General features: G+C 39.4%; 1 protein-coding gene across 2 annotated transcripts; it reads right to left on the reverse strand.

Annotated features, from left to right (window-relative positions):
• Positions 1 to 58,995: 58,995 nt before the first annotated feature.
• On the reverse strand, positions 58,996 to 220,368 carry fibcd1b (fibrinogen C domain containing 1b). 2 transcript variants are annotated; one of them, XM_084746086.1, is made up of 8 exons: positions 219,507 to 220,368; positions 176,095 to 176,178; positions 169,039 to 169,518; positions 151,637 to 151,796; positions 140,402 to 140,538; positions 114,071 to 114,167; positions 68,549 to 68,728; positions 58,996 to 62,647 (listed from the first exon to the last, which is right to left on the reverse strand). In XM_084746086.1, the coding sequence occupies exons 1-8, from the start codon at positions 219,576 to 219,578 to the stop codon at positions 62,382 to 62,384; spliced, it is 1,476 nt and encodes a 491-aa protein (XP_084602212.1). In that variant the 5' UTR covers positions 219,579 to 220,368; the 3' UTR covers positions 58,996 to 62,381. The 2 variants fall into 2 exon arrangements, with proteins under 2 accessions (XP_084602212.1, XP_084602213.1); XM_084746087.1 differs by lacking the exon at positions 176,095 to 176,178.
• Positions 220,369 to 288,358: the final 67,990 nt, after the last annotated feature.

Consider the following 288,358-nt stretch of genomic DNA (forward strand, 5'->3'; position numbering starts at 1 on the left):
TTTTTTTTGTGTTTTTTTTTTAAATACACATTTTGTTTGCATTAGGTTTAAAGGTTTGCTGGTTCAAGTGCTCTTAAGATGAGTTGCTGTGTGCAGCTGAAAGCAGAAATATTCTCAAAAGGCTCCTGACACTGATACAGATATACACTTGGAGAATATTTATTGTGTTTACCCATTTACTGAACTGTGCCCTATCCGATTAAAGCTCGGATTTAAGTTATTTTATGGCTAGAAAGATGCTGAAAATGATTTGTTTTTAAACAAATATAAACAATTTAGAGCTGAACTGTCATAAAATTGTAACAGTAAAGCTACAGAGAACTATCGTCTGAATCTGCACTTCCCCTTTGCTTTACAGGGCTTTTAGTGTGTTTCAACTGAGTGTTGAACTGTGAAAAAATCTACAAATAAAATGGTAATGTTGCTCTACGGTGCTGTTGTGTAAATCAACAAATTGACAACAAGATTACAGTGATAATCTCAAAGATTTTCATTAAAGTAAACATCTGTAAAGTCACTATTTATTTATTTATTTATTTAATTTTTTTTTTGGGGGGGGGGGTAAAATGCCTGATTTCACAGCAGCTTTTCTAAAACACTGTGTTGAAAGGTTGCAATGTTTTTAGGTGTTTTTTTAAAGATGAAATTGAAGGTAAAACTCAAACTCAAACAGCACTGATAAATCTCAATATCAATGACAAACACAGTGTCCTTTTAGCACTTGTAACACACACACACACACACACACACAAAAGTAAATAATATAACATGAAATTGGATCACTGAGATTTATATGTATGATGTTTTTGCAGGAAACTACAATGATTGGTCAACTTTGTGGAATATCATGGCAATGGGACAAAATCGCATGGTTGTACAAAATCCACAGGAATCTGCTGAATTTGTATTGATTGTTGTGATCGCAACATCGCAGCATAAAGGAGGGACTGTCCAATGAGGTAATGCAACGGTGCTTGAGCCAGTGGCCCACTAATGAAAGCCTTTGCATTTGCAATATTACATCATGGTCGTCTGTGGTGAAATCGTAAATGGCGTACAGTTTGTGACACATTTTGCATCACCCAGTAGTGGTTGGTCTGCTGGTGAGGGTAGGCGGGGCTAACACTCCCAGTCTCTGCTGCATTGTGAGTAGATGCCGAACAAACAAATAAAAGATAAATACAGCAGCTGAAACTTGATGTTCAGATGCAGTCAAACAGTCAAAAAAGGAAAAGCAACCATCAGTGGGGAAAATACAGAATTAGTATCGGCCTTGCCTTGCCAGGATGGAGAGCTCTGACAGAAGAGCAGGAGAAAAAAAGTGTTGGCTGTGTTTCTCTTGGACTTGTAGGTACAGCTAACATTTATAAATATAAAATCTACTCTCCCTCGGTTGTGGACGCTGTTTGGATCTTTGGGACGCAAGGTCAAAAAAGACACTTCGCCGAAAAGAACGAAACGGATCTTCAACATTGTTAATTTAACTAAAGGTGATGATATTTCACCGTGACATTTACAGCTTCTTTTGACTGCCCACCAATTGTCAAAAAAATCTGTTATTAAGGGTTTTACAATAAGAGTCCAGCTTCAAAAACCCTGGAACTCGTCTTTCATTCGGCCTCTGCCTGCTGAACAACATCAATCAAACTAAACACCTCGAAGTTGTAAAGTGGGCTTTTTGTTGTACATTTGTCTCCAAGTCAAAGCTGAAGTGACCCTGATGATATTGTCTGAGTTATTTGCCAAAGCTCAGACATTAATATGCAGCTGTTTTCACCCACTGAGTAGTCCTCCTCACAAGTAGTAACTAGGCTTAATGTGCAAAATTGGAGTTTAGTACCCCTTTAAAAACAGCTTTCACTGTATATAAATAAAAAGAAACCTGGATAACTCTGTAAAACTTTGTTAAGCTGCACAACGTTCCACAAGCCCCGTGGTTCTTGTCTGCCATCAGACCTGATATTTGGATTACTACCATGGAACAATTTAGTTGTGTAAACTGGACCGATGAGACAGTGTTCACAATCTTTTTCGGCGTGGGTGAGCAAAACACTATTGATTTCTCCTCTGCAGGTGGATTAAGAAACACGTTTGCCTTTCTCAAGAGAGCGGCCTCGGGACGACTGCAGTGTAAATATGAAATACTTCTGTGTGTTTATGTGTGTGTGTATGTGTGAGACGGACAGACAGGCAGGCAGAGGGATGGGGGAGAGATTGCTAGCTGGAAGTCTGGCAGTGACATTTGGCTGTTTTCTGTCTGACATTTCTGCAGTCAAACAAACAAGGTCCAATCTGTCAAGAGCAACAAAGCAGAATGTGGAGATACTGGACTGGATAAGACTAAGAAAAAAAAAATCAATTTTAATCTAGCTGATTGTTTATATTCATAAAAGTTTAAGTTAGTTTATTACAGAGATGGGTCTGATTATTTAATGGGAGATCGTATGAGGCACTTATCCATAGTCATATATGAACTACAGTAGAGGGTGGTCTGCATGCCCCGAGTTTGGGGAAGCAGAGAGGGGCATCAGCATGCAAGCTAAGCGATGTAAGCTGTTGAAAGGGTATTTGAGTGGGGAAGGAAGTTGGTGCACAGGAACTGCTGGTCTGCCACTGCCTCGATTTGTTTGTAGTTCGTTTGTCATATTGTGTGACTTCAGTGAATCTGAACTAACTTTCCTAAAACACAGAAGTCTCCCGATAATGCAACAAAAAACAGGTTGAGGCAGCAGTAGACCAGCAACTCCTGTGTTTTTGAGGCAAAACTACTGATTTCACCTACTACAGCTGAAACACTGGCCTTCGATAAGTACCTCATACAACCCTGCGTTAAATAATCCAAAATTTAACACACTGACAAAAGATAAATTATGTTAGAAGATGGCTGACTGAATGTTTTGAAAGATTCTGCCATGAGACATTTGATGGAACCTTATACACACATTTACAATATCAGATCTAAAGCTCTTTCTCTTTTTTCTCTTGAACCTTTGCCCCGTTCCATTATTTCCACCCTCACTCTCTTTCACCGTCTGATCTTTTTCTGCTTCACTACATTCACTTTCCTTTCCATTCAAATTTCCTGTACACTTCTGTGTATTATAATTATTTTCTCAGCTTGCAAATGCAATTCAAGGTCAGCACATTATCTAAGTCCACAGAACACAGAACAGTTTGACAAAATCTTAGAACACTGTGTAATGGATGCAAATGACATCTGAAAAATGTATGTATATGGAGGATGAATAAGAGGTTATAATCTGTAAAGGACATATGTTCTGTGGCTTTAGCTGCAAAAATATGTCTCTGTCACAAAACACCTCTTCTTTCTTTTATGTCGTACACTCTACATAGTGAGGTAGTGACAGTGCAGATAAGTTCTGCTTGTCGGCCTGTATTTTCCTGCCTCTCTGATGCTGTCTTATTACCATCTCCCCATCCCAGAGGAAAAGACCCCTTTCTACCTGTGATCTCCCAGCACTGACACTATCTGCTCAGTGTCTCTGCTGATGCCATGCAAAATGACAGCCCCAAGTCCTCTGTTCCACTGCCAGATAACAGTGCAGGGGGCCCATAAAGCAGAAAATACCAAATCACATTCTGCTAATACCCTTAGTGGTGACAGGCTCCATCTTAGTTCACTTGAAAATCCGCTGCAGCAGAAATACCAAGGGCTGTCCTACTCCAGTGGCTCTGCAAGTTTGCTAGAAAAACTCTTTTATTGAGTTTGCATTGGGCTGAACAAAGAAAATGCCAAAGAAAGCATCAGAGCTGAGACGACATGGAAGAGGGTTGAAAAAGAGGTGACAGTCATATCGAAGCAGCAGTTTTTGAATGATTTTTTTTTATTATTATTCTTATATTAACAGAAATGCCATGAATCTGCATCTATGGGCGACAGATCAACACAGCAGCGTGAACAACTCAGGTACCCAGAAGGAACTTAGTCGAGGTATTTCGGGCATCTGATCAGGGTGTCTACCAAATACCAATCACCATGGAGATATTCTGGGAGTGTTCAACCAGGTAGAGACGTTTTGTGACTCCAGACCTACAAATCCTCTCCGGTCTTTGAACATGTTGGAATTAGATGCGCATATGCAGACGGATACAGAGCCTTCTGTCTAAACTCTGCATTCATTTTGGATGGATATGGATGACACAGCAGTACCTTTGGTATTTGGTATCGAAATAGTTTGAGTCAAACATGACCACAGGACATGCCAAAGAAGGAAAAAAGTCTTAAATTATCGCATATAATGTTCGTCATCAGTTAATAAGAGAAAAAGGATTCTCTGTCCACATGTTGCAATGTATTAAATGGCAGCATAGACCACTGCCATCTACAGTGCTGCCTCTGCTTTTGCCTCTTTTTCAAGAGGTGTATTGTCAGATACTTCTTCTTCTTTGAGGAAACCTCTCTGAGAAGCACCCTCTAGTGGATGTTTTTTGTAACATCTATGTCGGTGTGAATGAAGCGTGAAGTATGTGGTAAGTGACAGTTATATTGTTTGAAATGGATGCATTTATTTTTGTACCAAAGTGTACACATATGAGCCTGAAAAGACCCAATGATTGTGCAGCAGCTGCCGGCCAAAACCCACATAAAACAACCTGTCACGATCGCATTTCCAACAAGAAAACACATCTGATAACATTAGGTTAACATAAACAACGCTGCTCTTATAAATTGCTTCTGAACTGTTCCAGTGTGCCTGTGCCCAGTAGAGACCTGTGGGTTTTTAATCCATGCTGGAGGGAACTCCACTGCCTTTCCAAAACACGTCAACTATAACTGCAGCTGACTGATATTGAGTACTGTGGGGTTTTGGCAGGCAGTGGTTACTTGCAAAAATACCCAAAGTGAAATAATGGACAAAAATACGTTGTGATGTTTCATGATGTTCGGTTTTTATTCCAACAACATGGACAGGAGGTCAAACACGCCACACAACTTCAATGGTTTGTTGCGTAACTCTGGCACGATAACAGTGCGTATCTTTACTTCCTAAACACACACAGTGCCTGGAAGGGTACGTTTGATTTATTGTTCCTGTACTTTCATTTTTTCTTACAACCAAAGCAACACCAAAGCGTTTTGCTTTGATGGAAGAATGTTTGAAGTTATCTTCCATTTTAATGCTCCCATTGTAAGAGGCATTTTTTCACTCAGCATCAGCTCTTTTATTTATGTGCCAAATATTGAAAAAAAAATCAAAGACAGACTTGTAAATTATTTTGTTGATTAATTTAGTTGTAATTAAAACAAAACAAACTGTAATAATTTGATTTTGAATGTTTTGTCAACACACAATTTATTCTGTGGCACTTACACCATTTAAATAAATTGCTGTACACAATGTTCTTTCTACAGGCATTAAAAAATTGAATGTGTGTGTTTAGGGATACATGAAGCTGGGAATGAAAAGAAGAACAAACAATTAACATTGCAGTAGTGCCAGCTAGAACTTCGGTCTACTTTCATCTCTGATTGTGATTTAGTAAGCAATGGAAAATGGGTGTAAGGGCTTTATAGATTATAGCCAATCTTCCTTGCATATCTGCGAGCTGATAATTTCCCATCTGCATCTGCTGAGCCAGTCAGAATAATCTTGTGCTCCTCCTGCCGTGGCTTGGTCAGCAAAGTTGACCTACACTGGCAGTGTTTCGTCTCACTCATCAACAACAACACCAGCCGTCTGGTGGTGGCGAGATGCCAGTGGTGGTGGGATCACTTCCAGCAATCTCATGTGGTGTGCTGTGCTGTGATGACAGTGAGGCCATGTGGTGGCAGCTCCACCAAACGCTGCCCCTCTGCCCTTGTGAAAGTCCCACTACTCCTAACTCCCGTGTCTGGAGGACAACAAAAATGCCCGATGGCATTGCCTTTGTCCCCAACAACATAGCGTGATGCTCTTTTGCTGGCGGTAAGGTGCGGTAAATGATTCTGGAGAAAGATAGTTGATTGTTGAGTGTAACTCCCTGGTTATCAAAGTACTGTCACTCTGGAGGTGGCTGGAAGATGGTTGACTGCTGAGTTTCATTCCAAACTCATGAAATACCGAATAGCCCTTTTTACACTGGACATTAAAACCTCTAACACCCAATAACATTTAGCTTTTGTCTTTAATAGTAAATGATACAATTGGCAGTCACTCCTGGGTCAAATGACTCTGCGGCGGTCGCGGGGTATATCAGCTCCAGCTCGGATCAGCAGAGATAAAACCAGGGTGAACACACTAATTTTTGCAGTAAAGGTTTGATGCCTCCACGAGTTATTCTTTTGTTCCTATTTCACTTTTGTTAGACTTCTTTCAATTTGGTGAGTCAGACCAGCACGGTGGAGTTTGCCCCATTATTTTGTGATCTAAAAGCTTCTATTATGAAGGGACTCCTATACAGCTGAAAGCGAACATAAAAAACATAAAAACCGTACCTAAAAGTACAATTACACAGGAAAGAGAATAACGTCAAACCACAGATATTCAGTTAGAGGCTACAAAAGTACAGAGAGCTGAACACAGACACTTTTTATAACGCCTCTAGCAAAAACACAAGCCAAGTCTCAGCTTTCTGGCGCGCGTAAGAAAAAACAAAATCACAAACTCCATCAGAAGTTTAAAAAAATCTGCATATATGCACTAATTTGACAAAATAATGGTAAATGAGACTCAACTGTCAACTATCTTACTAGTGTGATAAGTCTCCTGTTACATGCTGAATTTTCTAAAGCCTGAAAACAGACCCAAGACAAGGAGGAAAAGTCTAGTTTTCTCTCAGACCACTTCAATTACATTTTGCTTAAAGGTTCTTACTGACATTTTGCCCAGTTATGCCAAAGATAAACTGCCTACCTCAGGCTGTCTACGCTAGTTCATGGTGTGGCTATGAAAACCACTTATTTGTTGCTTTTTGGGACCTTACTGTAAGAAAGATGAAACGCTGTCAAAAACAATGATAGTGCTGGCTCAACCATTTTCAAATAAACATCCCCATCTCTGGCTTTCGAACATTGAGTAGAGGGGAGGACGACAGCGTGTGAACACATGCTTAGCCCTCAGTCTAAACATAGGCTCGCCCGCTGTCTTTGTAATGGCATATCAAGCTTACATTTTGGCAGGCATGGAGCATCCCTGTTGGCATCAACAGGCTAGATCAGTGGAACGTGAGGAGGACATATGTGCAGCATCGACTAGACCTGCCTTTGTTGGCTTACCATCCTCCCACATTCTGCTTTGCAGGAAGGCTGGGCGTGGAGTGGAAATTTATTCCTGACTGTCTGGTATTATGCTAAGGTCTCTCTCCAGGTTCATGTTTAGAACTCAGAGGAGACCAGTGGGCGTGAGAGATTTATTGTGCAGGAGGCATACAGAGCTGATGCTTTAGGATCTGCATGTGTTGGCTGTGCTGTCTCTCACCTTCTGTTTAGTAGGTGGATGTGCTGAAAGTGCCAAACCTGTCCCAGGTGACCTGTTGTGTTGTGGTACCACAGCGTTTGCTACCCATGAATCCAAGTTAAACAGGTTGGTTAGTAGAGTAGGCTATAATAGTTTGCTTTGAGTAACGTCTCAAATGATGGGTTTAGATCAGGCTTGGGAAGTAATGGATTACATAAGGATACCAAAAAAGTAACTATATTCCATTACCAAAAACAGGATAACAATTTTTGAAATGCATTCTTAAATAAAAGAACGATATAATACCAAGCAAAGTGTGCACACACCTTTTTGGTCTCAGTGAAACCAGCAAATCTGCTAAAATACTTCACTTGGTGGAAATTTCAACATTATTTTGTCTTCAACATATCAGAAAAGAGGAACAACATTACAGTACAATGCAAGTTCATCATGCAAGGACTCAAAAGTCTCAAAAGTTAATGTTAGCCATACAGACCAACCGCTAACATTATCCACACGTAACAACTCTGGTGTTAGCTACGCAGAACAGCCGCTAATGTCATGTAAACAGACCAGCGTCTAATATTATCAGCACTGAACAAGCTCTAACATTAACTACACATAACAACCACATAAGGAAAGAAAGAATAGCTGAACAAACAATTAATAAACCTACAATGAACACAAAACATAATAGGTTAAAGAGTTGCCTCCTATTTATTATTGAGGTAATCCAAAAGTAATGGAAAGTAATCAAGTTACATTACTTGTAATACTTGGAATAGATTTCTGATTGGTTTTTAACAGGTGATTAGTAATTGTCTTGGAATAGAAGTACCAACGCTGGTTCAGATACCTTTGTTTTGACTGTTGCATGTAGGTTTACAGTTGGTGTTGTGTGAACATCAGAATGCACTTTTGCATGGAGAGAGGACTAAAGACTTTTTCTTTATTTCTTACAGCGTGTTCATGTTAGAAAAGGGGGTTATTAAAAGGCCAGTATCGACAGGGGGAATGATCGCAGCATCCACTAACTCTTTCAATGTACATGGCATGTGAAAATTGTTATTAAGATAGGCCTATCATTTAACTTTATGTATGTCAGTGTCACAGCTTTGGATGCAGTTACTGAGATTTACAGCCCTGTCGGAGGGTGAATCCAGTATGAAACAGAACAATGGCGCTGTATTTTATTTTACAGACAGACACTGCTAGTAGTGTGACTCTAGGGATGGTCCAACACAGTCCAGACTAAAATATATCAACAACCATTAGTTTTTTTGCCATGAATTTTGTCCAGACATTCATGTTCCCCACAGGATGAATGACTATGATGATCCCCTGGCAAACTGTAGCACCACCATGATGACGTTTTTCCTTTTTTGTGAAATGTCTGTTGGATGGATTGTCATGAAACTTGGCGCAGACATTTGTGTCCCTCTCAGGATGAATTGTGATAACTTTGATGATCACTTCGCTTTTCACCTAGAGGCATCTTCATACCAAAATTCAAATTTTCGATATTCTTTCATTTATGAACACCTGCAAATACAATATATTGAAATGCAGCTTCACAGATCCTCTAGCATGGCTGTAGACTTTAAGGCTGCTCTTTTGCCATTGTCTGATTGATGCAGTCGTCATTTTCACATCATTAATGTCCTGTGTTCTTCATATTCAGCAGGTCTCTCACTCACACACACACACACACACACACACACACACACACACACACACACACACACACACACACACACACACACAGTTCATTCAATGAAACTGGAGTAAACCAGCCCTCAATCCCATCAGAGCTCTCTGTTTATTTTCTCGACTTTCCTCTGTCCTGTTAAGTTTGTAACTACAGTTTTTAGTTTTGCTGCTTAAATATTAATCATGTTTACTGCAGTGGCATTATTGTGTGCATGAAAACATTAAAAATGACTGAAAGCATCATCATATTTTAAATGATGTAGATCAGCTTTCCAGGTGATTTCTTTATTCCGTTGTATTAGTTTTTTCTTTATTGATTAGAGAGGCTGCTTTCTTAAGTTAAAGTAGTAATGTTTCCACATGTGCAGCAATGTCATGGAAGTTATGCTGCTGTGCCTCATGCGTAAATGTGCACACAGGAAGACTCTTTATTTCACCCACCTGTAACCCATCTACTATTATCCATAATGTTATTTTTTATGAACCAACAATCCTGATTAACCACAGTGTCTGCATCACCACAAGTGGGTCATTTCAGCATCCACATTTGCTTCTCCAACTTGCCAAATCTGCTGTTTAAATAGCAGTGTCAGAGGCAGACGTACCTGGCTCTCAAAAAGAATGGGAGATATGATTCTGACTTAATTCATGTTATGCCCATGGTCCTTTGCACCTTCGATCTTACTTTGCTTCCTGATTATGTCACATTTCTATATACCAGCGAGCATTTGTTCTTCCATTGTTTACCACTGCACTCTATATAAATATAAAAAATGATTTGATTTCAACTTAACTGAATATTGACATTCTAACAGCAATTATCTGACTCTTTACTGCTGAGTTTATAGTTTAGTCAGTAGACTTTGTGTTACATGAATTGTCTCCAGAGTTTTCTCACCTGTTTAATAGAGAATATAACATTCTGTGACATTTCCATGCTTTTCACGGACCTTCCTTTTTAATTACTATTTCATTTGTGACAAAACCATTGAATATGTATGAATAGCTGCACTGAAAAGAGTGACTCACCGACAGCAGCGTGTAGATTACAGTCTTTCCTTCAACCGAGCGTGTACAATATGGATGTCAAAACACACAAAGGGTTGGGAAAAAAAGCGCATGGCAAAAACAAACACAACAACACACAAACAAACAAACAAACAAATGCACAAAACAGACACAAACAACAATGCGTATGCTGTCATCCTCATACAAAGACACAATCTGCAGGCTGTTTGGTATTTCTGGTGCAAACCTCTCAAGACATTAATGAGTAAAATGTTAGCTCATGTTGGGTGGATGGATTTTCACACTAGGCAAATTCTGCCAGAGAGGTTTCACACAGAGACATTGTTTCATGATTCACACATATCAAATGAACGCACGCACGCACGCACGCACGCACACACACACACACACACACACACACACACACACACACACACACACACACACACACACACAAATAAACACAGATTTAAGGAACACTTTGCTTTGTTGGGAGTTGCATACTGCAGGCATGGGGCTCTGTGTGTCTTCTATTCTGTATTCAGTGGCTGCCTATGGTTTGGATATAACTCATTTCTGAAAGCAAAAGCCTGACACCCCACTGTGTCTCCTATTGGCTTACTTTTGTTTTTGTTTTTCTGCTGCTCTAATATTGCTTTCCCCGGCTCACTCACTTGAGAACAATCTGCCTGAATTTACTGCAGCTGTAATGCCATTTTCCCCAGGAAAGGTGACCTCCGCTCCAGGTGTGGTGAATCTGTCATAGCTTTTTCCGCTGCCTACATCCCTGCTGCTTATGACAACAATGCTCTGCTGTGTGTATCTTCATGTTTGTTGATGTTTTTCAGCAACTAAAGGAATATTTGAAGCTAAAGTGTGCTAATAAGGGGTATAAATAGCTGTTTATGTGCTGTGGGTTATTTGTGTGTGAGAGATCAACTACTTAGCTTCCACAAAACATAGTAAATGCAGCTTCCTTTTTTCCATTTAGCTTTTATATATCAGCAACATTATATGTAAGCACTTTGTACCTTTGTTTTGAAAGGTGCAAGATAAATAAAGTTATTACTATATATGTGGCAATAGAGGTAAAAATCAGTACACTATATTCTTCTGATTAATGGGGAATTTATTAAACGCACAAAAAGTAAGTATTTATTATATTCAGTGATGGACAGTAACAAAGTACATTTACTTGAGTACTGTACTTATGTACTTTTTCTGCATATCTGTACTTTGAGTATTTGTTTTTTTTGGAAACTTATGACTTTCACTCCACTACATTTCAAAGACAAATATTGTCCCCTTGACTCCACCACATTTCTAGGAAGGTTATCGGCTAAGCATGGCTTTGACGTCAGCTGTTGCTGGTTTTTCTTTTCTAAAATGCAAAAGGAAACCAATCGCAGTACCCGCTCTCAGCTGGGATTGATGTAAAGTGAAAATACATCATCAAGGCGCGCTCTGTAACAAGCGCAAGCAAGCTCTCCCTCTTTCATTCAAACAAAACTTGGTAATGGTGACGGCAGGAGGAAGACAAAATTAAATCTCAAGATGTTATTATAAAAAGAAATAATTCCAAGTAGGCTTTTAATGTTGGATTGTTTTGATCAGGGTGAAACACACCACATAATTAATGTATTTACTGCCCCTGAAGCCAGAAAGAAAACTCAATTATTTAACAGACTTGGAGAACTATTGGCTTCAATCTAATTTTATCCCGTGATTTTAATACAGTTACGTCAGAAAATGACATTAGCTGTCCTTTTTTTTTGATTGCATTTCTATGCTGATGTTTTTATAGGTTTTTCTATAGACTTTGTGTAGCAGGGTGGTTCTACAAGCAAGTCAGTGCATCATTAGGTGGTTTCAGAGTTACAAGGTTCTGTAAATGCATCATGAAAACAATGCAGCATTGATTGATATTAGAAAATCTACTTTATAATTTGTATTTTTAAATACTTAAGTATTTTTAAAAGAAAGTACTCTAGTACTTTAACTTGAGTAAAATTTTGACTGAGCAACTTTCACTTGCAGTTGAGTAATATTTGACCACAAGTATCTATACTTTGACTCAAGTACTGGGGTTGAGTACTTTGTCCACCACTGATTATGTTGCTGTTATTTTTTCTGCATGACATGCACATTTCTCAACAAAAATCGACAGCGACTGATCTATTGCCAGTAATATCAACATCATACTGACAGCATGACACCTTTCACTACAGTTTCAACATCTATATATCTTCTAGAATATGTTACAGGCATGAAAAAAATGAGTGAAGGGCAGTATTTTTTTATTGTGCTCTGTCTTTTTTTTGTTCTCTTTCTCTCTGAATGAGGGGGAAAAATCCCACTGCTTTCTGGTTCAATATCTTTTGTTCTCTTCACAACTCTTTTGCAAACTTAATGTAGAAAGACAGGCCTGACAGTAGCAGCGCCGAAGCATTAACGCCGTCTGTGCGGTCACCTCGGTGTGTGAGCTGCAGCGGGTCAGTGAGGTAGCCAGGTACATGCAGGCAGTGAGGGCACGGCGCAACGCTGAGCTTTGGCTCTGCTGCCTGGTAATTAGCCAGTTAGTTGTTTCATTTTAAATACAGTGTCAACCCATTGCTTTCCATCTCTCATTATATCAGAGCTATAACTAAACCGTGACTGAGCAACCAGATAATAATCGCCTTGTTTTAAAATAATGTGCGCCTGTGAGGAGCTCCATCACACCCATATGTTGCTGCTGCTATTTTTCAAATGTACTCAAAAGCTGTATTACACCCTCTTTTGTCGGGTAGAAAGTCACAGGACACAGAGAGCAAGACACAGACTGACCAAGAGATACACTTTCCAGCTACAAGTCAGACAGTGCAGAGAGAGATGCAATGCAAGCTGGCACCTTGACTTAATGTTACCCTTATTTACTGACATCAATCTTGGAGGGGAAAACACAACTTTACCTGATTGCTGTTTCTGCAATTTTTCTCTTTTCATAAAGGGAGGGATAGTTTAGTTTCATCCTTCTCATCCTTCAACAGATTCTGCAGAAGAGCGTAGACCTATGTGCTGGCCCTGGACAGCCCTGGTCCAGTTTAACCCCTGAGTACATACGAATAGGTGTTCCACATGTGATAAATTTGCACGTTCTTCTCTGCACTACAACAATGTGGCAGACAGTAGAACAGTCTGTGCTATTAATTTAACTTTTGGAGAAGAAAATCTGAAAATGTGAAATGTGTTGCATCTGAGTAAAAGCATGTATTTTTTATTTTCCTTCCAAAGAAACTCACATTATGGTGAGAGTATGTTGTACATTTTTAACGCAAGTTTCCTCAGCTAGATGAAGACCCACTTATTGTGATAGTTCCAGCAGCAAAGGCATCTTGCTCCGTCTGTTGCTAAATTAAACATAGAGAGACAGAGATTTTGCATGTACGCTTAAATAAGAAGGAAAGCGATTCTCAGGATGAGCGACTCGACTGACCTCTTTCTTGTACTCCGGAACAAAGGCGTTTTCTGCTGCGAGTTAAGCGTATGAGAGTCTCTGCACTTGGATTGTCAAAAAGGCATGCATCCACTTTGTGAAAATCAGGTGAGGAAGACCCGTGGAGGGAACGCCATCTGTGGTAAGATGACACTCTGGTTGACTGTAAAACACAGACTTCTCTCGTGCTTTTTAAAAAATATATATTTATTTTTTATCACAGCTTACAATTTCTCACCACCGGTGAACCATATTCTCATTAATGTGTTTTTAGCTGTAGCGGAAAACTGGAGCTCCAAGAAACATAGGTGGGTTTTTTTTAAATTATTTTTTTATAGGCACAGATTTCTGATGCACACTACTATTAGATATAATTTACGTCTTGAGGCACTAGGTCAGAATTAACATTGAGAATTCAGGAGGGGAATACTAAATAGTAATACGGACAACCAGTAATGTGCTGACTAAAGTACAGAACCAGTGGAAATTCTCATGACTGGGAGCCTGGAGATCTATAATGACCCCTGGTTACCATACATCTCATGTGAAAGGGGCTGCAGGGCCATGCAATGTAAAACGGTCCACTCCATTAATATCACAGGAGCTGTAAAGCTGTCACTGCCACTCCATGCTCTTCCCACATAAAGCTGATTTGTGATGGCTCCAATCCGCCAGCCCTCAGTCTCCCTAATGATGGCGAGATCCATCACACTCATTTAATCAGAGCTGAAAGGAAAGCAAAGAAGATGGATGAGGCCATTGTGTGCCTCAATAGGTACTTTATAAAGTCACTCTCGCACCCTGTCCCACACCGCCCAAAATCTAGATGATAATATAATCAGTAATTTAGTGCAGTTGAAGTTGTTGTTTCTTTCTTTTTTTTTTTTTTAATAACCCGCTTGGGCTAATGAGAGCGTAGCACAAACAACCTACACTCCTGAATTGATGGTTGGGTTTAATAGAACGTCTATTCTTCCAAGAGCATTTAAGGCTGTGGAAAAGAGGAGCAGTTAAGGCCGTGGAGAAGAAAAGAGGATGTGACTAATGAACCAACAAGTCCTCTAAACTTCACAAAATAAGTGGTTCATCACTGCGCTCCGAAATGACCCTCATGACCATTTCTAGAATAAAGCAATAAGCCCCAAGAGGTTGGGGTTTCTCCTCTCCGTGTCCTGCCTTACGATGCCCCTTAGCTGTTCTGAAATCACTGTGAATCATGCCCTTGTGTGGCTTATTGCTTTTATACGACTTTTTTTTTTTTTTTTTTTTTACATATATCAGGCAAGGTGTCATATAATAAACATACAGCAACAAAAAAAATGCAATAATTTGTTGTTAACAAATAATCGATCTTCCATATACATATGCAGTGAAAATTTTGCTTAAAGGTTGGGTTGATTATTAACATTTATATACATTCAAATGTATTTTCATTTCTTGAAGTAGCGTTTGCTTGACCTTTCCTAAATCCCACCCCTTTTTGCTCTGTGCTCCAATAATAATTAGATTTGCTATTTGTTAGGCTTGCCTATACTGAGAGGAAGACAAAATTTTGAAGATGGTAAAAAGATGTTGCTGGGCGACTGAAATGTGGTCACATCTTAAGTTATCTAGTGTTAGCAAAATGCTGCCTAACTGGTTAGCTAATGATTGATATGTGTTGGCAAGATAGCTGGCATTTTACCATGGAGCAAAACACTAACTAGCTAGCTAGCAAACAAAAACACATTGCATATATAAGTACAGGAAACCGAGGAAAAGTAGAAAGTTGATCGAGGTTTGCTGGTACAGGAGTTTTTGACTCAAGACAGGTTTTCGCCCTCTGTTTTCACAGCACCACTGTTTGTCAGTGTCTTCCAACACCCATGCAAACCTATTACGGCCACAGAAATTAATCATAAACCTTTCCACAACCAGTTACAGTTTGGTTAGTTGTGGACGTTCAAGTCAGTTGCTATGTGCCTCCAAATAGGCGTCTGACTTCTCCCAGCACTGTAACAATATCAAGCCCCTTCTACGTCTATAAACAGATATCTGTAAACAAAATCTTGGTCCTGGAAGTGTTCCGGATCCCATTTGTTGTCTCACTAGTATTGACTGATTGCTTTTGAGTGCGCTTTGGTTGCAAGGAGGTAAACAGTCTGTGTGAAGAGGAAGTCTTGTCCTGGATATCCGTTACCCATTATCAACATCGGCTGCTGCCCCGAGAGGCTAAACTATCGTCACATGATAGCTTCCGAGATTGCTTCTGTCTTTACCTCTCAGAGATGTGTCATCATTTGCACTGCTACAAGGGGTTGTTTGACAAGGAAACTTTTAAAAATAGCAAATCTGAAGGGTTCAAACAAAAGATTGGATGAGGACATTTTTGATGGACAGACAAAAACGCACACAGACAAACAGAGACAGAGAGAGGAGGAAGAAATTAAACAAAAAGTCCCAATGACTAGCAGTCAATCATTCACAGCTGTTATATAATGCACATGTAGGGAGCACTGGCTTCTTTTTGTGTGTATATTACCAAGGAAGTCTAACAATTGTCCTTGTGCCTAAAAAGTCTGTAGTGACTGGTCCAAATGGGTGCTGCCCTGTTGCCCGACCCAGTCTTCACTCATCTTGAGGAGAACAGCACCTATTTTAGAAAGCTGTGGGTTGATTCCAGCTCAGCATTCAACAGTCTCCCCCCGAAGCTGATTGGCAAACTTAACTTGGGCTTGAGTACCACACAGCATTTCCTCACAAACAAACCCCAGAAACTTTGGATTGGTGGTCTGACCCGCTCCACTCACGGGTTCAACACCAGAGCCCCTCAGGGCTTCGTGCTCATCCCACTACTGTCCATGCTGCACACCCACAACTGCAACCTTCGACATGAAGAGGACTCTAGTGTCAAGTTTATGGATGAAACCACCACCACCACTTAATATTGGCGGGAAATGCACAGAGAACAAGCTACTGCTCGAGATCGGCAAAACCCAGGAGCTGATTTTTGATTTTCAGAAAAATGAGGCAAAAACAGTGGAGATGAGATAGAGCAGGTGAACAGTTTTAGATTCCAGGGAAGCAACATCATAGAAAACCTGTCATGGACATCATACATCATCTCCACCTTGGTAAAGAAGCCTCAGAAACGGCTGTATTTCTTAAGGAAACCGGAAAAGGTAAATCTAGACTACAGAGCAGCCTCTTCTCTCCAGCTGTAAGACTACTTATTTTGCAACTTAATTTTTACTGTAGGAAAGTCATAAAGTATACAATAAAATAAATATTTTTCCTTCCCTTTTACTTTTCAACAACAGAGAACCCTCCGCACCTCCCACCCATGTCCTCACGCCTTTTCCTTGGATGCCCAAAGGTACAAGGACAACATCATATAACATTGCTATTATATGAAAAAATAATGCGGAGTAGAAAGTGGAAAAGGTCATAAATTCATAAAATCAGCCTTCTGTCTTTTGGTTAATAGAATGGATGTATAGATAGGAGTTAAATGGTAGAAATGACTGAATTGACTAAAGACTGAAGAAACAGCAATAAAAATGAATAACACAGCAAAAGAAAAGTAATGGTAACAATAGTAGTAAATATGGAGAAAAGGGGCAAAAAAGAAAGAAATGGAGGAAAAACAAACACACACAAAAACACTCAAGGACAGCGGCTAGAAAGAAACTTATAGAAACAGTCAACCTACAGTATAGTAGTAATATGAACAGTATAATTCAGTTCAAAACAAGGAAACTGTGTATGTTATATTTTCAAGTGTATGGGGTACCATTCAAGCAGTATTCATTTATTTTCACTCATTTCTGTGTATTTTCCAATACCGATTTCACAAAAACAGATGATACACGATAACACAAACAACTTATACAAGTTACATTATCGAAAAAGGAGCAGGCGGAAGATAAATCAAATCAGGCTGCCATGTTTTCAAAAAGATATGAGCTCTGTTAGTAAGATTTGTAGCAAAGTCTCTCCATGTGAAGCAAGCTGTGAGGCTACTTAAATTATCTGCAGCACTCCAGTTTGTTTTTATTTTTATCTATTCAACCATTCAACTGTATATAATTTTAATTTTTTTTTTTTTATGAGTAGCAACAGGGGAAGTACATCTTCAGGTGTATAACCCCGTGTTGTATAATGATAAATAAATCTATCTCGTAATCTACATCCGTGTTCCTTCCTCACATTGAGTTTGATAGCCATGTATTGTACAACAAGTGTGCCCGCGGCACCTGAGTGCTAGCGAGGGCAGGCTGAGGTGGTGGACCGGTGCCCCTAGAGGACCCGGGAGTTCACTGTGCAGTCAGCTGTGCAGGATGAGGAAGTTAGTGGAGAGAGTGCGAGTGTTGTAGACAAGTATGGAAATAAGCCTGTAATTCACCGTCTGTGGCAAAGTCTGTTCATGACCTGACATGAATAATCTGTCATGGGACCTGTCCTTGCACTCAGACACTTTGTGGCGGGTGAGATAGTACAATAAAATTCAAAAAATTTAAGTGAACATGGCAGAAGGTTATTGCAGTACTTAAACCAGCACAGAATAATAAATGAAAGTTTTTGCCGTTTCTTTTTCTCTCTCCTTTGTGCTCAGTCATGGCCAGTTTCAGAGGCTTTGCTGCATTTGGCCTTTACCTGTTCATGAGCGCAGCCAATTCTGCATCATCAATGGCGACGGCTGTGCTGTGTGCGCGGACATTACGTCTGCAATTCAGCAGAAAGTTGACAATGTTATTCTTTTGCCTAAAGCTATTGAACCATATCCGTCAGTGCACAGCAAGCCACTAAACCATCTGTAGACATGCATGTGTGTGTGTGTGTGTGTGTATACCCGTGGGTGGGTGGTTGGTTGGTGGGTTGATATATTGGGAAAACAAATGGGTGGACAGAGGTGGGGGCGGACAGTGGGGAAAGACAGAGGGGTGTGGGACTGTTGGAAGTGTGCAAGCAGCCAAACAAACAGCTGACTCTGTATTCCTCCAGGCAAAAATGAGGTTACCTCTGCAGTGAAGCTGCCCAATAAACTCTACAATGAGGTTAAGGTCATAGTGAGACAGGACTCACAGCTTATCACTTTATGTATGTGTAACTGCTCGTGTGTGCGAGCATGCATTAGTGAGCCTGATGTAAGGAGAGGACAGAGAGGAAGGAACAGCACCCTTTTAGAAATAAAGGTTCCTAAAGGGTGTTTCCTTAAGGGCTGAGATTCAACCCAGAACGCTTTTTTGCAGAGAGACTTCTTTAAGCATTGTAGAAATGCTTGAAGAACTCTTACAGGGTTCATTAAGGGTTTTATGTATTGCAGTATAAAAAGGTTATGGGTGAGCTCTGGATAAAACCATTGGTATATAAAAAAGGTTCTCTGTAGAACCTCTAGATTATCTTCTAGATAAAACCCTTGGAATAGAAAACATTTCTCAGTAGAACCCCCTGAGTGTGTTCCAGATAAAACTCTTGGAATCTAAAAAAAAAAAGTCCTCAGTCGAACCCCCTTGGTGGATTCTAGATAGAACCCTTGGAATATAAAAATGTTCTCCGTAGAACACCCTCAGTGAGTTTTTGATCAAACCCGTGGAATATAAAAGGTTTCTCAGTAGAACCCCCTGGGTGTGTTCTAGATAAAACTCTTGAAATCTAAAAAAAGTCCTCAGTCGAACCCCCATGGTGGATTCTAGATAGAACCCTTGGAATATAAAAATGTTCTCCGTAGAACACCCTCAGTGTGTTTGTGATAAAACCCATGGAATATAAAAGGTTCTTGGTAGAACTGATTAGTGTGTTTTAGATAAAAATGCTTGCAATATAAAAAGTTTCTCAGGAGAACCCCCTTGATGGATTCTAGATAAAACTCTTGGAATCTAAAAAGGTTCTCTGCAGAACCCTGTGATTGTGATCTAGAGTAGAACCCCTTTAATATGCTAATAATACTAAAACCCTCATAATATAAAAAAGTTTTCAGTAGAACCCCCAGGTGGCACCCCTAGAAGGTAGAAAGGTTTTGGATAGAACCTCCACAGAGGATTCTGAGTGGAACCATCACACCATAGAAAGGTTCTCTGTAGAACCTCTCAGAGGGGTGAAACCTTTCACAGATGGTTCTTGGTATAACCCTTTATATGGTGTTCTAGGTAGAACTCTCTGAAAGGGTTATTTATAAATGATTCAAACAGGGACCAAAAAGGGTTCTTCTATGGGGAAAAGCCAGAGAACCCTTTATGGTTCTAGTTAGCACCTTTGTTTTTAAGAGAGCAGCATATGAAAGTGGAAGAAGAAGCGGAGACACACACACACACACACACACACACACACACACACACACACACACACAGAGAAGCCTACCTTCTCTGTTTGACAGAGCTCAGCCCAGTGGGACATCCCATGCCACCATATTAGATTTTCTGCCTTATTGCCTCAGCCAAACTCTCTCGCCTCAGGTCACTTTCCTGTATAAGGGGACGCGAATTACTCCAATCTCCTCGAAAAACCTCCCAGATATGTTGATCTAAGGCCAAACCTTTAATATCAAGCTGGATAACCTCTTACAATCCACCCCAGGTTAATTCAATTCAAACAACGTTAACAGTGAACATGTCAATATTGAAAATATTAACTTCAGTGGTACATGTGGGTATATCCTATTTCAACAGGCGAGGGTCCTGAGAGACCAGGAGGATTCATCTTAATAGTGAGCTGAATCAGCGGCCGCATCAGTGCTCATTTAGTTAATAAATGATGAGGGGTGGGCAGCTAGAGAAGATTCCTTTACACTTTTTTATTTGGTCATGGGGTGGATGAAGGCTATGCAAATGATGAGGGAGGGAAGCTGTAATCTGCAGCTGAGACTGATGAGATCTCAGCGGTTTAGAAAAAGAAGTGGAGCACGCAGTAAAAATCTGTATAAATGCAACCAGAGATGGGCAGTACTTAAATGAAATGCTTTAAAAATACATATTTAATTACTTTTGATTATTTTGTAATTTATATTTTGATGGACTGAAATTAATAAGATGTAGCTTGTAGCAAAAATAGCAAAATATCATTTGTGTTCCTCATGACCAGTAGCTTGAGGACAGCTGCTTTGGTGTTTTCCCAAAGATAAAGGTATATAATCAGAGCTTGCATCTTAAGGTAAGTTTACTGAATAAAACTAAAATACAACAGAAGAAAAGAGCAATAAGCAAATACATGTGCTCTAGACCCAGCAAATATGCTTACTAAGTAGAAAGAAAATAGGTCGATTGCTAATCACTCCCAAAATGACACATATAATCATGCCTTAAAACCTTAATGCTATAAATGTAACATTTGTGCATTGAAATGTCTAAAAACAGTCGACATATGTTATATATTTTGTTGAGTTGTGCTGTTCAAGGTGTTTCCTGTTAGCCGTTGCAAACAAGCTGCTAGTTTCTAGAACATTATAACTGCTATGGCCGCTAGAGGTTTTTTTTTATGGTGAGAACGGACTGAAACCTCCCAGCATGCATTGCTGAATCCACAGCCTCCAGCCTCCAAGATATCCTAATTGGCCACTTAAAATCTATGACGTGTGAAATTAACAGAGCTCATCTGTTTCATGTAGGGGGGTTAAGGTCAGACCAACAGTGCGGCTACCTAAACCCATGTATCTGCAAACACTTTATTTGAAGCGGTGTGCATAAGACTGTCATTACACTGTCATAACCATGGTGACTGGTGGTCACTGAATGTGTTAAGGCGGGTTAAATGACAGTGAACAGTCCTGATTTAGTTGTCATGACAAAGACATTGACAGTTATGTTATCTTGGTAAATGTAAAGATGCCATAACAAAGACATTTTTGTTTTGTTATTGTCAAGTTTTCATAACAAAGACATCTGAAGCAAAGTCAACTTTGCATTAAAAATGACATAATTGATCAAATGACACTTAATGAGAGTCATAAACATTCATAAAGACTCTTTCATGTGAAGGACTGGTATCGTGACATGGTTATGACAGTGTAACGATAATCTTATGCGCACCTCTTTAAACAAAATGTTACAATATTTTTGCATTTAAATTAATGTGTGCTAATTGTGCTTTAATTAAATACATTTCCACACCAGTATTTTATATTTTATGTTGAAACATTTGTTGAGGATGTATTTGTAAGAAGATATTTTTACATGTATTTATGGCCATCACTGAATACAGGGCAAGAACAACACTTTCTTTTAAAGAATCGCTTTATCTCCATCTTTCCTTTGCTATACTTCTCTATCTGCCCTAACCTTGAATGACTAATGAAATGTAATTAATCTGCAGGCACACACACACTTACACATGCTTAAAATATAAGTATGACATAGTCAAACACTGACACCCCCTATGCTTTTACTGTAGGTTAGTACTGTAGATAAATATGACAAATTGAGTTCTGGATGTGAGACATACAGTATATCTCAATACTGCTGTATCTAAATCTTTCAAGAAACCATTCCTTCACAGAAATACAATAAACTCAGCAGGATAAAACATTCTCATCGTACACTCAACCTTCGTATGCAGATAACCTTCAGCATCACAGTCAGAGTCATTCAGCAAACACGGTTCAGGAGAAATGATACGGATGAACTGCTGACATTCAGCAGCACGCTACAGATGGAGAGAACTCTGTAGGTGATGCCTGGAAACAAATGAGGAAAATTATATGAACACATAACATATGACTCATCCGTCATATGCATCTGTGACATGGCTCAGCATGTGCTTCGGTCTTTAATCTTCCTCATGCAGATTCACATACTGAAGCTTTTTCATATCTAATGTGAGCTGATCCGTGAATGAAGCTGAGCCACATTACGGGACCAACACGACATGTCAGATTTGCAGCTGTGTGCCTTTCTCAAAAGACGAATCGTCAACATTGTGTTTGTGCTGTTTGAAGTCTGTGCGCGGAGTATGTACCTGACTGGACTCAAAAGAAGACGAGAAAGGGTGTACATAAAAACACATTACTGTTCTGTCATTTGCATTTTCTTTAAACAGAGAGCGACAACAAGCTATTCTAACAGCAGCGCAGACTGTAAAGAACTGCCTGAACTCTGCGTGGCATGATATGCAGAGAAAGCTGAGGGGACAAAGGAGGAGTATGAAAGAGCGAAAGACATTTCTGTGGCAAATTAAATAGAGATAAGTGCTCTCTCAAAACAGAGAAAAGAGGTATTTGCCAGAAACTGTGAAGTCATTCCTGGGTCATGCAGAGAGAAGAAAAACAAGATGAGACCGCTGTTGAAGCTGTATCAGCTCTATTATTGTCAGCCCAGGAACCGGTAACAAGCTTTTCCCGCAGAAATGGACAAATGGCGATGCCACTAAAGTATGAATTCAAGGATGGCCTGAAGAATGGCAGCACTAATGACTTGAGATTTCTATTTTAATGGGAAAAGACTAAATTATGTAATTTAATTCTCAGTGCCACATTTAAAGTCTTTTGGCCTTAATCTTGGTGCAGCACCGAGAGCTGTCCAAACTGTGAAACCAGTCAAGTCCCATCAGTCTCGTAGTACTTATGATGTAAGAAAGTGCAATAAAAAGACTACGCATCAGGAGCAAATGCATCATCTTTTAAGGGGTTGTTTAAACCCATAATATGTAAATTCTGCCACTAGGGGTCTCTCTCATTAAAACAATAATAAAAGACAGTTTAATGACATTGTGAAGTAGCGAGGGATCATTGGAATTTATCTTCACTTTAAAACAACCACATTACCTGGTGAAAATATATAAAGTCATGTTAATCTCATCTAATATTAATATTTAAGTTTTACCCATGTTACATTTAGGTTGGAGCAACTAGCAACAGCTAGCAGGGATTGCAGGATCATTTGCATATATCATATTACTGCTTTAGTTGACTCTTGTCTCACCAGTTTCCTACTAAGCATTATTACATCAACTATTTTTACCAGCATAAAACAAACAATTTGAATTCGCATTTATTGATTGCATTTTTCAGTCATCCAAGAAATGGCATCATGAGGATTGGAGCTGGGTTCAAAAAGATCATTTCTATTGATTTAACTCAGTCCTCATTTGAGTGATCCAAATTTGATTTATAAAACCCAAGATTGATCTATTAATTATTAATTAATATATGTCTTTTCTCGTAGATGCATGATGCTTTAACCCTGTTGGGACTTGTATCCAACTATTTGGAGGCCCATGCACTTGTGTTTTTTGTTTCTAAGATAAGAAGATTGATATTAGCTAGGTAGCTAAAAAGAGAAAAACCTGTATTTTTAATGTATGATCTTGGGATATAATATAATATATATATATATAAACTTCACAAATATGGCCACTTTCACGGGTTGTGCTAATAGTTTGATGTGTATAAATGCTGATAAACACCATGCAGTATTAAAGTGTGAATGACACTAAACTGCAACATCTAATGCTTTCATGCTTTCATGCATCACAGAAGTTTTGTGAGGCAAGTGAAAATCTGCCATTCAGTTGTACAAGTTCCTGGGCTCATCTGACTGACCACCGACTCAGCCCAAAATTATACTTTCCCTGAGTGCACAGGAGTCCACTAGGGTCCATGTGGTGTAAATTTCATTTGTGCGGACATCTGCGTACCCACAATTTGTTATAATCATGCAGACCAAGTCCGTGGACATATTACAAATGTGTGCGCAATGCATCCTGCAAGTGGACTCCAGAAAGAAGTATAAACACAACTAATAGGCATACGTGGTGTATGCAGCTGTCTGTGTACGTGTCTGATTGAGGTTACAATAGAAACAACCTATGTCTAATCCATCTAAAAATTTCAGGGTCAGTTCTTAAACATTAATACTTGTGATATTACACCAGGAGGGAAGGTTCCATTTACACTTTACAGCTGTAGTTCTCTGATAATCTCTTTCATATCCAAGGACAACTGGTATCGTAACTGAAATACCCCTAAAAGAATCGATGTAGGATCAAATTGGACATCAAATCGAATCAAAACCTTGTGTATCAGAATTGAATTGATTTGGGAAATAGTGACTAATCCCAGTCTGAAGCAGGACTGCAAATTTCTGCTCAGCATTCAGACCTACCCCTACAACATATGTCACAGTTTAACTGGGTAAGAAAGGAAACAACAACAACATAAAAAGGAAACTGTTTCATGCCTGATTGCGTGATTTTATTTGGTTGGTCCCCACTTGCAGCTTGAAAAACTGCAGCACTGAGGTGATGTACTCTCCACGGCAGCTTGCTTTGTTAGTGTCATCAGATCAGCTAAAGGATCTAACAGATTTTCAATGAAAGGACCCTTCACATTAGATGCTCTTGTGTAACTTCGCTCCGAGCTCCTCTGGAAGCCTCCTCGGCTCCTCTGAACAACATTAAGAGAATTGAAATGATAATGATGACAGAGCATGATCACATTCAGGGTCGTACACGGAGGGGGAGATGTGGAACCTTAGAAATACGCAAAATATGATGCAACCCTGCTTCTCATGCAGTCCAAGAGCTGTCTTTATGAATACTGATTAATCCATATCAGTTCACTGGTTAAAAGTGAAAATCAATAACACATCAGGCATATCTCCGCCTCATGGAAGGCTCCTAATGTTATATCTTTTGCCCTCAAGCTAAAGAGGACAATAACAATACTAATATCATCAAAAAGCTCACATGGAACAAGAAGCAGTAATGGTTGCATTTTCTCTGAACTCTGCAGGGTCAACAGCAACAGCAGTCAGCATGACTCTGAATTTCATGCTGTGGCAGGCTGGAAAAAAAAGCACTTTCTACAATAAAATGTTCAAAGAATGGTTAAAGATAATACATACAAGATTTATGGAACCTTGAGAAAATGTGTTGGGGTTTAATTTCCGAAAACTCTTTAGGTTTTTATAATTCAATAAAATCGTGTAATGCTGCATAAAAGATATTTATATGAGTGCCACCAGCCTCTTGTTTAGATTCTGCTGACTATGGGACTGTGCAACACTACAGAGGGTATAGACTAAAGTGAATAATGGGTCTACTGTGAGTTAAAACGAGAAGACCAATAAAGGCTGCTGGGCACGAGAAAACTGACCAGTAAAGTTTTCATTTCTGTCAAACATTAATTAGTAATTAGCCAGCTGAAATATTAATTATCGGTCGATCAGGGTCACTATAAACAATATCTTCTCAACTGTCGTGTGTTGTATGAATGCTGAAAGAAAAGGGGGGCTGCGTGACCTGATGGCACCACCATCAGGATTTATGCCAAAACAAACAAACAAAAAGCCATCGCCATCAAAAAAAACAAAGATTAAACAAAATCTCTAAAATGACTATACTCTCTGTAGTTTCATGGTGTTTATTTTTGTTTGTGTTGTACAATCTTAACCTCTACGAGGCATACGGCTTCAATTTTTCAGCCTGTCCTCGACAGAGAACAGCTGTATCGTCTCTGCAAACAGCTTGTTACAACCCATATTTACATTTATTGTTAGACAGCGACCTCTAGTGGCCGTACTAATCCTGACAAGAGCAGTATATTAAGTGTTGTTTTTGTCTTGTTACGTCTTTTCTGTCGTTTTTGTCTTGTAACGTCTTTTATGTAATTTTGGTCTTGTTACGTATTGTAACTTCGTTTTTGTCTCATGTTGTTTTGTCATTACACCTTTTATTCAATTTTTGTCTCATTTTTTGTCTTCTTACATTTTATTTGTCTTGTTATACCTTTTATGTTGTTTTTGTATTGTTTTGTCTTTTTTACGTTGTTTTTGTTGCAATGAGCCTGGTTTAAGAATGTAAGTATAAAATACAGGGAGTAAAACTAATAAGTAAGAAACAGAAATACTCAAGTCACAACTGCTGTGTGAAATTTGAAGAACACTAATATTACCATCCTAAAAGATACCTTCATCAGCTACTGAGGGCTGCTGTGTCTAGACATGAAGCCCAGACCCGCGAGATCTTGCAAGAGTGAATATTTTACCTGAAACCATGACAAATCTCATTAGAGTCTCACAAATTTTGGGTTCCATTCTAAACACAACCAGCACACACCGAGAATGATGGACACCACCTCCCACAGCACGTACCGTTCAAAGTGGAGCACACAAAGTGATCGCATGCATGCCACATACAGTCATGAATGTGCCGTGGAGATTAGCGGTGGACAAACTCCAGGTCCACTGATCATGCATGCATACATGCAAGCAATCACATGATCCCCTCCAGGCTTACGCTGAGCTGAGATAATTACCCACAGTTACTTGTTACTTGTGCTGGTGGTGAAAAGAAATGAGAGGCAGAGGCGCCTAAATGAACCCAGTTTATGACTGAGTGACATGCATGTGTGTGCAGAAGGATTTAACAGTGACAATAAAAATCACATTGTCCCAAAACACAGTGAAACCTTTGCCTTCTTGGCATTTCTGCTTTCTTCAGGCATGTCTAAACACTCAGTTTTCTTTGTGAAGTTGACCATGTTATATGCGCAGAGTCAGGTGGAACACGAAAAGTCAAGCCATGCACGCCGCTGAATTCACAAGGGGAGATCACTATGCATGGCTTTTGATAAGACATGACAGAACCTAGATAGCACAAAGATGCACTTGTGCAGATCCCTGCCTTAAAACACAAGCTGGAAGAATTGTCCTTTTTTTTCCAGCTCAGTGCCTCGCGTTCACGTTGTTGCCTCCGCAGTGAAAGATGGGAAAAATCAGGAAATAGGCAATACCCTGGACGCTCGGATATCTGGCATAATGATGAGAGAAGAATGAGCCTTGACAACGAGAATCTACTAACAGATGGAAATGCTGCAACCACGCCTGTGCAGACTTTTATCAAGAACCAACCAACAAAAGGTAGCCTATCTCGCCACCACAAAAAGACCCAGTGTCACATGATAGAGACTTGCAATCACAGGTCATTCAACCATTTGAATCAATTCCCCTCTCATCTGTTTTGAATGTTTATGTTCAGTTACCAGCTCATCTGCAGAATGATGTTTAAAAAATATATTGAGTAAAGGAGTAAAGCAACAATATAGCAAGGTCACAGAGCATTTTGCTACAAAATGGCAGATGTCCAAAAAGGATACGGCTGATTTTATCCTTATGCAACTGCCTTTTTTTTTTTTTTTTAAACCACACATACATGCACCCAGACATACACACAGCACTACTAAGAGCACAAAGAGCAGCCATAGCTCTGAGTGGAGTAAATGCTCTGTAATTACCTCTGGCAGGCAAGTTGTTTTAGGTCCCATTTGTCTATTTGTCTGCTAGCAGGATATTTGAAAAAACACTTAACAGATTCAAATGGAATTCTGTGGAATACTTAACATAAAAAAATGCATAATATTGAAAACAATAAATAGGTAGTTACATAATTCTGAAGATGAAGGCTGCAGAATTATTGCTTAATTTGGGTTATGCAACAACTGCAGGAGTGAGTAACGCACTCACTCTGAACTGGGACAAAACCGAATTTGGAGGGGCTTTTAATTTTTACTCTTCAATTAAATGTATTTTAAAAGATCAAACTCTTGGCTATTAAACCTTGTAACAGGCCAAGCCAAGGCAAAGTTGTCCTCTTAAAGCTAATCAAAATACACTTTTTAAAATATTATTTAGTTTTGATTTTGTAGAGACAGTGGTCCTTAGATTATAGCTAACTCTTTTATGCCTGATGAAATAGGCCACAACTTTAAAGAGCCAATATTTTCATGACAAAAATTTATTTTAAAACAAAGATGATTCAAATAGCACATCTATGTTATCAGTAAGCATTGTTAGTTTTGGCGTTTGAAGGCTTTTAACACATTTTTAAATTATTTGAAGTTGTGAATTCTTGACTCAGAGAAGGGTGTTTTCTGGCAAAGCAAACCAAAACATTTCGTAAATTCCACATAAATAGATTTTCACCAAAAAGTTTGACTTCTCAGAAATGGGCGAATGACATAATAGAATCTTCTGTACATTAGAAGCTTCTGTTTAGGATTTGTCATATTTTATCATGTCATCACCCAAAAAAACAACAAATAACAACAATAAAACCTCAAGGAAAATTTGAGTTAAGTGTTTCATTGGATTAAATGGTCTCTTTTATATTAAATCAGCTCTCTGTAATGAATATAACTGGCCAGTTTTGTCAACATATATGTAGTTTTTGGTGCTGTAAGATTGCTGCAAGCCTGCAGGTTCATAATTCCCTCTTTGTGCAGAAAGCAGCTTTTAGACCGCAGTGAAAATGTTGATTTTGAAAGGACAAACAGCAACAAAGAGAAACTGAAGCAGAATATTTAATTAAATAAAATTGTGTTGTGACGTTTGTAAATTATATCTACATTATTTCTACGGAAATAAAGCCATCTGTACATGTTTTGTAGGAGGCAGTTGTTGAGGCAGCTTTTACGTCAGTCCGAGACTACAGCAGTGTCATTTATAGGAACACAGTCTTCACATCTCTCAGACTTGTGGACCCTGTCTATCACTCTGCCTTGAGATTTATCACTGCTGACACATCATTGTATTTTATATGATAAGGCTGGGTGCTCTTCTCTCCGAGAGAGATGCAATGCTCACTGGCATGTTTTTATCTATAAAGCCTTTACTGGAAAAGTACCATGTTACCGTTCAGAATTAATTCAACACTCTGATGGGCTTTATCAGACCTGGTACCGACAGGCTTTTACTTAATGTTCCATGAGTTAGATCTGAATTTGGAAAAATCTGCTTTTAATTTTAGTGCCGCTGACTCCTGGAACAAAATACAGCACAATAATTAAAATCAACACACTTCTACCAGTTTGACATTTTTTTAAACCCGCCGACCTTTACTTTCAGTTGTTTTCCATCATGTATTTTATTTTAGATTTTAATTATTTTTCAAACTATCCACCTGAATTACACAATAGGGCTTCTTAAACTGTATTTTATTTTACATTTGATTTATTTCAATCTATCTATAAGACTATCCTCCCTCATCTGCAAGTTTTAATTGGCCTTTTATTATCAAATTGTTGCGTTGCCTTTCCCCTGCTAATATCTCATTGTTCTTTTCCCATTTGTTCTTGTACTTGACTCAATGTTGTTGTAAATGGGTATTAACCTCACTGATCTCTAAAGCATAAATAAAGGCTGAATGAATGACTGAATGCATGGATGAATGAATGAATAAAAAAAAGTTTTTACTTTTGGACTTCGTGATTCTCTTTAGTCATTTGAACTGTTTGACTTGAGTCAGAAATAGTCCAAGGCAGCCACCACCAGAATCTATTTTTCTACAAAAAGTATAACACTAATAGCATTGGTGCATCCTATTTTTTTTTTATTATCTACAACTGTGCAGAAATAGTTGGTTTAAACAGAATGAAGACATCCAAAAAAGCACCCTCAAAACTGTGCAGCATTAAAATCTTAATTTAGAATTTAATGCTATAAACAAAGCTTACATTTTGAAGTCAGGTGTTCCCTCAAGCATTCGCCCTTCTGTTGTAGGTCTGTGTGTTGTATGACAAAACAATCCAGAAAATCTGATGGAATTTCACATATAAATTCCACCTCAGAAATTGTCACTCACTTACAATTTTGTAATATTTTGTGCAAAGCAAATAATTCCTGATTTAGGTATTTTTCAAAAAGTTTGCGTTTTATTTAGGCAGATGCTATTTGAAGTGTGGAATAGCCACTGTGGCTATTTGCACCTGGGGTGGAGTGGCCAATGTAGCTAATTACACCTGAGTGTTTATAACCTAGCATGGCTGAGACAAGCAGCCAGGTGTCTGTAGCCAGCCATGCTATTTGCACGGAGGGTGTAAATAGTCAAAGTGGCTATTTACACTTGCAGAGACAAGCCATGATCTTTCTCTAAACCTAATCAAGTAGTTTTGTTGCCTAAATCTGACCAAACTGTGACTGAAAACAGAAATTGATATACTATAACTAATAAGTTTTATATTTATTTGTTTTATATTTATCATAATGTCTACTGTGATGCAGGTCAATATGCAGATATAACCTTCTAAATATTAAAGTTACATCAGATTTCAAAGATTGCACAGTCTCAGCATGTGCTCCTTTCTGTTGGTTGTTAATGTGTCTACTTTTAACATTCGCCATTAAAAAAAAAAAAAAAAAATCAATTTATTCATTTATCCACCCTCTTATCAGGGTCCTGGCACAAGTGGCAGCAAACTAATAAGAGCTGTTCAGGAATCCTTTTCCCAAGACATGTCCTCCAAGCTCCTTCTAGGGCATCCTGAGGCATTCCCAGACCAGCTGGAATACATAATCCCTCCTGAGTCTTCTGGGCTTCCTCCCAGTGCAGACGTGCCCAGAATACCTCCACAGGGAGGCTTCAAGGAGACATCCTAATCAGATGCCCCCACCGCCTCGGCAGGCTCCATTCAACATAAAGGAGTAACTGTTGCAAGAATAGGTTAGGAGCTTAGATAGGGTATCAGAGAATCTGCGCTTCCCAAGCCTATCGCTGCAAAGAAAACAAATTTCACCTTCTTGTATCTGCAATTTCATCCCCTTTGGTCACGACCCAAAGCTTGTGACTAAAGGTGAGAGTTGGAGCGTAGATCAACTAGTAAATCCCGAGCTTCACCTTCAGGCTCCAAGCAAGGCCTGAAGGTGAAGCCAGAGCAACAAATTGAATTGAGCACACAGAGAAAGAGACAAAGAATTCCTGAGGTGGATGAACGCACACTATATTAACAGAAATACAGACAGATGTGTAAATATTGGCATGGACAAATAAAAGAGAGACAAAGGAGATGGTATTAATTTCCCATTTGCTATGAGCTGTGACATAGTTAATTGTTCATAATCAATAATAATCAATTAGGCATGAGGCTAATCTGCAGTGCTAAAATCTCTAATTCATTGTTTTATAAAGAATTGAACTTATTAATGTTGCGAGAATAAATGAGTCCAGTCACACTGAGCAGGGAGACATTTTACTTATAGTACAGTACAGTGATTTCATTTAAGTGATCTGAGTGTTTCCAAAGCAGGGCTGGCTGAAGGCATAGGCCACATAGGTGGTTGCCTAGGGCACCACCTTCTGGTGGATGATGGTCACCCCCAATTATTTATATTAAAAAATTGCCAGTGGGCACCCTTTCTTATTTCTGCCTTGGTAAATGAACAAACAAACAAATAAATAAATAGTCTTTGCACCCCTGTCCCTCTGGCCTGCATGTACGGCATCCTCTGAGGGATCACATGCATCACAGACAATGTGTGTCTGAATTGCGAGACTGCCTAAGTGATGGACAGATGTTAAGAGGCACATATCTATTTTCACATTTAATTTCATAAGGAAACATAATCACGTCTTCAGGTGTGCAAGGGAAAAAACAAAGAAAAGAGGAGGAGAAAAAGAGCCCTCAAACTGTGGGTCAAAGTCACTGTAACTTATTGCTGTGTGCAACTATTTTTTTAAAATTTTATTCATTTACAGGACCGATGCACAGCTCCTTAGCTGTACCAGAGTTAGCTATGAGCTCATTTTCCTCTTTAGTCCCTGGGCAGGAAATGGAGAATAACCTCTCTGCTAAAAATGCAATGCATAAATCACAGCCAAGTAATAAATTACGTTATAACTAGGCTAAGGCTGCAGCAGTTGTTTGTCCTACTCTGCAGCTATACACGATTTTGCTTGTAATAGACTTATATCTACTCTATAACTGTCCAGATGCACTCAGGAAATATGCAAAAGCCCCGAGGTGCTGGAGAAGAGACATCTGATCTCCCGTCCACACCGTTCTGTGAAGCATGTAAGTTCAGACAATTATTTGTTGTGTGTGGGTAACTGGTAATACACTGCTGTGTTGCCATTGTTATTATTGTTATTACTGTTAAGTAACAGGTCACTTATTAAATGTAGGTCTTCAATTTAAAGAAACTCAATTTGTACAGCGCTACTTTATATGCACTGGAATGACATGTAGATCGTCATGCAGTGGCGTAACAGTGTGAATGTACTGTATAGAATGAAGACTAAGAATGAAATCTGTATTTTTGTCTTGAAACTACTGTGTAGTCTGATATTTGTTGTCCATATTTTTTACTGCTAAATGAGTAGGTAGTGATGAGGCTGTACTAGAAGGGGAATGTGGTGGTGGTGTTGGATGGGGCCCCCAAAACTAATCTCACCTATAGGGCGAGAAGAACCTGGTGCCAGTTTGTACTGGGTGCAACTTGCAAACCATCTAAGGACTGTTTTGCTTTTCCACAGGCATCACTGTACACGTCTCCGGTTTCCTCGCAGTAATGAGCCAGAATGCGGATTGCTGCTCGCTATAAAATTCAAGAATAAGAAGCACAATCACCTCCAGCTACTACTAACTACTACTACTGCCTACCAAATGAACAATTAACTCTGCCATTACCAGCAGATTGAATCTCCAACTCATTGGTGGACATTTTCTTTTGGTTGGTCGTGGTTGTCCCTCCCCCAGCCCCTGCCGTAGCGGTTCTTACTCTTGGCCCAGCAAAGAGTCGGTGCCACTCTAGCACTGGTTTTCAGGGCCAAGAGCCAATTCGCTGGCAGTCAGAACGCAAAGAACATCAAAATTAGGATCTGGCTCCGAACCAGCCCTGGAACTGCCTCGGTTGAAAAGGGGTAAGAATGGCTAGAGCTACAGTCACACACTGGAAAAGTCATGTTCATTCAAAGATGAATAAAGATGAGCTGCAGTCTGTCATTTGCTGCGTTAAATGTCAGCAACAAAAGTGTGCTATTGTGACAATCTGTTAAATGACTGTTCAGTTAAGAAAAACAAAGAGAACATCAACATGTAGCAAGACATTGCTTTTTCACATCCCTGAGTTGTGTCTGATTTTAGCTGCAAAAATCACATAGTTGTAATGCTGTGAGGTATCAGGAGCATGAAAAAAAAGAAACACCTAGAAATAAAAACTTTGTTGCTGCAGTGAGACTTCTGGCTGCATCAGAAGTCCCATGTTGGGTTCACAGCCATTGTGCCAAGTGTTGCTGTGTTTGTTGACGGTGGATTGTGTTTATGAATGTGTGAAAAAGAAAAAGGCTGTGAATAAGAGACACAAAGTGAGCGAAGAAGTGGACAAAAGGGCATTGTGTGTACACAGAAAATTATGAGCTTGGAGGGCACAGGGGGAAATAATAGTGGATCGGGTGAAATGGTATGCACATAACTCTCCACTTAAAACAGCAGCAGCCGTGTTGTATACCCTGTTTATTCCATATGTTAGGATCGAGTGAGGAAATAATTTTGTTATTAAACCTCGTGTGGATGAGTCAAGGGTTACAAGGGGCTGATGCACAGACTGTTGAGACTGTAACTTTTTTGTGAGGCTTGTAAAGCTGCCCAGAGTTGTCTGTGGTGAGTTTCCAGCACAGTTTTCTCCTTGTGTAATCTGTCCAAACTAAAACTGTGTCAGTATCCCACCATCAAGCTGTACACCAGGGGAGTCCAAACTATTCATGCCAGGGTGGAGAGAAAAAAAAAAATCATGAGCTTTTTAATTTTATACACTATCTTAATGAGCGAGTGAGTTTTAAGCACTTGCTCAACACTTGAATCCAGAGTAAGATGATTGTTTATCACTATTAAATTTCACTCACCAGTAAATACGACTTGTAATGCGAGCAGTGATGCTGGGCCTCGTACTAAAGAAATTCTGTCAGGTCAGCTCAGTCTCATCTTGTTCAGTGTCCTAAGAGGAAATGTTTCACATATGTACGTAAACCCAAATAAAATAAATTTTGGCATGGCGCCTCATCTTGGGAAATATGAAATGTTTCTCACTCTGGATACTGCTTGTGATAACTTTGCAGAATATCATCAAGGGATTGGCGACAGTGCAAAATTTGGTTTCGATCCACTACTAAGTAATGCAGGTCCATGATCGCGGATATAATGTTATTATTAAAAGCAGCGTGTGTATTTTGCTGCAGGGGAGAGCAGTGTATAGTCCACCAAAGAAAACAACGGTTAAATAAATTTATACCTGTTCTTCAACCAAACAATTGGTAGAATTGGTAGGGAAAAAAAACATGCACTTTATCTCCAGATTAGCTAAGTCAGCCACAGTGTTTTGAGTGCACTCTACCTGGTAGCCTAAATAGGCACTAATCAAAGTTACATAGTGTTGCTAAGCAACAGTTTGACCATTTCTTTCTCACAAGTTGCTTTATCGTTACCTTCAGGACATGTTTATCAAGTAAATTTTTACATGCAGCAGCAACACAAACACACACACACACACACACACTCTGGCGACGAGGATCAGAGAGTAGAACCAGCTTCCAAATCCAAATAACAATGAAGCTAATGCTAACGGAGCTCGCTATGAAACAAAAACTATAAACTTCCACAAAAAGCAACATGAAAAATTCATTAGCTAACCAGCATAAAACTTGCTACTCCTGTTATTTAGTTGGCTTCAAATGAGGGTTAATGTTCACTGTCTCTCAATATTACAACATAAGTCCGATGTTGCTCCAGCCTGTGGGAACAGCTTCATCAGCAGCAACATGTTGGAGCCAAATTCAACATAAACACCAAAATAAAACATGGCAAAACTTACTGCTTTCAATTTTGAAGTCAGATACAGACAGCCAGTATTGATCTGTATCACTGGTATTGATAAAGCAGTCTGGCAAAGAACATCCACATTTTGTCGTCAAATATCATAAATAAACTTTTTATTCACTCGGCTCTTCTGTTCTGGATATATCCCTCCCACCCCTGAAAATCTATATTTCTCCCTTGGTCATCCCCCCACTGCAGTGGCTCTGCTCCGCTCCAGTTTGGGAACCACTTGCACTAATCCTAAGTCTGCTTCAGAGCAATCATTGTGTTTAGCGTTTTTTAGCTCATTAGATCTACAGGGTTTGGCACATTTAATGATACCTGGAGTTTTATTGCTGTCAACATTTTACTGTAACAAAACAGCAAATTTCACAGCATCACACGTTCACTTAGCACGGCTGTATATACAAAACTTATCCTGTGAACCTCTTCACCTATTGTGTGTAAAATGTAATTTAACTCTTCATCCACGGATGTAGGTACAAATGGAAATCTAAATATATATTTATTTACCACTAACACAGGTGTAAATTGTAAATTACCCTCTTGTAGCATCAGGATACTTGACAAAGGTAAGTCCATTCCACACTGACACACTCATAAAGCTTTTGTATGAGTTTTTAGTTGTTTGTTTCACAGAAAAGCTTCCATTACAAGTGTGTCAATTCTCACAAATGCCGAGATGCTCTTATGATGCTCCAGTCAATATGTACCCTCCTTTGTCCTGTGCTGGCACAGTACAAATAGAGATACGTATGTGGTTTTGCAACACAGGACTGGCTCATCCCTTGTATACCAAAGCATAAGTGAGATCCCATTGTGTCATTTCAATAAAAGCCTGTTAGCCGAAACCTCACTTTCCTCCCACCAACATCCTTTCATCAAAGGCTCTCATGGGGTCTGCCTAGTTATTAGCCAGTGCTACATATTTGTGAGGTGTCACCAGTAATAAGCAAGTTCCAGGTTAGCTGTGGCTGGACCTGTCAAGCAGGATATTGGGTCCAGAGCCTCCCAAAGGCCCCGCTGGGACCTTCTACCTGCCAGCACCGTCAATTAGTCTAACATACAGCATACATCACATGCCACAGGGAGATGGGACGCTTGGGAGCTAGGAGATGCAGCTACCTGGCCTATGATATTTTCACATATCCGGTACCTTGGGTGCTGCATACTATAGTTCTTGCACACAGAGGTACATATACTGCAGCATGGATGGGCATGCAAGCATATAGGTTCAATCATTTCATATAGAAAGTACTGAAACATTTCAAAACTCTGGTTCAAAAGTCACTAGCAGGGTGTAAGGATTCTATCTATTCCTAAAGAGAGGCACAGAAATAGTAGCTACCTGCCCGTAACTCCAGTTCAAAGTCAAGTTAAGTCAATTTTTTTTCCTAGCCTCATATTACAAATCACAGTTTTCCTCAGGGGGCTTTTCTGTACAGTGTGAGACGACCCCCTATCCAATAGACACTTGACTGGGCAAGACAACATTCCCCCTACAAAATAAACCTTTTAATTAGAAAAAAATGGAGGAAACGACACCAACAACATAAGGAAGAAACCAGTTCTGTGAGTATGTGCATAATTTGCTCACAAGCTTTGACATTGTTTTACCACATCAAGACACCACCTCAGCACCCGGAGACAAATCAAGCATTTATCTCCCAAACTGGTGGTAGCATGTCTACCCTACAAAACAGCACCTGGCTCCGTTTTGACCTCATCAACTGATGACAGGGGTCAGCTGAGCATGAAGTTAAAGGTCTATGCATGTACTCATAGAACTGAGGTTACATCCAGGTAACTATAGTAAGCAAAAATATAGATGATTTTTGTTTTTGTTCCACTTTTTTCACAAGTAGAAGTAAAAGATCTAAGACTTCTTTTATCCACACAAAAAAGTGCATTGTGCGACTCATACAACTGCGGACGGGTTTACGTTGAAGTATAAATTGTGAGTCAAGGGATGGTGACAAAACGTCATTTATTAGTTGTGAAATCTGGACTTTTCCAAACACAGTGGGAGCTGCAGTGGGAAGTTTGAAGAGTGTCATCACATCACAAAGGGTTTACAGGCTAATGTCCATCTCATGGGCAGCCATATACGGGATGTAACAGTCCTACATTGGCCTCTCAAAAAAAGTTGAAGCTTCACAACGATTGATTTCACGCGTGCTTTTCCTGGCAAGCTTTTTTTTCTCTGTGTGTTCAAAGGCCCAGTGAGATCAATTAAATTTGTTTTCAAAATACCTCACTTACTCGCCATATAAATTGTGTTAGGCCACAAATGCCCTGTGGGCAGTAGATTGGACACTTGTTCTGTACACCATGTGGCCATAGCTCTGAATGTGTTGACTGGTTGGAACATACATAGTTTACAGATGGATGGCAGAGAAGTGGGTCATGCTGCAGGAAGCATCTGAAAACCTCCTATGGACATTCTGATACCCACTTTTCCCTGCTTTAGAAAATGGTCACTACTGGAAATCAAGTTAATCAACTTAAATTCTAGTTTCCCCATGAAAGAGGAAATTTAAGGATATACTATCAGATATTTGGGTGTAATTCTGTGATAATTAGAGTATGAATTCTTGAATTATGAGCAAAAATGTCTTTAGCGAGGGCACCATGACCTTGACCTTTGACCACCAAAATCTAACCAAGTGGACAACTGTACCAAATTTGAAGAAATTCCCTTCAAGTGGTCCTGAGATATCACCTTCACAAGAAAAGGATGAACATAAGGGCACAGTGACCTTGATCATTGACCTCACACATCTAAGTTAATCCTTGAGTCTAAATGGATGTTTGTGCCAAGTCCGAAGAAATTTGTTCAAGAGGCGTTTGAAAAATTCTGATACTTTCTGTAAAAAATGTCATAAGTTCTGCTTCGCAATGCCTTCTTTTGTCCATGAAAGAGGGAACTTAAGGATACAGTGTAATTCTGATATGCCCCAGTGGACTTCATAATATCAACAACTGAGTCAGTGGGGTCAACAGTATTGCAGAGCTCAGTCTCCTACCTGCACGAAAACTTGAAATGACTTCCAGCAAATGATTGTCAGAAAGAGGGGGACAATCACACTAATCAAACTGTCTGCTTCGGCGCAACAAATGTGTTTATAGTGTTTTCAGAATACAAATAGAAAACTTTGCTTTTATTTATTATTTTAAAGAAATAAATTACCCCTCATTAACATCAGAATACTTTGCAGAAATAAGTCCACTTCACACTGACACAGCCTGATGAAGCTTTCGTGTGTTTTTTAGCTGTTCTTGCCATGGAACAGCTTCCACTTCAAGTGTGCCAATCCCCACAGACACTGAGAGATGCTCCTATGATGCTCATGCGACTCGTGTCAATATGTACCCTCCTTTGTCCTGTGCTGGCACAGCACAAACATAAATGTGTAGGTTTGGCAATAGAGGGCTAGTTCAATCCAAGCGAGAACCTTTGTCATTTCAATAAAAGCCTGTTACCCGAAACCTCACTTTCCTCCCACCAACATCCTTTCATCAAAGGCTCTCATGGGGTCTGCCTAGTTATTAGCCAGTGCTCCATATTTGTGAGGTGTCACCAGTAATAAGCAGGTTCCAGGTTAGCTTTGCTGGTGTCTGTCAGGCAGGATATTGGATCCACAGCTCCCACAAGGCCCCATTGGGACTTTCTACCCGCCAGCACCATCAATTAGTCTAACGCACAACGTCATATGCCACAGGGAGATGAGGACTCCTGGATAGGAGCTTGGAGACACGACTACCTGGCCTATGATATTTTTATATATACTGCACCTCCTGTACAGAAGAGGGGGAGCTGCATTATAGAATTCTTGCACACAGGAGCACATATGAAGCATGGATGGACACGTGCACGCATATAGGGACAATATAAAATGTACTGAAACATTTCGAACTTGTTGGTTTGAATGACGCGCCACCGTGGTGCAAGAATTGTATCCATATCTTAAAAGGCACCCAGAAACAGGCTCAAACAGGCCTATATTTATTTCAACACAATAATAAGTGATTGAGCAGGGCTGGCAAAACAGCTGTTTGTATTCTTCTCTGGGAAAAGAGTTATATATGCAGCAAGGAAGGACTTTAACAGGGAAAACAAAGAAGGTTCAGCCTCAAAATATTGCTATTAAATTCATTTTAGAGATGTACAGACAGTGAAAAATATGTGAAAGCACACAGAGGGCAAAAGTGCAAAGGTTAGAGCCCATGTTGGAATTTCCATTGTGTAAAATGAAGCATGCATGATGAGTCACCCCATTTAAAGTATATGATCTAGAGCTCAACGTGTGCTTGAATAATTGATATAAGTCCCGACCTTTTTTGATCTGTGCTCCAATCGCAGTTGAGCAAGCTTGATACCCAGCAAACCTCGGTCAAATTTCTCTTTTCCTGTTTCATGTACGCACTTATATGTACTGGGCTTGACTATTTTGAAAAGAAAAGAAAACAAACAAACAAACAAAACACTGCTGGGGAATCTGATAGCTGTACATTAGCTATCAAATGAAACTAGTGATGTAATGATCATGTAGATTAGCTAGCTAGACTTGTGTAACAGAGCAAACATTTGCTAACTAGGTAACTCTTGATTGATATTACATATTGATTGATTGATCAGGTTGGTATTTAGCTAGTGTTTTGCTAACATTAGCTAACTTGTGATGTGACTATAAGCTATACGACACTTTTAAAAGTACCTCCAGCAACGTATTTCTTTAACCTTCTTCATAATTTGGTTTTCTTTTCAATATAGATGAGCTTAGCAGTGTAGCTTATCATTGCTGTCAGACAGAAACCTTGCATATTCAAATCTGTTCCTTTTAAGGAAATGAAAAACAACCCTGCGTTTTAGAAAAATGCTTAAACTGAATGATGCGTAGTCAAAGTTAGTAGCTCTTTTAATACTTTTCAGCGGTTAAATATTTGTAAACCCCACAGACAGCCATAAAGGCTGACAAATTGGAGCCTGTTGATTTATGAAAAAAAGGTTTAAATATGGAGATACAAGGTTTGTGCCAGACAGCAACAATATCGATGTAGGCAACAGGAAACAGGAAGGGAAGGTTCCAAACAGGCGCAACAAGCCAGCAGGTCAAGTCAATAGAAACACATTAGAACAATAGATTTCATACCCAATCCAAAATAGTGTGCTTGTCATTTGAAAGCTGTCCTGTAACAGCTGAAAACAGATCAGCACTGCGTGTACTATTTTTATGATAATTAATTCTAAATCTAAGTTGTCTTGTTTTTTTGTGATAAGATAAGCTAGACAATAATATTTTCAAATTCTGTACTTTTTCTGGTCACAAAGGTGGTAAAAGTGTTTTTAAAATTTACAATTTCAGCAAGGAAAGAAACCTGTGGCATTGACCAAACGTCCCTGGTGGGTTCTTTTCTGCGTCTGCATGTACCAGTGTGTCCTGCACATTCTTTGTTCGAGAAAAAGAGACGAGTGGAGGAGAGGTAAGACCTCTTTACCAACACATACGTCATGACGAAGTAGTGCTCAATACCCAAGTGGACAATGACAAAGAACAGAATGAGGAAAGAAAGTTGCGGCTTCGTGCATTGAATTTCACAAGTCTTGATGACAATTGTTAAAATTCTCTGACTAACAACATGATAAGTATCAAACAAAACCAACATCTGATGACAGTTGATTGATTATGGGAGTTTTTAAACAATTATAAACAATTATTTTTAATGACTAATGACTTGAATACTATAGAAAAGCACTTAGAAGCTAAATCCTTAGGGGTTTTACCATCATAGAGAAAGTTAACCCTTCTTATATTAAATGAGAAAGTTAATAACTGTAATTTTCTTAAATTACTGACAGGTTTTCTCTTGACTCTTTTGATTCTTTTTTATTCTATTTTCAGCAATGCACCTGCGGCTCAATAGAAACATGCTGTAGATTAGTGGGGGGGCTAAAATCAAAAGAAGTTGTATAGCGGCCTGCTTCCGCTCTTTATTTGGCTGTCACTAGTCACCAGTCACTTCTCACAGGCATCGAGTTGAACTCTGCTCAACTTTCTCCTGCTTGCTAAAACGCTGAGCTCTCTCCTCCTGTGTCGCTCCTCATGTCTGAGAGCTCATTTGAAATGAATGACCACTGCTCAGTTTGTCCCTCGATGTCACGGCCGGTGTTAGTGTTCGGTTATAGGGGTTGTCACTGTAGCTGCCAAAGCTGGACCCTCGTAAAAAGGTTTCCAATTGTGGTTGCATGTCTGATGTCTGATGGAGAAAGCGAGTGTCGAAGACAGGCTGTCTCACACTGTGTTGTTCGGAGGGTTCAGCTGGATGTTCAGTGACTGGGTCAGGGCAGCTGGCTCTTTCAGTTGGGAACATTGAATGGACACAGGTGGAGTGCATTGTTTGCTGAAAAGGCACTCTTAGAGAGAAACAGGCAGACAAAGAAATTTCATTTCTTCTCTATTTGCTACCTGACAGTGCAGTACTAAATAATAGGAAAGAAAAATAACAAAAAAGAAATGCAACTTATGCTCATAATGTACAAGTGATTCTTATGATTTAAACCAAGACGTCAATCTGTTTTTTCAATCTGCGTACAAGTTACATTTTGTGCCTAGTCCTAGTCTCCTAAAGCCCCGACATGCCAAGTTGACCTGAAACATAATTTACGTCATGTTTTTAGCTTAAATCTTCGTTGTAGATCCTTAGCTTGGAGCCAAGTTCACATGCGTGCACACCATCTGAACTGGGTGTGATTAAGTGTGGTGGTATGTGTGCAATGACATGTCGGGGCTTTAGGAGACTTGGATTACATCAGATGAGCAGTAAGGAGACATTTTATGTTCTTTTATTTTGGTTGTTTTTTTCTGTTCACCATTCACCTACACTGTGTGGGAGAACAGTATTTTATGAGTAAAAAACTGAACCTGGTGAGTGGATAATGACTGAATTGACATTTTTGGGCGAACTATCTCTTTATGACAGTACCCTGTTATTCATACGCCATTTGGTGATTTCTGGCTGATCACAAATATGAAGCCCTTGTCAGTCTTACCAGTTTGTAAGACAGGAAAATTGAAAGAGCACAAATGACAGAATCGCAGATAAACATACTGAAGAATCAGAATCAGCTTTACTAGCCAACAAAATGAATTTTCCTCAGCTGCACCTGCTGCCTCCAGTCTATCAGGGGTCTGGACTTTGTATCAAATAATGTTAGATTAAATGGCTGCTTTAAAGGCCAACTTTATCGTGATCATACAATCATACAAAGAACAATTATACAGTCAAATTCTTTACTCTGCATTTAACCCGTCCTTTTATCAGGAACAGTCTGCAGCCGCTGTAAAGTGCACAGGAACCAACGACACCTTGGTAAGGCGAACTGACTGGAGAATTGACACTTACATGTTTTTGAATATGCCTTCCAGCGATCAGTTTCCACCTTTTTATAGTGTAATACCTGCCTTAATGAATTCAATACTAAATTACAAAGATTTGCAGGTTTTTCTGAAGTTCTCATCGCCTTAGAAAAATTCTAAGAGCTGCTTTAAAGCTGTCAAGAGATGAAATACAACCAGTCAGAAGAAAAATTCAGAGGTCATGCTTTTATGATTCTGATTTATGAAGAAAGATGTCTGTCAGGTAAGGCCGCGTAAAACAGCCAGACTCACTATTGCCTCAGTATTTCCTCACCTATTCCCATCCTCTCCTTGGATTACTATTCTAATTAAGGTGCTGACATGTCAAGAGCTGGCAACAGTCACAGTACACCACAATAGAAGGTGTAATAAAATCTGTATGGTTCCTCCTCGACATTTCCAGTTTGATGTGACACCTCCGCAGGCTTGACAATAAAAGAACAATTTCTCTTCCTAAGAGCCAAATAGAGGAAAATAAAAGCGATGCCAAAACTGAAGGTGAATTCTGCAAAACCTGAACACCTGGACGCTCACCAGAGCCAAACCACAGCAACATCAAGGCTGCGTGAAGAGCCCAAGGAGCGACTGCTGCTCTGAAGCTAATCATTACAATGAGTCACTGTCATTGTTCTATCACGCCCAGCACTGACGCTCTTCATGTGATAATAGGCTCAAAGGAACCTGCTGTGGCTTGATGAAATGCCTCCACTGCAGCCTCACTAACAGACTCAGTTTATTGCTTCTAGAGCTTTATGGGAATTTGAGAAAATACTTTGAAAGATGTTGACAGCTAGTTCTTTTTTTTTTTTTCAATCCAAATACATTAATGTATATGGATGACATGATGAAATAACTTAATTCGTCCAAATCGCTTCGCATGTGCTCTGAGGTTAGTGGGCCGGTTGCACAAAACATCTTAAGAATTTCTTTGAAGTCTGCGACAAAGTTTCCTTGAAAATTGCACAAAACACCCTTAAGTCTTCTTCTTAAGCTTTCCTTAAATGTGCACTTGATTATGTTAAGGTTTTAAACTGTTTCCAGAGGTGGCAAAAGTACTCACATCCTTTATTCATGTGGAAGTACAGATACTTGTGTAAAAAAGGCTCTGAAGAAAGTACTGATTCAACTTTTAAAATTTTTTTGTCTGCATTTCTTTCACTGTTAGCCATGTTGGCTAACAGTTAGCCTAATCTTCTAGGATGCTGATTGGCTGCAGCACTTTTGGTTCAGACACGAACGGATAACTTGAAGCCTGCCGAGATGGATTCTCGCGTGATATCGCAAATCCAGCTGCCTCACAAGGTAAATAACAAGCACCAGTGCAGGCAAACAAATGGTTTCCATGGCAATGCTGTAAGATCTCTTTAAATGCGACAAATGCCTTTAGGTTTTAAGGGATTCTGTGCAACACGCTTAATTAAGTCCCTCAACTATGAAGAAATAAAGCCTACATGTCATACTTTAGCAGAAAACTAAAGGTGTTTTGTGCACACAGACATACAGATGGACAAAAACGATCAATCTCAGTTTTCATGTATTAGAAATGATTCCACAAATGCTTCATAAATGAGGCCTGTTGAGTGGAAATTAGATCGTATTATTGTGGCAGCCTTGACATTTCTTAAACAGACAGCATCTCTGCATTGTAATTGTCGAGCCCTTTGAGGGGATCACAAATCCCTTTGTATGTGTCATGATGGATCTCATTCTTTCTGAACACCGTCAGCTGTCCAGGCAACGTGGGTGACAAGGAATGAAGGTGACACTTACATCAAGGAATACTAAAGAGACGTCTCTGAGGCTTGAAGCGCCAAGAACTTTCCATAATCCCATACAGATGCAATATTTAAAGAATAAAGATTCTTATACAGGGAAAGGTTTAAGTCTGCGCATATGGTGTTACTGTAGGTGGTGAACTAATCTGACTGTAGGCAGCTTCACACTTCTGGGGACCGTGAGCATAAATATAAAACTTTAGCTTGTCTACTGTGCTTTGCTGCTCTCCGAGGACTGTAACACTGTAAACCTGTTCTCATACAGACAGGAGGACAAGAAGTACAAAAGGTGTTGTGCATGGATCGATGCACTGAGGAGAGAGAAAGGGAAGATTAGAAATCAGTATACTTGCAGTGCTGCTGTTATCGCAGGTAAAGTCACAGGTAAAACACTTAACATTATGCACAGGATTTACAGCAGCAGTATACGGTTACCAGGACAGTATGGTGTTACGCATTTCGTAATTAAAGGGATCCTCCCTGAACCTTTCTCATATGAAATAGTCATCAACTGTAAGACTTCAATGGTGGCTGTTATTGTACTTCACAGGGCTGGATGTAACAACAACAAAACCTCCATGATATTGTGATATTAATAAACAAAGAAGACATCTTAAAATAATGTCCTTAATGAAATAATAAATTTGATGTGTTCAAAATTTTCTTTTCATGTAAAATTTTTTTTCCCTTGTAACTTCAGCTTTAATTCTTTAATAAAATAAAATAAAAGCAACCAAGTGCAAAAAAAATGCCATGAATTGTCTTTGGCAATAGATGTTTGATGTTTTTTGTGTGCAAAACAAAAACAATGCAGCAGTCAGTAGCAGTTCTTTCATAAAATAAATAAATAAAAATAATAAAATGAAATAATTAACCATGTAATATGAGGGTAGATATTGTTTCAGTCCTGACAATTATTTTATAATGGATTATTTGATTTGAGAAAAATGCACAAGTGCTGAGGTTGAAAGCCCAAGTATATCTGATTTACTATCATATGCCACAAAGAAAAACAGATTTTTTTTTTGTATTTAAGAAGTCGGAAACTAGCTTATTTTGGCTTGATAAATGCTGCCAGTTAGTTTGTGGTTAGCTTGGATTCATGGTGTGTACAACAAACCCCAGTGGTGATGAGATAAGGCTTCACAACAGAGACACAGAGTCCAAAGACACGTCTCAAACTACTCCTGTAGCCAAATGCCTTGGTAATGCTTGCGTGAGACATCGTGGCGCAGGCTCCCACGAATGGCGCGCAAGGTGATTACACTCAGTGTGTTGTTTGCTGCAGTATTCTCTGAAATGCCAGAGCAAATTTGAGCAAATTTTTGGAAAAAAAAATCCTCTCTGATATGTGAGTAATTTTAACAATGTGTTAAGAAGCGTAATTCTGTTTCTATCACTCCTTCATCACAGTAAACACATCATCATCTGTCATCTTGCTGCTGGGTTTTTAAATACGTTTCTCTTTCTGGCATTAGTTCTTCATGCTGCTGGTGAGTGCGCCCCTCCACCCCTCCTTTGCAGAGCCATGAGTCCCAGCAGAGTCATCAGCTACCACCACCAGCGTCTAAACTCCGTGGGGGGATTTATCTTGTTGCTGCTCAGCGAGTCTGAACGCCAAAGACTTTCTGTCAAGACTAATTATCACATATCATTCGCATAATAAAAAACTAATTTTAACTTCATTCATTTGTCGCTCCTGATTGAAATTACATTGTTTACCAGCTCAATATTACCTTCAGACAGCTAAAACAAATCAGGGAGCAACAACAGTATTTTCAAGCAGACAGTTTCTCAAGTTTCTCTACATGGTGCAGTGGAACACAAAATTAAATTAATCCTCAAAAACACCAAGAAGCTGCTCTTCAGAAATAACTTTATATCTGCCAAACTCAAGTGCAAAGCATGTTAATCCTCCTACAGTGATGGTCAATCGCAGCTGTGTTTGCTAACATTTGTTGTTAAGAAGAGAAAACAGGATGTGTGGCAGGGCAGTTGCTTTTATAGAAGATGGTTTAATGGGTCAGCAAAGTGGTCAGATGCTGAACTCTGAGTTCTGTCTAAAATAGAAACACATTTATCCTACCTAGCTTAATGTCTGCAGGAAGATACAGTCATCTGACCTCACCCTGATCCTTTTTTAAATGACCTTCCATCAACAACAAATGTTTGAAAACATGACAGTCATTTAAAAAGGATCTGTGGGAGAACAGTTTAGCCAGTCCAGTCATAGCCCTCGGAGCTAATGGGATAAATATTATGCGACTTTGAAAGTTTGAAACTCAGAGGCTTGACGAGGCTTTTGAACACCACGGGAAGGAGTTCGTTGTCACTTCCTGACTCAACTAGGTGTCGTTACAGCACAGCCACACAACGTGGTGTCACACAATGACCATGCTGTTTGACGAAAACTGAAGCTGTTAATAACTTTTTAGCACAAACGTCTGTAGAGTTCAGATGGGAGGGAGAAGGGAAATCCAAGTCCAAGCCATTTGGCCACGCCCATCACCAAAACTCGTATCAGACATTGCCAGGACTGATTTCAGTAGGATCCTTGCACCAAGGTCAGTGCTCGGGCCCTAAAAAAAAAGCTTTTGCAAGATGGAAACTAAGTTCTCAAGGCTTGTATAATGTTTAGAAAAAAAAATCTAATCTGTGCAAACATATTGTATTCATGTTTTTCTTCCTCACAACTGTAGCATTCTTTTAACAGTGTTTCTGGGCTTCAGAAATACGAGATACCCAACTCTGTGTTTCAAAGTTTCAGACCAGCTTTACAAGACAGCGCTGCTCGACATAAATGATTCACAAGCTTGCATTTGTGTGGGCACATCTCTGAAAAGTGGTTGGTGTAAACTCAGTTGTAGAACCGAGCAGTTTGAAAATACGGCAGCAAATGTACATCCGTAAATTCAAAATAAAGATTTGCCCTTGAAAAACTCAGGTTTCAGTGTATGAAAACGTTTTTTTTCCCCAGCGTTTACGCATCAGCTTTAAGATCACCATTTCTAAGATTACAAACTGGGAAAACAAAAAGAGACACTTGGAGAAAAGTGACAATTTTGGAACGCGTTGGAGAAACGCTGTAAAAAAGAGTCCTGCAGATGTGTGGAAGAAAAACTCAAATACAAAAAACTGTGTGCAGAGATACGATTTTTTTTCAACCTATCAAACATTATACAAACCTTTAAAAGTTTCGGTCTTGCAAAACCTTTTTTATTAGCCTTCAAGCTCTCAAACACTTGAGTTTCAAACTGTCAAAGCTTTTTTTTTCTCTGTTTTAAATGATGACATGATAATCATCCTGTAGGATCACCCTGTGTTGACTCTCTCCCTTTCCCAAAGGGAGTATCAAAGATTGCATCAACAGTATTGACCCAGTGGTGTTCATCACTAAGTTTTACTTGTTACAAGGGTACCGGCAAGATCTGTTATCATCCCGAGCATCTGACACCTCTGCATTTGTAACCCCTGGGAAGACAGTGGCAAATGTCACTAATGCAGTGACTAATGTAAAACACAGCTGAAAAATAAGGGATTTACTTTAAAGCGAAGGAGAACAGACACAATCTCTACATGAACGTGCAACTGCTGGCTGATGTGTCACATCTTAAAGGAGACACTGATGCAGGTTCAAATGGGCTACTTTCATGTGCGAAGGAGAGTGTGATTATATAAAGTATTTTAATTAACGTCATAATTAATGTCAAAATTAATGTCAAAGTTACATTAAAGAACAAAAAATGTAATTAATTGAGATTGCTGTGCAAACTTATACTGCAGGGAAAGCTTTCAAGCCCACACAAAAACACACACAAACACACGCAGTGAGCGTCCTGGGAAATCTGAAGTGCTCCATGAGCTATTAATTGTCGTTTGTCAAAAAAAATCAGCACGCTCCCTTTGAAAGGTCTTCTACTAGCACTAAGGCAGCCATTGAGTGGTCATTACTCATTGTGCTGGCAATTCAGTTACCGATCACACATGAGGAAAATAAGGAGAGCTGGCATAATAATCTGTCCACACTACATTGTGTTCAAAGTGTTCTGCAGTGAAATTATAATTGCACCATACTGTGTGAAAAATAAAAGAACATTAGTTCAGCAGACAGTGTAACAGCAATCAAATCTCTCGTTCTAATGACTCCAATAGTCTTTTCGAACAAAATAATACTAAGTACCCATTCCATTCTGCCTGAAAATGTGCACAGACATGCCGCAAACTAAGTGCACATTTCGTATGTGTAACATGTATACATCTGTATTCTCTACGGCCATGCATATGGCTCTAGGTCATCTACATGGATTTTGAATGGTGCAGGGAAAACATGACTACGCTCTATAATATTTTTTATTTATTTTTCTTATGTCCCCAAGTCTATGCAAACAAACTGGAAATATGCGAACTGCAATCAATCACATGACACATTGGCCAAGCGGAGGAAAGGGTTTGGGAACACTGATCAATGCCCTTCAAAAAAAGATGACAGGCGTGGCAGGCCAGCCGTCACATACTACAGTGATCGAAACAAAAGCCTGCAATTTGTTTTGCCTGAATGAGCGAATTTGATTTTGTGTGAAGGATACTGCCAGGCTTACTGTCTGACATTGTTATGGTCTGTGAATGCAAGGCATGGTTTTGATAACCTGATGGCTTTACAGATTTTTTTTATATGATTGGCACATGAAGTTCTCCTGAACTGAGTCATTTTCAGCATCACCTCCCTGTACAAATTACTGTAGATTTGTTTTAAATTAAGAACTTAAAGCAGCCCCAGACACTATTAAGTTGAATGAATTTGAAAAGACAAGTTGAGGTAATTTTGTAGTGACTTAAAACAAATATATGGAACTCTCTTTACAAAATTCAGTTCACATCAGTTGTTTTGGGTTGGCAGAAGAAAACTCTGAGAAGTTATCTGAAAATCTTTGTAAATAAAGCCAAACTCTCTGCATGGACCCTGGAACATTTTTATAAACAAACAAAACAGCAGCAGCAGCAACAACAACAACAAAACCCCTATCTGTTCTAACTTAAAAAAAAAAGTTGAGAGAATTTTGTATTGATTAAAAATAAATAAACTTTTCTGGTCAAATAAACTTGATATTAATTCATTTGCACTTGAGAAAACAAGTTCAATAATCTTAAGGTATTAAGATGAACCAACAACTCCTCTGTCACACTGACGAAAAATAAGTGAACATTATTTCCTTTCACATTTTCCCAGTTTTAAAGCATCAGTTCTTCATTTCACACAAAAACCTTAGCTGCTGCTGCTCCTATTGGACCTACTTTGTTCCAGCATTGGCTACAGTGTATTGGGATACGGACTGAATTCAATACTAACCTCCATCACGGTTCACAGTGTTTTCATTATTGAGAAAACAACAACCATGACTTATATCTCAAAGTGTACGAGAGACAAATAGTAAGTTTTCATGTGTTTTCTTCAAACTGTAAAAAAGAAAGGAGAGTCTCAGGAGAGTTTTGACTCACAAATAATACATGCTGATAAAACATAATAAAATAAAAACATAAAAACTTATTTATTTACAATAAGTTAATGAGAAATCAATTCCACTAAATTCTTGGTTGACTTTTAAGGACCTTTTGTGTATTTTATGTATGGGAAGAACAGGATGTTACTGTCTTCACTGCCAGTTCTTATTCCTACGTACTGTCCCTGAAGTCTGTACTGCTGTACTGCCCTGGGAAAAGGTTACGTTTTGCCCCTCTCTGGTATCACTGGGTATGAGTGTGTCAGTAAGACATAATTAAAGGTATCCTCATTTCTTACTGGAATTTTTACAGCCTGGAGAAATGTCCTTCAGCAAAATCCATTTCAATATCATGAAACTGTCTGAAAAAATCATGACTAAAACACTGACTGATATAACATTAAAATTAAACCTCCTAAATCTTGACGAAAATACTAAAAAAAAAACAATCAATCAATCAATCAAAGCTTAGCTAATATGTGACCTTAACTAACTACAATTTTCAGTAAGCAATGTAAAATTCTTGTCAAAACTAACACTGGTTGGTGACCTTCACTTGAATTACAACACGCTGAAAGGTTATCAAAATTTTGCTCACTGATGCCAAAAATAAAATGCTAAATAAACAGCCAACACCAGATTTAAATAAAGGTGAAATAAAAATAAATAAATAACCCGCATGCCAATCGATGTGCCATTTGCACACTGCAGGATCATCCGTTTTGGTGGTGAATAAATCAAAGTGCGTCTTGCATTATTATTCATTGACTGCGACTCAAAAACAAAGCAACATGCATTTAACACGATAACACACCAGTCCGAAGATAAAACCCTCTGTAGCAACAACTGGTAACACAGTTCTGTGTCTCTGCAGCCAGCTGCCCCCTGCCTTCCCAGCAAATGTGCTGAAGATACAGCCAGGCTGTAATGTAAATCCCCCTACGGGTGTTCACATAGTGAACCCAGGGAAACAACAGCACTGTGTTATCAGCGTCAGAGCCGATGGAAAGACTGTATCAGATAAATGGTTAGGGAGGTGGGAGTAAAGCTTTACCTTACAGCAAAGTGGGGTGCAGCAGTCTACGTAGAAACAATCAGTGTACAACATGTAATTTGAATAGACTGCTTTTTCATGAAGAAGGATGGAGATTGGTGTGTGTAGTGATTATTTGATAGATTAGCAAAGCATGACATTTGTGCTCTGCCTGAACTAATACAATGCTCTTTTTCACTCAGGTGTTCATGTGTTTAGTGGGTTTTCATGCTTCTGCAGTAATCTGTATGCTTACCCTGCTGGCATGCTGAAAAGAGATGCAAGGCAGGAATGCTAATGCTCTCCAAACCCAGAATTGTGGCAAAGGTGCAGCAGATTATTATTAGCCTTCATACCAAATGACAAAATAAATGACCTGTTTTTTTTGCTCCTCTCTTGCAGGTTGGAGCTGCACACTTTTATTGATTCAGACTGCATGAGCACAATGATGCTGCCACTCTCAAGTGCTCAGTGTGGTTTCAGTCACGTCAGGAAACTCAGCTGTTTCTGTGAGCTATTTCCTTCATCTTCAATCTTCGCTTCATGCAATGTGTTGTAAATTGAATGCACAATTAGAGGAAGTGACTGACATTCTGTGCAAAAGTTATTTGCCTTCTTGCTGAGAGTTAAATGAGGGGATCCATACTCATAGGCTTGTGCATGGGGCTACAGCCGAAAGTTGATTAGCTTAGCATCTTGGGGAGTTAAATGGGACTTATCATGGATGAGTAAAGAAGAACTGGATACCACGTTTCAAGATGGTGCCTCATTCATTCCTATTGGGTGGTCACTGGGCGCGTATGCCAAAACAGTTTTTCAGCCTTCTGTGTTTTTGGGCCCACAGAACTGAGGCACTTGAGTCTTCCCCTGGCTCAAATTATACTGCTTCTCTAGACTAAAGTTATTTCAGTCTGTGACAATTCTTTGGTTTGTTTACTTATCCAACGTTTTGTTTTCTAATCCTGTGGGTACCTGAGAGAAAGAGTCATCACCCTAGTTGGAGCACCTGGGCGCTGTGATCTTAAACTATAAAAGCCCTGCTTTCCTGGTGGAGTCCCTCGGATCTCCTCTCCTGTGTATTATGGCTTTTGTTCGCAGACATACAACATCTTCTCATCACAATACACTTCGCAACCACACAAACAAGCACCCTCACAATTGACCTTACTGATGATCACACTTGATCTTATCCTTTGCTCATTTTGTGTTTACTATTGGACTTTGTTTAAATAACTTATTTATCATTTCCTCCAGCCAGCATCGTCCCTCGCTTTGGTCATATCTTCAGAGTCAGGCCAACTGGGGGCTCGCCTGGGATTTCAACCTGGACGAGCCCCCACTCAATGCATGAATCATACCCAGGCCGCGACAGGCTGAATGAATCAAATATAGTCTGGAAAACAGATGCAATTGCAAGCTCATGTTTTATTTGCTCTGGTAGATAGGTCTGGGCTCCCTCCTGGTCAGACAGATACGCACCTATCTCAGATCTGGTCAGGCCAGTCACAATCACTTATCTAACCTGGGTGGGTGTGACACAATGGCTGCAGCTAATATGGAACCGTTTCAATTAAATCTACTATCATGTCAGTATTAAATGAACTGGACTAAATATTTTCTCTAAAAGAATAAGAAACAACCACATTTTGTTGATAAGAAAGATGGGTTGTGCCATACCTCCAACAGGATATGGTAAGTTTAATTTCCCAACCATGCTACGTCATACGTTTTGCTGCTCTGACTGTTTGGTAGGTAGGTCTGTCAACCTGTGCCCAGAAGCATTTTAGTCTACGTCTGTTGACAGCACCCCTTTGGAAATCGAAAATAAACAGAAGTGTCAGACTCATGCACATCCGCAAATTGGTCTGGTGATGCCAAGCTAGATGAAATTCAGAAAGAATCACTTGGGGTTTTTGTGGAAATTGATTCAGCGTTTTACTCCTTTTTTAAGAATTGTGGCTGGGAAAAAAGGCTTTTTTTTTTTTTTTTTAAACAAGTGTGCATCACAAGATCCTGCAACACTGAGTGTGGCCACTGTCCCCTCACAGCCCAGCACTGTCCCTGGGCGTTTGAGCGATGTCGTCATTGTCTCATATTATTCCTTGAAGACTGACAGGAAAAACATTCTCAGCCTGAGTTAACCCTGTTAAGATGAATCCCTCAGTAAAGTTACCTCATGGTATAGATATTTAATGGGACAAGATGTGAGAAATATGAAATTACACAGGATAATAAGCCACACAAAATAGTACATTGATGTTGTTTTCATCCTCCTTAATGATGACTGTATGAGCATCGGATTGGAATTTAAAACAACTTGACACTGCTCCACAAATAAGCAAACAACATGTTTGCTGCCAATTTTGCACTTTGAAGGGGCTGAGTAGATGGCACAGCCAGCAAACGCAGAGTGTCAAGACCAAACTTGAATGCCTTGTGCATCTAGTGGCTCTACAGAGATAGGAACTAAGTCACAAACATCATTTGCTGTCTTTTGAACTATGAATTGAAGAGCTAGATCACACGGCTGGCATCCTGTCTCAGTGTTACTCCTTCAACATGCACCCTTCCTATCATGACTCACACTCCTTCAAGGCAATTAGTAGAGGCACCATATTGGCCTGGCTTTTGGCCACACACTCTCATCAGTGACAGGTTGCATTGTATTGCAGGATTTCTAAACACCAGGGGATCTTAGGAAGGATGTTCAACCTTACAAAAAAAATCATTCAAGTAAACTTGCTAGAGTAGACATATGTAATTCCACCCCCCCAAGACCGTTCTGCCTATTTCCACCCCACTGTGCTGTGACTGCCTGTGAGTAAGAGTGAAGATACTGGCAGTTTGGAAAATTTTAGAAAAGAAGTTGTGGTGGATCATGGTTTGGTTGGTTAGGTTTAGTCAAGACAGTTACTTGGTTAGGTTAAGACAAGAAAGCCACTAGGTTTGGGTTTGGGAACAAAACTACTTGGTTAGATTAGGCAAGTAAACTAATTGGCTAGGTTTGAGCCAGATTCTACTTGGTTAGTTTTAGGCAGACAACCACTTGGTTACGTTTAGGCAAGAATCTACATGGTTAAGCAAAAGATCATGGTTTGGGCTAAAATAGTTTAGTTAGGTTTAGGCAAGATAATTAATTGGTTAAGTTTAGGCGAGAAACTACTTGGTTGAGTTTAGACAAGACAACTACTTGGTTAGGTTTCGGAAAAGATCGTGGTTTCGGTTCAAACAGACCCTTTAACAGTTTTGCAGCTTGGTTTAGGCAAGACAACTGCATGATTAGGTTTAGGCACAAAAATTACTAGCCTAGAGTTCATGCTTTTGTTAAAACTGACTCTTTCACTTGAAGCTTTTTGGCAATCAGAAGGACCGTCAAAGGAACAAAGACTAGCCAATCACAGAACGGTAGCGGTAGCCAATCACAACACAGTAGGGCAGGGCACACAATAATGTGTGTCAGAAGAATGTGAATAGCACTGGTGATCCTGGATAGTCAGTCTCATAAAGCTAAATATCAGTCTGCTTGGAGAACTCATTTATAGCTGAGTTTTCCAACAGACAGACTTACAGAGAGAAGTGTATTTTATATGAAATAAGATTAAACTGTTTATCCATGGGGGTTGTCAGAGCTGCTGGAGTAATATGTTTTCGAATGAAAAGACTAAAGGATAAAGAATCTACAGTAACTACACAAGCAAAATATAAAAAAGCCATGGAAACTGTAAACAAAAAGCTATAAGGCAATAAAACCAGTCAAGCGAGACTTGAAGACTAAATAGATGTGGAATTATACCATTTCACACATACCAGTACAGGGACAGCATTTCAGTACTCCAGATGTGGGTGCTGTCAAGAAACTGCAAGCTAACATTTTACAGAACAAACTAATAGATAACTATTGGTGCCATGTCTACATTATAACAGCTAATGTAATGATGTTTATGCTTCTGCTGATGTGAGAACATTACTGTAGAAAAGCTAATTTCACAAAAAAAGAAGCGATTTAACAGGAAAAATAGGTGAAATTGTTGAGAACTAATCATGAACATGTGACATTTGTTTTTATCTGTTCCTGTCTTTACGGCACAGTGGGTATACTATTTATTTATACAGTAATGTAATTGTATTGGGTCTATTTACAAGTCCATAATAAGTTCTCAGTAGGGCTGCAGTGATGAGGTAATAATGCAGTTGGCTTCATTGAACCAACCGCTGCTGGGAGCCCTGAAAGAACTGCCAGTGCAATTAATATCCAACAGTTCATTTAATTTAACATTTTATTCATTATTATGTTCAGCTGACTACCTGCTTGCTGTTAGGAACACTCTTTAGAGCCAGAATTAGCAGGGGAAGGAATTCAAATATTTATTACCTGTGAGTTATATTAGTGAAGTTATGGAATAAAGAGGCTTTATATCACTCTAAAAATGTCACTCTCCCAGCATACCCTCTTACTGTGATTTCAGTTGGAGATCACTGTTCTTACATACACTGGTACACAAATAAAGTCACGAAAAATACTTGATCCTGCTAGTCTGGTCTGTTCTTAATGAATCCTGACAAATGTTTATTGGCCATTGTGTTACAGCTCAGCTGTCTGACTGCAACAAAAACGTGAGACACACGGGTAAACTATATCGAAAACTAATTAATTCACTATAAAAATACTCAGAAAACATTAAGAAGTAGATGACAGAAACCTGCAAAGTCAAACATGTAGGGGCTGAATGAGTGAACGTGTGATGTATGGGTGTTGTGCTGCAAAAAACAAAGAAAAAGAGACAGGAAGAGGAGGAGAGAGCTCAGCTACACGAGGGAAGAAACCAGCAGAGGAGCCGTCACTATTGTAAATTAGTGCTCAAGCAGGCTATTGAAGCTGCACTCATCCCATTTTTTAAAATCAATGATGACTCTATGATTACATGCCATGGGTGGCTCTGCAGTTGTATTCAGCTCTATGGCAGTGTTTTAGCATTTTTCAGCTCATAGTGTTGCTTTTATGGCCCACAACTTCTGCTTCTGCCTTGTTTTGCGCAATTTTCACAACAAAACGTGTCCAGTAAAGCCATTGTACCTAGCACCAGAAACAAAGGGCTACAGTAACTAACCCTAACAAACCAGATATTTCCCCGACAAAATTGGTGAAGACCTAACCAGAGTGTAAGTACTGTAAGAATCGGCTTCCTGTAGGAGTCATACTCTAAACAAACAGGGGGCAGTGCTGCTGCTGGCTAGATAGCACAGTGTCCATGCAGCTAGCTGACTGTGTTGAACTAGCTCAGTTGCCAAGAGCCAAGCTGTGCAACAAAACCACCTCAGTGTTGCTGCTGCAACTGTTTGCTACCCCGTTTGCCACAGTAACTCAAACCAGTGATGATATCCACTATCAGTGTTGCCAGTGTTTACAGGTACAGGTTTGATATGGATAAGTGATGAGAATGATGTCCAAATCAAGTTAAAAATGAGCCAGATGAGGCCCTGAAAGGCAGAGCTGAGCCAAAAGTTATCTGGCTAACCCCTTTATCATGGAACTGGTACAAATGTTCATTTTACTGACAGCTTATTTGGAAAGCCCAACAATAAATTGATAAAAATGTGAAGCTTTCAGAAGTAGACTATCACTTCCTCATTTACTGCTATCATAATGACAGTAGTCATATGTGATACTAGCAATTACCCAACTTTTAAATGCATCCTGTTAAAGTTGCCTTTACCCAGAAATTGAATATATTTTTTACCCAAATAAACATGACTAAGTAGACTTTCTTAGGAGAACCAAAGAAGATCCAGCCACATCGCTACATGTACAGCAAGTAGGACTAAGACAGCTTATCTGTGAAAATTAAGATGGTGCTTGATTTAGAAAAAGCTAATTAAAAGCTAATTAATTTTCTCTGCTATCTCCACTTACCTTCATACCATTTTTATGCTGATATATTCCCACCTTCTAGGTTTGCAGTGGCACTATATAAACTTGTTCTTGGTCACAACAGTTTGACACAGGTAGATATTGCAAAGTGGACTATCACATTTGTTTTAACTTAAAAAAATCAGTGATTGGACATCCTTAAAAATTAAGACACCTTGAGGTATTTTTTAGGGAAGCACCGATACCGATACCAGCATTGGGTATCAGTCCGATACTGTCCTCACATACTCGTACTCATAAAACCACTCTGATACCTCACACCTGATACCATGTCACGAGAAGTAGCCGCTCGAGACTAGTGAACATCTAAAAAACCGCCATGATGCAGAGTTCAAGGTGTTTGTTGATTCTTACCCTCTTTTTTTCTGGTCGCGTCGTCCATCAGCGGACTCGCTGTCCTCAACATCATCCATTAATGACCGGAGAGACTTTGGAAACTGTCCGTAAAATTCCGTTTAAGTCCATGAAAAACTGAAATAAATGCACAGAGTCCACCTGTAGACCGCAGACAGCCGCTGTTCAATAAGTCCCGGCGGCAAATTAATCCAAAGACGAATAAAAAACACCGCCGCCATCAGTCTGTAACCATCTTTTCTTCGTAATAAGCTGCTACAACTTCTCTTTGTGTACTTATTCTTCACCAAAACGGCCTGACAGCACAGGACACGCAACTTCACTCTTTTAAGTTGACAGCGGGGTCAACAAAACTGTTGCACACATGGCATCACACTCATACCTGTCCCCCCTAAACAATGACAGGTAGGAACTAATTAGCGCTTAGACAAGAGGGACATGAAGAAGAAACTTAAATACTACACATGTAAATGTGTGATTAAAATACTAGTTAAAATGCTGTAAATGATAATGAAATAATTATCATATATAACACCATTTATAATAGTGAACTTAATTCTGCAAGTCCATAATAATGTGAAATTATTATACTGAAATATATCATATACACAGTAAACTGCACAGCTTAATAAGGAACACAAACTCAGTAAAGTAACTTACTACAAATGACCTAAAAATGTAATGTGTATAGTAACTATGGTTACACTTGTAGCAAGTAATTTTGTAATAATTCAAAACAAACAGTAGTAGTTTTCTAGTCAAATTTACTTGAATATTATACTTGAAAACAAGTCCAACCAACAACTCTCTAGTCAGACACTGACAAACAGTACAAATAAATCTTATTTCCTTTTACATTTTCTGAGTTTGAAGAGTCATTTCTTCATTTCACACAAAAACTTGTTCCAGCACTGGCACAAAGACAATATGTGAAACTTCTCTGACTGAATGTATTAAATTTTAAATGTAAGGGGACTGAATTTAATACTAACTTTCATCATGGTTCACAGTTTCTTTTATTATTACTTTGAAAACTATGAGTATGACTTATTCTAAAAAGTATTAGAGACACACAGCAAGTTTCCATCATATGTTTTTCCTCAAACTTAATAAAAATAAATTAATTAATTAAAAAGAAAAAAAATAATGGTCACTAATTTAATATTTGCAATTAAATCATTTTATTTTCAAGCACCCAAATAATGACAAGTGTGGTTCACAGCTTACTGTGAAGTTTTTTTTTTTTTCTTTTAGGTTTCCAAAACTCAAAGATTCAAAGTTATATGAAGAACGAAAGTAAGTAATCTCAACAAAAGATTATAAGTTGTCAAAGCTTGCTTTTATTTTATTTCAATTTTGACTTTGACTTAAAACTCAAAAATTTATTGAAGCCAGCTGCCATGCCATGATATTTCTCAACTTTTCTCACTGGGTTAAAAAAAATTATGAAGTTTAATGAACTTGAATAAATAAAACTTTATTATTTCAAATATTTATGTCAAGAAAATAAGAATAGATTTGTTGATTCCACTATATTCCTGTATATTTTACAGCGCCTTTCACATCAAGCTGTGTGTTCTGTTGTTTCTTTATCGTGGTTGATGTTCCAAAGCATGAACAGAATTTTCTCTTGACAGGTTAAAAGCAACTAAATGTTCGTTGTCTGTCTTTTCGCACCATAAAACATGATCCAATAAAATCAGCACTTTAAGCGCGATAAATTGCATTTTTTAGTTTAGATGGAATCAGTATTTTAAGAGATACTAACTCACAAATGCCAACCGCACTGCTGTGAGCATGCATGGATGCACTAAGGAACAAATAATCCCCACGCACTTCAGGGTGTTCCCCATTTATAAAATGTGAATGTTTATTAAATGTTGACAAGAACATTAAAACACAGTATCAAGATTCAGCAAAACAATCTATAGTACTTCACCAAAAATAAAAGAAAAAGAAAACAGAGTTAGTTCTGCGCTGGGACTGAAGGAATGGGAGGACAGGGAGAGGTGGAGAGCAGGGGACAGGAGAGTGGGGCAGAAAGCAGAGCAATAAAGAGGCGGGGAGTCAGGAGCTGGAGAGGAGAATTTAGGAGCTATGGAGTGAGGGGGAATTGGCAGCAGAGGCTAAGGCAATTAAGGAGGTACACAGTAAGAAAGATAGAAGGTTTGGGGACCTGGGGGATCAATCAGGAGGGTGCTGATGCACTGTAATGAGCGGGATAACTGGGAATGATTAGAGCCTCTGATTTCACTCTTTTATCATCTCTTCCGTTGGAGACTTAGCAAGCTGCAGCAGAGAGAGTGACTATAAAGGCATTCACTCAACAGAAACACAGAAAGGGGCATGGCAAATAATACATGTCTCTACATTTAAATAACAAGGGGCAACATAGCATTAACATATACAGTGAGCACAACGTTTGTGTTGAGGTGAATAAAGATTTTTGGGAGTGGGTTCTCAGGGTTTTGAGGGTACGAGCGCAGTTCAACACAGTACCAGAAGGTGGTGTCCACTCTTATGGGTTCACAATCACAATAAGTAATAGTTCATTATAATTATGTAAATCTCTCTGTTATCAACACAAATAGCATGGGAGGGCAAGTTGTACATAAGCATCACATTACTTCAAAATTTCCACAGAGAGATGCGCTCCCGCTCTGTCGTCTGGCTCATGCACATGGGCATGTACAAACTGAAGCATGTGCATATATGTGTACACACAGAGACACTGTAGACGCACACATGTGCACACACACTCACACACACATACATTTGCATTCACACGCCAGTCCAGTTCCTTCTCTGTAATAGACATTTCCAACTTGTTTTAAATTTGCCGCATCCACCGTTATTATCAGACTTGTGCCATAATAACATCGGCAAATATTTGTATCGTGTGTCTGTGCTTTGATGTCGAAGAGGGCTGGCAGTAGTCCACCAAGACACGACGTTGAGCTGCAGAAACGCACACGACAGCGATAGGAGATCCTTCCAAGCACCGGTGATGACAGGAAAAAAAAAAAACTCACAGCTGTTCCAGTGTCCGAGGTATTCAGTGCAACGTTGCTACACGTTAACTCACTGTCAGCCGGGGCGACACCTTTCAGAGCACATTCAACACTGTCTCCCAGTGCCACGGGACTTTTCCAAAGCCAAAAAATGTCAGAAAGATCACGTTTATGTCCAGCAAGGCAGGTTTGAAATCTCTGTCATATATTGTGCCTCCGTAAAAGATTTATATTTGTGCTGCAGATTTGAACGGGCATGTGCTTGAAAGGGTAATCACATTCCTCCTCTTCAGGGTGGGGTCACTCCCACCTGTCCGTCAGGTAGAGGAAGGGAAAAAAGTTCTGTAAATACATCACTTCTTTATTTTTTTTTCTTTTTTAAACCAGTGGATTTTGTTAAGTCCATGTGCTTGAGTACTCTTTGTGTTTTAGCATAGTAAGAAAAACGGCTTCACATGCTCTAAAAGTCATACACACTGTACAATAAAATCTACAGATATTTTTTAAAGCTTTTAGTACATCCAAAGAAACTCGATGAAACTGAAAAAAGTTGATTCACCGACTTAAAAAAAAAAATAGACGGAAAATTGCACTATTTTCTGCCCACAGGTTTGTGTTTTTTCTTCATAACATTTTTTTTTCTGTCTTTTTTTTTTTGTTTGCTTTAGGCAATTTTGTTTTTGCCATATCACATTGCAGAATTCCTACTCAGAAGAAAAAGACTGTGGTTGAGAGCATTAAATCTTATTTTACAGCAACTTTCTCTCTCCGTTTGCGTGACAAGAGAAACTGTGTCACACAAACAAACCCCACGAATCACCTGGAAAAGGAGAAAAAAAAAGAATGACAAAACGGGGGACAAACCAGGGAGGTGGGAATTGGCGTTGTCCAGGGAAGGTCGGAGAAAGTAAGATCAACAGGGTAGGTATGACACAGTCTTTTGACTCCTCTCCCATTGGTCTCCAGACTGCCGTCTTTTCCTTCCTATTACCTGTACATACATTACAGGCTTTGTTATTTCATGTTAACTACTTAGATGGAGAGTGTGACGGTATGCCAGCCATGCATCATGTTTAGTCTGCCTGTGCTAAACATTGTAGTCAGTCGAGACGCTCCACTGAACTCATGACAGGAAATTGATAGTGTTACAGAACTCTGTCTGTCTGTCTCTGTCGCACACACACACACACATACGCACGTACACACACACACACACACACAAAGTGCTGGGTTACCATCTGTGAGTGCTGCATCAGTTGGCCAGTACTCAGCTGGCAGGCAGATCAGACAAAGTGCCCAATATGCTCCCTAATGGCCCAAGTCAGATGAATGAGATCCTCCGTTGTCTCTTCCCTTTTCTCATTTCTCTTTCTCTTCATCCTTTTTGCACCTCCTCTTCTTCCACTTCCTCTCTCCCCCTTTGATTCACTCTGCCCTCCTTTGCTTCGACTAATTTAACTCTTGTCAAATTGTTTCCTCGTTCTCTCCGTCTCTGTCTCCTGTTCATTATCTTAGGGCCCCCGCACTTCTCGCCACTACCCTGCTGGGTCTCATTCACACAGATCAAGGATGTAAACGTGACATGGTGTACCACTGCGCTGTCCCTTCTCACCGGGGATACTCTGGACTTCCTGTGCAGAGGTGGACAGGGGAGGATTTGTATCGCCTGTTCATATTTTAGTGAAAGTATTTTTTTTTTCTGTCTATTATACTTGGAGCAGCCCTCTCCAAACACGGATTATACAGCAATGGGCAGCGAGACTGAACCATGGTCTAAGTGCCATGTCAGCACAGATGGGAGGTCAGAGTTACATGTCAGGAGGAAATCACTGGTGTGTGATTCTGCAGGGGATGGTTGGACCACCATGTCAGGCTGAGTAAAGCTAGCGCAGTGGACTGTGGCGTCGGAGCTCTGGTGTGCTGTTTTTGTGAGCCGAATGATCAAAAATAAAGGGATGATGGTTACATTATTTTTTTCAAGAAAGGGACCAGGGGGAAGGATAATGGTAGCCAGCATGACACTAGTAGCTGAGTTATGGAGGAAGAGGAGCAAAAAGGGAGAGAGAGAGACATCAGGAGGCAAACAGCAGAGTCAACTGAACTCAAAGAGGTATGTTTTAGTGAATAAACAATATCAAGACAAGTAACTCCGCCTAGCTGTCAGAAGTTGTGGTTTGTAATGTTTCAAAAAATCTCTTCTTTTTTTTTTTTTCTTCTTTCTCATTTATTCTCTGGGTCACGGGTGGGTCGTATCTTCATCTCGGAGAACTTGAGGGAGTACTGCCAGCCAGTCCAGGAGGACCACTCGATGCCGTCGGCATAGGAGGTGTGCTGACCGCGCAGGTACTGGCCGTTAAGGTTGGAGGTGTGGCAGTTGCGGTACCACCAGGCACCGTGGTAGAAGGAGGCGCAGTTGTTCTCTGAGTGGTCGTTGTCCTTGTCTTTGGTGGTGAACTTCATCCCGTTGTGCTTCAACAGGGAGTCACCTAGGGCAGGAAAAGTTTAGACATGTCAGAACATATATATATAAAAAATGATGCTGAAAGGTACACAGGTTTTGGAGCAACATGTGCTGCCATTCAGGCGTCTTTTTCTGGGATGCTGCTGCTTCTTTCAGCAAAGCAATGCCAGGACAGCATGGCTTCGTAGTAAAAGAGCGCAGGTACCAGACCTGACCTGGTCTAGACTACTGACCTGCCTGCAGACTAGATTTGTCTCCTGCTGAAAATGTGTGGTGCATTATGAAACGCAATGTACAACAGATATATTGCAAGAAGGGCAAAGGTTTTTTTTTTGCTTTCAGAACTTCAAAACAAAATGTGATGTCCTCAGCTCCCAAACACTTACTGAGTGCAGTTAGTTAAATTAATCAGTTTGAGCATTAAATATGTAGTCTTTGAACTGTTTTTAATTGAATATAGGTTGAAAAATATTTGCAGATCGTTTCATTATGATTTAATTAAAGCTACGTTTTAAACAGGCTCCCAACTATTTTGAAGTTGGGATTTGTAGGCTATAGATGTATGTTTATATTGGCATTAGAGGAATGAAATAAGCTCTCATAAACAAGAGCAGCTGGGCAGCTATTTCATCTCCTCTGTGTGTTTCAGCAGCGTATTCTTGGATCTGATACCAAAAAACAGTAATCAGACATATCCACAAGTGATTAACTTCAACAAGGCATAGGACTCTTCAATTAATCATTTCTATAAACAGAGGGAGCTGATAGAAGAAAAAAAAAAGCTCCACAGTTCTCCAGAGTGCCGCTTCTAGTTATGTAAAGCAGGAGGTCAGACGGCTTTGTAGCCAATTTATCAAAGGTTCTGTGGTGACCTTTTTATCTCCCTCTTTTTTAATAACACACCCCCAATGATTTAATCAGGATGCCTGTCAGTTAATGGACGGAAGTGTTATGAGAGGAGAGGAAAGACCAGTGTCTTCTTGGCTGGTAACTAGACATGTAACTAATTACTTTTTCAAATTAATAATGCCATTACAACTACTGAAATTTAAATGGGCTTGTTGCTCATTACTTTTCTCTCGTGTGAAAATAGTCGACAACTGCAGAGGATGTAGCAGACAAACACAGCATCCATAAGTCCTGCAGAAACTCTTGGTTGACATGTGTACCCGACAATCTGTCATCTTCTTCTGCTAGATCCTACTGTTTAAATCAGACCTGGTCAAAATTCATCCAGGGGTCATTGTTGCCTGCATAGCCATCATGAGTATTTAGAAACATTGCAATTAATATCTAACAAAATGAATTAGTTTCATTTAGCTGTTGTTATTATTATTGTGCCTTTATTCTGAAAAGGGTCAGTGCTATGTGCAGTGGTAATGATAATGAACTGTATTTTTATATCAAACTCTATGCCGGTTCAATCAATTCCATTCATCCATCTTGTTTTCTTCTTCTACTAGTCTGAGGCATACTGAAAAAAAAAAAAAAAAAGTTTTGGACCCAGCCAACAAAAAAATATAGCCAACAATTCCATCACCCAGCAATTCAGAAAAGGTGACAAACAGTGGCAGTGCGTTAGTGTGTTAGCCAGCACACCTCCGCCAATTTTTTAGAGATACTGCCATTATTAGGAATTTTAGTAGTAGTGCGTTAAGCATGAGAGGTGTTTAGTGTGTACCAGTGGCATTGTATTTAAAGTGAGTGGCACAGATGAGTGGTATAAATGAAAGATCACGGAACGCAGTATATTTTAAAACATCTTCAAAAAATATGTAATAGTAAATGAGAGCGCACTGTTCCCTGCAAAATTACTGCAGGGATGTGACGCAGGGAAGTTGTAACACCTAACTGCCCTTAATCATGGTCTGCATGGTAAATCCAATCCACACAATCAAACTGCTGAGCTCAAAATATCTAATCACTGTATAAAGGTTTCTCACTGGCAAATTCTCTACATCAATAACTGCTTTGCAAGCCTCCACTCTAAGAGGCTTACAAATAAATTGAAAGGAACGTCCTCTCAGATCCTGCGGTAGACCTAAAGTTTTCAGCAAATGGATGTTTAAAGAGCTAATAATGTTCAATAAACTCCCCATACCTCCCCTTCTCACTTTGTCCTCTCCTTTCTTTCTAAAGCGGGCTTCACACTGTGACCAGGAGAGGATAGAAGGATAACGCTGAGAGCCGAATGAAAGACCGCTCACCAGCCATCAGGTGACGGCTAACAGCTCGTCAGGGCATCAAACAGCCCTTAATTGCGCAGGATGTGGCCGCCCAGCTCCTTACCCTCTCACTCTGTCCTACTCTGCTCCCCATTTGGCATTACCATGGTAACCAGTCAGCGGAAAGATAATCTGACAGGCATGTCTGATATTCATGTAGTGTGCTGCTCGACACTACACGGAAAGAGATAGTGGGGGAGCGAAAAAAAGGAAAGAAGAGAAAGTCGACAATGGGATGATGTCCAGCGGAGGTAGAAAAAACAAAACAAAACAGAAGCACTTAAAGGCTCATTTGCGAGGCGCTGGATGTCACCTTGGTGGCTGGGGGGCCGGCAGCCTCCTCTGATGCCCATTAAGATCCAGCTGCTCCTAGCTCCAAATGAGCACCTGTCAGCTGATCAGAAAGGAGCCACAGCAGAGCAAAATACTACCACTGATAATAACAACAGTGCCTAGAGGGAAGCCGGGGTGAGACCATGAGCATCCTGAGAGAGTATGAGTACCCTTAATTTGACTGGATCCACATGTCCAACAGGCAGATGAGTTCAAGGTCGGGCCATGCTGAGGACAGGCCAGCGGCATTACAGGACTTTTTAGCTGACATCATATCTGAGGAAAAAGCTGTTACACACACAACACATTTTTTTCCATGCTCCCCTTTTTTTTTTTACTCCTCGGCTTCTCTGCCTCCTCTGTCCCTTAGACCAGTGGTTCTCAACCTTTGCAATGCACGTCCCCCCAGAATAATCAGGTTGGTGTTTGTGACCCCAAGGGTGGGCATTTCATGTCACGGTTGGTGGGGACAATAATCATGTCAGTGCTGGAGCTATGAGGGCCTGTTGTCACAAAGTTTGACACAGAGTGTCCCCATAAGCATAGTAAAATCTGTCAGTCTTCTCTCTGAGGAGCACACTGTGAGGGGAGGGTGAGATACTCTGTGCTGCTGGCAGACGAGTGCTGACTAAGATTACAGCATGCATGGGAATAAATGGCAAATTAACAGATTTGTCTGTGTTTCTCACTGTAGCACGTTTCACTGCTCCCGCAGGTTCCTCAGCGCAGAGACACAGATCCAGCAGCTCGCTCACAAAGAGAACGCTTTTATTTGATCACTGCTCATGAAAACTTTAACACCGTGTGCCTCTGGCTGCCCAGCTCCTGTGGCACACGTGGTTCAATCAGACGGTTTAGTTCGCCAAACAGAACTTTCAGATAGAGTTCTTCCTTTGGTGCTGAGCAGCAGTCAGCAGAAGCCCAGCACACTTCTGCATAAAAAGGGGAGAGTATGATTAGCAAACAAGCGCTAGCTGTGCCAATCAACTCACTGCTCTCATGAGTCATCCCCTGCACCCTCCTGTCTGCCAACCACACCCACCTCCATATACACTTTCACCCTTAAAGTCTGAATAACTCACTAGATTTGTCGCAAGTCACTTAATTAATACATTAAATACTTTGATAGTAAATAGAGTCTTATACTGAGATTAACAGTTGATTGATCTGCTGATGAAGACCGTAGGGGATGAGATGCAGCGTAGATGCGTAAGAGGTCTGAGAAACAGACAGGTGATAGGTTATGAAGGGCTTTCAAAGTTAACAGAGGGGTTTTGAAGTTGATGTGATGCGATACAGGGAGCTAGTGTCATTTAATAAGCAGAGGAGTGACATGTTCAGTGGATTTTGTGCGAGTAATGATCCACGCTGCAGAGTTTTGGATGAGTTGAAGTCGTTGGAAGAGTTTGTTGGGGATACCAGTCAGGATTGTGTTACAGTAGTAGGTGTGTCACTTGACCAGGGCACTGACATGGATTTCTGTGGTGGGCAGGTCGTAGTCGTAGTAGTAGTCGTAGTAGTCGTAGATATTTCATAGATAGGTATGGGGATAGGCATCAGTCATGGGAAGTGAGTGGATGTTCAGCTATGGGACACGTCCCTACCATTCACACCCATTTCTGTGCACTTGCACAACTCCCCACAAAAAAACTCATATTTCAGAGAGCGAGGAAGTTATTTCCAAAGCTTGATAGTAGCTTGAGGCTTTGTTGGAAATGTTGGAGCCTTGCGTTTCTCAGTTGATGGTGCTGCTGTCGTACTTTCAGGTGACTCATGAAGACAGTTTTGATTTCTTGTCAAGTCTCCTGTTGACGCACGTCTCAGACTGTAATACTTTTTTTTGAGAAGCCTTCGCTCTATAGTAGTAGTTCAACGTAACAACTAGTATACGTTAAAAGAGTAACAAAACATGTAGTTTGATGTTATCTTGAAGTAGCGCGGGATAGTTGGAGTTGTTTTCTGAACTTTTAAACAACTACTATAGCTGCAGAAAATCTATCAGGCAGAAATCATGGTCACAGAGGATGTAATGTATTAAATTATTATTCACGTTATATTTAGTCATGTTTGCAAACTTGCAAACCTGGCGTATTTGATGTATCCTGTGTTTTCCCAGAAGTTACAGCAACTAGCAGCAAGCTAGCAACGGCTAGCAGGAAACGTACCGTTACTGTGAATAAATTGACAGATTTCTATGTGTTTGAACATTGTTGAAAACATTTGGGATGATGTTAGGACAAAACTCAACAAAATATAGAACACATTTCTGGCATTCTTAGACATTTTAACATGGAAATGTGACATATTATAGCTTTCAGGATGATATTGTGGCCTGTGTGAGATTAAAAGTGTGTGCGCACATGAGTTCTGCTTGGACACATGGTTTGGACAATAAAATCAGTTCTGCAGTAAATTATACCACTGGTGCAGGCTATGTAATGTAAAAATGATTCACCAGTCTAAAATATGGCCCTCATTTCCCATAATGCCTGGTGTTGGACTGAGTAGTTGGTTAAGTTGCTATTTTAAGTTGCAAAATGCAAATATTACTTTTTGTTGAGGTTTGTGTATATTCAGAGGTGACGTGGCTTTTACATTTCTTGAAGGCAGCTATATTTTGCATAGTTTTTACTGCTTGTCCCATTTATTATATGTCTTTTTAAGGGGCTGATGTTGCTGAGAGCTGCTTCCTAGCTCTCATTCTATTCTGCTTGCCACAATATTTTTATTTTGTTCTCGCCAACCATCTGGCATCCCCCAGAAATTATCTAGCGACCCCTTAGGGGTCCCAAGCCCCAAGTCGAGGACCACTGACACCTCTATACTAAATTTTATTTACCTCTTCCTCTCTTCTGTTACTCTCTCGCACCTGTCCCCTCTGTTCCTCCACCCTACTTTCTTCCAGCCCTTCCTCTCAGATTCTCGTCCCTGCTCCATCTCTCATAACTGTCCCCATTCTCTCTGCGTTCTTGGAGCAGCAGCGCTCCCCAAAGGTTCTTTAAATTGCTTCTTCATTTCAACGGCAGGTTTTTGTTTACGCTGCAGGTCAAGCAGTGCAATTAATTGGCAGTAATTTAATCAAGGTGACATGTAGCTGGCTTGAATCTGATGGTTGGCAAGAAGAGACACAGACACTTGCAGCCCCCGTCTCTGTGCGGCTGTCTACTAACAAGTGGACTGTACTGAACTGTAAAAATAACACACAATTATTTTACTAGAAGGCACTGGAAGTTGGCCTCTGTGTGTGTCTGTGCTCACAATTAGGTTAAATGAAAAATGTGCAAACACAAAAATAGTGTATACTTATCAGAGTACAAGAACAGGAAAACTTGCAAGCTAAGGTGAACTAGTTCACTGAACATACATACCTGCATTGCCAGAATAGTCTCCCACAGTCAAAGGGTATCCATCATCATCAGGGTCCACTGAGAAGAGGCCTACTCCAAAGGTGCCGTACTGGGCGTATGCTGTGCTATTTTCAAAGTCTTCCAAGTCGATTCGGAGCTCATAGTTCCCCTGGATGGACAGGGCATGGATCTGCTTCAGCCCTGCAGGGGAAAAGAGCGAGACACAAACCAAAACAATCCATTACAAAGTACTACCATTGTTCTCAGCAAACAATTTAAAGCTATTTCAGCAGCCTCTCAACGCCGTACATTTTCCGGAAATAAGATGTAACATGTTTTTCTTTTTCTCCATTTACAGTCTCCCGCTGTATGTGTAGGGTTTCTTGCTGAAACAAGATTAGAGTTTCTTTTCAAAAGTGTGTCTGCACTACTCACAGAAAAGTTTGCCATGAGGAGGAAGAGACCTGCTGAGTCCACTGAAACAATGTATGCACATTTAAAGGGCCAGTATGTAAGATTTACAGGGATTAACTGGCAGAATATAGTGGAAATGTAATATAATATACCATGTTTCCATTAGCCAGTAATAGGGATGCCTCAAAATTGTTATGAAACAGATATTTCTTCTACCTGAAGTTGCTCTTCCTATTTGGGAAAAAATAATTGCCAAAATGTACCATTAAGAGTGATGTTTCAATATCTTGTCTTTTGTGTGGACCCCAAGAAGAATAGTTGTTACTGCCATCATAACTGATGGGGATCCTAAATATACAAATAAAAAAATTAATTAAAAGTACTACATTTTACTAAGTACATTTTTACACCAGCATTTAATTTTAATATTCTAATATTACTATGATATTATCCCAGACCGGCTAAAGATCTCATAAGTGCGATCAATCTAATCCAAACCATGATCTTTCGCTTACACTAACCAGGTGTTTTCTGTCCTGAAACCACAGCGTTGTCACATTAAAAAGCCCAATTAGTTTGTATAGCGTGCATGATAAAGAAACAATGCGTACAAGGTTGTAGAATTGAGTGGGGACGTGCATGTCCCTGACAAATATCCAGGGTCTACTTAACTGTTCCTTGGAATAATTTTGATCAGAAAATTAAAATATAACCACCAGGTCTCTTTTCACTGCCAAAATATTTGATACATGAATTAAGTTTCTATAGATTATTCATACCATCAGGGGCAAAGTGAGAAATATACACTAATCTATTATTTTGTCATTTATTCCAATGCATGGTGTAATCTTAGTCATCACTCCTCTGGCAGCAGCACCCATGTCTCTCTGTCACCCCATGCGCCCCAGACACGATACTGGCCGCTTTTACTATGCTTATGGGGACACTGTGTCTGTGTCCCTCTGAAACTTTGCGACAACAGGTAACAGAAGAACAGCCAGTAGTGATGAGAAGCAGTGACCTTGTTTGTTTCGCTCATTTGCCACAAACAAACTGACTCATGAACCCCACAATGTTTTTGTCCCTAACAACCACGGTATGATGAATCCACCCCTTGAATTTCCTAATCTTGGGCAGCCCCAAACTAGGACAAATGTGGATCCAGCCTTTCACATTTTGCATTTTGAGTTTTGCAGCCATCTTGTTCTCCCACACATTTGGAAGGGGAAAGTGAAATGAAGTTTTTGCAAACTGCAATCTCTCGACTAGATGTCAGTCAAACCTACACACAGGTCCTTTAAATTAAGTAATGAGACCAACTTCTTCACATTGTTATATAGTTCCAGCAGGAATTTGATACAATTGAATTACAAACTCACGAATCTTTCACAGCAAAAAAAAAGGAAAAAAAAGGCATTAGAACATCTGATTGTAACGGGGCTTTGATCAACAATGTCTAGTGTTCGAAAGATGAATTTTCAGCTTCTTTGAGGTTGAATTCTGAAATATTCTCTCTTGCCCACTTCTTCCTCATTTATTGGTCTGGAGTAGTACTTGGTGAGAGCTCATCCTCACCCTGACTGTTAAAGATTGTGAATTTCGTAGCTTTGAACTCTCCATTTAAAGGTTGGGTGTTCTGTGTAAAGGAGACGAGGTAAAATCGAAACCTGACCATGTAGTAGTAATAGTGGCAAGAGTAGATTTATTTCCAAAAAATAAAATTCAAAAGGTTATACATTTTGTTGTTGGGTTTAGTTTAAACTCCATCTTCAACTGGAGAGGCTGAATTGTAGATTGTAGTATGTGCTAGCTCAGCTTCACATCCTTATCAAGGACAGTGAATTTCTTTTTGAACTAAATGATTCTCATTTTTCCAAAGGAGATAATATTTACATAAAATACCACATCTCTCTTAATTCTCACTCTGTCTCTGCACATCAATGACATTCTTCTTACATTTAAAAGGATACTTGACTTGATACAAAAGTTAATCTTTTAATGTTGAAGAATAAAGTATAACATTTACCAGAAAAGTCAACTATATGCCTCTTTGTAATGAAAATATACAGTAGTTTAAAGTCAAGGGTAGTCTGTGCGCACATTTGTTATGTGTGTTTCAAATGGCCTCATGCTTCATTCAGAAGACCCAGATAAAAGGTGAGTATTTAAGCTTTCACTACAGTACTAATACGATCATCTCAGTTCCCTTCAGGTCAGCTCTAAGCAGAAAAAAAAAAAAAACTGCTCTCAAAGGGTATATTCACTAAAACAGTCAGATAAAGGCTCAATAGGCTAATTTGATGTACTGCTGGAGGAGGTGTTATTAAAAAAAAGAGGTGCAACATGTGGTTGGAATCATTATTAGTGCAAGTGATCTTTGGCAGGAATGTGTTGAAGTGTATGAAGAAGAGTTTCCTGGTTTTTCAGGTGAAAAAAAAATACATATATATACATATACATACATACAACTTTTGATTTCTTGCACATGATTAAAATAACATAAGCAAAATAATGCCAATCACACTCACTTGTACAATCTCCAACTATTCATATAAGAAGAAACTAGACTGGTATTCTCTGTTGGGACATCATGGAAAAGGTGAGGTGAACAAAAAGTGATATGTGATTGGTTGAATATTGTTAATATGGATTTTAGATTAGGGCAATTCCTGTCATTTAATTTTGGTAATTTAACAGTATGAACAAGTGACAGCCATTGTTTAGCGGCACAGTGCAGACCCACTGAGCCAGAGGACGACCATTCAACCAAACCAGAGCTGGTGATCGTTGGAACAGCAGAAAGACTGGCCAAGTTTAAATGAAGTGTGTTTTACGAGGAGTTAACAAGGCAATTCAAGCTTGTCTTAGTCCAGTGAAATTGACAAACCAGAATTCAGGAGGTGTATGGTTGTATTTTCCTGTTTGATTAAAAAAAAAACATGGCTATAGGTAAGACATGTTGGGAATCAACAGTTGGTGAGGCAGCTGGAAAACCATAATGTCCAAACAGGATGTTCAAGTTGAGCTTCTGAGATCTTCTTTGCCAGTTCCAAATCCTTCAGTTTGTGTGGGGTTTCAAGGACCGATTTATATTTACGACAGAAATGTAAAGTGGATTCTGAAATTATACGAGTGCCAAGTTGCAAAAATAAGGCATAATAAGGCTTTAAACGTCAGGAACTAGCTAAGTAATGCCCACAATTAGCCATGAATGTAGGAAGCACCCTTAAAACTTCAAACTTCTTTGCGTCATCCTGCCAACATATTTAACAAACAAGGACTACAGACTGGGGTCCCTGGGGACAGACAGACAGAACAAGATATGAACATAATGAATTACAATTCTACTTATATTAAAACTGCATTGAACTGAGTTCCCCCAGGACCTCAATACTTTGGTATTTTTGAAAAGCACTAATTCAAAGAAAAAGTGAAAACAGTGATTTGAAGTCATTAGGAACAAATTAACTGGCAAAGTTCTGATGAAGTAGAATAAAAGAATAAAGCAACTGTGAGACGGGACAAAGACTAAACCCCTGGGGTCTGTAACAACGCCTGCTGGAAGGATTAAAGTTGAGGTACATCTTATTACATTGGTACGGTTTTCTTAAACTCACTAAAAGGAGTTTTTAAATGATGATGAAACCATTTCAGTTTAATACTAATGCCTCTACATGACCTTCACAAGCAAACAAGACCATCTGCGAAAAGATCGGCTATTTTTATGTAGTTATTCTCAATGCCTGTCACTGGAGCAGATTGTCCTTAAATCAGATGAAACAAGCCCACGTTTACATTTTTCCCGGCAAAAGTTACAGTGTGCAGGATGTAAGTCAGTTGAATAAAGAAGGAGGAGTTTTTAATTCAGATTATTTTTGTGTTCACGGCAGCATAAACACTACTGCTTTTGTTCACGGGGGCTTCTGAAATCAACAAAATAAAAATGCTCTTTGTTGTAGCTTTAAATAGCATTTTTTGTTGTTGTTAGAAAAGAGTTTACCTTGCTATCCATTCTCAGTTTGTTTTTATTTAAAAGTTAAAAATCTTTGAATGTAGGTTTATTCTTGAAGTCATTACTTATGATTCAATTCCCTCTGCCGACCACTTCATAAATGAAATACTTTAAATTCACATCTAACTGTCTGAGCTACTCAGACAAATTCAAGCTTGCCATCTCTTCATCGGATGCCCCGAACCGATCTTTTAATTGTTTCTCAATCCTTTAGAGAGTGTGTAAGACAGAAATTGCCACGAGGTAAAGGGGTTTCCATCCCTTCTTCCTTGCCCCCTCCTGCGTTGGGAGTGACGGTGCTTCCCAGGGCAAGTTTTCCTCTCCTGGGTTGATCAAAGCTACGAGCAGAATAGCGTGTCAGGCAGAGAGGAGCAGGAGGAACTCAACCTGCGTTCCTTGCAACAGAAAAAAAAAAATTCAAGGCAGGAAGACAAACAAAAGTGAACTCAGCCTGGAGACCCTGTTAACAGCTTTCCTCCATGCGTACAAATGCACTCTATACAGTCGCAGTGTTTATTTGACAAAAAATAAACAACATTTGAAAGCGTGCGCTGATGGAGAAGCTTCAAAGGCTTCATGGTTAAGAAAAACGGGTTGGATTTAGAGCATGTAGAGAGAGAGCTGTAGGCTGAAATTGCTGATTTAAGGTTTGTTTTAGTGTCTCTCCTGTAACATGAGTCAGAAACAGCATGAAAGCAGATGCACCACAGGAAGGAAGGTGTTTTCATGAACTCGAATGCTGTCATTTTACCTCCTATGGCAATCATCACCTCCACAAATGAAACTCATTCTCCGTTTTTAAACCTTACAAACCTCAAACTGACTTTGTCTAATTTGAATTCCGCCGTTGTCGAGAATTGCACTCCGAGTGCGCCTCGTCTGAAGTAGAGGGCTAATTTGATGACAAACACAGCTGAAAGAACCCATTATTATTCAGAGACACAAGCTTGCAGTCTGGGCCCAGGCACTTAGTTTGGATTTAATCTTGCCCAATGGGAGGTTGATCCTGTTCTTTTCATTTTCACAGTGGATCAGCAAATCGGAGGTGGAGTATCGGTCATTAATACATTCAGGCAGGTAACTTCATGCATGTCAGTTTCCTGTTAATTCTCATGCGAGGGTATAAATACTCAAAAAAAATGCAACACGTTTTCACGCGCGCTCAGAGAAGCAAAAATAGTCGCAGAAACAGTTTTCGTGTCACAGCCCTTGGAGAAAAAGTATCAATTCACACAAACACCTAAGGGAAAAGTACCCTGGAGTGATTTGACAAACTTCAAAAGAAAGACTTAGGATGTTTTCCCTTTCAGAAAAAAAAGAAGAAGAAAATAAAATACCAGATGCAACACAACTCTATTTAAAGAGTCTGCGGCTTCCAACTGTATTTACATAACTTTAATTCAGTCCCTAATTAAAGCCCCAGAGAATCTCAGCGAGACTTTAATTCAGAATAATTAAAGAGGAAGACAAGTGAAATAACAACAGAGACTTCTTTGGTTAAAATCTAAATGCTCAGGTGTAACTCCCTGTTAATTAAATGCTATTGTTAGGTTATTTAAAATGGGTTCTAATACAAGGGAGAATTTTGAGGTGTTTTGCTTCAGTATTAACATGCTGATTGCTCCGTTGGGGAGAGACTCTTCTCTCTTCTCGCTGATTTGCCATTTAAGGGGAAGCTTAGCAGAGAGTCAAAAAACTTCGGTCCTCCTACGTGTTTCAGATGGGCAATTAGGGTATGCTTTCTTTATTCCCTCCATTCTGACTGGTTTCATATCTGGGCCATACTGAGGCAGATTGTTTTCCATTGCTGTTTGTTTGGATCGTACCGTCTACCTTGTTTTTTTTTTTTTTTTTAGCTCTGTAACAGTGGATTAGGAACCAGGAAAAACAGACAATTGCCCCAGGAACCCAGACCCTCAGGGGCCCCGAAAGCATCAGGTTGCCTGTGTAGCAATAGCAGAAATAGTGAAGGCCAAGGTGGCTCCTGTGTTGTACTTTTTCCTACAGGGACCAGGGTTCCTACACCTTTTCCAAAGTCAAACTCTTTACAAGCAATTTGAAAGTGTATTTTTCAAGCTTTTCCAGCACCTTACAGCTGTGATAAATGACATATTGACATACACATTCTCAAAATGATTATTTCACTTCTTCATCACATTAAAACGTGTTATTGTGCCATAAACAAGCAAAACTGTGTTTCTTGACAGCACAGTTTCATGTTTCAAAATGTGTCACATGCCTGTAAATAGGCTTGACGTCCTATACAACCTGGCTGAGCTTATCCAAAAAGACAACTATTCCGTCAGGCAGCGATTTTTTACAAAAGTAACAGCTTTACAGTTTGAAGCCGTTTCAAGCTCTCAATCCAAAATCCAGACCTTGAAAACACTACATTAAAATTCAAGTGTTTTCGAGGATTTCCAGCGCCTGTATGAACTCTGGGTCATGCAGAGGGACCCTGTGTCAGAATCTAGGTATAATACCTTTAAATATTTTTATATTAATATTTAATATGTCCTACGTGGCGCATATTCTTAGACTAGGGCTGTGTGATATATAAATCTGTTTCCATTCAATATCATTTATTTTGTTGTGATGCAAATTACAATCTTTATGGAAATATTCTTCGGATTTATTTAGATGATGCTTTGCATTTTTCTGTACAGGCAGGCAGGAAATCTCTATGAAGACAACACAAACAAAGATGCAGGAAAGTGACAGAGGAGGAGAAGGACCCTGACCTCTTTTTTTCTCTCCTCCTCCCTAACTCTCGCTGAACGAGGGGGAAAAAAACTACACCAGTTTCTGATTGCAACACTCGTCTTCCCTTCACTTTTTTTTTTGCAATCTTCTTGTTGTATAGAAAGATAGGACTTGCAGTAGCAGTGTGTCAGTAGCAGTGTCACAGTAGCGGCGTCGCAACGCTGTCTGTGTGATTACCGCAAGTGTACAAGATGTAACAGCGAGGTAGCCGTCACACGCAGGTACACACAGCCAGTGCAGAAGCACGTCACGTTAAAATGAAAGACATAATTTTATCCAAACAAAAAATGCTGTATCCGTCACACTTATTACCTAATAAAGCACATTTTTCAAGTGATGAAATTTCTTTGGATTTTAACACTGCAATAATTATCGTATTGTGGACTTTTTATTGTCATATTATAGTACCTTGAGTTTTTGGTGTCATTGGATTACTATATTTTATACATCAGTAGCCTATTTTTTGTTTTGTTGCAAATTTTATTATGTATGTAATTCAAAATCTAATAAGACATCTGTCTTTCCATGTGTTTATTTTAATTTTAGCGTTTACTGAATTTACAGAAATTGAGCTATACTGTGACATGTGTTGTTATCTGGATATGATATCTATAATCAAACTATTAAACCAATGTGTTTAATCAAATTATCACCAGCTGGTTCTGTGTGGGACCGTGTGGAGGGGCTCTGAAGGGTCCCACAGCTCATTGTTGCCCTGAGGACACCTAGTGCCCTGATCCAGACCATCCTTAAGTTACATTTTTCCACAACTTCCACAACAGTGACTGCTCATTTCTCTGGCTCTGACAGCACAATCCAACACTTCAAATAATAGATTATGAATGGGAAGCTTCTTTAAACTTCTTTCTAAAGATAAATCTCTATATTACACCAGCAAGTATACAGGCATAATTACTCAGTGTCATCTAAAAAGAAGATAAATAATACCGGCAAAATCAGCATCTCATTTTGTACAATCAATGTGTTTACTGATAAGGAATCTCATTTAGAGTTTGCCTGATTAACAAACACATCGATGGGACAAAAAATCTCTAAGCATTCTTTGGCATTCAATCATCCATGTCATTACAGTCTTCTTTACGATGTGTGCCGCAGTAACAACGGAGCCGAGGGCCGAGAGGCTAAAAACATGCAGGGTTAAAAATAGTACATCCACTGAAAGCTAACCATTATCTTCATCAGAACCATTATTACAAATATTAGCACTTCAGGTGGCAAAAACGGAAAGAGTTTCCTTTCCTCTGCGCATGAAAAGCGGGTCGATCTTAAATTTAGAACACATTAACACGCGTGGGAGCCAGCTATCGGTCCTTTCTGGTAGTAAATCTATGAAAAAAAAGACAATAAAAATGATATATATCTGCAATTACCTCATTAAACTAGGTCATGGTAATCCATAACTCATTTTCACAGCTCTGAGGTTCATAGGAAAGAGGACAAATTTAGCTTGTTTAGAACATGAAGACAGTAATTTGTCATTTTTATCTTTTATTCATTCTGAGAGGGCATGTTGTGTTCTCCAAAACGAAAGAGAAACAAAACCCGAGCCTTCCTGACATTGATTAAACTATTACCACCAGAGATTCCTGCTCCTTAAATGTGATTTTACAGCTAATGAGACTGACATCAATGACTTGATTAAAAATGTAGAAGACCTCCGTGAGATGTCTCTGTGATGCTGCTAAAAGGCCCAAATATTAATGATTTATTTGCTTTTATTTGAAAAGTATGTAGGGGGGAATGTATTGGATGCTTTTAGGGGACGGGTTGAAGTCCTGTGCTCACAATCTCGGCGTAGTGCAGCACTACCGGGCATAAAGGAAAAAGAATAAAAAACAGATCTCCAAACCCAACAGAGAAATGATTACACTTCTCTGTGCCGCTTGTGACATTTCTCGAAGTTAATTATTCATCATGCTTTTCTCCCTCTGTTGCTGGGGGGCAGCTCCGGAGACTGTTTCAGCCGAAAAGGAGGAAAAGAGCAGCACTCTCCCGTCTCCTCCTCGCCGTTTCTTCCACCCACCATAACTCAAGCCCTCCCTCGTTTTGTCTTTCTTTTACTCCATCCCTCCCTCTTGCTTAATCTTCCTCGTCAAGCTGTTTTACTCTACGGGGATTGAGGGTGGGGAGGAGTTTGATGGGGATGTGCCACTTTTCCGTACAGCCACGAGGACAGTTGCTGTGCCCTTTGCCATCAGGGGCTACAGGCTGGTTGAGAGGGGGGGGGCTGTGAGAATGTGTCTTGCTGTCGTCGGTTCTTAGGGAATAGAAAAGGCTGGCTCTCCCCTTGTCATCAAAAGATAGGAGCGCGGGGAGAAAAACAGAGACAGGTGTGAGCTGAACTCTCCGGCTTGCTGCTCCCCCAGAGCCAACTGTGACATTTGGTGGGACAAAAAAGCAAAAAGAATTTTAAGATTAGCTGTCACACCTCTGACATGCCTGTGCCTGTTTGCAAGTTTCCTCTTGCAAATTCCCGCTCAAGTCATTCATTTTTCCTAGGTAGGGGAGACCGGGCAGTGTTGTAACACTGGGTTAGTTGTAACACTGTCGTATGTATTTTCTGGACGCACAGAACTTCTTTGCTGACTGGAGACAAGTAACCACGGTAACCCAAGCCAACAATGAGCGAATTAAAAAAATAGATAACAGAGAGCAAAGTAAAATCTTACTTACAAAAAAACGGAAGTGTTATTGACGATATAACAGAGCTGACATGATCACTGTCATCACAACTGCATTGCATCATGGGATAGTAGTACCGGTGTAGTGTCCAGGGCCAGTGTACCCCCGTAAACCGTAAAAATACTGTAAAAAGAAAATTCAAGGCAACTAATAATGTTTTTGTTGAGATAATTTACTTTTCTTCTTTAGACGTGAAACTTTTAGTTTTAGAAACCACAAAAAAAATTGTATAGTGAACTTGAATAACGGTTAATGGTTTAACATTTAATTCCATTTAATTCGCAAACAGCCAAACAATGACAAAACAAGTCCACAGCTCACTGAGAACAATTTCTCAAATACAACTTTGGATGAGGTTTCTAAAACTCAAAGATTCAAGAAAAATAAATTATCTCAAAAGACTAGATTATTTAATATTATGAGCCCCTCCCCTCATTTACCTGACTCACCTTAGTAGTGTGGCAGGTTGTAACAACAAAACTCTTTGTGTTTGACATTAACTCACATTATCCCTGATTTTCAGGCAGATGTCCAAGTGAGTTGTATTTGCAGTAAACAAATATGGGCACTAGCATTGACATCCACTGAGTTTCTGATGCTCAAACACAGTAGATGATGTATCATCACTGTATGTGATGTATCATAAAGCAGACCATACTAAAAAAAAATAAAAAATTAAACCCTGCTGAGGGACTTTTCATGTTGACTATAGGGAGGAATAGTTTCTACATGTTTTTCTGCTTTATATGCTTTGAAGTATAAGCTCCTGATCCCCCTCGTGAAAATATAAAGAACTTGGAAAATGCAAATCCTTTAACCCTACCCACTCATTTTTAACTAAGAATGGCCAATGTTCAGACTTGCTGTAGATGAAATAAGATATAGCCCGATATGGCTGCTAGCTAACATTGGTCCCAATTCTTTCATGCATGTGGAAAAAGAGAAAAAGAGTGTGGGGGCTGCACTTTTTTTTTGCTGGCTTGGTTGCACTCATGCACACACACACACACACACACACACACACATATCCGGCATTTGACTGATAGAACAAACGCATAAGAGGCTGATTCCACTATATTCAAAAGCATTTCAAGACTGAATACAGAATATCCTTTAGCTGACTGAACATTTCAGCGGTACTATTTGTTCAGCGGCGAACACACGGTGCCGTTCCCCAGGCTCAGTCTAACTTGGGAATAATGATCTTGGGAATGTTTGTTCACTTTGCCCACAGCGCCCTCATTACTGCTCTCAGGAGTCACTTGCTTCATCTTTGAAGATAGATACATTTTGCAATATATTATTAATACATATTGTTTCCTTTGAATCCTTATGGGTTTCTGAACAGACAAAAGCTCTCCGAGCTGCACATTTTAGACCTGCAGCCTTTTCACTGAATTAAATCCAGCGACTTTAATGGGAGTTGTCTCACCGTGCCACAGATGGAGGTGGTTCAGCATGACTGCAGGTGTGAAAATGCGCCTCTGTAGATCTGATGAATGGCGTGTAGGATGGCAGTATGAAGAGGGAATTATACGACTAAGCTGTGACTCTTTCATTTTGTAACCCCGCTGAACACAGAGATGTTAATACTATAATCATGAAGGCAGTGTGACATATCTAAATCAAGGCTTCTGTTCGTTATTATTTCACGGTCAAGGGTCGTATTTAAGTGGACGCACAAAGCCATATAGGATCACAAAGGCGGGCAGCGACTGAAAAGCAAAGCTGTTTTGGTGGCAGTCCGGTGGTGCTATTAAATGACAGAGAGACAGACAGTCAGAGAGAGGGAAAGTTATTATGGCGGTGCTCTAATGTAAGGTATAATTAAATGTTAATCCACCACCAAACATGTGCACTCTGTGCTTTAAAATTCACTTTCTCCATCAGGGACAGCTCTGACTGCAATAACAGTATTTTAAGTGGCAAAAAGTATTTGGGTGGTTTTTATCTGCTTAAAGCAACAAAATACAATATTTTAGCTGCCTCGCTGCATTAAGTGAGGATAATATAAATCAGCAGGGGTTTGCAAGCAATCGATATCAGTTGTTCCACTATTACCTCAACGACTTTTAACATTTCAGTCTTCTAAAGTATTGGTGGGAATACACTTCCAAACTCCCCTCCCGTGCATGTGGTTATAAAAGCTTGCAGTTTTATTGACTGAGTGAAATATGTCACAGAATGATGCAGGACCTTGATGCAGAGCCAAGGTTTGGTGTTTTTCCACAATAATGACCTGCACACTGTACATTATCCCACTTAATAAACTGCTATTGACTTAAAAATAAATAATTGGACACTAAATATTAATTTAAAAATAATTTCACTGCTTCTCCAGAGTGTACGATGGGAACTGCAACCATAGCAACAGTCCGTTAATCACTGAAATGATGTGCAGTACAGAAAAACCTTTGAATGCTGTAATTTACCACACAGAATTGAATATTTAGCAAAGCCGTGTAATAAATATACGCAATGTAATTCATTTAGAATGCTTTCTCATCATTTCTGAACATGTTTTACTCAGCAGAAAACAATACAAGTGTCAGTGTTTAAGCTGCTACCACTCGGTGTGACATTCTTACAGATAAATGCAGCTGTTTCCTGAACCTCTAACATTTCCTAACTTTTGTTGGTCGGTTGCTCACTGTTGTCCCCTGCATATTCTTATTCTCTTGCCGCTACTGTTGTTGCTTTGCCTATTTGTTTTCCTGTTGTTGATGCTTGTCCCTGTGTGTCTACTGTTGTTATTTTGCCTGTCTGTCTTGCTGCATGTGTATGCTACTCTTGCTCCATTGTTTTATAGCCTACTGTCTGATGCTGCTGTCTGTTAGCCACCTGCCTGTGCTTGTGTGTACAACTGCATGCCATTTATCATTTATGTAATGCTTGCTGTCATATGTAACGTGGTGTGTGTTGCTGTCTTTTAACTTTTCATACCCTTTTTGTTTTTTAGCCCCTACCCCCTTTTGTCAAGAAGCTTTTGCCTTTTTCTTTCAGAGACTTTGTGTCAGCAGTTTTAACAGTTTAAGAAAGAGATAGATGATGTATGTAGTCAGGGAGGATATTAGTATAAAAACAGGTGTAAGATTTTTCAGCTTCACTCAAAAGTGACATTTCTTTCCAGTGTTCTAAATATATAAGAATAACTACTGTCACTTTTTTAAAACCCTGAATGCTTAACATTAAAGAAAGTAGTTAATTAATTGTCTTTGAAATGTTTTAAAAGTTGGCAAATTAACTATTAACAAGGGAAAATGTTTCAGTTATAATAAAATGGGTTCTGTATCTCAGGGAAGGCAGAGTGTGAACTGGAAACTAAAGGTCATATTTTGAAGAAGAAAAAAACATTAAATTGTGTCGTATTACCCAAGACACTTTAGAAAATGGTTGATTTTCGAATATTTTTATGTACCTTCCTCTTAACGGATTGACTGGTAACACCTGTGTTTACACTGCTTATCAGTATACCCTTCATGAAAAAAAAAATATTGTCATATATGGTATTCAGATCTTACAGCAGACTCTATTTATAAATCAAATCGTAATTTCATTTTTTCTTCTCAAACCAGTGCTCTAAAGCATAGACTTAAAAAAAAACTATTCCTGTGGCTTCATGTCTGAGATCATCAGCTATGTAACATTCAGTACACATCAAATATTTAGTCCATTCCTCTCAGATTGGTCTGGGTGTCACAGGTCAATGTAAACCTCATTTCTGTGGATTAGACTGAGCTGTGGGCTGTGGCTAACCATGCACTTACACCAGCAGCGACTTTGCGGGCGCGTATTGCCAAGAAGCTGCCGGTCATTCCTGTCCTTCGGGTAGAGCAGGGCGAGTCGAGCCAGTTTTTACTTGAGGCATCTTTAAAGTGAGGGCATGACAGGAATGTCTCCGACTAAAATATGTGTATATATTTCAGGATGTGGTGCAACCCTGGGAATAATCACTTTGGATCTAAAATTAACAGTTTAAATATTTCTATCAAAAAGGGAAAAACTGAGCCACATTGGCGATTCTCTGTATGCTAGCTGCAAGGTGATGGTGAGCATTTCCTGAAAAAAATAATTATTAATATTCCCTATTTTTATTTTTATTAACACACACTAAGACTAAGCTGCTTTTCCCTCTCTGATCCAGCTTGCAGGGACATCAGTGTCATTTCGTTGCGCCAACTGAAATGCCAAGTCACAACATTTCATGGCACTTAGACCGTGAAACATTGCAGCTAGACTTTTTATATGGTCTGCAACCTCTGTCTCAATTTCTTCATCGAAAAAAACTCCTATTCTCTTGTACTCTACTTGTTTCCATGATAAAATGTAAGAATAAAATGTAGAATTTCCATAAAACAATATTTTCATAATGGTCCTAAATGAGGCCAGTTTATCTGCTGGCTCTGTGTCCACCAACCTACTAACACAAACTTGGTACTTTTAAGGGGACTGACTGAATTTTGTCAGTAATATTGAGTAACAGTTCATGTTAAATCAGTCTGTACCAAATTTTGATAACTGGGAGCAAAAAGACATAAGAATCATAACTCCTTAAACACTCTGAATGGCAAAAAATTGCTTATTACTTTGTCCATGGGCCTCTCCATCACAAGGCTAATAAAATGTGTGGTGGTGTGACGGATTCTGTCTATTGTTGCCTAGAAACAAAGGGTGGCTCATCTTCCCTGGAGGCTCAAATCACCCCGCTCTCCCCTGCTATGTAGGTAGTACACACACTACAGTACTAGTTACAGTATTCTTAAATTATTGAGAATGTATAGACATGTAAATGTATTTTCTATGATCTTCCCATATGATGAGACATCTGAGACTCACTCGTCTCTGCTCATTTAAAGTTGAACTCTGCTCGACTTCCTCCTGTCGCCAAATCGCTGAAATCTCTCCGCCAGCTGTCACTTGGCTCTCTCTGTCGCCCCACATCTCCCAGAACTCATTTGAAATGAATGAAGTACCGGTCGCTTTGTCTCTTGTTGCTACTGCCAGTGTGAAGTCAGAGTAAGACACGCAAGAGGCGACAAGTTTGCTCATGTAGCTCATAATGTAGCTCTGCTCATGTTTGTATGGTTGAACTAGTTGCTAGTGAGCTTGATTTGGAGCTACTTCCACGCAGACGCTCATCCGTTTTGAAAACCTCTTCACCCTCCCGCCTGCGTTCTTCCGTCATGACTATTATTAATGAGCTTGTGTATTATTTTAATAGATGGGGACAGGCAGAGGTTGGTGTAATGCAGAGCTAATTGGCAGGTCACAATGATGTATAGCAGCGATGAGTCCTGATTAAATCTACACTGTAAAAAATCAAACAGGAATTTAGTAGGATCATCTTTTGTCATTAACTAATGAAGAAATCTGTAAAATATTTACTGTAATAAATCATAAAATGACCATGATATTCCATCAGACATTAAGGGAACATGCTAAATTGAAATACTCACTACTACTACTGACAGCAACACCACAGCAGCTGCGTCCTTTGAAATGTCTATTCTAGGCTGGAACATTGATGTTTTTGGTTGCCTGTTTCACATTAATTAGAGTTAAAATTAATGCTGAATGAGTTTGTGCCTGTTTATGAGTCATAAGAAATCATAAATAATCTTTTAGACAGGGTAGATATTTATAACGGTTAAATTGAGCAATATGTTCATGGAGTCTAACAAGCAGAAGACATACAAGTTTTAAATTAATTCATTAAACTCCAGATTTCTAGAATTTATTTTCAGAACACTTGAGATCTTAAACGTGTTCTTCTAACTTGAAATGATAAGTTGAATAAATTTGCTGTTAAGAGTTCAATCAACTCATTAAATAAAGTTTCTAACGAAACATAATCAGCTTATTTGCAGACTTCCCAGCATGCATTGTTTAAGAGTTAAACTGGTGGAAACTTGTTTATGGGCCACTAATATATTTTAAGATAAGTCATGATTTTTTGTTTGCTGTAAAAACCGAAAAGTTGAGAACAGTCAAAATTCAAGACGACATACTGAGTCCTGAGCCCAACTCAAACTCTTAGGTTTTTTAAAAGAACGTTTTACTCTTCCTCTTTAGATAAACTTGAATTTTTGGAGTTTTAGAACCCTCAAATTTGTTTGCAATGTTCCTCAGTGTGACTGGAGAGTTGTTGGTTAAACTAAATATCTTAAGCTTATTCAACATGTTTTCTCAAGTACAGCTGATTTTATTGTTTATTTGACTGGAAAAGTTTATTTGTTATTATTATTTGTTACAAAATTACATCAACTTGTCTTTTCAAATTTAGCCAACAGAAGATCCTAAGGCAGCCGAGACACCAACTATTTTTTAAGTTAAAACAAATTGTTGACTTTTACAGTCTAATGTCGTGCAGCATTTTTCCTGTTTGACCAAACACCCATACATTTTTTGTCTTACACAAACCCACAGAGTTGTACTTTAACCAGAGATATGCCATAATTATTTCACTTCATCACCGACTCCCTCCATGTTTATTTCTCTCTCATCATCTCAACATTTCACCGGTGAGATCCACGTGGAATTTCCTCGTGTATTCAGGTCCTGTTATGATATATTATGCATAAAACATCGCCTTTGCTCTAAGAATAATTCATGCAGACATAATTGAGCACAGAAAAGGGAGTCAAAATGTCTGCTGCGACTATGCAGTTGACAGTGATTACTGACGGTAATAATATAGCATATGCAGTTTGGGTTCCCATGTTGACAAATGTTAGAAATTAAGAGTGAGCGCCTTTGAAGGAATGAGTGTACAATAATGGGGTAGTCATGGATGAAAAGTCACTTGAAAGCTTCCAGTTTTTCCATATTTTCCAGTTGAAAATATGCAGTTGGCTCTTTTCTAATGATAGTATTCAAAGTGGCTGATTTTGAGTTGTTTAAGTACACTGACTTTGTTTGCAATTGTGTTGTCTTGGAGTCTGTTTTAATGTTTTCTATTAGCTTTGATTTCTCAGAGCACTTCACTGGTGCACCTCATCATTAGTGTCTGTTTTGAGAGTGTTTCAATGACAGCCTGTGTGGGTTTAAGTGGGCTGGATGTTATCCTATTGGCGCACTCCAGATGCTCTTCAAAAGCAGCGACACGCCAAAGTCGGAACCCCCTCAAAATTGCTGCTCAAGTCCCAGCCAGGCTTGTTCATCCAACTCTAACTGGATTCCTTTGTTGGTTATAAGAAAGGCAGGTGAGACACAGGTGACACAACAAATTTAAATCTCTGAAAGTCAAGCTGATTTCAATGTTGGTCACATAAGATTAATTTATCTGATGTTAGATAGCATAGATTGATGCCCATATTAGATTTCTGGTTTGCTTTCAACCTCATGCCTTTGTGAAACTAAATGCTTCTAAATGCCATCCACCGGTCAAAATAAAGGAGGGGATTTTGCTCAAGTGGCAGGATTAGAGTCATAAAATCATGAGAGAGACGAATGAGAGCCAACAACCCATCACATCCGATATCATCAGAAATTAACCTTCGGGGTGGAAAAGACTGAGCCAAGAGTCTAGTGGAGGGAGATACAGGAAGGGAAAAGTGCAGGAGAGGAGGAGAGGCAGGTAGACAAATGCTGAGAGAGTTGGCAGGCCTGTAAGGCTGTAATTCAGAGAGAAGACCACATTAATATTTAGAGGTGCTCTCAGGTAAAACAAAATGAGCAGAGCAGCCCCAGCTTGACGGGAAAGACTGGCAACAGACAGGGCATAAAGATCCACTGGGTATGCAGCAGTTGCACACACACATACAAAGCTTCAAGGTTTAGCACAAGACACAGAGGAAGGAAAGTACATTTGCATCAAAAAATGTCAACTTAACTATTGGCCACAGCACATACACACAGTATAAGACAGGTACAGATCTATCCACATGAGGTGTATGAATTTTTGAACCTGATCTGAAACAGACGCCTGGAAATTCAAGAAAACAGACCTGAAAGGAACCCAAGAACCGTCAGAACATATCTGAAATACAGCTAAAGATATTCCAAAAATGTGGCTGATGCCAGCAAACCGAAATAGAGAGAACATCGACACTGGTGACAGCACGATGCGCCATTAATTAAACAACACAAAAGCAGCAATACATGTCATCATTTTCAGCCAGGGCTAGCAGCTTGGCACTATGTGGTCTTTCATCGAGACGAAAATATCTGTGGATGTGTTTCCACGAAATTTTCTCGCAGAGGATCAGTCCTTCTGACTTTGGTGATCCCCCAAGTTTTCCACCATGAGACTGACAATGATGGTATAAAATCCCAGCGAACCGCGGAGCACGCGGGGCAGGTGAGGTGCAGCGACACCTGCGCTCTGTTTCTATCACTGTTGTCTGGTCCCATCACAGTTAGGTTTGTGGTTTGTGCTTATTGAGATTTGGTTTGTAAAGTTTACAGCACGCTGTGCTGTTGCATTGCCCTTTTTGCAAAAACACACCTAAAAAACAAGAGTCTACCAACCTCTCATTTCACTTCTCTCATTAGCACATGTTCTTATGAGGATTTTTTAATAAGTGCATCATCTAATAAATAAATATATTAATGATTCCTCTTTTTTATAATTAATTACTGAAATGTTCTCCCTGTGCATTTTTTGTAAGATTCTATGTTTGATCCTGTTATTTTGATGCACACTGACTGACAAAAAAATAACCCAAAAACAACTTGAGAATTTTCAAATCTTCAACTAATTACTCCCTCATGAGCCTCAACTGTACAGTACATTATGTTTTGTGCTAATTAATAAATGTTTGCTTGCTAACATGCTAAACTAAAATGGTGACCAAGGTAAACATTACCTGCTGGGCTCCCCAGTAGCCAAATAATTAAAGCATAGTTGTTGCATAGTTTGATAAATGAATGTCATTGTGAACATGTTAGCATGCTGAGGTTCATGTTTAGCTGCTCTTCATGGTTAACATTCTTTGTCTTGAAGAAAAACATCTAAACTCTAAATCTACCCAAGACACACGGCAGGAGAACCTGTAAAAATCACTACCTTACAGTTCACTTCTTAATCGAGCCTGATGGTTGAGTCCTTGGAGGTTAAAAAGGTGAAAAATTGTGAAATTCATTAAAAGGACTGCTGAGCAGCAAATTTAACTGAGAGAGAGAGAGAGACAATGCATAGGATGAGAGGGAAAGACGCTGACAGAGAGGGGAAACAGAGGAGGGGGGAGGTGAGTTAACACGGAGCAAAGCATGATGAGCATGGAGTCAAACACTGAAATGCCATGAAGACTTTGATCATGGGCATATGACACCATTAAAGCCGGGCAAGGGCAGTGTGATGGTCTTGCTAAGCCCCCCCCTCCTCCAATATCAGGGTAATGAGGGGTTTGAGAGGCAGAGGGTGTCTGAAGGGGCCACACATCTTCAGACCCTCCAGCACTGTTAGCCTGTAATGAGGCTGCCAAGAGTTCAGCACTAATTAAGCATCAGGCATCATTAGAATTCTATGATTTTTTAAAATGTCATGACACTCTCCTTCAAATATTAATATAGTCAACAGAAAAGTTTTTTTTTCTGACCATTCACTCGACTATAAACATCCACAAAAAACCCCCAAATGATGGGATGAAATGAAGATGGCCACGTTTAAACCACAGTGTGAATTTGATGCAGCACGTTCCAAAAAAGTTGGGACAGGGGCGCGACATCCCTAAAAAGTGACCTGGATGGCAGCATATGTTGCTGAAAAACCTGTACAGTTACCCACGATGCCATGGGCACTGAAACAGCCTCATACCATCACAGAGTCTGTTTATTTAGATTTTCCATAGCGCCCTAACTTTTTTGGAATTCGGGTTTATGTAATAGCTTGGCACACAAAAGTGCGCTCCGTACACAAAGATTTCAAGAGTTGAATAAAGAGAAAATGTCTATTGAGAGCTTTCAATAGGGGAAGTTACTCTTACAAACAGTGGAAAGTAGCACAGGGGTGTCAGACGTATGTTTAATTCAGTGAGAGAAACATGCTTTTCACAGTCACCATCGTCTCTCCCCTTATTTAGAGTCTTTATTCACAATGCCTCAACACACAGCGGGGACGGCATCCTGTGGAAATGTGCGCCCTCTCAGAGGAGTTGAGGCAGCTTAGGAAATGATGAATTGTTAATCTATATGTTGTTCTGTTGTCTAACGTCTGACCAGGCATGAACAATGGCACTGTTATGTACTGAAAAAGTATTCTCCAACAGACGAATGAGGAAATGAATTATTACAGAAAGCGAAACAGAAAAAGAATTATCCGGCAAGAGGGTACACTCTAAAACAAATGATCTGACTCAAAAAAAAAAAGAAAAAAGTCTGCATCAATCTTTTTGAATTATGCTTACTTCTAATGAAATTAAGTTAAACCACAAACATTGAGTCAGGGGAATTACACTGTACGAAAAGGCAGAGACAACTCAAGGCAACTTACTGCAATAGACCGCAAAAGTTTTGCAGACACTAAAAAAAATGTATTTCAAAAATTGGTCACAGTGAGCTGTGAAACTTACAGTTTTAACTGAAAATATCTAAAACTCAAAGATTCAAGTTTATCCAAAGGAGAAGCAAAGCAGAAGCTAATTATCTCAACAGAAAATTCGTACTTGGTAAATTTTTTTCAAACTTAAGAGTTTGAGTTGGGCTCAAAACTCAAAAATCTATTGCAATAAGTTTTCTCAACTTCCTTTTCCTCTAATATCAGAGGTATTTTTAATTACCACTTACTTAATGATTGGTAGCAATAACACAAGTTTTCTAAGGTGACTACTCAAAAATCATAGTTGTTCTACATTATGTAAAAAGATATTTTAAGTGTTATGTACGTAATTTCCATAAATGTGGACATTTTTATATTGACAACCATTTAAAAAATTAAGGTGCCCCAGTTAGATTTGTCTAAATTGTGTGAAGCATGTTTAATGAGTGGTGAAGCGGACTTGAAATCCTTAAGTCAAGGAGGAGAAAATTAAGTTATCAAGCAAAGTTAATTAAGTTTCTACTATTTTTGAGTTTAAATTACTCACTATTTTGTTGATGCAATTACTAACATCAGTCTGTCAACACAACTCATTGAAATATTGTTTGCAACTTAATAGGTTTGTCTAAATTTTTATCTTGCAACCATGGATTTAATAAAGTGGTGGTAACAGGTCCCCTGAATTACTTGGACTTCTGCCACTGTCATTAGGAGACCTGTTCAATCATTCCTCAATCAAATTTTCAATCATCCCATCTGTGCTCGTTCAACGTTCCTTTATGAAAAGATTGTGCTCATAAATTTTTACATCTTCTGGAAAATAAAATCCCCTTCCCCTTTTTTAAAGAGCCTTTTTTTCTGCAGCACAATCCGACCCAGACTTTGGTCCCGGCACAAGTAGAGAGGTGGAGGAATATACCTGTAGGCTGGTGATGAGAGGCATCAAATAAAGTGCCTGGGCCTTGTGGAGAGGGCTATGAATTGCTCTGGTCCTCATACATATCGAAATTACTGGCAGAATTGCTGCAAATTGCAGCTATCTCCACTCCAGCAGTGCAATCTAGTGCAGATGGAGTGTCTGCCAGGGTACAGCCACACCAATCAGAGACAGCAGCATACCCTCCTGAAGGAAGCAGCGGCAGAGAGCTGGAGGCTGAGGCATCATTGTGTCAGCATCGGGCCTGATTGGCAAGACCTCAGTCGGCTGGCTGACTGGATCCCTGGACAGCCGGCATCAGTGTGTCGGACTGACTGGTGAGGAATCACACTCTTGAATAATTGATTGGATATGAATGCAGTATTGGAGAAGCTTTAACTGAAAACACTTACATGTGCTCTAAATAATAGATTGCAGGGGATTCAAGTCCTGAGAGATATTGTAGTTTATATTTCTCTTTGTAGAGCAGGAGAGTAGAGTAAACTTTATTGTCATGCGGGATATGCTATCATCTCATATATTCTTGTATTTCCTGACAGCTGGGTTCAACTCTCATCTTAATCAGCTCCCCTGGTATGCTTTGATTTGCACTCTGTAGCTTGCTGTGTCACTTTAATCAACATTTTAAGTACATATAATGCACATGCACACATGTAGTCACACTTGAAATGCCACATATTGCAGTAGTTAGCAGTGTTTAATAAGGCGTCCTTGTAGATTAAGAGATTCCAGGACCTTTTTCCTTAGAGATGCAGTTAAAGTGGAAAACAGCACATACTCTTGTGGTCACATACAAGACGCACTCATGCATATTTGAAAATGTGTATTAAATATCCATCTCTGTCTGTCTGCATTACACTCTTAGAAATAAGGGTTCCAAAAGGGTTCTTCCTGATGGACTGAGGTTCTACCCAGAACTATTTGCGCCTGAAAAACTCTTTTTGGAAGAAAAGGTCCTGCAAGGACCATTTGTAAGACCAAGGGTTCCATTAAGAACCTTTTTCATCCATAATTTAAATCCTCGAAGAACCCTTTTGTCAAGGGTTCTTTGTATCGTAACATAAAAGGTTCTGGATGAAACCAGTGGAACATAAAAGGTTTCTCATTAGAACCCCCAGGGCAACCATCAAAATATAAAAGGGTTCTCAGTAAAACCCTTTGGGTGGGTTCTAGATTAAACTATTGGAATATAAAAGGATTCTTGGTGGGTTCCATTGGTAACCTGAGTAGCTAGAAAGAGTCTGGATAGAACCGCCACAGAGGGTTCTTCTTTAGAATTTCTCAGAGGGGGTTCTGGGTAAATCTTTTCACAGATGGCTCAATGTAGAACCCTCTGAAAGGGGCTTCTAAGAGGAACCTTTATAAAAGCTTCTACCAGGAATCAAAAATAGCTCTCATGACAGGAACCCGCTGAAGAACCTTTGGTCCCAGTTAGCGCCTTTATTTCTAATAGTGTATGCAGATGGAATATATTACTGTGTATTTATGAAGTGATGTGTAAGTCTGAATCATCAATAGAGATATTAGAGTGAAAAAAAATTGTCTGTAATGTACAATTTTGTTTCAAAGATATTAATGCGAGACAGTTCAATGAGCGCACAGAAGGCTACATGTGACAATGCAGAGCACCCACACACCCACATTGAGAGACACTTGTCAGTGACCTCAGACAGACTTCATTTACCTAGTGCATGCATTTATATAGTGCATAGTATTTTACCTTTCCAAGGATTATTCTCATCTTTCTAAGTACTAAGTGAATAGGCACGGACCGATGTGATACAGAAGCTACATAAAACCCTGTTCATGTGGAGCCAATTATTATGGCAGTAATTGTATGGAACACTCCGGCTGGAACGCTCTTAAAATTTTTGCACTGTGTCATAGTGAGGAATTAAACACAGTGTTAGCAAACTGCTATGGTTGTACTGCCCCATGAAATGGTTTTCTGGATTATAATTATCAGTGGGAACGGCTGGAGGAAATCTGAAGGGTAAAAAAGCAAACAGGCAGTATGAGCCACACGGGTACAGTCAGTGTGTGGGCAGGCACTGACTCTAAAGAGCTGCACAAGGCACAGAAAAACAATTGTTTCCCTGACATCAGGGTCAGCTCTAGGTGATCACAATAAGCGCTGTTTTGCTTTGGTTCAATATGTTGTAATTGTGTTGTGAAAGGTTGCACACGTATGGAATGGTATTAAAAAATGCATTATTCACAGTGACTGTGACAGTGAATATGAGTTGAATTATACAGTGTGGATGGAGCAGTGAAACTGCAATGAATACATTATGCTCCTGTAATTAAGTGGCTTAGACAGCCTCCATTTAAAACAACAAAATTTTTCAAATAGATCCTAAATTCTTCTGAATTTTCTATGAATAAATATGTAAAAACAACTGTAGTCAAGAAAGAAATTCTCAGTTCTGAGTGTCAAACAATATAAGACGGTAGAATAAACATTAGTTGCTCTATAGTGTCTTGACATCAGCTGACAACATTGTGTGCATCACTCTATCAATGCTTTGTGAACAGTGGTGACATGAAGGCATGAGTGGTTAATGATCACCAGCTAACTACCACATGACCGCGTTATAAGAGCACACTGATACATAGTACGATATGTAAACTGACAGCTTGTTTCTTCAGTGGAGTCGGGGGTGGTCTAATGTCACCCGCTGCAAATAGCTTTGAATTTACTATTTGCTTCCTCAAACAGAACAAAGCATCATAACGACTACACTACACAATAGACAAATGGCAATTATATAGCAAGAATAATCTAAAATATCCAATAATTCTTACAATATGGTCACAGGGGCCATTGTGAGAAGCAGACGGGATGAAGAGTTGTGACAGCAATGTGATAGGAGTTTTTTAGGAGCAATGGAAGCAACACACGGGGATGGATGGCGAGCACCTGGCGGAATAATGAGGCTATTTATTCCTTCTAACGGGAACAGAGAGAGTTCAGAGGGAGACTGTGTAGAGCCTCGTGGAGAGTTTCTCTAAGCTGTGACCTTCCTGCAAGGCAGCAGCCTTTATTGACTCTACACCAGCCTCAAATCAGCCTCTTATACACATTGTGGCTGTGCATGTATATGAGCTCAGGCTTGGTCCACATGCATGTACATGTGAATCTTATACAATAGTCCTGGACTGAATATGCTACATGGTCTTAGAAGTAACGGTTCAAAAAGGGCTCCTCTTGAAAGGCTGAGATTCTACCCAGAGCTATTTGCTTCTGAAGAATTTTTTTTTTTTTTTTTTTTGAAGAAACGGTCCGTCAATGATTCTTTGTAAGACTGAAGGTTCTACTAACAACTATTTTCATCCTAAGAACTTTTGTTGGAAGAAAGAGTTCTTCAAGGACTTTTTAAAATCCTTGAAAAACTTTTTTAAGTGTTCGCTGAACCACAATATGAAAGGGTTCTTGGTAAAACTTCCTGAGAACCTGTCCGGGATATAAAACCCTTAAAATACAAAAAGATTCTTGCCAGAACCCCCTGGGTGGTTTGTAGATAAAAAACCCTTGGAATATAATGGTTCTTTGGCAGAACCCCTGAGTGTATTCTAAATAAAACCTCTGAAATATATACATTTTCGTGGTACAACTCCCTGGTTGGTTCTAAATAAAACCATCGGAATATAAAAGGGTTTGTGGTAGAACCCCCTGGGCAGGTTCTACATAAAATCCTTGGAATATAAAAAGATTCTCAGCAGATCCCCTGGACAAGTTCTAGTTGAAACCCTTAGAATATTGAAGGGTTCTCAGCAGAACCCCCCTGAATGGGTTCTAGATAAAACCACTGGAATATAAAAGGGTTTGTGGTAGAACGCCTTGTGTGGGTCCTGAGTAAAACCCTTGAAACATAAAGGGGATCTTGGTAAAACCCCATAGAGGGGGTAAATAAAATATTACACTGTAAACAGGTTCTCAGCAAAACCCCCTCAGTGGGTTCTAAATAAAACCCTTGGACTTTAAAAAGGCTTGTTAGCACCCTTAGAAGGTGGAAAGGATCTGGATAGAACGCCCAGAGAGGGTTCTAGGTGAAACCATTGTACCACAGACAGGTTCTCTTTTAGAATTTCTGAGAGGGGGATCTGGGTGGACCCTTTCACAGAGTTTATGTTGGGTTCTAGGCTGAACTCTCTGAATGGGTTCTGCTTCTACCAGGAACCAAAAAAGGTTTTCCTGTGGGGACATGCTGAAGAACCCTTTATGGTTCTATGTTAAGCGCCTTTATCAGAGTTTAGAGTGATGTAATTGCAAAGGTACTGAAAAACATTCTACATCCAGAAGTAGTCCATTACTTGTTTCATAAATCCATTATGAATAAAAATATTAAATATATCTTTTCTTAAATTAATTTTTTAGCTTTAGCCTCTTTTTCACTCCGACCTTTAATTTATGCATAGCTTCCTTCCGAACAACCTATTGGATTTTTTTCTCCTCCTGAACTGCTGCCCCCCCCTCCAGTGTGCAATGACTTAATAGTTAACAAATCCTTGCTAAAGTTGCTCATCTGTTTTCTTTTCCAGCTATACCTCACCAATTTTCCTGCCGTCATCATCTCTCCAATGTTTTCACCTGTCCTGTCTGTCTAACTCACTTAATGTCTCGCTATATAATTTCTTTTCACTGACTGTACAGGCACGGACGTTGGCAAGCTGTGCTGCTGAAAGCCTTGCCTTTAAATGAGGCGGAAGCATCACCTATCTATTAAACACCGGAGTAATAAATCTCCCGGAGAACGATCGATCAACACTCCATCCCCCTCTCTTCACTAACCTACGAGTGCTGAAAGGCGCTGACCCTTGACCTTGCTGCCGTCAGTGGTACCGCTGCCAAGCTGGGAGAAGAATCAGCAACACATGATTGGAGTGTTTGGCACATCTTCACAGATGAACCACTGACGGGGTCGAGGCACGTCTACAGCAATTGTTTCAGCTGTGTTTTTTCACTCTCTGTATCTCTCAGAACAGATAACCTCATATCACACTGAACTGTTAACTCGCTACGCTCCATTTCCATCTTTAGTCTGAATTTTGTTGTTGTTGATAATTTGAAGAATTGTGTATCACTTCCAAGAGGCTGATCTTTCAAACAGTGACAGATCGCAGGCAATAAACTTAACATTTTATCTTCACAGTTGTAGCGAAGGTCAAGCTGTGTGCGGTATGTACAGTCTACATTACGTTCATTATAATGTTGATTAATGTTGAAATAGCATTCATCTGCCTCAATGATTGTTAATACCACCAGATAATACACAAAGGCAGCAGATTTGGAAGTCACATTTCTCCTTGTTACATATAATGTTGCCTGAAATATGACTAATGTGCTTTGACAGTTGCTGTACTTATTATACCTTAAAAACTGACTGAATTTTCGCTAATTCCCAGTAAAAATATGAATCCCTACTTGAGACAAATGTACATACCTGAGTCTAATGGCATTTTAATCATACATTCATTTGGCTTGGAAAACAGGAAAAACGAGTACCCTTCTAGGAAAATTTAGATTGTTTATTAATGTTTAATAATGACGTATGTTGCATATGAATTTTTGTCGACATGTAATTTGTAATAGGGTATCCGTTTGTAACCATTAGCGGCTGTCCACACAGGGCAACCTGGATGAATTAGTAAAGTCATTTATTAGCATTAATCCTGACAACAAAGTATAAATAGATTTAGCATATAATATGTCCTACCCTATCTGACCCTAACCTGCCTTTTGTAGCATCTGTGTTTTTTTCCAAATACGACTTAAAAGCTTATGAACACACCAAAATCAGTATATCAGCTTCCAACTTGGGACAAAATGGGATCATCCATGTGAATGTACAATAAGTAGATACTAGTGCGTTGCCATGCCAACACACTTTATTCCTGCCCTCATAGTCTTTGATTTTGTGAGAGAGATGGTGTGTTTGTGTTTGGGGTGGTGGTGGTGGTGGATTACATTACTTTAGTCAGCCATTATGCATGTAGATAAGTTGTGTCTCTGTGCCACAGAAAAGATAAAAACAAGTCCCTGTAATTTCACTATGACGTCTTCATGTACTCTTCGCAGCAGAGCCGTGAAAAGCTAATAAGCAGCTATAAGACAGGCTAAAGACAATTAAAATCGTGTAAAACTCGAGGTATCCCAAAAATGGTTCTAAGCTGTGGAGCTAGAAATCGGGGTAGAGTAACAAAAGTGATCAGCTGGTAGATTGTGTTTTCTTTTTCTCATGGACCACCATAGAGTTAAGTCATAGCTGCTGATTAGCTAGCTCCGCTGCTACATAACAGGAACATTTTGTGACAGCAAATACAAAACACAACCTTTCAGTAACTGTTATGGTGCAGTCATTATATAGAAATGGACAACATGAGAGCTCCTCAGAAGTGAAGCCAGAACATCATGATTGCCCCCTGGTGGCTGGCTGCAGTATAGGTCATCAATCCCCCTAATAAATGGGACATGGGGCAAACTAAAACATCAAAGCACATGTTAAACTGTTTTTCAAAAGATGGTCATGCTGAAGTATGTTCAAAATGTTTGACAGCTATGCCCTGCTCACAGCTGAGTTTGGTAGCTGTGTGTATGCACAGACTCTGGCTCCAAATGATGTTACTAGCACAAGATGGCAGTGCTTCAGTTTTGTACAGTGGAAGTGAAACCACGGCGCCCACCTTTATTTACATCAATGGCTGCAACCCAAGCTTATATACACACTCCTCATCTTTAGTCGACTTAAGACAGCCTTGATAACAGCATATATCTTGTCTACACTGGCCACTATTGTTGTTATCACTCCTCCTTGGTTTCGCTGCACAGCTCGACAACCCTTGACAACAGCTTGACAGCGGCGTTAATCCCAGCCCATTGTTTGATCATTAGTGCCCCTGCATGTGGTGCTCATTGGTCGTTTATTTTTTAATCGAGAAACCGCTGTTACATGTCATGATGACAGCATAGAGAATCAGTCAACTTGGTGGAGTGGGCGGATTTGAAGGTCTGGACCCAGGCAATGGAACAGATATACTTTCAGAGTAATCAGTGTTGCTGTCCACCATGGATGTCTCTGCAGGTTTGTGACGCAATTCCCTGTTGGACTTCAGGGTTATGTAAAGTGGAGGTGGAGAAGAAGGGGGGGGGGTGTATGAATAGTCCCCATGATCGAATGTTTTGGCCCTTCCTTTTTCCTGGCCATGCTGACCTTCTCTGGCTTATTTCAATTGCACAGAACTGTCCACAGACAAAATAATTGAAAAAAAAATCACAAAGAAAGGCAAAATGGGCCGTCATCCTCACAGGAATTGTGATGTTCTTTGATTTGTGCTCTCTTTTGTAGATACAGTCCTCTTTAGATTTTCTTCTGCGTGACAAGAATATAAATACAAGCCTCAGGATGCTGCATTGTGGTCGAGGCAAGCTGTGGAGGATAAATGTGTGTAAGGATGTGTTTATGCATGGGTCCGTGGGAAAGAAAAAGATTAGGAGGGGAGGAAAAGATAGAAAAACAGAGAAAAATAGTTGCATAAGGTAAACATGTGGAGTACAAAATGGCTGCATTGCTTCATGTTTTAAATTCACTGGTGAGCTGCACATCTATTAATGTTCTGTTTAGGCTGTGAATGGCCTTAAGAGCCCCTTCATAAGAGAAAATATGGTTGTGCATCATGCTGTGTGGTAGATGTCAAACAGGGATCAGCCACCTTGAAACGGGTGGCTCTAACAATCGCAGCTAAATCACCACATTATTATCATCTTTTTTTGTTATTGGGCTGTAACCCTTCAATGCCTTGCCCCTCTTTTATTTCTCAGGACACCAACTGCTCAACAGAATGAGCATTTTCTGGCCCTTCTTTCACCACATCTATTCTTTCAGTCCCATTGTATGTGTGTTCTAGCAATGTGTGCGGACAACGTGTTCTCTCCAGACTTGAAGATGAATGGGCTCCCCCGCTGTGTGTGGCTCCACTGCTTCTCTAAGCTCTGAGTAGTTCTACAGGCTGGGAGTTAATTGTCAGAGACTCTGTACTATTTCACATTGATCTGAGAGACATGGACAGGACTCCTGCCACAGAAATGAGATAAAGATACTTCGAATAGGAGCCAGATGAAGAAAATAAAGCTGCAAAAGAAAGACAACAGACGCGTTCGACAATTACACAATATACCTACTGGTTAACCATGTGTATTGTTGTGTGAATGCAGATGAGCGTGGGTGTTTGTTGCTGTATTTTTAGTTGCTCTTCCTGGTAACACTTTATTATACTTACTTACTTTAACTTTTTTTTTTAACAGACTGCATCTAGACAACACTAAAACAGTTTTTAAAAGTCAGAATCAATGACATCCTGAATAAAACACATTGTATTTTTCTGAAGCTTATGTTAGAAGTAGCGAAGAAGCGACACATCTTGCTTTCTTCCAATTTCTAATTAGAAATGCACATGCAATATTGATTGATAGTTGAGCACCACTGGAACTGAGATCCCAGTCAGACTAGGACCAAACAGCTGAGACCCACAATGGCCAGGGAATACAGAACCAAGGTGGTTAACTTTTTGGGATTGGCTCCTGGCTGAGTGAGGTGGCTAGGTCCATGGATTACTAGGCTAACTAGCTAATGCCAGCTACAAATAACAGCACACAGTAGTTAGCCTACCTTCACAACGAGTAAACCAGCTAACTGCTGTGTTGTCAATCAGCTGCCTCTCTAAGCTAAATCTGTCACCTTGGTACTATACTCTGTCCTTATAGACATTAATGTCATCTTTATGACTAGTCCAAATGGTACCACTTTACCTGAGGTCCAGGAAATTATTCATGATATTACTCATGTTGAAAAAGCATATGACAGTTTAGTAAAACTTTTTGACATCTTATGGCAAAATGTATCACAAGGAAAATAGTCATGACACACTCATGACAGGCAATGTGAAAACCAACCACACATGACAGTTTAATGTACTGTTAAAACATAAAGCTGAACAGCGTCTTTAAGTCCGAGTTGTCAAGTTGTCATAAAAAAAAGAATTTTTTGTCTCGGTAAAGGTCAAGTTGTCATAATAGAGACATTTCAAACAATGTCAACCATGCTTTAAAAATGACATAATTGACTCACAGCCATAAACATTCATAAAGACTGTCATGTTCATGGCAGGTGTCATGATCTGGTCATGACAGTATAATGACTTTCAAATAAAGCATTATCTCCCTCCTTTGTTACTTAGTGAGCATCAGTGAAGTTACATAATAGAAAGATGTAATTACTTATTTAATCGAAGCTTAGACTTTTTCTGACTCTGTCACTACACACGGTTTTCCCTCCTCTATCTTTTCAGGCTGCCCTTTTGATGGGAAGTGGCCCTCACTCCCTTAGGACTGACACAGACAGGCAAGCTTGTCAAACGCCCATCTCCAAATTATAGTCATCCCTGCCTGGCTCCCATCTGCACCCTCACTTTCACATAAACACACACAAACACGCAAATGTCTTATTCTTTGTGGATCACCTCCCTATAATCACATGAGCTCACAATACTCCGGGAGGGCTAAGAGCTCAATTATAGCACTCGCATATGCCCCACTCGCTAAAGGTGAGCTGTATGTAAAGTGGTTAGCACTGCAATTTTCCTGCAGAATTTTGTGCAATTTTAGTGACAGGCAGGAGAAAAGACTGTATAGGAGGGTGAAAAAAGGCTTTGCTTTTCTATTTTTTTTTTCTCAGTGGCAGCTGTAAGTGTATCTTTAATGAGGCAGTCAGCCGAGGAATGTTAGATCACAACGAGGCACTCGTCAGATAGAGGACAACTTCCAGGCAGAGCAGTCAAGACACATGGGTCTTATTACACTGTTCCCCAATCTCGCACTGCTGGGGACCATCACAAAATTATGATGATATGACATGCTCTGGGCATTCACAGTAAAAAGAGAATCACTAAATACTTGGAGGGAAAAATGACTCTGTTGTATGTTATTTGGTGGTGTTGAAACGGAATAATAGAGAAATTATGTCGGTTATTTTGCCTCTTGGACTATCACCTTTCGTTATTACCCATATGCTAATGACCATAACAAATCAGAATTACCTGTATTGGTCAAGTATGCATGTAAGCTTGGACATAAAATGGGGTAACACCTTATTTGCAGTGGTGTGCATAAGACTGCCATTACACTGTAACCATGCCACGACACCTGTCATAAACAGGAAGGAGTCTTTGTGGATGTTTATAACCGCTGTCATTAAATGTCATTCGGTCAACTGTGTCATTTTTAATGCAAAACTGACACTTCTTATGATGACCAATATACAGTATTTCAGCCAATAATATCTTAATTGTGACAACCTGACATTATCAAACTTAAAGAAACTGTTTAGCTTCATGCTATAACATTACATTAAACTGTCATATGTTGCTGGTTTTAACACTGGCCATCACGAAACAATAAATATTTTCCTTGAACTCAAGTACAGTGGCACATTTTGTACTTGTCATAAAGATGTCATCAAATGTCATAGGACCAGTGTGACAACAGAGTACAGTACAAATGTGATTTAGCTTACAGAGTAACAGATAGCGGTTAGGTAGTTTACTTGTTGCTAAAGCAGGCTAACCGCTGGCTGCATTTATCTGCAGCTGCTGTTAGCTAGCTAGCTTGGATAGCCATGAAGCTAGCCACCTAATAAGCTTACTCATGTGAGGTGTGCCAGGAGCCAAACCTAGCAAGAAAGCCACCTTGGTACTGTATTCCCTATTGGCAAACTAGCCATTGTCGGTCTTGGAGGTTGTGTTTGGCCTTCATGGTTAGAGCCTCTTCAAAGAGCAAACACAAACAGACCAACAAATATAAAGCTATTATACAGCCAAACACGTACAGGTCAAGTACACAAGTAAATATAGGGTTCTGTTCACTTCAGTAACTGTATATACAGGTAGTATGACAACAAAAGGGGTCTAAATAAATAACATGTTATCAATAATGCGAAAGTGCTGTGTATTGTGTGTAGCTGTAGGCATATAACATTGGATTACAGCTGCACACCAAGTAGAGTATTATGTACTGTACAGGGTAGATGGTATTGCACAGCCATTGAGCAGATATTGTTTTGGGTCATCATGTGGTTGAGTTATCTGTTCATTACTGTGAAGTCACATAGAAAGAAATTGTCTCTGTGCCTGTTAGTTTTGGTGCACAGTCATCCGAATTAGAGAGCTGTAACAGAAATACAAGCTGATCCATTTACCCAGTGATCATCATCACAGGATGAGAGAGGGATGAAACTTCATATGTGTAAATATGAGAGCCTCCAAATATGGCACCAAATACAGTTAAGTTTAGTTTCTCTGTTGTTTATTCTCTATTTGTGCAGTGGTTGTGCAGCTGGATTTGTACATTTTGTTTAAATATCAGTAACGTTTTGCAAAAAAATTGCAATCCCTCAGCCAAATCTGATCTGAAACACCACTACTGCTGTTTTAAAGTCTGACATTACAACATCTGGTTTGCATCTCTCGCTATATGAGATATGACACTAACTGTCAGAGAAAAAAGGACACGATCCATAACATTTTCATCAACTTTGAGTTCTCACTGCCTCAGGCTGAAGCTGTTTTTTTTTTAAAGGAAATTAATAAGGCTTATTTTCAGTTCACGTCTTCTACAGCTGGCTTATTAAACAGTTGAGTAACCATATTAGCATTTTTGTTTCAGATTAAAACAATCCATAATGGCTACATGTGTCTTATTTTCCCTATGGAACGGGGCAGACCGGTTTTTTTTGCCAGAATATGGTATTGTGGGAGACAGCGATCAGAATCGTCACATGAAAAGGCAGGATTGAGTGGCATGGCGCCTCTGTGGGAGTGGGCAGTAAAAGCTGAAACTCCTACGGGAGAAGGTGGATACGACTGTACAAACAATCCTTTGCAGACCTTTAATCTGAAGGACCTGCCAGAGGGAAGGGGATAGTAATTTGAGGCCAAGCTTAAAGGGGTCTGTAACCATGTTAGGCAGGTTGCTGCCAGTGATATTTTATCAGCTTGGCCTGCCTGTTGTAGCCTTTCTTTTCCTGTTTTCTGACCAAGGTAGGCACGAGCAATTGAAGGAACACCTCCTGCTGCAAGTTCCTCACATGGCAGAGGATGTACACCTTTTATTATTATGCACGCTATGTCAAAAATAGAAGCTTTTCTGTCAACATGGGCAATTTCTGCTTTCCCCCCAGCTAGTCTCTTCTGTGCAGCCCCATAAGGTTCTATGCTAGCTCCTATTCTTTTCTAGATCTACATGCTTCTCCTGGCCAAATCATTCAAGAAACGTTTTAACGCCCAAACCGAAATCTTCTTCTCTGGCTGCTGCCATTAGGGGTCACCACAGCTGAGCATCTACCCTGTCCAACCTGGCATGGATCCGCATATTTGATTAGGCATATGCTGCCTATTTATCCAGGCATGGAACTGGCACTTTGGGAATGGCTCATGCGACAATCTTTGCCCAAGGACACTTCAACATGTGGCCAGGTGGAAACCGCTGACTGAACGGTGACCTGCTAAGCCACCAGGGCCACAGCTACCTTTCCCCCCTGAAACCAAATGACTGATCCAATCTAATCAGTCTCTGACTTGGGTACATAAATTATTGGATGGCACAAAACCTCCTACAGCTGAATGATGGCAAATCATCCTATTTGACCTCACCAACTCCAACAGTCATGGCAATCTGTCCACCCTGGAATCCCCAACGTTAAAAAATTTGCTGTGATACTTGATTCTGCCTTTAAGTTTGACAAGCATGTTAATGCAGTAGTAAAATCTATTTTCGTTCAGCTGTGTAGCATTGCAAAAATCAAGTGTGAAAAAAATCATCATTTATATTGTACCATTTGGACAACTGCAACTCCCTGTATAATGGTGTTAGCCAGGTGTCCCTGTCGGTTCTACAACTGGTCCAGAATGAAAGACAGAGGAAAGAGGGATCACATTGCCCATGTTCTAGGTAATATAAATCTTTCTTTTTTGTCTATAAAGTCTGAAATGGGCTGGTCTCTTCTATCCTATATCGCAGACCTTCCTAACCTCTTATTCTTCCTCATGGTCCCTCAGGTCGGCTGACTTGAGATGCCTGGCTGTCCTGTGATCTAAACTTGAGTCCAGGGGTGACTTTGTCTTTTTTGTTGCAGGCCCTAGTCCATGGAACAGCACACCCCTCCCTATCAAATTTGTCCCCTCCACCGATTCCTACAATTCCAAGTTTAAATCTTATTTTTACTCACTGATGGAGCTGATTTTTGACTTGTGCCTATGTCAGTGATTTATTTATTTGTGCCTACAAGCTGCGTGCATTGACGTGTTGGTCTGTAGTTCTTCTACCTGCTCTGGTCTGTATAGCACTTTGCTTTAAAAATAAATTTGACTTGACCTGATTATTATTACCCTCAGCTGTACCTTTGCAAAAATTTCCATGGGTTACCACAGTGTTGAGTGTGGCGAAGGAAGAAGCACGGGGAGCTAAGTCTCAGATTAGACTGGTGTCCCCAGAGGTACAGTTATTTGTGTAGAAGTAAAAGATCAGCGAGGAGAATACACATCCCTGGGGAATGCCAAAGCACGATGCAAGAGTCCCCAGCTTCCCATGTTGCTTTCTCTCTTTCAGGAAGTTGGTGAGCCACTGGTTGAAGTGTAGTGGATGTGAGTTCAATGGGTTTTGAGCAGAGGTGTTCCAGGACAAGAACAAAGATCCTTGCATTTGGTAACTCTCTATTAAATATGTTTCAGGATAGAGTGCAGTGCCATAATCACTGCTTCATTAACCATCTTGTGTGCCCGGTAGGCAAACAGCAGGGGATCCAGCATGGGGCCTGTGATGTGCTTTCCGTGGGCAACCGCTAGTTTTTTAAAGAATTGTGACACCACTGACATGAAGGAAATAGGCCTGTAGTCATTGTTCGTGTCATGCAAACTTTATGGGAAACAGTAGGATTGTGGTGCATTAGTAGATGGAGAGAACTTCACACAAATTGAGTGATCTGCTTAAGATCTGTGTGAAGACAAGAGCCAGTTGGTCACCACAGGCCTTCAGACAGAAGCGAGAGACGCCATCTGGGCCTGGGGCTTTCCTGGACTTTTGTCTCTGGAAGAGTTGCAAGACATCCTGTTCACTGATGCTACATGCAGGTTGGATGGCAGGAGTGGGCGGGTGAAGGCTAATGATTTGGAATTGTAGGTTGTATGGCGAGTAAGTTGAGGCCAGCGAGATGTGTGAGCTTTTAGCTTGTCAGCGTTAGACTCACAAATCAGTCTCTAAACACTTCACTTGGTAGAAAGTGAAGACAATGTCCCAGGTTTTGTTGCTAAAAAAGAAAACTCTATTGCAGAACCATTCAAAGTTTTTAGGGCAGCCCTTCATATTGAGCCAATGATGTGTGCTTACTACTGAGGAGACTGGGGACCGATCATTGCTTCTGGTAAAGCATGTCCTTGAAAAAATTCCAGCAACTACCTAGCATTTAGAAATCCCCCAAAATCTGACTGCCTCGTGATACTATGCCAGTAAAGCTTCTTTTGTCCACTCTAATTTCTTTTCGACTGCCGTGGACAGTATTTAATCATGTCTTTGTGGGATCACATATGTCCTCCATCTGCATTGACACCTCACAGCGTTACAGTATCAGTAAGCTCAATGAGATCACTGGCCCGACTTCCCACAATGTTTACCACAGGCTTCCTGGATTTTAGTTTTCATCTTTCATAAGTTGGAAGAAGATGAGTGATCAGAGGTTTCAAAAGCTGCACGGGGGACGGAGCAGTAAGCATCCCTTAATACTGTGTGACAGTGTGTTTCAGTTCCCCGGTGCGATACTTATATACTGTCTGTATTTGTGCAGCTCATGGCTGAGGTTTGCTCTGTTAAAATCCCCCAGAATAATGACAAGAGAGTCTGGGTGTTCTTGCTCCATACTGGTTATCTGGTTAGCCAAGCGCTGCAGTGCCTCCCTCACACAGGCTTGAGGCGGGATGTAAACACCGACCAGAATAATGGAGGAACACTCCTGTGGTGAATAAAACGGCTTACCGTAAATGAAAAGAGCTTGAAGGTGAGGGCAACACCGTGACATCAATACACCAGCCTTGACTGATATAAAAGCAGATTCTGTCTCTCCTAATTTCCCTGACACACCGGCTCAGATACGTGGTCCGCTCCTCGGAGTATAAAACCAGGCGGATACATAATGCAATGTCCAGGGTGGATTCACCTCGCCAGTTTATGTGACTCAAAGTGCTGCAGAGATTGAGGAGTCCTTGTTGGTTCTGTTCTGAAGAGTAGCAGTTTGTCTGTTTTATTGCCCGAACAGCAGAAATTCATTCAGTTAGAGCTTTAGCAGTACTGGCATGTTTTCTCCGTTGCTTCAAAGAACTGCTGCTCCTTAAATCCATAAAAGTCCCTGCCTGTGAATTTCTCACACGTTTTCTCATAGTGTCAAAATGATAATAAGGGATCAACAGTTTTTCCCCAAAAATGCCTCAAAAATCAGAGTGCAGTGTCTGTAATTTCTTTTGCTCCAAAAAAGGAAAAGATTTGGGGTTTAACATTATTCACATAATTCTTGTACTTACTGTACAGCGACTTCTTATGACACAAAATGTGTATTGATTACGGGAGAAAGTTGTCCAAAATTTCTGCTGCAGTATGAAAAAGATATGAAAAACTGAAAGCAAATAAATAAACGGCTGACAGAAATCCAATCCAGCAGTTGGTATGACAACAAATGAATATTAATTCCTATTACTCGCAGCTACCAGAAAACTAGAATTCCATTTAGAGATATTGATTAAGCTGTTAATGCTCCACTGATTAATAAAATTGAGTACTGCTCAAGAATGTTAAGTCGGTGTTTCTTCATATAGAAAAACCAAAATAAACCTTTGATAAAATATACTGAGATAACACAAACTTGAAAATGTGCCACTGTAAGTGTGGCTTTAAATAATAAAAATGCAAGTATTATAGCAAAGTTTAGTTTCTTATTAAGCATACACAAAAATCTAAGTCAAAATAAACAGAACTATTAGAAAATCTCGTTAGAAAAACAACCCACTTTGATGTTTAAACCATTTTCAAGACAGCGTGGGCCTGCAGATCATGTTTTGACTGATATCTCGTTCAGGAGTCCCAACATGGAAGCTAAGCAAAACGTATTTTAGTCAACCAAAAACAGGGTCACCTTAAAACAATCAATACTGGTTTAAGTCTATGCTATATTTAGAACATTTTCCCCGCTTTATTTTACTTTTCCAGTGGGGAACTGAAGCCGCCATCTATAAAGCCACTGGACTCCTTTTACAGAAACCATAATTATACACAGCAGAACACAGGATTTGTTGGTTCAGCATTGCCTCTATAAGATATTTTGTTCGTGTTATTGTGTTTTAACATGTAAATTATGAGCTAATGTGACTTGCTGTGCATAAAAGCGGCAGCAGACCAGCAATTCCAGTGTCCTGTGAGGCAAAATTACTGTTTGTGTTAAAGGGGTCTTGGTGGCTGTGAAGAGATCAACAGCTTCATTTCATCATTGAAAAAGGCTCTCTGATGGCAAAGTAAGATGGCAAAAATGTTATTTAATATATCACACACTTAAAGTGATATTGATTTGAGGTGGTTCAGAGACAGGTTAAGCCAGAAGGAGTTTTGTTTTCATGACAACATAGCAACCAATTTGGATTCAAACTAATAGATGCTTCCTATTATGTACACACGACCCTACATTACATGGTTAGAAGGCTGTTGTGGATTTGAGTTTCCAGAGGCTTTAAATCTTTTTGTGTAATTTCAATGTCTCAGTTTAGACATAGACATTGGAATAATATTTTCATGTAATTTCATGCTTCCTTCCTAATTCATTTCCTACAGTTATACATTCATATATTTGACAATGAGAACTAAAATGACAACTAAACTAACTAACTAAACTTTCTGATAAAAAGCCCTCGAGACATTTCTTCTGAGCGTCACTCCCCTGATGACAGGCTGCACACAAAGAGAGGACAAAATGTCTCTGCGAATTGGCTGTGTCAACTTTAGACTGATATATAATTGTACAATACGTACTAGCGGAACTGGCTTGTGATGTTTATACTTGTACGCAAGTATTAATTATAGCTGCAGTTTATTGACACAAAGCCAGGAGACGTGAGTATGACAATAGACAATTTGTCCGTCCTCTGTCTGCTGGATATAAGTGCTGCTTTCAACACTACAGACCAAGGTATGTTATTGTTACAGGCCATCTGGAAAAGTAGGTTAGTCTCTTTGGGACAGCATTAAACTGTTTCAGGACCTATATTACAGGTAGACAAGTCTACATCAGCCTCAGAGACCAGGTGTCTAATAGATTTGACGGCAACAATGGAATTGCCTTGACCCAGTTTTATGCTCTTTATACAGTCTCCTCTGGGACAGATTATTCAGCAATTAATAGTTTTTACAGTTATACACACAGCAGTGTGCAGGAAAAATATCCTTAAAAAAGCCATAGGATACGAATTCTATTTGCTATATGCTTGCTTGACATAAATAACTGTGGATGAGTCATGCATGATGTCCTTCGATTTCAGAGGGAAAGGAAAAATAGGTCCCAAATCAAAGACTCATGCTTTACATCAAAGCAAGAAACCTACCACACATAAAAAGAAACTGAGGTTGCAGACCTAATCATTATTCAAAATTCACTATAAAACTATTCTTTCATCATTAAGCAATACACGCAACAGCAACAGACTGTCTTAAATCAAAGTGATATGCTACTGTAGCAGTTTTAGGCTTGACACTCCACTTAAAATCTATGCACATTTCAACTAATTGACACGTAAGATGCCAAACTGCCAAACTAAAAGATATCCTTATTGATTTTCTCAGAACTGGCCCATTTTTTTTGCATTTGCTTCATTCATGTGGTTCCAAATATGCTAGAATTTTCTCACATGTGCAATTAGTGTCATTTTGAACATCTCTTGTAACTGTGAAGGTGGCCACTTTCAAAAGAAACACCAAATGCAGGATTTGTTAACTGTCAGTCTCTCTTTTTTCTCATTTCATCATGACTCTCCTTTTTCTTCTGATGTTACTGTCACAAGCATGGTATTAGAAATCAAATATGTATACCAAATATCCAGAATGAAATCAGGATTTAGCTGCATATTAAGATAATGAGAAAAATACGGATCTTCAGAGGTGGCGGGTGGCATTAGTGAACGATATTGGTCTGGCAGAGGCAGCTGCAATGAATTTTGTTCTGGGCTGCAGGCAAGCATGGATCCATTTTTCATTTTTGCCCTGAGGGTAATCGATGATGGGGGTGACGAGACAACAGCACACCCTGAATGAGCAAGGGTACTCTGAAAGGTTCAAAGTAGCCTGCCGGCTCATTCAGATTCAGTCTGCTAAATCCTGAGCTTTCCATATTCCCACCATGTTCCTTCAGCGTTCCATGGGGAGATCTAGCTGGCACTCTAACCACGTTTTTTATTACGGGCTGCACTCTGTAATGGCCTCAGGTCAGCAAAGAGACCTAGATCTCCATTAATTCACATAAACTCTGCAAACGCTACTGTATATACAAGCAGACCTATGTCTAGCAAGGACACAAGAGCGGTGAAGGTGGTGAAGAAGCCAATACCAAGGAAGCTGGAAGTCAGTTAATATTCTAGACTTACAGAGCAGCAGTCCCAAATGTTTCCAGCCTATTTACATATTGTGAATTATTAATTACTAAAGCTCAAGACTGATGGACAACTGCCTAAGATAGCTTCGATTTATGCCCAGATCATAGATGATCAGAAACCAAAATATATGACAATTTCTATTTGCTCATTTAATTTCTAATGTAGATTAGTACGATACAGTATTCTGTTTTATTAATTATTTCACTTTAAACAACCGATGTGTAGGATTTAAGGACTGGCATCTACTGTGAGCTTGCAGATTGCAAACACCTCGTCTCAACCTTCCCTTCCAAGCTGGTGGGAGAAATGGTAGCTGTGAGACGTGAAGAAAACGTGAAAGGCGCTTTCTAGAGCCAGTGTTCGGTCTGTCCATACCGGGTTAATGTATAGAGACATCGGGGTGAAACATGGCAGGCTTATAGATGCAAATGGCTCATTGTAAACAACGATTTTTACTTTCAGGTAATTATACACCAATGAAAAATACTCATGAATATTATATTCCATTTCTGCCATATCCAGTCAAAAATAAATCCTCATAATTCCTACACACTGGACCTTGAACACTAATGTTTTAAGTGCAAAAACTCAAAACTCTTCACTTGTCGACACCTAGGCTGCCACACTGCCAAACAAAAAGATATTCTCATTGATTTTTCAATTGCCTCATTTATGTGGAGCCAAATATGCTGCTATTTTCTCACAAGGTAACAACTAGAGATACTGATACCATTTTTTTTTTTTTATTGAACTTTGCATATTAGCCAGTACCAGTGCAAAAATAATACCTCAGATCCTTACAAAAACTGAAATAACAGCACCTGCAATCATGGGTCAAAAGCAGAGATTATGTACAATACATATATATTTAGTCACCACTACCAGTCAGTCAGTAATTTCAGCAGTCAGTTAGGTTTGTATTGTTGGCCTTTGCTCTGCCAAGACACTGGGAACTCTTAGAGAAACTAACTGGGAGATACATAATCCAATGGATTACTCCTCCTTCAGACTTTGACTCCAGAGACCAGACTTCTGCTATACAGGAGCTGGTTTGTAGACTTCGCAACACAGGCTGATGCTGAGGTAAAGCTGGAGTTTCTCTCCTCCACTGCCCAAAAAAGAAAGCAGGCGCATAGGATACTGCTGAGAAGTAGCATTATGTGCTATTGGATCAGTGCATAGGCTTGTGTACTCGCCAATACTTGATCCCAGATTTTAGGCAGTATTGGAGGTATTTTCTGATACTCGTATTGATATTGGAAAATACTAACAAAAACATAATAATTCTTATTTTAAATACTGGTAAATCTTACATACTGGGCCTTTAAATAACAGGTTTTAAGTGTAAAATATAAGAAGAAACTCAGCAGCAAAGTCAGCAGCTGGATTACAGAATGAAGTGCAGCTGTACCTGCAGGTGGTATTTCTGAAATGCAATATTTTCTTGGTTTGATATCAGTTATAAACAGACATGAGACACAAAACTAAACAAACAATTTACCATTAATCTATAATATTAGTATGCCTGACTGCTGAGCTGCCCACAGACTCATTAATGCTCACAGTATTGCTCCCAAAGTGTATATGTGCATATGTGGGCTTTAATCTAAAAGGGCTGGTGGGAGAATAGCTCAGCTGTGGTATGGCACGTCCATGACCTTGACCATGACCAAGTGTGCATTTTTTACAGAAATAGACTTCTTCAAGCTCCAGTTATTCTACGAGCCGGATTTGTGATGTGAGCTTTTAAAGATACACAGATTTACCATGCCGTTAGCTCATTAACACACTGCTGCTTAAGCCAAATTTCCACAGGAAACAACATTTCTGCAAATGCTTAGACTGGTGTTTTGTGTAAGCAGACCAGATTCGGTGATCAGCAATGCATGAATATGAAATGGCTCATTATCGCAATATTTTCCCCGTGGATGCTGATTGGGCATTGAACTTTCTCAGGTTTTATGAAGTTTATAAGATAAGGTGTTTTCACATCCACTTTGCTTGATGTGATGAGTCATCAGCGGTGCGCTGTCACTATCACAATATCACTGTGCTGGTTAGCCATGAATCACAGTAAATTCACGGTATGTACAGCATGTGCTAAGTGGGAGTCAAGTAGCCCCGCAGGTACTGGGATCAGGACGAAAAGAGTGTGCGCCTGAATGGTGGCTAATGGTTCAGAAGTGCGGCATTCAAGCACAAGCCCAAGGTTATGTTTTCAACAACAGCATTTAAATCACAGTTCACCTCATAGACCGTATAGGTAACTGTGGTGAAATGGTAGACTGAATGACAAAAAGGAAAAGAACAACATCGAACTGACGCACGTCGCTGAGTTTGTTTGAGTTTACGTGGATAATAGTAGAGATTATTTAGCAATTAAAGACTGAGATCACAGCGAGATGTTGATTACGGCTGTGAAAACAGTGATTAGACGTTGCCACAGAGCCAAGTTTCTCAGCTGCAGTGAGGTAAGTCACCTGTCCTGTTGAGAAATAAGGGTTCCAAAAGGGTTCCCAAAAGTTCTCTGAAAGTGGAAGCTTTACAAAAGGTTCTAACATGAACCAAAAAGGGTTCTCCTATGGGGACAAGCCAAGGACTGCTTCCAGGCACTATCTATATTTCTAAGAGTGTGCACCCGCCACCGTCCATAAATATGTTTTTTTTAGTTGCCGGTTTTCATATATAACACCTGATGTGGGAGACCGGCTTTCACTTTCATGTTCTGTCTCATGCTCTCTGGCTCAGTGAACAAATGTCAGACCAATTAAAAAGAAGCTACAAGGCCACTTGGTGATGGAAAGAACAAACTGTATGTTTTTAAGAGCCCAATCAGACAGAACGTGTCTGGCAGGATGCAAAATGTGAGGTGCATCGCACTGCCTTTTTTGTTGCCACTGTTGTTTTAGAAAAGAGCTGTTAGCTAGAAGTAGTTACCTTCCTAGATAATGAATTAGCTATTTTAATATCTGCACAGAAATGGGCAGGGAAAAAACACACACAAATGATGTCATGATGTCAGATCAGAGCATTGATCTATTAATACACCTGTGGATCAAAGCTGCCACATGACCAGTGAGAAACAGCTTCTGATTGGCCAAAAGACTCAACCAACCAATCACGGGATTGCCAGTGGACGGCTAACAGCATGCTAACAAGAAAAGCAAAAAGAAAAAATGGATAAATAACTATAGAGACATTCTGTGTAGGATTTGTCATCATTTTATTTTACCACGTCTCCAAAAAGACACCGGTAGTTGCAGTATAACCACCATCCCGCAGGAATACGTAGCCATTTCACAACCGTAAGAAATAATCCATACTGTCACAGTCCTGGTTCAGAGCACTTCTGCAAAAATGTGAGACGCTCTGAGTGTTTAAGATGTGAGGCGACCAGGGTGCTTTAGTGGCGTGCAAAACACTTCCTATAGAAAACACCTGGTTAAAGACAACCCTCAGAGTATGAACCTAAACAGATAAAAATAAGACAGATGCTATTTGCACCTGCGATGGAATATCCAATGTGGCTAGTTAATAGCATAGCATAGCAGAGACAAGTACCAAGGCGTCATAACTAGTAATGCTATTTGCACCTATGTCTAAATAACCAATAAGGCTATTTACATCCACATGGCAGAGACAAACCACAATCTTTTCCTAAACCTAACCAAGCAGTTTTGTTGCCTAAACCTAACCAAACTGCAACTGACAACTGAATATAATCATTAAAAATGTAAATAATTAACCAACTAAGTCTAAAAATTAAATTAAACCAAGGGGGTTGGGTGTGAATAGCCCAATTAGCTGCCGTGTGCCTATTATCACCCAGGCGAAACAGACGTTCATGAAAGTCTAATTCAATTAAGATCTACTGAATATGTTGTGGGTATGTGCACTGCCATTCTGTTCACAAGCGCATACGTTGCCAGAGCAAGCGAGCTAACTTTGAGCCACAAGAATCACTATGGTGAATCTGAAAATCACTCCCCCTCCTCCAAGACGAAATATTTTGGTACATTTAATGAGAAGTGGTGTGAAGACGAGGGACTTGGCTTTGATGAAGCTGATAATTTCACAGTTGAATTTAATCTTTGTTGGCATTCTTTTCCTGTCAAATTTGAGGGGAGGCATGGATTCGTGTGTCACGCTGCCAGCAAGAAAAAAAACACAAGGATTTGGACAAACGCAATCTGACAAAAAATACACATTTTAAGCAGAAGGTGACCATTTAAAAGCTGCGAGGTTAAAGAAAATGAAATTATACCGTCGTTTTGTTTGTCATGTGAAAAATAAAAATATTGTAATTGAATTGTTGGTCCTTTGGCTTGTGTTGTGCTTTTGTGGCGCTCTCTTAAAGTGCACTTTACACACACACACCTTTTTTATTTGCTGCGGCATTCTTTGTTGCTTTCGCTGAAGTGGTTTTCACTGTCACAGAACTATAGCTATTACTGAATTCTTGATGATATGAAGGGCCAAAGTCATCTAATTTCTCTGTCTGGCTTAGCTCTTTATCTTGCTCCATCACCATGACTAGCTATTTCACCCTCTGTGAGTGAGTGTCTGACTTCTTTCTGCTTTGGGTTTGAGTGCTGTACCTGTGATTTCATGTCATAGTGGCTACCATTATGTTGTTGATAAAGTGAGAATCAAGATAAATCTACAGCTACAGTTTACCAAAGTTGACAACAGAGCACTCTTGGGAATAAGTGTTCTTCTTTGTAAGACTAAATGTTCCATCCAGAGGCCTTTTCATCCAAATAACCCTTTTTAGAGGATTGCTGAAATCCTTGAGGAACTCTTTTATCTAGGATTCATCAAGATTTTAGTTTTTTTTACCACACCATTTTTTCATCTTTCTCTGTAGAACACTGTGGTGGGTTTTAGATAAAACCCTTGGAATATGAAAAGGATCTCTGTAAAACCCTATGGGTGGGTTTTAGATAAAATCCTTGGAATATAAAAATGTTCTCTGTAGGACCCTCTTGGTGGGTTTTAGATAAAACCCTTAGAATATAAAAAGGTTCTCTGTGGAACCCTTGTGGTGGGTTTTAGATAAAGCCATTGAAATATGAAAAGGTTCTCTGTAGAACCAAGAGTGTTCTAGATAACACTCTTGGAATAAAAGTAAAAGAATTCTCAGGTTCTTGTTAGTACCCTTAGAAGGTGGAAGGGTTGCTCTAATTGGAACCTTTACACTATAGAAGGGTTCCCTTTGACAGGGGGATCTGGGTGGAACCTTTCACAGATGTTCTTAGCTATCATTTTTTTATATTGGGTACTATGTAGAACTCTGAAAGTTTTCCAAGTGGAACAGAGGGGCGAAGAACCCTTTCTGGTTCCTGTTAGCGCCTTTCTCTCTAGTGTGATTAAAAGTCGGTCCTGCCATAGTACTGCAGGATGTGGTACACATGTGAATGAGTCACACATTGCCACACACACACACACACACACACACACACACACACACACACACACACACACACACACACACACACCTGAGCCACTTACCGAGCCAGTGTTCTCCAGTGATCTTGCCAAATCCCTCGCGATAGGACTCCCATCCTCTGAAGAAGTTGACCGAGCCGTCCTCCCTGCGCTGGATCACCTACACAGCCCAAGACAGCAAGGGGAGGGGGTCAGGGGTCAGATGAGATTCATCTCACACAGTGTGTTTCATCCTCCTCTGTGATGAGTCAGTCCAAGTCCTACTCTTGGTCGCTGAGCTCATCTCAAACTAAACTAAATGAACTCATAAATGCTTGCTCTTTCACAAATGAATAATGCAAACGCTCTTCCCACTAAAAAGGCAATTTGTCGGAAGCTAATAAAAGGAATCCATTAAATCTTGACTGACTTTGAATCAAATCACTATGGAATCTGCATCCTTAATTGAAATCCCAGAAAAGAGATGATATTCATAAAACAATAATCCTAAATACACAAAGAGAGATGAAATTTCTCTTCTTCTCTACCATGAATCATGAAATTCTATAAAGTGATTTTGTGTGGAGAAATGACATGGTAGGTTTTTTTTATAGTCACTTTTAGAAAAAAAGAGGATAACTAGAACTATATAGAGTTCTTCAGCTTGGAACCTGGAACCCTTTCAGGGCCCCTTTCCCTCAAAACAGCCCTGGTTCTTGAACTGGTCCCGTTCAGGATTATTGGAACCTTGGTACTATTTAGTGAAAGTGCCCCTGTTTCGACCAGTTTTGAATGAAACCATTTTAATCAAGGATCTTCTTAACAGAACACTGCACAACATACAACAACCTTTAGATTAATATATGCCCACTTGGGTTCCCAACCTGATATTTTTTGGTTCCAGCTGGGGACCAACTTTTTCCACAAACAGTTCATTTTTGGTGAAAATGCCCAGAACGGTTCAAACCAAAACCAAAACAGGGTCGGTTAACAGAAAACAGACATGTACCTAAAATCATCTGTGAAAAGTTCTGACCAGAACCCCAATGAGAGGTTCTACAAAGTACCTTTCTGCCTTTTAATGGTTCCAGCCAGAACCCTCTCTGGGTGTTCTATCTTTAACTGTTTCCACCCTCAGAGGATGCCAATAAGAACCCACCCAAGGGATTCTGAGAACCTTTCTATATTCCAAGGGTTTCATATAGAACCCAACCACAGGGTTCTACCGAGAACAATTTCATATCCCAAGGGTTTCAACTATAGCCATCTGGTCTTTTAAGGGTTCTATGCGCTAAAAAGACAAAGTACAAACACTAACAAAAATGTATTTTTGCTGTTTGGAACATAAAACAGCCAACTTAATAAACTACTCAGTCAAGCAGAGGCATGATGGGAAACGTAGGCTCTCCTGATACATTTAATAATAAACATGAAACATGAATTTCAATAACTGAAGGTGATGATCTTTTAAAATCCGTACCTTCAACACTCTTTGAAGAACTCTTTCCAAAAATGGTCTTCAATAGAACCCTCAGTCTTACAAAGAACCAACAAACCCTTTCTTCAAAAAAGTGTTTGTCATAAGCAGCTGGTTCTGGGTTGAACCCTTTTGGAACCCTTACTTTAAAGAGACTAGCAACCTATGAGACAAAGTACATATTAGCAGATAGCAAATGTACCAATTTAGCTAAGCTGTGTGTATGCCCATGTGTGCTGTTGCAGTATCTGTATCACCTGATGAAATAGTCTATCCATTAAAAGTGCTGACATACCAAGTGTCAGGCTGAGGATGAAGGGAAATTGGAAACGTGCTCCTGAAGAGGAAATGCATGCAGATGGAAAATAGTCTAGGGCTCGCTGTTGGAAGGCTGTTTTAATGTTGAAATGACAAAAGAAATTCCATGAGACAGTTTATGTTCAGCATGACTAATCCCCTAACATACCATAAGGCACCAGATGGCACCAACAGCCATATTTGCTTTTAACATCCGCGCAGACAAAGACGAAAATCCTGCAGAGCAATGGCAAAATCTTCATCCTCATCATTTTGATCCTCATAATTGTCTTCATTGTGATCGCCTTAATCATCATTACTGTATCATCATCACTTATCAACACCATCAAAGGACTGTAGGGATTTTCTTCTCTATCCTCAAAAAAGCTAAATTATACGTCTCCTCTGTCTGAAATCCTCCGTTATAAATCCAAAGATTGAATTCCGCCCTCATATATGATATGATTACCTTCAAATATAAATTCTGTTGTTAGATTTAAGCCCCTTCCTCTTATTAGTTGAGCAGTCTTTTCCAGGAACCTCAACTTCACAGCATTTCCAGGTCTTTCTTCACAGTGGGTCCTGTAGTTTTCCCATTTAAATCAATGGTTCAGGTCTCTTCAATGAGCCTCATCCCTTGTCAGCCACCCCATCTATGTTAGACAAGGTAGCAGCTAAAACTCCTTTAATGACAAGTCTGGTGTTCTTTAATTGATCCTTCCTAAGTTACACCCCTTTTTGCTCTGTGCTACAATAACCATTGAGAAAGCTTGGTACCCGGTGGAACCTCAGTTCCTGTTTCTTGCAGAGTTGTGTGCTAGACTCACCTACACTGAAAAAAAAATGGAACATGGTTAAAACATGTTGCTGTAAAAGCAACATATAGTCACTATAGTAAGGTATATAGTCTTGACTGTATAAGTTAGCTAATGTTAGGAAAATACCAGCTAACTAGATTGCTAATGATTGTAGATTAGCATTTAGCCAGTATTTTGCTGACATTAGCTATCAGATGTAGCTAGCTAGTTACGATTTATAAGATTGGCTAGCTAGTTGGCTAATGTTTTGCTACAGACCAAAACCTTAGCTAACGACCTAGCTAATGATTGATGTAGATTAGCTTGCTAGTTAGCTAGTGTTATATTCTAACATTAGGTAACTTAAGATGTGACTCTTGTGATGTGTATGTCACTTTTACCGGTAGACAAATTTGAAGTTCTTAAATGTCATGTTAATACTCTTATTTTCATTGACCTAAAATTATTGTTTATTTTGTTACTATCTAGTTGTTTATCTTTTCATATGAATCAATCTTTACTTATTATATTTCTGCCTGGTGCTTTTCAGAGTTTTTTTTTGTTGGCTTTTCTATTAATGTGATTTTGTGTTAATGAATTTGAAATAGAATAAACTAATTCATAAATAAAAATCTGCTCACAAATATTTTTTAAAAGCTAAGCCTAAGACAACTGGGCATTGTTGTTTTTTAGCAAACGTTACTTAAACGTTATTCACTCATTTTCAGATGGGGAAAAAACACATTAGGTGTGCTGGTTTATTTAGCTTCAGTCCTATAAATACGGTCCTGCTGCCATAAACAGTCAATATAGTGGCCTTGGAACATGGCAGCCAGTGCAACAGTGTGGCTCATTGATGTATTTTTAATAGTTTATGACCAAGAGGAGGTCAATGTCACAGTGAAATAACATGTTCCTTTTTGGCTATACAGGCAATACTTGTTAGTAGGATCAATTTATTGTTGCTTTGGCCTTTTAATGGAATTTGCTGACAATAAGAAAAACACAGAATATCACTGCCTTTATCCTTTAATCCTTATACCCCATTACGTTCTCTTTATAGTGCAATTGTTTCTGATGCTTTTGTATCCCCTCCTGCATATAATGTAACCCTGCAACTCTTTTTTTTAATCAGTGAGGCCTGCACACAGGTTATAATATGCAGAGCGCTGCATGAAGCCATCAATTAAACATAAAGAAACAAAGGGATTTGTATCAGCTGTTGCATAAGACTCTCACAGGCTTTGCCCCAGTCGCAGTGCATTAGACCTTGTGTGCCACTTATCTGTCACGATGTCAGAGATTATACTTCTTAACTTCCTGAAGCTAACACGGAAATCTAACTGCAGAGTTTTGCAGAATTTGAGCCCCTATATTAAATGTGAATGTGAGGTAAAATTAATTAATATGACACTGTGACTGACTGTTATTAACACGAGTAATGATTTACTGCAGTCCTGTGTTACTTGTTTAAAAGTGATTTCATGTAAAAATGTATCCCCTGTCTATTAAGAAACCACTGTGTGGTGTGAGATTTGCTGCAGCTGAGTTAATTCTTCCTGTATCTGTATCTATCTAGTGGTAGGGTATAGATTATTGCTACAGATTTCAATATACAGCATACAGTATACAGCGTATATAAATAAAGTTATCAATCATTCATACACAGAGCTTCAGGGTAGCTCATTTTCACTTTCCAAGTGTACTGCTTCAGAACAGCTTAATGCACAGATAGAGTGGTGTCAGATACACTGTAGTTCAGTTAATAACATGGTACTAATATTGTATACTCAGATCTTGGGTTAGCCTATGTGTCACAGTGGAGCTAGTGATGGAGATGTCGTGTAACATGTTGTTTTCTACTTACTGTACTTAACACATGGCATCAAGTATACTCAGTCATAAGGTAGGACAGCTGAACAAGCAGTCTAAATGAAATAAGATCTCAGGGGTTTCATATTCTAGACATACTGTATGTATTGTGACTATTAGTCACTTGAATCTATGTCAGAAGTTCTCAGTTTTTCTCAGCCAGGGACCCCCTCATGTATGTGTCTTGGAATATGTGGCCGATATTTTTTAACACCTCTTCTTAGGCATGTGAATCATGAAGAACAACATGATGCAACTGTATGCAAAAGATATTATTCTAAAAACATTTGCACCATGTCAACACCGAATACTCGTGTACAGAAAGACGGTTTCCGACATTAATGGTGCAGTATCAAGTGTTCGCATACTGCTACGGATAGTATAAACCTTGTGTACAATTTGTTTCAAAATAAGCTTTCAGACATACTAATAAAGTCTCTCATACCGTTTTAGTACAGGAAATTGCATGTTAGAATGGAATAGCAACATTTTTTTTATCCACAGGAGTGGCCTGCTATTATAGAAATACCTTACAATGCCATAATCAACCAATCAAAATTGAGTACTGAACAAAGTTGTGTAATAAATTATGATAATTTAGATAAATTAATCTGAAAATGTGTTCACTGACCCCTATTTGAGAGCTACTGCAACATGTAAATAATACAACAATGAATAAATCTCTACAGTCATGGCCCTCTATAGCACATAGACTAGTCAACGCGGTGGCAACAACATCAGTGTATTGTGTATTCTGTGTATTAACTGATGCATGAGTGATTTCACATTGTCATCCCACATTTAATACACTACTAGCTTATAATAAAAATGTTACTCTGTGCAAAGATGTGGATTCATAAAACATGTTTACCACAATGAAATCATTTCATGGTGATATTAAATGATATTATGTATGACTCACAGGGGGCAATAACCTGTTAATAAGGCCATTACTGCAATGGTGCCCTGATTAAACTAATCAAAAGACCTTGGAGAAAGGCAGTGGCATTTGACAGTGGAAACAATGCAGCGTCATCATGTTACTGATATGTCAGCAGGGCACTCAAGGACTGTGAGTGAGCCTGCCCCTGGTGTTTTCTACTGATTGCTGGGGTTAACTGGTGAGATTTACGCCAAAGATTTGTGGAGAAAAAGAGGAAACAATTCTCTGGTATAGGCACTTCAGTAAAGCATGGCTGCCTTGAATTTAGAGGCTGGAAATAACATTCATGTCACTAAATTCTCCTTGAAATAATGACCTTCCAGCCTCCTCTTTATCTTACTCCCTCCCTCCTCTTACCCCTCCTTGTCTTTACATTCAAATTAGCAGAAATAGAGAAGACCGCAAATTGATAATGCTATGTTAAAAATGAGGTTTTCCTTTTCATCCATCCCTAATTGTTTTTTCTCTCTCTCCTGGCCCTCAGCGCATTAGCGGCAGTTTAGGAGGCAGGAAAATTGCAAAAAGTGCCCCATCAACCTAATAAATCAAAAGAAACTTCAGAAAAAAACTCTTTTAACAAATTTACACCAAAGAAAGAAAAACAGACATGTCGGGTTTAAGTAAGTCTTGAGTGAATCTTTATGAAAAGATGTTAGACAATGTTAAATCAAGCCACTAACTTTTATTCAAGTCATCCATGGCCTCTCAGAACAATGTATCACTCAAATCATGAGTAATCATGAGTTTGAAAAACTCAAAGGCTGTCTGGCTGCATATATACTGCAGAGCCACCTGACATAAGACAAAGATGTTTGATAGACTTAAGATGGAAAGAACAGTGAATGAATAACAGTATTCTTTCATACCGGCATTGTTCCATTGACGCAGACAAACCCCATTTACCTTTTCAAAAGAAACACAATATGAGACAAGCTCCTCCTGTTAAATTTAGATATAGTTTTAGTCTTCAATTTGGTAGCTCTGGTCGGCATGTAAGTGTTTCCACTAGAGCGCTAGAGTGGTTTTTACAATTGTTCCCAAAGAGGAGAGAGCATGTGCGGCAGCATGCGGATGCCTAAAGATTATTATTTTCCAAGCGCTCTGCCCTCGAGTCTGAACTTTTCAGAAAGTCGTCAGTGTTGCTTTGTTTTAGGCAACCAATCGTGTCTTAAATGGGGACTTGACACCCACCAAGAAAATGGAAGTCTGGTTAAGAATCAACTCCTGTCTGTACAGGAGTCCAGAGAAAAGATGTTTTTAAAAAGTCTCTGTGTTCAGTACTTTTGAGGCTTCTGATAGAATCTCTGAGGTCTGAAGTTTAGTTTCTCTCCTTTATTACTGTCTGTACTTTCAGGTATCTGTAATATTTTACATTTTCATTTTGCTTTCAGCTATGTAGCAGTCGTTTTATGTTACTGCTTATAAAACCCAAACATTTCCTTATTTTGTTGCTTCATATGAAAAGCTTTTAGATAACAAAATATTGGGAGACTTTTATTGTGAAGAATTTATAGGAAATGAATGTGTTCTACCTTTCTTTTAAAGCCACTCCACTCTAGATGAGCCCGTATCAAGGCACATTTTCAAGTGAGTAGCCCAGATGCAAATCCAATGCCACACTTGTCTATGGAAAAGGGCCAAAATGTGATCAAGTATCTTCTGGTTGGTGCTCACAGTACTCACAGATACATACAGGTAATAGATAAGGAGTGATGCTAGACTGCAACAACATCGTCATACAGATTTTCAAGATATTGTCATAGAAACTAAACTCACATCCATTTCTTTAACCACACAAAACTATGTGGACAGAGACCCTAAGGTCACAAGACATCTTTGAAGCTGGCTTTCGTGCCTCAGCTAACGTCTCTCCCTAGCGTCGCTCTGATAGAAAACCTGAGACGCCGGTGAGCAAGCGTGAGTCACTGCGGCAGTGAGAGTCTGGTCAGTGGTCACATGAAGCGGTACTCTATGACGGCAGGTTAACCAGCAAGCAGTTCACTTCGGATTAAGGTTAACACTCGTGTCTTGCTGGCCCTGCCTCCTTCCATGTCTAGCATCCTTGTAAGGCTGGAGAGCCTCTCTGAGGTTTAATTGCATGTTGACCCTGAAGGTCTGTGTGCGTGTGTGAGTTTGAGCGTGTGTGAGAGAGTGTGTGTTCCCTGGAGACCTGAACCTCACAGAGATTCATTTTCTTTCACGTTTCAAGAGGGAGAGGCAGTGGTGTAAACTGTGGGGTGGGGGACAATGTGGGATTTTGGAAGTGGGTGACAATGTTATTAGAGTGACAACATATGTGGATACATACACATGTTCATCCTTGTTTATTTACATGTTTGCACATGCACAATACACCTTTTTCACGATAGCCAAACGTGAAATAGCAAGGTAAACACAGGTGTTACTGATGATACTAATTAATGTTGGACGGTCCACAACTTCCTGGAGCTAAATATTGACAAGACTGAGATAATTATTACTGGCCCTGGCACAGGTAACGCACATTTTTCAAAGCATATGGGCTCCCTCTCAAAACATAATCCAAAACTGCAAAAATCTTGATGTCATCTTTCACAACAACCTCACCCTGACCAAGCACATTTTCATTCTTTCATTCAGCTCAGGAAGCTCTCCAAGATCAATTTGGTTTTATCCTCCAGAAATCCAGAGACGGTTATACATGCTTTAGTCTCCTAAATAATGTCATTTATATTTATATTTAGTTGTAGTTATATTTGCCTGATCGTAACCTGTGGTTCCCTGCAGAGGCTCTGTTAGCACATCCCGCAATCCAGGCTGAGAACCAAGGGTGACCAGACTTTCTCTGCCCCTGAGAATATTAGATTGGCAAGCTCTTTACCCTCTATTAAATCTCTTTTATAAATATTTTTTTGAAGTGTGCTCTTAGAGGGGTTTGGTCTGATCTTATCTGTCTGATCAATATGTCTTTGATATATGCTTGGAAAAAAATTCTTCAAACTTGGTACAGTCATCCACTTGAACTCAATGCATTAGATTCTGGTAGGTAAAGGTCAAAATGACCTCACTAAACCCATTATGCATGCGCAAATTAATATGCTAATTATGACAAAATTACACACAAATACCTAATAGGATAAAACAAGGTCCTGTTCCATTCAGTGTAGCAGAGCCATTTCAGTGAGCCAACATGCACAACTGCAGAACCCTGACCTGAACAGAAGAGAACCTTAGTATAACTGGTAACACCACTGTTTACTCTACTATTTCATGTCAAAATGGCTGCTGTGAAAACGGTCTACTGCTTTTGTTTGTGTGGGTGTGTTTGTGTCTGTAATTCTTTGTGTGTACTGTCAATTCAGGGCTTTATAAGGGTGTGGGTGTTAATATTAATGTCAAAAGTTTGTAGGTGCGGTGAAGAAGTTCTGTTGCTTCTGGCCCGTTTAATCACTGATAACACGCAAGAGAAGAACATTCAGAAATATGCAGCCCAGAGGCAGATAAGCAGACTGTACTATCTGCTCTAACGCTCGCATTATGGTTACTCAAGGAAGGTGCACTGGTCAGCATGGTGGCAGAAAGGAAGAGGGGAAAAAAAGACAAAACAACAGCTATTCAAATTCACCTTTTAAGAAAAAAAAAAGTTGGCTGCCTAGTTGAGAGCATATCCGCACGCACTGTTTATACTGTGGCTCGAATTCTTGTGTTTTACTGAGCTTGGGCCGCCACGTCACCTCACCTCACCCCCCCCACCCCCCACCCCCACACACACACGGACACACAGTTTCCACTGGGACGCAGCTCGACATCCCAGCTGACAAATCCTTACACACAATGTCTGGCCGGAGGGCAGTTTCTGACATCAAAGTTGTTTCTGTCAAGGTCAGACGCTCGCAGACTTGTTTTGTTTGGGTGTGGGGCAGGTGATGTTCCAGTCACAGCCATACTGAGAGCTGCAGTTGTGACACAGCAGCCATTTTATTAAAGGGTCGAGCAAGGTCTCACAACATAAAGTACAGAACCAGCCAAAAACTGACCTAAAAAAATCAATAGTGACTGCTTGTTCTCGTATTAGTGTACCGACAGCAGCACAATAATAATGGCTAATGGACCCCGGTGCTGTCACAAGCATTGGGCCCTAATGTCATTTGAAAAAAAAGCTTGGACTCCTTCATATGATATTGATGTAATAATGCATTATTATCTCAACTCTACGGTACAATCTGAAATGTCCCAAGCTGTTCCTAATGATCGGTAATGGGGGCTGATCTGGGCATATTTTAATGGATCAGTATCAGCTAAAGTAAAATCGATCAATTCTTTCTTTCCTGTCCTGTGTGTTTTATCACCTCTGCCTGCTCTCTTTTACCACAGCTGGACTCTACAGCGCAGCATCAGCGTATGTGTGTGAATGTGAAAAATTATTTGTGAGTTCAGGCAGAGAGGCTGGGAAAAGCCACAGAGTGATGTCTCCTCTCTAGCGGATTGCGTCACATCAATTTCCGGAGTCGCATTCTCCCAGTTAAATTTTCATTCAAGTCAATAATTTAAGCTTACAAGTTTATCATACTGAAGTGTAATTTTGAATCAGGGTCTTCAGTATTTGGATCAAGTAGCTTGTGAAAAATCAGGCATATAAAGTGAAGTAGGCCACAGCTTTTAATTTAATGTGTCAGATACAAATTTAATCAACATTTAAAGGTAGCATCGTGTGTTAATGCACCATTCCTGGCAAGAGAGAGGGAGACAGACACATAGAATATAAAGAAATAAAATCTTTAACATTTTCTGGTTGTTTCACAGCTGTTTTGTTCTAAAGAACAAATAAAAAGGTCCACACCTCCACACAATGCTGGATTTAGTGTGAATGCAGCCAAAGCCATCCTCAGTTTGCTCTGCCTGTGTGTGTTTGTGTATGTGAAACTCTTGCTGCAGCTCCCAGCAGAGGAAACAGACAGACACAGTGATGTAACCATATTTTTTTTTTTTTATAGAGTTCTGACGTCAAAACCTGCATGCTGTATTGGCTAGAGGCTCAACAAAACTACCAAACAAGCGTCACAAGTAGAGCAAAACATGGACAAATGAAGACATACATGCAGGGTCTCTGCAGATACAGCCATCACCACACTCTTCTAATTGTTTATTTTAAGTGATGATTTAAGGGGATACATGAATCTATACATATTTTGTTTTAGGAAAACACTACATTTTATGCCTTTAAAGCTATAGCATGTACAATTTCAGCATTAAAATGTTTTAAAACACTACACTGTGCACTTACATTATGCCATGTGTTTCCTGCAGTGGTCAAACCCAGAGAAATCTGTAATTTATTCCAGGTAATGTTTTCTGCAAGCTGCTTGTTGCTGTAACTTGCGGGAAAACACAGGATACGTCAGAGAGTGAGGAAGCGTATCGGCAACTGCCTCTAAACTTAACATGATTAAAAGTTTAATGAATTACCTTACCTGTGAGCATGATTTTCCATGAGTCACGTCAGACAGATTTTCATCAGCAACGGTTTAACAATAAAGACAACTCCCATGATCCCACGCTACTTTAGATGTCGTGAAACTGCTTCTCTTGTTACTGTTTTAACGTGAGAGAGACCCCTAGTGGGAGAACTTACAACTTAATGTGCACTAAGAATACAATTACTGAAAAGAACATGTAAGTATTGGAAGGTATTGGAAGATACGCAATATGAAAAGAACGCAGATGAAGATTAGAGGCCTGTACAAGTGGCAGCCCGTGTGCCAAATCCAACCCTTTAATGATCTTAGTCTGGCCTTTTAGTCATTTATTTAAATGTTATTAATTGTGATTTTATTTAAATAAACTTTTAACATTCTATTTTTGTGGGTGTTTACATAATTAATAAGAAGTTCGTCATTTTAGTAGTCTGCTAATGATTCATTGATCATGTTTATTGTTAACCACAGAAATATTTACTATATGAAAAAGTTTTAACTCTGACTGTTTAAGCAGAGGGAGTTTACAAGTCAAACTGGATGAAAAAGATGTTAAATGCAAAATGTAATATAAAACAACAAGCTAATCTACGAATACAAGGGTGCATTGTTTTTTCCTGCACTCTTGTACATAATGCCTCTTTTCCAACTGTGAAAACTAATGAAGTGGATAAGTAAAAAAAAAAAGTTGAATTATTTTAAACATTTAAATTCTGAACTTTGCAGGTCAGACATAGGAAATGTAAACGTCCAGATCTGGCCCTCGTAAAAAAAAAAAAAAAAAAAACAGTATTTGAATAGGCCTGTATCTATTATAATAACCATAGAACTGAATCAGCTTCTCTCTTCACACAATCTGAACAAACGTGCAACATTTCAAGCTTCACAAAGGTTTTATTACTATTTTATGTATAGCAATTTTTGTGTGCGTGTGTGTGTGTTCAGAATCTGTGGCGTAAAAATAAAGTATGATTCTGGGACACTTCCTCTCATCTTGTAGCTCTCGTCTTTCTCCACATTGCAGTATTTTTACTCTGTCCCTTTTTCTTGCAGCTCTCAGGTAATTAATTCTTTATACATGTAGTTCCACATGCTCCACAAAGCCTAAACAACCCGTCTCTCAAGGGCAACTTTTTCCAGAATCACCTCCGCCGTTCCTGCAGCAGCACATATTTACTGTATCATAAAGGAAATCGTCAATATGAAGAATTTGTTTAATTGCTGTAGCTCAGAATATGGCGAGTGTTGTCAGAGTTTATGAGTTAGTGAAGAAATCAATCCAGAAGAAGCGCCAGCAAACCAGTAATTACAAAATACATCACTCTCGCCGTCTGTTTATCTCTCAGTTCAATAGCTTCATTTTCTGCACCTAAACATTTAAGCCTATGCGCACACATTTTATTTGTTTTTGTTTTCTGGCTATGTTAAAGAGCTGCACCAAATTATCTCCAGTCATAAAAAGATAGATTTTTAAATAACATATTATGCTCAGTTTTCTTTTGAATCCGAAAGTTGCCAAGTCAAGTCAGATAGTTCTGTTTCTCCCCACTGTACTGTCTGCACCAGCCTTTTCTATTGATGCATGGTAACACAGTACAGCACAAAGGCAGACAGGGGCATTCAGATGAAGGAAAGTACCTTTGAGGGGGAGAGTGGTTGCTCTAACATGTTTTGTCAGAGTGTCTGTGTCAGCAAGGCGCCATAAACTAAGTATTGACAGTAAAAAGTCTCTTGTACTCTGCCTCACCAGTCGAGGGAACTCTGTGACAGTTCCTCAGAAAAGTGAGACCTGTGTTCCAGGACTTGTCAAGAAAACAAACAAAAATAAATCTATGCAGTGAAGAGTCGGAAGAACAGTCTGACATACTAATACATATGTAAATAAAAGTACTCACAGTGAGTCACCGCAATGTAAATGGTGAAAGGTTAGGCAGAGGGATAGGGTTATGGGCAGGGCAGGCCTTACGCCCCTCAGAAACATCAAGTGAAAACGCACACATAACCAGTGGTGGGTTCAATTTTGAGCCCCCCCCCCCCATGGAAGCCCAATACTGTTAATGTGATACAAAGAAAGAAAGGATCCTCTAAGTCTGGGGTGTCAAACTCAATCTTGGGCCACATCACCATTATGGTTGCCATAAAAAGACCAGTAAGAATACTTCTTAATTGTCTTTTTCAAAATAATGATACAAAGTCATTATTTGGAGACACTAACTGATTATTTTGGAAAAATACCTTATTATTTTGATATACTGATTATTTTGAGAAAACAAAACATAATGAAAGTGAAACAAAATGATACAATACGATATGATACGATACAAGATACTTAATTAATTATCAAGTTTGGAGATACTAACTCAATATTTTTAGATACTAAGGCTCTACTTTTAGAAGGTTTCTAATTTTAATGACTTACAGGATCTGCTTTTCTTTTCAACCACTTGGCATCTCCTTACAGTTCTCATACATTACTTCTGTGTTGTTGACTATAGTTTCTATGGCCGCTTTGACAGAAAGTGTGTTAGTGTGTAAAGTTGCTGTCAGCTGTGGTGTAAAATGTTGTCAAGTTTTGTAAGATGTATTTGATATACGTTTTGCTGGCCATTTAAATGAACTAAATAAACATTAATATTGCAGACAAATTGTTTGATGTAATTACACAGACCAGGCTAAGACCAAGGATTAAAAAAATTAATTACAAAAAAAAAGATTAAAAACAAAATCATCCTTAACTCGTAAGTTAAATTCAATATTTCTGTGGACTTAAAGTCGTTTTATTTGATGATTTGATGGCCTTGAAGACTTGGCATTTTGTGCCCTCAAAAAAACTGAAAACACCAAAGGCGAAGAAAATTTATGACCTGGTTACAGGTGAACTCTTTCAATCCACTAATATTGAAGTTAAGTGAAATGGCCAAACAGTGTTAACAAGCAAATCTCCAATCCTTAACGACCATCTCACCCAACACTTGCTAAGGGGCTATTGCATTGGCATGATCACATTAAGCTCCCTGTAATCTCTGCAGTAGATGAAGGCTACTTAACAAGCTGCCTTAAGCTCTTCAGCAGGATTTCTGTCAACTACTGGGAACCCACAGCGTGCGCAGACGGACACCCTGACTGACAGACCAGAACACGGGGAAGAATCAACACAAGCACTCCAAAGCTGATTGGGAGGAGATTTACAATCTGGCATGTGACTGGGTGGAAAATAGGAAATGTGCCAATAGCTTGTTAGCTCCTGGCATGTACACACTGTGCGCACACTATGTTTATATGTTTGGTGCTTTGGCAACAGATGTCACTTGGTACCGCTGCTCTATACTGACTAACTGAAGATAATTGGTAACATCTTCAGAGTGTGATTAATACATCAGCCGAGAGGGACAGACTGAATCATAGAGATGGAAGGGACATGCAAACTATAGGAATAAAGGAAAAAATATGTACATATAAAAGGATACAATACAGAAAAACAGGAGAAAATAAATGAAACAAGCCTTGAAGCTAAGAGAATCACTTCCAAAAGCTGCCTCACACCTCCTTTCATAGATTTAAGATAGATCAAAACAGACTGGCAGAGGAATTGCGAACAATTTGATTACATTGTTAAGAATATTGATGATATGGTGACAAATTCAACACTGTCTGATGAAAGCGCTCATAAATCCACAGCAGTCTGCAGAATTGCTATCTTCAAAGAGGACTGCAAACATCTGTTGGTGAATGTTTTATAATCCTATCAGAAAGACAGATGTGCTCTGAACACAGCAGCAGCAAACAAGAACAGAAGGAGAAACACAATCATACACACACACACACACACACACACACACACACACACACACACACACACACACACACACACACCGTCTCACACATGCAAACACAATTTCTGCATTTACATGTGCTTAAGTAAAAAGATTATTCCTGGCTTTCAGCAGTAACCTGATTTTTTAAAACATATAAACAAGAAACCTGGTTTTCCTTATTGGGTTAAGGGATTAAGAGAAACCAGGTTAAAAGCCTTACATTTCTGCTAAGGCATTTTAAAACATTTTTAATCTGTGGATGTACATGACAAAGACCCAGTACAGTCAGGGAAAGAGTGCACAGCCATGTTTGCAGCTTTATGAGGATAGACATGACAGTAATTTGAGCTAAATGCTAACGTCAGAATGCTAACAAGCTCACAATGACAATGCTGATGTGCAGCAGGTGTAATGCTTAATATGTTCAGCAGTCTGGTTGAGCATATTAGCATGCTAACATTTACTAATTAGCACTAAACAGACTAAAGCTGACAGCAATTCCATTCATTTAGCAGGTACATCCCTGTTTTAAAAAAGTAAATACAACAGAATTTGATTATTTGTCAGTCTGTTTTGGCATGTACTTGATCGGAAACAGTACAAAAAAAAAAATTTAGTGTTTTACCTCATGAACTTCATCACTGGGGTCCCTGAAGTTATTATTATCCATCCCATAGGGGACATGAATATCTAGACTAAATTTCATGACAATAAATGCAGGAGTTACTGAGACATTTCATTCAAAACCATGAATGTCACCTCATAGTGGAGACAGATGAGAAGGCAGGAGAATGAGTCCTGTTACATTACTGAAGACAGTCAAAAAAAGACACTAACATGAGTAGTTGTAATTTGTCACTTCCACCCCTTGTCATTTATTGGATCTATTAGCTATTTTTATAATCCATTAATCTTGTCAATCATTTTTCAAGCAAAATTGTCAAAACATTTGAGGATATGTAGCTCTTCTTGTAGAGTCTTTGGGTTCTGGACTGCGTGTTGGACGTAAGAAGCTATTTGAAGACGTTACAATCAGCTCCAATGTAAATTGTAAACCACAATATGCCTGTATACTCGTTCAAAAATATGTCAGAGTAGATCAGGAATCTGATTATTTGACAGCTGGGTGTAAAACAAGGTTTAGGGGTAATCTGAATGTAGCACAGACAACATAACCTGTAACATGTTTCTTTGCATTGTAAATGTAGTGAACCAGACTGTTTAATCTCAGAAAAGAGTTATAATGGGATATAAAACATCTAAACATATGTCAGTCCAACAGCAGCAATATTATTGGGAGTCCTATATGTGTGTCTGCACATGTGACAGAGAGGGAATGTAAAATCACCGAATGTTCATGAAGCAGCCCTCAAACAGCTGTCTAACCTTTCTTAATATAACCTGCACCCGGGCCCATGGCTCTGATATTCTAAAGGACATATCTGACACTACCTGTGATAAAGCTGCTGGTAGACGGCTCATGGCTTCCTCTCAGCACCACAATTAATTGTCTCCTCGTGACAGTTAACGGGGCCACAAATAGATGTCTACATTCTCGTCCAGAAAAGTAAACACAAAAGACAAAAAACAAATTAAATCAGTCAAGCCAAGTGCACTGAATCTGCACATTACGAAAACAATTATGTTTTGAACAAAAGTTACATTGTGCTCTGAAGTTTTCAATTTCACTGCCTCACATAACATTCGCAGATAAGACGCAACTGGAAAAACACCCATCCTGGATTTTCTCTTTTTTCCAAACCAATAAACTAACAGAGATGAAATATTGAAGAGGCTGCGAGCCAGATAGAGATACAGAAAAGCCTATACCGCACCCTCTGAAATGCTCAAAAGGCACTCCGAGCCTCTAAAAGAGTGATACAACATGCACACAATCGTACATTCAATCTCAAACTTTTACATTTCAGTTCTTAGCTGAATTGAATATTTGAGAGTGATTGCAGTACTTCTGATAAAAGCACCATTTGATAATGCAGGCCTACACTGCACTCTGATATATCTACTCTCATTCATTATTTATGCCGTGGTCATTTTTAGTCCCTTCCTTTTAACAAATAAAATAGTAATAATAGAAAACATTACCCCTAAGCCACGGGGTGGTATTTAAATGGCATTTGAAATCACTTTTTGCTGAAACAGGTAGACCACATGCCCAGAGGATTACTTTATGTGAGTGAGGGGCTTGTGAGCATACATATTTTAGTATGTGTGTGTGACTGGGTGGGTTTCTAACCAAATTTACTGCATATAGACATATAGACATATGTTCCTTTGATTATATATATGTTTTTTTTTTTAGTCCAACACACTCTTTCTGTTAAGGTAAGCAGATGTGTGGCGGTGGTGCGTGTGTGTGTGTGCATTTGTGGGTGTGTTTTGATAGGGCTTGGGGCCTCGTAATGACAGCTCTTTTCTTTTATGTCCTATCTGCCATCATTCCTCCCACCTCTGTGGTCAGACAGTCTCCAGGGCGTGAGTTATGGCAGTGGAGAAATACTGACCAATTTCCTCTGACAAGCATCCACATCAACCTGCACTAATGCCTCTTCTCTTCTCTTCTCTTCTCTTCTCTTCTCTTCTCTTCTCTTCTCTTCTCTTCTCTTCTCTTCTCTTCCTCATTGGTTGTTTGAAGAGACACTTAAGGACACTAATAACTAAAGAACCTGGAGATTTTCTTTCCCACAAAATGCACAGTACATATACAGAACAGTAAGTTACTAGGTTACTCTAAATATTATCAAAATCGACAGCTGTGGCCAGATGCATTATGTATTCTTGTGAATGTGATATTTCAAGAACACCTTGAGGGAATTTCTTCAAACTTGGTAAAAATGTCCACTCAGACTCAAGAAGAACTGATTGGATTTCTGTGCTTATAGGTGTAAACTTACATCCATGTGCACGCTATCTCAAGAACGCTTTGAGGGAGGTTCTTCAAATTTGGTACAAATGCCCACTTGGATGCTAATTTAATAATACTGCTAAATTTTCAAATAACATAATAAATGTAACTGTTAAAGTTACTGAGAAAAAATGTGTAATTAAATTAGAGTTTCAAAGGGGTTACATGTGAATATTCTTTGTGGGTTGCCACTCTGGTCCGGGAGATCTGCACTCTCCTTGTTTTCAGTGAAACTGACTTGCAAACATTGTCACAGTATCTTTCAAGATAGTCACAATATGATGGACTTTTGCACTGCTCAGCGTTACAGTTTTCCGCAATTGCTAAGACACGTTTCTTGAAACCATCCACCGTTTTCTAAAACTCTGATCACAAAACCAAATATTCAAAACCTGTGACTCTTCTGGCAAGATGATAGATGCAGCCAGTTATTATACAAACATTCATTACAGTCATTACACACTACATTAAAACATGGAAAACAGTGTTCAGACCATGTAGCTACAGGAAAACATCTTAATGTGTTTAAATGCATTTTAAATTTCAAAAATATATGTGAAAATGCATATTCACGGCTTAGCACAGAACATATTGTCTACTGTAAGTACCTCAAGTAACATAGATGACGGATTGATTCTGCCTCAGTATCCTGTCTTTGCACTGTAAAAATGTGTTTAGAGTTTTGCCAAAAGAGTGAATGATTTGATAATTGGGTTTAGGACACCATTTGGTTCAGAGAATGGGGTTTAGTGTTTCAGAAATTGCGAAAAACTGTAATGTACAGCAGTAATGGCAACACCAGGAAGAAAGAGCATGAGAAGCTAGAGAAATAGCTTGAGCTAATGTACTATATTGGATGCGGAAGGCTAAAACCACAGCAGTCCCGGTGGTAATAGGAGCACTCTGGGCCCCAAACTAGGACAGTGGCTCCAGCAGTAATATCTGAGGTCTCTGTCCAGAAGAGTGCAGTCCTAGGAACAACTAAAATACTGCAAAACCCTCAGACTCTTCTGGTAGGGGAGCTGAGCTTAAGAAAGACAAACACCAGTAACTACTGTGGCCACTAATGGTAATTAGACTTGCTTTAACAGATTTGGACCTATCTGAGACGTGGTAGTGTATGTAACAAGATCACAAGCAAGGGCGTCATTTGTGTTGAAAAGTTTGGGGACATAGGCCTGAGGGCTCGGATGAAAAAAAAACTTTATTAAACAATCTTCAAATGCAATTTTTGTCAATCTAATGGGGGAAACAGTACAAGGTCAAAGTAGGTAATTATGGCCAAAAAGGCAACTACAGAGTCAACACTAAAAAACACTCAGTATAAAATGCAAAATAACATCGACAGCACGAGTAACAGTCATCCATCACATCCACCACTGCAACACCATGTCAGACAACTGCACAATGCAAATATCACGTCTACTGTAGAACGCACCACTGCTTATATAATATCAATGCCCTGAAGTCTGACAATAGAAACAACTGAAGGAATAACGTTAATGAAAGAGATAACAAAGATAATATGTTAACCTTGTCTTTAGGAATGTGCAAAAGTACACAGTATGTACAAGACTCTATCTTTCACATCATGCTTTGCAATAGGGCTGGGCAATGTGGATAAAATTGAATGTCACTATATTTTCGACAAAATGCCTCAATATCGATATTGTGAGAACATTGTATTGGTATCAACATGGGAGATTTTTGAAAAATAATCATCAGTAATGTGGATATAATAAATAAATAATAAATAATTAAATAAATCAGCTGGAACAGTCAGAAAACGACAACATCAATATAATATTCATATATGGCACAGGCGTAAATGCAACTTATTCATCCAGTAAGATTTAAAGTGAGACTACCTTTGCTGAAGGCCACTGTGTGTACTGAATTGAGAAATGTTTCATTTTATTGCAAGTGAATTAAACTTTTAACTTGAATGAGAGAGACTTTCTTCTACTTTAAAGGTGGATTTTAAGCTGTTCTGGAGAAAATCAGTTAATTGTTTAGTCTCATTCCCATGTCATCAGATACTAATGCTTTGTTTGGTTTAGCTTGGACCAGGTCCGTCAACACAACAATGAGACTCACCAATCCACCCAACCCAAAGAAAATCGCTTACACCGACGTTAAGGACGACTTTGCTTAGGGTCACATCTGCTTTGTTTGACAAGATATTCCACTTAACTGTAGTGATTAGTGCTTTTACTCCATCTACCTCAGCTCTACTCGGGATGCACAGCTGTGAATTTCCTGACAAAATGACTGCGAGCTTAAAATCCATCTACATATTTTACGACATGGTGCACGGTATTTATTGTCTCCATGCTGGTATAATGGGCAGCTCCATAAAGCAAACACATCTGACTGGCAAAACAGCAGATCTGGCAACCCTTATGGGTCTTTAATAAAAAACCTGGCACCCAGTCGCCATGTTAAGCAAAAGATAGCTATGGCTATAGATTGCCTTCTCTTGTTTATTTTTTACTTGTGTCTGTCTTCTTCACATAAAAAAGGGAAAAATAGCAACAATTTTTATGATCTATGAGTCATTATGCCCTAAGGGATGTTCTTCCCTATTTTCATGAGATTTCAGTTATGTCAGCTGTACCTAATGTTCTGGATTACCATGAAAACCTGGGCCACATCTTGTACCCATTACTGTAGATTTGTCCTTCTTATGTCGCAACTCACAACAACACATCAGATCGACTTAAACCATACTTTCGCCTGTTATATTCTTTCCCTGCCTATCTTTCTCTCTCTGGAAAAAAACCTAATAGGTGTGCTACACAGCCAAGTCTGGGGGAAACAGTTCTATCTTACAACTTAAACCAGTGCTTCTCAAACTTTTTCACACGGAGGTCCCATAAACTGACACAAATTAGACCACGGACCCCTATTTGATTAGATTTTGTCCCAGGGTCTCCTGTATGACAAAATTTTTGCCGTTACATCGTTTGTTACAGAAAATATTCAGTGTTCCCTGATAAATTTCAATTCAGCTGTGGTGCTTTTTGTACAATAATTATAGTTTTGGATCATATCGGTTGCTGTTTGGGTATTAAATATGCTTAAAGTTGAGGGCATAATGTTAAAATTCTGTTTAATTATGATATAATCATCGCTTCTAAAGCTGTACTTAGTTTGAAAGTGAATCGAGTTAGGGTCGAACAGATAAATGGTATAGAAAGTACAATTTGCCCTACAGTATGAATTACTGTGCTCGAGCCCTCATTTTGCTTGACCAATACTTTGTCCTGATATTGGTTATCATCTGCTGCTTTGTTTAGAAACTAAGACATGACTGAGAGCACCGAACAGTCGAGCTACTGCGTCGTACTTGTGTGAAACTGTGGTAGAGTAGAGACTGCAGAGAGAGAGCAGATTAAAATATCAGTTTCTTACTTCTCCAAGTTATCTTCACTTGGTTCTTTTCTCTGTCGATACTGCAGCCTCTCTGCTGACTTCATTCAACCCCGATGCAGAGAGCAGAGGAGAGGGTGCAGCGTGATAATAAATTACACCAAAACATTAAAACTACCAATAAAAGTAGAGATAATGTTGAAGCTTTCCCAAATTTTAAGATGTGTTGCAAATGAAGCTAAACAGTCTAATTACTGATAGTTTTTGTTTTAGCTTGTTTCTAACAATCTGCTATGTGTTGGCAAAAACACAATAATCTTCAAATTATTTCAGACATACAAGGAGAGGTATCACTTGATATACTTGAGAAAAAGTTTTGTAACTTTTTTCTATTTATTATTCTAGTTTTATACTTCAAGTATTCTCAAGATATCCCCGTACTATGTGAAATATATCTCAGTAATACAGTTAAGAGTACAGTAATAGCTGCCATGCAATTGCCACATCCGTGCTTTGTCTCTTACCCCTTTTAAGAAAAACAAAATATACCGTTACCATCTGTGTTCCAAAATTATACAGTGATATACATTTTAGGCCATACTGTTAAGCAGTAAATCAAGTAATATATAATATGGATGAGGGTGAAAAAGCTACTACCTTGGTTTTATTATTTTGTATATAGTTTCTTACCCAAATTGCCAGGTTTTAAAAGCTAATTTCTCATTTCTAAAATTAGAAACTGTGGCATTTGTGGCTGGCAACAGTTGATGGATTTTTTGTGACATTTGCTCAGAACTAAAAGAAACCTTGTAGGACACCGTGATGATGAACCATAAGTGGAAATTGACATTGACATACTCACACAGGCAAAACAAATCTTTAGTGAGCTCCAGTGAACTTGGATACTGTATAGAGATGAGACATATGAACAGACGTGAACAAACATCCCCCTAAAGGTCATCACTGACTGATGCTACAGTTCTCCTGATCGACATCTGGTCTCTTCCTGTCACGATTACTTAAAACGGCCGCATTATCCCCGAGGCTCCCCGAGGGCCACCTTTTTACTGCAAATATAATAGTGCAGAGATTTTATCTGAATTAATGTATTTCAGAGAGTGGGAAAAAAAAAAAGAAACTGCTGTTCCCCTATTGTGCTTTTTTATCCGTGTGCCTCACTTTCTCTCTGTCTCCACATCAGATCCTAACGTTTCCATCGGGCCCTCTCTTCTTCGTCTGTTCTGAGGTGCACTCTCTCTCCTCGCCTCTCATCTGTTCCCTCCCTCTTTTAAGTAACCTGCTCATCTCTCAGTCTGTCTGCAGCAGTCTCTGCAACAGTGCTACGGTATGTCAAAGTATGCTAATGAGGTGGCAGCATATGGCTCATTCCTTATTTAAGCTCTGCCATCAGACAGACAGTAAGCCAGTCAACTCACCAAGCATCCCGTCTTCCTACCTGCCCCTGTTGGATCGCACCACGCTGATCTCTTAATGAGGCTCAAGCGTTATCACAATCAGCTCAACACACCAGGCAGGATAAGTAACTGCTACATTATCACTTCAATCTGAGCTGCTATGTAAATCCTTTTATAGGACAATATGCAAAGAGGCGTTACTTAACACTTGTGTGTTGTATGAACAGGCAATGAAAGTCGCACTCACAAGCTATTTCGATGTAGATGCAAACACTTTTTTTTTTTTGTATTTTTAACACAAACATTAATTCATGCATAGACACACACAGCCACCCACACACACACACATAAGCATTTACCCACTGACAGGCTGGTATGTAGCTCTATTCCATCATGCTGTGCTAAGCACTCTGTCACTCTGACAGTCTCGTTTTATTTGATGATAGGAGGGTACGACCTTGCCTATCTCACACAGTTAGTCACCGATTTAGAAGTGCACACACACACACACAAACACACAAACACAATTCACTGTCATGCCAATACAGCAGCAACTTGAAGTGAAGTTTGATATGTGCTGTACTGTAGGTGTACTGTAGGTGTCTGCAGCGGAACTGCAATATTAAGTGGGCAGATTGGGATAATAACAGATTCAGTATTATTATTATACACTCAACAAAAATATAAATGCAACACTTGTTTTTGCTACTGTTTTTCGTAAGTTGAAGTAAATGATCCTCGTCTATGCAAAGGTTTATTTCTCTCAACTTTTGTGAAGTAATACTTTACTAGAGAAACTAAAGAAGGAGAAAGAAATTGAAGGGTGAATGTGGGCTGTTGAAATGCTACCCTGAATTGCTGTTGAACAATACAAATAATGTAGGAACTATGTAGACTATTTTAATATTTCTGAAAGGCTGGTGCTAAATTGAATTGCTGTTGAGTAATACCAGTAATGTAGGAATGATGTGGAGTATTTTAACATCTGTTGAAAAGGTGGCGCTAAACTGATCTGCAGTTGAATAACACTGATAATGTAGAAATAATGTGGAGTATTTTAATATTTGTTCAAAGACTGACACCAACTTGAACTGCCGTGGAATAAAACCAGTAATGTAGGAATAATGTGGAATATTTTATTATTTGTTGAAAGGCTGATGGTGCTGGCTTTTAACTTGTGTGGAGAAACAGCTAAGGGAGTATGAATAAATGGATTATGAATGGGACTGAAAAGTTGAATGAATAGCCAATCAGAGGTAGAGCAGGGCAGGACTTTGCCCTCCCAGGAAAAAAAAAAAGGTATTTGTAATCCTATGTGAAATAGCCATTGTTCAGTGTCCAATAAATGCCATTTTTCCAAGACAAAACTACACAAACATACACATCTTTTTTCTTCTTTTCTTCTTTTTGTTTTGTAGTCTGTAAAGTGGGCTTGGGTACCTTGAAAGGTGCTGTATAAATCCAATAAACCTGTTTAATAAATCATGCCGTTTAATCGGCATCTCTATATGACACACCTGTCAGGTAGATGGAACATCTTGGCAAAAAGAGAAATGTTCAATAACACATATAAAATTTGTGAACAAAATTTGAGAGAAATAAATCTTCTGTGTGTTGTGTTTATATTTTTGTTGGGTATACTTAGAAGCATTTATGGTTTCTCTAGTGGTAACAGCTCAAAACAGTAGAAATCATAGACAAATACATTTGCATGTGTATGGAGCCAAAGATTGCTTGCAAAGCTGTTTCCAGGTTTGAGAAATCATTTTTAGAGAAAATGTGGATACATTTTTACACCTTAATAAAAATTTTCACACATTCATGGGAAGGAAGCCTGAAAATGTCCATCCTTAGAAGTTTTAAGATATTCATCAAAATGTTGTCAGCAAGACAGCATCACACCCACAAGCTGAAAGGATATACCAGATGTTGGTTTTATAACTAAACACAGTAGATGTATTCAGCAGAACACTATTCATGCAGCCTGCACTTGGCATGACACGAAAAACAAAACGGAAATTATTTCCATCACAGTTCATTGTACAGATTTTCCCTGAATAGTTCTGGACGGATTCCCACATCAGCCCCTCGATGCTTCGCAAAAATGTGTCACAACCTGTAAAAAAAAGGGGCCGTGATGGATTCATGTAGCCGAAATCTCAAACTCTGCAAGTGTTACGAGGCCTTAGTTCTCTATTAAGAACTGCTCTGCTTTCCCCGAGGACTGCTACAGTACACTTCAGAACAAAGGGAAATAAATGGCTCTAACCAGTAAGATGGTGCATGTGTGTGTGTGTGTGTGCGCACTCACAGCAAGATACATCTAAACCACACTTCCAAATATAACTTCAAACAGCTCCGTGTCAATGTTTGTTCACCTCGCTGTCTCTCATTCCCAAAAGACAAAGCGCTTCCAGTATACAGTCTCACTTAAACAACTATGTTTGCTTTAGCAAGGCCAGACAACTGACAGATGTTTGATCAAGGGAAAAAACACACACTTAAAGAAATTCTAAGTATCTCTTTTCCATCTTACCTTTTTAGAATACAGATCCCCTCAAAAATGTTATTACACAAAGATAAGAATGCAAGATTAAACAAAACTAAAACATAAACGGGTCAGATGTTCACCAGTTTCAATGGAAAAAAATAGATTATTCTTTGGTTTGAAGAATACAGAGAACTTGGTTTGCAAATAAAAAAAGTGGAAGCTGTATTTTTATGAGCTGGCTGTACATTTTGTCTGGCCTATGCAGTACACTGCATAGAACACTTTTGTTAAGGGTTCTTTGGATCATAATATAAAAGGGTTGCAAGTGTATTCTTGATTAAACCCCTCGGAATTTAAAAGGGTACGTTCCTGATGAAACCCTTGAACTATACAAACATTCTCTGTAGAGCCTCCTGACTGTGTTCCAGATAAAACCCTTGGAATACCCGGTAGAACCCTCTGTGTGGGTTCTCGATAAAACCAGTGGAATATAAAGGCGTCTCAGTGGAACCCCCACGGGGGATTCTCGATGAAACCTTTGGAATATAAAAAAGTTCTCAATCGAATGCTCCAGGTGGGCTCTTGTTAGCACCCTAAGAAGGTGGAAAGGTTCATTACACCATTACACTATAGAAAGGTTCTCTGTAGAACCTCTCACAGGGAGTTCTATGTTGAAGTGAAACTTATATGAAAAGTTCTTCCACAATCCGAAAAGGATTCTCCTATGGGGACAAGCGGAGGAACCCCTTATGGTTCTAGTTAGCCCCTTTAAGTGTAAAAACGTACCCTAAGTTTTCCCATCTTTATATCAGGAAAGACATCTTACAATCAGTTGTCATGGGAACAGCTTGGTTTTGAATCTCTACCCTCGCGATTACGTCACCATGTATTTATTATTTAAACCAAAAAAAAAAAGCCACCATGATTCAGCAGATGTATTTCAGTTTCCCTGTGCCTCTCTGTGCTTTGTTTTATTCCCTTTTTTCCCATCTCGCTCGTCTTTATTCATTTTTCTTTCAGCACTCTACCTGTTGACATCCTCACTTAGATGTGACTAATTAATATTCTGCATTTCGAAATGAAAAACGAAACATTAAAAAAAAAAAAAGTGCCTTCAAACAGGTCCACATGAAACTTAAAATCTCCTCGCTGCTCTTGTGATGAAACTTTGATGAGACCTTTTCAGATTGATACATGAGATTCCTGAGGCAGTACAACTGTAATCACAGCAGGGCTCCCGAAAAACAGTGTTGAACCTCATGTACTGGATGACTCTGATTTGAATGGAGCCGGTGTTGCAGTAAAGAAAAATTCATGCTCGGTGAATGATTCTTTTTTTCTGGGTTATTTAGTAAATAAAAGCAGATTTGTAAAAGCGGACATAATGAAAAAGCCTTCAGTTCTCTTCAATTTTCCTCTTTTTTATCTTGATTATAACCCTGGTGAGAATGTAGCCACTGAGTGAACATTTCTATTTTCAGTAGATACACATAGTGCACGCGTGTGTGCGCGTGTGTGTGTGTGTCGACTTTAATATGTGTGTGTATCCCTCTGACTCACCGTCCAGCCTCCTCCGTCAGTGGTCATGTCACAGTAGACCTGGAAGCCTGAGGGGTGGTGAACAGGAAACACGGAGTAGATGCCGTCCTCTCGCTGACCACTGGCGTACAGATCACCGCAGTCACGGGGACGTGAGCCTAGGGACAGGTGAAAGTAGGGAGACATGAAATAAATGAGGTACAATATGGCTTTGCAAAGGGAACGAACGCTTGGAGCTGTAAAGTGTGAATCAGTAATAAAGAGAAGATGAGGAAAACATGAAATCACACAAGAGGCACATATGTAGGTGAAACTGAGGAGTGTTGTAACCCCAGTTCAACCACTCAGGAAAGAGGTGATGTCATCGATACTGTACACTCTCATTTCCATTATGAGCTCAGAAAAGAAGTGGTATGTCTCTGTGAGGAATGTTATGGACTTGATGACCAAAAAACAGATTTTTAGGTAAGAAAGCGATTTTTTTTTTTTGGCAAGATTATTCTTTGCCTCACATCTATTGTATTGTATTGTAGATGCAATGGTTTGACTTTCATCGTCTAAAGGAGCAGTTTCTCTAGTTTAATTTGCTATGCTATGCATTCATGCAACCTTTACGCCCACATGCTAAAACAGTCAGCTATGCAATGGCTGCTCTGGATGGGAGAATTAACACATTGTGTGCTTGGCACACTTTGCAAACTCAAAGCAAAAAGAAGCGTGGGTCAAATGTGTACACTTGTTTACTTATTTTAGCAGCCTTTAATGTGACTCATGCACATTCAGGAATACAGTCCACACATTAGAGCCCTACCGATATATCAGCTGACCAATAATATTAGCCCAGTATTGCTGCTTTATCATTCTATATATGTTCTATATAATTTTTTTTTAACAGGACATAATCCAGGTTGGTTTTACACATATTTTATCACAAGTTTTGAGGGAGCATTACAAAAAAAGTGTATTTATGTACATATATATAATTTCCTGCATAAAGGATAATGTAATTATATATTGAGTGCAATTTTCACTCAGTAACATCATTACTGGCATCAGCCCCCAAAATCCAGCATCACGCACACACATAAATTGAAAGATTTTGAAGAAATATGTATTTTTTGTTGGTTTAAGTCGTTCACTTTCTTGAAAACTGTTCTTTCAAAAATATTTCAGAAATTTTCTTTACATCTAGTGTTGTCAAAAATATTGATTTATAGATAAATATCTACCTGACAGCAAGTTGACACACACCGCTGCAGCACCCACTTCGTCCCATCTTCCCTCCCTTTCTCACAGCGCTGTCTTCTTCTCCTCAAATGTCTTATTTTCTGTATCCGCTGCCATGTTACAGCCTTGTTATATTCATCTTTTAATAAAAATAATAAAATAAAATAAAAATAAAAATCTAAAATTGTAAGCCCTCAGTCTTCCCTCTGGTACTAAATATTGATATAAATACTAAATTAAAATGAGAAATTCCAGTATTGTGACAACACTAGTTACATTTATCCCCAGCTAATTTTACAAGTCACCCCAGTAATGGGGTAGGTTTTAAGTTACTATCATCCCCGGTCTCCCCTACAGTAAACATGAAGGAACAGTTCTATGCTGTGAAATCATCCTGTCAAAAAGAAATCTCAAAGTTTTTGCTTACTCTGTTTCCTTAACTGTTTTCCAAAGGGATGGCTCTTGGAAATGATAAAAAGAGCAATGAGGAGGTAGAGAACGGCTGCGTTGGGAAGGAAAGACACAAAAAAGATAGATGATGAGATGGATGGGTGGGTGATAGATGACACAGCGGGACAACAGAGCCTAAGTGTGGCGGAGATAAAAACGTGAAAAACGAAAGGATGCAAGTAGGTCGAAATGAAGACAGAAAGGCACAAGGGTGGAGCGCAGACGTGACGCCGCAGAGAAGACGCAGATATATGGCAGAGAGATGGAGATTTGAGATAACGCAAGTTGTAGGAAAAAGGAGAAAACAAAAGACACGTAGAAGTCAGGGAGGAGGAAGTATGGCTTAGTGAGACATATAGATTTGAGGGATACAACACAGACAAAAGAGAGTGGAAAGAATTGACAGACGGAGAGAGGATTCAGGAAAAGTTAGTGCCGACAAGAAGAGACAGAGACAGGGATCTTGTAAGCTACAGCAGAGCAGAACAGTAGCGCCCTTGTCTGTGACTGCGAAACCCGTCTTACACAAGGGGTACAAAATCTATTCCCCAGGAAGCAGGAGAGGAACTCTGCGATGAGGACAATGTCATAGATTATGCATGCTGAGCCTCCACCGGGTCAAAACCCCTGAATTTGAAACAGCCAGGAGAGTTCTTGAAAAGGCCATTCAAGATTTTTTACAGTCCCTACATGATACGGAATGTTTGATCTCCCCAAAGCTTTTCCGTTTCTCCGTGTAAGCCTCGACCGCTAAGCTCCGGCTTTCATCATCATCATCACACATAAATGGTAGAATTTCCCGGTTCTTCTTTTCATTACAGGAAGCCGAAGCCGTCTAGGTTCCATGGGACATTAAAAAAAGAGACCATCATCATTATTTAAGAATTCGATCCTCTATAACAAGGGCTTTCAAAGTTTTTTGGTTTAATGATCCCTCGCAGCAGAGAAATTGTTCTTCCAAGAGCCTCCTGCTATGATTGGACTCATACTCCATGTCCACTTTAGTTTGAGTTGCTTTATGACGTTGTTGGCACAAAATTTAACACGGATTCTGATCTTCGGTCCTTTATTGTATGCTAATTTTCATCACATTCCCCATTTCAGTGACGTGGCAGGCTCTGGGACTTTTCTTTCCTGGTGCTAAGGCGGGAGCTTGACCAATGGGGCGTCGACTTCAGAGTTTATGGGGAAGTTCTTGTTTTTTCAATAAAAGCAGAGATGGCCTGCTGTAATTGACCACAAGGCACAAGCAAAAGGTGACAGACTTCTGCACCAGACAGCGCCCATGCAGCCATAATTAATAACTGAATACATCCAAACAACAAGAAGCACATTTATTCTATATGCATAATCAGACACCTCTGCATTCGCAATTATGCCTCAGATGAATGGCTATAACAACATCAGAAGTGAAATGAGTAATTTTCAAAGTACAACTGTGCATTGGTTATAATGTTACGGATCAAATGTCAATCTGAATGTCAGAAATTAATGGTATAATAGCCACAGTCCAGCCACAACAAGAGGTGATTTCACCGCTGTGCCTGTCAGCTGTGCACACATGGTGTTAAACATGCTGGCTGGTTATTAAATTTACTATTTTCTTTTATATAAAAAAGGAAAATTACAATCCAGTAGCTACAGCAAGCAACCTAGCTATCTGACAGAAGTGCTGTTTCACAAAAGGTTCCCTATCATGACTATTAAAAATGAATATTACCCATTTTTGTTTTTGTTGTCAGTATGCCAGTGACTTAGCCTGGGAACCAGACAAATCTGCTAGCTCATGTTTCATTTGTTTAGGTGTAGTCAACCTCTTGTTCGAACAGATTTCCGACTAGGTCGCCATTGTTTTCCTGCTTGAAAACAGACCAAGCACCAACTTGCATGTGTCACTCACCGCTATGTCACACCATTCATCACCCTAATTGGTTGTAGGTCTATCCAATTGACACTTCCTAAGTCCCGCTCCTTTTGGAACCTCTGTCAGCTTTCTCCTCTCCTGTTTCCTGTACTTAGATACGCTGTACGCTGGGCTCGTCTTTCACATTTTGAGGATGGTTAAAATATATACAGGAAATAGGAAAGGACAGTGTTGACGGAGGTTCCATCGTGTAATAAGCTTGCTTAACTGTTATTGAAGCATAGAAGAAAAGGGGGCGGGGCTTAGGGAAGGTCAATAGGCAGAGGCATTTTGGTCGGCACCCACTGATAAGCCCCGTGAAAATGGAAATGAACCGCGAGATCCCAGACTAATTCACAGGCGATGCCAGGCTACCAGTCACTAATTCTTCCTGTCATTTCAGAACCTGTTCTTCCTTCCCTCCTCCGCAGGAAGTCTTAGTCCTCGGAGTCATCAACGTTTCCTGCCGTCAGTCATCACCTGATTCCCACGCTAACCTGTTCCCAATCCCCTAATCAGCTCTCCAACACATACCGATCACTTTCCCAGTTCCCTGCCAGATTGTCTGTTGTGCATTCTTACCTGTTCCTGCCAGCCTGTCATGGCCATTGCAGACTGTTTGGCCCCATTTACACCTGGTATTAACACGCAATCTTTATCTGGATACATTATATGGACGGTGACATCTAATCCACATGCTTTTACATTTACACTAAGTCAGTTGAACAAATGCCATGGATGGCTGCCATTAAGTTTAAAATCACTTTTTGCAAGGCAGTATTTTGAATTTGCTGGGTTTATTTATTTTTTCTTAAGAATGTGGTCACGCTGTTACAGATTGCATTTACATCTGACTGGGATCCAATCACAGTGTGAGCCAGACTACATTCCAGATTTGGTCTGGCTGATTTCCTATAGCAATTTGCTCTGTGGGAATTAATTGTTGAGTCTCATTCCTAAGTTGTCAAATATTCTCTAGAATCACTTTCAGAACTGTTAACATATGTTTATTCCTTGTCAAATTGGATAATGGACAGATTTCAAGTGTAAATAGTGTCATTGCCTGCCCACGGTGCCTCTCCTGTTTTATTAGCCTGTTTGGACAGATAAACTGACAATGAACTCTGTTTTGAATTACAGGGACAATAAACTTTGTTTTAAGTTAATCTGCCTACCTCTGAGTCTTGTGTTTGAATCCATTACCTACAACACTAAGCCTTCATAATCCCACCTGTAGATAGGCACTTATTCATGATGGAGCACAAAACATATTGCTAAATAGTCTTCCCGACTGTGTGTATCTCGATCCCAATTCTAAAATCGCTGCTCTTTTATAATCTTAGCCCTTTATCCACTCAGATTTCCCTAAAATCTAATATAGCTAAAGGAATAAGGCTGGTAATTTTCTATATTTTCTTACTGTCAACAAATCCCATTGAAAGACAAGGAAACAATGTCTCTCTCTCTCTCTTAGTACTTGACATTCTGTACTTTCTGGTTCCTATTAAAATGTACTCTATAAAAAGGCTGAATAACCGATCACTACAGTCAGGCATAGAAGTTTTTGTTTTAGCAAACAGCAGTGAAAAGTGCATTTGTTGGCTTTGGATCTGGTGTGCTATTGAGCATTTTCTGGCAGCAGGATGCAGGATTGACTCAAAGGAATTCTAGTGTTTATCGGAATAAAGGAACATGTCATCCAGTGCAGTGGTGTGGCTCACTGACGTGTTTTAATAATAGAAACAATAGAAGTTTACGGACAATGGAGGTCTAGAGTAATAATCTATGATAAATCAGGCTTTGGGTGCAATGACAATAATTGTTAGTATCATCCATTGTTGCTTTTTGTCTTCTAATAGGATTTGTTGACAATTAGAAAAAAAATACAGCCAAACTTATCCTTTAAAGTAGACACTGAGTCGATGTATGTATGGTTTTGTTGGGTGTGTGCATATGCGAGTGTGGGATGAGACCTTTAAGGACAGTATCTCCTCTGAATCTTTTCTGTTTGGCAAGAAAATCCTTAGTAGCATAACCCCTTAAAAGTAAGCCACTCTGACATCAGAGGCACTGCACAGCAGGAACTGAACTCATTTAAATGCAGCATGTCATCGCGTCTCCAACAAACACTGCTCATGTAGTGGAAAGCAGTTGTTTCCAGCCATGCACATGTCCTGCATTGAACTTTTTTTAAATTAATGTTTTGTCTTTTTCTCTTTTGTTTTAAAAAGCAACGTTCATATAACTGAATAATTATTGTGGCAGCAAAAGTAACAATCGTAAAGGAATGTACCAAATGTCGAGCAAAGTCTTGCACTGCATTCTTACTGTTGACAACAGAAATGGTACAAGCAAAGCAAAGACAGGCAATCCAAGAACTGAAATGTAGGACTTCTTCAACGGTTCCATCCAACTAAGAAAGCCTGCTAGTGTCAGAGCTGAGAAGAGGGCTTCACTGCTGTCAGGTTCGGATTTATATAACTTTGAGAATCTAATATGTTCTTATGGGAATCCAATGCAAACAGTACAGAGATGAATGCTTCAAATATTCACAGGCACAGTGGGACAGACAAGCAGTCAAAGATACTCATGGTTGTGCTCATACTTACCCATATATGTGCACAATTGTGCAGGCATTGAAATTCTGTTTTTTTTATATGTGCATACAGCTAGTTGCTGTAACTTCTGGGAAAACATTGGATATGTTGAAAAATTTCTTTTTGATTCATGTCACATGGATTTTCATCTGCAGCAGTGGTTGTTTAACAAGGAATAAATCAACTCCCATGATCCCACGCTACTTCAGAATGTCCTCAAACCGTTTCTCATTATTGTTTTAATGTGAGACGCCTAGCGGAAGAACTTACATATCGTGTCTTTAATTTTTTGTGCCATAGTGTTACCAGGTGATATATTATAATGTCAGAATGAACATTAACATCGAAATACATGTACATGCATCATATTATCTGTTATTCTGGTCAAGCTCATACATCAGATAAAATCATAACCATTACTGTTAGACAGTAATGGCCGTGATTTTAAACAGATAGCCAAAAGCAAGCTAACCCACACAAGAATGCTGTTACAATAAAAACAAGGATACATTACATAATAAATATACATGGGCATTTAGAGGAGATATGTTTTGTGATGAGCACTGATGTGTTGCTCTCTAGATGCCTTTGATAAAATGTCAAGGCTGTGCTCCACAAAAACACTGACTTGCCGCTGGCTGCTTTGTTGTAGTTTGTCCCAACTGTAGCTCTGAGGAGCAGAAGGAGAGGAAACCTTCACAGAGCTACATTTCAAGGAGGATTTGGTGGAGTATACTGTGTTTATACGCACAGCACTGAGCTAATCTTAGACATACAGGTTTGTTTATCTTGTTGTGTTTTTATGCCCTTTGACATATTTCTTTTTTAACATTTTGAAACTATGTATAAAAGCACTTTCGAAGAATTCTGCACAGCAAACCTTAGCAGAGACTATGTGAAGAGCTGTCCATGGTGCTGAACCTCGGTGCTGGTTGGTCAATTAGTCTGCATGCTGTACAGCTTTACCCCTGACATTAACGTGGCTTCAGGATATCTGTTCTTAAAATAGGTCAGGGTGAAACACTCAGTATATATTTTCATGAAAAATAGCATTGTTTCAAGCGGTGATCAATTATAGCCTAATTATTATAGTCTAATTGGCAATCAATTCTTAAATATTTATTATAATTAGCTAACTACTAGCTCTATAACAAAGGTAAATGCTACAGATTGAGCCACAAAAGAGTGTTGTGTGCATTTCTGATTGTCTCAAGATTCAGTGCTCTTTAATCCAAACCCCACGCTTCCTTTTCCAATGCCTATGTGTGTCTTTATGTCATAGGTTACAGGTGACATGATAGCTGATGTGTTTCAGCAATAAACCCAAAAAACAAAAGATTAAAAGAGAAATGTAGTAAAGTTTTAAGTAGGGCTTTGCTTTCTAGGGGGGCATGATTTTTGCAGGGATCTGTATCAAACAAGTATTAAGTCTGTAGAATATCATGTAGAGGCCAGGCCATCTCATGAGAGCATGAGAATATTTCATTTTGACTTTGCCAAATATCCTATGATTTGGAAATTGCAGAAGGCACTCTTGCTACCAGCCACAGCATCTGCATGTGCCGCTGTTGCCTGTTTATTTCCTCCTGTCTTACGTGTGCAAAGCCCAGGACAGTACAATGACATGTAAGGTCAGGTATTCCAGCTGCGTGGGGAGGTTTTAAGAATATTCAAAAACGTTAATCGAGGGGAAGGCTTTAAATACTTGACAGATTCAGCACCGTGGAATATTACTAACATTTAGATCAAATGACGGCTTTTTCCTGTATGCTGTGTTTTGTTGCACACAACATACACAACATTCTCTAGAATGCTCATATGAAGTAAACAAGGGTTTATTCTCCCATATTCTCTCACATAAATGTCACAAAGAATAATAAATTCCTTCAGCATGAGCATGAAGTATATCCCACAGTCCAGTGTGCTGTCACTGAATCTGCTTTGTACGACATCTAATGAAAAGGTCCGCATATTTCAGTAACCCCATATGCCCAAAAAGATTATTATCTCAATAATTTATGTGCATTTTTATTTTCTTTTAAACTTTAAGAGTAAAACTCCCTGACATCTGAGTGGTTTTAGTAAACAGATACGACTTCTTTCCCATATAAATGAGGGAACTGCTCATGTAGGAAAAATATTAATGAGCTGTAATCCTTGACAGACAGCTGACTGAACTGGACACCTGTTTCCAGGAGGCTCCGTATGAAATAATGAGAACAGGAGCAGTGGAAGAGCCTCACTCCAGCAGCCACAGCAGGGTTGACGTAACCATCATTACAATCTTGTGCTGGATGCTGACTTCACCATGTTGTACAGGAATAGATTTTAAAAATACATACAGCTCATACATAATTATCCCTAATTATGGACGCTTTACCAGACATTTTCACCAATAAATATAATAACCCAAACACATGTATAATAATCTCACGCAATGCAGAACAATAACCTTGCAATAAATATTACCTTCTAATCTTCATTCTGTCTTTAGAGTTTTTCAGAACACTGATGTTACTTCACAACTCATTGCATCATATTGTGAGGTGTTCTTGTAATTGTGTTCTCCCCCAATATTGTGCATACAGGGGGGGAAAGCTATGCAGCTCATAAATTGACTAATGACTTCCTTAGCAATGGGGAACAATATTGTCTCTGCCTCAGAGCCAGGAGACAACAAATTAAAATAAAACTTGAAGAAATTATTCCATGATTGAGCTTTAATACCTACTGTGAGATAACAATTCTCCTAAGATAAAAGGAATAATTTCGCTATTGATTGATTTATAATTTATTGCCACCCAGAATTCTGGTGTTTCAAGTAGCTGTTTACTGATTGCTTCAGATAATGTGGTTAAAGCAAGAAAGTTCTGCAAGGTTTCAGACGTAAAGCTGCGTGAAACAGATGACTGACCCACCGGTGCAAATATTCAGCACCATGGACAGAGCTTCACGGTCATTGTTTACTGTCTCATGAAAACCATCTTTCTCCAAAATGTGAAATTTCCAAAAGAATTTTAAATAAAGGTTGAATCAGTGGACATCAAACAAAGTATGTAGTCATGCACATCAAAAAAAAAAAAAAAGTTTTAGGCAAATGCTGGACCAAAGGAAAACAGCTGTGAAAACAGTGGAGAAAGGCCAGCACACCGTCGCTCCCTTACATGCAAATTTATTAGTACATCCATATATAACATCACTTGCATGTAAGGGAGTCACAGTTTGTGGACCTTCTTCCCACTATTTTCATGAATGAATTAACATCTACATTAACGATCAGTTTAGTTTTAATGTGTGTTTTGTCAAATTCCTGAAATCAGAACGTCCACAAATATTCAAAACATACAATCGTAAAGTTACTCCAAAACGAAAGGTGTTTTTAAACCATCATAAGGCTCATGTAAAATTTTAGGAAACACCCGCATAAAACTGTGTGAAACAGTTCAGCACCATGGACAGCGCTTCAACCGGTCCGTGTGTGCTGTCCGGTGAAAACCATCTTTCCACACAATGTTCAAAACTTTTAAAGAAAAACAGCCCTGTTTTTAGCTTTGTCAGATAATCTAGTAGATATTTAAATATTTTTAGGAGTCTCTCTCAACCCATAAAGAAGTTTCTTTTTACACAATTCAAAAATACACAAAAATGGCAAAGATAACAAATACTCTACAGTGCAGGTGGAGACAAAGGACCCAGAAACTAAATAAAAATCCACAAAATTATTGAAAACACAAAATTAACAACAGACAAAATGCAATGCAAAATGTGTCACACATCTAAATAAAAAAAGAACATAGCTAGGTTTATTTTATGTATTGTCACACTCATGAAACAAAAAGATCCATTGATATTTAAAATATATATAAGTATGGATGGAGGAATCCAGTGCTCAGTATCTGATTCTTATTTCCCTCCAGGAAGAAAAGTTAAACAGTGCAATTCATCTAAATTTCATTTTGAATGTTTGAATAGTGCTGATCAATCAAGAATGCTGTCCAAATTTCTGTCTGTGAAAAAGTTTAAATAAAAAGAAGAAGCAGTGTTGCATTTCAGAGTCACGCTGTGGCCGTGTATTTCTTCCTTCATGGATAGTTAAATATTTGTTTCACAATTTGAGCATGATTTTTTGATGGCTAGGTTAAACAAAGTGCATCCATACAAAATTAATAGATTTATTTTTTCTTTGAGAGGAAGAAAGACGGTCTTGGCTTGGATACCCGAATTGCGCTGCTATTGGACATGAAAAAGTGAAAAAGAAACGTATTAAAATGATTATGAGGAGCTGTTTGAGTTGTTTCCTACAGCAAATAATTGCTTAGTTGCGTCAGTTAGGTTGATGATGTCACAGTAGGCCTAAGCAGTTTGTAAGATAGGACATTAATATAACCTCATGCCTCGTGTGAAGAACTTCAGTTTCTTAGAGCAAAAATGAAACTGGAAGTGTGGAAATATACTGTGTCTGTCACACCTCCTCTCATACTACACTATCATACATGACCATACCCTCATGCCTGCAGGTTCATGACACCTCTAACACAGTCTCAAGTCGTGCCGCTCACACAAAAATGCGAACACTCTGTCTTACTCTGTTATTGTACGCTGTATGCATGAACGGCCTCTGCTCTGTGCTGCTTAGCTACCTATGCTAGGCATGTCCAACAGGGGAATGCCATAGGGTATACTGTGCCTGGTTAAAAGCCTTCCAATGGGATGATGCCTCGGGCCTTTCTCTGCCTCTCAGCAACACAGCCCGGTGGACATGCAAGCCATTTCTCATGTACAGTATAAAAAAAAATCCACGTTTCCACCAAGGCCACTAGTAGAAGGAGAGGTTGGGTTGAATGAATATGTGCTAAGATGGATGACAGACAGACCACGCAGGAATATAATTTTACAGACTAATGGAGTCGGTGGGCACGACACTGCAGAGAATACACTGGCAGAAGGTCACATATAGGTAGTCAGTGATGTATGAATTAAATATACAGAGACAGAGGGACAGACAGACAAATCTGCGAAGAAAGAATCCAATCTTTCCAGACAGGCACAGACAGACGAGCCACACCTCATTTCTCTTACCATTGGAGCAACCCTTGAGACGGGCCCCTCTGACTGGTGCTCTCTGCAAGTCGGCCTTGACACGCGCCTTCAGGCCCACGTTCTCCTTCTGCATGGCGTTCAGAGCATCACTGACTGAGTTCACTACCTTCACCATGTTGATCTGGCTGTCTGACAGCAGCTGCAACACACAAAAAAGAGTACGTGTTATTATACCAATCCTGTAGTCTCGTGTGTAAAACTTTATTATCCCTGCCAGGTGTAAGCTGGGAGGGGATCATGCGATTGCCTGTGTGTGTGCATGTGTGATCAAGGGACCTGCAGCCTATCCAAAGCTAATCTTGCATACTACTGAACCGATCATATTTGTTTGTGCACATTCATGACTTTATGCTGAAGGACCTCTGAGATTCAGAATTCATGTAAAATCTTGAAAAACTTCTTTGCCGTCAAAGGTCGAGGTCACTGTGACCTCATGTCTGTCGCATTCTCATGAGGGCGACATCTCAGGAAGGCTTGGAGGCAATTTCTTCAAACTTATAAATGACCACTTGAAATCAAGGATGAACTGATTAGATTTAAGGACCATGGACTTAAATCTAATCAGTTCGTCCTTGAGTTCATGGTTGTGGTCATTGTGACCCCACTATTCACATTCTTGGCCATTCCTATGCTAATTATGACAAAATCACAAGTATGTAATAGGATAAAATGATGACATTTCATATTCAAAGGTCAAAGGTCAATTTCACTGTGCCATCATAATGTTCAGCTTTCTGTCAGTCCTCTGTCCTCCTCTGTAAAAATAGTCTCTAAGTGAAGACCCCATGTTTCTCACTGGAAATTATTCACTGCAATCACACATGAGAATGTCTGTTCTGCCAAAAAATACACTTTATAGCTTGATTAAATTCCTTTAAAGTAACAGGTCAATATAGTGATACGTTCCATATTAACTTCCTTCTAAGTCTTCACTACATTATATTAATTACATTATATGAGTTTGGCAGACATGGATGTAAAATGCAACTTGACTGGTTGGCGGAGGCATACAACTGTGAGCCAGTGATTGTATTTTTTGACTGCTCTGACTGGTAGGCCTGGTGGCATTGCAGCAGGTGCTTCACCATCTGTTGCCTGGCGGGGATCTGGACTCTGTTGAGTGTACTCTTCTAGTTAGTTCTGGACAAAATTTGCAAGGCAAGAGCTGAAGCAGGCGTACATGTCGGGACGGGATCTGGAAGAACGGAATAGCTTGTCTCAGGAAACATTGGATCTCTAAAAGTATACTGATATAAAGAGAATATTTCATAAAATTCTCATCATGGCTGGACAACAAGGAAAAACACACAAGTTGCTTGTCTTCTTCAGCTGTATTTCTGACAGATTAATTGCTCATAGTACACCTCTTGCCCCCGGTCATCAATAACCGTATCATTTTGAACAGAACTTTGGGACTAATAAGAAGTTCTTAGTGTTATCACCAGTAAGCACAGGTGCTGCTAAATGAACCAGAACAGAAATCTAAAGGATTATGACTTCAAGATAAGTAATCCAAAACATTTTTTGCCTTTGATTTTTTTGTTACATCACATTCGCAAAGTAATGCACCTGCAAGAGGGGACTAATTCTCCACTTTCGAGTGCTCGCTTACATTTTTTATATGGGGCCAAGTCTTTAAAAACTTCACAAGTCACTTCAACTATTTCACGATGTCCATATTTGCATAATGTATGTCTTCTGGATTTAATTCCATGTTAATACTGTAGCTTGTGGGTGTGCAGTGCTTTCCAGCAGCCAACTCAGATGTCAGAACATCCTTGAACACACCAGCAAGGACAGTTTTCACTGTGGTCTCAACTGCATGACCATGTGATGACAATGTGACTTTGAAAAAATAAGTTGGGAGGCTGCTGTGGAGGTTTATAAGTAGGTTATTAATTAGGCTGTAAAAACTTTACAAATCATTAATGAACAATTATGAACAAGTTGTAACACAGTTTTCACACATCACTGTGGGCTCACTATTTAGGTCAAGAGGTCTTTGATTCCACAATGAAGTAAACAAAAGCAGTTTCTCAATTCCAGCTGACGACCGTGGAATTTGTTGGTTAAAATAAATGAATGGTGACTCTCATAACGTTACTGCAGCCAGTAAGATAGTGTTGGTTAGCTGGACATGCTAATGTTTGCAGGTTATGTTAGAGCAGATGAGTTTAATCCACTCCTCCCATGTGTGCTCTCGTGTTTTATCTTTTTGAAAGACTACGAAAAGACACCACCATCCAGACTCCGACACGACTATCACTCTTATTGTGCCATGCACACCTATTCAACATGTAACATTAAACAGGTAAGCAGTGCTGTAGTTATGGCTTCTAATCTATGATTGGACAGTGTTGTTGGGGAAGGATCAAATAACAACCTAATTATAAACCATTTATAAATCATCATCATCAAGTCTTACTGTAAAGCGGTACACTAAAAAGTTTTGGCATTCTTGAAAATTTAACTAATCTATCTTACACTCAGTTTGTATTTAATGGGTACACTGGTACAGTATAGTCCTTTAGGGAACTTTATGTGCAAAGACTGCCCTTTGTAGCAAAGACACCACATGGTACCCTATCCCATAATGCACCCTGGTGAATGCCGTGCACCCGCTGGGAAGGCAGGTGATGAATGTGCATGCTATAGGCTAGCAGAGAGCAGGATAACCTCTCTGATCTGCTCTGGTCACTTCCTTACCTGCAGCCCTTTGTGTGCTCTTCCTTGCAGAAAGGTCGTTCTCACATATCGGCCTAGTTGGCCAACACCTACTATTGTATGCACAGCCAGGTGTTGAGCCAGATGTATATACACAGTACACTTTTGCAGGTATGAGAAATATTCTTGCTCCTCCTTATGCTCACACAAACTCTCTCACTCCCGCTCTTTCATCTTCCTCCACCCGCTCTCATCCACGCACACACTTGCACACTCACAAACACACAAAGACCTGCAGTGCTCAAAGTCATATATAAGGGTTTCAGAGTCTTCTATCAAAGGTATGTCTGTGCAGCTATATTCAGGTGTTAAAACTGCATTAGAGAGAAACCCCAGTGGCCTCTCCCTGGCCTCAATAACTATGCAACACACCTCCGAGGCACAGCAAGCTGCACTGCAATCATATTACATGGGCACTGGGGCTTTAACCCACACACACACAGACATAAACAACACACGTACGTACATACCCACATGCACAAGTACAAAGACTACACACACACGCATGCATACACTACAGAAATGACCCACTGTGGTTAGCAGCTAGGCAGGATAAAGCAAAGAAAACCGGGTTTTCTGCTTTGTGAGTGTGTTATTGTTCAAGAAGACAATTTCCCATGCATGTGTGGAGGGGTAAGGCAAAGGTTTTTGTTTTTCCAGGAGATTTTAAAAGGTTTTAACCTTATTTAATAAATGAGTTTGCCTCTTAGTCTGTTCTTTCCTGTATGTAAATTTGACATCCCTTTCAGTGTTGTAATTTCATTAAAGTATACACTGTATGTTTGTTAGTCAGTGTGTGTTCAAAGGGAGAGACAAAAGCAGAGGAGTCTTAATTCTAAGCCTTGACTGACACATCAATTAGGATCATGGTGTAATTAGCTCTCATTAGACAGCCTGAGCACAAGGAGCCGTATTTTAGTGAGTCAAGCTTTAAACACAAGCAAATTTTAAGGGTTTTTTCACATCTGTCACAGACTCGTGACGGGTGTTACATTAAAAATTATTAGATTATATTAAAAAAAAGGGCTTTTTTAAAACTTAACATAATTTGCACAATAATGTGCACTGTATTCGGAATCAAGTTTTTCTTTGTTGCTATTGTTGTTTGAAGTCGTGGTCCTAAAGCTGGGAGCAAGATAATTTCTGGGGACAGAAGAAACAAGTTAACAAGTTAATTCCTGAAAAATTCTTGGGCAGATGGACATTGGGGGTCAATGCAAACCCCTCATCTGACTCCCCCCTAACAAGCATGTAGTTTGTCACGAAAAATGTGAAAGTTCCTATCTAGAGCCAGTGTTTGGTTTGTCCATTCTGGGTTATTGTAGAAACAAGGAATTGCAGCATGGTGGCCTCAGTGGAACAGGACCAGCGCCTGTAGACATAACCCGCTCATTCAAAGGTAAGGAAAACACAATTCTTATTTTCGGTTGCTTGACCTCAGCTCAGCGATCATTATATTCTCCTGAGCCCTTTTGAGCACCAGGTTGGTATCCAGGGTAGCGCCCTCCAGTGGTTCGCCTCCTAACAGATTTTTCTGTCAAAACTGCTAAAGTCCTCTCCTCTTCTGCGCCCATCACCTGTGGAGTACTCCAAGGCTCCATTTTAGGGCCTATATTACTTGCTTTATAAATGGTCACTTTAGGTGAAAAAATACAGTATCAACTATTAGAACCTGGTGAAAACAATAATAATAATTAATAATAATTTGGGATGTGAAATACTGGATGGCAAAAATTGTCTTTTAAATGACAGTAAAACCAAAGTGGTCTAATTTGGTCCTTCCAACTCCACCAGGGGTATAACTCATCACTTGCACCTAATCTTCACGCACATGCCATAAATCTTGGCGCTATTTGCGATCCAGCTTTAAAATTCGAAAAGCACATCAACACTGTTGTAAAAGGTTGTTTTTCTTCCAGCCGAGAAATATTGCCAAACTCAAACCTTTCCTCTCTTTTAAAGACCCGATGATTGTCACAAATGCCTAAATTTCCTCCAGGCAGATTACTGCAATTCTCTTTATTTGGGAATTAACCAGTTGTCCTTATCTCACTTGCAGCTGGTGCAGAATGCTGCTAGACTAATAACTGGTACCAGGAAGCGAGACAGCATCACACCAGCACTGGCGTTCCTCTACTGACTAAAGGTATAGGACAGGGTGTAAGGTTATTTTTTTCTCTTTTTAAAGCTCTACACAGCCTGGCATCCCAGCGCATATCTGAGCTCCTTTCCACCTTTCCAGCCCCAGATCTCTCAGATCCTCAGGCCAGCTGTTCTTAGCTGTCCCTCGATCGAGGCTAAGGGTGATTAAGTGTCCACAGTAGCTGCCCCAAAGCTTTGGAACGGTCTACCACTCTCAATTAAGTGTTCCCCCTCTGCTGACATTTTTAAGGCTGAAATTAAGGCCTGCACGTATTCATAGGCTTTTGAGTGTCCTTAAGGTTTTGTTTAATTGTTTTATCCTTCTGTGCTTTACATTTTCCATCTGTTCCTTTACTTACTGATTTGGCATGTGATGGATTTTTTTTTAAACTCAACTGCAATAAACATGATTGAATTCTTTTGTTAAACCACACAACAAAGGCCTTTGCTTTTGTTGGCCTTCATCTTCATCCTCTGTTTCACAAGGTGGAGACACATTCCCCCGTGGGGTAAAGTCACAGAGCAAAGAGGAGTCGCAAGGCTGGAACTGGCGAGTTAAAAAAAAAGTCATTCAGTCACCATCTGTTTAATACGACATCTTCACCTCACAGACAGCGGCTGCCCAGTCAAGTGGAGCCTGGAGGAGCAAATGGGAGAAGTGAGAGAAGCTATCGAGAAGTCGGCCTCTCTTTACTCTTGAGTGCAGCCCTTGCAAGTTGAAAATAATTTAAACCCTCTAGCACATTTGAACTATTTCAGGACTTCACTTATAAATCCAAGTAACCAAATAGGCCTGAAATGTAATGAGAAAAACTTCAAACTACTGTACTTTGCTTGACTCCCTACCAATACCAATGGACTGGTAAACATATGCTATGATGACGTTTAGCTATATGATGGGGGTAGAGTAGTAACAGATATGCAACAACAATTTCACATTCCTCAGTGACAATCTGAATACTGTAGAATTGCTTCCCCACTTTGGTTTCCTGAAGGGCTGAGGTTTTATTAAGGGTTCCATTAGGAATGCATTTTACCCAAAGAACCCTTTTTGGAAGAAAGAGTCCTTCAAGGATTGTTAAAAGGGGGTCAAGGTTTTGTCAAAGATTCTTTGTACCATAATATAAAAGGGTTCACGGTGGAACACCCTGGGTGGGTTCTGGATAAAATGCCTGGAATATAAAAAGTTTCTCCGTAGAAGCCCCAGAGTGGGTTCTAATTAAAATCCTTGGAACATAAAGTGGATCTCAGGAGAAGCCCATGGTGAAGTCCTTGGGTGGGTTCTTGTCAGCACCCTTAGAATTCTCAGAGTGGGTTCTGGTTAGAACCATTACACCATTACACCACACCAAAGGTTCTCTGTAGAACCTCTCAGAGGGGGTTCTGGGTGAAGCTTTTCACAGGTTCTAGGTATAAGACTCTATGTTGGCTCTCTGAAGAATTGAACCTTGACAAAAACCTCTGCCAGGAACCAATGGGGACGAGAATCCCTCATGATTCTCTGCTTACTAGACTTTTATTGATTTTAAGAGTACAGAGCTGAAATAATTAGTCAATTAATCAATTAGTCCATTGACAAGAAAATCAATGTACAGCTATTATTTCTGATTGATTTATTGTTCCAGTCATTTTCAGGCAGAATCCTCTTGTTCCAGTGTGAGGATTTGCTTCTAATTTTATAAATTAAGCATGTTTGGGGTTTAGACTGTCACTTGGACACATGAAATATATCATCTCAGGCTGTGAGAAATGATGATGGGCACTTTTTCACTATTTCTTGACATTTCATAGACTAAACAATTAATCACTTAGCTCACAAAATAAGCAGAAGATTATGAAAATAATCATTTCGTGCAGCCGTTCACCCTACAAGAGGGCAGATCACATAAATAAATCCTGCCAGATGCTGAGTTCGAAAAAATAAATTCATGAAGTTGATATCAGATGTCCACAGGGTACAGTCAAGCTGGCTGTTAACCTCATCCTTTGTTATTGTATTGCACTTTGCCAGCCGAGTAGCTCCCAGCCACCTCTCTGCTCAGATTCTCACATCCTGCATTTTAGAGAACTCCCCATCTTTTTTCATCTTCTGACAGCTGGGATGCAGGCACACATCTCTGTCCGACTCCACCTCCTCCTCAAGAGTATCTGGGTGGCTAATTGTTTTCCCTGTGTGTTGTTTCTCTGATGCCAATAATCTGCAGAAGAATGGGGCTTTTTTTCAAAGTAAAATGCACAATTTGAATCCAGAAAGTAGACTGAAGACACCATTCTGGATCAATACTTGACTTAAATTACTGTATAAAAGTGTCACACAAATGTTAGTGCCTCATTTACTGTATCCCCCTGATAAAACAGCCAGAGATCCTCAATATATAAAAGTCTCTGAAGCAAAGAAACAATGAATAAAAGATTACCCCGGTGATGGACAGAACCTTCACACATAAAGGGAATGTTTTCATAGCAAATCAGATTCATATCATACAGAGTCTCTGATCTTTGATCAGGCCTTTGATTCTGTCTATGTGAGGTTTAGCACTGGGGTTAGTGGTGGCGGGGGAGTCCAGATGTGCAATTAAGTCAATTTAATAATGAAATAAAATGGTACGATGACCTTGTTTCTGTGCACTTAATGTGCATATGTCTCATCTGAGCAGTGGTCCTACATCAATGTATTATATTTAATTTTTGTCTCACAATTTGCTGTCACAGTTTTGACATGCAACACAATATTAAAACCACTTGCCTAATATTGTAATATTGCATGGATCCACATTGTGCCACCAAAACAGCTCTGACCCCTCATGCGTGGACTCCACAAGACGTCTGTGAAGATTCTCAGTCATTTCGGGTCATAGTAACAACTATATGAAGCATACTGGACTTGCTGGATCTTCATGAGGACGTTTCACCTCTTATCCCTTCCCTCCATCCCTCCTTCAGTTCTATGTGACTAATGGGGAGTTCCAGGCATTTAACCTCTTTTGGAGACATCAATACCTTGAGAGCTGTTGACCCGAAGTCCTCTCATATCCCTGTATCAGTCAAATAGTGTCCTTCCCAATGTGCATAGTAATATGTCTGTGAAGAGTCATCAAGGTCATGGTATTCTCTGGGAGCTGCACAAAGGTAGCTGGACCTGCTTGAGGTCCTTGAAGATGTTTCACCTCTTATCTGAAAGGCTTGTTCAGTTCCAACTGCCAAATGGGAGTTCCAGGCATTTAACCTCTTGTGGGGTCATTAACACTTTAAGAGTCATTGATCTAGTCATTCTCTCATACTTCTGCACCAGACAAGGGGTGGCAACATGTATGTGATGATTCTCAGTCATCCAGGTCATGGTATTCTCTCAGAGCTGAATGAAATTCAATTGGACTTACTTGAGGTTCTTGAGGATGTTTCAACTCTCATCTGAATGGACTCTTCAGTTCTAAACAACTTATGCGGAGTTCCAGGCATTTAATCTCTTTTGGGGTCTAAATGTAAGTTGTGAAGTAGGGCCTCCATGGATTGGACTTGTTGTACCCGCAAATCCCACAGATACTCGATTGAATTGAGATTTAGGAAATTTGAAGGCCAAGTCAACACCTTCTCAACACCAGGCCACCTTCTTTCATTACTCCATGATGCAGTTCTGACCCTCACATGTCCACTGTAGGCACTTTTGGCAGAGGACAGGGGTCAACATGGGTATTCTGATGGGACTGAGGCTACACAGCCCCATAAGCAGCAAGCTGCAATGCATTGTGGGTTCTGACACCTTTCAATCAGCATTAATGTCTTCACTGATTCGTGCTACAGCAGCTCTTCTGTGGGACTGGACCAAACAGGCTAACCCTCGCTTCCTACAAGCATCAGTGAGTGCTGGGCTTCCATGACCCTGTCACCAGTTTACTGGTTGTCCTTACTTGGACCACTTTTGGTGGGTACTAAACACTGCATAGCAGGAACACCCCACAAGACTTGCTGCTTTGGACATGCTCTGACCCAGTCATACAACCAACACGATTTGGCTCCTTGTCAAAGTTGCTCAGATCCTTGCCCATTGTGCAGTACAGTGACACAGTGTACTTTAGTACTTTTGTCACACAGCAAGACATGTCTTAATTTGAATGCTGGTTCTCCCCATGCTTCCTTCTGGTTCTCCGCATTTCCCCGCCATTCTCCTGTCAGTACCCCTGACCACAGCACAGACTAACAACTGAAATTGGTCCCTGGGTGCTGCAAAGTGGCTGCCCACTGCTTCTAATTGTGGGGTGGATTAAATGCATAAACTTACTCTGAATGTATGTTGCACTCTGTATAATTGGGTAAGTGACAGTAAAGCTGACATTTACATTCACCTTTTTTCCTGCTTCCAACATATCAGCTTGAGAGGTGCCATATTGATAATACGATCACTGTTATTCACTATAACTGTCAGTGCTTTTAATGTTGTGGCAGATTAGTGTATATGTAATTACTTGATATTACACATTTTGTTTCTATAATATTAATTTCCTCTCATTTATTTTGCAGTGAAACATAAGAAATCTCTAAAGGATACTGTTCATGCTGCAGACAAATGTCTTATTTTTATTATATTTTTCTGTAATTAGAGGATAATATGTTTTGGCTATTTTTAAGTACCTTTGTACCTCGTAAAAAAAATGCTGTATCCACTACATTAAAATTTGCATTGTTTTGTATTGTTCTAATGACAGTGGTTTGGACCCTCAATATTCCTTTGAATTGTAAGCTGTATCTTTGAAGCTACCCGTTTGCTTAATTGAATTATGTTTCCATATTTTAAGTGACTTTTATCATTATCCACTCTTTTTGAAGTTTTGAAGTTATTTGTATCACGTCCCTGGCTGAAATGCTGCAACAAGCAATATGTGAATTTCACTTTTTCCAAGTCCTCAAAGGACTTTGCGTCCACCAGAATGAACATCTTAAGGCAGTATGGTTTTCTATTATACAGCAGCAGAGGTTCGCACCTAGATCCCTAGCAGAGGTTGAGGGTGTCACTTGTCCAAAACATTAATATTCCACAGGCACATAACTCATTTTAAACTGTGACCTGTGGTTCACGAAAATCAGTAAGTCGTGCTCTCTCTTGCAGCCTTTACCTCCTTGCAGTCTTTTTGTCGTAAGACATTGTGGAAAACCGAATGTCAAGTCAGCTGAATATGTGAACTCCTTTTTATGTCAGTTGGACTTCAGCTAAGGGGAATATAGCCCTTCTATTTTTTATGCTGAAGGGGTGAATGAGTGCAGGTCATAAAACCTCCATGCTCTCTCCAGCTGGTGGGCTTTATACAGGCTTGCCTACATTGCCAATGCACAGGGCTGCCGCTGCTTTAATGAGCGCTAAAATAATACTTAAACAACTTTCAATCTGATTCCTCTCACTGACAACAGTTTGCACTCATTACTGTGAGAAAAATAAAAGGAGACAGCAACCTGAGAGTGACTGCAGAGATTGCAACAACACAGTAATGTGAGGATGGTGGACTGGAACTACTTTGGATCTTGTGTTAAATTTACATAAACCGTGATCCTGGGCTCATGTTCCTTTTTGTAAACAGAGCGACACTGTTCTGTTCCTGTCAGCAAAGCAAACAGCACTTCATTTTTTAGACTTTGACATACATCTATGTCAATGAGGCAAAGGCAAATGTCAGGGAGCTATTCTTTTGTAAAGTGGTGACGGACTAATGATGTGCTTTTGTAAAAAATAAAATCATAGCACAGACCTGCACTAATGATGGCACTAAATGAAAATACCAGATTATATGATGGCCTACGGTCCTCAGTCAGTTCAGGTCGTAGAAGGTCAAAGCAGAGATCAAGCCATGCTCTGCCCCCAGGGTTCAGGGCTTGGGCCTCTAATATGGTGAGACACATTGGGCAAATTGTAACCAGTTTAAAATAAAAAAGTTCTACAGTGACCAGAAATATGATGTGACATAATGTCAGAAAACAGGAAAATAAGGCTCTGGTCAAAATATCAAATATTCTCTTTAGAGTGTTGCATACTGAATCAATATGCTATATGCCATATTCAGATATGAATGTATGAAGTGCTGTGTGGGGGCCTGGCCAGCTATTAGGAATTATTGACAGGGAGACATTTTCCAAATTGAGCAAAAATTGGGCCCCTAATACACGACCACTCCAACACAAGCAGGCTGCAATATAATAGACTTAAAAGTGCAGTGCTGCAGTGTTTTATTTTTTTTATCTAGGTAAGTGAACATGTTAACATTACTTAAAGGTCAAGCTAGCTTAAGTTTATTTGCTAGTCTGCCTAGCTCCTCACCTTTGTCGCATTTACCTGCCTCTCCACACCTTTTTGCCCATAAATTCGTCCATTGCCTGAGCCTTTTATTTTCTTGTTCTCTCTATACCCTGGCTTCTCTTTTTTGTGCCCCTGATTTTTGGTGAGGCATTTTGACTTAGCTAGTCAGTTTGATCTGCATTAGTGGCACATGTGCGTTCTGCACATCTGACTCTGAGTGTTTCGACTGCACCACTTTCACAATATTAGTGGGTAATAAGTAAATTATTTTACTTGATCCTAAGTAAGGGCCAACGTACCCTTTGATCCCACTGATGGCAAGCCTGGTGGGGACATCTGAGACTCAGGGGGTATAGCCAGACGTCTACTTATCACAAGATTGGGTGGTTCGTCTCTTTGTTGCTGGGCAAGACAGTGAACCCTGAGTTTCTCTGCAGCCACTGGGGATGCACAAACAGTGCATTCCTAATTCCCATTCCCAGATAAAAGGGAAGGGTTACATCAGGAAGGGCATCCAGCATAATCCAGCTATGCCAAATCAAATATTCTTTCTTTCTTTCTTTATCTGTAACCGTGTATCCTTGATGGGTTGCAGGGGGTACTGCAGCCTATCCCAGCTGACAGTGGACAAAAGGCAGGGTACACCCTGGACAGGTCACCAGCTCATCAGAGGCCTGACACATAAACCCCTTTTCACATATGCACTTCATCTGTACAATAATACAGAAACTACTTGGAGGAGCTATATTTATGAACACTTATGTCCACAGTTTTTGGCCTGGACTTAACCCTGCCATCTCCCTTGTCTTAAGCCTGGGTGAGCTGAATGTGTGAACACAACAGCTTAGTGAAGCCACTAATAGTTTTGTTTTCATACAGACTGTCTCCCAATTAGCATCAGCCTGCAAGTGTCTAATATATTTTGAGCTAATGTTTTAAAGCCTTTCTTTATCATCTGTGATGTGAAAACATCATTGCAATCCTGATCTCCTCATCTATCATCTTTCTTTGCTTCCATCACAGTTAATTTTGAGACTTGGTTTGTACTGATATCAACGCAAAAAACAGTTAAAATTATACATTATACATTATCCTCCTGCAGGATGCACAGCAGGCACCTAAACCATGTGTGAACATGTCTGACAGAGACAATCTCCTCATGCATGTTGCCTGTGTGAGAGGGCACATTCTGACAATGTGTGGACCTGATTCTCTGGGAATAGTTCAGAGCACATATGTGAAAACAGCTCTAGAGACAAACAACCACTCACACTCCCATTCACAAAAAAGGACAATTTGGAGCCACCAGTGAACCTAACCTGCATGTCTTTGGACTGTGGGAGGAAGCCAGAGTCTCTGTAGAAAACCCCCACAGACAAACTCTGCAAAAAGAGGCCTAGAAGGGCCAAATCAAATATGTGGATCATAAAATCATATTCCGATTTAAAATCCAGTAAAACCCAGATGATCCACTGTAGACAGATGATCCGCTGTGGCAACACCATTACGGGAGCAGCCCAAAAACAGAAGTGCACAGAAAAACTGACAACAAGATGGACAAAAAACAGAAATTGGCGATTAAGTCTGATGTGTTTTTGGGGTTTTTAATTAAGGGATCACTGGAAAAAGACTAAGAATCATTTGAGAACTTTGACTTAAAGCAAACACAAGCAACATGCTGTACCTTGTCCATCAATCTGAAACCTAACCATCAGTGAAATATATTATGTTCCTACATTTTACGAGTCTTCCCCATCCATGTGATTCATTTCAATGCAAATGCATGTGCTTTGGTGTACCTTTCTATTTGAGGCTGCGAGCAGTCACTGTGAAAAATGAATGTGTCAGTTTGTGAAAAATCAAAACACACTGGTCCTAAACCCACTGCAATCAGATTCTCCCGCTTATCTCCTCAGGGGCATTTTGAAGGGTTTCTCTGTATATGGCAGGGTGAAACTGTTCTTCAGGGGGCTGCGGTGCACACTGAGCCATTACTAACACTGGCACAGTCAGCTCTGTGTCATCGTATAAATCAGAAGTCCTGGCCACAGGTGGCCCATAGATCACACAGTCACACCATGGTGTCAGGCAGAAACAGCGGATGTGCGCACCACATGCCTTGCCTCCAAAGAGGAAATCAATCACCTGGAGTGTCTGGACTGCCAGCACCACCTCCACTTAGCCTCAGTGCCCACTGCACTATGCCAGCTACACCACTTTAACAGCAGTAAAGGGACAGTCCTTCTTTCTGCCCCTACTGAGCTACCAATCAGCAACCATGGTTTCTTAGCCCACGGAGGCAGGAAGCAGACCAATCCAGTGAGTTTTAGAGTGATTTCTTAACAATGCTGAACCTTGAGCTAAGGAGGTCTGGCTTAAAGAAAGGATTGGCAGAAGCAGAATGCATTCAGTTGTTTGAGCTGTATGGCTGGCAGCTATGAAATCTATTTACAGCAGAATAGAGAGACTGAGCCTGATGGGCCAAAATTAAAAGAGCATGTAGTGTGAAGATTCTCCACGCACATTTAGGAAATGTATTGTCAATAAATCAATGTGGACAGTGCGAAACTAAAGGGAGTCTAATTATGTTTTCATCCAATGCAGTCTGTCTTACATATTGAAGGAAATATTATTTTATCTTATTGAATTAATGCGCAAGTGTTTCCATTTCTTGAATGATGATGGACACTCCTTCCCCCGTGACCTCATCTTCAAACACTGGTTACACTCTGAGGAACATGAACCCTATTTGCACTTTAATATAGCCGGTACTGGGATTGTATAGTCTAAAGACAAATTAACATGGTCGAATTGGCACCGGCTCAGTGAATGATGGTGTTTTGATTTTGCAGTCAGAAAAAGGAAGGGGCTAAATGAGACCTGCCGACAGAAAACCCCCAAGTCCAATGAGCTGTCACACACCCTAAGGTGGTTTCACAATCAATACATATTGATAAGTGTTTCACAATCCAGTCCTTCAGAGCCTCTGTACAGTACTTAAAGCTGTGACTTCAGTAGTGAAGTCTTGCACACTGGATTCACTTCATCTGCTTTTACTGCGCAACCAATCACCCTTATGTTCAGTCATAAAAACCCAAGAAACACACTAACAAAAAAACCCCTTTGTATTGTTTTTCTTTACAAAATATCTAGTTATGGTGACAGAAACAGTCTATGAATTTTTGTACATTAATTTTTCTCGCTTTCTCAGGCTGCAGTTTGGCATCTGAACATCTGGTAACCAAGCAGTGGTGTTTGTTTACTCAAGTATGTTTACTCATGTACAGTACTTAAGTATAATATAGAGGAACTTGTTCTTCATTTGAGTATTTATACTTCTACTCCACTACATATCAGAGGCAAATATTGTACTCTTCACTTGACTACATTTATCTGCCAGCTATAGTTACTACTTACTTAGAGGATCGAGGTTTTAAATAAAAAAATAAGTGCTCAGTTTACAAAATATGATGAATTGTAGAAAATTATAGATACAAATCTTTTTCCATGTCAAGACCCCCAATGTAGATGCAATTTAAGACCCCAGATCACACAAGGAATCCCCCGAGGACTTTTTGTTGTTAGGCTTGAAGATGACTGAGCTCACTATAAGCAACAATCAATCAAATCATCCCACGATGTGTCTTTCCTTGTTGGTCTAATGTCTAAAAAATGAGGAAATAAAAATGCAAAGGCTCTTTTCCTCCTTTTGCTGGAGACACACACAACCCACTCAAGGCCCCCTGCCAGTCACCAGACCCTAGATTGAAAACCACTGGATTAAACTAACTAACACTATACAAAGTATCTACAATTACTTTAACTTTGATGAGCTACAACACAGAATGCTGCTTACACATACACACATAATAATAATAATGATAATAATAATCCAATAATATAATGTCAAACTGATAGGGGTCATACTGTTAGCTAATAAGCACTTTTTGCACACTTTATATCAGGGATGCACCGATACTGTCCTCACGTACTCGTACTCATAAAACCATAAAACCACACCGGATACCACGTCACGAAAAGTAGCCGCTCGAGACAAGTAAACGATGATGCAGAGTTCAAGGTGTTTGTTGATTCTTACCCTCTTTTTCGGGTCGCGTCGTCGTCATCAGCGGACTCGCTGTCCTCAACATTATCCACTAATGACCGGAGAGACTTTGGAAACTGTCCGTAAAATTCCGTTTAAGTCCATGAAAAACTGAAATAAATGCACAGAGTCCACCTGTAGACCGCAGACAGCCGCTGTTCAATAAGTCCCGGCGGCAAATTAATCCAAAAACGATTAAAAAACACCGCCGCCATCAGTCTGTAACCATCTTTTCTTCGTAATAAGCTGCTACAACTTCTCTTTGTGTACTTATTCTTCACCAAAACGGCCTGACAGCACAGGACACGCAACTTCACTCTTTGTGGTTCACAACGGGGTCAACAAAACTGTTGCACACATGGCATCACACTCATACCTGTCCCCCCTAAACAATGTCTGGTAGGAACTAATTAGCGCTTAGACAAGAGGGACATGAAGAAGAAACTTAAATACTACACGTGTAAATGTGTGATTAAAATACTAGTTAAAATGCTGTAAATGATAATGAAATAATTATCATATATAACACCATTTATAATAGTGAACTTAATTCTGCAAGTCCATAATAATATTATTATACTGAAATATATCATATACACAGTAAACTGCACAGCTTAATAAGGAACACAAACTCAGTAAAGTAACTTACTACAAATAACCTAAAAATGTATTGTGTATAGTAACTATGGTTACACTTTTAGCACAAAACAGCAACAGTGATTTGTTACATTTAGAAAGTGACCATCTAATGAAAATAAAACATGTTTTAAGAGTTATTGTAAGAACTTTAATGGCATTATTAAGGTACTCAGTATTGGCAAGTACCCAGTACGGTTTGAAAAAAACTGGTATCGGTGCATCCCTACTTTATATACATTTTGCTGTGAATACTTTTGTACTTCTACTTAAATAAGATTTTTAACATAAGACTTTTCCTTGTAATGGATTTATTTATTTATTAATTAATTTTTAACTTCTAGGTATTTCTACTCATGTAAGATTTATGGGGATTTATTTGCAGAGTATGGCAGAAATTCTACTAATGAATATCTTTTCATTAGTGTATAATTATCAGAAAATAAGAATCATTGTGTTTTTGTTACCTTAGAGTGAGCCTTTACATGTACATTGATTTTCACAGTCACTGTCGGTTCTCTTATCTTAGACCCATGGGCCAAATCCAACCCTTTAACAACCTCAGTCTGGCCCTTTGATCATTTATAAACATGAAAAAATAGTAAATCAAACATTATGGTTGTTAAAATAACAAGCAGCTTCTAGGTTTATGGATGTTTACATCGTTTGGTCATTAAGATCATCATTTTATTAGTATGCTAATGAGCCCATTCAATGGTTATGTCTGTTGTTAAACACAGAGACACTTAATATTTAAAAAATAAACTCAGACTGTTTAAGCAGAGGGAATTTAGGAGAGTCAAACTGAATAAAAAAAGATGTTAAATACAGCATTGTGTTTATTATTACAACAAGCTACCTCTAATCTAGGATTACCAAGGTGCATTGTTTTCTTCTAGTTCTTTTGTGCATAATGTTTCGTTTCCAGCTGTGAAAACCACTCTACTGTGGTCTGGCTCCTCTAAAAAACAAACTGAAAAGGCCTGTCTAACACGCTTGGAAGGGGAGGGTGAGATGTGGTCTTTGTAATACGCAAGCTGACCACTAGATGCCAGTAAATCCTACACACTGGACCTTTAAATTAAAGATCTGAATACCTCTTCCACCACGATAACCAAGTGAGCATCATGTACATTTAGAGGGCTTAAAAACTGTAGAAATAAGATTTATTTCAGCAGTGCTGGTGAGCAAAATTCATACCTTGTTAGGCAGTTGTATTTTAATAATGATTATGTGATGCACTTATATACTATTACAAGTAAATAATTACATTTTATTACCACTCTTAGCAACTGTTCAAACAATTGTGCAAACATGAAGCAAACTGTAAGGAAAGACAGCTGGAATTTCATTATCAAAGTCTTTTTCTTGTTGTATTGTGCCTCAATTACCAGTCTGACCTGGGTGCTGTACTCTCTATGACCTTACAATACTATTACATGTCCATTGTGTCTCTGGCATTGTGTGTGTGTGTATTTGTTCGTGTCTCACCTGTATGAGGCGTCCCTGCTCCGTCTGCAGCGTGTTGAGGTCTTGCCCCAGGCTGCCCTGCCCCCTGCGTAAGGATTCATAGTCCATTTTGAGCTGCCCCGCGTGGGCTGACAGCTTGGCCACCTCCTCAGCCAGACTGACGAGAAGAGCCCGGTCCTGGCCTTTCACCGACTTCAGGTCAGAGTCGTGGTCGGTTAGCGAGTGGAGCAGTGATGTCTGCACGCCCTCCAGGCGCAAAAAGTTACTGTTGTAGTCGGGACAGTTGGGGTCGATGAAGATGTTGATACGGGAACCGTCGCCTCTCTCGACGGTGACCAGGGCGTTGGCTTCATCCTGATTGGTGGAGATGTGGGGTAGGCCATCGGACATGGGTGGGGCCTGGTAGTGGTTCATAAAAAGGATGGTGCCGGTTACAGTGACAGCTAGCAATACAGCCACGAAGAGCAGGATAGTGCAGAGCAGGTAGCTGCAGCTCATCCTCTGTAGGAAGAAGAAGGAAGGAAGGGAGGAAGGAAGAGAAGACTGTTAGGATCACAGTTGCTAGAACACCAAAAATTACGGCAGAACACCTGCCTTATTCAAAAAGAAATGACTTTCATCCATCACTGGGGATATTTTGAATGCCAGATGCTCAGTACTCAGTGATGTAACCATATTCCCATCTGTCAAAATGTAGTTTTGAATGATTTATGAAGCAACACAATGTAGATTCCTTCAACTGCCAGTCCAGTTGAAGATCAAAATTCTTGAAGACTAAGGAAAGACCAGACAATTTCCTGTCCAAACATCCACTACACTTTTAGAAATAAGGGTTTCAAAAGGGTTCTTAATGCTTCTGATGAATGTTTTTTGAAAAAAGATGTTCTTTATAAACAAAGTGTTCTATCAAGACCCATTTTTGGAACAAAGAGTTCTTCAAAAAGCTCTTTTGGACACTTTGGGCCCTAAGTTCTTGTTGAACTCCTTTGTCAACTCTTCATTGTACCACAATATAAAAGGGTTCTTGGGAGAGGACCTTGGGTGGGTTCTACATAAAAGCCAAGAACTATAAAATGGTTCTTTGTAGAAACCCCTGAGTGGGTTCTAGATAAAGCCCTTGGATTATAAAAAGTTTCTCTGTAGAACTTCCTGCATGTGTTTTAAATAAAACCCATGTAATACAAAAAGGTTCTCAGTAGAACTCAGGTGTATTCTAGATAAAGCTCTTGGAATACAAAAAGGTTCTCTGTAAAACCCCCTGGACAGAGTCTTGTTAGTACCCAGACATTGAAAAAGTTCTGTATAGTACGCCCAGAGATAGATATGGGTGGAACCATTACACTCAAGAAAGGTTCTCTCTAGATTAAACTTTCCACAGATGATTCGAGGTAAAATCTTTTATGTTGGGTTCTAGGTAGAACTCTCTGAAAGAGTTACAAAAAGGGTTTTTTTTCCCATGGGAATAAGCTAGAGAACCCTTTATGGTTCCAGTTAGCAGTGTGCATCATTAGAGCAGTGGTGGTGCAGACAGTAGAGGAAGATTGCTAGCCTGAAAATCTTCTGGGAGACCGATGGTCATGGCACCAACGTTCTGTTTTTCCATTTCTGAGACAGGAAGGAACACAATAAAAACCTGAAACAAAAGTAGCCAGGAAGAGAAAGTAAAATAAAAGCGACTCAGACTGCCAAGAGAAATGTAAATGAATGAACAGAGAGTCGAATCCTCTTAGAGGAAAAGGGCAGACCTCTACCAGTAACATAGTCTCCATTATCTAGACTATAAAAGGCCTGTATGATGGCCCTTTATGGTCTGAGTCCATTTTTCCACTCAGGTCAAGAGAACTAGCGATGGATAGGAGAGAGCAATATGGGCCACCTATGCATGATTAACAATGCCTAGCTCCCCCATATCTTCCTCCAAATGAATCAGCAACTCATCTCGTACTGATTTTTTTTTTTCTTTTTTGACACTGGAGGATGTTCTCTCTGTGAGAATATGTGGGCAGGTGTGTGTGTGTGAGAGTGTTGTCTGTTTGTATGTATGTGTAAGTGTGAGTGAGTGCAAGCTCATTAATATGTAAATTGGCTGTACAAGCACAGTGAAGCACACTAATAGACAGCTAATGGTCTGCTTTACGAGAGAGGTTTATGGCTTCTTTAATGTGAAGAAAATCAATTGTGTTGTCCAGGAAATACTCCTATCCACCATGTTCACCCACAGTCCTTAGGTAGACGAAATAAAAAAGTTGTAACTCCCCCAACAACCTGACCATGTGGGGGTTGAAATGCGATATGTGTGCATTAAACCCGCAACCCACATAGTGATGGTTTATAAGAGTCCTATTTGACATCTAAGGATGATTTCCCACACGGGCCTCGATTGTAGCTCTCCTTGGTCCAATCACGAGTGCAAGTAAATGCACACAAAAGGAGTTCATGTGGGGCCTGAGGATGGTTTTCTCACATGGGCCCCATTTGTATCCCCCTGGCCTCGTTCACAACCCACATGGGCACACACATATGGGGCCTGAAGCCAGTGAGCAAATTTCACTGAGCCTGGTGAGTCCCTGCTGGATGCTGAAGTGTCTATGCTTCACAAAAAATAAGATTTTAGGAGTGATTTTAAAAAAATATCTAACCCACAAGACAAACAACTATGGACTTGGTGAATAAGACAATAAATGAATTCCAATGAGCTGTCACTAAGCTTAAGGTGGTTCAGTAGGTTGTTTCAGTGAAAACAAGACAAACAGTTTGACCAGTCGACACAAACTTTATAAAAAACATAAACGGTACTCAATGGCAAGAGGGAAATATTCTTAGGATGTTTGAAGATTACACACCCAACAGTTGCGTAAGTGACAACAAACCTGCACCAAATTACGACTTTCTTGTCTTGAAAAATTATCTTTTAAATTGATAAACTTTACACGTGTAATTCACGGTACATTTCAAACATAATCACAAAGTTTGTAAGCATAACATTGACAGGAAATGAACAGACGTGTAGCTCCTAATATGGCTATATGTCACACTACATTGTGCAAGTAGAGAATATATAATTACTTTATTCTGGAGAGGAAGAAAACCGTTTTGTGAGTGTGTTTGGAAAATTACTGCTTTCATCACATATTGCATATTTTGTTAAGCCCTTTGGTAGAATCCCCTGAGTACATTGATTAAATTCATATCATTGTTTTCTGCAGGAGCCAACTTTACTCTGGCCACTGCTTCCTGGACACCGCTGGCATGTGTGGAAGCACTGTCACTGCAAACTGCCCTCAAGCTCTGTTTGACCAAATGGGCTGGAAGCACACGTATGCACACACAAGCGTAGACTGCACACAGACAACACGACGTACAGCAATGCCGCTTAAATTTCCGATGCATATGCATAGGCATGCACGCATACAAACATAATCTCTGTGCTGTCCTTTCTGCCAAAATACATCCAACAGACAGGCACGCACATGCACATATTGCACATGAAGAAAATGGAGCGTTGCTTTGTCACAACATTCCCATTTCTTCGTGTTTTTTCAGCCAAATACATCATCACAGAAAAGAGCTCCAGGGGAGTATTGCGGCACATAACATTTTTTTGTCTCCTTGCTCTATCTCAACATGTAGACCCTGACTGCACTAAGAAATCTCTCTTTGCATGTCAAACAGTTTTTTTTTAAGCTTTTTTTCCCCTTTGTGTGTTTGAGTGCAGGTGCAGCTGAGTGATTGTCACTGTGTGACTGGCTCTGTGTGTGTGTGAGTGTCGCAGGATATCTGTGCTGTACATAATGTGTATAATGGCCTTCACACTGCAGAATGGCTGCAGTGTAACATTAGAACAGTTTCACTGAGCTCTATCGCCAGCGGGCCAAGACATCAGTGGGAGCCATCATCGGCACTGCACTAAATATTCATTGCGAGCACACTGATTGTTAACTTAACGTGGAGAAGATATATGATGGCCCCCGTTACGCTGACAGTGAGACACACACAAGGCTGACAGACATCTACACACAGGAGCGGTGCATTTTTGTAATGAAACTTCTCAGAGATATACCATAACAGGCAGATAATGATGTCCTGGGGTGTTAAACTTTTCAGCCACTAGGTATAAAGTAGTTTCTGGTAGTTCAAGGTACAGATTTGTACCAATAGGTCAGACTGAACCAAAGTCAGTTAAAGGGATAGCTCGGATTATCTGATGTGGGGCTGTATGAGGTACTTATCCATGGGCTGTCCAGAGGCGCCAGCACAGCCGCAAAGCAATGAACGGCAGTGGACAAGGAACTGCCGTGAATCTGTATCAGTTTAAGTGTACACTATATTTAGAATATTTTCGCCACTTAACATTGCCACCATACAGTCTTTTCTGAAGGAAAGCCATGTTTTATAAACCAAATATCGTTGCTTGTCTACCAATGCCTTAATCTGTTGTTTTGTGTTATTGTGTGACTTTGCTGAATTGAAACTATCCTTTTAAAACCCTGAACCCACACAATAACAAAACCAAACTAACAGATCATGGCATTGGGAGGCAAGAAACTCTCATGTTCTGCAAGGTAAAATGAATGATTTTGTCTGTGGGCTTTGTTTGGTTTGGAGAGAGTGATATTTGGTGATTTTTTTTTTTTTTTTTTTTTTAAGTGGAAGTTTGTTAAGTGGCTAAAGTACATTTTGTTGCTGACCCTATCCACTGCAGTACATTGCTTAGCTTCCATGCTGGTGCCCCTCTCTGCCTCTCCAAACTACTGCAGCTAACAGACTGATGATCCATGAATACCTCATACAACCCAACTTCAAATCATCCAAACTATTCCTATAAGGCAACAATTGAGGCACCTGAGTGCCACATGCTTACACTGTTGTTTATAGTTACATCTCTGGTCACTTGGGGGAAAAAACTGTACTTGTGACGGTATACAAATGGTTGGGGGTATAAAAGTGACTTGCATGAAAAGGTTCTATAACACAATTACATGCATGTACTTGCACAGCTTCTCAAATTTTGTTAGGTCAGACTGACATGAAGTCACTGAACTGAAGGGAGAAAAAGTCAGCATGACAGTGAGGAGTGGAGGTTTTGCTGCTGGCTAATGTGAGGTTTTTGTGATGGGCAATAAAAATAAAAACACAACAGCAACCTGCTCCATGTCCCGACTGAATACACGATCTCTCAACTCAGCTCAAGAGTTGTACTGGGGTAATGACACTGCAAGCGGCCTCTTAACACAGATTTTTGGTAAATGAGTCTCTCAATCTCGCAGCAGGAGCCCACTCTGTAATTAGTGGCTGACTTTTAGATCCTGCCCTGTCTCCACTCGTTGCCAAACCACGGGATTTGAGAGGACGACAGGGGAATTCTGATGGGTAGATAGAAAGAGGGGAGGCAGAGAATGAGAGAGAATTCCTCTCTATGAAAATGATGTTGTCCTCCCACGCAGAGGCATTGGCAGACAGTTCTTGGACGAAAGGCTTTGTCTGCTCATTAGATAAGCAGTAAGCCAGCAGGAGTCTTGCAAGCTCTCTCTCTTGCTCGCTTTCTTTCTCCTTATCAAACACATATGTATATACATACATACGCTGGTACTAATGTGTACACAAGAATAAGAATTTCACATTGATTCTTAGCAACCAACACACATCTAACAGTCTAGTGCATGCAAGTTTTTTCACCCATCTCCCATTTCTGTTTCATTCACCTGCAGCTTGAATAACACTTCCACATCAGTATTCAATGCGTAGAGTCTTCCAATATTCTGCTATGCAATCAGGCTCCTTCTCCTGGTGCAGCCATGATCACTGCACTCAGTTCAAAGCATCTGCAGGGCGTAATCCCGTCTAAGTCTTGTGTGTTTGGGTACTTGAGCTGAGGTTGTGCCATCGTGGCTGCTCGGTGGCAAAATGTGATGTGTAATATGCAATAATCCGTCGCACTGCCACCACCAAAGCAGTGAGAAAGCGGATTGTGATGGAAATCGCCGTCAATGATACCTAATCCTCTCCGCAGGTGAGCAAGTCACTATTTATAGTCTGCAACCTATTTTTACTTGAAGGAAGGTGGTGGAATATATATGCAAGAGGGCATACAGTATATGAATCACTAAAAGGATTCTGTATCCATGACAGTGCTTTATACCAGTTTGAATCATTTTCATTCAATGACTTTCAGTGTTTGCTGGAACCTATACCAACCCACAGCGTACAGTTTAATGTACAGTTGTTCAAGAAAAATCAAATTCACACTGATTTAGAGCTGAAACGATTATTCAGTTAATAAACGATATGGTTGAGCAGTTGGACAAATACATCTGCTATCTGTGATTGTCCATCAGCTGTTTTTTGTGGGAGATTTTTGTCCTTTTATTTTGCTGCTCAGCAACGTCTTCTCATTCAGCACACATACACACCCACTGAGCCAGATGTTGATTGAGAAGAAAATAGCCCAGCTGGAATATTTTCACATCTAATGCAGTGAGTTAAGGATTTATTTAAACCAAACCAGGGCTGGTGATTGTTGGAACAGACAGTTTTGTTGAGTTTGATTTTGTTTTTTGTTGAATGAAGTGTGTTTTAAAATAAGTCGTGAACTCCAACTCCAGAGTGTGTATTTTCTGAGTAGTGGGCTTTTGTTTTGGGGATTACAGGCTTAGCTTTACATTGACAGACCACTGATCAACTCACAGTTTAGGACTCGCTTGTCATTGTCCTGTGTATAATGTTGTACTCATCTTACATTCATGTAGGTTTGATGTCCTGACAGCCTGCAGGCAACCTGCCTTAGCTTAAAGTCTGAGGGATGAGGGGATGGAGGGAAATTACATCCATAAATCAAATATCAAATAGGGATTCAACCTATTTAATATACTATCTATGGCTTCAACTTGTAGTTTGGACTGTAGTACTCATTTTGAATGCTAGGGTCTTACATGTTACTCCTATACTTACAATAAAGCCCCTAATATAGTATCAGTAATTATGTAACTCTGATGCAACCCATGAAAGCAAAACATGTGCTGGTGCATGCATGCATTTGCCTGTGCATGTATAGAGTACGTTGCAGTGATGGGGCCTTACCTTGGCCGGGGTCTCCCTGGCAGTTTCTGAGTCTGACCAGCGATGTTTGAGCTGGGAGGAGCTGGGCACACACTCACAGAACGTCTGCATGGGACAAACAGACAGGGCCACCAGTGTTGGCGTTTGTTCAAGTCACATGTGCAATCAAGCATGCAAGCACATGCGGACAAACACACACACACGCATGCATGCATGCACAAACACGCACAGAGAGACAAAAGGTTTTCGATCTGTGGTTAAATAACTGAAAAATTAAAGTACTGGGCACAACACATTTTCTAAACCAAACCCTCAAATCTAATATAAAATTATTGTTTAGAGATAAATGATGCTGGTGCTGATAAACTACAACCACCTACACACATAACTGCACACTGACATAGACGGATCTGAACAGGCATCTGTACATCTCAAAGGTATCTCTGAATTCAATAGTTTATGACAGGCTCAATGCGTCTTCCTGGAGATTGCAGGATCTTCAGTACACAGAGTTTCCTCCTACTCCAAATAAAAAGGAAAAAAAAATAATGGAAAAGAGCGTTTTATTGAATGTGAGTGGGTACAGCATGTGTGTCGAAGCAAGCATTCACATATGCAGGTGAATGTGGGTGCTAGTATAGAATATCTGAACAGCATGTTCTTCAGTATATGTGTCTCTTTGTGCTTGTACTGTGTGGATTCGTCTGGGAGTAGCTCTGTCTGCTGCACAGATAAAAGTGGAGTAATTATGAAAGTGGGGGGCTTTCTAACGGCTCCAAGAGAGCACGTCGTTCCGTGACCTTAAACACCATTGCTCCCACTGTGGAACTGCTCAATTAGCCTGGGATAACAACACCAGCAAAGAGGCGCACACACGTGGGCACACATGCACGCACTTAACTGCCTACTTAAGAACGGATGCAGCAAACATTAGCAATTAATGTATCAGAGTATTTTTCTCTATCTGAGTGTGCTGTCATAATGTAAGCTTGTGCGTATGTGAATGCACATGAGACTAATTACGCTATTTATACTTTTATGTTTTAACACCATTACCAACAGAGTAAAACATTACTTTAATGCTACATTAATCAAATCCTAACCACTAGGGGGCGGAAAAACATAGAGTTAATTGGATTGAGACCACTGATGGTATTACACGTCTCTACTTCCTCCCACTGTCCAAAAATAGAGCCAAAATATTCTGGATATGAGCACTGCCATCTTATGCTAGTTATGTCAGCACAGAGTCTGTACAGTATAACACTGTCAAAAGTATCAATACTTCATATTTTATATTTAACACGTTTTAAACAATACAATAACTGTGGATTATAGTATCAAAAGTAACAAAGCTATAAAAAGATCAGAGTGCTCATCAGGACCTCTGTTCAGTTGAGTCTTTCTTTTCCTGCCTGAAATTTGGCTCGCAGCACAGCAAAAGCAGAGAGTGTATTTAAAAAAAAGAGAACAAGATATTATATTTTGTGTGCTTAGGCCTTTTTAAAACTTTTTTTAATGGTACTGAAAAAGATGTGGAGTATCTTTCTTTTATAGTAGTGCTATATCAAATTAAAATTCTGGTATTGTGACAACTCTCTGCTCTGCTCATACACCCAGTTGAGTTTAGGGCTGTAAAGAAAATCTTGGTGGACTGAAAGTCTGTCTGCTCTCCCAACAATTGATTGGTTGAATGGGAACAAAGATCTGCATGTTATCTCTGGATCAGCTTAAACAGCCACATTGTACTGAGTGCACTCTGGTAGCCTGAATGGTTGCTAATCAAAGTTACACAGCATTTCTGCAGTTTGACCATTTCTTTTTCACACCAACATATCTTGCTACCTTCAGGGCATGTCTATCAAGTAAATTTACATAGAACAGCAACACACACACACACACACACACACACACACACACACACACACACACACACACACACACAGACAAGTGCAGAAGATCACAGAGCAGAAAAGCTGCCATAGAACAACAAAGCTAATGCTAACACAGCTTGCTCTGCAGCATATTTTTTTCATAAAAAGCAACATGAAAAAACAGTTACAGTCATCTGATCGATTGCTTGTTATTTATTTGGCTTCAAATGAAGCTTAACTTTCACAAAGTTTCTCTTAACTGTCCCTCAGTATTACAATGGTAGTTCAACATCACCCTAACCTGTGAGAAAAGCCATATTACCAACATGCTAACACCTAACTGGGCAGAATAACCTAATTAAACACTAAAGCAAACTGTAAACATGATAAAACTTACAGCAGTCAGGTCACAGACAGCAGGTATTGATCTATCATTGAATTTTGACTGTTACCTGTCCTCACTGAGAAAGCAGTATGGTGAAGTAAAAGCCACGCACATGCTGTCATCAAAAGTAAACTTTTTTTTCCACTCAGCTCCTCTGTCCACTGAGGCTGGGGACTGATGTACTGATTTTGTACTATTACTTCGACAATTAGTTTGGAGACAAGTAAATGTTTGATTGTTAAATAGCCTATCACTGTAATGTCAAACGGGGTAACAAGGTAAAACAAAGGAATGGACCCAAAATGCAGACTGGAGACAGGGTATGTGCAGTTAAAAATTGAAAACTCAATCAAAATTCAAAAGCTTATGCAGGAGTCCAAGAGAAACAGAGGCAAACAAATTCAAAAGAGAAAGTTAAAGTCCATGAAATCCAAAAGAATGTCCAAAACCACACGGAGAGACTGAAGACCATGCTGGGATGCTTGACCCAATGTACAAAGACAAACTGGCAAGTAAGGAGTGAAAGATGCAAGACTTAATATAAAAGGATGCTAATAAGAGGCAGGTGAAAACTGTCTGTCAAAAAAGGAGGGAAAACACAGGAAGTAAAACAGCAGAAAAGCAAAAACTTCAACATAAAACAGGAAACAAGTAAACTAAACCACGACAATCATTCAAAAATAAAACATATCAGATCTGCATATTAAAGCAACCAGTGACTCTTCGACCAATGAGAATTTGGTAAGACAAGAGCATGGACCTATACCGCAGCCAGCCACCAGGGGGCAATCAAGATATTTTGGCTTCACTTTTGGGGAGCTGCAATGTCGTTTATCTTTATACACAGTCATTGGTAAAGACCAACATTTTAGCAAACAAATTGAAACAAACAATTACCTACTTTCATACCCACTGAGACAGAGAGCAGCTTTTGCACTGATTAGGAGTTGTGTTTATGTCTTCCTGTTGTAATGTGAGTTCAATATTCATTCTCCTGTAACCTTTGTTTTGGTCTCTAACAGCACTTGAGAAAAATATTAGCTGCTAAATGCCCAGCTTTCTTCACCCATTTAGCAACTTTTGTCTGACTGCCATTTGGAGCTGGCAGGTAGCATTAAATGAGTTTATCAGAGCTTTTTTTATGTGGAAACAGCTGCCTACAGGGGGCTAATGAGAGCTGCTCAGACACAGCCACAGAGTAACTGCGTGGGCCTTATAAAAAAAAATAATAATAAGGCCTAAAAAAGAGGCCTAAAAGCTCCTTGGAGCTGTAGAGTTTGGTGATAATTCTCTCTGATTTCAGCAGGTATCAGCGACCCCTTTCCCACTAGAGTCACTTAATATCAAAATATTGCAGGTTGTGCGTATATGTGCGATGTGTACAGGCATGCATATGTGTAGCAGCGGCTGTCTTTGTGCGTGTTTTGTCAGGTGACAATGAGTGAACTGCTATTCATGCAGCTCACACAGTCGTTGTTATGATGGCTGACCAATAGTTCACCCCTCTGCTCTAAGCATTCTCTTCCAATGTGTAAGACAGCAAGAGAGGAAAAAGAAGAAGGCGGCAAGGGAGAAAAAAGTAAAGGCGGGGGGTGGGTGAGAAAGAGATGGAGGGAGATTTGGGAGAGGTGTGTTGAATTCTAATGAGCAGCCTTAGGGTCAGCGATAGAAATCTATGTCTGTTCTGCCTAAAACATTGCAGCTGTCTGCACTCGCAGTACACAGAGGAGCTACAGAGCTACCATTACTAAATAAACACAGGCTCCACAGTGATGCGGCTAAACAAACTAACAAGTCAACTACACAGTAAAGCAAACTGGAATGAATATGTGTGCTAAAAACTCACTAAAAGGACAGAGGCATGCATTTTATTAAGTTCACAGGTGTGCTCCTATACAGATATGGACACAAAGGTATCCTCCTGCCCATGGGTGCTTAGTTAGAGTTAAAAGCGGGGGTGCGATATTAGTCTTGTAGGAAAATACATGTGACGGTGCCAGTAACAGCAGACGTCAGACAACGCTATCATCTTTCTTTTAACATCACTTAGTGTTAGTGTTGTAGTTGGTGTGAAAAAATATACACACTAGCAGCTTGAATGAAGCCAAACCTCCCTGCGCTCTCTGGGAGAAACATTGCATCAAATTCTCTTAAAAAAATATGAAATATTAACAATTTCTTATGCTGTAAAAAACTGTATGCCTTATGCCATCTGTAAAAAGACATAACTCCAGAAACAAAATAAAAGGCATCATATATCGACTTGTCAACTCGGCACCTATATATTGTGCATAAAGGTGAACTATATTGTTGCACAAACTTTACATTTTGGTCTTGTTGCCTCAGCCTTACGAAATGCTACATTAAAAAACAGTTAATGGCATTCTGGCTTGCTGCTTTGTTAATTTGCTGGCTTTAAGTGAGGCTTACCTTTCACATAGTTTCTCTTGACTATCCCTCAATATTACAACATTAGTCCAACATCGCCCCAGTGCCAATTTCAACAGCATAACCTACAAAATAAACACTAAAGCAACATGAAAACTTACAGCCTTCATGTTTGACTTTTAGTTTAGTTTGCAGCATTTAATTTGTAGCTGAGGTACAGTTCAGAAAATAATAAATCACTCTCCGGGGGAAATATTTACACCAAACTCTCTTTAAAAAAATATAAGATATAAACAATTTCTAATGTGTCTGTACAAAATATATAACTCAGGAAACATAAGATAAAAGATGTCATATGTGGAAAGTATTCTTGTCAATTCGACATCAATATAATCCATAAAGATAACTGTATTTCCGTACAAACTTTACATTTTGGAGTTCGTACGTCAACTTGCTACCAGCCCCCATTAGTCAGCTATGCCATTTTAGTGGGAGACCGTGGGAATGACAGGCGAATCGTTTCAAAAATTAAAGATTTCTCACAAAAATACTTACTGTTTGGTGGATCAGATAACACGCCAAATGAAACACCAGCTCATAACTGTTAATTCACTGTGTGTTGCATGTGTGCACAGATGATTGATGGCAGAGTGTTTTGTTTTGTTTTGTTCTTCTGCGACGGCAAAGATTCTGTCTTGGCATTGCTTTAAATCTTCAAAAATAGCAAACTGATAAAAACACAACTCTAGAAACAGAAAATAAGACGTCACGTGTCGATGGTATTCTTGTCTAATAGAATCCATAAGCATAAACTATTTCTGTATTTCAAACTTTACATTTTGGACATGAAACTGTTAATTCACTGTCTATTGTGTGTGTGTGTGTGTGTGTGTGTGTGTGTGTGTGTGTGTGTGTGTGTATACAGATGATTGATTGCAGACCATTTTATTCTATTTTATTCTTTTTTTGTGGCGACAAGGTTTTGCCTTGGTGCAGTTCAAATCTTCAAAAATAGAAAAGTTGTATGATCAAAAAGTGAGGATGTAAGTCTAATAGCGGTAGTGCAGCTGCTCCATTTGCTCCACTGCTCAGGCGCTTTTTCTCCTGCTTCATTGCAACATACAGACACTCATATATGAACATGTGGAACAAAGCTTGTGCACTGCAGCTGAAACCCACTCAGATCCCCGACACAGTCTTCCTATTACACGGAGCAGCATGTATCAGAGCTTTAGTTTGTTCATCCCCCTGCCTGCTAATGCTCACATTGGGGTTCTTTGCTGTCTGTGCACACAAACACGCACACACACGCGCACACCCTCGCCGTGACATGCCAATATCTGTGGGGCTTCTTGTTGGCAGTGGTCCCAATGCGGGCATGACTTGCTTGGCAGTGTTTGTCTAGTCCTAATCTGACTCCACAAGCTCCACCAGCGGAGAGGATTTACACTTAATAGAATATTTGGGCTTTTTATTGGTTGGACCTTACACGCAGAATCCTATCTGATGAGCCACGTCTTAGAAGACAGCAAGGGCTCAGACTTATCCTGGATGTGACTGGATGTGTACGTGCGCTCTTTTTGAATGAGCGTACCTATATGTTTGCATGAGTGCATATGAGGACATAAGTCGTCTAGCTAAGACTATTCGGATTGTTTGAATGTGTTGTTCTTGGAATATATTTGCTCACTTTGCAGAATACCTTTACGTGTGTGTGTGTGCGTGTGTGTGTGTGTGCGTGCGACAGGGGCTTTAGCAAGGTGTGTTTAAACCTACTGCTCACTAAGCCGATGGAGTGGAAGAAGCTTTGCATATATTCACTTGTGGGCTTACTGATCATTTAACAGAACCTGCAGACTGCTAAATGAGGGGACTAAGACTGACAGGATGATGAAAAAAGGAGTAAAAAAGGGGGCAGCAGGAAGCAGAGTGAAAAGCAAAAGGACGTTGTGTCACAGTTGTGAAGGAAATTACACAGCTCACCAGTGTTACATAAGAGATTATCATGTTTAGCGTGTATCATGTGTTGACATGCTTTGCCTTTGCAAAGCCACAAGGAAAGTGAATGGTTAACAGTGAATGAATGAATTTATGAATGAATGAATGAATGGATGGATGAATAGAGCTGGGGCACCCTGACAGAAGAAATACTGAGGACTTCCCGCCTGCCATTCAGATAAATGATGAATGAACATCTTTAAATTCACAAGTTACTGGAGGCTTATTCTTACCCCGACACTGCATCGAGATAACTCAATAAAGACATTTTGATGACTTATTTTCTGAATCCATGTATTGTATTGTATTAAAAAAACAATAATAATAGAAAATTGTTTGTTTCCTGAAAACCCCAACCCATCTCCTTTGAAATACACTTATATATGACAGCACTTTGACTGAATCAAGGACTATGATTCATGAATGGATGAACTAGTATATAATAACCTAATAGAGCCTAAACTAATGATGCATTCACAATAAAAAGTCATAATGCTGCATGTCTTGACACATATTAACTCAAAGTTATTCAACAGATACTTATTTCACGCCTAGTGGGGGTCTTCTGATTGCTTGCATGTGTCAACGGACATGTAGCTTGTCTGCAGCTTATCTCCAGTACTTGGAGGGACTTTGTTCAAAGTTGAATCAAGTGTCCACTTGGAATCAAGGACGAACTGATTCGATTTTGGTGGTGAAAGGTCAAAGGTCATATTTAAGATTTGTGTATCTTAATTGCATATAAAATTTCCCTCCATTTGAATTGCAAAGTTTTAATCTGAACAAACTAATAAATTTAATGTGATGCATATTTGTCAGTCAAACATAAATGAAACCATTAAGAATACAATTTATCTACTAGTACTAATAAACACAATAATAATACACAATAACCAGGTTTATACATTTATCATAAATAAATAAATCCAATTTGTTTTAAATGCATAAGAACCAGATTTATGTATTCAGTCTATAAAGTCTATGCATTTGAATTCAATAATCAACAGGTTTATGTATTATTCATAAGAAGAAATTTACTTAAAATGTATTCAATCTAGGTAATATTTGTAATTATGACAAAAATGCACACATCTAATAGAATAAAATGATGAGGTGACGACCTTTCACTTCACTGTGACACCATAATGTTCAGCTCTCTGTCAGTCACTCCTCTGCAAAAATAGTTTCTAAACAGTAGTTTTGAGAGACAGACGAGCTGCCTTCATAGTTTTGAAGACAACAAGATTCTCACTGGAAATTATTCACTGGAATCATACATGTTTAGAACTTCCATTTTGCCAAAAAATACACTCAGTATCTTTTATGGAATTCTTTCAAAGTCACTGGTCAATAAAGTGATGAGTTTCATATTTAATCCCTTCAAAGTCTTCATCAAATACATTAATACATAAGTCTGGACAGACACGGATGTAAACTGCAACTTGACAGTAATTGTGAGAGACAGTAATTGTATACTCACTGCTCTGATTTATACCACCAATTACAGCTGACTTCTCACTCTTCTTAATCGACTGCTAGGGGCTGCGAGAGATCAACAGCTGTTCCAGTTCAATCTTTTTCAGCTCGGGACAGCGTATGCGGGGGTGACGTTAATGTTGTGGCGGTTCTGGTGGCACTGCAGTAGGTGCTTCAACATCTGTCGTCTGGCAGGGATCTGCACTCTTCTAGTTTGCAATTTAATTTAAAGAGCAGTTATTTGGTTACACATAACTATATTTATGTGTGGTGGATTAATTTCAACGGTTATATTAATATAAAGTTTAATTTATAACATAGATCTTTTATATATTTTAATGCTGAGATATTAGATGTGTTTAATATATGAATGTAATTTGCAGTAGATATGGTGTTTCTTCCTTCAGCTGACAAAACAAACATCAAAGTTTGAACAAAACAACCTTCACCATCTCCTTCAGAAACAAAATGGATTAAAAAAAACAAAACAATAGCAAACAGAAGATTGTTGCATGGACTGCAGAATATGATGAGAGAGGTGTTTACTTTGCCAGTGTCTATACTCTGTTCTGCAGACCACAGAGATTCGGGTCTGGATATTTTAGAGGACACTTCCACTGTGGGCGTGATGGGCAGTATAGCTGCTCTTACAGACTTCAAAGGGACTATTCTCTCCACAGCTGATGGCTGATGACAGCGTGGGCACCTTTTTTGGATTACTTGGCCAGTGGCACATAAATAATGGTTATACAGGGTACCAGGAGGGACCCTGCTGTCATTTGGAAACAATAATAAGTACGAACATGAGGTATTATGAGAGATCCTATAATGGCAGATCCATAACTGGCAATTATATATGCCTCAATCCAAAATATATTTACTTTTCAAATGCCTTTTGGCCAAATAATTAAGGAGGAGCTGTCAGTGAGTGTTTTTATGAGGCTGCTATGTCAGTTACTGCATTCAGAGAATTTCTTCTCCTTTGCTTATTGGTTGCATCTGCTCAGAGATTAGACATTTCAGAGGTGTAAACCAAATATTCTTTCTACTCACCTTATCAAGACTGCCCTCTGGCCAAAAGAAAACAAACACATCTAAACACGACACAATTAGAGGAGACAGTTAAGAGACGTACAATAAACAGAAAGGCGCTAAGTGAGCTGATGCTTAACTATTGTTTGGAATAATGGGTTTGGTTATGTTAAATCATCTAAAGTCCAATAAGATGCAGGAGGTAGCATTGTAATTGAAAGGTTAATTCGCAAAAACATCACAGCTTTGATTTATTTTCCTAGATCATGTTTTTTTTAATCTTGCAATCAAGGGATTCTCAATCAAATTGGTGCTGTTTTATGCATTTTAAAAGAGCAATATGTAAGACCCTAGCAGTCAGAAATGAGTACTGCAGTCCAATGGCAGCATAATGAGAAGGTTTAATCCCTATTTCATATTCGATCTATGGTTGAAGCAGGTTATTCCCATGACCCCTCCTCCCCAGACCTGAAGCTCAGGCAGCTGCAGGTTGCAGGGACAGAAGCTACACATGTGCAAGATGAGCGCAAGTTTACAGTTCGACAATTACAACTACACTACACTACACTGTAAGCTGATCAGCTGTTTTTTAACAATTCACAAAATCCCACTGCTCAAAGTTTAGTGACTGCCAAATTTCATTAACATTCAGTTTCACTTTAACCAGCCAGTGGCACATAAATAATCTTAAATAAATAGATTATTAATGATTTCCTACAACTAATAAACAGACACTAACTTATTCAGCCAACAGTCAGCATTAATATGAACATACTGGTTGTAGTGTGTTTTCTTGGCATGTTTCCTCAGTCTCTGAAATATCATGGTCATTTTTTGATTTCGTGCAGCAAACATGTTTCATATTTCTCCTTGAAGAATGGCTTTATCTGGTTTTGCAAATGAACCCTTCATTTGTATGACCCTGACTCCATCATATGGCTCAAAGAAAAAATGGATTTTGTTTTTCTCACTTTTTTTTTTTGCATATCTATATACGAATCTGAAAGTCTCCGGTGTGTAGCTGTGTCCTCGAGTGCAACATAAACTATGTAAATATCACCACACACAATCAACTGCATCAGCTAAAACAGATGCATGCAAACGCAGAGAGAAATGCTCTTCACCTTCAAAATAAGACAGCATGCAGAGAAAGAAGAGGGAGGAGAGGCCTGCGGGAGACCAGGGAGATGAGTTCAATCCTAAGAGACAAATCACCCGTTCTACCCTCCACTGCTTGTCCTTGGAGCTCGCACTGCAATCGGCCACACACGGGGAGCGAGTCTGTCACCCACCGTCCCTGAGGCGCGCACACACTGGAATGCAGAAACGTATCACCGCAGCCGCTATTATAAAGCACACAATCACTGTGAGGTCAGAATGGCTGCTTTGCGAGCGTGAAGTGAAACGGCAAGATTGAAAGAGAGCTTTCAATTTCGCACGGGTGTTATGGCATATATTGTCAGCCCTTTTCTCTCAGGACGCAGACGATCTGAGACTGCTTCTGCGTGTGTGCCACCTTATCTGCTAATGTTCATTCATTAGAGCCTAAATATGTCGAGGCTGCAAACATGTTTCGAAGAAAAAAAGTCGATTGGCACACACAGGAATTTACTCTTTTCTTTGGAATTGGATTTTCTGGGGGAATTGATTCCCTGTGCCATCAAAGAGACCAAGCAAGTGGTGTGCATAGGGCAGTCACAGTGATGGAATTTTCCCTATGGTTATTTAATTTGGCTCAACAGTGTGGTAAGCGGTATTAGCGCCATTCTTTTATTTGTTTGTTTGTCCAACTTTACGGTCTGAGCCACCGACATACATAGAGATGGACAACATGATGGCTAAATGTGAAGTCAACCCCCACCTGGTTGATTGTATTAAAGGTCATGAATCCTGTCCCCTCCATTTTAGCAGATAGGACATGGGCTAAACAGACACATCAAAGTGCACATCAAATAAACTTTTCTCTGACATGGTTTCTGTCATTTTAGGTAATTATTATAGTGCTGATGTGCTGTATGTTCAAGTTCTGATCAGTTTAATTTTAATTAGTTATTTGATTCTATAAAAAGCAGGTTTCACATCACGATTGACAGCTGAGGTCTGCTCACTTTTATCAGGGATTTTCTGCCTTGATTTATGTACAGTGGGAAGAAGTGAAGATGTGTCGTTCATCTTTATTTATGTCTGAACGTGTCTGAGGTCTGAGCAAGCTACCTGCTGGTTGGTTATCATTTATATATTTCTATTTTTCTTTTCAAAATTTTCTATGCTTATATATTTCCATTGTTGAATAGAGGCAATTATCACATGACCCAGTTTCCCCCACTGGGATCAATTAAGTATTTCTGATTCTGACTCTGATCTACTACATCTGTTTATAGCAATTGTGACAACTTTATTTCCATTTTCTAATTGCCTTTCCTCATCAAGTAGTCCTGCCATCTGAATATGGAGGATCCCTCTTTGAATTTCCCATCTGGAGGTTTTTTTTTTTTTACCCCCCCATTTTTTTTCTCACACCAACCATTTTTCATGGAGTTTTTCCCAGTGTTCATTGAGAGTTTGGGCCAAGCCAAGAACTGTTGCTACTGTGGCCTCATATTGCTCACTGAGGCATTGAATGTGATATTGGGCAATACAAATAAACTTGACTTGTCTTGACTTGAAATTAAACTTTCATGTGCAAGATGCAGGCCAAGTAAGGAGGATTTGAGTATCACTGCAGAAAATGCCAAAAGACTTGGATGCATCAGCACACACACATACACACACACACACACACACATACACACATACACATCAGGCAGAAATGAAATCTAATGGGAGTTTATAAATGCAAAAGCAGCACTTCTGTGACAGTAAAAACATTCTTATTGCACTGCGAGGGTCCTTAAGAACCGAACGGCCACCTTGCTGATGCTGCTACAACACACACAAACACAGAGGTATCTTTGTTAAAGGCACACACACTCGTTCTTGCATGAAATAGCAAGGAGGTAATTAAGATGCTGTTCACTTTACCTTTGTCAGGAATAATCAAAATGATTCTCATGAAGGATGCCTCACATTTTAACTTCACAGGATTACATCTCTTTCTACCTCCTTCCCAGTCCCCACTTCAATTTCTCTTTTTGAAATTGCGGGCCACTTACAGGCCTGATTGCTGTTGCAAGCACAGTTAAGTGCACTGGCACAATCACGCAGGAATAAGATCCACACATACGTAGACACACAAACACACTTTTGCACACCTTTAGTGCTGCACAAGCGCGCACACACAGACATGCCATTAAAAGACAAGATGGATCTCCGCCCCACAGCCTTGCTATTTTAATAGCAGCGTGATAAGAAGGCAGACACTTCCTCTTAACAGGCAGAAATGAAGAGCTGCCTCTTCTTAATGTATACATTTGCATACATCGCCATGTGAAAACCATACAGGCGCTCATAAATAATACATGGATGTTATGGATACTGGTGTCTACACTTCATGGAACAGCTAGCTGGCAGAATGACTTATGGTTGTAGCTCAAGCAGCACAGAGTGGCGTTGGATGTGTGTATGTGTGTGTCTCAATCTGTCTGTCCATCTATCTCCATGAGTATGTCTGTGACTGTGTTTGCATGCAGGGGATACCCCGCATCTTGTCAGTTTGACCTTGGCAAAGAGATCAGATTTTGATGCTGATGGTGCAAGACAAATGTGATGTTTGCTCCTTTACTCACACTGGTTGTGGAAATCTGTGTGTGCAAGGCTTCGTTTATGTGGAAAACTGCATGCAGTTGTTGTGTGTGTGTGTGTGTGTGTGCACGTGCGTGGTACTGCGTGACTAAAGGATGTGTTGGTTGAGTGCTATCGGGTGGTAAGTGCTGCGTGTTCACTCTCTCCCTAAGGGGAGGTTGTGCTGCTGTGGATATTGGGCTTCTAAGGTCATGGGTTTCTATATGAACTATGCTTTCCCATCATATGCCCAGGTTGTGGTATAACAAAAAAACAAATCAGTTCCCTTTAGCCTATGAAGCACAGAGAAATATGGAAGTAGATTTACCACCTTGCGGTTGTATACCTCCACCAACCAGTCAAGCTGCAGTTTACCTACATGTTTGTCCAGACTCATAATATATGTGCTGACAACTCTGAAGGAATTTAATAAAAGGTATTAAGTGCTGACAAAATTAAAGTTATCACCATACATCTACGATTCCAGTAAACAGAAAGAAACACTGTTATTGTTATTATCCCTGCCAGGAGATCTTGCAATTGCTTCCATGTTTGCATGTGTGTGTGTGACCTACAGTTTGCCCGGAGCTACTGAACAGATCAGCATAATTTTTTTCCTGCACATTCATGACTTTAATTCTTGAAAAAAGGCAATATTTTTTCAGGTCATCCCATTCATGTGAACCTGATATCTCAGCAACGCCTTTCTTCAAAGTTTGCACAGATGCCCGCTTGGACTCAAGGATGAACTGAGTTGATTTTGGTGGTCAAATGTCAAAGGTCAAGGTCATGTGACCTCACTAAACACATTATTGGCCATAAGTAAAGATACCACACTCATAGCTATACTTGTACGCTAATTATGACAAACTTACTCACAAATATCTACCAGGATAAAATGATGAGGTGATGACATTTTATATCCAAAATGTCAAAGGTCAGCTTCACTGTGACATCATGATGTTCAGCTCTCTGTCAGCCCTCTATGCTCCTGTGTTAAAAAATATATATATATATATATATATATATATATATATATATACATATATATACCCTTAATAAATTTTAGCAGAATCCTTTGAAGTTACAGGTCAGTATAGTGGTAAGTTCCATATTAAGTTCAGCTGGAGACTGGAGAGTATGTGGGGGTCATTTTGCAAATTTCGATTGATTGGATCTAGCAGTTGTGGTGACATTGCAGTAGGTGCTTCACAATCTGTTGCTTGGTGGTGATCTGCACTCTTCTAGTTTAGAGACTATTTTTACAGAGGGGTACAGAAAACTCATAGAAAGCTGAACATTATAATGTCACTGTGAAGCTGACTTTTGATCATTTGGATATAAAATGTCAGTTAGACATTTGGATGAAATTTTCCATGTCATACTTAGGGTATGAATTCCTCTGTTATGGCCAAAAACATTTTTTGTGAGGTCACAGTGACCTTGGCCTTTGACCTCAACATTCTTAGAAATAAGTTCATCCTTGAGTCTACGTGGACGTCTCTACCAAATTTGAAGAAACTGCATCCAGGCGTTCCTGAGATTTTGCATTCATGAGAGTGGGGCCGTAAATGAAGTCAGAACCTTGCCCTTGACCACCAGAATACCTTTCACCACCAAAATATAATCAATTCATCCTTGAGTCCATCTGGACATATGTGCCAAGTTTGAAGAAATTCTGTCAAAGCGTTCTTGAGATATTGCATTCACAATAACGTGATGGGCATACAACGGACAGCCCAAAAATTTAATGCCAGCGGCTGTAGCTGTTGTCGGCACGGAGGCATAAAAGTGGGAGCATGAAGTAAAGAAACAAAAACAAATCTGTGCTCACTCCCTACAGACTATAACATGGTTGTGTTCATTAAGGTCAATAGGAAGCCGTTGTGTTCCTCGAGTCCTACTGACTTCCTGTCTCTAAACATGAATGTGAAAATGCTGTTCCTGACTGGACTCTAGCTCACAGTTAAAAAGCTACACCACACGCCAACACTGTAGTGCTACTACTGGTAGTGGCACTACTCGTAAATACAAAAGCAATTTTCTCAAAGGGGCTTCCACTATAATGAAAGCATTCTAAATTCCTGTGCAAAATAACCCTTCAGAAGCAATGGTCAATGAGTGCAGTACATACTGCAGAATGGGGTACTGTGCGCTCATCGAGAAGGGGCCTCTTGATGCAGAGCGTGGGGGTTTGATCACTGCCTTTTTTCGAGAGGTGACATCAGCAACACAGAAATATTTATGAAACTGTGTGACTTGTTGAAAATGAGTCCCAGTGTGAGTAAATGTTTAGTTTTGAAATCATTCTGCGAGATGACAGAGAGGAGAGGCTTTAAATGTTTATACATTTGGCACCCTGTCACTGAAAGATCTTAATATATATTTTGATTTAAAACCTGTCTCATGACTGACCTGGATTGATGATTACCATGTGCAATGACTGTATTTTGGTACTTTTCTGGAAATACATTTTTTCCTGTTTGAGACTGATACCCTTTTTTGCTTTTTTATATAAAACTATTACTTAACTATACTTGACCCACACTTTACAATGCTTTTGTATTACAATCTTAATTTTTCCTACGTAATTTTTTCTGTATTTCTCTCTGTAGTTTGGTATATGGTGTTACCTGTGGTGGGATATAGATGCCCCCGCACCCCTCCTAATGTAATTTGTCGAGACAGGTCTATCACTGATATGGGGTGATGTATATTTTTCCTTCCCATATAGACATTGTCTTATGATGTATCCAGAGACCTGATTAAAGTGAGAATTTTGCGATTCATCTTCAGGCTATTTGTCCTGCTTGTTCACATTTGTGTTAAATTCTCTGTGGCATCTGTCTGAAAATTAACTGCTAATTAGACATCTGTCATTTTTCTCTGTTTTTCATGAGATGACCACCATGTGTTTTCGGGTGTTGTCACATTAATGTAATTTTACATTTTCCCGGAGCACAGTGAATGCCACCTTGAGTTTTTTTCCCCCTCCTGCTGCCTGCTGATCAGCAGGTGATGGTGACAGGAGTTGATTACTGCCTCGACAAGAAATACCTGTTGTTCTCTTTGTCATTTGCCCGAGGAAGATCTTGTTGCAAAGCGACACATTTCCCTTTCAAGAGAATGTCCTAAACGAGAATTAAAATATCTCTTTGGAGCAACAGTGTGGGCCCTTCAGTGATATTGTTTTGCCTTGCATCTGAAGATTTTTTGTCTGGATGTGCGCACATTTGGTCCCTCTTCTGTACTTTTGAAGTCATGGAAAGAAAAAACAGACAAATGTTAAAGACAACGCCTCTTACTAACAGCCGGATAATAACTTCACATAGTGTATTCATTCCCTTGAAACTGGTCATAACAAATAAAATAAAGTAAAAATGAGATTAGGCTTTATGTGTAAGACACTACAACTACCACTGCAATGAGTAAGTAAATAAAAAAAATCGCTGTAAGCACCTGCACTGCTTCCCATTTCATTAGTGAAGCAAATATAAAGCCACCTTACTCAAAACTATTAATGTCAAAAAGAGTGTAAAATAAAAGCCCCGCTCCAGCCAGTGTTAACTGATGTTTTCAGGCTAACAGTCTTTCTCAGAGAATGGGAGTGTGGTTAATAGTTGGATTTAATCTGTTACCATGGTAACCAGATTGCTCAATGTCATTAGCATGGAAAGCACTAGCATGGATATTAGCATAGATAGTGATAGCAGTCACTCTTGTGAGGTGGAGGATATTTCTCCACGTCCTTCACCCGAAAATGAAGACAAAAATGCCCTTTTGGATACCCCTGTGGTAGATAAAACACCAGAAATTCCCTCTAGAGTGGCCCAGTGTCCAAGACAATGTGATAAAGTCCCCTCTAGGGTGCCCTTCTAGTGGACAAAATGTCCCAGAGTGACTTTCAGAGTGGCCTTCCAGTGGATAAAATGTGATAAAGTGCCCTCTCAGTTGCCCTACCAGTACATGTAATGCATACTGCTGACCCCAACGGTTCTGTTGATGGTCAGAGGTACTGCAATGCTTATATATGATAAATAACTTTATAATTATAATCTTATATTCTGTTTTTTAGGGTGACTTTGTAACATCTATCCATTTGATGAAAAATAGCCTCTTGGCTAACTCTGGCACAGTTACACCAATGTTTATTAAATAAACCAATAAATAAAAAATACAAACAGCTGATTAGCTATTAGTTTACTCTCTGAGCAGTTAAAGGGTTGAGGGCGACAAAGAGGCAAGATAATACGCCTATAATGCAGTGGCAGGAGGGTGACGTCCGACTTGAAGCTTCTTCTATGGTCATAGGTCATACTACCATTTTAGTATTGAGCAATAACCTGATAATATACTGTTCATAATTTGCCTGTTATAATTGAAGAATCTCAGCTAACCTTTTCACAAACTAAGGCACATCTAATTAATGTACCTGCCAAATTTGGTGTCATGCTGACTTGTGGTTCGTGAGATGATTTCCCCCCCCTCTTCGTTTTTATTCAGTTGCTCAGAAACTGAGGGTGAATTTAATGAGTTCTGAGTTCAGCTTGTTCTGATACATCCGAGCTTAACAACACCGGTTTTAATGAAACATTGTAATCCAATGTGGTTAAATTAACCAGAAATTATGCAGTAATATAATAATTCATACGGCCAAATTCTCAATTTTCAATAGACTGGGAGACATAATGCAGCACATTTTTAAAAGTGGTTACAATTGATGAGGGCACAGTTAATGGAGTACAAATTGTAACCTAGCATAAAGCGCCATACTTTACTTTAACGCTTTTGTTCGAATTACAAAAGAACTGTGCCAGCTTTAGCTGGTGAAATACAAAAGAGAAAAGTATTTGAGAAACATGTAAAACTGAGGTACACTTTATTCTGAAAAGCTAAGATCTTAAGTCAACAGTCTGAATCCTCAGGATTCAGGAGCTGGCAAATATGAGAGCAGAAGCAGTGGCTTGCTCTCTGGCTGTTTATAAAAAGGAACTGCCACAACTGTCATTTTTTTTTCCCGTGAATGCAGCAAGGCAATGTCAAAGAAAATGTAATCCAAATGAACACTCCGAAAAAGGCAAGGACTAAATCAAAATAGAGTGACTGCATAAATAGACCAGTTGAGTGCGGTTAGCTGGTGCTAAACATCAGTCACGGTCTGGAAATAACAGACAAGCTATTCACTGTTTACCAAACTGGAACTATAAAATAACTCAGACTTTATTTATATCTAACTCGCCACACTGTGTAGGGCAATATGGACAAAGTCAAGTATCACAGAACTTTGACTAAACACCTTGAAATTTATTAACAATATTATAGGGGTGAGAATTGATGCTTTCACAAAACGAACACAGTGAGTTTTTGATTAAATAATTATCAGGAATATAATTCCATTAACTGACTAAGTAGGTAAAGGTAAATAATAGAACATCTAATGCAGCCTTTATGTCATATCATGATAAACAATAAGCAGGTCACTGAAACCACTTAATAATAAATAAACTTCCACTGATATTTTAATAATTATACACTGTAAAAATCATACATTAACTTAACACACGTACAACTGAATTAATATCAAGTTTATTTTAATAGAAGTGCTTGTTTGTTTTGAATCATTACAAAAATTGCCTTGTCTTTTCAAGTTTAGTCAACTTAAGATTTTAAGCCTGAACAATTATTTAAATTAAATAAAAAGTATTTATTTTTTATAGTGTAAATAACTATATAAAAAACACAAAGAGAAAAAATACCTAACTTGAATGAAGAAAAATGGACATAAAATTCCGTCTATAAAATTGGAAATAAAAAAAATTAAAACAATCCATATTATGTTTTCCCCCCTAAAAAAGTTTAAATATTGGCACATATTGGACAGTGTTTACACCAAAATGGATATAGACTGTTGTAGCTGAAAGGCCAACCAATAAATCTGTCTGGCTCTAGTAAAAGATATTCATATATTCTCTAATTGTTCATTAAAACAACAGCATCATATGAGCAGCTAATCAAAACGAGTCTTGATGTAATTTCTGAAAGAGATCACACAAAAATTGACTCAAGATGGTTTGATTTGTGTGTTTATAGTGTTGAGCTGAGTTGCAAATGGTAAATCAATGTGCTTTCTTTGTGCAGACACAGAACTGCATTAGTCTCATTTTGACTAATCAACTAATTTCCCCCAAACACATGCTAATCCCTGCACCATGCCGATCCTACATGAGTCGCAAAGCATCAGTCAGCGATGCTGGTAAACATGTTTGTATGGCGGGCCCATTCTGGAAAATGTGGCAACTTTAAAAGGAATCCACACAAGAACTTAATTAATGCGGTCCTCTGCTGACAATTCCTCTGGAGTTATGAGATTAAACCACTTCATTAGTGTCTCGAGAGCCAACAGACAAGAGATGAGAAAGGCAGAGCTTGGGGAGAGAGAAACGGGGGAGACGGAGGAAGAGTGAGAGCCGTGCTTTGTTAGTGTTCGAAAGAGACACTTTCAAGGCAGTAATTATGACGCAGAGAGAATGTAATTATTTTCCCAGAATGCCAGAGGGCTCGGAGTGTCTCCTAATAGTGATGGGTGACAATCTAATAGACCATAGATGTAAGTAGTGCATGGGGCTTAATTGGTATTTAAATGTAAGTAGCTTGTCTGAACGCATCCAGGCTCTCTCCTAAACGTGTCAGCGGTGCCTCCACCCTGTGATCCTGCCTGGCATGATGTGACAAATTTGATCAGAGAAAAACAGTGTCACTGTGCATCTCACACAATCTGACAGCTTGCAGTAATAAGCCCGAGGTATCGCGAGTGTTTTAAAAAAACGGTTAAGCTGTCACGTTTCGCACTTCCCCGGGGATCCTCAGCCTGGTTCAGGCCAAATCCACGGTTAGGAGCGCAGACGCAATCTGAATAGAGATTGCCTTGGGTGACTTGAGGATATTTTGTCGCAGACTGTGTGTCTACAGTATGACAATGAGTAAAAAGTAGGGTAGACTGGGGACAGCTGCAACGGGGGATAGTTGCAACTGTCTTATTCCTCCAATCAGAAACATGCTAGAGTGATGATACTTACTACAGTTAGACCCTCTCCCCACCAAGCATGGGTAACATTTTGCTATCACTATAAAATATTAAACTTAATTAAAGTTAATTAAACTTTAGTTAATATTTATTTTACAACTAACAAATATTCAAATAATATTTATATATGTTTCATAAACCATTTATTAAGCAACTATAAAGTTTTATAAAACATCAGTTACAACTTAATAACTGGCATCCAAATAATGTTTATTGATGCACTACTACTCGTTTTTTCACAGCAGGACTCTGCGATCAAATTAGCAGTAATAAATATTTCAGAACATCTACTTCCTCAGGTTTAGGAAATAACACTACTTGGGCTAACGCCTTGTCACGTAGGTATTATAAGGTATTATAATCACGAGTTGCAACTTAATAGACATCCTAAATAATGTTTATAGACATTTAAAAACTAATTAACATTAACAAAATGTAACAAATATCTGATGCATCTCAATTACCAGTTAATATGATACGAAACACAAGTTGTTTTCTATTTTCTTTTTTTTTTCTCATTTTAAGTTGAACTTTTCCTCATTCATCAAATGGCTCTGTCATACAAAACAATGTCAAATGAGGCGCAGTTACTGCTATTTCTATACCACTGATTCAAGTTTAATAAGTAAAATTCTTAATGGTGATTAACGATTATTAACATCCCAAGTTGCAGCTGTCCCCTGATTGTTATGAAACTGTCCCCAGGGTTGGGGTCAGTTGCAACATCTGACTTCTTCCTTTCAAATAAATATTGCAAATTGTATGTCATATGGAATGATGTTTAAATGGCATGTGTACTTAGCACACAGATGTAAGTTTCATATATAAAGATTTAGTTGGTCTTGTCCAAATCATCTCATGCAAAAAGTGCTGCAACTGTCCCTCATCTCCCCTATTTAGTTCTAAAGAAAAAAGCAGTCGATGGCGTGAATCAGAGCTGTTTTACTTGATATCATCCAGGTGAATAATGTTTCCAAATTAATTAACAGTTTTGAAAGATGATGATGCAACTGCTGCTTTACAGGGTGGTAAACAGTGTATGAGAGGCATCTCACTCCAAATGACTTCTCTCACATAGGCTAGTGACAGAATAAATGATCCACTATAATGGATAAACCACTTTGCACCTTGTTGCTGCTTTTCCCAGGGTACCAGTGTGAACACGGCTTTATGGGAAATGAAGCATTCTCTGTATAACTCCTGCGGGAGAACTGCAGTGATGAGTTAAAACGTCTGGACTCCTAATGGAAGGCTTGGTCGGGAGAACAAACCACAAAAGTTTTTTTTTTTTTTTCCCTCCCTGTGAACCTGTGCGAGCTCACATTTGCGCACTCTCCTCACACAGTCATTTCCCTTCCCTTGCCACTCAGCCAAAAAAGTCGATTCAAGAAGCTTAGTATTCTGATTGAAATCATAAATCCATTTTATTCATTTCCAGATTTTCATTTTCGCGAGATCTATTATTGAAGAAAACGCTATTGAAAGCTCAATGCGCGCTGTGTGCAGTGACATTTAGGGGAAGTCGGTGCAACAGAGTGATGTGGCTGGTAGCATCAGATCTCTAAGAATATCTGCTTAGACGCAGCAGAGTGCAGGTTGTGATGTGGTTGTGGCTGCTGTGACAGATGCGATAAGCAAGCTGAACTTTATTCTAATAAAACGGTGTAGCGGGTTACGTACGCTACCACCCCCCAATACTCTGATCAGCGTTTGACCCGTGACCCTGCTCACAGCCAACTTCTAATTGTGACAAGGCGCATATGGCGGATAATTATTCTGAATAATCTGTTGCCATGGTGATGGCTGACCCTGATGGCCACTGAAGCACCCATCTTCATGTCCGGCCTCTGTGGTTGGAGGCAGTTTTGCCTCTTTGCCCTCTCAAAGTGCTGGGGATTAGAGATGTACATTATCACTTTAATCTCCTCTTTAACCCCTTCAATCAGCCCCCGCTGAGAGGGAGCCACGCAGAGCCGCTCGGCTGAGCTGCATATGGCCACGGACAGACGTATGTTTTACACTCTAAGAATCAAAGGTGCTAACTAGAACCATATGGGGTTCTTTAGCTTGTCCCCATTGGAGAATTATTTTTGGCTGGTTCCTGGTAGAACCTGCTATAAAGGGTCCAAAGCTCTGTGAAAGGTTTCACACAGTTCTACAGAGAACTCTCCCATGGTGGATTGGTTCCACCCAGAACCCTCTCAGAGGGTTTTATCCAGAATCGTTCCACCTTCTAACCTTCTGAGAACCTTTATTCATGCCAAGGGCTTGATCTTGAACCCAGCCAGGGCGTTCTACTGATAACCTTTTTTATATTACAAGTGTTTTATCTAGAACTCACCAAGGGGTTTCTATCGATAATCTTTTTTAGATTCTGAGGTTTTTTATCATGAAAACACTCAGGTGGTTCAACCTGGAACCCCTTTGTAGTCCAAGGCTTTTATCTCGAACACAGTCAGAGTGCTCTATCAAGAATCTTTTTATATTTCAAGTGTTTCATCTAGAACCCACCGCGGGGGTTCTAACATAATTTTTTTAAGATTCCAAAGGTTTTGTCTTGAACACACTCAGAGGGTTCTACCGGGAACCTTTATACATTCAAGGGATCTTAGCAAGAACCCACCATGGGCGTTCTACTGAGAATCTTTTTAGTTTCAGTGGGTTTATCTTGACCACACTGAAAGGGTTCTACCTGGAACCCTTTTATACTCTGAAGGTTTTATCAAGAAGATGCTCAGGAAGTTCTACCGAAAACTAATTGTACATCACTGATGTGTTTTAAGAAAGACCAATATAAACATAACTTCATTCTCTCAGTGGTGCTCTTCTTTCTCAGTAATCCACTTCAGTCCTCATCTCCATCAGCCCCCTCCAGTGTCTCTAAGTGTATGCCCATGATATAAATATACACCGAGCTACTATCGGGCTCTTACTTACTCTTTCTCCCCGCCTCCTCCCACAGTCGTCTTCTCCAAAACGGATAAACAAGCCTTTCACTCTTGAGATGTATGCAATAGAAAACAGAATTTACTGGTGAGGCGTCCCTCCAGAGCTGCGCGAGCATGAAATATGAAATTGCACTGAGTCATAATTGAGTGGCAACGGCAAGATAATTTGTTTTGAGTTTAAAAAATGTTAAAGATTGAAAGCGACTCAAATCACTAACAACAGTCAAAAAGCCATTACAAAATGCATTAGGTACAAATTACCACTCTAATATGGTAATAATTTAGTTTAGAACAGAAACAGCAAACATTAAAAAAAAAAAAAAAAAAAAAAAAAAAAAAAGATACCCCATTTCAACAGTGATACTCATGAATCAGCAGAGTCGAGTCAAAGTTTTGAGTGGATTATGACACGAGTGTGACTCACACACTTTATAAAACAAATAATATTTGCAGTTGTATCAACACACTGTAAAAAAAATCATACAGGAATTTAGTGGAATCAACTAATGTCTTCTCACGAAACTGACAAATATACAAGTTTTGTTTTCTCAGGTTAACTTTAAACTTCCTAGTGTTTATTTTCAGAACACTTCAGAACTTATAAAAAGGAATTATTCTAAATTGCAGACTTCCCATCATGCATTGTTTGAGAGTGAAAACTCTCCTGAGACCTCTGTTTTTAAAAATACACTATAATAGTGTATCTTAGTTGTAGTTGAAGTAATATAGTAAGTTTTGTGGATTACAGCAACTTGAAATGACATCCTGTACCCTTAAACTGCTATTCTTATTTCAGTAAAATACATCTGACATCATGATGACCACATCGTTTCAAGATGAGACAGAAGGTTAAATTATATTTTAGGATGAAATAATAAATAATTGGCAAATATCGGACAACATATACCAATACCTATATGGACTGATACACAGGAGGCCAATATGAAACATGTTTTCTCAAGTACAACTGAATTAATATTGACTGGACTAGAAAAGTTATTTCTACAGTGCACACAAAGTGTGAAAAATACAATGCAAAATACCATGGAGCAATTGTCTTTATGTTTGTCAGGTTAGTTTACTGATAGCGTCTGGCGGGAATCTATGCCACCACCATCTCCGTGACCCCTGACCTATCCCGCTACAGGCTGACAGCAGCTGTCACGCTCCACGCGCCGGAAAAACCACAGCGCACAGCAAACACATCACAGCCATCTAAAATATAAAATACCTTATCATCATTTTCTCTGCCTCTCTCCGGCCGATGACAGACAGTCCGGTGACCCCGAGGTGAATGATGCCAGCCTATCAAAACAAAGGTCAGCAGAGCGAGATCCCTCCTCTTTCCCCCGCTCCTCCTCCTCTCATTTTGTCCCAGACGCTGTCATCGTCCCTTCATCCTTCTTCTCCTTCATCCACTCCCCTTGACCACCCATCACCACAGTGCTAAAGAGTTTCTCTCTTCATCTTCAACACATTTGCAATAAATCAATGTGAGCTGAGGGGCTGTAGAAATACTGTGAGTCTGATTGATTTCTTATGTTAGCACATTATAGACGCCTGTGAGAAGCCTGCCAGATTCCATTCCCCGAGTGAGAACGACTGAGAGAGAGAGAGCATAAGTTTAACATGCGGGAAGGATTAAAGATAGACACTTTAAAGACAGACACTGTATGAACCAAAAACAAAGCTGAAGAACCATTTTCAAGATTTGTCGGTGATTATGTGACAATTACGGTTTCTATCTAGTCATAAATTCTATGATGAAAAAAGAAAACTGAGGTTAACTGAGACAGCTCAGTTTTATTTTTATTTCATTTTTCGCAAGTTTCCCCAAGCCCTACTTCTCTTAAAACTCTCAGGATATCAGACTTTTCTTCTTTTTTTTCTAATTCGTTCTCTCACACTCTCTGTAGTCCATCCCCATCTCCTGCAAAATTCATCTATTAGTCATCGCATCTGTAAGGAAGATTTGACTAAAGGTGGCAGACAAATGGCTCAGACTGTGCTTGGCTGTGCTAACACACTCTATAAGGGCTTTTACCATATACTAGGCTGACTTATACTGGAACTACAAATACCTGATTATCTGTCAGTGTAGCCAGAAAAATGCCATTTAGGATTCACAACGGAGAGTAAAGATGAAAGAAAAAAGAATGTATAGAAAGAAAAAAAAGCACAGCTTTTATATATTTTTACTGTTGTTCTCAGTGTGCATCCACAAGATATCACATAATATCTCACCAGGCAGGAAAGATTTGAAAAACATAAGAATGCACAGATGGACGACAAATAATGACTGTGCTTGTAACAGCCTGAATGAATACTAGCAACAAATGGGGATGGGAATATTGGCATAACATGCTTTGATTTAAAAATCTTCCAGAGATCGAGGTGAAACTGTATATATAATGATACCCAGAAATTTTGCTCTGTTTTCTAGTAACAGTTGAGCAAGTTTGGTACCTGGAAGAGCCTCTGTCAACTGTCTCCTTCTCTGTTTCCTTAGATATGCTATGTGCTTCGCTCATCTATGTTGAAGGTGGTCATAAAAAACAACAACTAACTAGTTGATGTATATTAGCTTGCTAGTTTGCTATTGTTTTGCTAACATTAACACATGTAAGATGTGATGCTTTTACAGGTTTCCCAGCAACATCTTTAAACCATCTTCAAAATTTGGTTTTCTTTCAAGACGAGCCTAGCACATAGGAAGGTCGACCAAATAAGGCTGCCCTTAGGAATGGGAAATTGTGACTGGATTTTTATGTATAATGCCAAAGTTTAGACCCACAGTGTCACGTTTTGCCTCACCTGCCTCTCATTCTGCAGTCAAGTTACCAACAATATAGTGCAACATCCGATTAAACTTCTAAAATAAAGCATGCTGAGAAAAGATTCTGGTGACATCTCACTCTGAATTAGGCAACAAAACTACTTGGTTAGGTTTAGGAAAAAATGATTTAAGTTAAAATAACTACTTCCTTAAAACAATCAGAGTTGACCTTTGGCATCACACAGGAACCAAACCCCAGTCTCATATATCAAAGTCCTGCATTTTAACCATCCATCCACCACCACCTCCTCCCTGTATGGACTTTCTCACATTTTACCCTACATTTGTCCTTTACCCCTGTCATTATCACCTCTTGCTGGTATTGCGCCTTCATACAAGTGTGTCCTTTTCACGCCTAGGCATGAAAAAGCATGACACTGACACGGTATCTTCTCCTGGATCGGCAGGTCTATTTCACGCTATGGCATGAGACAAGTCAATATGATTTAATCTGTGCTACTGTCATGCTTCTGCCAACCTTTTCTCCTCTTAAAGAGCTGTCAAAACCTGGGTAATAGTAAAACAAACCTGTTTATAATGTCCATTCGTTATGCTTATTCATACTCAAAACTTGACAATTCACCTCCAGTTTTGCATTTCATTGTTTACTGCTTTTTTTAACAGCATGTCTTGGTCAAGGTTGTACATTTCTAGACTCGACTTTTGGACGAACTTGTCCAAAACATTTATATATGAATGAAGAGGAAGTGGACAGGCTGTACCTTGGTTTTGATAAATGATGGAGACACTTCACCTGACCTTCTTGCTTTCTTTTTCATCCCCTTAAAATACAGCATAAGCTTGGAGAGCACAGAAGTTAGACAGAATGTTCTTGACAGCGAGACACTTACAAAAGAGAGTACAAAGCTAGTCAGCCTTCTTCCATTATTGGCCTTTTTTTTTTCAAAGTTCAGCAAGATTTAAGCCTCTGGTTTGGACTATTTGTAATGTATTAGATTCCACTGTATTGTACAGATCCAGTTGCAGCGCTTGTCTATACCACAGACAGTAAGTCAAGTGACTGAATGCTGCATTGTTTGGGCATTATGTTGGCCAAGTCCTTGGATACAATAACAGAAACAACTGCAATCAAATACAACAACAGAATAAAAGGCCAACGCCACCCACACCCTGTGACACAATCTCAACAAATTAACATTAAAAGCCTGACAACTGTTGTCTCTATTTAATACACAAGTGATCATTATGTGAACCGCCTGCATCAACTTATAAGTAATTCGAAATGTCAGCAAAAGACATCACTAACTAAAAGTTTCATCTGGCCAATACACGTTTTTCTCTACAGCTTTATTAATATTAAATAGTAGAGTAAATACTATATTCTTTTATATTGAATGTGCTTGTACACTTGGAGCTATATAATTTAACATTTCCAACTTAAGTTATGTTATATGTTTTGTTGAACTGTGAGCTGACATGATCCCAAATGTTTCCAACAACAACGCAGAGAAATCCATAATTTATTCAAGGTGACAGTAACTTCCCTGCTAGCCGTTGCTAACCAGGGGCTAGTTGCTATAACTTCCCGAAAAACACGCAGTATATACCTCAACCATGAACATGATTTGTGCCTGAGTCATGTCAGATTTTCATTAGCTATCTAAAAGTGAAGATACCAACTCCCATGATCCCACTGCACAAAGTCACACTATGCACTCTTCTAGTTAACTAATGTTTGGATTGTCACTGTGATCATGTCAGCATGCTTACATTAGCATTTAGCTCACTGCTGTGCCATAGTTCAGCCTCACAGAGCCGCTAGCATGGCTGTAAAGTCTTGTTATTATTGCTCAGCATATCATCGTATATGATATATATAATAGTAAAAAATGATAGGTTGCCTGCATCTTTCCCCCCATTTTCCTGAAAAGTTTTAAATCCATATTTTATGTGCAGTGTCTGTGGTTGCTTTTTCCTTAATGTACTACATTAACACAAGAGTATGTGCATGAGTCTGGCTTTATGTATCTACTTGCGCAGAGGTGTCTGCACGCGCTCGTGTTTGTTTCTCTGTGGAATATGTCCTGTTCTCCATGCTGCCAAGTTCCACAACATCAGCAGAAACTACTGGTCTGCAGAACTCTACATTTCCATATCCAATCTCATTCAGACTTAGGTCTTGCCGAGAGGTGCAGAATTTCACCAGAGGAAACAAGACAAACCAAATATAGTAAATATGAGTTTGTCTACTGCGGACATAGCAGAAACCGCCTTGAAATGAGATCCAAGTTGAAACGTGTAGAAAACATAATGTTTCCTCTTCCTGCTAATGAAAAACACAAGCCAGATGGTGTATGACAGAGCCACTTCCAACAGTTTTGATAAGTCTGATTTTTCCTTTTAATGGGCCAAGAACAATAAAATGTTTCTTCCCGAAGATATAATAAATCCGGCTGTGTCAGCCAGAGAGGAGAATTTTTTCAACATCAATCCATCTCCTATATTTTTTGATTGATTTAATGTTTGAATAATTTAAAGAGAGGATTTTGGAATAACAACAAGCCATGGGAGTGGGAGTCCTACAATTCCTCATTTATTCAAATGTGCCACTTTCCCCCAGCACATCTGAATAATGGCACACAGTGTGCCAGATTGAATTTTTGATGATGAATAAATAATGGATGTTGGTGGATAAGTCTGTTAATATATTAGCCATGAGTTTGTCATAACTGTTTAATAGGATAGCTGCAATAAATACATCTCTGCATCTCTTTGTGCCTCCCCCCTCTGTCTGTCTAGTTTTGAATAAATTTTACGCATCACTTCATTTTTTATCTCACTCCTAAAACTATCTTCACCCCTAATGCTTTTCTCATCCTCCTATCAGTCCTCTTTCATGACATTTTCTTCTCACTCTCCACATAACAGATGTAAAAACAAATATAATTTTGGTTTCTTTTGAGCGAACATGCTGTCATCTGTCAGTGGGAACTGCTTGGAAATGCACAGATGATACTGAAGATATGCTGACCACAAGATATGGCTTGCGGTCAGTATTATCCTTGTGACCCACATTTTTAAAGAAGGGAATTGCTCTTGGTTTTGGGTGCAGCATCTAATTAATTCAAATTTCATACTTGGCTTGTTAAAGTTCCCATAAAACGGCTAGCAGAGTGCTTGTTGCTTACGTGTTTCCTGAAAAATAGGCAGCTACGGAGGGACCTGCTGAATTGTATTTTCTACAGGTTTGGCTCCCAGCACCCCAGGACTAAATCACTGCTAGGCCAGGCTAATGGCACTTAGCGGTCACTTTAGCAACAAGTAAAGCTATCTTTCCACTAGGAATCTCTGTAAATGATTGTGTTTCCTGTTGGTTTCTGAGGACGTATTCGTCCAGATGACCCCTCATGTTCATGGGGAAGCTGCTGAGCCTTGGTGTGGTGCCCACTAACAGTAGCTAATAGCGAACAGTTACAGTTACCTACTTTAGCAATAAGTAACCCTATCTTTCTATCAGGAAACTCCGTAAATGACCTTGGTACTTAGTCTCTAAGGCTGTTTTCGTCCAGGTTACTGGTCGTGTTCACTGGGAGACTGAAGAGCCCAGTTCTGTTGCCTGCTAATGGCAGCTGGCACTGGTTAGGTACTTTAGCAATGAGTAAAGCTGTCTCTCCATTGGGAAACTCTGTAAATGACCTCTGTACTATATTCTCTGTCGGTTTCATAGGCAGTGTTCATCCTGGTGACTGGTAATGTTCACTGGGAGGCTGCTGAGCTCAGTTCTGTTGCCTGCTAGTGGCAGCTAACAGCCATAGCAACAGCTGCTAAAGCTTTCTATCCATCAGAAAACTCTGTTATTAAATCACTGAGGGTTGAAGCTGAGCAGCAGACATCAGAGGGGAAACCAGAAAAAAATTCTCCATAAAATATGATCCATTTTCACTCAAATCAGTGAATAAAGTTATAAAGTTGTGCTTTTGTACGGTGAGGCCAGGACTCCAGAAGCATTCCAGTCTGGATAGATATATTCTACCTCTGTCCTCTGGCAGCGTCACAAGCGAGAAAGCGTTGGATTGGACGCAAATTTAGTGACCACCCCTGTGTGTGGAATGAGTCATTTATCATTTTCCAGGAAAAGCACAAAAAAAATCCATTAAAAAATACCTGTTCTTGTCCCTGAACCTGCAGTATACAGTATGTCTGTAAAAATGATGCAGTCATTGAGGTTTTTCTTGTACATTCGTTAATGTGGCATTGAATAACATGAAAATCTTTAATATTTTGCATCCAGTTCACAGATCAAGAATACTTGATAGGGAAAACAAGCTTTCCTCGGCCTTCATCCTTCTACTCAATTAATGTTGCTATTAACCTTGAGACACCTGATGGTGCCTGGCCCATAATGATGCTATTATGTTGTCAACGTTAGCTTAAGCAAGTCATTAGCAGGTAAATATATGAAGTCAGTTTGCTGAGGAAATGACTCCATTTGGCTGAGAGGGGAACCAATAATGTGATTTTGGAGAGACTACCAAGTATGAGAGAGTTAGAGAGCAACGTAGCTCAATCACAGGCACATTGGCAGTTTAACACCAAGATTAAAAGGAAGGGCCCTCTGCGTGCTAGCAGTTGAACAGATGCCACACTCTAGCATCACTATTTTAACAATGAGCTGTGGCTGTAGCCGCCAGGCACCCTCTGTGTTACCGCAGTTTTCACTGTGATTGTGTGTTTAACTGGCTTATGTTGAGTTAAAACTGCATTCTCATCCTCCTCCTGCTCCTGTCCTGTCATATTTTTCTGCTCCAGATCCGGTGGTCAGAGTAGATTGATTGCTTGATTAAACTTTCCCATTTATCATAAATTATTCACTGGATTTTCAGACTCTAATTAATTCCCTTATTATTTACTGTTCAGCCTGCATTCTTAATCTGACACGTAACCCATCACAAAAGGGAACTGTGCTCCACGTGTGTACGTGATTTGTTGTGCTTTGCTTCAATGCATGAGTATTCGTGAGCGTTGATTAATGACGTGCACCGGGGGGAGAAAAAAAAAGAACAAGTCCATTATGTTGTGGGAAGTAGGTCCCCCCCTTAAAAGAAGCCCCCTAATCTCACATCTCTGTTTGATCAAGACTCGAACGTCACAAGAGCGGAGCTCTTTAACTCTTAGATTGAAATCGCCAGGAGGAAATTGGACACTTCTCACTGCAAATATGGAGATAGGGCCCAATCTGTCATTGGAATGGGACTAGCTCAGTTGTCCATCAAGATGACTGAACTCTGTAACACATGCACACACTGTGTCTCTCTCATCCCTCACTCCACCACTCTACCTCATTTCCAGCCCACTCTTTTCTCTCCATCTGCACACCTCTCATCTGCCTCTCACAGGTGATTTCCAATGCATTTTTAATGATGATTTAGCAGGGAAGTGAATGATAAATTACAGAATGGCCATATTACAGTCTTCCACAGTAAAATAGTAGGGGTAACGTTCACACTTTACAGTGTTTTTGTTTCACATTTATGGCTGTTTCTTTCGGAAAGGATATAGCACACACACATACACACACCAACATGCACGAGGGGCTGAATCCTGCAGATGGAAATCTAATGCTTTAGCCTGCCTGGTCTCCCTCTCTCCCTTGCACTTTTAGCTCTTCTGCTGCGAAACCCTGCCCATCAGGTCAGCTCGCTGACACATCTATCAATACATGCTCTGGGAGGCAGAGTATAACCTTGCTCTGCCGTACCTTCCTAATGTTTCCTACTCAGCTTTACTCTCTTCATATCCAAACAAAGACATGTAGGGAACCATGTGACCATTTACATTATGATCACTCATACATACTGTATACAGTATGGTAGACTGGGGACGATTGCATTAGTGGATGGTTGCAATGAGTCTAATTCCTCCAAGGAGAAACATGCTGCAGCGTTGATTCTCGTGGTGTACAAGCTCAGTTGGAACCCCTCCCCACCAGGAAGACACTGGTCACATTCAACATCTGATACTGCATTAATTTAAAAAAAAGAAAACTTGTTTTGTAGGTATGACGGTTTTTCATGAGCTATATTTTTTCTAATACTGTTTTGAGGTTTTTGTGAATTAATCAAAACTGAAAACATAAAAGTACTTTCTCTCACGTACATCATCACATATGATGTACACGTTATTTTATTAAATTAATTTATTTAATTTATTAAAAACAATGCATATTTTCAGAATACAATGCTTATGGATCCACACAAAAGAAAAGAATGTAAAATGCATAATATGCAATATTTTCTCCTATACTGACATTGTAGGGGCACATGCATATTCACTCACACACAAATGCATACTAAAGTATGTGCTGTGCACAAAATCAACACAATTACCAAGAATCACGAATCAATTACGTACAATTACTTTCTATTGCAGCTGTTGTTTTGGATGCGAGTGAGCCCTCGGTGATGCTTTGGGGGCTTCCGTGATGAGCCTTGTAACCGATCCAAGAGTCGGCTGTGGAAAAAGACTCTCCTCCGACAGCAGCGTGTGGTATATCTGATAACCATGCTTTGTTTGAGGTATGTGGGATTCTGAGCAGCTGGAGTATATCTGCGTCATCTTTGCAAAAGGTACATGTGCCCCCAGCTAGCCGGCTGCCTGCTCAACGCTGATCCGGGACTTACTGTGATTCATACTTTCCAACCCTCCTGTGTCCTTTCTACTCTACTCCAGGTTACTCTTTTGTTTCTCTACTCTTTTTTTTCACATTCTTCTGCTATTATCGACTCCTGTTTTCATTCTTGTTCCCGACCTTCCTTGCCTCGCCCTCTTTTTCTCCCAAGGCCTCCTGGCCACCTTGCAGCACCAGAAATCTGATATTGAAATGTCCTTTCCCTTTGTGTCAGCAAGAGATATAGAACGGGAGAAAAAGAGAAAAAGACACAGACGAGCGTGAGGGTCAGATAACAAAGGCGGACGGAGGATGTGCAAGGCCAAAAGCACATGGGACAGCTGCTGTCATTTAAAACCTTCAGACTAGTAAAGCTCACTGGTTTCACAGGGCTACAGTCTTACAAATAAAGATGCTAACTAGAACCATAAGGGTTCTTCAGGTTGTCTCTATACAAAAACCCTTTTTGGTTCTTGGCAGAACCTTTTATAAAGGTCGCTTTCAGCAAGTTTTACCTAGAACACAACATATAGGATTAAACCTAGAGCCATCTGTGAAAGGTTTCAGCCAAAGCCCCCTATGAGAGTTTTTAAAGGAGAACCTTTCTAATGGTAATGGTTCCACTCAGAACCCTCTCTGGGGGTTCTATCATGAACCTGTCCATTTTCTAACGGTGCTAATGAGAGCGCATTCCAAAAGCTTTATCTAGAACCTATCCAAAAGGTTCTACTGAGACCCCTTTTATATTATGGTACAATGAACCCTTTAGAAAATAGTTCTTCAAGGAATTCAACAACCCTCTCTGAGGTTCTGTCCAGAATCTTTCTACTTTATAAGGGTGCAAACAAGAACCCACCCAGAGTGTTCTATGGGGAACCCTTTAATACTACAATGGTTTCATCCAGAACCTACCCAAGGCGCTCTACCAAGAACCATTCTATATTCCAATTGTTTTTTCACCCAGAGGGTTCTACCAAGAACTTTTTTATATTCAAAGGGTTTGATCTGGAACACATACAGTGAGTTCTATCAAGAACCCTTTATATTCTAACATTTTCTTTTCTAGAACACAGCTGGGGGATTCTAATGAGAACCCTTTTGTGTGCCAAGTGTTTTATCTAGAACCCACCCAAAGGTATTGACAAAACTTCTTCCAAAAATTGTTCTCTGGATGATTCATAAGGGAAAGAACCATCAACAAACTCTTTTTGAACAAAGTGTTTGCCTTTAAAAAAAAAAAAGGTTCTTCAGAAACAAATGGTTCTGGGTAGAACCTCAGCCCTTCAGGCAGAACCCTTTTGGAACCCTTATTTCTGAGAGTGTGCTGTACATGCACATTTCATAAAATGGCTCCATCTGTCTGCAGCGGGAACCTAAACAAAATAACACGCGGCTCCATTAATGCACCAAATCACTTTCTATGTAAAAGCACTCTTCACTTACGTAACGACTTGACAGTAATGGCTCGTTACCGCTTTGATCCACCAACACACACACTCCTCTCACACATTCATACCTTCATTCTAACAATAGGCCTGCACTCCTGTGAACCACTTAGGTTTTGATCCCACTATTCAACAATGCTAAAGCAATGGGCTTCAAGCGTATACGGTATATATCTGCGTCCAAAGCTTAAAAAGACGATAATGTAATGATGAAAAAGGATCAAAAGAAGAAGAGATGATTAGAAAAGATATTTGTGTGTGAGGAGAACATGCCCACTGGAAGATGAAAAACACTGTGAAATGCCGAAGCTTTGAAAGTCATTATAGTGCATGCCAATATAAAGGCGGCGTTGTTATGAAGAGCAGCACCAAAGTGAAATCAATGACACTGAGGGATTGTTTTTCTTGATAAATTGAATAATTCTATCTCTATACTCCCTCCCCTATAGTCTTGTATAATGGAACAATGGATGGATGGGAACTTATGATCACGCACGGCCGGCATCCACAGACCAACAAAAAATCAATTCAACAAAAATATAAAAGCAACACCTCCCAGTTTTCTTGAGCATGAGTAAAAGATCTAAGAATTCTTCTGTGCACACAAAAGGTTTATTTCTCCCAGATTTTGTTTACCGACTTGCTAAAATTTGTTAGTGATCGCTTCTCGTTTGCCAAGATAATCCATCCACCTGACAGGTGTCGCACGCAGAGATGCTGACTATGATTATTGCACAGGTGTGCCTTGGACTGGTCACAACAAAAGGCCGCTCTAAAAAGTTTTATATTGAAAAAAAATGTAATTTATTGGCTATTTCTTAAAGCAGGAGGGCAAAGCCATGATCCACTCTGCTCTGCATCTGATCAGCTAGTATTTGTTGGTTTCCTTGGTGGGGTTTAGACATGAGGAGTGATTGGTTAGAGTTAGGGTAAGAATATCAGTGTAAGCCTGTCAGAGGCAGAGAACGGTGGGTTACGACTTTGCTCTCCTGGGAAAAATATTATCTGTATCCCTATGTGAATTAGGCCTTTTTTCCCAGGAGGGTAAAGTGCCACACTCTGCCTGTGACTGGAAAATACTTGTTGCCTTTGTTGGTTTCATACACCTGTGCAATAATCATGCTGTTTAATTAGCATCTCTATATGCCACACCTGTCAGGTAGATGGATCATCTTAGCAAAGGAGAAATGCTTACTAACACGGATTTGCTTTTGTTTATTTTTGTAGTGGGTTTTTAATTGTTTTTTTTTAAATATAGTGTACATACTGCAGCAAACACAAAGATTGACGTGGCCTATTTCGATCACTCTCTCCTCTGAGATGGTTGAATTTTTTTCAACAGTAATCTGTGTATAGCTGGAAGCGCAATGCAAACATAGACAACATCTGCACGCACACATATAGGCAAACAAAAACCTTGCACTCACAACACTCACATTACAAGTGTTAAAAACATCTCACACAACGAGTCGTGAGACAAAGACGCCCACACATAAACCAACCGTGAGAAAAGGTACAATAGTGATCTGACAGCTCTTTTGGGTCTCGAAAACTTTAGCTGGCGGGCGTTTCCTCGATGCCACCCGGAGTGGAGGGGGCGGGGGGGGGGGTAAGACAGAAGCTGAGGTTGTTAGAGTTGCACTGCTGCCATAGCAGGACCCCCCACAGGGAAATCACAGGCCCAGTGAACCAGAGAAGTCTCTCTGCTCTGTGCTGCTCTGCTCCAGTCCACACTGCCTCCTGTACCTCGAGCCAGCTCAGCAGGTTCATTAGTTTGACAAGGATACCCACAAAAACAGCCAGACCACATCTCACAGTACATATAGTAAAAAGCTACAGCCTTCACCTCTGATTCAATGTGTTAGCAGTGTCTAGCAAAGAGAACCATGTATTACGTACTTGCAATGTGAAATATTACGGTACAAGTCTAAGAAACATGTACTTAACACGTATCAGCTTGTAATTAAAAACAGTATCATTCGTTGGGCTGAGGAATTCATCAAAATTGAAATTTGGAAAGGTTGTAATTTTCGGGAGGTGAAAGAGGTGACATATGATTTATAATTTACATAACTGTGTCTTAAAATAAGCTGTTGCCTGTGAAAGTTTAAGCTGGCAGCTGTTGATTTCATCTTCTACAATGGCAACTGCACATTTACTCTAGTTTAGTTAATTACCGTTAATTCTTTGAGTTGGCAAAACAACAAAAAAGAAATCTTGGATGTTGTCTGGTTAAGACGCTCACTCTTGGCATGGTGGTGTCTGTAAAAAAGTTTTTTAAAAAAAGGAGGTTATTGGTTAAGGAAGAAGAAACACCAGTCTGTTTAATTTATGATGTTGGGAAAAATTGGCCTGTGTTTTTACTGTTCACTAAAAAAAAAAAAAATTATAAATAAAATACAAAACTATAAATCTGGATCCCAGGATTCAGAGCTGTGAAGAAGTCTGTTCTCTACAGTCTGTGTCCGCAACTTTAACATTAGCTTAAGCACAGTACAACATTTTGTGTGTCTTCAGTCCAATGTTGAAAACACTCACAGTTTTCAACTTTCTCACAGTTTGTCAAATGGCTGACTGTGCAGCTGGTACTTAAAAATATAGAACAACTTTGCATGATTGTGAATAATTACATTTAAATACCACTGAGCAATGCCAAGGATAGCACTAATATAACATCTTACTTAACGGATTAAAGTAAGATAAATGGTTTCATTTTTCTACAGAAAACTAGGCAAGTTTACTTTTCTCACTGGTTTAAAGAAAATCAAAAAACCCCAGCATTATTATATGTGTTTCTATAAATGCAGAAACAAAATAAGTTAGTGATTATAGTTAACTCTATAGAGGATAAACACAAAAAACAAAATCTGTCAGAAATTTAATATAATATTCATGTGTATTGTTTTATCATCTGTAAATAAGAACAGCTGTGGTTTACTTAAGAATGAGTCTTGCACAGAGGGGCAGATCCGCTTCGATGTTGCACAGCCATGTTTCTACAGTAGCCCAGAATGGACAAACCAAACACTGGCCCTGTACAGCCCTTCACATTTTACATCCACCGTACATTCTCCTTCAGGCTACATGCTACACAAGAGGAGGGTGAGAAAAGTTGTTTGCAATCTGCAAGCTCACCACTTGATGCCAGTAAATCCTTAAGGTCGCTAATGTTAGCAAAACACAAGCTAAGTAGCTAACTAATTTTAATCAATTGTTAATTAAGTAGCGATCTTAGTGTTTTGATTTTCTGTCTTAAGATGTGACTATATGTCAGGTCTCCCAGCAACATTTTTTAGCCATCTTCAAAGTCTTGTTTTGTTTTCAAAATAGATGAGCCGAGCGCAGAGCAAGTACAGGTAACAGGAAAGGAGAAAGTTGACTGAGGTTTCGCCAGGGTACCATGCTTGCTCAGCAGTTACTGAAGCACGGACTGAAAAGTACATGTGTGTACTTGTGTGTACATGAAGGATGCTCAAACTCTCCAGGTTGCACCTGATGCACCGCGGTTACCACATGTTGGGGCTGGGGTGTATTAAAGTGAGTTAGAGCGGATTGATAAATCCTTGGCGGGGGATGTTTGTGTGTGTGTGTCATGGCTGTCATGCAACCCTGATATATTCCTGAGTTGGGTTTCTGCAGAGTGTGTTTTTGATAGATGTGAGCCTACACAGTGTGTGTGTGTGTGTGTGTGTGTGTGTGTGTGTGTGTGTGTGTGTGTGTGTGTGTGTGTGTGTGTGTGTGCTGTCAAGGCGAACCTTCCTGCTTTTTACTGCTCTGTGTCTGATGTGTTGGAGATACATAAACATCGTAACACATAGTTAGGTGATTTGTGAACCTATTGATGGGATTTTGAGACTTTGATCTGTTTGCGTTGGTTCATGGTTCTAAAGTGAAGCTTGGGCTATAAACATCCAACAAATTGTCGGCAAAATATATACCTCTTTAGTGCGATGCGTGTGTGTGCATTTCAGTGTGTGAGCTGGCAAGGCACAGCTGTGGTTCTACTCATACACAAACAGTCCTTTCAGTGCTTTGGAAAGTTTGGACTTCTCAGAGTGTTATTGATCAGCCAAGCGGGCAACCCCACTGGGCCTCACTGACTTCTCGGCTACACTGTCTGTATGTGTGTGTCTGTGTGTGTGTGTGTGTGTGTGTGTGTGCGTGTGTGCATGCACGGGCCATGTGTGGTACAGAGGAAAAAGAAACAGACATATATACTGTACAGATACAGCATGTGTGCGTGTGCACATACCCCATTTAAGACACTGAATTGAGACAAAAGACAAAGGTTGCTCACTCTCAGTTCAGGGCTGATTTAAGAATGATGCCATGGAAACAGCTATAGCAAACAGCCCTATAAGAAATCTGGCAAGCATTCCCCAAAAAAATCAATATTGGTGTTTTTACAGCACAATATTGCATCCCTTGTTTATTGTGTTTCTTGTGTGGAATTACATTTTTCCCGGGCAATCATGGAGGAAAGAAGCAAAATGTACGTCATGTAAATGTGAACTTTAGAAAACACACTTTTACCTCCTTCAGTTTCATTTTTCTGTGACTTCATTTTTCTTTTTTTTTTTTATAATTAGGGTCGGGCTAAAATGCTACTTTTAAAATGGTACCTGTTCTTTATGACAGTCCAAACATTAAAGAATTACTTTTTTTTTATTGCTATGGCAAATCTGGACTTGAAATTAAACAATATAATAACTGTTAACAGTTTAACCTAAATATAAAAATACAAAGCTAAATTTAACATAATGAAACCTAACTGAACCACACAAACCTAAGACTAACAGTCCAGTGAAAAAGTGATGTGGGTGGGAGAAAAAGCAGCTCTCTTAAGTAATGAGATTCTTTTTTTGATTCCTGTATTGATTTTTTGATTGCTTGATTGAATAGATTTTTATGCATAACTAGTGCTTAGTCTGTTAGCTTAATGCTAACGCATACTGGGAATTGTCATAAGTGTGCTAACTGGAATTAGCATTGCAATTCCAGTCATATTATCTAAACAAGCCGACCCATTTTACTTCACTGTGTGCTCATACTTTCAGGGATATCTTTCCTCTGATCTGTGGAATCCAACTAATATCTGCTGATTTCACACTGCTAACTCAGTCTATTACCCTGTCTTCAACACTCCACACTGGAGATCCACAGGAACCTCAAAGGGTCAAATCTCAAACTCCAAATTCACAGTTTCAAAGTTCAATTTCACATGTGAGGGAATGTTAATTTAAAGGCTCTTTGCACTGTGAGCAGTTTTCAGGGCCTGTATTAACTTATTTTATTTATTATCTTCATACGACGCTCGCTTGATGAGCAGGAACAGCTGAACTTGACTTCAAAAAGTATTTTATTCACTACTTTTACATGTAGTATAGGAATGATACTGCTGAAATAAAACTCAGAGATGACTGGCATGTGATGTGCATTGTTTTCAGAAGTCTCTAGAAGGGTAAGAGTCAACTTTTTCCCATGGCCTACTGTTAAAAAAAGCAAACACAAATAGCAATAAATTGTAGAATTGCAATACTTATCAAATCACCGCCCTGGTGTTGTGATAGTATGGAACTGGGAGATAAGTGTATCTTCACAGCCTTAGACAGGGCCATATAGAGAGAGTGATGCTATAATGTCAACTAGGGATGACACACGTGGTGATGCTCTTGTTGTCTCTAGCCTCCACATCAGAGGGCAGCTATATCAATAGACAGCTGTAGTGGCACCGAATGAGGCTCTGAAATCTGCGTTGCGAGCTGGTCCATTAGGCACCGGACGTATAGGAACCGGTGCCAAATTGACATACTGGCAAGAAAGAGCCTTGACTAATGCTTTCATTCCTTTTCATTACAAATACATTGTGCAGAGGTTTCACTGTTGTATCCACTCAATATACTGTTACTCATAGTAGCCATTTTGATTCTTTCAGATGTCTCATTTTTATATACACTAGCTAAGAGCATCTCTGACCACGCAGCCTGAGTCTCTGCTGCCTATTATCCAGTGAATTAGACTCCAAGGCTGATTATAAGTTGCACTTGAATCTCCGTTTTACTCTAACTGGCCTCCATCTGTTACTAAAGGGCACGGGTGACAGCACACCTACAGCAACAAATCAAATATGCAGAGTTGCCAGACAAACACCGCGCCGTGTTTTGTAATATCAAAACAAACAGAGACCACAAGAGATCTCTATTAACCGATCCCTCCCCACTGGGTCTGAAATGACTGTGTCAATAGCACAAGGCTGGAGATAAAGGTCTGGTGGTACAGCTCAAGATTACAGGAGGGAGACAGGCTGACACGCTGGGAGAGAAAGAGTATTTATGTGCGTCTGTGTGTGATAGCAAAATAACAAGCGCAGGAGAGGGAGAAGGATAGATGTAGGGAGGAGAGGGACAGATAGCGACATTAGCCATCCCCATTTCCCACAACCTCTCATCTCATCCAACATCCCCCCCCCCCGATGCTGTCTGATCTGGAGCGAGTGTTGGGGTTAGGGGACATATTTTTGCCTTTTCATCCTCTCGGCTTACCACTCAGCATATCAGAGCTCCGTTTAGTCATTCAGATTTTTTTTTTTCCCTTCAAGAACACAGAAATGAAAAAGAGTCTAAATTAATCACATCAGATATCACTTTTCTTGCAGAGATTCATTTTTTTCCCCCAGTCAGTTTAATGATCTGCGGAGAGAGATTCAGGGTATTACAGGACACACAATCATCAAATTAAAACCCAGGGCAGGGATATTTGCTATTCGCATGACCTTTAAGTGGATATAAAAGAGGCAAAGCAGCTTGTGAAGCAGCAGGCTAAATGTTGGTCATATCCTCTTAGTCATTGATCAGCTCCACCTCAGAAGCAAAGAGGCTGCATGAAAATCAGCCAACAGTAATGTATGAAAAATTAACTACAGCCTTCTATTAATCGATGCTAAAGACTAGAGATACGGAGGAGTCAAACACATGCCCAGGTCAGGGTTTCACCGTGTAAATGACTCAAGACTGAGTCATGAAATCAACCGAAGCTGAGACACCGGAAGCTACACATCGTCTGGCACTTGCAAGCTTTGTAACTTCGAAGAAATGAGCCACAGTGTTTCTTATATCTGAATGACACAACCCACATATTTTAGCCAAAGAACAAACTGAACAAATATGTGTATTTTAGTAAGCTGCTGTCCTGTAGGGAAAATGAAAATAGCCTCTGTGAAAACAAACTGTTATACTCTCTTTTAAATAGAAATAGGGAAGACCAGGGGCAGTAGTAACCTTGGGCAATTGTAACACACTAATTTTTTTTGTAGTTTTACTTAAATAAACTTAAAACTATGACTTTTACCTCTAACAGAGTAGTTCTACACTGTGATATTTCTATTTTTACTTAAGCACAAGATCTGTGTAGGGGAGACCACGGACAATTGTAACGAGGCAATTGTAACACATCATAACTCTGGTGGTTTGTAGTTTTTCTACTTAAATAGTAGGGGAGACCAGGGACAATCGTACACATTTTTAACAACACAAAAAGATTCTAAGATATGAAAGTCACTTTATGTTTTTCTTCTGCTGTCTAAAGTTTAGTTGACTGCCAAATTATAGTTTTTACAATTTTTTCTCAAGGTTTTTGGTTAAAAATTGACATGAACAAATTATGCTAATATAGGTATTGCTAGCTAGGATACAAGATTTTAATATGGTTGCAAGGGCCACATGGCCCAGTGTAAGTACCCTGTTTGTGAAATGTTTCATTAAATTTATATGTAAAATTATTTTTAACTCAATTCAAACAATTAAAATCTGGTTAAAGTCTAGTCTAAATCTATCCTCTGCAAAAAAATTAAATCAAGGTTCAACTTTTTTTTTCTTTGCTTGACTGGTCAGGCAAGTGGATCAGAAATCTACTGGCCTGAAGTCAGTTTTTACTTGCCCCCGTACGAATTCACATAACAACATAGACTAAAGATAACTGTCATGTTTAATTTAAGGCTGCTATAAAATATCAGGAAATGGTGAAAAATGTCCATCCCAGTTTCTCAATATCCAACATGATGTCTTCATTTTTTTTTATTTTGTATGTCCAAAACCCAAATATATTAAATTTGATATGAAAATAAACAAACAAGCGGTTGAAAACAGTATTTTCTACCATTTTTGCCTGAAAAATTACTTGAATAATTAAAGAATTATCAACATTAATAATGGTCTAATTTGTTTTTATCACTTGACTGTTTGAGCAAGTGAGTTGCTAGGTTCTCTAGCCCAGTGTGGTGTTTTACTTGCCCTAAGCAAGCTGGAAATCTTTATGGTTGAGCTCTGGGAATAGAGTTTTGCTTTGAAGGCATATGACATCTAGGGAAATTTGAAGAAAAAAGAAAATAACAATCCTGAGTACCATTATTTCTCTCTGCAGCAGGAATGTGATTACTCTGAGGTGAGCTTCTGACATTTTTTTCAGTGTTACAACTGCACACTAACCCCACCAAGGGGACAACTGTAACACTGACTACTTGCATTAAACTCAATGTTATAGTGTTGTCCGTATTGGTGAAAATATATGAATTGTGTTATTAATTACTGCACATATATATATATACCTCTTATATCTAAGGACGAGTAATGTGTTTCAAGCAGCCTGTTAGTTATGAATGAAAATATAAGAGATGTTACAGTTGCCCCTGGTCTCCCCTAAATTAACATTTCAGCAAAGTCAACATTTCAGCAAACACAAAAAGTGGCAGGTTCTTATGGCAAAAATGGAACAATATAACACCATCCTTTACTTCTCTTCTGTGTCAAAACATTTCGCAATGGCTCTGGGGAAGTTTTCGCGTCAGCGTTTTTAGATTATTTCTCAGTGATGTGTCGCATAATAACTAAATCCACCCTCACAGGTAAGAGGATAGGAAAGGTGTGTGTGTGCTGCCGAAGGCGCCAGGCTCTCTTCAGTGCCCCGAAATCCGATTCCGTTGTTCCAAGTGGGGAGTCGTCTCCCTTATGGGCTGTCAATAACCCTCTACTGACCTTGTGAAAACACATTGACTATTCCCCAAAGTGAGCTTGTCTGGCTGCAACACAACGCACGTCCGCTCCTGTCTCATTCATCCGAGCGGTGGAGACCGGCCTAAAGAGCCCTGGACTGTTAATGGCTATTGGTGTATGTCTGTGTGTGTATGTGTGTGCCATGTTTCAACACTCTCAACAACACAAATGCGATCTCCAGACAGTGAATTCAAGTACAGCGCAGGTTTGCATGCAAGGAAATTTGAGGAGATTCAGCTGAGATGCGCAAACAACTCTCGGCCCATTCACACATTAATCTCCTGCTGTGATTTCATTATTCTCCTCAGAGCATCTATTTGTAGCCCAAGTAGTCAAACTAACAGACTGAAACAGAAGTAGCCACGGGGATTGAATGATCCCTGGGTGGGTTTAGACATTATGACAGGAACAGAAGTGCCAGTGCCCGGGCAGAGGAGCTCCTGTCTCTCTACAGTGCAGAGATTCGCCCGAGAGCCACATCACCAAACTCGGCGTGGTAACACTGCACCAAGCAGATGCACCACTCCTCATAAACCAGCCCATAGCGCAGCTGTGGGTTAGTGTGAACATACCTGGTTTTTATGCCGAGTCCCATCTTCGAGTTCAGAAGAGCTATTCATGATTCCCCATCGGTCATTTACCATCCTACGGAGAATCTGCGCATCACATCCGCCTGTTTGTTCCAGGCGACAGAGAATAAAGCCGCTCTTTTTGAAGTCTTTACCTGTGATTTAGCCTACTCCATGGGAAAAAAAATGGGTGTTTAACACGGAAAAAGAGAAGAAGGGAGGCACAACTACTTCTGCGACTCAGCAATCGCACAAATTACGCACCAAAATTCCTCCCGAGAGTCTCCTTATTATGTGGCCGGTATTCCAATTAAAAAGAGAATAAAAAAAAGGAGTGTTTAGAGGCTCCAGTGTTTATAACTTGACTCACAAACGCAGCACAATTATAGAGGATTTAATAAAAACAAACAAACAAACAAAAAAAGAAAAAAAAACAACCCAAAATGATCCCGGGCGCAGTCCGTTTACTCCACAAATCGACAGAATCTCCTTCGGTTCAGATTGCAAAGTGCAACCTGACCGTTCTGTCCATCCGCTCCCGTTTTCCAAGACACTTTGAGACACCAGGTTAGCCCAGACTGTGTCCAGGTAAAGACAGGATGGGATAGGGTCGCAGAGCTGCCGGGGTTCCTTTTAGTCGTTCACTCGCCGAGAAAGCTCCGATTCCGAGCCCAGGGGGATGGATAGAGCCTCCTTTATTTGTCTGGCTGGTATTTCACAGAGATGCCTTTGACAAGACGGGTACGGGGAGATTAGCGTGCTCCGCTTGTGTGCCGCACGGGGCGCTCCGTGCCTCCGACTGTCAATCAACGCGTCCCTTCGCTGCGCACGGCGCGCTCCGAGGCAGCGTTTCCTCCCTGTGCCGTCCTCCCCTCGACTGCTGTGCCACCGCCACCCCGCCTGCTACTTCACTTCCACCGCACCGTGGACCCTCCTATTCCACTGCAAGCCAAAACAGCCGCAGATTTTTTGCAAATGTACCCCTGCTGTTTGCAAACAACAGACGCCGTTATTGGTTAATGCAATGCAATAAAATCCTCCTGCAAATCTACAAAAAGTTGCAACAAATTGGATACCTGACCGGGTTTACTAATTATCCCAAAGTGTTAATGACTGGGCGTGACATCACCCAGCACATCTAATTTAGAAGTAGGGCTGCTTGTTTTGGGAGTTTAAAGGAGAGGAACCTCACTATAGTCGAGAGGAGATGAAACAGAATATTAAACTGAAGCAACTGCCTCATTTATTTCACAGAAATCAGATTTAAAACCACCGGAGTCCTTCCCCAGATTCACACACAGTTTATCTGAGGTGAGCCCTGACATCATTGGGTATTGGTTTGCAGAACACAAGGTCGAGACTTAATGTAAAAGGACAATGTGAGATATAAAGTAAAGATTCACTACAAATGTAGCTCCTTTTAAGCAAGGCTACAGAGTGTCTTTATCATAAGCTATGACTTAAAATACTGAGGAATAATAGGGGAGACCAGGGACTGTTGTAACTTCAGGTTAGTTGTAACACTGTCAATTTGTCCAGTCAGAAAAGAACTGAAATGATGTCATCATCATTTGCTTTTTGAACTCACAGGATACGCTATTGTCTCTGTGAGCAACAAGGAGGATTTTATGACTAAAAAATAATAATATTCAGGTAAGAAAGTAACATTTTTTAATCACGTTTTTTTTTCATGCATTCATTGTATTGTAGATATAATGGTTTGACTTACATAAGCTTAAGTAGAAGTTTTCCTTGTTTAATTTGATGCAGTTTGCTATGAAATGGCTGCTTGGAGTGGGGTAACATTAAAATAATGAGAACTTCTGAATTGTATGCATGGAGAACTTTGCAAACTCAAGGCAAAACGAATTGTGCATTGTCAGTTTTGGGACCACAAAGCGTGCACATCCACAGAAATAGTCCACACACTCACATTAAGTGTTTTTTGTCATGTAAAATTGCTTCAAAACTGTTTATTCTGTGATTGAGTTCTTTCATAAATTGGAGCAAATTACCTCACATTGTTACATCTGTCCCCAGATGGTATTATGACTCACCTTATTAGTGGGGTAGGTTCTAACAACAGAACTTATTTTCCACTTTGGTCACCAAGTACTTTACACACACATGTCCTTGTAAAAAAATATTCCAGAAAATCTTTCATTAACTGCAGCAGTGCACATGCTGAAATGTCCATGTGGTCCGGTTTATACTGGCCAAACAAAAAAGAGCTCGAAATATTCTGATATCTGCACGTAAAACTAGAATACGGACACAAAATATGGATTATGCTGTTGCTTTGCATTATGCACGGGTCAACCACGGCTCTGCAGCATCATTAAAGTTCTGGAGAATCGAAAAAATTTCACCCTCTCCGAGGGGTGGTGACATCATTAAGTCACTGTTTCGCAGAGAGGCATATTGGATCCACACACTGAACACAGTGGAACCCTTTGGCCTAAATGAAGAACTGAATCTGTCATGTTTCCTCTAATTTGTCTAACTTGAGGGCTGCATATATCTGTATTTTTTAAATACTTTTCTCTTTAGGAGAGTAACTTTCAGAGTCTCAGAGGCCTGTGTTCCTGTTGTCATGTTTCTGACATGATGTTAGCATTTTGGCTTAAAAGAAATACTGACTTTATCATCCTTGTTTCTTTGTACGTTTATAGTTGTAACTCTGAGAGGTCTAAGATGCGTTCAAGACATGCTGTTAGAGGTGTGGCACTTGAACACTAACTGGGGCAGCTCCTTCCTTTGAACTCACCATCCAAAGGACTTTAAACCCTGTTCAAGCAATTATCAACTGCCGATTTGTTCACCTGGTCTAGATTGATGATATTTTGCTCGCCCCATGCCTTTGTTCTCTCTCATGAAGACACAGTAGTGTTGAAAGCTTAGCCTGTTTGCACTATTAAAGCTGTAAATTTGTGCTCCAGCCCCTCTTGTTCCCTTAAGATTGATGGCCTCAAGTTAAGAAGTACCTGATTCAGCTGTATGCTGAAGAATGCGGAGAGCCCAATTTCAAACAAAACTCTTTGTATTTGACATCAACTGACATTATTATGATTGTGTACTAGACAAAGAAAGTGAGTTTTATTTGTAATAGAGAAATATGGGTACTGCGTATTAAAGTTTGAGTGATCTGGCACGAACAACCACTGAGTTACTGATGCTCAAATAAGAAGTGTTACTGGCATCTCATCTCGGTCATTAAACATATCACCGCATCAAAGCATGGCTAAATGCAGAATGACTTTACAGTAAAATAAGACGGGAAATAATGGGGAATAATATCTCTTTTTCGCAGCAGCCATCTCGACATGAAATAGAAAACACAGGTGTTCCCAATGATACTAATAAGGTCCTGTTGCATTCAGGTCAAACAGAGTCAGGGTGCTGCTATTGTGCATGTTGGCTCTTTGGATAGAAGGGGACTGTTCTTGTCACCGAAGCAACATCTTCTTTTGTCTTTCCTCTCACTGTGTATCAAACCAGTGATTATCATAAAGGGTTATCACAGGGGACTGGAATAACCCAGCCGGGTTAACGCGAGAGCTCTCATGTTTGAACTCCTGGTATAAATTAACCAACAGGTTCTGACAGAAATCAATTCCCACCTGGACAGTTTTCAGTGCAGTCAGTGGCTGGTGACAGGCAGCACGGCAGCACACAAAGACTCCCCCCACCTCCTCTTTCTCTTGTACACAGAGTCATTACTGTCAATAATGTGGCCCACACAAGTGGCCATGTTTTTGCTCAGTTAAGGTGGTTTGATAGACAGATGATTAGAGGTCTAATCATTGGTGCAGGGACTAAAGCACGAGCGAGATTACTCATCCCTGTGATGAACCTGCACTCACCAGAGGGAGGGGAGGAAGGAGGATAATGCAAAATAGGGTCACTGCTGCACAATGTGCATTGTCAGCAGGTCCACAGTGGATTGAGGGTATGTTGTTTAAGGTGGAATAGTTTGTAATGGATAACGGCCCCTCTTGGAGCAAAAAACTGCTAATTTAATGTTATGACATATAGCATTAGACTTGCTTGAGCATTCTGTGCTTTTGTATCACTTTGTTTTCAAATAGATTCACTTAATTAAAGGACTTTGGCACAGAATAACAACCAGCACAGAGGATCCTGCTGTGAGAGCAGATTTTAATTGTATCACCTGCTGAATTATGTTCCCTGTAAAGCAGTGGTTCTCAAAACTTTTTGTCAGTAATGTAACCCCTTTAAAATACTTTTTTCCAGCCAAGTGCCTTCTGTCATTTAACACCAAAACTAGCTTCCAGCTCACAGTGAACGTGGGTTGTGTTTGTTGTTTTCTTCTTCTGTAAAGTTTTATGGCTGTTCATGGCAAATAACAGTTGCACTGAAAATAGTAATATTGAAAATAAAATGTGGTTTAATCAAAATTTGAAATTTATCATAGCATAATTATTTTCAGAATTATGCATGACTGGTACCCTCATTTGAGAAACTGTTTGAAAGCCCCCCCAAAAAATGTTTAAAGGCAAACTATGAAGGATTTGAACAAAAATCAATGCATAGACTCATACAAACATAATCAAAACCCACCAGAATTGTGTGGCGATGCCTGCAACCGCGGATACTCCATCCTACGCCCGTACCCGCTTATTTTCTCATTATTCTGCTGTGCTCAGGATGCTTTACCAACCAAAAATGTCTCTGTTTTCTGTCCTGGGAATGAGACTCAACAAACATCTATCTTTTTGCTGCAGTTACTAACAGCAAGAGACAAATCCTACTTATCCTACCTTTAAGTATTTATCTGTATATGCATGACTAAATGAACAACAATCAAACTTTAGCAAAAACATCCCAGCGTATTATCTTTTAAGGTTTAACACGTTATTATTATTGACTGGGGAAATCTGCATTGTCAGGAATGTGAGCGTGTGGTTTGGTCAGGTGTGATTGACAGTGGCAACAAAAATGAACAACCGTCATCACATTTTGATTCAAATATAGTTGAGTTCCATGCATTGCTTCAATGTAAGGCATCATAGGTCGATTAAAGGGATCAATTTCCTGAACTGAGAACAAAAGTAGTCAATAGGGGTTGGAGAAATGCTTCTAGCTCTGATTGTAGTGTTGCTTATAGAGCTGTTTAAACCTAAAGAGAAAAGCCTTATTCATTCATTTATATGTATTCATTTGCTCAGTTTCTTTTTGCATACATGTATAAAAGCCTTTGCATCTTTATCATCATATTTATAATGCATAGGACAGTATGAATAATTACATATGTACTATGAAATGTAATATGCACATATGTTTGCATGTGAATGGCGCTACCAGGAGGTAGGTCATGTGTGTGTTTCTTTGAGTTTTTGTTGTTTTGCTTCCTTAATCTGCACAAATATGGTGCCAGATGGTTATTATTAAATGCGTAGTATGTAATTCTTCCTTCTAGATGTGTCTCACATCAGATCAAGAACAAAATATGTAGTTTTATGATGACATCAAGTAGCGTGGGATCATGGGAGTTGTCGTCTTTGTTGTTAAACTACCACCATTGCCCATGATAATTTATCTGATGTGACTCAAACAGAATCCATGTTCAGAAATTGGCTCTGAATGTTGTTGGAGACATTTGGGATAATGTAAGATCACAGTTTAAAAAAAATATATGGTTAAAGTGTTTTTATACATTTTAAAGGCTAATGTGTGTTGTATAAATATTTATATTAGTGTATAATCATGTAAAAATAAGATTCGTTGTGTTTTTGTTACTTTAGAATGCACTGTTTTTATAGATCATCGGTCCTCTTCCACAGAACCCACTATGCTGGACCGCCATGTTTCTACAGTAGCCCAGAATGGACAAATCCAACACCGGCACTCATACTTTGCGTGAGATTTGAAGCCATTGTATGTTTTCCTCCACACATAACAAGTGAGTTCACTGGAATCTGCCATTTCACTGCTCGATACCACTAATTATCCACACTGGTCCTTTAATGTGGAAATGTAACATTTTATATCTTTAAAACATCGAGATCACTTTGATGAAGACGTTTTCATGACATGGTAAATTGTAGAGACTTGATATATATATTGCTCACTCACCAATTTCAATGACTTCTATTTGCATAAATGTCATTTGCTCTGAGTTTGTTTGAGTAAGGTGACATATGAACTCTGTCGTAGCAATTCATAAACAAAATGAGTATGTCATACATTATATGTAAAAACAGACATATTGACTTGTGCTTACTGGAACAAAAGGCAGTTAACACCAAATGTCTTTTTACTGCCCGAGGTCGTGGTTCCTATTTGATGAAAGAAGAGAAATGTGCAAACATGGCACATTCGCTGACAAACTGCAGGGGTATTCAATTTGTCTATATCCTTCCGGGCTTTTGACGAATATTGTAATAATATAGCGATTTCCTTCACAATGAATGAACCATGACTTTAATATCAAGGGAAAAGGTATAATGTAGGACTGCAAAATATACAGCTGATGCATTGGGATGCACTGTAGGTAGAACCTTGCTTACACCAGCTGCTGGTCGGGTTTTCTCTGATAATGTGCATGCATGTAGGTGTGTGTGTGTTCAGTCCTGGCCCCATCTTTGAATGTCACTGAAACCTGATCAGCCAGAGACATTCAGAGAAAAAGGAGAAGTCTCCCAGGAAGAGCTGCTTATCTCTACTATTAGCCCAAACAATACAGCCCTTTATTGGCTTTGCTGTTTTATGTGTCCTGATATCCAAACGAACATGTGTGTTTGTATTTAGTGTTAGTGTTTTTTCGAGCTCTGCACTTGCTTCGATGTTGCTATCTGAGATTTTTTTTTTTTTCCCCTCTTGGCTGTGTTGAATTTTTACGCATGGAGTGGCAGCCGGACAAATGCACAGAACTGTGAAGAACCAACAGGGTGAACTGCCCTTCCCAAAATGCCAAGCCTATAATTTGCAAAACGACAGAGTTGCAAAAAAGAAAAAAAGAATAAAAAGAAAAAAGATGGAAAAGAAGAAATAATGTGTGTGAAGGAAGAAAGAATAGTATAGAATATGAAGAACAGTAAAGAATGGCATTGAGTTGAATATGGATTAATATTTAGTCAGAGAGCTTTGCTAAACAAGTATAGGAACAAACAGCTGTAAAAAGCATATATGCACACTCAACAAACGCTGTCTATCTTGCAATATTAAATTTATTAGCAATATTTCAGTACTACAACTTCATCAGGAAAATAATTTGTCAATGAGAGGCCATCTTAAATCGGGAGTGCTTGTTAGTCTGCAACCAATCACAATCCCCACATGCAGTAAGAAGACATAAATAACAATTAACTATTAGACACAATACAATATCCAAAATAGAGTTGGAAAAATCATAATACACTCTGGATAATAACAATTGCAAATATGTCCCCAAATGCTTAATTAAATGGTTGAACCACGCGCTTTTAAAAATACAAATACTACCTTCCCAAGTATTGCAGGATATGTTTGTAAATGCACCTGTAGGGATACATTTATATGATAAGTGGACAACAGCATCAACAAATAAATAAAGAAAACACATTAGAGCACACAAGGCAAACAGTGTATATGTTTAATAACAATAATCAAATATACGTCTACCCTATCAAGACTGCATACATTAAATCAAGCAGATAACTATAAATAGATCCTGCAGGCACCAAGAGATGATTGCAGTAAAACTGCACATTTTCAACAGGTTTCAACATTGTGGATGAACCTAACAGAGCATAAAGAGAAACATCAATATCAATGCATTTAGAACGCTCCACAATGCTTGTATTGAAACATCAGTCAGTTCTGCAACTTTTTGGTCCAGTTGTCCCACTCCCATGTACCTGTGTCATCAAATAGATGTGCAAAGTGTTCTTTTGTTGTCAGTCATGAGTAAAAAATAAAAGATCTAATGTTTTTTCTGTGCAAACAAAACATTTATTATTTTATTTTTCTTAAAATTTGAAGACACATTTGTTAAAATACATGTTAGAAAGTTCTTCTCCTGTGCGGCGATTATCCATCCACCTGGCAGGTGTGGCCTATCAAGATGCTGATTCAACCGTTTGATTGTGGCGCAGGTGTTCCTTGGGCTGGTCCCATTAAGAAGCTACTCTAAAATGTGCAGTTTTATCACACAACAAAAAGTTTTGTTTAGCAGTTGACTGAAGGAATGTCAACCACAGTTGTTGCCTGTGTACTGAATGTTCATTTCAATATCATAAGTCATCTCCAAAGTAATTTCTGAGAATTTGGGAATAACTGCAGACCATGTGTAAACACATCAGCCCAGGATCTCCACATGTGGGTTCTTCTCCTGCACGATGGTCTTAGCCATCTGGACAGCTAGTGCAATAGCTGATTTGCAAAAATAAGAATTAACAGTCGTAGTGAAGCTCACCCGCTTATTGTCCTCATCACAGTCTTGACCTGACTGCACTTTATCATTACTATCTGAGCTAAAATGCTCACCTTCAGTGGATGAATCCTGGTTTTCATTGTACCAAAGGCAGACAGTGTGTATTGTGACTAGTGAGCGAGCAGTTTGCTAATGTCATTTGCTGGGGAAAGAGTTTTCCATGATGGCAGTGTGGTTATGGTATGGCCAGCAACAAAGACAGGTGCATTTTATTGATAGCAGTTTGAATGCACCATGACGACATCCTGAAGCCCATTGTCATGCCATTCATCCACTGTGACTATACAGCATGAAAGTGCACGGCCTGATGTTGCCAGGGTCTGTTCACAATTCCTGGAAGCTGAAAACATCCCAGTTCTTGTCAGATCAGACATGTCACCCGATGAGCATGTTTGGGATTGGCATGTACAGCGTGTTTCAGTTCCTGCCAGTAAACAGCAACTTCGCACAGCCATTGAAAAGGAGTGGGCCAAAATCCCACAAGCCACAATCAACAGTGATCAACTGTGTGTCACAGTGCATGAGGAAAAATGGAGGTCACACCCGATACTGACTGGTTTTCTGCCTAATAAAGATCTATTTTTCAAAATAAAACTGCAGATGTTTGAGTAGCCTTTTGTGGTGACCAGTAAAAGGCACCCATTAAGCATGTTTGGGATTGGTGTGTATAGCATGTTCCAATTCTTGCCAATAAACAGCATCTTCACACAGCCATTGAAAAGGAGTGGTCCAAAATCCAAAAGGCTAAATCAACGATGATCAACTATGTGTCACTCTGCATGAGGAAAAATGGAGGTCACACCTGATACTGACTGTTTTTCTGCCTAATAAATATCTTTTTTCAAGATAAAAATGCACATTTTTGAGTGTCCTTTTATGGTGTCCAGTACAAGGAACACCTGTACACTAATCATACTGTTTAGTCAGCATCTCGATATGCCACACCTGTCAGGTGGATGAATTATCTTGGAAAAGGAGAAGTGCTCACGAACACAGATTTCACAGAAAAGTCTTGCATTACAAAACAGAAAGTCTTACATCTTTTACTTCAACTAGTGAAGAATTTAGAGCAAAAAAAAAGTGTTGCGGTTAGGTTTTTGAGTGCAGATACACACATTGTACAGTTCACTGTACACTGGCACACATGCACAAAGATGTACATCCACACACAAGTGTAAAGCGAAACACACACCAAATAACGGTAAACGTAATCAAAGTGTCAGTCCCTATACTCTCATCAAAAGAATTCAGTGAAAAATCAATAGGGGACACAAACAGAGGCAGTGCCGGCTGAGGGAGAAGTCTCGGGTGTTATTAATGTATAATGATGGTCTTTCTCAAGAATCTCCAGAGGAGGGGCAAAGCGCTCACACCTCTGAAGTGCAAAGTCAAAGGCAGTGTTGCATCTTTCCCTGGCTGCTCTGTTAATTCCCTAACTTAGCCCGAGGTTAGCCATAGGTGTGGGACATGATTGAGGTTACTGATACATCGGATTCTTTGCAGAGCTCTTCGCTCTGCCCTCTCCCTTTTTCAGTTAGAATATCAGCCCTGTGGGGCAAAGCTATTTCATCAAACACTGCACACATACGCACACTTGCAAACACAGAACTGAGGGTCCAGAGTGTACTGAGTCTGGTCGCAAAAAGAGGTGACATTTACTAACGGGGGAATTGGACTTAAATCTGCAAGATGGGATAGCATAAGTGATTGTAATGATCATGAGCTTGAAAATATCCTCTTCTTTACTGTCTTCATTACTGTCTCCAAGCCACTAGAGGGATAGTTTGGATTATTTGAATTGGGGCTGTGTGAGGTGCTTATCAATAGTCAGTATCTTAACTACAGTAGATGGCGGTTGATACACTCCCACTTTGGAGAAGCAGAGAAAAGTACCAGCATGGAAGCTAAGCGATGAACTGCTATTGATGAAGTCAGCAACAAAATGTTTATTTATTTTTTATTTAGAATATTTTCACTGCTTTACTTTGCCATCAGACAGCCTTTTCTAAGAGGAAACCCCCCATATGTAAGTCCAATATAGCTCTCTCCAAGCCAACCAAACTCCCAGACAGAATCAGTCATTTTACCTTGCAGAACACCAGAGTTACTAATCCATCACTGCCTTGATTGGTTAGTTTGTTTACATTATTGCATGAATTAGGTGATTTAAAAGGATACCAAAATCACATGATAATGCCAGCAAACTAACAGACTGAGGCTGCAGTAGACCTTCTTCTGCAAGGTCAAATGACTGATTTTACCTGTGGAGTTTGGTTGGCATAGAGAGTGTGATAGTTGGCTTATAAAATGGTGGTTTTCCATCAGAAAAAGGCTGCTTAATGGCAAAGTAAAGCATTAGAGATACTCTAAATATAGTGTACACTTAAACTGATAATGATTTTTCCCTGTAAGTATGATAATGTTCTGTATCTGTGACAGTTAAAAGTATCTATGGGATGGATCATATTTTGAGCTCTTCTGTTGTCATCTTCTTCTGGCCTCCCGTCCTCTCCAATGAGTCAGGTGTTTCTTTGTTGCCTTTGCAACTTCGATCCATGTTTCCAATCCGGTAGCCGCTGTTGTATGACTCACATGCACCATGTTTTGTCATCTCTGTCTCGTTAGAGCTCTGTTTGCCTATTGGCTCACCATCAGGATGTCTGCGTGAGCCGCCGAGCTAGTGTTTGCTGAATGGTTTGTAATTATCCGCAGGCCTCCCTTGGGCAATGCTCCCGGGCACCTCTGCAAGTATATACTGCTCCACCCACCAATGAACCTTTTCTTTTAGAGCTATGAGAGCAGCAGGAGGACTAGGATCATAAAAGAAAAGTGCAAGTAAAGTAAGATGCTTATTAAAACATGCAAGCAGAAGAAATCAACCTGTCTGTGCACTGTGTACAACAACCTCGTCTTCCTCTGTTATAAACACATTTTATATTTCCTCTTGCCTTCTTAATCTTGCTTCCTTTTTAACTCATTGTACTGCATGGCATCAAACAAGCTTACCTACCAACTACGTGATCCAATTGCCCTCTCAAGGAACATAAGGTCTTTAATGTTGTATTAAATGTAGTGCTGTACTCCCACAGTGGTTTAAGTCCAATCTGTACCTCTTTGGAGGATTGAGAATTAAGTACGCAGGAGGTAATCCAAAAATACTTGTTCTTGAAATGTCTTATTATTCCATTAAGACTTTCCACCCCCCACTGGGACATTCCTGTACCTGTAGTGCAATCCAACCCTTAACATGACTTATTTCATTTCTATTTGCAGTTCCACACCTCATGTTCAGATTTTATTACTATATGGAAAGCCATGTGAACTGGTCTCCCTCCTCTCTTTTATAATAGCATGGCTGTTTTTTTTTATTACATCTGAAGTTATAGGCTTCTAACATGACTCACTCCATACATGTAGTTGAAACTTGAAGTTTATTTAACCTTTGTAAGGTCATCTAAAACTGCTATATTCTTGTGTGACTTGCATCTTTTTGTTCAGACCTACTATGCAAGTATGCACTGGTGGACTTGAGAAGGTGATTGCCTGTCTGGTGTCCTCATGTTTGAAAAATGCCACAGATGTGCCCTCTCGGGTTCCACTTTCCAGGACAGTGTGATGTGCCCTCTAGGGTGCCTCTCCGTTGGGTAAAATATAAGGTGCCTTCTACACAAGGTCACTGGGCAAAACATGATAAGGTGCCCTCTAGGTTGCCCTTCCAGCAGAGAAAATGTGATCAAGTGCCCTTTTGGGTGCCCTTCTTGTGGAGAACACATAATAAAGTGATATCTAGGGTGCTTTTCCAGAGGAAGAAAGAGGACAAGGTGCCCTCTAGGCTGCCCTACATGCTAGAAACTTTGTTGGTTTACGTCCTCTAAATGGTTAAAAGGTTGTTCCCTGCGTGCATTCATTACAGAGGAGCTATAGATATTGTATTTTGAGTCACATACAACAGTTTTGTTCTAAAATATCAGGGGTCAGTCAATAAAATGCAAATCCCCACCGGGCAACAAATGGTGAAGCACCTACTGCAATTCCACCACAACTGCCAGATGCAACCAGCGGAGATGTGTAAAGTTCTGTCAACATTATTATGACTCCTATATGTTGTTCTTAGCTGACACAAGATTTTTAACTTAAGCAGTTGTTGATCATTTGCAGCCCTGAGTGGCTGTTCAAAAGAGTGAGAGGCCAGTGGCTAATGGCTGCATAAAATAAATAAAAAAATTAGACTTACTGCCTCACAGTTGTATGCCGCCACCAACCAGACTCATGTATGTAGTGAAGACTGAAGGAATTTCACATGGAACTTAGAATTATATTGACCTGTAACTTTGAAGGATTTCAGTAAAATGCAAGTAATCACTATACATGTATGATTCCAGTGAATAATTTCCAGTGAGAAACATGCTGTTTTCACGTTAAGACTATTTTTGTACAGAGGAGTACAGAGAGCTGACAGAGAACTGAACATTATGATGTCACAGTGAAGTTGACCGTTGACCTTTTGGATATAAAACGTCATCACCTCATCGTTTTAATCTATTCGTGTGTAATTTTGTCATAATTGGTGTATGAATTCTTGAATTATGGCCAAAAATGTGTTTGGTGCAATCACCATGACCTTTGACTTTTGATGACCAAAATCTGATCAGCACATCCTTCAGTTCAAGTGGGCATTTGTTTTAAAGTTTAAAGAAATCCCCTCCCCTCAAGGCGTTCTTGAGATTCACAAGAATGAGTTGACCTGAAAATATAACGCCTGCAGGTTCCTCAAGGTTTTTCAAAAATTGCTCCAGACAGTCACGACTGTCGCGCTGGTGCCCCACTGCATACAGCTGGTGCCTCTTTTTATATTTTTCCACCACTGCCCCTTAGACAGCTTGAGTCCACCTCTGCAGGTAATGTACTCTTAGTTTTTGTGTTTTATGTATGCTTTGACTTATGGCACGAATCTTCAAGGTATACAAAGTATGCAATCCTTGTTCCCAACAACACTTTGTTGTTGTTTACCTCTAGCATGCACAAGCAGCCAGTGACAGTCCTGTCATCACATTCTTTGCACCTGTGGACTATACACACTTTATTCTGTGGGAGGAAAGCTGGTCTTATATTGATATTCTGTGTCCTGCTTTCAGCTCTCTCTCATAATCATCCTTTAAAATCATGGAGGAGAAATGCAGTGCTTACATAATTTGTCTACAGCATGTAATCTGCATTTGAAAGTTTGTTATCATTTTGCAGAATTTTTACGAGACTGCACTGTGTGACCCCAGAGCTCTGGAAAAGGATCAGTTGGACTGTGTGAGATAGAGAGTCTCTCCTGTGGTGCTACGCAGTAATGTGTGTGAAAATACCAAATACGGGAGATGAAATTCTACTACTTAAGTCAGCCCGTGTCGGTGCACTCTCAGGTGAAACCAAAGAGACGGAACCAAAGAAAAGAATGAAAATGATATATAATAATCATAATATTGCAGCCATGCTGCTTGAAATATCGCCGCTATTGGAGTTGATGTCAGATAGGCCAGGACGTCATGTTAACCCACTGAATCCATTCCTGACTAGAGAGGAGAGCAAAAAGGTATCTTGAAAGAGGAGGGATGTGTAGCATGAGTGGCCATGGATGAAAGAGACTACAACTCTTTCATCTTTGTGTCTAGTGGAGAAAGAAAATCAATCAGCGTACTGTAAATTACAAGTTAGGGAGAGGGCCAAAGGTGAAAGGATCTGCTCTACAAAAGGCATTATTATATTCGGCCTTCTATCTTGAATCTCCATCTAACAACAACGTCGAGAATAGACAGTTTGAATAATTGATACTTGGCTAAACAGAATGGATGCTGGCAATAATGTTTGAAGCTAAACTCTGCCATCACTCAGTCGGTGACCACTTTCTAAATTTGGGGTGACTATTTCTCCTAAGAATTGTTTTCAAATGTGATTCGACGGCAGGAGCTCGATACCTTATGTTTAGGGAGTGGGAACATAATGCTGCCAAGATGTTGTTTTTCAGCAACATGGTCATGCTAAAAATATCTGCAAAATGTTCACTGAATTTTTGCAAACATGTTCATGTAGGGTTTCAACTGAATAAATCTGCAAAAGGTTCTTTTATTTCCCCTAAATATTCATGGGTGGCAATGATTTAAGGACAACTTAGGTGTGTTTCAACCTGGACACTATTTTCCCATGTTTTCGTGTCTCAGTGACTAATAATGGGAGCAACAATTGTTGAAATTGGTCCAATACTGAGGGAGAGCGCTGCAGCCGGCAGAAGCGAAACTAAGCTCCAACGTAATCCCTCTGGGCAACTGAGCATTGTCAAAGTAAGTCCACTAAAAGTGCTTGTTTTTGCCACTGACAGGCTCAGATTGTTATTATAAGTGTTTGACAACATTATGGAAAGGATCGCTACAGTGATAGACCTTTTTTTTAAACCTGAAATAGCTGTTTTATTGCCTTCGCCAAACTATCTACCTGTCTAGGTTTATATATTGCATCTATGGTTTGAGATCAGAGCTACAGCTAAAAGCATTCTTACAACAACTGCTCTCAACATGGAAAAGTGGATTAATAATCACTATCAATCACTATTAATCAATATGGATTTATTTTACCGCGTCTCCAGCTTCTGAAAGGGGATGCAATCACACTGGAGCCAACATTGCAATGGTATAACAACAGCACAAGCTTTAGCATTAGCTAAATGTTCGTCTTTCCAGTTTAAGTCTAACCTCTTTCACTTTTCCAGCACAGATGAGACTTTTCTTGGTCTTGAGAAGCTGCAGTGTTTATTATTTGACACACTGTAACCTGTACTGTACATTTACTGCCAGACTTACAACTTACTGTTATAATCTGATAGAATGTAATTATTTGGGTCCCTGATGCTTTCCTCCCACTCTGTGTAGTAATGCTAGAAGGTTTAGGTGCAGTGGGATCACAACAGGCGTTAGCTAGTTCAGCTTCTTCAACTTATGTTACACCTGTTTTAATGTTAGTTCCTTGTTGCTCTTTCATTGTCATGTCTCTGGCTATTTCTTAAAAGAGGTTCATCAGGTTAGACAAAACTTCCTTAAATGGTGTATCTTCCATCTTTTTTTCTCTTCTCAAATCCAAATGCTTCATATTTATAACTGTGCGTCTCTGCTGGTAGCTTATAAACAAGGAAGAGTATAATGTGTTACGAGTGCATCACTGCAAGAAGTCCATGAATATCACAAAAAAACAAACATTTTGCAAAAGCAAACACCAACCTTCAACTGAATAAACTCAATAAGAGATACATTAATTTCAGTCAATAGCTATAGGAACATTTAATCTCGATATTCAGTTCAGCTGAATGACTTTATTATACCAATATTTTGACCGTGTTTGGTTTTCTTATCTTACCTTGAGATATCTCAAGGTCGTGGAACTGTGGCCCAATTTCCAGTTTCCAGTTTCCTATATGGAAGAATTTTAAAAACAGTTAGATAGAGTCATATGTGCACTGTTTTACAAAGAAGGAGATATATTTAACAAAAAGAAAGTGTCTCCCACATCCAGTTTTATCTCCAAAGGAATAAACATGCTAAAGCAAAATAAAGATGCAGGAACTCAACACTGGCTATGTGCCAGCTCTTGGCAGTCCTCCAATTAACGCCTTTGTTTGGGTTAATGTATTGTCATGCCCCTTTGATACCCTGCAATCGAGGATTCTTGTTGCAATGACTAGACCAATAAAGACAACATTACTTTGTACAAAATAAAAAGAACACCCTCTCTTTCTGAAGCAGATATCATTTTATGCGGCTTGGTTGTTACAATGATTCAGTGTGTTTCAAATGGAAATTCTCTGCACTTCATCATGTTTTGAACTGTAAGCATGTGATTTTTTTTTAGAAAGACAGGTCTTTAAATCGACATCATGACTTTCTGTCCCTTAAATGTTTTTCGCAGCCTCTCTCAGAATTTGAAATGGTGACAATTTTGGCAAAACAAATATATTCCAGTGGATTGCTGTGATTAGAGGATTTACTTGGCAAATAAATCTGCACATTTGCACCGCTGACCAAACTCAAACCGTACTGACAGTTCTGGGGACAGTGAGTTGGAGACTCCAAAATGGAGAAAGCCATTGTATCTGATCAGAAAGTCGTAAACATAATAGCTTGTAACGTTTGCCTGTGCCTCCTAGCAACAACAAGTACACATTTGACTGACACATACGGACAGATCAGTGTTGAATTCAGACGCATGGTGCATTGTTTATGTTATTATATTGGGTTAGATATCAATGACGGTGACAGTTTGGTGGTGAACGCTGAAAACTGGGGCATTTTAGTGCTTTACAGATATTTCTTGAAACACATGTCACCCAACTTGAAATCAGGACAATCCTGAACAAACTGAGATGTCTGGTCACCGTATAAAAAGAAAAAACAACAATTTTAACTGTCAGTTAGTAAGCAGCAGGCAAGCCTAACTTGCTTGGAGAGCTTGTTTTCCCCCTTTAGTAGAAGTCTTTATTGAATGAAATGATGGTCAGTCCAGGGAACAAAATTTGACAGTGCAAAAAAAAAAACAAATGAAGCTCTGAGGAGACCAAATACTGAACAGTTGCAGTAATTGCTGGCGATACCTTAAAAATGATGGCAGGAGTTAATAGGGTCACATCCCTCCTTAAACATATAATATATAAATTCTGCCACTAGGGGTCTCACTCACATTAAAAGAAGAACAAAAGCTGTGATTTGATGCCACCGTGAAGTAGCGTGGGATGTTTGGCAGTTGTTGCTTTAATTGTTAATCAACCTCCATCGCCAATAATAAAGACATGACTCAGGCAGAAAGTCATGTTCAGGGATGAGGTCATGTATTTGTTTCGTGTTATGTTAAGTCACGTTCGTAGACGTCCTCCCTCACTCTCTGTTGCATCCTACGGCTTCTTGGAAGATATAGCAACTAGCGGCTAGCAGGACACACTATTAACTTGAATATATTATGGTTTTCTCGTTTGACCATTGTCAAATAAATACACAACTCAGCAAAAGAACATACTTATAGTGATTTTAGACATTATATATTACATATTATAGCTCTAATACTGCCTTCTTTGACTTTTCCACAATGAGCTATATGGCTGCTCACACCATCACTCAACCATGCTGTCCGCCAGGTTCCCACACTCAGACTGCTGTGTAGCTTTGACACTACTGCAGAGTCATCGGAGGGATTCAGCAGAAGACACGATGACTCCTGGCTGTATTTGAAGTCTGCAGTGTACAGTGCGAACATGAAAGGAGACAGGACTGTTCCCTGTGGGGCTGCACAGCTACTTACCAGCTGTTCAGGCAGGCACACAGTGCCACAGCTGCAGAAACCAAGATCTGTTAGGTAGTCAGGCATTATTATTGTGCTTACATGACCTATGGGATTAAAAAAAATGGCAATGCAAACTTAATAATACCAATAAACTTCAGGAGGAAGAGAGCACAACTTTCGGTGATGCAGGATACAGTGCATATAGTTCTTTATTTCAGTTTAATTTGAGAATAAAACCCTTGAGATGCACCTTTTCAAGGGGCTCCTCAGACACAAAAACATGAATATTATGAGTGGATTTATTACACATAATGTGCATAAGTGCTTTAATGTTTCTTGCAGATGAGTGAAAGCATGTAGTCAAACGATTAGACCAAGTGATGACAAATTTAAAACAAATTACAGGACATCTTAGAGAAGAAGAAAAAAACCTGATTCTAAATATAGAGGTGATTACGACGCTCAGGGAAGATAAAAGATGCACTTCAAGTATCAAGAGCAGATGGGGGCCTCTCATAAACTGTCATTTGCAGCATTCATTTTATCACAGGTAAAGTCACAAACAGCTCTGTCCCCTTGTTAAATGCTTTCTCAGAGGGACAGAATGAGCACACGCTGTCTTGTATCATCTATATTTTGCTTTTCAACTTGCTAATACTGTGATTTTTTTTTTTTTCCTCACGAGAGCAAGTGAAAACAAAATGGGATCTCTCCAGTCACAGACATAAGCCCAAGAAGATCATATGACAGCTGTACTCGAGAAAGTAAACCACGATACCCACAGTGGTTGTTTTTGCTTGATCAGTCAGCCCTTCCCTGCTGTGCACCAAAGGAGAAAAAGTAGTGCACTGTCATTGCACAGTGCTAGCTGGAAAGATGCCTGATATCTGTAAGATGGCAGCAAGTTTTTAACATGAACATTTTGTATTTTTTCAGCAATTTCAACATCCATCGTGACAGTCAGATTTGAACATGCATGAGCTGCAGAGGAGTAATATGAGTGTACTTGATATGTCTGCAAACAACATTTCATGGAGCGTCGTCAGCTATATTACAAATTAATCTGGGAATATATTATGTTGATAAGTTTGTTTGGTTAGCTAGTCAGTTGTTAGCGAGTGTTGCCCTCTTTAAAGTCAGACAAAGGTTGGTGCAGAGTATGTCTTGCAGTGAGACCTGCGTCCACTCTGCATGTGATTGACTATATCTTTCCAGGTGTTTGCTAAATGCTAGCATTCACCTACTTATGATACTAACTGGTGCTAAAAACTGGTCAGGTCTGGGAGGAGAGTAACCATGGCAGCTCACTTTTTTGTGCTCACGGTGTTGTGCAAAATCTGTTTCCCCTGACTTTAACCTCACCCCAACTTTATCACTAACCCCACACAGACAACTGGTGCGACAGCAAGGGGAGTCGCTGGTTAGCCAGCTGGCCAGTTACGCTCAGAGAACCCGCTGTGAGCTGGCCGGTGCTTTCTCAAGAGACCAGTCCCGTAGACAAGAGGCTTTTATTTTCCTGTTGATGGATGGTTTGTTAGATGTAGACAAACTGACCTCCCGCGGGCGACCCTTACTGGCCTGGCCTGCTCTCCAGGGTAAAAACATTGCACTACATTAAGTTGTTCTGTCCGCTCAATGAAGATGTCTACATTGGGTACTGGCAGCTGTGGACCGTGCCAGATGCAGGGTGAGCCTGAGTGAAGCCTAGATTATGTGGGTAGGAGGCCTAGTTCTGAGATGAAGGCATCTGCCTGGAGGAAGAGAGACCTTGGCAGGTAAGGCTCTGAAACAATCTTTAAAGTCTGTACGTAAAAAGCGGGAGATATTCATAAATACAATTTGACTGACAAAAGTCCTTTTAACGGTGGTTAGATGCTTCATATTCCTTTACTGGATAGACTGAAACTTATCATCTTATAAAGTTGGTATGGTGAACTTGTTAGAAAACTGTTGCATATTTACACATCTAGCAGATACAGAGACGCATTAGCATTCATTTGGAGTCTCTCTCCGTCTTAGCACTGTTTTGGTCACCTCCAGTCTGGGAATCTGGGAATCACTCTGGCAGTAACCAGTGTTTTGGGGCTTCTTGAGTAGCCAGTGAATATTCAGACAAAGACTTCCTTCCTTCTCCTATCCATGCACCGGTTATTGTGTGTAGTCTGATTAGCAACTTGAGACTCCATAATGTATTTAGAGACAAATCTCTAGCTGTCTGGGTGCATAAATGCAGATGAATTAAAAAAAAGCCATTAAAAACCTAATTCATTGTCAGATATTAGCTGATGGATTCTGAGATGCATTCTGGCCAGGATGTTCCACCTGCATGGACTGTTTACGTCCATACGCCTAAAGCCCACCGCTCGACAAAGTCAGATCAGGCGCAAGCTCATTTGTTATCTTGCAGACGTGGCAAAAATGGCAATTCCATTGATGTAAGACTGCAAAGCCACCTGCATCATCAGTAGGTCTATAGCAACTCTGGAGGGAAATATCTGGCTGTTAAATTCTTCACTATGTTCACCAGATAGTCACTAACTGTTTGCTGTTTGGTGTTGCTGCCTGGTGCCCTGACACTTGATGTGGAAAATCAGTGGTATAGACAGAAAACTTTAATCGTTGCATATGCAAATTTACTTGAGGAAGACAAAATGCCAAAATATATCCTGTTCTGCTCCTACTTTTTATGCACAGTGGAAAAGGGAGGTAAAGAAGTGCAGGAGCTGATGGTCTACTGCTGACAAGGCTGTTGCACAGCCAAATTGCTATAATGTACTGTCAGTCTGACAAACGGGGAAGTGAAATTAAAAAACATTAAAAAGAAGACAACTTCCAAGAAACAATTCTTGGGCAGCCAAGAAGCTGAACCCACTGAGAAGACTTTGACTATAAGATAATGAAGCAACAATTATCACAATTATAACTTATGCACTTACCTGTATTTTGAGTCATTTCTGCACTGATTATTTGTTCTCAGAGACAATACATTGAGAATGTACTGGTCATTGGACGCTCAACAAAACAGAGTCTGAGAACAGAAACCTGTGTTTTACTAACTGTCTCAAAAAAACCCACTAAAAATCACTAGTTTCTAGCAGGATGTTGAGTGAAGTGCAGTGCTGTATGTAGAAGACCAAAGAAGATATCAGCTCACATTTATACTGCTGTGAAGCTCCAAAGCCAATTAATATGTCATTTGAATGTTACTAAGATGTTAAATGAAAATAATTGCATTTCTCTTTATAATAGTTTTAGACATCAAAAGAATAAATTATCTTGAGTAAGTTTCTTTGTGGGGGGAAAAAAGTTTTTCATCACATAGTTTCATGTCTTACAGTAGCAGTTCTAACTTTTAGGACACTAAAGAGAGCACAGAAGTCAGTCTAACATTGAGGAGCTGCTTCAGCTTCCATATTGAGGAGGTGACAGTCTCAAGGCCAACAGCAGGAGTTTGCAGTGAGAAGCACAACAAATCTGGGCTTTTTGTGGATGAAGAATCCTTCTTTAAAGAAAATTATGGCAGACGTGGTTACATTAAGTCTTTAAAGGCTCAGCGCATGAGATTTAGGGAGGCTCTATAGAAATGGAATATAATATCTATTAGTATGTTTTGTTAGAGCTATTTATCTACAGAGGGTGCCATTTTTCTACAGTAGCCCAGAATCAACCAAACCCTGAGTCTAAAGACGGCCTTTCCTGTTTTTTGTGAGTTTCATGGCCACTGTCGGTCCGCCTATACACTTGGAAGGGGAGGGTGAGGCAGGTGGTACTGAGTTGCAGCTGCTGAGGTTGCCAATTTACAACCACACCACTAGATGCCACCAAAAACTGCACACTGGTACTTGAACTTGGCTGAAGATTGCCTGACAGAGATTCCAGCTTAACTTTTTACAAGAACCCTAAATAAAGTAATCCAAAAAGATGTGTGTTTACGTGTCCAAAAGCATTTAATTTGAATATAACTTTTTTGATATGATATAAAGTTGTTGCTGCTGAGAAGCGTGTAATCTGCCAGAAATATTACAGAAGAAAAAGAAGAGAAAGGGGGGTGGCTCTGCCTGTTAAAGCAAACTTTTCTAGTGGTTTTTGATTTGGTCAATGATTCTGTTGATTCTGGCTTCGTTCATCTTTTCAAATACTCATTTTGAGCCTTTTGATCATTGAGGCGTTCAACAACAATCCTGAAATCTTTAAAGGCCTCCGGCATAAAAAGTTGAATCAGTCATAGACAAATCTTATTTTGCGACTGAAATGTTTCTGTCCCTCCTGCCTAATATTAACCCCACGTGGGGCAAACATGCACAGAAAGAATACATTTAAACATTCAAACAGATCGTTTCAGTCTGGTTGGAATACATGGTTATTATACACTAATATTTTCCTGTTGAACAGATTATCAAAGGTTTACACCACTCCTCTCAACCTGATTGAAAATTTCTTCCGATTGGGCTGAACCGATTGAGGTGGTTACATGAGGAATTACTCTGACTGGGCTATTATTCTGTTTTCAGTGGAATATTAGGGTCCATGTAAATGCAACTGATTTCTAGAACACAAAATTATAGTTTAAAAAAAAAAGATATTGCTGCTTGCTTTGACTTCTCATCAGAATAATTCTCCTGTACTGTGACAATCATGTGACAACTGGAAAAACAACACAAATCATGAATAACGATAATTCATGACAGATTAACCAAACCATCTGGAAAACTACACCCATATTTTTGACATATATTTTTATGTTATAATTTATTTTTTATTGCTATGAATGATAGATTTAATGTTTTATTTTTAATAATGCAAAAAAAAATGACTTATTCTTTCCAAAGTGTATCAGCACGCTTATCCCTAATTCCAGTTAGCAGCAGGGCTGCCTCATTATTCCAAACTAATTTATATCAATACTGAATTGTACCAATAGCCCGTCCCTTGTCACTCTGTTGAGAGGTTTTTCACGAGTGCAACAGAAGCATAAGTGCCGATCAGCGAAAGTGATTCTGTCAGTACACAATTAGAAACCTATTACACACCACCAGATATCATTTTCATTATTTTAAAAGGATAGACCTATTACCCAACTGTGTTCTCCAACTGAAAATATGCAGTGTTTTATGAAAAAGACAAGGGGATGGCCAAACATAATGAGATTAATACTAGCTCCGGGACAGAGCAAAAGTGGAATTGCCAATTAGATTTAAAAAAAAAAAAAAGAGAGAGAGAGAGAAAGATGTGGTAGAACAAATCTGATGAGCTTTGTTTTGTTAGATCTAATGATGTCCAATCAGAGCAGCTGTTGCATCTAAATTAAATGCTTGACAAAATAATAAAAAAGTCAAAACACACTGACTGTAGGAGGATATGGTCCAAAAACCTTCTGTGAAAGAAATGAGTTATGTAATGTTGTTTTCTGAAAGGCTTTAAATTCATTAATACAGATTTGTCTTTATGGCCTTTAAACATGATCTATGTCATAATGATTAGCACCGTTCTGATATATTACAGTGCCCACAACTCAGTCATTAAGAAGCCTTGTAAAAGCACACATGACACTTTGCTGTGTGCATAAGACTGTCACAACACGATCATAACTATGCCATGAAACCTGTCATTAACATGGGGGAATCCTCATGAATGTTAATGACTGTTATTAAGTGTCATTTGGTCAGTTATTTTATTTTTAATGCAAAGTTGACATTGTTTTAAATGTTGTTGTTATGGCAACCTGATATTAATCAAGCCAGTCTTTGTTATGACAACTAGCCGACCTCAACAACAAGTAAACTAGCTAACCGCTATCTGCTATCCAGGTACCTCTGTAAATCACCTATTCATGACACTGTTATAAAAGCATTTGGCAGTGTAATAAAACTTTGGCATCCACCACTTTACATGAGGGCACAGAAAACATTCAGGACACATTTATAACAGTCTCATAACAGCCAGTCAATATGATGTAATGTTAAAACATGAAACTGAACAGTGTCCTTAAGTCTGTTAATGTCAAGTTGTCATAACAAAAACATCTCAAATAATGGCACATTTGCATTAAAAATGACATAATTGACAAAGGACACTTAATGACAGCAGTCATAAAGACTCCATCAGGTTTCATGACATGGTTATGACAGGGTCATGACAGTCTTATGTGGTCTCTATGACAAGTCCAAATATGACAGTATCATGTAATATGAAAACATTAGGCTATACAGGTTTTTAAATGTGATAATGGCAAGTTATCATGACAAAGACATTGACAGGTTGTGTTGTATTTGTTGATGTCAAGTTTTCATAACAAATTATTTACTGGTTTAATTAACGTCACACAATGCCAACTTTGCCTTAAAATGACATAACTGACTCTTAATGACAACTATCACAAGCATTCATAATTATGCACAGCACTTTACATAAAATGTTGCCAAAATACACAAAAATATGTAATTTACTGAAAGTCCACTTGCATTGTACTAAATTGGATGGTTCAGTGTAGAATCTGTAGGATTTCTTTTCCAGGGACAAAACAAAGGACGCCCACTTGAACAGAGATTTAATTATGATTTAATTGTACAGCAGTTTGATGTGGGAAGGTTACTTTGTAAGCAATCTACTCGCCAATTTAACTGCGCTAAAACATGTTTGAAGAAAAGTTACAGGACAGGTGTGGAACGTAAGTGAATATAACAAAAAAAAAACGCCCACGTCTCTGCTATTTTTTGCACAGCCGCCGCCATCAAGGCCCGAATCACATCATCAAATCAAACGGACAAGAAAACAGGCAGAAAACAATCTAGCACCCAAACAAGCAGTCCAGTAAATAAAATAGTCTGACGCACGGAATGAGCAGCCTTGGGACGGTGAAAATCAATTAAGTCGGGGGTCCGCTGGGTGTTTGGAGGGGGGGTGTCTGCTGTTCCTTCCTGATAAGAACATTTCTGTGCTTGATTTGGTTATGCCAAGAGAAGATTATCGCCTGGCAGGAGCAGCAGTAGGCCTTACTCATTAAGTGGTGGGTTATTGCCAGTCCTCAACACCAGAGCCAAGGTTTTAGTACATTGTAATGGGGGCTGGGTAAACACTCAAACACACAGGGAATCTTGGTCTGCTTTAGTTTTGCAAAACTAAATTGCCTGTTTTATCAAGGATTAGTTATTAACCTTGATCCTGTTTTAATGGCAGAGGGTACTTCATCAGATGGGACATGTGGCGATGCCGCAGTGTAGGTATGGATTTTTTTTTTTTACAAAAGAATGAAAAGAGGCGTGCGCTTATCCTTTAAAAGAATGAGACATGGGTCATTACTTTGGCTTCCCTGCTGATGTTAGCTATTGTTTCCTTTTAAATGATTTGTGGGATTTGGGGATATTTTTTTGTGCAGCAGGGTTTGTTTGAACCAGCAGAGAATCCATGGATGAATCGCACTGCCAAACAAGCTGTCCATTTGTGGTTCAAGATGATAATTGGTCTCACATGAGGTAATAGTAGCTTACTGATACTTCTCTGTCAATTATATCATTTCATGTTAACACATTTTGGCCTTAGTGTGATGTAAAAATATACCCTGTGCGACACTGTGAGGGAAACTTTCTCGAACGCCTGAAAACTAAGGCTTAAAGGGACAGTTCACCCCAAAATCTAATTTTTTTGTTCTTTCCTGTACTGTTATTTATCCACCTACATTGTTTTTGTGTGAGTTGCCAAGTTTGGAGATGTTGGACACATGGAGATGCCTGCTTTCTTTTGAATATAATGAACTGGATGGAATTTGGCTTGTAGTGCTCAAATCGCCAAAAAAAAAATACTTCCTACACAAAACTGCTCACAACAAAGTCTGCGGATTATCTTGAGTGACTGCGACATAATTTCTGGAGAGAGACATCGCTGTTGAGTTGTTCAAATGAAAATTCACCAACCGCATCACCGTGCAGAAAGAAGCATGCGCCAAGTTAATCAATTAAAGTTTAAGTTTCTGATTTCCTGATTTAGATATTGCAGATTGCCAATTCTTCCTCACAAACAGAACTAAGCAGAAGTTAAACTTGTCTTATGAAACATTCATTTAAGCTTCAAGTTAGTCCCAGAGTATCTTGAATCTTCCCTCTTGCAATTGGTTTAGTTCAATCCAGAACAGGCTAAATCTATGATTATTTTAGTATAAGTTGCTTTGAGGTCAGACAGCTTATACATGCATTTTACTCTGGGACCAGGGTCAAGCTTTGTCTGTGAAACCGACCCAAAGATGGATTATCTTGAGCGCTGGAAGTGAGTCATGATTTCTGGATACACTGGGCCTCATCCGTGAGTGTTTTCTAACTTTTCTCCTTTTTGTGTGTACTGGCTTACGAGTGGTCTGGATCGCTTTGTTTATACCTAAGAACAAACAGGACGTGTGAAAATAATGATGCATGAACAATTTAAGATCAAATCTATTCATACAATTGATTCATGCATGAGGCCCATTGCTATCGAGTTTCTAAGCTCCAAAACTTGACAGCTCACACCAAAGCACTGTAGATGGATAAATAGCACAACAGATAGGAGAAAAAAATCTGTGTTTGGCTGTGCAACATTAAAAATATGTATTTTTAATTTTGGGGTGATATGCCTCAAATTCCAATGTAATCAAGTCAATGTCAAAACAACAACTTTTAGACTTAAGTAGCAGAATATTTACCCATAACCCCTTAGGTATGTTTGTAGTCTGCCCTTGAAAATGTTTGGGAGAAAGGTTTCAATAACGATACGGGTGCACCACCCCAGGTTCCAGAAATGAAAAAGCCTGTCATGTGTGTCATGCGTAATTGGTGTGTGTGGCATTGTGCTGAGCCACGGGGACCCAGAGTAAATATAACCTGACAGTGTGAAAAAAGGGAAAGAAAAGGTTCTTTTGATCCCTTATTCATCTCTCCCCTGTCACAGATAAGGCTGGCGGGGTTGGACGATGGAAGGATGATTTTCCCTGAGGAGAGCGAGAGGCTATACCACGGCGTCACAATACAGACTTGAAGAGACAGACACAGACGCACGGGGGTGAAATCGAAGAATAATGCTAAATGTGGGAGATTATAAAAGCATTTTCTTGTGGAAAGGGAGGGCAAAGCTGGAGAGGATGAACTATCTTTCCTCTTGAATGGAGTGTTTCACACACTGCATGTATGCGAGGGGGGGGTATCTGCAGTGTTTGTTCTTTTCTCTCCTCTGACTAAGGCATATGAAATAAATACTCCTAAATCTGAAAGTTTGACAGTAATGCTTTCTTTCTTCTTTTTTTTCTCCTTCTTATGTGCCCCAATAGTGTTGAATGCATTGGAGTATTTAATGTGCAAACAGCTTTCGGTAAATGAAAATTGGGAGACGTGAGAGTGTGTGCGTGCGTGTTAAGAGAAGGGGGAAAAAGACAAGAGGAGGAAGGAAGGAGAGAAAAAGGGAGGAGTGCAGAGACACGGCTGTTCATTCAAGCATAATTCCATTACAGTTGGTGGCTGCTGTGAAGAGGAACCATTAGAGGTGTAATCGGGATGGATGGATGAGAATGAGGACAGAGACGATGAACAAGGGGAGATATACAGCTGATGCTATGTGATTGAACCGTAGCCTATGACCTGGTGGGGAAGGACTATAAGGGAATGTAATGACACCTGTCAGGGAGGGTAATAATGACGTCAGCGGCTCAGTATTTCTTGCTCGTCTTCCCTCCTCTCATCCTCTTCCATCTTCTCCTGTGTCTCTTTTTTCTTGTTTTGTCTCTCCTCTGCCATTTTGGTTCCTCTCCTCAGACGTGACGAAAAATTCAAGCTCCGTCTTAGAAAAAGCGCACTGACCCCAAAGGAAGAGTCAGTAGTTAAAGTAACATTCCATACGTTTTTAGATCCTTTACTTTAGTAAAAGTAGCAATATAACAGTGTGAAATATTCCATCACATAAGCTGGAAGTAAATTAGCTTTCTGTCGTTTTGGGCAGATAATTCTGCAAAAACGTCAAATTTATAAAGCAATTTCTGTCTATTTCAAATCATTTAAATGTAAATTAACTTATTTTAAAAAAGAAATAGTAAAGACATCAGTGCCTTTCTCGAAACAATGAGGCAGATTGCTGCATTAGAATTGTGAAAAATGAAACATAATTTCAGAAAATACTTGAACCGAGTTGATTTACATTGAAAACCTGTTCCTGTGATGACTTTAAGAACTTAGTTACAGACTAAAATTAGTTTCTTTTTCATTATCCCTCATATTTTATAAGCTGATCATTTCTTTTGTATGAAAAATAAGCTGTCAAATCAGTGCTGTGGGGTTAACAGTATGGTATTTCTTTCTGAAATGTAGTGAAGTGTAAAGCATGAAATAGAAAAAAATTCATTGAGCAGATAATGAAGATACTGTTTGTGTTGATATTGGATTACTATTTCTGATTGAGCAGAATATTAATGTTCTAGCTATAGTTGGAATTAAATACAATCAAACACAGTCTCACAGCAATTTGTGAATTAGTCACAAAATCTAATCTATAAGATGCGTGTACGTGGACACGGCACGGCATGGTTACAACTTTTGAACTAATTTATCATCCACCATTGTTCTCATTCTGTGGTCAAGTCAGTAATAATATGCAGTGTCAAAATGAAGCAGTTTTGATGGATTTAGGCAACAAAACTACTACAAAAAAATGTGGCTTGGGTTAAAATAACCTTTTCCTTAAATGAACAAGGACTACTGGTGTCAAATGTGAACCAAACTCTGGTCTTCTGTGTGGTAGTCCAGTTTGTGACCCACCCATCCACCCTTACATCATCCATATGTGGACTTAAGGTCACTCTTCATACTATATACTAGATCTATAGATTAAATGAAAATATTCAAGTAGAGAGAAGTGCCCAACTATTAGAAAAACCAATGCAGCAGAAACAGAGCTACCTGACTTTTAGTGTGCAAAACCAACCTCTGAAAACACTGAACCCTGGATCCTTATTTCCCATGATTCCCATTCGCATTAAGCAGCCTTTTTTTTTTAATTAGACTCACCCTGTACCCATGACTTTCAAACTGCACACTCCCAGTTTGTAATGAAGCCTTTATGTTAAAAAGAATGTAGTCTAAAATCCAATTTAAGATAACGGGTGATGACATCATCAGTGTTATTTTGGCTCCTTCGCTGTGAAAGAGGACGTCTGTCCAATTGTAAAAGCTATTCATCACTCATAAAGATTCAGCACTTGTTTTATAGGAGGAGCAAAAGAAGCTAAAATAATAGCAGTGATATTTTTCATTAAAAAACACCTCTGTTGTATTTCATAGATTTTCACTGATAACAGGGTATTAAACTTAAAAAAAGGGAAAGCTAAAGATATCCTTCTCTATAATGTTGAAATTAATCATAACAATGAGAAATCTGCAGAAATGTTAACTTAAAGTTAACAACATACTTTTCCAATGTAGTCTGCTCCAAAAAGAGGATATTTTTAAGAGCTTTATACCATCTAGAGAAAGTGTAAAACATCTCAAATAAAATCCTGTTTGGAAATTTCAGTTGTATAGCTTACATCTAACGGACATGTGGGAAGCCCTTGACTTTCCCTAACATTGCACAAAGGGTAAAGCAAGATGAGGTTTGTTAAAAGCAATCAATTCACACTCTTTAGACCCCTTGGGTTCTTCGCCTGTGCTCTATTTTCTTCCCCAGTCATGGTGCTGAATCTAAACTACATCCAGGGTTATTTGAAGCCTTATTTCAAGAAGTGGAGCTGCTTAGTGGCCCTCTGTGCGTCCATAGAGCTGACCCTTTTATATAAAAGCCCAGCCAGGTCAGGCATTGTATCCATGATTAAAATTATGTTACTTTCATCTTGCTCAGGGAGCGAACGCATTCATCAGTTCCTTATTTGGGCTAATTTAAAAGCAAGTAGGTGAGTGCATTTCTTAGTTTTCCCCGCCTCCTGTTCTGTGGCATGTTGGCAAGTGAAGATATGGTGAAAACAGTGGAAAGTGAGCGATTGAAGTAGCAGGACCAATCAAAAACACAAGCAAACTGAACACCAGGAAACACTGACAAAAGACGCAACAAGACGAGAATGAACCAACAACAAAAGAGGACAAGGCACAGGATTAAATACACTAGGGAGGGGAGGGAAACAAGACACAGGTGAGGGCAGTCAAAGACAGGTGAAACTAATTGGTGATCAAAAAAAGCGGGAAAACAGACAAAGACAGGAAGTAAAACCAAAACACACGAGGGAGGAACAGAAACTACCAAAATAAAACAGGAAATAACCAACAAAATCCAACACCATGACAGTTATAGGTGGTGGTAAATTTGTTAACCATATTTTGACTGATCACTGATGCAAAAACGTATTTGCCATTGCATGTCAATCCATGTCATGACCATTTTAACTTTTGAGTCAAGTAAAAATACTGATGCTTATGAATTTCGGGTCTCTGTACAGTGAATAAACATGTAACTTAACTCAGGTGGTGACATTACCTTTCACACTGTCTGCACATAAGTTACAACATCAGCTTGTATTGATCACATTTATATGAACAGGCCTGAACTCTGTTCCAACTCTGCATCCATCGCAGTGGTTTTCAGTGATCATAACCTGGCTGCAATTATGAGAAAACCCAAAATATCTAATGCTGGCTCTAGGATAAAATATAGAAGCTCTGACAAAGAGTTCAATCAGGAGTTATTTGTGGAAGAGATAAAAAAAAAAAAGTGTGCAACGGCTGAAGAGAAGAAGAAGCTCTGAGTATGTTTATGACATTATACATGGACGTTGGGCAGAGACCTTTTATGGCTTACTTTAGAGAAAGGATTATAATGCAGTATTCTGCTCTTCTTTTCTCTGACAGAAAAGCACTGCACTTTTCTGACCAAGTAGTGTACATCAGAAGCAGACATAACCATCTGACTAGACAGGCCAGTTAAGGTTATTTTTTCCCATCTAGACCGAGGAGAAATCTGTGCAAATCCACTGTAATTTACAGAGATGTTACAGGATGGAACTCTTTGCCAAGCCGTGTCATTAAAACAAACACCAGAGACGCTTTTAAGAAGAAATTAAAAGAGTGCTGAACACAAATGACTGCAAGAAAAAATGTACATGTTTCAAGCTGTTTGTAGTGTTTGAAAATGGACTTTTAAAGTAATGAGCTGCTGCTGTATGTATATAATGTGTTTTTTTTCCTGTGATGTCTGAATTGGACACCAGACTTAGACTAGCTGACAACAGGATGTTAGCTAATGAAATATTATGTGCAATTTACACTATCCTTTTACCAGACAGAAATGTCAGTGTTAAATAATTTACATTACATTGCATCCAATGCAAATATCTCTTTACTTCAAGGGTCAGTTTTTTTTTTTTTTTCTTTCTTTCTGCAATACGTGTGGCACGGTTAAGGTTAAGGAAAGACTGTGGTTATGGTAAATAAACCTTGATCAAGGTAGGTTAAGGGTTAGGCAACTGAAACATTTTGTTTAAACGTGTTTTCTTGTAAACAAGGTTGCTGTCTGCATTAAATATGACTCATTAAAACACATCTTGTCTATCCTCAAGGCCTAACAAATGTGTTGTTGAATACATTTTTATCCTGGTAAAACATTAAAAGCAGATGTTTCTTTAAAAATTGAATCCTGGCATCATTTACATCCATTTTACTTGTTGGCAGTCCTCTTCTTCGCTTCCTTTCCTGGCACGTTGCTTCGTTTCTTGGCATCTGACCGCCACCTATGGATCAGTTGAATGGCCGTTGGCAGGAATGTGTATCACATCACCTGTGCACTCATGAACAATCACCTCCTCTTGCTCCATACTACCTTGATCGAAAACAGGTTACCTTTAACATTGCCATTAAAAAGCTAGCAGAGTGCTTACTGCTTATGCATATTATGTGTTTCTGGTGAAAACAGGCAGCTGGACGGAGAATTCTCACCTCCCACCTCCATGCAGCTAAAGCGGTCCATGGATGTAGGAAGGAGAGCGGCCATATTTGCTGACTCTTCCTGGACTGGGAGCTTACAGTGAGAATGGCCAAACCAAGACCAGAACAGCCTCTGAAACCAACGGAGGCCAGTTTGACAGCAGCGACCGTTCTGCAGTACTGATGTGGTTCTCTTGCCGGGTATGGCATCTAGCAGCCTGGGGCTGAGTCACAGCCAATCAAGCTAACAGTTAGTTTAGTTTCTTTAGCAACAAATAAAGCTATCTTTCAATATTCTATATTTTCAAACCTGGTTCTGTTGCTTACGGCAGCTTACAGTCACGGTTAGCTACTTTAGCAACAAGTAAGCTGCTAAAGCTATCTGTCCATCAGTTAACTCTCTACAAAATGTGATCCAGTTTCACCCAAATCAATGAATAAAGTTATAAAGTTGTGCTTTTATACAGTGAGGCCCTCAGAAACACTCCAGTCCACTCCAGTGAACAGATGTATTCCCCTTCCACTCTCCTAACCATAACCAAAAATCATTAATTTGACTCAAATTTAGTGTATACGCCTGAATGCAGAATTGGTCACCAGCATTTTAAAACCATTTTCAAGTAAAAGACAAACTCTGAAATACCATTAAAAATACCTGGGACTACTAACAAAACAGCTTTTGTTATTGCTGGGCCAGATAGTAGTATAGGTGATGTATAACGCAATAAGTAAAAACACAATTTTGACTTAATGTGAGCTTTAAGATCAGGGTAGAGCCGAGGTTAGGGAAAGCTGTTGGCCCAGTCTCCCGCGTGAAAATCAGACAAGCTACTCGCCGACTTCCTCGCTCTTACCCCCCCCCGCAGCGGCATAAAGCGTTGGCACTGGATGTAAATCGTGATGTGTGAAATGCATCAACATGGACATAATTCCTCAGGGCTGGTTCATAGACAGGCAAATAACGATGAAGGCGAAGGTGTTTCAAATATAGCTGCTCACACTGTGACTGATCCGTGTGAGGATCCAAGTCCAGTGGCTGTCCACAAAGCTTCGGCTGGGGGTACACAAGCATCAATACCGGATGACTCATTCTCAGCTGGCAACAGAGCCACGGACAAAGTGGTAGTTGCGTAGTGGGTAGAGTTACTTGGTGCTGCTTTCCACCGCGGACTGACTCATTTGGCTGTAATCCACTGCTCCAGGGCAGCTGTCTTATCTTCACAGATTGATGAGTTCTACTCACAACTAATCACATTTGCAAAGAATTACTGTCTGAGAGTGAATAAAGACTTTGGAATAAACACACACAAACACACACACAAAAGTTAATGTAGATACTTAGTTGCATGTATACAGAAATGGGCATTATTCTGATTAAATGTATTTAAAATACACATTTAATCACTTTTGAGTATTTGTATTTTTCTGGGCTGAAAGAATTAAGACGATAATAAGTTTACTCCCGATGACTGCTTAAGTTTGTGAAATGGTTGCAGTTTGTTTAGGCTTAGACACCAAAGGTTCTTGGTTAGGTTTAAGCAATCAGTTCTTATCCCAACTTGTAACATACCAACAATTTGTCATCACCCTTTGATGTATGATACTGAAGCACAAGGTGTGTGTTGAGTGAGAGACTGAAGTCACTCTAAGTCATTTGAAAAGTTGTGCACATCATTTTTGGTTCTTTTCGGCTGTTTTTCTGGTGAGGACGGGCTGAAACCACCCAGCACGCACCCCTAAATTTGCAGCCTACCACCTCCAAGATATCCAGAATGACTACCTCAAATCCAATGTGGGAAATTAGCAGTGCTCATCTTTTCAGTGTGTACTTTCAAATCAGAGATTATTTGCATTTTAACTAAATATATTTCCATATTTCCATTTTTATGAACAAGTATTTGTAACAAGATACTTTTTGATGTATTTGTACCCATCTCTGACTATATTCAATGAATGGGTGAGGACTTTATAGTATTAGCATACAGAAACACTGTATGTTGAGTCATCACACGCTTAATAATGATAAACAGGATGCATGATAAAAGCCTTTAGCCTCTCATTTGATAGTGGATGAAAGGAATGCCAGACACTGTCGTCTAATGTCATGACATATTAATGATACACTAATGCACACTCTTAATAAGCTGCAGTAATTATACTGCATAGAGTGTAATGGAAAAAAATCTATTATTTGATTTGATGCCAAAGAGAGTAAATATTCATGAATTCTTACAAATAGCTAATGGTAGGATTCATCTTTAACCACAGTCCCTGTGAAAGAAAAGACTGATGAAAGATGCTGCTTAATAAAGCTTCACTCAGTGTGAAGATGCATTGCCATAATGCAGACTATTGTTGGAGCGTGATACATTATGATTCAGTTATGAAGCACATTTACAGACTATCCATTTGATTCAGATAAAAAGTAGGCTAAGTTCTTCTTATTTTATTGCAACTTATAAATAAAAATGTGGCAGAAACAACCTTTCATATTCTTCAGCTTAATGTTACACCAGATAATTTATATTCAGGACTGAACGCAGACAAACGGAGACAGAAGCATCGTAATGAACTGCAGAAAAACAGCTGGAGTCGAATCTTATGGTGATATGCTAAGCATGTAATTTAACAGCAAGTACCGCTGCAGGAGAAGCTAAAGACAGTCATACAGCACAGCTTTTCTATCAACACTGAACACCTGGTAATATTTCCTTAAACTGTAGTGCACTGGGACACACAAATCTTAAATCTAAAACTTATTTCAGATGCTTTTAAGATACTTTGATAAACCTATTCCTCAAATTAATGGTTTGTTAAGCATTACTTGTGTTTCACATTGAATAATAACCTACTCTCGTACCTGCAGGGTTTTAAAAATGGGAATTTCTGTGTTGGTGCAATCTTGTAGCTGAAGTGAGGCAAAATGGACTTTCATTTTCACTTCTGAAATGCTCACAGTATGTCAGCCTGATTTGCTCTGCAGAGTCTGATACCAAATGCGTGCGCCCCAAAATTGACATGAAAACACTCTTGCTTTGAAAAACATTCTTGAATGTCTACTATCGTCAACTTGATTCCAGGGCTCCTCTTGCTTAATTCATCTCGGAGAGCGATGTCACTCGCCAGAAATGATTATTCCTCTGTCAGCATTGTGGGTATTCATGACTGTTTGCAACTCAGGCAGTAAGTGGGACAGATGTAGTGACTTCTGTCAAGCTGTGGCTGCAGAAAGGAAAACAAAATCTCTTGATAATACGAATTTACAAACTATTTTTTTATATCTCACCTTCTTTTTCGTCTTTAAAAAATCTGTTGAAGTTTTAGCCAGAGGCAAGTTTTCTTTTTTGTTGGCCTTTGAAAATAGTTCATTGTGCAGCTGTGATTAGCAGATAATGAACACCAGTGGTAACCTCAGGTTGTCTGAAGGGCAGGGGAGGAAAAAAAAAGGGCACCAGCACATCGAAAATCATGACGGCATCAAACAGTTCCAGTCCATGGTTTAAAATGAAATTGTATATCATGTTTTTTCTACTGGAAGGACACTGTGGAGGGCACTTTTTTGTGTTTTATTCACTGGAGTGGGATCCTTGAAAGCACGTCACCATATTCTCTCCACAGGAAGGGCATCGTAGAGGGCACTTCACCACATATTTGGCCCTAGAAGGACAAACTAGAGCACACTTTATCATGTTTTGCATCCTAGTAGACTGAAAGAGCATCCTAGAGAGCACCTCACTTTTGTTTTGTCCATCAGAGGGGGGACTCTACAGGGCACTTGATCATGCTTTGTCCACTGGAGGGGCATCCTTTATCATGGTATCATGGTTTGAACATGATGCATACTTCTACTTTTTCAGGTTTGCTGTAAGGGGGCACCCTAGTAGGACTTGCAAGCCAAAAAGGTCTCCGATTCAACCACATTTATATGTGCAACAGATCATTTAGATTTTATGCGCCAGGAATAAGTAGCTCTCTCAAAATTAAGTTTTCCACGGAGATTTGGCTCAGACCGAAGTTATATTTATTTCTAGGCATGATTTTAATGGGATTCATATGCTATTATTAAACCTATTGTTGATCAAGTAGTCGTTCAGTTGGAGTATTTCCCATTGCACCAACTTGTTGCTGATGAGCCCATGAACCCAGATAGCAGCTGAGCCTCGCGCTCTGCGGATCGAGATTATTTCACTTGAGAGGTGTTGGTCTCACCTAAAAAAAAGGTCAAAGTTATTAACACAGTGGGACACCATGGATTGCAGTGGTCCTTGAGACAATTACAAAGGTTGACCTGTCTAAGCCACCTGTCCAACACTCTCCTGTGGCCTGTGATGATAATCCTCCTCAAGTTTGCTCAGCTGTGACGTGGTGAGTCACTGGCAGTCAAGTTTCTAAACGTCTCACTGTTATGATTCTTCCTCCGTCCTTGTCAGACTTTTTGTTTGACGAAGTCTGCAAGCTTGAGACGTCACACTCTTGGATGCATTGGGGTATTATAGGATCCTTGTTTGGAGTTTATTTGTTGTTACAAGTTCTTTACTGTGAGTGATCTACACAGTTAAATCTGTATCTGTAGCCAGTATAGTCTAATATTGAACCATATAAGCTTCATTTATCATTTAAAAAGGTATCGGCTGGCTCGTGATGGGCTGAAATCTGTTTAGTAATTGGATGCTGCAGCCGATCTGATGGGACTGTAAAAGAATAAAATGGAGCCAGTGAAAGTCAAGGGCAATTTTTATGTGCATGAATTTTAATGAAACAACATGCCTTCCTAAAAGGTTCATTGTTGAGCCGCTACAGCCCGCTATAATAAATTACAACTGCTCAAGCATTTCAAACACATTTTAAAATTTGAAAATGGTTGGACTGATCTTTAGCCACATAGTCTTTAATACATATCAGCTCGTGGAGAGTTTGGAAAGCTGCGAGACACTGCTCACTTGCACGGCAACAGCTGTGCAACATTTAGCATATTAACAAAGGGGTGATTATTAGTAGTTCAACAGACGAATGATGTCCTATTTCAGAAACACACGTCACAATGACTCCTCTGTCCTCACATCACACCCATGCATCCCTCTCTTATATTATAAGTGTGAGGGATTAAAGAAGGAGGAAGGGATGTTGATAAGAAATCAGTGACAGAAATCCTGTGGTGTTTTCCCCCAAAATTACCTGGTTGATGTCACAAACACACTGCGCAAACTTGTGAATCGGCAGAACAGAAACAAATTATTAAATGATCATCATCGATTTGCTGACACGTGCGCAGCATTTGGAAAACACGCTGCAAATACACATAACACCACCAAATACAGAAACACAGTGACTTTTGTGTGTATTTGAAGGAGACATGCTTCATTAATTGCCCTTGGGGGAATTTCAGATTTCAGATCACATAGACCTGGATACACACACTGCACCTGCAGTTATAGGAGAAAAGGAGGTAGATTTTATTTGCAGCATGTGTGTTTTTGAATGTCTTGTACGTTTGTGTATTTGACACACGTGTCTTGTCAAATTAATAAAGATGCTTGCTTGTGTTTTGTGTATTTGCATGTGTTTACTTAAAGGCCTTGTAAAGGAAATGTTTATTTAAACACATTGCTGAAAACATGAAACCATGATTTGATGATACACTGGAGCAATGAATCCCTAAAGCTATGAAGCAGAGTGTATTAGCATTTGCAGTGCATGTGATGACGAGAAGACCATTTCTTTTAAGTAAGCTCACGGTGAGTCATGAACGTACCTGTAGTGACTCTTTCGGTCCAGATCAGGCCCAGCAGTTACTGGTCATTTCCAGTTACAGGTTTTTGTCCTCTGGTTCTGGTGGCAAACATGTCTGTACAAGTCCAATAAACCTGCTAGACAAAGCATCCATGTTTCAGGTCAGAGTGGTATTTGATACATGGACGAGGCCTCATTTTTAAGAACCAAATTTTATATACTTAGAGATTTTTTAATCCTTCGTAACACATTTTTCTGTGGCATGACAAACTCAGAACTGTGTTTGGGTATTGTTAAAAATTATACTAGTACCAGTACCGTTTGGCTGCAAGCAAAACCATATAAATAGTAATTTTTCAAGATCTGGGTACCAAAAGGATTGAGCACAGGTATCATCTGACTAGAGATGTTTCTATATTACATACTGGCTTATTTCAATTGATATCATAAATGTATTCAAAGCCAATACACAGCCCTACTCAGAATATATATTTAGTTTTGTTTTACACTTTAAGTTGCAGTTTTGTTGACCACCATAGTGCACACATACAGTACACTCACTCAGTAATGTACATTTGGCTTCTAAGAAAACAAAACAAACCAACAACAAAAAAAAAACATATTGGTTTCTTCAAGTGCATCCACTCACCTTACTATAAAGAGTTTGGTCAAGGACAAGTTTGCTGCTCTACTGTGTTTTTCTTGTTGTCAGCAAAAAAACAACAAAAAGACTAAAACCAACATTATGTTCATCTGTCACCCTATACTTGAACTCAGGTCACAAATGTGTGGTATCATTTTAAAAAGAAAAATGACTGAGTAATTTCCTGAAATATCTGGGATTGTTGATTTTCAGCAATGGTCACTCCAGTAGGAGGATGCACATGTGGTGTGTTCATGAGTATTTACAGCAGCTGATGATAAATGTGGTGTTACAAAATAATATAAAAATACAGCAAAATAACTGATAAAACGCCTGTGTTCTTTGCTCATTCACTCTCAAAATTTGCTGATTCTAACTTCTTAAATGTGAATAAACTAAATATCTTTTGGGTTGTGGGCAAAATAAGACGCGAGGACGTCACGTTAGGCTTTAGGAAACACTGACCAACATTTTTTTTTAAAATCACATTTTCTTTTTAAATCATTTTATGGCATTTTATGGACTAATCAACTATTGATTTAACTGAGAAAATCAATCAATCAATTAATCAAATAAATTAATCAACAATGAAAATAATCTTTAGTTGCAATCTAGTTTTGGTCTTTTCATGGAATGTTGTTGACAATAATGAAAACATATAATATTGCTGCCATTGTTCTATAAATTAGCATTTTTTTTCTGAAAATAAACAATTTGATAATAGTTTTTTTCATTTTTTTTATTCATCAAAGTAAATTCTTGTGCCATCATCATGATAAAAACAAGTAGTATTAAAGGAAAAGCAAACAATAAAATATAAAGTGCATAGGAGCAAATGCAAAAACTAATGCTGAGTAGATTAAAAATAAGAGTAAATTAGGTTAATTTTTAAAAAAGTAAACTGAAGTAAACAAAAACAGAAAAGATCAGGCTTTGGCTCCATGTGCAATGCCTGTTTGCACAATCAGTCTTTTCATGGGATTTTGTAAATTAATAAAAATAAAGAATATTGGTCACACTATTCTATAGGTCTGCAGTTTTTCCAACATTTTAATGATTTAATAAACAATCATAATTTTCTTGTTTTATTTATCATATTTATACAGCATCCTCCTCAAGTGTTTGTCTCAGATGCGTGTTTGTTACCCCGTTTCTGTTCATTCCCACAACATACACCGTAATGTGATACAGCACTTCATCTGGAGAAATCTCTTCAAGTCCCCCCTGATGGTGAGCATTTCACCCTGCTGAAATGTGCTTGAACAAGCAATTGGACCTCATATCCTGTGATCAATACCACAAGCTGTGAAGCATTGCTATGGTTGAATTAATAATATGGTCTCTCTGTAAAATAATGCATGAACTTCTGTAGGAGAAAAAATAATGGTCACATAGGTGAAAAAAAGGCGCCTCTGAATCACCTGACCTCATTACAAATCATGCATAATGTATGTTTTTTTATTTTTTTATTTGGTGAGTGTGTTCATGTATGCGTGCTTGTTTTGTATGTTGTTTTTCTCTGACCTGAACATGCTCTTGAGAGGCGCAGCAACGGTATATTCACTGATGCCCTGCGGCCTTGGACCTAATTGGTCTCAGAGCTCATGTCACTTCACAAATTTTAACGTAATTTACGCTGGCTAACTGCTCCCTCAAAAGGGCTTTGGGGGCAGCAGGTGGAAGGACACACTCTCCACATTTTGTCACTGTTAGTATTTGCCTTTGATTTAGCTTGCCACCTCCTGACCTCTCATTTCCCACTGACAAATTTTGATCAATATGTAAGACAAATGTTGATAACCTTGGCTTGACCTCCTCTGATCCTAGGTGGACATGACTGTGTATGCACTGCACGTCTGTGTGTGTGTGTGTTCGGTGGATGGAGGATTATGTTGATCTATCTGAAAGTCTATTTTATTTTATGCTGGCTCGGCTGCTTTATGGTAAACGATTCCAAGACACACTCCACTACAAAAATTGGATAATGCTCCCAGTGGCAGTTTAAGTTAAAATGTCATGTTTGTGTCCCACCTCCCAAGTCCTGAAATAAATTTCACAATAAATACGTATAGGCCTAGTCTTCAGCATGTATTTCCATATCTGATATACATACATACTTTTATTTTGGTAGAAAAAGACCTGTGACACTAACAATCACATGCACATTGACATGCACACATACATACACATACATAAATACTAAACACTAAATACATGGACACACACACTAGGGATGTGTGTATCTCACTGACTGAGACGACTCAAAACGTATCCTGAGACATGTTGAATGATGTGATTCGGAAAGATACCATTCAGCCCTGTCATGATACGATACAATATGATGCAATACGAGATGATTGAAGGGGTGAAGGGGACTTTACTGTGGTGTTAACATCTTATTAGGAATCTCATGTGTAAATGAGATATTGTAGTCTATACGAGAATCTGTGAACAAACTATGAAACTTTAAAATGCATTTTTGCATTAAGATGATGATCCCTCCAGGATTTTGGAGGCTTTTTTTTGAGGAATTCTTGTGGCCCAAAATATCTGATTTCAAGGCAGCTTTTGTGATATAAATGTTGCAATGCATTTAGGCATTTTTTTGCAAAGACACTGAGTGCAAGACATGGCAAAAAAAAAAAAAAAAAAAAATCTTTCATTAAACATCAAAGGCAACTTGGTCCATGGGGAATGAAACCACGCTCTGTTCTGAGTGTGAAGTAAAACTCACCATAAATTCTCAAGATTCCAAAAATTCTACTAACAAAAAAAGCATTATTTGTAAGTGAAGAGGTGCAGCCGGGGGGGGTATTCCACTAAAAGAAGCAAAATTCTTTCAGAGCTCAAACTCCAAAACACAAAATTGTAAGAACATAAAAGTGCACAAAGCATGTCAGTGATAACGACAAACACTGTATTATCTTCAGTACCTGTGCTGAAAAAAAACCTGCAAAAAAAGAAACAAAAAAATAGTAAATTAAAAAAAACATTTAGTTGCTTCATTGACAGGTACATGGACAAATTTAGAGGACCATGCAGAATTCACAGGGATCAATTGAATTTGTGTTAATCATTACGATCGCACCACACAACGAGATCGTTTCACAGAATTTGTTTTATTTTACAGTAAATGGTAATGCTAATCTAATATAATTTAATGTTTAGGACTGGAGTCAAGTAAAGCAGTATTTTTCTAAACCCCGTGTTGACATTTGTCCTCTGCAGCTTAACCCCTCCTAATGGTTAAAGAGCAGCGGGCAGCTCTGAGGGACCTGCTCCAATTCTAAGGCAAGTGCCTCTGTAAATTGCAATGGCAGGAGTATTTGTTGCTTTTTGGCACCAAAAGTAAATGTGTCACCCAGAGGGAGACCGTGCAAACTGCTCAGAAACAACCAAGATCCAAAACCTAGAAACCCCATACTGTGAGATTACAGTGCAAATCACTGCGGCTGGTGGCATGTGAACCATGAGTGGGCAAGACAGGCAAGAACATGGAAAGAGAAAGCTTCTTATGACAGGAATTTTTGAATTTTTGACAGGAACATCAAACATCGTAACATCATATTTCCTGAACTGTCGACTGTGGAACATGTATGCCTCTGTCATTAGCCCTAATTTTTTTTTTCCTACTACAGAGACAGAAAAGAAAGTTTTTCTTTCACACTTTTAGCTTTCTTTGTGCGTAAACAAGACTGTTATAGTCAGAACCAGATGCTTTAATTAGAAGGATAAAGACAAAGGGCATGGAAATTTGAAGATTACCAACAGATCTTTCTTTTAAGTTCAATAAAAATTTCTAAGTCAGAAGAGTCACACTTATTATAGTTTTTATTTCATTATGCCTTTGAAAGTGTCTGAGTTCTCCAATTCAATCCACAGTCAGGTCAAGTTAGGTGAATTTGTAAACCCAATAGCACAGACAATGGCTAAGCAAGTAACAACAATTCCAATCCAAAGTAGCCTGCTAAACCTCCACCAGCATCTCTTATTTGTTAAGTAATTTGAATAGATGAATAATGATTTAAAAAATCAAAATAAATGAATAAAGTGGAGGAAAAAAGGCCACATTCAAAGCTCCGCTAAGGAAAATCTACCCAAGTTTTTTTTATTTTTATATTAAGGGTATAAAAACAAGAAAGTATTGGAGAATTCACAACTTTGCTCAAAAAGGGTAAAAGAAATCTGATCAAATAATGTCAAATAGACATAACTAGATACAGTTATTAGTATCTTAAACAGTTCTTGATGTTGTTGGAGAGTTATGAAAATCATGAGTAACCTTATTTATTAATTAATTATTAGATACATTTCTGGCGTGCTTTAAAGCTTTGTTACTTGATAGAATAACAACGCTACCCTTGAAATTGGTGTTAACTCTTTCCCTGCTAGAGTATTATTCAAAAATCATTAAAGACCTCCAGATTTTGTTCTGTTAATACACAAACAGTGAATATATCAAAATAAAGAACAGAACTGTGGTTTTTATATACAAAAAGCTTCTTTCCGTATTTTCTTTGTCTTTTTTCAGTCTATCATATTTACACTTTTTTCTCTGAAATAATGTAGTAAAATATCATATCACTTAAATATTATGTGCAAAAAAAAAAATAGATAAATTATTTATTTTTCATCCTTTCTCACAATTTAGACAATTAGCATATGATCTTATCCTCTGTCCTGACTATCTGTACCTCTTCATGAGATGCGTAACAGCGCCCCCTATTCTGTAACAGTGAAAACACAGCGGGGGGTAGTATTATATACCTTTACACTCCATAGTCATCCATTCATCCCACTGCACGTAACCAATGTCAGCAAAGTGTTGCACCTTATACTGAGAAATCGTCCTTATGATACCATTTTACTTTATTCATATGTGAGTATATATATTGTGTTTCAGTGTATTTTTCAATGTATTTGTTTTTTCTTTTTTTCCTGCTGTTTGCATTACCTGATGTTGTTTACTATCTATAATGGAGCGATGTCTTGTTAGTGTGTACTTCGTTTGTGTGTTTGCCTTCTTGATGCACTAATGGCATTTAGTGTTACTCTGATTGCCCGGCAGCTGGCAACATCCTGATTATATCTGTGAGATACCACTTGTTGTTTTTACATAAGAAAATGAGTTAAAACGTGTCGGCGTTAAGCCCATTTATTAAAGGCTTTTAATTTTTGCACAGCAGTGTGCCTCAGTATTTTGTGACTTATTGATCACAAAGCCAAGTACAAGTATAACCTTCCCCTCTTTTTTGGTCTCATGTTAAGTCCTTGGATCCAAAGAGTGCCTGGTTTTTGATACCTATATTTGTTAAGTAGCACTTCTCAGCTTATTAACTTGCATCATTGTTCCTTAAACCTGCATTCTTTCTAATGACCAGATGGTGGCGACTCAACCGATTGCAAACAGACGTCTGATTTTATGCAGTTGTATGAGAAAATGGCTCTATTTCTTTCTTGATTAATTAACTTAGTAAACTGTTACCTAATGAGTTTTTAGTCTCAGTTGCTATTTTCAAGTGTTGTTCAATACAGCATGATGTTCATTTTGTACATAATGGTCCAATTTAGACTAAAATAGATGATAAATCAGGGTATGATTTAAGGTGGTGACTGACATGTTGAAATCATGGTCAGATCCAGTCAGGTTTACAATGTGTATCCTCCCCAGCTCCACCCTCTGATCTAAATATGGTCACTTTCTGGGTTCCAAAAAACCAAGATGGTGGCGGCCGTAATGCCAAACACAAGGTTTCAAAATGGTAGCGCACAAACTAATGCTGGTGACATCACAGTGGCTCCATCTACCAGCTACTATACAGACTATGTTCAGGAATCAGTAGGGTGTGTGAACCTTGAAGTTTCACTGTGACGTGCATTGACTGGCGGTAATATTAAGCTAGCTGGTGATGATTAGTAAATACTTCCAAAACTTAGACTGGTGGCTTGTTGAATCACATCTTGTTTTCAGTTTAGTCTATGCTAAATTTGGAATATACGTGTGTATAATTAAAACATTGTAATGAAAGGCTAATTTCTTTTGCTAATTTTGGTCTGTGCTCCAATAACAGTACAACCCCCTTTCCTGTTTTCTGTACTTACATGCTATATGCTAGGCTTTGAAGATGGTTATAACATGTTGCTGCGGGACCTCTAAATGTGACATACAGCCACATCTTAATGTTAGCAAAACACTTGTTTACTAGCTAGCTAAATATTTACGTAGATTAGCTAGCTGCCTAGCTAGTGTTTTGCTAACACAAGTTATCAAATGTCATGAGCTAGCTAATGATTTGCGTAAATTAGCTGGTGTTTTTCTAACAGCTAACGTAAGGTGTAACTATGCTGCTTTTACAGGTCCCTGAGCGACATCTTTAAAATTTTGTTTTCCACATAGACAAACCTAGCACATAGCATATCTAAAACACAGTAAGTGACTGTAAATTCTTTACTTCTTCTACTAGGAATTGATACCATTTTAGTAATATCATTATAAATACACAACCTTCACTAATAATCTGACACTGATGCTAAAAGATTGATGTTTTTATACTTCAGTGCTTTTTCATAATGGAGCCTTCATCATGTTTTTCTGTATTTCAAATCATTTTGTGCTATTTATTGCCTTGTTTCATTTCACTTTTGTTCATGAAAGACAAAAGGGAGAAAAATAATGTCCCCACATAATGTAGCATTCACTGGCCTGCCTGACAGTGACAATATGTCGCTGAAATTAGGAAAGCCTTGTCAAGACTTGTCAGGTAGGGCATCTGTTTTAGCACAGATTTCAGAGGTAATGATTGTGCTCTGATGATGCACAGCTGCCGGCTATTATCATCATCCCACAAATGTAGAGGAATTCCTAACCCAAGAGAGAGACAGTGAAAGAGAGAATCATCCCGGGTATCTGCAGAGTGAAGACATTTAGGATTCATTTCATCATAAGATCACAAGCTATCATATGAATACAGCTCTATAGCAAAGTACATGGGGGGTAACATCTGAGTGAGCTGCAGCCCGGCAGAGTGTGAGAGAGAAAATACCTGAGAGACCAGGGAAGAAAGGAAGAAAGTAAGAGGTGAGGGGAAAAAGAGTGAGAGGTTGCGACCACCTGCTGGGCAGACAGTGGGGAAGTGGTCAAAGTAATCAGATATTGACCTTTTCATTAAATCATTCCCGCGTCACCTTTGAATGGTCCAGGAATGTCTTTACCGATGGTTATGAAAGACGAAATGCTGTTAAGATCAACCCTGCTGAACAAATCAGAGAGTGGGAGAGATTTTCCTGTAATCAGGTGTAATATGTGTTATAGTTAAAGTTAAGGAGCTTTTAGCGTTTACATAACACTGTTATGTAGACCTAAATGTCAGAAGTAATGAAAAGATTTAACTTCAACACCGTGCAACGTAGTTATAGTTGACTTAGAGAGCACTCTTCAACATCACTGTAGTTTAAGCAGCACAGTATTGCAAAAACCTACAGTATAATACAGCACTTCCTCATTACAGTAAAATACTTCAATTTTTATCTAGTGGGAATATTTTACAGGTTATTTATTATGTTATGTTATCATGACCCCAACATTTATTTTTTAAATGTGGGATGGGACTACAAAGTTAGCTCTTCAGATGCGAGTAATATGCAAGCTAACATTGACTTTATTGTCTATAGCAACAAGGTCTGTTTTGGAGGCATGGTAAAACGAATCCATGATGATAAATCCAGCATTGTCTGCAGCAATTGTTGTTAGCATGTTGTTCACCATGCACTGGCAATCCCAAGATGCTGTGGGTTGAACTGGATAACATACACTGCCTGGAAAAAAAATCACCATCTGGATTTAACTAAGTAAACAGATAAGAATTTTCCACTGGATAATTACTGCAGTAATTAATATGTTTCAGCTGACAACAAGTTATTTAACCCTAACTGATGCAGTGAGCAGCTTCTCATTTCTTAAACAACCATGTCAGAAGACATATCCTGTGGTTGTGGAAAAGATGTTGCTCTGTTTCAGAAGGGTCAAATTATTGACCTCCATCAAGCAAAGAAAATAGCTAAGGAGACTGAAGAAACTACTAAAACTGGGTTAAGAACTGTCCAACGCTTTATTTAAGCCTGGAAGGAAGCGGTGGTGAATCAACATCTCCCAGGAAGAAATGTGGTCAGAAAAAAATCTTGAATGATCGTAATTGGAGATCACTTAAAAGTTTGGTGAAATCAAATTGTAAAAAAATCAACAGCAGAACTCACGGCTGTGTTTAATAGTGAAAGTAAGAGCATTTCCACACGAACAGTGTGAAGAGAACTCAAGAGACTGGGAGTAAACAGCTGTGCAACCTTAAGAAAACCACTTATCAGTGAGGCTAATCGGAAAAAAGGCTTCAGTTTGCTAGGGACCATGAAGATTGGACTGTGGAGCGATGGAAAAAGGTCATGTGGTCTGATGAGTCCAGATTTACCCTGTTCAGAAGTGATGGGGGCATCAGAGTAAGAAGAGAGGTGGATGAAGTGATGCTCCCATCATGCCTAGTGCTAACCATACAAGCCTGTGGGGGCAGTGTTATGATCTGGGGCTGCTTCAGTTGCTCAGGTTGAGGTTCAGCAATGTTATGATCCCCCCCAAAAATGAGGTCATCTCACTACCTGAATATACTGAATGAGCAGGTTTTTCCATCAATGGATTTTTTTCTTCCCTGATGGCACGGGGATGTTCCAAGATGACAATGCCAGGATTCATCGGGCTCAGATTTTTAAAGAGTGGTTCAGGGAGCATGAGACATCATTTTCACACATGGATTGGCCACCACAGAGTCCTTAACTCCATTGGGAATCTTTGGGATGTGCAGGAGAAAACTTTACGCAGTAGTCCAACTCTCCCGTCATCAATACAAGATCTCGGTGAAAACAGTAATGCCACTCTGGACAGAGACAGACAGTGGTCCAGCGAAATGTAAGTGTCCGTGACTTTTTTGTGTGACTCTTTTTTTGGCCAGACAGTGTACAACTCACTGTAACTGTGCCTGAAAAAATGTAAACACAGGCCTGTTTAATCTTCAAGGAGACTTTGACCTGGCATCAGTATTAAATTGCAACTATTTCACAATCAGTTAAAACTCCTTGTAGTAGCAGTAGTTTTAACACAAAAACAAACAGTTTCTAGTAAGGTGGTTAGGGGAAAAGTGATTTTTGGATAATGAGTAATGTGGTTACTTTCCTCATAAAGTAACAAGTATCAAATCTAAATGTAGGAGAGTACTGTCTTTCACAGTTACGTTCCAGCTCTGCTGATGTCTCATAGAAAGTGACAGAAAGTGCTGATTTTACACAAGGGTTACAAAGCTGTCAGCAAATGTTATCACACCAATCTTTTCACTCTGAGTCAGCTGTGTGTCTTTGGAAAGAAATGTTTTTTTCCTCCCGACGTCCCTGAGCAGGATGAGTGGTTTAGAAAATGGATAGATGGGTGTCTATTCCTATCCATATCGGTTAAATTTTAATGCTTTAATCATACATCAACCATCCCTACTTCATCATCTACGCTTTTGGAACATCGACAGCTGTCAATCATGTTGGCAACTTCTTCAAAGCTTCCAGGACTGTAGCAGAGATAATTCCTCTGGTTCGTACTCCGAATGAGACGACCTCTCTGTTTCCTCCACGGAAACTCCTCAGCGCAGCATTTTCTTTTTAATTAGTGCATACATCATCTTCATCTTGTACAAAATGTTTCTATATTCCATCTTCTTCACTCTCACTCCTTCGCTTGGAGAAATCAAACTCTCGCTGCATTATAAATCATGTGGGAGTTCATATTGATATATGATCATGATCAGAGCTGGCTCTGCTTCCACCTCACTGCCCTGTAGAGAAAGTTATGATCAATTCAGCAGGAGTGTTTCACTTATTTCACACATCTTACAAAGATCTAATCAATCCAATTACATCGCATATTTAACCCTTACACTCTGTGTCAGGGTCCTGGAGACACCTAGCCCTCTTTAATTCATATAAATATTTAATTAACAGCTCAAAAAACATATTAAACCGGGTTTATCACTTAGAAATTTGACTCAGCTAGAGGAATAGCTTGTGTTTCAGAAATCTGCTGCAGAAAATCTTTAGTTTGGGGTCTGAGAGACCCCTGCTAAAAGACATGATTAAATACAATGTTTTATATTTGTGCTAACACATTTTTTTAGGCAGCATTACTCCTCATCCTTGAATATGCATTTACCATATGACATATAAAACATGAGAAATTTCTTCATATGGTGTATTAAAGGGACATTTAATGCCAAAATGAAAAATACCTATTTTCCAATGGTCTGTAGCGCTCTTTATCAATCCAGATTGTTTTGGTTAGTTGCAGAGTTTTGGAGAAACTGGCTGTAGAGATGTCTGCCTTCTTTCCAATATAATTAGACTAAATAGCACTCGGCTCGTGGTGCTTAAAAAGATAAAAAATATATTTGAAAAGTCCAGAACCAGTGTCTCTTTCCAGAAATCATGACTTGGTTACTTCAGATAATCCACAGACCTTGTTGTGAGCAGTTTCATGCAGGAACTACTTTATTTCTATTAGAAAGAAAGTAATTCTGGTAGATTCTACTGCAGAAAGAAAATAGTTTCTACATCAAACTGCTCACAAAAAAGTCTGTGGATTATTTTGAGTAACTGAGTCATAAATCCTGGAAAGAGACACTGCTGTAGAGTTTATCAAATGTATTTTTTGGCTCTTTGAACACCACGGGACCAGTGCCATCTAGTTCCATTATATTTGCAAGAAGGCAGGAATCTTTATGGCCAGTATCTCCAGAACTCCACAATCTCACACCAGTACAGATAGGTAACTAGCACTACAGGCCAGAGGAGTTTTGGGTGAACTATCCCTTTAATAATGCTTCATGTATGTCATCTTCATCACATGTGTAAGCCCAGTTTGTGGGAAAGAGAAGGGTTGCCACTCAGTACTTTTCTATCTACAGTATTTGGTTTTAAGAGAGTTAGAAGAAAAGAAAAAACATGGGGAAAACTGCACTTTGCAATTATTTATAATTCTTTTGCATATGAAAATAGGGTCTGTGGGGCTCCAAACAATGAATAAGTAAAGCCAATCTGAACAAAACACAAGAATTAAAGTAAACAAAGCAACAGAAAGAATATGTGCAGCCTGATTGCTTAATTGCTCTACCAGCAGTTTGATTTACTCCTTTCACACTGAAGCAGAGACTTAGGAGAAGCATGTCTACAGACATGGGTTTTACTTTGGTCCAGCACTGCTCCTCTTTAAGGGGTGTGTTGAGGTTTTCTCGTCTATTGAAACTGGCTTTAGCCCACCTGCGTGGTTAATAAATGAACACAATTTAAGAGAGTATTATGATGCATTAACTTGTCGTCAGCTGAAGATAAGAATGCCAAAAAGTTAGCACCTCCTATCATTATAACCAAGGGTCGGCACTTATTTGTGGTGTCCTTGTGCAAATGGTCCATAACAATCTTTGAGCATAATGTAACTCAAGTGGTTCTCCTGCTGCTCTTGGCTTTTTTAGACTTTTGAAAATTTACTGCATGATGGGAGACTCAGGCTGGTTATAATAGCCAAAAAAGTATTTCATGATCTAGGAATGAGGCCAAGAATGACTATGACATCAGCTTTGACTTGTGCACTAAGGCCTCTAGTTTTGCAATCTTTTCTTTTTTTTTTTGCAGTCAGAGCATGCGCAGTAGTGATGAGAGCGTGAAACCGTCAGGTGACGTACCACGACTTGGACGTGGCTTGGTTTCGGCACATCCGTTTAGGAGGAAGGCAGCCCGCTTGGTCACAATCTTTCTCATATTACAGTTGAAAAGGTTTCTGAAAATATTTTAAGCAAGAAAGAGGCCCTTTAGTAACAGAATCTTGACTCATATTTGATCATAATTTTCCACTTTGACAGTTTGACAGATTCACTGAGAATGACTTGTCAATCACACAGCAGCCCCGCCCTAAAGCTTACACTGCTTTCTGGTCTGTTTTGCTCCAAATGGGAGCAAAATAAACATAACAAAATATTGAAGTATAACTGAAACTAACAATTCAGACCATAAACTCATTAGGAAACGGTTAACTGAGGGCATAAATCAAGTGAGACGTAGGGTCACTTTAACATAGACTTACATACCATCAGACTTCTATTTGCAACCAGTGGAGGCGCCCCCAGCTGGACATTAGAAAAAATACAGTTTTAAGGCACTTCTGCATTGGCTTCATTTTTCAGAACCAGAGGCTGTGTCCACTTCTCTTATACAGTCTATGTGACAATCCCACATATATCATCCAACTTTGCAGGTCCCCTCAGCTCTATGGAGTGTTTTTTCAGCTTATTGTTTTGGCTTTATGGCCTTCAACTTTACTGCTTTTGTTCACTCTCGCTGCTCTCTTCAGTGCTGTTTGCAGACACAGCTGGCATCTTTTAGGTAAAAAGTAAAAACCCACTACCTGCCCAGCATGAAACAGCAGACGCACAACCTAGATGGTGAACATAGCTGAGCGTTTAGCCACTAAATGGCCATAGATTTCCATCAGAAGTTAGTGAACACAAAGATAGAGTGAATATTGGGCTTACATTTATCAAGCCACCAGAAAAACAAAATGAATACTAATGTTAACCGATATCCACTTGATGTGTTTACCATCATGTTTATAAGGTGATAATAAGCCAGTGTTGTGATTATAGCTTATTTCTGCAGTCACTAAGTGGTCAGAAAAATCTGTTAATGCAAGTTTAAGTGTAAAACAACATAGCAGGGATGCATTTTAAATGCGGCTCCCCATTTAACAGCAATCCGGTTGCTGACTAGAATTGTGTGTGAATAACAATGACTTAGTATTGTGTTAGAAATGAGAATGAAATGTGCATTTGTGGGATTAATAGTTGGAATCGAAGCTCATTTACCTCCGTGTGACATGACTAAATCTCTCTCTCACCTTCTTTTTAAAAATCCTTCCTTGGACATGACAGGGAGACATGAATGCAACACTACATATTTCAGCTGTATCTCCGCTGACCTGCAGAGACATGGAAAGACAATTATAGGAGAAGAAGATGACAAGCTTGTCAGCATGACGGCTCGCTGTGAATTCCATTTGTCCTCCAAGCCTTTTATTCACCATGAGTCACACCTGATTGAACCTCCACAGGGGAATGAGAGCCGGTGTTGTAGCAGACTTGGGCTTCCTTTACTCTTCCTATTTGGCTCAGATCCACATGTTGTGATACGTCTATGTGTCTGCACGAGGAATATAGAGTTTTATATGTAAACAAGCGGAGTCGAATATGCATTCACACGAGAACAAACCACAACACAGAACAGGAATACCAAGACAAACAAAAACAGAAAAACAACGGAGAAGGAAGAAAGAGCATCTTGGCAGAAGAAAGAGAAACAACAGAAAACACTTGAGGGCAGTTTGCAGTGAATGGATATGATAGATAAGGATTATGGAGCCATTTGTAATTGGTGAGTCACAGATGGTGAGTCAGAGTGAGGCTAGTATACGGAGGGGAAGAGAGGGGCAGTGGGGGAGAAGAAGGAGTGTCTGCAAAGCCGATAGCCATCATACAAGGGATCAATTTCTGACCAAAACAAGCAAACACTTCAGCCAGACTTAAACTGTAATTCCGTAAAATACTGTATGTGAACAGGAGGTGGTTTGGAAAGAGGGCTGACTGTCGTGCACGCTGTTTCTCAAAGGTGAGAATTAAACATGTGAAGGGATCACAGAGGCAGTTGATTATTTACAAGGAGATTAATTACATTTGCCTACAAGGTATTAGGGTTGACAGACCTCTCAGTATGGTAAGCAGGCAGTGGGCGTTGCATCTTGGTTTTCAGGAGGTACAGGGTTAAATCATCAAAGATCCAATTAACCTGTGGAGCCATAGGTCCAAGTTAAGAAAAAAAAAAACAGTAATTACTAAACCACTGCAAGCATGCAACGTGTTTTCATACTGCCTGTAAAGCAACATGATCAGAATGGCAGTCTGAACATGGTTTAAAAATCAGAAAAGCACGAAATGCCTGTACATTGAATGATATCAGCAAGAGTTGATATAGCAAAATTTAAATGCATACCTATATATTTAAAACTCGTGTACAAACTGGGAATCACAACAATATTATAGGGCAGGGGTCTGAATGACTGTCCGACTCTGGTGTAAGACAATTGTAGTGATCAGTAGGGACTTTTTTTCCTACTTATAATGTGAACAAATGTTTTTTAACTCGAGCACTTACAGTCACTATGCCTTACTTCACTGAAGTGACATAGTTTGTGACATGTGACTAAATGCTTTCCCAAGGTGGCAAAAGCATGACCCACCCTACTCCGCCTCTAATTGGCTTACCCTGATATTCTTAACACAACCCAATCATGCTGCTGCTGCCTAAACTTACAAACCAACAAAGGCAATGAGTTCCAGCCAATCAGAGTCAGAGTAGGGTGGGTCATGACTTTGCTCTCCTAGGATTTTTTTCTTTTGTGTACCAGCAACCAAAGTTATATAGTGCGAGAATAAGCGTACAGGCGCAGAGTGAAAATGAAAGCAGTACAATTCACCCTATTACAAGTCAGCGTAGCATCAAAATGATTTTGAAGCTGTTATTTTAAAGTAAAATAGTCATTTTAATGTTGCTTTAACAGTATTAAGAGTTCATGAAGCACAATGACTTGGAGCTAATGTTTTATAAAATATTTCCAATGAAATCATTCTTTGAGCAAATTAGCAACTGCATAAAATTTTAATTGTCTCTGCCCATAACTGTCAACGTTCAATGACTCATACTTCAGAGAGAGTGGGCATAAAACTGCATCTGTGATAAAAAAGAATTTCAACACAATCTATATTTCAGATAAGCAGCTTCACAGCCGCCATACTGTGATTGAAATCAATCATGTAAATCTGGTACATGAGGCTAAATAAAGATCAATGCATGCAAGTATAACAGCAAACATATCCGATTTATGCCACACCTGTGTTTTACAGGCTGCATTCTGTGCTTTGAGACACACCTTCAGTGCATACATTATAGATGTTTACAACGGAACTGCACTCAATCCCAAAAGCCTGCAGGCTTCCGCTGTCCCCGAGGTTAGTATGGGGACAGCTGTTCATATAAACTTAACAGGTGTTAGTGGTCTCCACTGAGAGCCTCTCTCTTTTCACACTGTCTATTTTCCCTTGTTTTCTTCTCCTTCTCTATTCAGGGTGTATCACCCTTATCTTGGATTTCTTTCATCCGATACATCTGCTATGTCTCATCCAACTTTTACAAAACATACATGGTCTTCATGCAGTCCAGATCCATAAAAGAAAACAACATATATATGCACTGAATATTTTATTTCATTAGAGAACCATCAGACGGCAGGACGTGTTTTCAAGTCAGAAGCCCATAAAGAATACAAGATAATGTGTTGCAGGATTGGTTTAAAAAACACAAGAAATGTCTCAAGATTGAGAATTTATTCCAATATGCATAATACATTTTACAGTATATATGAAATATAGAGGCAAGCACAATATGACAGTTCATCACATGAACCCTGAGGCGCTGCAGCTACGTGCTGCACCTTCAGTGGAATCGACTACATGCAGCATCAACCCACATTACCAAAATCGTTCACGGCAGCGGAGAGTCTGTAGCTGTAGCTAATTTTTTAATACTGCATTACCAAATATGGAGAGCAAATGTAACTGTTAATATTTTGATTGACTTTTGCTCCATTTCCTTTACATCTTTATGAAGATCCATATGGGATTCAAAGGATGATGATCTCTTGTTAACACAGTACAAGAGCAGATTTAATTTACTCAGTGATTTTATGTCCAGCACATCCTGCAGCTGAGTGATTGTGCATTACATCTTAGAAAGCCCTTTTCATTAATTGCCCTTTGTTTTACAGCAGTTGCTTTCAAAGTCCTAGAGTGCCACCCCCCACCGCCTCAAACAAAGTTAAGAAAAAAAGCATCCTACCTCAGTTTACTTGCTTAGTTTTGCTGAATTCCTGGATATATATGGGATCATGATTCTGCTATTTGGTCCCATAGTCATTCACCTATTCAACTTGATAGCCTAATATTTCTATACTGCTATTTGACATAACTTCAGATTACTCTAATATCTGTCCATAGACATTTATTAGTTTCTGACTCTGGGAAAGATAGTACACTTCCTGAAAAGTGAATCTCTGAACTGTATCTTTAACCAAATTACACACATTTAGGATATTCTGTGTGATCTCCTTTTGATATCTACTGTAATGACTGACATAATATTTTTTCATTTACATTCACTGGGCCTCCCCTGAAACTGTTCGGTGCACCCCGGGGAGGTCCACCTGCCACTGATGTCTGTTCTACAACATATGCATCAGCAACCTGTTTCGCCAGCTGTGTGCAAGTTTAAACTTGTGATTTATCATTTAATATTTAATCAAAATAAAAATGGTTGCACCACAGAGGTACAATATACCTCTAAGTAACAACTAAATAGTTATACATGCCACTGGGGTGTAAATCAAACTTTTCTGCAACACAGCGTCTTTCTTTTTCATTCATCACATGCTTTTTTGCAACAGTAATTGACATAGTAATCAAGTGGAATTCTTTAATATAATAAAGAAAAGCTAATGACCATGATGACCATGACAAAGCAACTTCATTTCTTAGTTGTGACTTTAAGTCCAAGCTAGTTAGATTTACCCCAACTAATCATGGTGCAAACAGTTTTAGTAGCTGATTCAGTTACAAGCTAACTAGGAGTTACTAAGCCTCTCATGTCGACTTAACACCTTAAAATAACCCCCAGATTGGCAAGCAAATAAATACTTTGGAAAAATGAACTATATGTTTTTTTCCCCTGAATGTATCTAAATTAAAATAACATGTAATATTTGTTTTTTCAAAATATCATCTTTATTTTCCCATTTACACTCTGAAAATCCTGTATAACCTTAACATTCCCTCTTTTTTTTCTGAAGTTCCTGTGCAACTTGTAAAATCTTCCCTACCATCTTCCCTGTGATGCCCCTACAATATCCCATCAGCACTGGAAGCTGAGGAAACAGGAAGGATTGTAACTATTTTGCCCAGTGACACTGGTGAATTAATCAATAATACACATTTAAGAGTAAAATAAGCTGTAATGAACATTTTCAGTAGAGTATATAGGCCCTATTTATATCTTCATCTGACCAGTGTCAAATTTCTGAAAATGTAATTCATCATTTTTCAACAAGAACATAAAATCATCATTAAAACATTTTTCTGAATTAAAATCACTCAAAAATAGAATAAATATGCGTATGGATTACAATAAAGCTTTGTAAAATGTTGTGAAATGATTATTCATGTTGAAAATGCATATTAGCTATTAGTGACTTGATCGTGTGAGTGTTTATCTACATTTGCTGTACAAACGGCAGCGTGTCTGACACACAATGACTTGTTTTACACATGAATTGTTTACACAAGTTTACAGCTGTGAAACAACAAGTTAATTTTGTTCATGCAGGTAGATGCATACCGTCCTCATCTCCACCTGACCATGGCACTCTCACATTTAGACTATAATTTCAATGTCAGACCACTATCTGCTCTCGTTAATGTCGTCTCCATGTGAATTTGTTGTCACGGAAAGTTATATGTCATCCAATTTTGTGTTCAAAGCACATACTTGCAATGTTCATTTCACAAAATCTCCCTTACGAGACTGAAGCACTTTAAAATGTTCCGCTCCTAGCATATGTATCTCAGCATCAAGCAATATTTGCTTTCCTTGTATCTGTTTCTTGAATTATATTTTTCCACTCTCATCGCTGCAGTCTAAAATTACATCCAGCCATCTGTTGCAAATTACTTTCCCAAAACAATATTTTATTGTACACGAATCAGATTGAAACAACATTCTTTTAGGCAGAGGCTCATGATATATATGTGTGTGTGTGTGTGTGTGTGTGTGTGTGTGTGTGTGTGTGTGTGTGTGTGTTCTCGGTTATTTGTTGGTGAGAGTGAGAGAAAACGTGAATTGTAAAGGTTATCTCTCATTTTCTAGTTTCATTATTGTGTATCCTGAAATAAGTTTAAGGTTCCATACAGTAGACTGAACACAATATATCAGAACATCAGATTGGAACACTCCACGACCATTCTGCACTCTACACTCAGAAATTAAATCACTAACTAGAACCACAAAGGGTTCTTCAGCTCGTCCCCATAGGAGAACCCTTTTTTGATTCCTGGTGGAAGCTTTTGCAAAAGCCTTTCAGAGGGTTCTGCCTAGAGGTCAACATAAAGAGTTACACCTAGAACCATCTGTGAAAAGTTTCAGCTTTTACAGAGAACCCTTGGTACAATGGTTCCCACCAGAACCCTATTCTAAGGCTGCTAACAAGAACGCATACAGGGTATTCTATTGAGAACCTTTTTATATTCAAAGGGTTGTATCTGGAACACATCCAGGGTATTCTACAAAGAACCTTTTTGTATTCCAAGAGTTTTATCTGCTGGCAATTATACTGCAATGGTTCCACCTAGAACCCTCTCTGGGGGTTCTATCCAGAAGGTTTCCACCTTGAAAGGGTGGTAACAATGACCCACTCAGGGGTTCTACCAAGAACGTTTTTATATTTCAAGGGCTTTATCTACAATTAACACACAATGCACCAGGAGGTTCTACTGAGAACCTTTTTATATACCAAAGGTCTTATCTAGAACCCACCAAGGGGATTCTAATGGGATTTGTTTTTATGTTACAAGGGTTTTATCAAGAAATCATGCAGGGGGTTCTACTGACAACCCTTTTATACTCCGACTTATACTGCAACCCAGAACACAGTTTGGGGTTCTAACCAGAACCTTTCCACCTCATAAAGGTGTTAACAATAACCCATCAAGGGGGCTCTACCAAGAACCTTTTTATATTTCAAGGGTTTTATGTAAAACCTACCCAGGGAATTCTACTGAGAACTTTTTTGTGTTCCAGTGGTTCCACCTAGAAGCCTCTCTGGGGGTTCTAATCAGAACCTTTCCACCTTGTAAAAGTGCCAACAAGAATCCACCCAAAGGTTCAACTGAGAACTGTTTACATTTCAAGGGACTTATCTACAAACTACCAGGGGGTTCTTCTGAGAACTCTTTTATATTTCAATAGTCTTATCTAGAACCCACCCAAAGGTTCCACAAAGAACCCTTTCATACTGTATTATGTTAGAAAGAACCCTTGATGAACTCTCAACGAAAGACTTCTTTAGGATTTTCAACAGTCTTTGAAGAACTCTTTCTACTAAAAAGGGTTCTTTCGATGAAAAGGGCTCTTAATGCAACCCTCAGTCTTACAAAGAACCCTTTCATACTGTATTATGTTAGAAAGAACCCTTGATGAAAGACTCCTTTAGGATTTCCAACAGTCTTTGAAGAACTCTTTCTACTAGAAAGGGTTCTTTGGATGAAAAGGGCTCTTAATGCAACCCTCAGTCTTACAAAGAACCCTTGACAAACCCTTCCTCAGAAGCAAATAGCTCTGGGTAGAACCTCAGCTCTTCAGTAAGAACTCTTTTGGGACCCTCATTTCTAAGAGTGTAAGATAAACAGAGTGTACTTCCAGCAAATGATGCTGCTCTGCCATCATGCTTCCTTCATATAATTTTTGTATTTCTTAGAGTGAATAACTGTCAGTCAGAGATATGCGTACCCTTGAGAGAGGACAAAAACTATTAGCCGTGTTTTGGTGAGTCTGTCAGTGAGTAGAGAGGACATCAACATGGGATAATAAGAAGTTTTAATGTGTTGTCTTTTCAATATGCTTGCCCATTTCTCTACATCCCCAAATCTGTAAATTAGGTATGAATATGGATGAGACATTCTGTGACTGTGATTAGTCTGTGAGCGTTGTCCTAAATGGCCATTTTGTAAGTGTTGCGAGGAGTTTTGCAGAGCCCCAAGAAAAACCTAACAAGAGGGTTCGGGGTGCAGAAAAATCCAGCCAGTCTGACACATAATTCATCGGTCAACAGTATTTTTTTTTTTTCTTTTTTTTTCACAGGAAGACAAAGGAAAAGAAGTGAGAGGGTGGGAAAAGGGCAGGGAGTTATCGAGGATTCTTACAAATTGTTTGGTTGGACCAGGTTGTCAGAGAGCTGGGCCGAAGGAGGCTCTGGATGAGAGTATTAATCAGGACAGAGTTTTGTAATTGTATTTTCACGGCATCCAGCAGCTACGCACCGCAGGAGGCATTAAGCTGCACTGAGAAAGCAGAAGAAGAGCGTTTCTTCAAAAAGACGTTTGAATTTGTATGAATCCGAATGTATATTGGATAGTCTGTGTCTGAATTTTATCTCTGGGACGTTTCCACAGGAATCCTTGTAAAACAAATTGTATCTATTATCTTTCATGCTGGTCGCATTAACACTCGAAGTGCCTGAAATCATTTTGACCATTTGAATTCCAAACTCAGTCTCAGTTAGGAGATTAATGCATTTACTTGGAAAGACATATTAAAATAAAGAAATAATGCCAAAATATGAATTTAGAAAATCAATATGCCTTCCATCTTATATATTAAACTGTAATGATTGCATATATATTCACAGCAGCAGTTTTCTGTAGGGTAATGACCATCAGAGATTCTGTTCAAATTTTAGATTAATCTAGAATTACCCAGAACAAGAAACTATTCTAAAACATTTAATTTTAACATTTATGACAAATTTCTTCCCAGAGCTGTCAGAGAAAATAATCGTAGCCTCGCAGGAAAGATCTGGAAACAAGCTGATCTAAAACTTCTTCCTCAAAAAACATCTTCATTCTAAGTTTATGAAATATATGTAACTGACATGCGCACAATCTGGATGAGAAATGTGGTAAAGTCTTTGGTGACTGGACCCCATCATGATGTCATCATGACTAAGGGGGAAGTGAAACCATGATTACTATAGGAACCCCCCCCCCAGCAGTCTAGCGAGTGATGGTGGTGGTGAAGGGATGTCTGAAAATCAGGATGTGATGAGGAGGGGACTTCTGATGAGCTCAACCCGGACTCTTGATCTGAAGAACTGGAGGTGAATGGGATGGAGGAGGGTTGCAACAATTCTGCACTGAAATGACAGCTGAAAACGACAGAGAGGAGAGCAGATTTTAAAGTTTGTCTGCAACAACATGATTGGCTAATGGAGACAGCGGCTACATCTAACTGAAAAGTGAACACCCATAATCAGCTGATTGAGAACAAGCTGGAAAGAGAGTGGTGGGTGCCTCTGCTGCTATTTGTCATTGTTGTCAGTTTTTTTAAATCGTGCACGAAAAAGAAAATGAAACATTGCTATTTGCAGCACTTCTTTTTTTTTTTTAAATTGACAATTCTAACACAAACATCAGCAAGTTATAGCTGCTGAGAGAAAAAGTGTTATAACCATCCCAGGGTCCCCTACTTTACAAAATCTTCTATTGTACTGATTAGGACGATTTAGTGTGATTATTAGTGTTTTAATGTAGACACATTAATGGAACTAGAGACCGCCTGTGAAGTTTCTTAAACAGAGACGATGACAGTTTTGCTAATCAACCACGATGATCTCCAACCGTCCACAGCAATGTCCATGCTGTCAATAAAACCACTGAAATAGGTAAATATGATCACATTTTCTTTATCTTTTTGTGTATATATTTATATATAAACACTTACAATGAAAATACAGACATTTTAATGAAAGGTCTGGTACCAGCAGGATCGTATTTTTTAATTCAACATGGTCAAATTACTGTTGTGGCTGTATAGTGTTAATAAATCCTCAGTCTTCAGTATTTGCAGCCTGTAAAGTGCCCGCTCATTTGTGAAACAAATATTGTACAGTATATGCACACATGCATATCTGTGTTCTGCTTGATTTGGGGTAGCCACCATGGCTGGTGGAAACAGTAGCAGCATCTGTTAGATGCTGTAATCCATCCAGATTTTAGCCCTGTGAGCATCTGCTGCGGCACACTCCAAGAGAGGATCTGTACTGCGAGGAAAGGAAGAGAAGGAGAGGAGAAGAGGAGGATCTGTAGGATGGCACAGGAACTGAGTGATGTAAATGTATGGAGAGCAAAAACAAAAGATGATGAATAGCATGCCAGTAATTTTTGTGTCATTCTATATTCTATGGTTCTGATTTTTGTACAGTGTGGCACATGCTTAGCAAACCTGGTAAATAAAGTTTGCTGTCCAGACTAATGTTCATTACTATGAGATGGCAGACAGAGAAAGTGGAACGATCCAGCTCTCATGTGTCTTCAAACGCTGTGATGTGAGTCTGTGCCATACCAGATGTCGTGGTCATTACAAGGTGGTGGCAGTGCCAACCTCTTGGTCGGCCAGCAGCTGCCTTAGCAATGTGGATCCCTGAGATTAAGGCCGGCTCCAATCTGCTCTGATCTGTTCGAGGAAACAGACGATGATGAAGGGACAAACAACTAGAATCAGAGATAGCACAACTAATCCAGACAGTGATCACATCACGCACCAAAAGTCATCACAGGAAATTACCACAAATGCTGCAAACGCAGAGATCAAGCAATGAGCAATGTTTTCTTGGTTAATTTCACACGTCTTTGAGAGCAATTTGGGCGATAGATAGAAATCATTACACCTGTTGTCAGAGTGGAAATGTGGAAGGTATTCATTTATCACCAGGAAATCACTTTTATGATCTCACTTAAAGGGATAATTCAGATTATTTGAAGTGGGGGTTTTATGAGGAATCTATTGATAGTCAATGTATTATTGACTGAGCAGTCTTCCCCAGTTTGGAGAAGCAGAGAGGAGCACCACCTAAAAAGGTCCACAATCAATATTAGTTTGAGTGTACACTATATTTAGATTATTTTCACAACTTTACTTTGCTGTCATTCAGCCTTTTCTGACAAGAAACCGGTTTTATATATTGTTCTCTCCATACCAACCAAACTCCATAGGCAAAATCAGTAATTTTACCTTGCAAACACAGGAGTTCCTTGACTATCACTGCCTTGATTGGTTAGTTTGTTTGTGTTCCTGTGTGACTGTAAATCAGAACTAACTTTGTAAAACACCAAAGTCACACAAACAAACTAAAAGATTGAGGCAGTGGTAGAACAACAACTCCCTTTTTCTGCTACGTAAAATTACCGATTTTGCTTACAGAGTTTGGTTGGTTTGGAGAGAGCGATACTTGGCTTATGTAACAGAGTTCAAAAGTTTGCTGCCATTTAATGAAGCATTGTTTTGCAGCCAGACAACATAACAACATAAATAACACCACAATACTGGTGGAGAACCAGCAAACAATAGGACATGGATTACAAAGTGGTTCAGGAGATTCTACAACATCTAGGTCAAACTACAAGTAGACCATCAGACAGCTGTGCAAATAAGCCAACAGGGCAACAACTCTAACAAAAGGGGGGATCTAAGGACTACAGAAGGGAATTTGTCCTCCTAAATACCTACTTGACTGTTTTTGTTGACCATACCAAGAAATTGTACAAAACAGTAAATCTGACTTCATTCAATTTCTATAAAAATCATCTCTGAGGAAACATTAAAAGAATCCATTTTCCTCAAAAAACAAAAACAAAAAACAGTTGGATCCTTTTTTTGTCATGGAAACAGCATGAGATTCAAAGCACGGTCTGTTATCCAGAACAATACCCAGGCATTTATGGCTTTCCACAAACTCAACATCAACACCGTCAGCCATAGTGAGTAGTAGTGTCCCAGTTTCTCACAGGAAAAAGCAGTCTGACAGCGAATTAAAGTGGTGAAAATATTTTAAATATAGTTGACCCTGTCCACAGCGGTACATTGCTTAGCTAATACACTGACAGCCTCATACAACCCCATATTTAATCATCTAAACTATCACTTTAAGTCCGTGCCTGACCAGTAAATATGTTTAACAATGCACCTAAAAGTATATTTTGACTGTGTGTATGTGCGAGGAGAGCCTGTATACTCTCCCTCCTGGGCTGGTGACCAAAACATTGTCATTGCTGCAAAATGCTCCTCATTGAGACCCAGAATATAAACAAGCAGCTGTGCAGCATCAGTTACATCTGTGTTTTCATTCAGAAACAATATTAAATATCGGCTGGCTCTCACCCCTTCCAAAGGTTGAAATGAAACGTCCCGGGCCATCTCATTTATGTCCCTGGCTACAGTTTTGTCAGAGAACGGTACTATATCAACTTTCCTGTGAGCCTCATCGCACAGTATTCCCTGAATAATGGCTTTGGCAGCAGGTAGAATTAGATCTTCACTGACAGTGTGTGGTTTTTGTGTGCGCGCAATCTGATATAGCTATAAAGGACACCTTCACTCACTCGGGTTGTTTTTTGCTTAAATGCAGTTAGCTCTTCATCCGGCCCCTCCTTTGTCTTTGCAGCAGAAAGGCTATATTCTTTATTTATATTTGAAAAGCTTGGCTCTGGCCTTTTTTAAAAATATATATATATATATATTTTTTTTTTTTTTTTGTAGCCGAGACAGAATCCTTTGTGCCTTCATTGTGTGTTTTTATTTTTTATTTAGAAATTTGGAAATACAAACATCTGATCGGCTCAGTGGTGCAAAATACAAAACAAAAAGCACACATCCCATCTAACACATAATGTTCCAATAAAAATTCCAGATTGTTCCTTACAGGTTACTAATAGGTCACCCTGCCACAGTGTTCTAAGCGTTTTACTTCACCAGATGAAGTAACGTTTTTTGGGGAGCAGTTTTTGTAACGTTCCCTCAAGGTTCCCTGCCAGTAACCTTTTACAGTAGGTAACCCTCACACAGTGTTCTAAGAATGTTGTGTAAATAATTTTGTTCAGCTTTTTGGCAAGGAAGAACATTCTTGGAACGTAAACATCCAGGGAATGTTAAAGGTGAGCGTTCAAGTAACCTTCCCTGAACCTTCCTTTAAACTTCCAAGAACATTCTGGAAACATTGCCAAAATGTTAGTTTTTCATGAGGCAAGATCACGATTACAATTTCAAGAGAACATTAAGCGGAATCGTTGATGTGAACTTCCTGAAACATTCAGCTAACTTTCCCAGAACATTCTGGGAATATACCTAACATTAGTGTCACATCAGAAAAACTCATCATTTTAACATCTTGGGAAGGTTAAAGTGAAACGTTCCAGTAATCTTCCTGGAACATTTGATCAACCGTTTTATATCAGAAAAACTTTACAGAGAACATTATACAGGAACATACAATCAGCGTTCCAAGAACTGAAACCAAACATTGCCAGAACTTTTTGGGAACCAGATTTTGCTGGCTGGGCTGCAGCTATTAAAGTGTGTCCTGTATTGTGTGCCTGTGTAGTCTGACAGCAGATATACAGTCACATGCGTGTGTCTGTGTCAGAGATGCTGTCTAGCTGTCAGCTGGTGTGCCTGACATGTCGATGATAGAGAATAATTAATCCTGCTTTATGCAAATGCAAATAAAAAAAACATTTTAATTGTCAGTCTGCAAATAAGGTCTCCATCTAGATGGAGATCCAATGATACAATGGTGGATACACACACACAGGGTCACCTTCACCAAAAGTGATAAAATATGAATTTCTCTCTTTTGGCTACTAAGAAGCTTGCATGTTTGCCCACACAGAAGGGCATTAAGGGGGATGCTGAGGGGAATACTAACAAGAATGAGTGGTTGATACTGCATATACTGTAGTAAATGAGTGAGAAGTGCAGAAATCAATCAAAAATCAGCAAGACTTGTCCATACAGTGCACTCATCAATTTTAATCATGGTGGATGCACAGTTGTCCGCTTTCACACCCTTCATGCAGCGGATTGCAGAACAAATGAAAAGAGTTTAATCCTGCTCAGTAGTCTCAGCACGGCCAATCGCTTCTGCCCACACCACTGACAGCAACCACATAGGACACAGATGGCTCATGGTCCAATGTCACAAGACACCATGGAATCAGCTGTAACTTGTGTAAGAGGGAAAGTTCAGTCCTGCGTGACACTAAGTCCTGCTGGGATCAAAAGCGCCAAACACAGAAAGAAGGTGGGAGGCTCGAAGTGGACACAGTGAGGGACAAGGAACCAGACATTGCCCACTCTTTACTTAATAAAGCAAAGTCAGTGTGACATGATCCCGCCACTGTGTCAAAAGATGTGCTCTGGACTGGAGTGAGTAGGCACCTTTAACAGGCTCATGCTGATGCTTCTATAAACGCAACAGTGACTTTAAAAGTAATGCGTCTCTTGTTGTGATATTTTTTATATATATATAGTTATGGGTGAGCCTTCAATCGTGACCAGTAAAGCTGGTCATTCATAGCTCAGCTTATATTGTCCTATTATATATACAAAAATATCAGTTTTTCATCGTGTTCTTTAGTTTCAGCAGTGAGTGGCAGATAAACGCACATAAAGACCAGCCATTTCCTGCATACAACCGTTAATAACTGAATAGCTGATAATTAGCCTGATCAGCCACCATCAGTAATCATTACATGCATTGTAACTAACAGCAGTCAATCTTAGACAACCTTATCATATTTTAGCAGTTAGTTATACATATTAGCAGACTGAAATAAATTAAACTATAAATATTACACCAAAGTCCCTTTAAAAATATGTCATATTAACAATTTCTTGTGTGACCATAAAAATACAGAACACTACAAATACAAAATAAAAGGCACCATATGTCAACAGTTTTCTTTTCAATTCGGCATCAATATAATCCATAAACATAAAGTTTCTGTACAAAAGTTACATTATGGACTCAACTCTTTACCAGCCCCTGCTGATCAGCTGCACTGTTTTAGTGGAATAAAACTATGGAATTGAGAGGAGAACCATTTTAAAAACTCAAAATTTCTCATTAAAAACTCATAAAACTGTTAATTTACCGTCCTTTGTGTGTGTCCAGATGACTGATTGCATTTTGTTTTATTTATTTATTTGTTTATTTTGCCATGGTGGCAAAGATTTAGCCTTGGAATTACTCAACTCTTCAAAAATAGCAGAGTTGATAAATGAAAGGGAGTGAAGCTGCTCCATTTGCTCCAGTGCTCGAACACCAGTGGTTATATGAAGGGGAGACTGGGGAGTGTTGTAACCCTGGGTTTGTTATAACGCTGTCAGTTTAATCGATCAGAAAAGGGCTGCAGTGCTTTAATCAATATTGTAAACCCGGCTATTTCTTTGCTGAGCTTACTGGAGAAGTGGCATGTCTGTGTGAGCAACACTGGAGACTTTACAACCAAAGAAACTTTTCATGTAAGAGAGTAAAATCAAGATTATTTTTTGCCTAGCATTCATTGTATTGTAGATAAAATGGTTCCACTGACATAACATAAAGTAGTAGTTTCTCTAGATTATGTTGGTGTTTTTGATACATGCTATCTTGCATGCACAGTTAGCTATGCAATGTCTGCTTAGTTGTAACTGTTCATTTAAATGATGCAAATTCCTGCACTGTGTGCATGGAACACTTTTCCATACACTTGCTGGCTTTGCTTGACTCAGTTTAACTCAGCACATCAGCCCAACACAGCAGGAATTTGCATCTCTATTACAACAGAGTTACCTGCCTGAAGGTGTGTCTTATAATTGAAGATGTGTTGTGAAGCAACAACATCAGGAAATATTGGGTTATAAAGAGAAGTTAGACGATTCCTTTACAGCTGAAAGCAAACATGAAATAGTAAAATAAAGCAGATACCTGAAAGTGCAAACAGCAACGCAGGAGAAAAACTAAACTTCAAACTAATTAGACACTACAAAAATGCTGAGAGCTAGCACACAATGAGGCTATTTCAAGTATTTGTTTTACATTTTCTAGTTTATTCAAAACTGCTTATTCTTTATTTATCAATAAGGTTCTTTCATAAATTGTAGCACTGTAATTCTTTGTATTAGACATGGACTCACACAATGTGAAGTAGATGTCCAAGTGAGTTTTATGTGCAGCAGGCAAATTATGGTGCATATATCAAAGTTTGACAACCTTTGAACAACCTTTGAGTTAGTTAACCACCGATGTTCAAACAAAAAGTTTTGTTAAAATCCCCGGTCTCCCCTATTGTAATGCATCTCTTGAACAACATTCAAAGTTTCCGGTGAATGAAAGCCAATTCAATGACATACAGTACAAAGGGGAAAATATATCGAAAAGATAAACCTTATTAAAAACTGAACTATCTGCTGGTATTATTACTGGCCTAATCTTCTCATGAAATCCAATTGAGTATTTTCAAAGTAAAGAGGTTCTGATTGATGTTAATATTTAAGAATAAAAAATGTATGAGTGAGATATACTCACTGCATATGTTGAAGACTGGGAGGAGAGCAGAGCTGGGGAAGCTAATCTAACAAATATTGATCCTGAGGTGATCTGGAGCAAATATGGAAGCCGCATTAAAAATGCAGCATGTGAGTCGAGAGCAAATCAAATTATGATCAAGACTGTTAAATGACACGTTTGACTGACTGAACTGCTCGTTTCGCTGATGATACATGCAGGTTATTAAACTAATTCAATATAATATTTGTGATGAAAAATCATGCTTTCACAGTAGACCATGAGGTAGAGTGTAATGCACAGTGTCTAATACTTAAGTTGGGTTATAGCCAAGTTGAGTAGTCGAAGGCATTTGGTTTTTATTTGACATTTACTGGGCCAAACTACATTTCTAATTGGATTTTTGCAATAATCATAAGGCTGCATTTGGTAGTAATAGCTTACATAAGGAAAGACATGAGTCTGTTATGCTTGATTCATATTTATGTAGACATGAGATGGTCTTTCAAATGCGTCTGTGGATTAAGAGCAATTTGTTCAATCTTCCGCTGTGCCCTTTTGTATTTTTACAGCAGGATATTATTGATATCACTAATAGTAAGTGAGAAAACATGATCTTTTCTTGTATTATGTTTGTATCTGATATAATAGAAGTTGTAAAGCTTGTTAAAGAAAGGATTTGTCTGTACCTTCAGCTTTATATATCCAGCATTTGTAAAGTAATTATTTAGGATTACTGTGTATCATGATTTGTGTGTTTTTAATTCTGCTTTACAGCGTTCAAGTTAACCTTTAAACTTTTTATGTTAAAGGTATAGTTAAGATTATTTAATGTGGGGTTGTATGAGGTACTTATTGATAGTCAGTGTGTTACCTACAGTAAATGCCAGTCGACTCCCAGATTGGAGATGCACAGGTAAGCAAAGTACTGCTGTGGACAGGGTCAGCAACTAAAGGTATTTTAGTCATTCAATATTACTGTACGCTTACAATATTTTCACCGCTTTACTTTGCTGTCAGACAGCCTTCTTCAACGGGAAAACCAACCAAACACCATGGGTGAAATCCGATTGGATTCACCAAAGTTACACATTAACACAAACAAACTAACAGACCAAGACAGCAGTAGGCCAGCAACTTCTGTGTTCTGCAAGGTCAAATGACTGATTTTACCCATGCAGTTTGGTTGGTTTGAAGAGTGATATTTGGGCTTCATAGAATATTATTCATCAGTGGGTTACTGAGTCTTCAGTGGTGAGTTGCATCAGTTTAGTAATTGTTTCATTTTTTGTGGCGCTGATTGTACCTGCTGTTGCGATCTCAAAATAGTTGCCATTGACTGAAACAAAAGAATCTGAGCTGTTTAGTAGTATGTTGCATGAGTGTACGAATGTGTGTACTTTGACGGAGTAAGTGGGAGAGGAAACATCTGCTGACTGGTTCATGCCATTTGTGGATATTTAATAATGGAAATGGTGTGCTTTGGACTAAATATGTTACATGATGGATTGACTGGACCGTTTCCAGTGTATGGTATTTGTCAGAATATTATTGATCAAACAAAACCGAGGTTACAGCAGTAGAGATGTGATCTAGAATTTGTTGAAATCCGAACTGCTGTGTTTTACATGAGCTGAAGGACTGAGAGAGATTTTGGGTTTTACCCTGAAGACAGTGAATTACAATAATCCAACCAAGATGATATTGAAGTGACCTTCTCCAGATCAGGCCGAGAGAAATGTACTGATTTTCGAGATGCTCCTCAGTCGATAACAACATGATTGAACTACTTTTGTAACTTGTTTCTCAAATGAAAGGTCACTGTCAAATATTACACCCAAGTTTCTAGCTGCAGGGTTGACATTTGTAGACAGGGAGCTGGGATGTTTTTGTTTTTTGAAGGACCCAAAATAATTATTTCGGCTTTTGTTTTCATTCAGCAAGAGAAGGGTTTGGGACATCGAGCACTTTCCTTCTGACAGACAATAGAATTACTGAAGAAAATTGCCTTCTTCACTGGTTTTTAATGAGACATAAATTTAAGTGTCATCCACCAGCTGTGGTGTCTGACCTGCCACTTTTCTCCACATCACAGCTTAGACTCTCAATAGCCTGTGGCTGCTGATCCTCGCTCTATCTAATGATGTTGGCTAGCTTGTGCAAAACATAAATACGTAAATACAAGGGAATATGATGAGATGTGGTTTTTCGCATGATTAAACCCCTCATGAAATAAATGTAAATTAATAAAACTGACTCATCTGCTCCATATCCTTTCAAATGCACCTGGGGAATCCCCATCTGCCGAGCTTACTGATCAAGGCGCATCCATCCCACTCAGGAGACAGGTGAACTGTTGGAGACTCTTCCTGCTGAGAGACCTTCTGTCTGCGCTGACAAGATCAGGAAAGAGCACATTTGTGGATTTGTCATGTTGAGTGGTGTTGTCAAATCTATCATATAGAAAGACACTCATGACCTGTGGCTTCTTTAGGA

Source organism: Lutjanus erythropterus, chromosome 20, assembly GCF_056507025.1.
Source record: "Lutjanus erythropterus isolate fLutEry1 chromosome 20, fLutEry1.hap2, whole genome shotgun sequence".
In the NCBI taxonomy this organism is placed as follows: domain Eukaryota; kingdom Metazoa; phylum Chordata; class Actinopteri; order Lutjaniformes; family Lutjanidae; genus Lutjanus; species Lutjanus erythropterus.

Bases quoted from the DNA above. Each gene is read 5' to 3' on its own strand.
- fibcd1b (XM_084746086.1), bottom strand. From the start codon at position 219,578: ATGGTAAATGACCGATGGGGAATCATGAATAGCTCTTCTGAACTCGAA. The intron at 176,179-219,506 runs GTATGTTCACAC...TGTCCCATGCAG, and splicing joins GGACTCGGCATAAAAACCAG to ACGTTCTGTGAGTGTGTGCC. The intron at 62,648-68,548 runs GTATGTATGTTC...TTCCTGCCCTAG, and splicing joins AGACTATTCTGGCAATGCAG to GTGACTCCCTGTTGAAGCAC.